Genomic DNA, 220,540 nt, shown 5'->3' with positions numbered 1-220,540 from the left:
TTGCCTAGATCTGGCTGTTCACCTACTAGGAAAACAGAATCGCAGAAACATCCAAGTTTAAAACAAATATTGTTAGATATTTACATAAAGATTTGAAAACCATTTATTTTCCTTCCACTTCAGGTTTGGGCAATCCTGGTCCTTGAGTGCTGGTGTCCTGCTTATCTTGGATGAATCCAATAGCTGAAACCCCTCCTAAGTGCAGTCAGGTTCTCCAGAGTTCTGCTAAAGACCTCATTATTTGACTCAGGTGTGTTGCAGTAGAGACGCATCTAAAAGTTGCAGGAGTTGCCGTGGCTTATAGTGGAAATACGTTGCATCAATAAGCTTGGTAGTCAAGTTTACACTTAGCAAATTTAATGATTAAATTCATGCTAATAATGGGTACAAGTTTCGGGGGTTGTAAAGTGATCAGTATGTGACATCTGTTTTACCGCAATTTTTGTCATATTGTGTTTGCAGAAACGTAACCGAGTGAGCGCTCTTAACAGCAAACTATCTGGTAACCTTGCCAACCAGAATTTGGTTAAAGTTAACGATTCATGAACGCTGAATATACTTTAAATACGCTTTGTACACTGAAAACCTTTCGTCTTTGTAAGTAGGTCATTTTGTTTGGAAGACACTTAAGCATGTGTTGTTTTTTCATTGGTTGATAAAATGTGGAAGAACAGTGTACATACATAGTTTTTGAGTGTAGCATTAAGATATGTGTATGAGCTCTAATTTCTTTCTGTTTCATTTACAAAAATGTTTCGAGTGTTGCATTAAGATGAGTGTAGCCAATAGTGTATTTTTTTTTGTACAGAGACCTTTTATTAGTTGTTGGCTGACTGTCAAGCTACACATTAGTCACGTTTTGTAAGGACAGCACCCTCTGATGCATGAATTATGATCCTTTGTGTCAGAATTTTTTTTCCATTTTTTAAAATTCTTTTCTTAAGGCATAAAAAAGGTAGGAACATTTTTTTGTAAAAATAATTTTTTTTTTATTTTTTATTTTTATGTGATCAATTGTAATTTGGTCCAAATACAAAGTTGTTATTTGAAAAATACATCAGTAGTATTGTTCCTTAGGGGTTATCTGATGTCATAATATTTTTTTTACTTGCAAGAGTCGTCTACAGTAGAAGGAGGGACCGGGTCGGTTCTCATGCTTTTTTGTCTGTCGGCCATATTGTATTTAACAAAAATAATTTCTTGCATTTGCAGCTGATGGCCAGTAGTTGATGGTATATTTTGTGATGCATTAGTGTCCACTTCAGTGGTCTGTGTGCATTTATAACATAAAAATCCACAGGAAGCACAAGAAAATGGCTTTTAGATAGCTGTCCACTGTAGTGACCACTATGCATGAAAGGGTTAAGGGATCTCAAACTCCAGTCCTCGAGGGTCGGTGTCCTGCAACTTTTAGATGTGCCTCTGCTGCACCACACCTGAATAGAATAATTAGTTCATTAAGGCTCTGGAGAACTGATCTACACGAGGAGGAGGTAATTAAGCCATTTCATTCCAGCGTTTTGTACCTGTGGCCCATCTAAAAACTGCAGGACAGTGGCCCTCGAGGACTGGAGTTTGAGACCCCTGTAAACAAGACTATGCTCTAAAACTGCAATTGTGTTGCCCTGTTAAAGCTTGTCCTGTTAATCCTTTAGTGCAGGGTGCTGCCTGTGCAGCATAGCTGGAGATTACAGGGATAAGATGCTTAATGCTTTAGACATCTTCTCATTGTTAAACCCCCTCCTTTTTCGCCAACATGGTCCCCGATTCCCAAACATCTCACTCATCCACTTCATCTCTGGACTCTAGAAGACAGTATCCCATCATCCATTTGCCATGAAGACTGTTTTGACTCTGCTCTGCCTTTTTTCTCTGGCCTGCCACAGTAAGTTTCTATAATTGGATGCAGATTGTTTGTAGGAGACTAAAATGACTAAAAATATAAATCAGTAGGCAACTGATGATTATCTGCAGACAGATAAAGGGTTAAGCCGTCAATCCTCTCTTAAAATTCTTCTCCAGTTCTCCAGGCGTTATGAGGGTTTTTCAATGTTTTACTTTGGAATTTCAATTCTTTTTCACTCCTGTTCTGCCTTTTTATCGTGTCCGAACAAGATATCATGCACTGCAGTGTGCACTTTTAAAAAAAAATAGGCAAGTGGAGGACAATAAAGAAACTAATTTCAGGCCTAAAAATCTGTCAACATCAGATTGTCATTGTCTGAAAGTCATGTTCGTGGGAAACAAGAAGAATCAAACAAAGACATAATACAAAACCAGCAACATGCTTCAATTGATCAATTATCAAGTTTTCATTTACTTTCTGGTTGAAAATCATCCCATCAGTGCTACAGTACAAGATTACATCAGTCAAACTGGCATATCCATATATGTTTAATCATGTCTTCTTTACAGACTGCTAATGACAAAATGCCCAATTTCTGCCAATTTAAAATAAAATAGCCTATTTGTTTAGTGTAAGTTACATTAATATACACAGCTGGATAACTTGTTAAATTTATGACTGAATGATTCATAAAACAAAAATAAGGCTGAACAAACAAATAATAAAAAAACATTATTGTAATAACAAAAATGAAAATTAGTTTAAAAAAAGGACCCAATACTGGAAGAAAAACTTTGAAAAACCTTCTAAAATAATAGTCTGGATAAGTATTGATCCGGAACACTTCAGAATACAAGTGCTGATCTTGGCCTGTAAGGATGATTCAGGACTTTAGTGAAGTTGTAGTCTTTCAGTGGTGTACTCTGCATCTGCGCAGTATCACCTTTATTTGTGTTTCAATACAGATTTAACAGAGATTCATGAGAAATTCACAGTGCCTTGCAACATAATTAAAGGAAAAGCATACAAGTTTTTCACTTTTAATGTGCTTGGTGTGCATTGTTTCAACCCCCTTTACTCCGATATCCCTAAATAAAATCCTGTGCAATCGATTGTGTTCAAAGGTCACTTAACTGGTGAACTACTCTTACATTTGTGTAATTTAATCTCAGTATTAATTCCAGATGATCTGTGAAGGCCTCAGAGGTTTGATGGAAAACATTAGAGAACTGAAAGTATCATATAGACAGAGGAATACAGCAGACAGATGTAAAGGTTTTAGAGAAGTTTAAAGCAGGTTTAGGCTAATAAGGCAGGAAGAAACTGAAATTGCTTCGTGTTTTTTTTGTAGAGACAAAGTAACAGTCTACGTCATCCACACGGCGGTGGCCGCATCAGGCTGGGGGGAATCATTTAGTTTTATTAAACAGGGATAGGAAAGATGATCAGAGTTGATGGAGAAAAGAACTGGCCAAAATGCAGAGTAATGCTGCAGGAAAACCTGCAAAGACACAAGCCTGGAGCAGATGTTCATCTTTCAACAATAAACATACGTAATGCCAGAGAGACATTGAAATGGTCTCACTAACACATTCATGTGTTAGAGAGGTTCAGTCAAAGTCCAAACCATAATCTAATTCAGAATTTGTGGAAACATTTAAAAATATGTTTCCAGATGTTCTCCATCCAGTCTGACCGAGGTTGGGCTATTTTGAAATTAGGAACGGGCAAAAATGTCAGCCTCTGGATGTGTAAGGCTTGTGGAGACGTAGCCCAAAAGACCTGCAGCTGTAGTTGCTACAAAAATGTGGTTTTAAAACTCAGGGAGGTTAAATACAAATGCACAAGACACTTTCACAATTTACTTTATTGTAAAAGCAAAATGTAAACAGTGTATCCTTTCCCTTCCACCTTCCAATTACACACCACAAGGTTTATGAAGACTTTTGCAGGACATTTTATTCCTACCTGACTGTAGTGAGTCCCTGTGTATGTCGATGTACGCAGGGCTGAGCAGACTGATGTTAACTAAAGGTGGCGCGTGTGTGTGGGAGTTGCACCTGCCTGTGAACATTCATGCTTAGTTTCAAGCCAGGTGTTCTCTCCTGTTCTGTCTGCGAAGGCCAAGCTCTGAAATGTTACACCTGCTCAGCAACCAGCGAGGAAGAGTGCGACAAGGAGGGCTCCATCTCTTGTCCAGCTTATTCTGAGGCCTGCGCCACCATCACAGGCCCGAGTGAGTAAACACACTCCAACACATATGCAACCATTTGGATCTGCCTCACTGGAGGTCGGACCAACACTGTTTCCAGTGAAATATCTGTCTCAGTTGAACGTCTGAGGAAATCAGCAGCACTTAAACGGCAGTCATACTGTTTCTATTGACAGTCGACGCTTTTGCTGACCCAATTCACAGCTATAGTATAATATTTCTGTGGTTTATGCCATTTTGTTCCTATGTAAAAATGGTATAAAACTTTTGCATGTTTGTGTACAAATGTGTAAGACAACTATGAAAGATGTCCCTACATCCTACTACTGTTAATTGGGTGTTTGCTCAAGGGTTTATTGCAGACTTCTGTGCATTTCTTGCTGTTTGTCTGCTTCTGCTGTTGGATTGTTGAGATCTGACTCACAGAGTCGGCGTCTGCGTCTCGATTTCTTTCAGACACCGTGATAAAGTCATGCTCATACATGGACTTCTGTAAGAAAGCACACAGCAACACATCAGGAGCCAAAATTGAGTGCTGCTTTGCTGATGACTGCAATAGGCCCCGTTCCAGCCAACAAGTCAACACTGCAGGAGCTCTGTCAACCAGCCCGCTCGTGTTGATCACCCCGCTGCTCCTGCTGCTGCACAATGCTTTCTGTCAGCTCTAAACTCCTCCACCTAGTTTGTTCCTGCATCTTTCTCGTCTGTTTTATTACAAATGTCATCCATCGAAGTTCAAAGAGGATCTGAGGCACAGAGAGTTTCTGGTGGTTTGAAATTGGTGTAAAAACAAGAAGAATATCATCTTATGATTGCGGTGGTGCAGGGATGTTTCAGTACTACATATGTATGCTGCAGTTTTCACTGCCACTGAAAACTTAAAACATTTTCTAATAGTTGCACAATGAGATGAGGTACTGCTATAAAGTAACACGTGAACCTGGGAGTGTTTATGAGGCACAAATATGTGAAAAGTCAAGAACTCCTACTCTCAGCTCTGGTGCAGACAGGGGGTGGCGAGTGTGGTTTTGGTACGCGCGACAGCTCACTTCACCACATAGAATCAAATTATTCCTCTCTGTTGTTACCACGGCACTCTGATCATTTATTGTGCTTTCTAGTTTGTCTGAATAAAGACACAATCACACCTCAGTTTCTATAGTGTCTTTGATCCCCTTGTGCTTTTAGAAAACTCGTTTCCCTAATGTGCATTTAAAAAAAAAACAATGAGACTATTCTCATGAGGGTCTGTGGAAAGTTTAACACTTCCCCTTACAGAAATGACACTTGAATCTTCTACGCAGTTACTGCTGGATATGAAATCGGCAAGGTAGGTCTCTGTCCTCAGGAAGGTCATATGACACTTAACCACTTCCTCTTAACAAGGGAGAACATACATTTTTACTAAAAGAAAAATGACTAAAAGCAAAACCACTACCTGTGCAAAACGAATATTTAGCATTTCGGCTGATGAGACTCGGTGTGAGGAGAGTCTGCAAAACGTGTCAAAACAAAATCTAAAGTCTTAAGAAGACGAGGAGCAGAGTGGTGAAAAAAGGAAGTTAGGCTAATTTGTGGTTACCTTTGTTTGAAAGTGGAAAAAAACCCTGCAAAAAATTAAATTCAAAATTAAAAACCACAGAATGGAATTTAAAGAAAAGACATTTTCCAAACATCAATGTCTTTACTTTGCAGATTGATATATATATATATGTATATATATCTCTCTATATATACATATATATATAGATATATATAGAGAGATATATATATATATTGCTTTTTTTGCATTGAAACCCATGCTATCTTCAGACAGAAATCAATACCTGAATATCTCTCAATCATAAATGACTCATAACGAAGACAAAAAGTGAAAATATAAAACCTGACCTTCTTATTTTTGTTTTAGTTTATTTACTTATTTAATTTAAAATGACAGATGTCATTCAAACAATAAAAAACTCAAAAATCAAACTAAAATATATGGGTTATATGTGTAAAATGGAGTAGGGAGAAGAAATACATTTTATAAAGTGATTTGCAAAGAAGTAGAGTTGCACAGATGTTAACCTTTGCACATTTTGTCACACAAACCTCAACCCCAATGTGATAGACCAGCACAAGTACATAACTGTAAGTGAGAGAAAGGGTTTAAAAATAAAAATTGGAAAGCTATGACAGCATGTGTATTTGTTTCCTTTAATTGTGACACCACTAATAAAAAGATAAATATGAGTATATCAACAAAAAAGTCCAAAATAGTCTAGATGAAACAGATCAAAAAATATAAATTTAACAACAGAGGTAGACTAAACAAATGTAAGTGTACCATAAAGTGATAGATGTGACTAATGTTTCACAAAATAACTTCAGAGCTCCAATAGATCCTCAGTGAGGATAAATTAGCCAACACAAGGGTTCAACATGACTTAAGTTTGATAAAGTAAACAAATCTGGAGAGATAGCAGCAAATTCATCTATCTGTATATCTAGATAATTGTTAATGGGTTTTTTTTGTTGTTTTTTTAAGCATGAATGTGAAACTCTTTGGTTAATCTAATTTTTATACCTACTGACAACGTCAACTCTATATTTAGCTCAATATGGTAATGAATTTAGTACAGAATTGATTTTATCTGTCTGTTCCATCACTCACAGCCAGGGGGCGGGACTGAGACAGAGTTACTCAAGATCATTGGTCTGTGTCTGACGTACTGTGGATTTTAACCAATCAGATATTAGAATCCACTTTTTACGGTTTAAATGGGTAACATTTAACAGTAAATTATTAAGTTTTGTTTTCGGATGTTTTTTATTATCAAAACATTTAATGAATGAATTTGTAAATTATGTATGATTTTAGTAAATTCTTCACAAGTTAATACGTGTATACACAGGTTAATTTATTTAATTTTGACACCATAGTTTTGCACCTGCATGTAGGACAATAGCCATGTCTCCTCCGTGCTCCTGTTTGTCCAGGTGCATGCTTCCTTCTTTTACAGCTCTTTCATATAAACCACCTGATTCAGCACTTTGACCTAGTTCTTGAAAAAGACTAGATGACATATGGCATGCAGAGAGAAAGAGCTCACACTTCCGATGCAGTGAAAGCCTTCTATTAATTAAAGATGTGTTTTACAAAGGGATTGCGTTGATAAAGGTGTAACATGAAACTGAATTTAAAGTTATAAGAAAGGCCTGTTAAACTCGGTTTTCTCTCCCTCGGGTAAAAAGTGAGCAGCAGCTGCAGGAGGAGGAGGAGGAGGAGGATGAGGTTGGGGCTGGAACTCAGGGGACGCATAGATCACATCCGGGGCTGGTTTATTCTAATACCGAAACGTCCAACCCGGAAAAAAAGGCAAGTCTCCTGTAACCCGATCACACAAACAAATAGAGAATAGTGTGAGGGCGTTGTGCACGCCGGTTCATCTGTAAGTCTGCAGTCCGTAAAAGTTGTCTAAAAGTTCCTCTGAGGATGATCGTAGCCGCTGAGGCAGGCTCTGCGCTCTCCGCTTGGTTTCGGGGCGCTGGCTGTGGCGCACTCTGACTCTCCACAGCGGGTAAGTAGTCTAGAGACAGCAGCAGCAGCAGCAGGGCCACTTCATGGCTCTGGCCGTCGCTTTGTGTGCGTGCTGGAGCTGGGAACTGCAGTAGGTGTGTCATTGCGTGGACTTGTTGGTGTCAGTGAGTCACTGCAGGTCATCTGAGCTGAACTAATGCTGTGCATGTCAGGTGTTGTTGAGTAATTCAGACTGAGAACAGTTCAGTTTTACATGCTCGAACTCAACTTCAGCGGGAAGTTGCGTTAAACCCTATCTGTTCAGTGAACTGGCAACAAATATGCAACATCTAGAAATGATTTCTAGCTCTCTACTTAACAGAAATATCATTTTATGGCACAACTCATCCACTTCAAATAGTTGTAGACAGACGCAGGGATGCACAGTTAGTTTTTTTTTTCTGGCCACGGACGATTTCAGTTCTAAAATATTGGGGGTTCTTAGTTATGATGCATTTAATGAATGGGTGAAATACGTATTTTTTTAAAATATGGAAATATGGATGAGTATCTCATCAACTGACTGCCTCGAGGAAAATTGACCACTTCCGATCTGCTGCCGATGGATTGGTACATAGCTGGTCTGAGACAAAGGAGGCACAAGTGTTGATGGTACGTAACTGAACAGTGCTCAGAGAAGTGAAGGGTTAAAAACCGAGTTGTCCATTCTTTCCCCTATTTAAGTGAGGCGTGGGCTGGTATACGATTCTCACAGGATCTTACAGTTTCACAGTATTCACTCAAAATAGCTGCCCACAAAGTCCTCCTTACTAGACTTAACCATTTTTCAAAGCAACTCTCATTGATTGGACAAAAAGTTGAATACTGATCTGAGCTGGACATGCACTGATCGGTTATTTCTTGGAGATTTGACCTTGACATGCATTACCATCAGTGAATCTGCAGTTGTCTTTGGTGCTTTACTGCATCTTCCTAAACAAACAAATAAAAAAAAGGCATCTTCATATTTGATATTGTAGGTTACAGTTTCAGAAAGCTGGATATTTTTTTGCTCCTTTTCCAAGAAGTAACTGATATTTATTCTACCCATTAAACATGCAGAACATTCTTCAAAGGGATTTGTTTATATTTAACATAATTGTCATTTGGATCACACTGTTTCACAAATTTCAATCAAGGGACATAAATGACCCCAGAATTTTGGCAACCCCCCCTAGAAATTTTTATTATTTTACCTACAAAAATGCTTTTGATGACATTTAAAATGCCTTCTTTTGCTATTTGGATGAGACTGTTGGTTTGGACATGAAAAGCTTTTGGAAATTTTGTTAACATGCCATATTCAGCATGGAAGACACAACAAATCTGGTGCAATTTTTACAAATAGAAATGGAAGTTTTTAATCCAAAATAAAATTAAGGAATTACAAGAATTCCTTGATTTATGCATCATAGTTCATATCTGTAACTTTTATCTGATATTTTTGTAACTAAAAAAATGCGTCCTATTATGGTGCATTTGTAAAGTTGTTAGTTTTGATCAATTTAATAAACTGGAATAGAAAATAAGTAAAAATGGCCTCATTCAGATCTGCCCAATTGCTAAGATGAGAGGAAGGATATTTTAAAAAATAAACAAATAACAAGTGCCTCACAACTCAGCAGACTCAACTAACAAGCTGGTTCATTAGTAGAGCTAAATGCTCTGGGAGTCAGCCTGCAGTCTGTTGCTTCACAGAAATCCCACTTGTAGTTGACCAACTGTAGTTTTAAAACATGACCTAAATAATAAATATAGCTAGTGCTCCTTTAGTTTCTGCATGACTGTCTGTCATTTGCAACCAGAAATATTCACAAAGAGCTGAACTGATCTTTTATTCTAGCCATGAAGAAAGGTGTGGCAGCTTTCTTTCAGCCAGCTGACCAGCAGTGCCGTGTTATCGTAGCTCTGCTTTACTCTATGGTGCTGAAGAAAACGCTGGTATTTGCAGCACTTTCTCTGTCCTACTTTGAACTGGACTTTAAACCAACATGATGGAACATTTTATGGTTTTGAAACCGTAAGCTTTTAAAACTTTGGTAACTTGTGGCCAGAAACCTGCCTGTGATTAGTCAAGATTATTCAATCCTCCCTTTTTCTGCTTTACTAGACCCCAAAACCTCAGGATGGAAATAAAGCCATTACTAATCACTAACCGTCTTTGCTTTCTAAATGCTTACTATCCGGTTTTGTTCATTAGACTGGTTGATCTGGTGCACAAATGATCATTGTTTGTAGAGGAATGTTTCACTCCATTCTTCTGTGTGAAGTATGTCTGATACCACAGCCCTTATCTAAATACAATACTTTTTCCCCTAAGCTACTGTATGTTTGCTGCTTTTGTGCATTTTCTTTTAAAAAACAGGGCATTTAAAATATCATCCAAGTTTTATTTATTGGTTTGGTTTTTACCAAAGATGGAAAAACCTCCCCACAGTTTCTCCCAGCAATGATTAAACCAGATGTTTTCTGATGCCCAGAATAGCTTGTGTGCCTGCACACAGTTGTGTGGATGTGCGTCTCAGTGATGGCATCTGTGTGACCCGTGCACCTCCACCTTCATGTTTCCATCTAAGCCTGCGCTTCTGCTAATGCCTTCTGTATCTTTGACCTATTTCAGTGGCAAACATGCACGATTGACGCATGCGACGCAGAGCATAGTTTCAAAATGATGCATTTTTCTTAAGCATTGGTTTAAAAATAACTCTGCAGGAGTTCCACCCAGCAGGTGTGACCTGTGTGCCTGATGGCATTTCTTGCTCTGGTTCTTGTGAGAACCGTTTCATTGAAAAGCTCATGATCATTTTTCAGCCTGAAAAGGCAACACGGTCTCATAAGACTATTAGCAACTGGAGGGATAGAGACGGCTGTCACACTATAGTTTATGAGGGGCCGTTTAGGACAAAATTTACGTTTTGTCTCTCACACACTACCAAAAACTCTCGCATACTCCAAAAAAGTAGCCACGCACACTCCAAAAAATTACGTTTTGTCTCTCACACACTACCAAAAACTCTCGCATACTCCAAAAAAGTAGCCACGCACACTCCAAAAAATTACGTTTTGTCTCTCACACACTACCAAAAACTCTCGCATACTCCAAAAAAGTAGCCACGCACACTCCAAAAAATTACGTTTTGTCTCTCACACACTACCAAAAACTCTCGCATACTCCAAAAAAATAGCCTCGCACACTCCAAAAAATTACGTTTTGTCCCTCACACACTACCAAAAACTCACGCATACTCCAAAAAAATAGCCTCGCATACTCAAAAAATTACGTTTTGTCTCTCACACACTACCAAAAACTCTCGCATACTCAAAAAAATTACATTTTGTCTCTCACACACTACCAAAAACTCACGCATACTCAAAAAAATAGCCACGCACACTCAAAAATTACTCACGCACATTCAAAAAATACTCAAATTGCGTATACACACACTACTAAAATGTCACACACACACACACAAACGTTAACTTTCTCGCTCACATACACTACTATCAGCTCGCTCACATACACTGTACTAACAGCTCGCACATTCACAAACGTTAACTTTCTCGCTCACATACACTACTACCAGCTCGCGCACATACACACAAACGTTAACTTTCTCGCACACATACACTGCTAACAGCTCGCACATTCACAAACGTTTATCTCTCACATACACAAGACTAAAGTTGAACACACACACAGTACTAAGACTCGTTTTATGTATGTGTGAGAGCGAGACTTTTTATGAATGTGTGAGAGCGACACTCTTTATGAATGTGTGAGAGCGAGAATCTTTTTGAATGTGTGAGAGCGACACTCTTTTTGAATGTGTGAGAGTTGTCACGGAAGAGGCGGGGCATAATTTTTGGATCAAACTGCGCATGCGTAGATCCTAAACTATAAGTTTCGATTGTTGACTCACTGTATGTTCTATTACTTAGTATATTTGTGCTTTTAAATATATATAGAACGTTTAACTTTCTTGTAGATTAAATGTGCTATAGAAATAAATGAATCTGATTGATTGATTAAAAATAGCAAAATTCCCAGTGGACAGATTGTACTACAGCAATTTTGCTATTTTTAATCAATCAATCAGATTCATTTATTTCTATAGCACATTTAATCTACAAGAAAGTTAAACGTTCTATATATATTTAAAAGCACAAATATACTAAGTAATAGAACATACAGTGAGTCAACAATCGAAACTTATAGTTTAGGATCTACGCATGCGCAGTTTGATCCAAAAATTATGCCCCGCCTCTTCCGTGACAACTCTCACACATTCAAAAAGAGTGTCGCTCTCACACATTCAAAAAGATTCTCGCTCTCACACATTCATAAAGAGTGTCGCTCTCACACATTCATAAAAAGTCTCGCTCTCACACATACATAAAACGAGTCTTAGTACTGTGTGTGTGTTCAACTTTAGTCTTGTGTATGTGAGAGATAAACGTTTGTGAATGTGCGAGCTGTTAGCAGTGTATGTGTGCGAGAAAGTTAACGTTTGTGTGTATGTGCGCGAGCTGGTAGTAGTGTATGTGAGCGAGAAAGTTAACGTTTGTGAATGTGCGAGCTGTTAGTACAGTGTATGTGAGCGAGCTGATAGTAGTGTATGTGAGCGAGAAAGTTAACGTTTGTGTGTGTGTGTGTGACATTTTAGTAGTGTGTGTATACGCAATTTGAGTATTTTTTGAATGTGCGTGAGTAATTTTTGAGTGTGCGTGGCTATTTTTTTGAGTATGCGTGAGTTTTTGGTAGTGTGTGAGAGACAAAATGTAATTTTTTTGAGTATGCGAGAGTTTTTGGTAGTGTGTGAGAGACAAAACGTAATTTTTTGAGTATGCGAGGCTATTTTTTTGGAGTATGCGTGAGTTTTTGGTAGTGTGTGAGGGACAAAACGTAATTTTTTGGAGTGTGCGAGGCTATTTTTTTGGAGTATGCGAGAGTTTTTGGTAGTGTGTGAGAGACAAAACGTAATTTTTTGGAGTGTGCGTGGCTACTTTTTTGGAGTATGCGAGAGTTTTTGGTAGTGTGTGAGAGACAAAACGTAATTTTTTGGAGTGTGCGTGGCTACTTTTTTGGAGTATGCGAGAGTTTTTGGTAGTGTGTGAGAGACAAAACGTAAATTTTGTCCTAAACGGCCCCTCATAATAGTTCATCACTCACAGGTAATGCCTAGTTAGCCGTTATGATGTTGTGCTTTTTGTTTATCTTTCTAAGATAAACAAAAAGCACAACATCATAACATCTACAGCCTGGCCACTGCTTTTCTACACAATTGTACTCAATTCTCATCTCCCTTCAGTTCTCAGTTGGGGTTCTCTCCCATTGAGCTCGATTTCTTCTGTAAATTTTCTACTGGGTCAATCAGCAAACAGAAAGAGAAGTTATGAATGAAGACCTTGTTTTTCTGCGTTGTTTCAGACTTGTAGTCTGCTTGTAGTTTTAACAATGGCAGCGGAGGAAGTGAACAAAGTCGTTCGGTCCGTGTTGGCGACGAAGCCAAATACTGAATTTAACATCAACAACCATCACATTCAGCTCGGTCCTTGTTCATTTATTGTATCGTTTGTCATACATTGTGAAATATTCGTTATCCTGATAACAGTTTAGATTTATTATTGTCTTGATAAATTTAAATTATTGATGTTAAAAATAAAAATGTTATTTTTACTATTTTCTTCACTGTTTGCTTCATGAGAACATCAATAAATATTAGTAACTTCAAAAACCTAATTATGCAGTTTTTCAAAAATATATTTAAATTTGAAAGTATAATTAATAAAGTATCATTAAATACTAACTGTAACTAATGTTACAGTTTAGTAATATAAATGACATCTGGAGTATGAATGTTTTCAAGAACAGTATTTGCGTTTGGGGCACTATGAATGCTGGGCCATGCAGTCCCAGTCATACATTTTCATCTAATTTTTTTTTATCAGTATCTCAATAGCACTACAAAACACTGCAATAAAATTCCAAATTCATATTGCCCACCCTTGCTTGGCACTTCTCTCTTCGCAGTTGGAGATGGTTGTTTGCAGTGCAGGCAATTCCTGGTTAGCTTCATAGCACTGAACTGGTGCATTGTGTAAGTTATGGCCAAATGTTAGCAAATGGGTTAAAATGTAAAACTTCATTGGTGTCCACGCCTCCAGGAAGCAATCATCTCTCAACAGCCGTGGGTTCAGTCTGTACGAAGCAAAGAGTAGAGCAAGGGGCTGGTTTCTGCCAGGCTGAAATATCTAGAAACAGAACATGAACATGTCCTGCACATAGTTTTGTGTTTAATTCTGGTTTAGCTTGCAGTGAGGTAAATAAATGAAATAAAATACTGCTTGATACTTCCAGAAACAAGCAGAATAAATAAATATGACAAGAATAACTGAGTTTCTGAGAAGAATTAGTCCTGATTATTTTTAGGAATCTGCCAGCAGCTCTGTATTTTACATGCTCTTCTTCATTTTCAATAAACATCCCTCTTCAAGCCACACTTCTTTGACTTGAGCTCCTTTCTTTCCTCTTCCCTGTCCTATAGAAATGTGCCTGTGTGCAGATCTGGAGAGTAGTGTGTAATTTTCGGCTGTGGTGGAGGGCCTCAGCTCAGCCTCGGGCTTTCGGCTTTTGCAGCTCAGCCTCAATCACGTCACATGAAAAACTGCTGAGTGCGAGTGGGTCTTTCTCTTCCTGTGTGTGTGTGTCTGAACTCTTAACTCAGAGATGATTTACCCTCCACATCTGTCTGCCTCTGCCTCTGTGTCTCAGTGATTATGTGATAGTGGCAGCGATGCCGTATCTGGACCGCTTGAACCGTGTGTGCGGCTTCCTGGACATCGAGGAGAAGGAGAACAGCTGCCGCTTCCAGAGGCGATATTTCATCCTCGACACACAGGGGAATGTCCTGCAATGGTACATGGACAATCCACAGGTGCTCACACACAACACACCACCAAACTGGAAGCACATTTGCACAAGCAGCAGGAGGAAATGAAAAATGATCAATATAAAGCCGTGGGACCTTGGACTCTGAGCTAATGACTGCTCTGTTTGTATGCAGAACCTGGCCAGCGGAGCCAGCTTTGTTGGCAGCCTGAGATTAACCTACATCTCTAAGGTAAAAGCGTGCACCCCCGTTTGTTTTCAGACATCTTTGGACTACAGTCAGGAATTTACGTAATGCCCATGTAGGCTACATTCAACTATATTACTGTACTTTAATCAAACAGCCCTATAATCTACTAAACATTTATCTGAAGCATTTCCTCCCCTTTGAACAATCAATAATGCAAAAGTGAAAAAGCGAGGAGGTAACTTTATTTAGCTTGGGTCAGATTAATTGCTTTACTATAATAAGTCATTGTTTCTTGATTGTTTTGTTTGATCCCATCCTGCATTCAGTTGTGTAGTAAAGCATCGTTGATTCTCGTACTCTTTTAGCTAGTAAGTTAATAATAGATCTTGGAAATGATTGCATTTATTTTATTTTCACCTCCCTTCATCATTGAGTTGGTTTGATCCAGCTCAACCTTCTCAGACTAGTTTGATGTGGAAATAAGTGGCTTCTTCTTAACCCGATGTGTTCAACCAGACAGTCAGATATCTGATACAGCAGTAAACTTTGCACGACTTTGCAGTATTCAGGTGGAGCCTGCCAGCTGCACAGACCTACCAACCTGCAGCAATGACATGTGAACACATGCAGGTGTCATGCAGTTTGTGTTTATAGCACCGAATCCACCCTCTATTTATAGAAACTGCATCCCAGGGACAATTTTCTAACTAAACCCAGCAGTAGGTTGTCTAAAAAGACTTAATAAATCAGCTTCTGGCATCCTGGTTTTGGCTTTTGGGATGTCTGAAGGCCTCTCACTTTTGATTTGGAGCAGAGTGACATGCTTTAAGAGCTTTCATTTGAGTTGAAGAAAAAACCCAAAGGAAATTATTGCAGGAACTTCACATAAATTTAAATGAACATAGCAAAGCGTGCAATGCAAATAAACATGTACATCTGAAAAAGTTGATTCGGCTTCTTTTTGTCTCCTAAATGTTTTTTTTTCTTCTTCTGTGGTATTGCCTGCTTGGGAGCTGGTGGGAGTTGTCACAAGGGCCTGATCAGCCAATCAGACAACCAACAACAAAAATATTTGTTTTCTATTGCACTCTTAAGACTGATAAGTTAAACCACCTTTCATATATTCTGAATGATCTAACTAAGATCTTTCAAATATAAAAACTGCCTACAGGAAAATATTCTTAATGCTATAGACATGAGAGAAGAGGTTGTTGTGGTTGAATCTGTTATCCATCTAGAGTATTCTTAAAGACTTAAAGCAGTTCTTGTGAGTCAAAGGTCAGGTCTGTAGTGTTTGTTCTCACTACACCCACGAATACAGTAATGTGGAAATTCACTCAAGGATTCTGAGATACTCAAGAATTCAGGGTTATCTGCAGTTCCAGTTTGCAGTCACATGCAGCAGCGATGTGAAGTTTTCCAGATGTTGGTTTGCTCGCACAGATAATGACATCTGGCTTCCCTGACATCAAAGATTCCTCTCTTCTCTTCTTTTCTCTTTTCTCTTCTCCTTTCTTTTCTTCTGTCTTCTTTTTTCTTGTCTTTTCTTTTCTCAGGTGAGTGAAGCCACTGCAAAGCAAAAGCCGAAGACCGAGTTCTGCTTCGGTGAGTTTTATCTTGGAGTCGTGAAACGATGACTCGTGCTGTGCGGCATTACACAACTGCGTTCATTTTTGTTACTCATGATAAAATCCCCCAACGGCGGTCGCTGTGGATTTCATGAACTCCTCTCTGTTGTGTTTTTCATTTTATGTTTTTGGCAGTCATAAATGCAGTTTCACGGCGGTACTACCTTCAAGCCAATGATGCAGTCGACATGAGGAACTGGGTGGATGCTCTCAACAAGGCCAGCAAGATCACCGTAAGAGCAACACGTATACATGCTGGCACACTTCACCCGATTATATGTCGGTTTATATAACTGACATATAATGACGTATTGATGGAGGGCAGCTCCAAAACCAGTTTGACCCCATCAGTTTTGCGGATGCCAGCACATCACCCACAAATACCCTCTGTTAACACTGACTGAATGGGGAAATTGTAAATGCATGACAGCAGCAGAGATAACACTCAGACGTCAACGTGGTGGAGGTGTTAACATCTAGTTCGCACGTTTGCATAATATTTGTGTATTCAGCTGGAATACATTTGTGACCAGCGCCGTCCAGATGTCTGATGATGGCAGCAGCAGGTGCCAGAGAGGAGAGCGTTGCTGCTGCGCGCTCACCTGCTCGCCGACACAGGAAGCTACATCACTTGCTCTCTCTTTCACTTCCCCGTCGTTGGGGGTGGCATCTGCTCTGCTTCTTTGCTGCTGCTTTCTTTCTGAGCCATCTTGGCCTCAACAAAGAAGTCGTGTGAGGCGGAAGGGACGGGATGTTAGCACACCCCTAAAAAGGAAATGGCTTGTGAAAATAATGCAGTGGTTAATGTTTGACACATTAAATCATCATTCATATTTTTATATTGTTCTCTGTGGTAGATGAGTGTATATTTTTGTAGACTTAGACAAGGACCCAGATCCTGTGTGACGTCAAAATTAAGACAGTTGATGGAGTAGGAAAGAGAAACTGTTTATGTGGCTTTCATTTCAGTGTTTGTTGGGTCTTGTAAAGCTCTAAGTAAGTTCTGACAACAAGATATGCCTCTTGCAGATTTCTGTTATGCAATACAAACCATTTTTTCCTAAAGTTGGTAACATTATGTAACATCTGTACTTTCAGTGGGTCCTAACTAAAGCTGTTAAATAAAATACATTTGATCAGAAAATGCGTTCTTGCTGTATGATCTGCATGTTGTGATTGAAATAGAAATATCTGCTGTGTCATTTTGTTCATATCACAACCATAAACTTTCAGTGGTTTTTATCATCAGCTGATTTCCAGCTTTCTAGTCTCACACACATACGATTTTGGATGTTGGTTAAAATACTTTTATTTTGATCTTATCTGACACAAGCAACTTCTACCACGTTTGCTGTATCGTCAACATGGGTAAACTGCAGTGCAAACAAGTCTTTTGACAACTTTCTGTCAGTGATCTAGTAGTGGATTTCTGCAGTTCCTGCAGAGCTACTATTATCATGGCTGCTTCTCTGCACTCCTTTACCAGCTTATCATGTTGGGTGGACGGCCATGACTTGCTAAATTTGTATTTTTTCCACACTCTTTCTATTCTGAGATGGTAAATTTATTTTCAGAGCTTGAGATTTTGTTTTATAACCTAGATCTCAGCTGGTTTCCTTGGTCTTCATAATGTTGTTTGTTCACTAATGTCCTCTCTGATGCCTTCAAAGAACAGCCGGATCAATACTGAGATTAATTTATACATAGGTTATTGTTTTGTTTTCTTTTTGTACCAAGCACAGGATTTTATTTGGGAGACTAGAGTAAAGTGGAATGACTAAAAGACTTTTAACATGTTTATTTGTAGAAAATACACCCAGCTCTTATGTACTATTTTATGTTGGTTTATAGCATATTTTTTTAACAGTTCTAATGGGAATAAAGAGTACAATTTTCTCATCACTCTCCTTTTATCCAAGGTGACTTTTCACCACTTTTCTGCTACGTCAGATAAGTTTGAGGAGACTGTTTATTCTTGATTGACCACTGGGCGTACACTCAAGTTCCCATTGTTTAATTACAGTGTTAGCATGCTCACTCTCACATTGCAAAAATCTTGCTAAAAATAATACAGTTTATATTAAATTTTCCTTTTGTGAGGGACTTCTAACTTTGGCTGTTTCTAAGCTTTAAAGCTCCAGAGAGAAGAAAATGTTCTTTGTATTAAGGAGAAGAAATTGCAGCTCCAAAAATTAACTTGTGTATTGCTTAGTACAATAAATATTGCCTTTTTAAAAATTATAAATCTGCATCTGTTTCTGTCTTTTAATGTCTGTCCTTTAGGAGTAGAAAAAAACAAAACTATTTAAGGCTGGAAGTCATGGCCAGTTTCTTGCGTATATTTTCTGTTTTACATTTTGAAGATAGACACATACAGTATCTGTCTTTTAATATGCATTTTCTCCTAAATGTTGACGTCTGGATTGCTTGTACTGTCCTACCTTTTGGCAGGTTCCTAAATCCTGCCCTGCGCCTCCCAAATCTGATGCTAGCGCCGTGATCAGTGACTCTCAGGGAGGGAGGAAACAACAGGCCTATAAGACGGAGATCATTGGAGGTGTGGTGGTCCATACTCCAATCCAGGTAAGACTGAGATCTGAGCCGTAATCACTCCAAAAGAGTGATACGGACTATAAACTGAAGTCTGGATTTAGTCAAACCAATGTAAGATTTACAGTTAAAACTAGAGTTATGTAATAAATTGAATCACAGTCTAATATTATGAGTTGACTATAACTGAGATAATCATTCAGCAATAGCATTTAAAGAGCATGGTTTCTTAAAATCAAGCATGGTTAAGGTTATTTTAACTTAACCAAGAATTTTCTTTCTGGCAGGAAACTAGACAGGTATATGTCAAAAAAGTAAAAACTCTTTTGGAAAGAAAAGAACATCTTTTTTTTATTTATATTTAATGGCATGTCAAAAGATAAGGATCAGCTTTTTGTATGTTTCCACTGACATTTTTGCAATTTATCTTTGTTGATGATTCTTTGTCTTTGACGTTGGAAGGCCTCATTGGACTTCACCCTAACCTTTTGCTCCTTTCACAGATCCTCAATCAGATTCAAGGTTGGATTTTGTTTTGGGTCATATTAAAATGTTAATGTCTCTTCCAGTAGGGAGAGACTTGGTAATCAAATTTAAACCTGAATAAATAATTATTTGACTTAGCTGTAAATATGTTTATATGCTAAATATATTTAGCATATAAACATAAATGCTAAATATATGTAGTTTCTGGTGATTGAAACTACAAGTTTCAACTTGTAGTGATTGAAGAGTTTATCTGACGGCGGCTACCACAATGACGCTGATAAGAGGTCACTCTGATGAAATCTTTCAGAATGAAACTGAAGAGACAGAGGGGAAGGAGAAGAAGGGAAACAGGCCTGGTGTGCAGAGATGTGGTTTCTGTGTCAAACAAGGAAATGTGGTGAGTGCTCTGCCTGATTTCCAGTTATATTCTCTTCAGCAAAAACTTAAAATAAGTGGAAAAAAAGAGGATGTGTTGTGCATTTGCAGAGGAAGAGCTGGAAGAGGCGTTTTTTCACCCTGGATGACAACGCAGTCAGCTACTACAAGTCTGACACGGTGACGAGCCAGCATGCTTTTTATTTATTTTTTGATTTCCTGTTGACGCTCTCGGCGTGACTGTGGTTTGTGTCTGCTTATGTCCCAGGACAAGGAGCCTCTCCGCGGTATTCCACTCAGAGACATTCAAAAGGTCCATGAATGTCTCGTCAAGTCAGGGTGAGTCATGAAACAATCAGTCTGATTCAGTCCGGTCAGATTGTGTTTTCTACCAATCTGTTTATCTACCGGATATAAACAAACATAATTACGTTTTCATCTCGTGAAAGTTTCAGTATATACAAATGTTTTTATCTACCCAAAAACTTTGTTTTTGAAGAGACTTGAATCTTCTTGCACAGGAGTTAGTTTCCATCACTGGAACTAAGCACAGTAGATCAAGAATTATTCCAGTTTTCATCCAAACACTGCAGATAAATGGTACTTCCTCATCACAATTTAATTATTGCAACTCACTTTTCATTACATAACCTTTACCAACAACTTTGTTACCCTATAACTGACCCATCATATTTACCAAGACTGTGTCTCAGTTGTTCATCTATGATAGTAGTTAATTAGCTGATCTGGTTTTTGTTCATGGTAAATATTATTTTTCAGGTAAACGTAAAGAGTTAAATGTTTGAGATAAAATAGTTTTCTCTTTGATCTATAAAAGTATAATTGACTTAATCCTTTTCTCTTTTCCACCAGGGACCTTTTGTTTAGAGACAATCTATTTGAGATCATCACCAACTCCCGAACTTTCTACATCCAGGTAAAAACAAAAGAAGAAAAAAAAGTACAGTGCCTTCCAAAAGTTTTGAACTTTTTCACATTTTGTTAAATCACAGCCACAAACCTCAATGCATGTTGGGATTTTACTTGATAGACCAATACAAAGTAGTGCATAATTGTTAAGTGGAAGGAAAATTATATCTTTTTTTCATGTTTTTATACAAAAAACCCCAAAAAACAATCTGAGGTACGGGTTCATATTGAAATAAAAAGCAACATGAAGACGAAAAACACACTTTCTCAGGGAGAAGGTTGTATATAAAACAAATCCCAAGCTTGGAAAAGCTCACAGATCTCTGTTCAATCGATTATCTGAAAAATGAAAGAGTATGGCTCTACTAAAAACTTATCAAGACATCGCTTAAAACGACAGACCGGACAAGGAGAGCACCAATTAAATAAGTAGTCAAAACCCCCAGGGTAACTCTGGAGGATCTCTGCAGAAATCCACAACTCAGATGGGAGAATTTGAAATCAAAATAAATATTAGCAGTCTGGCATTATTGAAGAGTGGCAAGAAGAAAGACATTGTTAAAGGAAACCCATAAGAAATCCCATTTGCTGTTTGTGACAAGCTAACGGCAGCCAGCCGACATGAGGAGAGAAGGTGCTGTTGTATATGATTTGACTGAATTCTTTCTCACCTCTGAGGTGAAACATGAAGTTAGCAGCAGCATCATGCTGTGGGGAAGCTGTTTTTATACGAGAGACAGGGGATCTTGTCAAACTTCATGGAGACATGAAAGTAGCTAAATATAATGTAGTGAGTGGAGAAAAGACCTCAGATTGCAACAGAACTTCACCTTCCAGCAGGACCGTGACCTTCATCATCCCTCCAGACCTTCACTTGAACATCCTCAGCATGTTTATGTTAGAACGGCCCAGTCAAAGCCCAGACCTAAATCCAATCACAAACTAGTGGCAACATTTCAAAGTTAATGTTCACAGATGATCTTGATCCAGTCTAAATAACAATCTGTGTGGATTTAAGTGACTTGCTGTAAACAATTCAGAGAGGTAAGACAGAAAAATGTGCTTCTGTCACATAAAATCCCAATTTAATACTTTAAAGGTTGTGGTTGCAACAATACAAAACCAAGAGGTGCAAATATTTTGCAAGCCACTGTTTATAAAGCCAACGAGTCTCTTTAGAATCCCAGGTGTTTCTGTGTTGACGTTTTGAAATGTTTGTCTTGAAATGCTCTGCTGCTGATGTGTGGCCCAGGCTCCTTTTTTTGGCTCCTTCAACAGTTTGTTTTTGAGAATCGGACGCAGCCATGTGTTACCATAACAGCAATAATATCCTGTTCCTCCCCTTGGGAGAGCAGCTGACCGAGGCGTCAGCACCGGATCAGATGGGAAGTGGAGGGAGAGAACGAGACAAGCGAGCGCTGTTTGTGATTAGAGAGAGAGAGAAAAAAGGAAGTGTGAAAAAAAGACTTGGTGATCTCAGATAAACAAAAACAAATGAAATGGAAATCAATGTCACAGCCTAAAGACATGATGGGGAAAACCTGAAAGTAAATTCGGTTTTCCAAAACTTTTATCCTGATAAATACAATACACTGTTTGTGGAACAAATTACGGATTTTCTTGTGAAACAGTTTTAAAAGGTTTGTCCTTGTATTGTTAAAAAATAGCATTTAAGGCTATTGTTACAAATTTTATTGCAAAGTTTTTTTTTATCAGCCAACTAAAGCATTTGTCTGTTTTTATTAACTAATTAATGCATTAGGTGATTAACTGATTTATTATAAGTATTTGAAATACATGAAACTATGAGGCAAAACAAGAGACAAAAACCTTATTGAAAATTACGTTTTTAAAATTTAGGTTACCATGCTTGTTTCTGTTTTGTACATTTATGTTTTATTTAAGTTTTTATTTGATGAGTATTTGGAAAAATGTTTGAATATGTCTTTAAGGTTAATATAAATGTTTTACCTCGCCTTGATGTTGCACTGTGTCATGGAAAGAGTTTCAGTGTAACCTGACAGTCGTGATCTTAACATTTTGTTTATTGTGCTACATCAGTGATGCATCAGTTTCTGCATGAAACACCTAAACTACAAAGAGTCAAAAGCATCAATACGTGCGTCCATATGAGCATGGTGGACTAAAGGGCTAAGCAATCTTTAGAAAATCAGTTTCTGTTTTTCTGTCCAGCCTTAACATGTCTGTTCATAAATATACTTGGTGAATTAGTTCACAGTCTCTTGCAAATGATAAATGTTTCTGAAGTGAAGATCTCCTTCTTTCCGTAACTCTTTTCAGTTTCATCAGAGGAGATATTAGCCTGCAGGTTGGTTGCATCATCTGCAATTTTTGTTTTTCACTTGATGCAACTGAATCTCCTCCAGCACAAAGAACATATCTTTGCATTTTGCACTTTTTAAATGTTCTGAAATAGATAATTATTGTACCAAATCAGCATTTTTCGCTTCTTTTTTCCCTTAAGTTTAGTTTCCGCTTTGCTCTGTGTTCTGCCATGTTGACTGAGAGATTGACTTTGGTCTTGTATGTCACTATAAGGCCAAATCGGTTCTTTTTCCCCCCCAATTTATAGATATTATAATTTTAGAACCAAACTGAATTAGAAATCTATATTGAAATACGTCGACATGTGGATATGAAAGATAAAAGATGATGACAATGAAAGATGACTTGCTCTCATTTGCCCAGGGCACATACCCCTCAGCATGCACATGTAGTAACCCAGACAATGTATGAAATGTAAAAAGTGTAAAATAACAATATCCATTGAGTTTGCAGAATATACCTTTGTTTTTTACTCCTAGAGCAAATCGCTATGAAAACTGCAATTTGTGTGTGGTAATCCAATAAAATTTAAATTTTTATGTATCTTATCATGATCAAAAAGCTGTTTGTTAAACTGTTAATTAAAAATTGCCTTCCCATCATATTAATTAAACTTCAAGCAGAAGAAGCATAAAAAGAGTTAAAAAAATTTAAAAGATGTGTCAAACATAACTTAGGTTGGTTGTTAATGCAGGTGATGATCATTAGCAGGTATGAACATAATTTCTGACATTCTGCTCTTTGTTTATCTTCTGGTGTTTTTACAGACAGACACCCCGGAGGAAATGCACGGTTGGATCAATGATATTGACATGAAAATTCGGGAATTCAGAGGACCTCCACGGGTAACCCAGACTTCTTTCACTCATATATGTGTATGTATCTTGAGCCAGAGACACCCACTGTCTTTAGAAGTCAGGTCAAAAGTCACATAATCTTCCGGGGCGAAAAACACAGGTGGCAGTATCATGCGATGGGAATTAATTTCTTCTGCAGGAACAGAGAAGATCATTAGAGTTCATAGGAAAGGAGATGCAGCTAAATACTGGGCAGTCCTGGAAATAAAAATCATACTGGAGGAAGGGGCTGAGGCACATCTTAAAGCAACAACAACATCATAAACAAACTACAATGTAATAATTTAGACCAAAGCATAGCAATGTGTTAAAATGGCCCAGTCAAAGTTCAGACCTAAAACTAATCAAGGATTAGCTTTAAGACTTCAAAATTGCTTTTCAATCCAATCAGTCTAACAATCTTTCTGAAAATTTATTTTGCTTCCAGGTGACAGAAGTTGTTCTATTTTACAAAGAGAAATGGGCTAAATTTTTAAACAATTAATTTTTTGCATTCAGATGCGTGTCACATTTATAGGATATTTATTTTAAAGAAGAGTCACAATTATCTAAATTACATGGAGTGTTGTGGATGTAATATTACAAAATGTGAAAAGTCAAGGGGTATGAATAAGTTTGTGCGTCACCATATACATGGAAAGTGAAGCTTTTAGTCATGAAAAGTGATCGTCCTCTGTTACGTTGTCTTGTAATTGCAGGGACAGTTTAAGCGAGTGACGTCTCTCCATCAAAAACACAATCCCAGCGGTCCCTCTCGTCAGCAGAGTAACGAGGCGCGGCCCCAGCTGGTCAAGTCCTGCTCTGTGGCTCCAGGCTGGCAACCCTGGACCCCAGTTCCCCCGGGTGAGCCGTCCATCATGGACATGGAGGACGAAGACAGCCCGTTCAGTCCTGTCCCCACTCTGCCTTCTCTCTCCTCCTCGTCCACTTCCTCGTCCACCTCATCCTCCTCCAACTCCCTGTCCACCCCAACCCCTTGCCCCAGTGCGTCCCAGGTACCTTCGACCAGCGGGCTGGGGATGCTCACAGCATCGGCAGACGCTGCTAGCGGCCGGCGACGACACCGCTCGCAGCCTCAGCCTCACTCCTCCTTCCCCTTCAGCCTGGATGACGATGGCATCCGCACAACAGACGTGTAACGCTGAGCGGTCTGTGCAGACTCTGGTGTGGACTAAAGTGTTGGTACCTTTTTTAAGTGATGAATGTGACTGATGATGGTAGTATTCCCTGCTAATGAAGAGACGATGTGTCTATGGCATGAGATTGGGGTCCACCTGCTGGTGGTGTTAATGCTTTGCAGACGAAGGATGCACCCAGCTGCAAGGAGGAGAGGAACTGTTTTTATTGGTCCAAGGACTGTGAAAAGGAGTGATGGAGTATTTTAGTGCAACTTCCTCTGAAAACTTGAATAATCTTGTTAGTTTTCCTTTTTTTAAACTTAAAAATGGCGGCACATGCTTTCAGACTCCTGCACTTGGCCTCATATTTGAATCCCTGACACCAGGACTGTGCTTTGCAAGAGTTATTAAATAAAATGTTATTAAATAAAATGAAATTTTAACACTTTTAAAAATTAGGGTTTTTTTATATTCAGACATCTCAAAAATATACTATTAGCTTCTTTTCACTTTGTTTCACCTATGCCAGCAGTGTTTTTCAGTCATTCATTCCTGAAACACATTCCCATAAAGAAACAATTACATCATCTGCATATAGTTACATTTTACTCATTTGTATTTTTAACAGCTTTCATGTATTTGCTCTGTTTCTTTTTTTAAAATTTCTGCTTAAAGATCAACTGTCGGTTAACTGTGAGTCCGTTTGAAGGTTGAAGCTCGGTACCATGAGAATGCTGCAGTGTTACAGTGGTACTTGTAAAACATCCTGCTGGTATCAAACCACAGCTCATGATTGCATCAGCTGCTTTGGAAATGGAAATGTGATTGTTGTTTTGCAGCATTACGTGGGACGTTTTTGCCACTACCTTTGGTAATTGAACTGTAATTCTGCACTTTGCATTAGTACGTGCATGTATGTGTATGTTATGTTTTTTTTATAGTTTTGACTGATCTTTCACAGTGGTTAACTATATCTTCCTCACATGCTCAGTGTTGCTACACTAGCTTATGTTGATACTTCATTGATGTGGTACCGTGTTCATTCCTGTTTCCATTCTCTGAAGCGTGTGCACTTATCTACCTGCATGTCATGGTAGTTCTTTCTCTAATATTAAATAATGCTTTATATTTTTCTCGTTTGGGCCGTTTCTGATCAAGTCTTTTTGATGGCACATGGTGGACCAAAGTCTTTTAAAACACAATTTGACTGAGTAAATAGCATCTTGACCTTTATGTGTTTGGTTTCTAAAAGGCAAATGCTGCTGGACAAGAGGTCAGAGCAAACAACAAATTTGCCCTTTTACACATGCACAGTGTGTGGGAGCAAACAGGCATACAGATGCCTATGTACCGACCAGAGGCTGTGTTAAGTGAAGTCTTTCACACATGCAGTGCAAGTCTATCAGGTAAAATGCCTTAAAACCCAACATGTCCACTTCAGCTTCTGTCCTCCGGTTCAGCTGCTGGATAGTAAAAACGTCTCCACTGAACAGTTTAAATTGTATTAAAGGCCATGAGGCCTTGTGAAATGTCAGCTATGTTGAAATTGGTTTTGTCTTTTATGAAATGAATCCCCTCTAGGTGCTCGAACAGGCCAAAGGAGAACCTTGGTGTGAAAATGAAGAAACTTGGTTAAGCTTAAAAGAAATGACTAACAGGACCTGACTGGATGATCATATCTTTGTGAAAGTGAATTGATTTGCTTTTATGCAATATTTTTAAAGAGATGAATATTTGGAGATGATGCTTTCCTCTGGAAACCCTCAAGGTCTAATTTCCTGTCACCGTGTGCACAAACGTAACATAAAGGTCACCTAGCACTTGAGTGTGACGCCTGTGAGTGACGGGCAGCTCTGAGGGCAGAGACACACCGCTCTCCTAAATGTTAATATTCCCACATGGTTGCATCTGCACTACACTGCTCTGTCTTCAACACAGTCTGATGTTACTCTGCTGGATTAAAATGTTAGAAAATACAGTCGCTGTGCCCAGAGCTTTAAACGTTGACGTATTTTGTTGCTTGTAGCCTGAAATAAAAGAAACATTGCTGGTCCAAGGTTTATGTAAACTCATCATACTTGGGGATTTAATATTATTTTTGATTTTTCAGGGAGCGAATAATTAATATGAAAATTTAGAAATTGATGCAAAGATTTGAAATGATTAAATATCTTCTTTACTCCAAATTTTGCAATATAGGATAAAATATACAACTATCCCCGGTTTTTTGTTATTTTTGTGGAAAGTCTCATCTTGAATTGTTAAAACTTATTTCTTGTTATTGTGGGCAAACAGATCAGGTTTTATTTCTCAATTCACTGTGGAGATACTGGTGTACCTAAAACTTCCGGTGTCTGACATTTGGTGATAACTGGATAATTTCTGATCATTCTAATCAATTTTCTTTCATATAAATGTTGCAGTATAGGTGAGATGCTGGACGCTTGGACATAGCTGAGTTTTGCAACACAACATTTATTAAATCTGTTTTGGGAGTAGGTAAAGCAGCAAATATCAAACTTTTGAGAAATTTATGACCACTAAAAATTTGACTATGCTAAACAAAAGAAGACAGTGCGAATAAACTCTGATAAGAAGACAGGTCAGCCAGAAATATGCTTGTTTATGGCTACAAAATCATGTGATCACGGTGAACCTTGCTTCTGTGATTTTATTTGAATATTAGTGGGATGTAAGTTTGTTAACATATATATAAACTTTGACCACTTATGGTTAGTGAAAATTTTTTTAAAGTTGTACAACCAGCTTTTGTTTTAAAACTTCGTTGAAAGTATTTGTTGCCCCTTAAAAGGCCCAACTGGCATGTCCTTAATGAATGTATGTAAACTTATTACCACAACTGTATCTCTGGGATGAACAAAAGTAATGTGCATTTAGATTTTGTAACAATTTATTTTTATTCTTGAGGCAACTCTGTAATAAAGCCACTAGAGGGAGCTATGACACACCACATCTCAGTAGTAAACGATAAAGAGAGAGACACTGAGGAACAGTTAGTTCAGTCAGCAGTCTCTCACGCTCAGAAAATAAACATTTTGTCTAAGGCTTTCATCTTACTTTTAATGTTCCACATCAGAGTTGAATAACAAAAAAATATGAAATAAATGCTTAATAATATGCTTTTTATTTATATCCACTGGCAGAAATAATAAACCCCCAAAATAAACTGGAAATATATTTTGTACTGCATTAAAAATCAATACTTTGCTAAATTTATTAGATGAAACTGATTCAGCCAGCAAATGGCATAACATTAGTGATTAAGTAAAAGTTTTAAAAATACCTCACTCGGGTCATCTGACATCACTCAGTGCTCTGACCTCAATCCACATTAGCAACAGGTTGGAGAGTGAAGCGATTTGCTAAAAGGACTTTAATTAGGCCAGTGTTGGAAGCAGCATTTTTTTCCAACTTGTGTGAAATAAATGCATTATAATGTGGAGCAGGTTTCCCTTCATCTGGACTCAGAGGGGCCCGTCTGGCCAGATGCCCAGACCTTCTCCACCATCCGCTGTTCCCACATCAGGCCACCTTACAAAGGAGGGGGAGGGAGGATGTTGGAATGTATTTTGCCCTGTGTGATGTGATTGTTTGCAGAGAAATGGGTTGACCTTGCCCTTTATTGCCACACAGACACGCACACACAAATACACACATGCACACACTCACTCTGGCCGGACTGAAGGTGTGTGAGACAGCCCTGCTGAGTGCAGGAGGTCTGGGACCCCTTCACCACTTCCTCCAGACAGAGAACAGAGGATGGAGTCAGCAGAAGCCATGATGGGCCAATAATGAACCGTCCAGAGGCCACAGCCACCTCCTTTCAGGTATGTTGTTGATTGTATTATTATTAATTATTATTATTATTATTATTATTATTATTATTATTATTATTATTATTATTATTATTATTATTCACTAGATTTCATTAGTAAGAGCAAGAATTATATTGAACATTGAGTGAATTTTTTAAGATGTTTACATTTAAGTTGAGAAAAATAGTAGTTAAAGATTTAGTTGAAACAGTCTTCTTTGGAGAGCTACTAAACCTTTAAGACAAACAAAAATAAACTAAATCATTTATCAACCCTAATAAATGAAGATTTGTTGCATATTTTTATTTCAGTAAATATTTATATTTCAATAACTTTCATATTATTTTGAGTTTTGAGAAACAAATTTAACTTTTTAGTTTTTTATTAAACAACCAGATAACCACACAAGTAATTTTATTTATATTTAATGAGTCCAATTGTTTGAAAATGCTTTTTTTAGACAATAAAACTGTGCAAAATATAATTAAAAACCCGCCTGCAGTTTTATTTCGAAGTTACCGTTTGTGATGGACAGATGTTCAACTGCTTAATCTGTCCAATATTTATTTTTAAAACATTAAATCCTTTAGAATATAAACCTTCTAATATTTTTTCCCTATTTTTCACAATAGAACAATAGTTTCCAGCAAGGAAAACTGGTGATTTAGGAACTTTTTGTGAAGTCGGAAGAGAGTTTATCACAAGAAATTGTTTTTGCCTGTCTCGCTGATGAACATAAACTATCAAACGTCCACATATTCGCCTCTTTTGGAGAAATCAAAACATAAAGAGCAATCTTCTGGAGTGAGATCCGTGTCAAATAGACTACATACAACCTTATGTATTTATATAGGACATATGCAATATATTTAGGTTTCATATAAACAAATATTTTTGATCTGATGGTTTATGTTGGCTATCTGTAGACAGTTAAAGTCACGGTAGTCTGTTCAAACATATTTGTATATGGTACTGATAGCAATGTAGTTCAGACTGGAAGTTAAACTCTGTTTAACTGTTGCACATTGTTGCTGGAGGAGGACTGAAGAAAATGGCACGTAATGCTGTAGGTACTGAAATATGGCCACAGTACACATTTTGCTGGGACGCATCAAATTCTCCATCAAGGCGACTGTTGTGTGTGAATTGTAATTTTAAGAAAATACCGAACATTCTGCATAAAAATATCAGACATAGATATAGATAGACAGAGATATCTCAGCAGCTCGGACTTCTCGGATCTGATCTTACAGGAACGCGCACGGATGGTTGTGCACGCGCTCCCGGGCACAAAGGACACTGAGAGCCAGTCGAGTGTTTCGGAGCGGCGGCGCGCTCTCTGAAGCAGCCGCTTGTCGCGCTTTGCTGAAGGAGCTGTGCGCCGAGCTGCGGTAACTGAGATCATTCAGCGGGGATCGTTATCTGCTTGTACACGGTATGTAATGCTGTAGTGCTTTTTTGAGAGAATGGGGGTCACAGAGGACAAAAAACGAAAAACGATTGTGCGTAAAGACGGATTTTACGCGCGTCATTTTGACCCAATATCTCCGCTTCTTATATTCATCACATATTTAAGTGTTAAGTAGCCTTGTCTAATGTTTCGTCATTACAGTACAAATAAACTTAATAGCTCGATATACGCCAGCTGCCTATTTAAAGCCACCTGCCAGTGTGTCATCATGCTGCGATGTGGACAGCATCATTTAATTTTTGTGTAAATTATTAATTGAAGAGTGTTTATTAACGGACCACTTAAGATAAACAGAAAAGACAGAAGTAAGTGATCGCTGTTGCGCAGCTTTGGAGCTGCGTGAAACGGAGGAATCCGGCGTGACCTCCCAGTGACCGCTTCAACTTTCAACTCTGGGTGCCTGTGGTTATCAGGATCTGCAATAATCCAGTCAAAGTGATGCGCACCCGCGTCCAGCCACTGCTGCTGCTAAAGGGCTGAATTTATAATCTACCATAACCAGATATCTTCTCCCTTTCCGCATTTCAGTTTATGTGATTTTTGGAAGGTATCATTAATCTACGTTTGTGTATTATTCTTCAATATGGCACATGCATCACATAATACCCTGATAAAGCTCTGAACAGTAGGCTGTGCTGGATTAGATTTGGCTCCAAAGTGGTGAAAAACCCCCACCACACTCCCTCCCAATACTCCTATTGACAAGGCCGGACAAATGTATAGGTCCCAGAGCAGAAATTAATTTGGGAGCTCATCCTGAACAATCAGTCCTCTATAGTCACCACTAATTAAGTTTTAATAAACAATTTATTCAGTTATGAAGAAAGGGCAGGCAAATTAACAATTATTAGTATGATTGACATGAGTTTTCCCACAGCTCAAACACAGGTGGCAGAAAATATTAAGCTGGTTGAATAAAAAACCGAAAAAGACAACTATCAAATCAAGGCTGGATTTAGGATGATGTGGGCCCCCAGGGTTTAGGCCCCCTGAGCGAGAGCCCTAACCTTGGAAGTGTCTCTTATTATATGTGACTGTTAGATGCACATCTGCTTCAAACTAGGAAAATCTGAATAAAATTTCTATTTTGAATAGTTTTTAAGAATGAAAATCCAAACTGTTTTTGTAACTATGCTAAGTTTGTACTTGACCTTGTCACTGAAAGACACCAACACAACAGCAGAAGCCACTTAAAGCTTGCTGATGTCACATCTGATGTGCTTGGGGCCAGTGGTTAGGTCTGAGATCAGCCTCTGACGACACTGTTTTTAAAATGATTACATCTTGGCCAATATTTATATATAGGGTACATATATGAGCGGAGGCACTGGCCAGAGTTCAGAATTATGCAAGTGATTTCTGCAATGATTCCTAACTAATTTCCCATACAGATTTTAAGCAGGATAATTCCAGGTAAAGTCATAGACTCATATGAGTCTTAAAATGCAATTCCCAGTTGTTTGAACTGGTTTTATCACTAACCAAACCAGTCCCTGGCAAGACCTACGAGCCAGATTGCAATTAGTCAGAAAAGTGTGTCCCAAAGAACGAGAAAGTAAGATTTTTGTATAATATAATAGTACATTTGCCAGGTCTTTAAACAAATTAACATTTTATATAGCTTCAAATATTTTAAATGAGTTTTTCAAACTCGTCTTTTCTTATTATTTCTATTGCTAAGGAACAAATTCGACATTTTGGGTTCTGTGTTGTATGACATTTTTAGCGTTTTGGCCCCTTTGTGGTTTGTAGCTGCATATGTCGTCTAAGCATCCGTCTGCTTAATGTTGCCTGATGTTTTTCAAAAGATAAAACATTCCTAATGAACAGAACAGCTGGAATCTGCAGATTTTGTTTTCCAAGCAGAAAACGAGCTCGCTTCTTTTGTCAGTGCAGAGGAGACCAAAACCAACAGATAGCAGAATAAGAGGAACCTGTGTGTAAAATGGAGATGATTGAGGATTATTCCAATAGAAACACTATGCGAGTATGGGATTTCTCTCGTGCTATGTGTGTGTGTGTGCGTGCGTCACCGGTCAGGATCACATGCCGTGGATCATTTGGGGGTAACGAATCACCACGCAGACCTATGGAGGAGCAGAGCTGCAGGAGGGGGGAGGGCACGAAATGTGAGGCGGACATTACTCCATTTGTAATGAAGGGTCTTGGAGAGGGGTCTCAGATCAAGAGCCGCTGCCGTTGCCGGGTCAGCGTGGATTACAAGGAGAGAGCGAAGCTAACAAAAAGGAAATCACAGCAGCTCATCGGTGGATGCACCGGGGACTGCGTGGAAAAGGAGCCACGGTTTGTGCGGAAAGAGACGGACAGAGGACCGAGAAAAGACACAAATAAGGCGCAGGAGCGGTGGATTTTCTTTCTGGAGAAAGAGCGGCGCAACATTTCCTCGTCTGCATCTCCAAGAAGGAATCTGTTGGGAATAATAGTATAAAAAAAACACGCAAATAAACTGCGTGCACGCTGATCGCAGGCAAAGGATGAGCGTGTTTTCTACAGGGAGCAGGGAGCTGAGGTGAAGGCCCCCAGAGAAACCACTTAAAATACAAACGCAGGCAAGACAATTTGAGATTATATGTTTCCTGAAGCACTTTTAAAGTTTGACTCAAAACTTAGGCTACAGTGAACGCGTTTATTTGTTCTCCTTTTGGGGGATTTTAAATAAATTAAATTGATCTTAAGAGTGCAGTTAGCAAACTATCAGGTAATTTAATCAGACAGTTAAACAGGTCAGATTGTGACTAAAACACTGTTTGACGGCAATAAGTAGAAAGATGGGAAGTATACAGGAATATATCTCCTCGGAATGGGTGCAAAAGTTCAAACTACATATTTAATCTAATTTTAAGTGAAGCTTGTGATTAGTTTATTGGATCGGTGTAACTCACAGTGAGCTGCTATAATCTAATGTAACACTTCATAATTTACTAGAATCTGATTAATAGTGCATCACTAAATCAATGTGGCTACAGCCTCTCACTTGCAGCCACCGCACGCATCTCTAATACAGTTTAATTCATTATTTGCATTATTTACTTTTTTTTTCATCGTTATTAATTGGGTGTTTTACACATTACGATGTATGCATAAATTGCTTGATATTTTTGCTTGTGTGTGTCACTTCGTGAATCTTCATCTTAACTGAACACGCAGCAGTGATCTTGGAGGAAATATTTAAAAACCGAATCAACATTTTTGCTCTATGTGTGTGTGCGTCCATGTGTGCGTGTCTGTCCAGTTGGTCATGGCGAACGGAGGGGACCAGTTCGGCCTTGCAGATCGCCCGGACTCGGACTGTCTGGACTCTCCAAAGGAGAGCAAGCAGGAAAATCTCAGCTTCACTTTAAAATCAGCAGCTGCTTCACCGCAGACAGCTTCCAGCCAGCAGGTAGCGGCCTCTGCTGCAGACCCTGATGTAAATATAAAATATTTATCACTACTAACTGCCGCTTATTTAGTAGAACATAGATTTGAGTTTAATATGCAAAATGTTGACGCGTACGGAGCATTTCGAACATGTTTGATTTTGCATTTTAATAATTTTATTGAATCTACCAGATTAAGTTCGCTAAATTGCAACGAATTTGGAGCTTTTTGATTTCACAAATTTGAAGGAAAATGTTTTCTTTGTTTTCCTCAAATATCTTAATTTTTCCTCTTATAAAGCAGTGTTTGTGTTTCTGCCGTAGGGAATGGAGGGGATCAAAGTTGTCCTTCATGACAGGGAACTTTGGACCAAGTTTGACGAAGTGGGAACTGAAATGATCATCACGAAAGCTGGAAGGTAGGAGGCATTACTCTGTTGTATGCAATAGAGATGTCCAATTACCACAACGCCTGAATCCCCAGAAAAAGAACGATACAAAAACGATGCGTGTTGTACATAAAAATAAAAAATAAAAAAACTGTGATGAATCATTCTAACAAAATAAGGTCTGGAATACGCATGTCACAGAGGGCCCCAAGGGACGTTTCGTCTCAGGAGAGCGGGAAGGAATTTATGCAGTCTACTTTCCCGTCCGTTTTAGTTTGCAACGTCACGTTGTTTATATAATTTATTTTTATTATGCTAGAAATGCAATGTTATTTTTTAAATTATTTCCACGTTTCCCCTGCAGGAGAATGTTCCCCAGCTACAAGGTCAAAGTCACAGGACTCAATCCAAAGACCAAGTATATACTCCTAATGGACATCGTGCCCGGAGATGACCATCGCTACAAATTTGCGGACAATAAATGGTTTGTCTATTGCATCTCTTTACTACACAACAGTATATAGTTTAGCGATGTTTTTGGAGTTTGGAAAAAAAAAATGTTTAAATTAATTTCAAAGGAGGCCCACATATATATATGTTTTTTATTCTATATAATTCGGATAAACTTATACAAGTGGTGGTTTGAACCGAGATGATCCGAGTTTCTACCCTCCACTCGACCCTGTCTCTGCGCTGCGTAAAGGTCGGGTCCTTACGCGGGCTCGGGCTGGCCTACTTCCCCATGTTTCTCCCTCTGTGTGTCTGCCCGCCGGTTACATCAGAATATGACGGGTTCACGGAGCGGACAGACGGCACAGACCGGATTAAAGTCTCTCATTCAGCTTGTGCTGAGGCTAAAACCCGAACGGACCACTGACTCTAATGAGATTCATCAGTGCGCTGCTGCCACCCCACAACGCCGAAAATAAGCTTTCCTTTTGAGAATAAGACAGGAGGGGCGACTGTGGATAAACTTGCTGACATATAAAGTGCTCGTAAAAGATGTCTAAATGTTTTTTCTTTTCTTTTTATCCTTGTGCTGTACAACCCTGAGGCCTTATTGGGAGACAGCTTTAGGATGAGGTTTCTGTTTCCCGATGTGTAAGCCACATCAAGCTTTTTTTGCTTTCTCTGGAAAAGTTTGTAAGACTTGCGGTTTAAGAAAAGAAAAAAAATAAAGAAGTGGAACTGTTTTATCCACAATTTTAGATTTTTACTTTTCTTCGTTTGGTGTTATGAATGTCTGTAAATTGACTTTACAGCCAAACCCATAGTTTATGCTAAGTTTATTTTTTAACAGGAAAAAAAAGGTTTATTTAAATCTTATTAAATAACTACAATTGATTTTAATCAATATTTCTAAAAACATTTAGTCAAAGATAGTTAAATTTCTTTCAGTCTTTTAAATTACTCATATTCCACAACATCCTATTGATTATTGAAAGGTAGTTTTGCTATTACATCAGTTAATTTATATAAATTAATTGGGTTCTTGCTCTTCTGTATTTACATGTAATGTTTAGATACAACAGGCAATATTAGTCAAATGTCACAATAATAATAATAATAATAATCCAAAATGCTTAATATAAATTATTATTATTATTATTATTATTATTATTACTCATGGTTGTGGAGTGCAGGACTCAATGAAGGATCAGGACCAAGCATTTAAAACTCGCTACTACCAAAAGAATGTGATGGGCCTGCAGGTCAGCAGGATATGCCCTGTGTGGGAGGAAGCAAAGGGAACCATTAGTCATAAAGGCTGCAAAATAAAGACACAAGATTGAGAGTTACTTGAATAATTGGGCATTGTGCCAGAGAATGGTTGTAGATTCAAGTGACAAGTGGCACCAGAACAGGACTGAGAAAGTGATTGACAGTGGGGATTATGTCCTCATGTAGGACATGACCGTCCCTACGGATTGTACCATTTCTGTGAACTGACCAGACATTGTGCTCCTTGACAGGAACAGAATGAATTGCTTACTTGATGAATCTATATCAGATGGCAATAACATTTTGAAGAAAGAGGCAGAGAAAACAGCAAAGTTCACAAAACGTATAAGTCGGGCACATGGGGAAAACAAACTCCAGTCATGTCAATTGTAAATGGAGATTTAGGAACCATCAAGAAAGGCTGCCAACACCCACTGGACAAACTCCCATGCAGAGTCAGTGCCAACGAAATGCAGAAGACGCATGCTGTCGCATACTTCTACAAGTCCTCAGCTAAGCATCTGCCTGACCCCTGGTGAACGAACCAGCAATAAAAGAAGAAATGCTGAGAAAATAAACTTAATATAGTAAAAATAACAAGTGATCGGTATTTTAAAATTCTCAGTCTAGAATCCTCCATCCATTCTTAGGTTTAGGTCAATCAATCAATCAAACAATCAATATCAATCAATCAATTAGAGCACACAGACAACTGTTATACATAACTATATTTCCAATGCATCCCTTCTGTTTTGCCTTAGCTAACATCGTGACTAAAACACACTTTAAAAGCTATGCTGCATCGTTCATTTGCCTTCTAATAAAGAAGCTTAACTAGTTTAAGCTGGATGCAAATGTTTTCAATTTGTTATGACAATATGCAGTGGCTAAGCCTTTGTTTCTTAGCCACGGCTTGGACTTGTGGTTCATTAGCAACGACTGCCTGGGGGTTAAGAGTCCAGCTTGCTAACATTCTACTAAGTTTGAGTTTAGCATTAGCATTATCACTTAACTCATTAAGCCGGATGCACATATTATTAATCTATTTTATTATGGTGGCATGTTAAACTTTTCCCTGACACTAACTATGGATTAAGGGCCTCAGATTGCTGCAAGTTTACTTTAGCATTGCAGCGCTTGAGTCCCATCAGCTGCAGAAATACTCAGATGACTCTTCAGTCATTGGATGTATCAGACTTGGTCAAGACGCTGAGTACAGAGAGCTGGTGGAAGGATTTTTGGCACGGTGTGAAAACAATCATCTTATCTTGAATGTGAGCAAAGCAAAGGAGATGGTTGTGGATTTCAAGAGAAGCAAGATTAGGTCAAAAACTATTTCCTTCATGGAAGAAGAAGTGGAGGTGACAGAGGAATATAAATATTTTGGGGTTCACTCAGACATCAGGCTGGACTGGAGTTGCAATGGTAAAACTGTCTACGAGAAGGGACCAAGCAGGCTGAGGCAGCTTAGGTTTGTTAAGGTTTGCAGAAAGATGCTGCAGCTCTTCTATAAATCTGTTGTTGAGCATGTTATCTGCCATCATCTGTCGGGGTGGCAGCATCAGAACCAGGGTCTTAAAACCTGATCAAGAAGGCTGGTTCTGTTCTGGAAATGATTATGAAAACAAGGATTCTTCATAAAATGAAGAAAATTACAGACCACCTATGGACTATTATACAACAACAGAGGGTCTTCAGTTAGAGGCTTCGTATATTTGTTGTAACACAGACTGTTACAGGCGATCCTACAACGACATTTAATTTCCCTCTGGGATGAATAAAGTATTCTTGAATTTGAAATGTATTCTAACAAGATTGTATGCTAAAGCTTCCCTGACAACCACAGCTAAAATCTGCTATTCATTAGAAATAATTGCCTCAGGTTTGCAGTAAGAGTCAAAGTTATTAGCACGCTAACTCATTTAGCAGTTCTGAAGTAGCTAAATCCAGATAAAAACTTAAATCTTTACTCCAACACAAACTTTCTGAACCTTATGAGGAGACACAGCGTAAGGTGATGCATTCATTACTACAACATATTTAAACATAACAACCTCATTGTTCTCTGCTGCACAACATGTGAAAATAACAGACAACTAAACCACCATCTCTGTGTAAGTCTCATGTTTACTTCTTGCTCCATACAAATAAATTTGTTCATTAAATAGGTTCCATTTTAAATCTAGCATGCTTTTTTTTTTTTTTTTTTAATTATTGGCTAATACCCAAAACATATTTTGGGGATGTACTAAATTTAAAATATCTAAGTGTAAAATCAGTGTTAAAGAAAAAATAATAATAAAACATGACCTCCTTTTCTTCTTTCGGACTTTTAAACTCAGCAAACCTCAAGTCTGAAGGCCTAAAATTATTAGGATACCAAATGCAGATTACTTGACTTTTTCACTTTACTATTTTATTGTAACACTTGAATGGATCTTAGCTATATCCCGTAAAACAGAAATTTTATTTTACACTTTAAGCATATGTCGAAACAACAAAACGCTGCTCATTATTTGAGTCTAATTAAAGCTTCGGCCAACGCAGGCCTCCTCCCGCCTGAGGCAGCCGAGGCCGACTGCGCCACAGGGCGCTCGGGAAATCACTGCAACAGCCCGAGTCCCGAGTCTCACTCTCTGGTCATTTTTCTATCTGATGGGTGTTTTTTTTTGTTTTTGTTTTTTTTTTTTGGACTCATTCAGGTCTGTAACGGGCAAAGCAGAGCCCGCGATGCCCGGCAGGCTCTACGTCCACCCGGACTCTCCCGCTACCGGAGCGCACTGGAGCCGCCAGCTTGTCTCCTTCCAGAAGCTCAAACTCACCAACAATCACCTGGACCCCTTTGGACACGTGAGTCAGCTCTCCTCCTGTCCGTCCACAAATTAGTCCGGATAATTTAAAGACAGAAATTTAAAGAGAATAAAATATACAAACTTTGCTTGAAAGGTATATAAAAAGAATAAACTATTTAATGAACGTAAGTTGTTGGCCAAATTAGTCAATTAGAATTTCTATTTAATAATTATATATTTCTGTTTTTAATGTGCAAAGAAAACAACACATAGGCCACATCAAGCGCTCTCTCTCTCTCTCTTTCTTTGTTCTTTTTTTTTTACATTATGAAAAAAACAAACATTTCCAGTATTCCCATTAGGGATAATGATTTCAATGAATCCAGAGTCCATTAGCTCATGGATGTTACCAGTGGTAATATTAAATTGAGCTCTGTGGATAAACAAAAGGTTCCTGTACTCAGAAAGACTGATCTAATTAAAAGCCGCTTACAGAGTGGTGGTGAGTGTGCTGGAAATAGTTTGGACTACTTAATTCAGTGTTACTATAATTTGACATTACAGATTATTGTTTCAAAAATAGATTTAAAGAATCCGTGTAAAACTTTTTTAGGATGTCCTTAGCCTGAAAAAGCTTGCTAAAATCTGAATACACAGACTTGTTTTGAATTTATCCTTCTATGTTATGCAATGAGACAAATTATATTAATCCAGTAAAATAAGAAGTATTTGATGGGAATATGTGATTTGAATGTAGTCTATCACAATATAATGGATAAGTGTTAACAGTTAAAACGACTTCATGAATGATTAAGATGATGTTTGTTAAAAAACCAAAAATTAGTTGGTCTTCTTCTTAGCGTTCATCGCTTTGATCCGACCACAAATGTTGTATTTTAATCATTAACAGGAACAAAGAAATCTGAAAAACTACAGAATCTCGACCATATGGGTTCAATCTCAATAAAGTCTGTCCAACCACCAGCATCTGCTGGAAGAATGACGGCTGTGTCGGTGTCACGGTATCATTTTCTCCTTTCCTCCCATGCAGATAATACTCAACTCCATGCACAAATACCAACCTCGTCTCCACATTGTCAAAGCGGATGAAAACAACGGCTTCGGCTCAAAGAACACGGCTTTCTGCACCCATGTGTTCCCAGAAACCGCCTTCATTGCTGTGACTTCTTATCAAAACCACAAGGTAGGCCTTTCCCACACATCACCAGTTACAGCAAACATTTTGGTGTTTGGACATAATTTGGTGTTGTATTACGAAGTGCATTCTTTATTGCTTCAAAATTGTTTTAATATTTCTAATATATTTGAACAGTAAAGTTTAACAGTGACACCCTACTGTTGTTTAAATTTTGTCTCTACAAAGTTTAATTAGTGTTTCCTTGTGAAGATAAATCCCTCTGAGTGTGTGTGGGGGTATGTGCGTGTGTGTGGGGGTGCGTGTGTGGGTGTGTATGGGTGTGCGTGGGTGTGTGTGTGTGTGTGGGCGTGTTCATGTGAGTGCTGGTCTCTTATGAGCTGTTTCTTTCCCTTGATCCTGAGTCCTTCAGTTTTTCTGACACCTACTAAAGACAGATTGCCGAAGCTCTGAGCCACAGGGTCCATACATTTTCATAAAGATTCATTTTGATCTGATTTCACTTTCACACAAAAAAGAAAGGAAAAAAACCCATTAAACTTGATAGCATTAAATATGAACTTTCCAATATTATTTCTTACTTCATTATTATTATTTTTTAATTAAAACTTTAATTTAATCTCATAATTTAGTATGTTATTTTTAATGGATAGATAATGCAGTTCTAATAAAAAATAACTAAATAAAAAAACCTAATCAAAATTCAATTCAGTTAAGCTGCCAATTTACAGTAAATGTTATCTCAATTCAGCCAAGGTTAAATTTGATTATCTTTATTGTATGGTTCAATGCAAGTCAATTGGTCAGTTATTTAAAAAAAATAAGAAAAGAAATAATTTATAATCTTTATCCAGCAGATATAGTTATCATTTATTTCTAAACAATTGTAAAAATGTGATTTATGAACAATACTGTTTGCTAATGTTAGCTACAAATGTTTTGTTGAGCATAAACTTTGTATTACTTTTACTTCAGTTTGATTAAAATATATATTTTTTAAAGTTTCATTATTTATTTTTATTTATTTATTTATTTAAAGTTTTTATTTAATATATAAGAAGTTGAGAAAATCAGAATAAGTTCGAGGTAATTAAGGCACTCACACCAGCGTGTAATAATATTTTATGTTCCAGTGTAGAAATCAGAGCTCTTGAGGCTAAACCTTGGCAGCGACCATCAGTCTTTTCAGCACTTCAAAGTTTGTTTGGACCTGATCTCTGGCCCACTTGTCCTGCCGAAGTTGCTCCATAGCCAAAAGAAATCCTTCAAAACGCAGAAGGTTTACTTTCATGACATCACCAAGAAAAATCTGAAGCCTCGACTTCAAAGCTCAAAGCTTCAGACCTCTAAAAGCCCAGTGACTGTTTGGGTAAACAGTTTATTCTGCGTCAGCCGGTCAGCTGGCGCGGACGCGGACGCTGCACTCTGAGCACCAGCAGCCGAGGAATTCTGGTTGTGCAGAGCTCAAACTGAGCTGCTTAAAGCTTCAATCACAGCCAATAGGGACGTATGTTTAGGTTTATGTGAATCCACAACATTGTGTTTTGTCTGCCTTCTTTTACTTCTGTCCTATTTGAACGCACTCAGATCACACAGTTGAAGATAGAAAATAATCCGTTTGCCAAGGGCTTCAGAGGCAGTGACGACAATGAGCTGCATCGCATGGCCAAGCTTCAAGGGTGAGTGTTTACAATTTGTTTTCGCTTCTGCATGTTTGTAAGCGTTTATAAGAGTTAAATAAATTTCTTTGTTCCCATCTTTGTCCGTTTTAACTCACTGGTGAGGCTGTGGATGTTGTGATTGCATGCATATGGTATAGCCAAGTGGTTTGAAAAGATTTGAGCTTTTGTCACCTGAAGCTTGAACTCTGACTAAACGGCCAGTGAAAACACTGGATTGATAAATGTATGACATCACATTGCTGCAGGTCTATTAGGCCTGTCACTGCTGATTGGCTGATGCCGGCCCTACACAGTGTAAGATTGTGTGCCGAGCTAATCTCTGTTCGAGTCGCATAGACATTTCAGAGACTTTAGTGAGCTGTTACTGATCGGAGGGAGAAGAAAACCCTGTAAAGGGGCAAGGGAGGGAGACGCAGCACCCATGTTTTCGTGTTGTTGAGGAGAGGAGAGTCTATCTGAAGTGACACATGGATGGATGTTTATTTTTAGACGGTGAATTATCTCACAAGAGCATTGGCTGAGCCTGTGTATGTGCGTGCATGGGGTGTGTGTGTGTGGGTGTGTGTGTGTGTAAGCAGGAGTCAGGGAGATGTGGCCCGCTGTCTCCTACATACCGCAGGGTTCACACAGAGGGCAGCTAGTGCAGGGGGGAAAAAATCACAACTGAAAGGTTGTGGAAAAACTAAATGGGCCGGAGAGAAAATAACAACAAAACAGATGTATTAACAAAGAAAATCAAATGTTATAAGAACAAGTGCATCTAATCCCAGAGTCCCCCTCTTCTTTAATCTTGCAGTAAAGATTACCCCGTCGTTCCTCGCAGTACTGTCCGACAGAAAGCCTGTTCTGCTGGGAGTCCCTTCAGTGGGGAGAGTCGAGGTCTGCGGGGGTCTCCTGATGCCATCGGGTCCCCTTTCAGCTGTGAGAACGGTTTGAGCTGCGGCAGTCCTCAGGAGCTGCTGAGCGCCCCGCCTGTTCACTACTCCCATCCTCACCCACACCTTCAGCCTGGCCAGCAGCTGCCGGGCTACAGCTACAGCAAGAGGAAAGGTGGGTGCAACATTTGCACTTCAGTTTTCACAGAAAATCCTGCTAATTTATAAAGCTAAATATGAGAAAATTCCATCATCTAATATTCCATATTTTTAATGATCATGTGAGTTTTAAACAAAACTCTTAACTTGTTTTTAATTCAGTTTTTTTTATTGCATCTGAATGCAGATCAGTGGTTAACAAATATGCACAAATATAGCTGAAAAACAGATTTATATTAATTTGCCCCATTTCTTGCCCTTACTTAGTGTCTGCAAATCTAATTAGCATCAGATTTACAAGGACATCAGCTGAATGAATAAATAAATAAGTTATTTTCATGTGAACCCATTTGCGCTCTCGATGGATACTCAGACATTATAATTAAGAGCAATAAAAAAAGAAAATTAGAAACCACTTCAGTAGACGCATATTTAGTAAAAAAAAAGATAACCTCTCATTCCTTCAATGAGATATGAATAATTTCAGTTTGAATTCAGACTTTAAATGCATTCATTTAGTTTTAGCTAATTGTCACAGTTCCCATTTAAAGACGTGTATATAGTCTTTCATCTTTTACTACAGTGGTGTAATTTCACACAAAAACTTTTGAAAAATTCACTTTTTTAATTTTATTCATTTGGGGAAAATACTTTAGATTCAGAAGGGTGATGCCCACAAAATCTGCTTATTTAAATGTATCCAGGCCATTTTTTACATTTACACTTTTTCTAAGGGGATCAGAGTTTCTTCGAACATTTAACTAGAGTAAATGATCAAGTCATGATTTTGTGGCTCCCTGGGGAACAAATACGCGGTGACACACATCAGAAGCTTATTTCTTTTTGCCACCAGCTAATAAGCTAAACAAAGAGCCAAATTTATCTTGGCACCACACACGGTGGGCACCGTGACGAGGGAAGAGAGACATCTCCAAAGCTCACATATGAAAATTGACTACAGAGAAAAGCATCCGGGGTTACCAAGCCTTCACAGCAAAACCTGGGCACATATCAACCAGTTATTTTAAAGTAATGGCAGGAAAAGGGTTTCTGGATCCTACCATCACAAATATAAACATGTAAAGTTTGCTAAGCTCTATTAGGACTTTAAGTGTAACTGTGTGTTTTGAATCAGGCTTAGCAGTACCAAACACCCTAGGTTGGTTAGGAGCACAGCCCTGTTGGCAAAATGAGGTTGTGGCGCTGGTGGTTTTGTGAAAAACTATTTCCTACCATCAATTTTTCCCCTTCTCAATAAATGGACACAGATTAAAGGCTGGAATTTTCTTCTTTTTGCCCAGTATAAGACAGTGCTAAAGGCTTTTTTCAATACTACTGTCTGATTCTTTAAAAGGATGCCAATTAATGTGGTAAAACTGTTTTCTGTATTTCGCTGGTAGTACATATTATTTGCAGTAACCCAGTTGATTACACCTATGAAATAACAACATCATGTTTGCAGTTTCACCAACAACTTGGAAACATTAGGTGACATCATTTTGGTGAAAACCACAATTTTACATTCATAATGCATTTATCTTTTTGACTCATGGCCTTAATGTAATTATCCTAAATCTGCAAACCATAAAATCTATCCGTTGAACAATAATTCTTTTCAACTCAGCAGCTTAAAGCTGCAGCATCTAGCTTTTATAGAAAATAGGTGGAGGTGTTTGATATTTTCACAGACTATCTGTCTCCACACTGTCACAACATGGAGACAGTTTTAATAAATATATAAAAAACATATATTCTATAAAAGTTACATACTGCAGCTTTAAGTCAGGAGTTCTGATGTTCATCCTCTGTGTCCTAATTTCCGAATGAAGCCAATATTTTCTCTTTCTCTCTGCAGCAGAGGAGAACTGCTCTCCAAGGAACCACCAGCCTCCATACAAGAAACCCTTCACTGGTGGTTCACTAAGCGAGGAGGAGTCGTACTACCACCCCTCCTCCTATCCCGCTCCTCCACCCGGTTTGTCAAACCTTCCCACTCTTGGTCTCACTGACTCCCCCTACAGCTCAGACATGGGACAGCGTCAGGCATGCATGTTTGCCGGCTCAGAACCCAGAATGGATGAATTCAACTGCACATCCTGGTCGTATACCTGCCCGCTCCCTACCGCTATGACCCCCGTGGAACCTTACCCACCTTACACTCCTCATCCCCCCTACAGCTCCAGCCCCCAGGGCTCTAGACTAAGCGCTTTGGCCCATCAGAGCTCTCCGTCGTTGGGAGAGCACATCCCACATGATCCCTACCAGAGCCAGAGCTCCGGACCTCGATCGCAGAGCTCCCAGAGCGTTCCCAGCAGACAGCTTGGCTCTCCTCTCAGAGAGTTTCCACGCTACACACCCAACCTGTCGCCGCCTCTCTATCACACACTAGACACCCACACACACATCAGGTGTGGAGTCCCAGAATGGAGTGCAGCCTCCTAACCGAACCATAAAGACAGATTCAACATAACCTCCCTGCTCTCCTTAGAGATGCTGCACTGAACGAACTGAGATACTTTTGTAAAATTATTGTGAATTCTGTGATGTTGTGCTGTGTAAGTCATGTTCCTCCTCTCTGCTAGAAGGAGCAGCAAATTATTAAGGACCTAACATTAAGGACATTAGTGAAATGTAGCCTCTTCCAGGCAGCCTGGTGATCAGTGACGTTGTTATCTTTGCGTCTATTTGAAGCTCATTCTAACATTTTCCCTGTGATTTATTTTTAAGGCCAGACCCCTGAACAGCACTTGGCTGTTTCTCTCTCAACATCTGCTACTTTATGCATGGTGAAGGATGTAAATTGTGCACACTGTCAGTCAGACAGCAACATTTATCCACCAATGTAATCTCAGTTATCACAACACAGCCCAGGGCAGACTTGTCTCTCTTGTTAGTGCAGCAAAGTACTGCTCCATGCTCAGTCTCAGTGAAGGAGAAAAGGCACTCTGTTGTCCAAATGTGTGCTAGTGTACATGCAAACCCGGTGTCAGCTCAGCTAAAGGATGCTCAGAGTTTAATTTCCAATGAGACAGCCAGCAATAGCTGCAGGCTCCCCTTTGCAGAGATAAACACTTTGTTTAGATCGTGCTACAGGCTGAAAGACCTGTAAACACTGCTTCCATTGCATTCTGGGTAAATGCACAAGTCAGCGTCACACAGCTGTCACTGGTGTCCTCTCAGTCACCCCCAACTGACCAATCAGCATCCTCTGTTCACAGAGTAGCAGCAAATGAACACTAAGCTTATATTTATTCTCAGCTGACCGGAGAGGTTTATGTGTGTGCGTGTGTGTGGGAGTGTGTGTAGGCGTGTGCGTGTGTGTGTTGGCCCTTTCTTGTTTGCTTGTGAATTATTCATGAATCTAATGCTGATTTCTGACACGTGAGGATTGCTCAGCAGAAAAAAAATAAGAAAAAAATGATGCTCTGCATATGAAAATGTCAACGCACCAAGCCAGTGTTGCTGCATTGACATCAATGCTTTGCTTTTGATCAAAATTGGTTTCTGTCATATTCACACACAATTATTCCAACATTTGCTTTGATTAGATTTCAGTACATTTCCCTTGTAGTTTACTGTAAACATTTGTATCCTTTTCCTGACAGAAAGCTTGGCTTTATGTTTGTGTCCTGAAGCAGTTTTCATTTCTCTGACCGGGTGTTTTAACATGCAGTAACCTATTATAAGGTGCTTTAACATGACATTAGCAACAGCCTCATCATGTGTTTGCACACCCGTCTGCCACTTTATTTGGTCCACTTGTTTAGTTCCGTTTATAAATGAAAATACTGAATTAGCCAATCTCATGTCAACAACTCAATGCCGTTAAGTATCTAAAGTTGAAATTGAGGCTGCTGGTGGGGGCATGGTTGTGTCGGGAATATTGTCTTGTCTTTGGCCCTCATAATGCCAACTGCAGCCTACCCAAATATTGTTGCTGATCATGTTCTTCCCTTTATGGCAACCTGCAGCTAGATAATGCCCATGTTGGAGAGCTCAAATCATCTCAGTTTGGCAAAGGCAGTGACAGTGGTAGGACTTTATTCTGCCACTGTAGGACAAATGGTGGGCAACTGTAACCTTGTGTCCTTGGGGAAGGGACTTCACCCGCCTGGCCTGGTGGTGGTGGTCAGAGGGCCCATTGGTGCGGGTGCATGGCAGCCTCACTTCTGTCAATCTTCCCCAGGGCAGTCTGTGAATGAATTGGTGAATGACTGAATGTAGTGTTACATCCCTACATTCCTACAGTCCTCTTTACTTGATAAAGTACAGGCCATCTACCATTCTTGAACATGAGGTCAGTTCAGAGTACTACACTGGCTTCTACTGGGAACTGATCGGAGTTGGCTGCACCTCATTATGGAGGTGCAGCCAACAAATCTGCAGAAGCTGTGTGAATCACGTCAATACGGACCAAAATGTCTGAGGAATGTTCCTGACACCTTGTTGTATCTTTGTCACAAACAATTATGGGAGATCAGAAGCCAAAAGAAAATCAAGTCTAATCTTCTATTAGCGCAGTGTACCTAATAAAGTGGCCGGTGGGTGTGTAGGGGTGTCTGCGTGTGTATGAAAATGAGATGTTTTAGAGTGTTTTTTTAGCGTCGTTGCTGTTAATAGTATTTATTGCTCCAGGTTTGTAAAGTTTGCTTGTTGTTAACTTGTGGAACAGTTTTGAGGGTTTATCTCCAGTTTTACTCTCCATCCCAAAGTGTTGAAAAATAGTTGCGAAAACTAACTAAAACAACATGTTTTATTGGAGAAAAAAAAATACAGATTTATAAACAGAAACTGAATAAATTTTTCAAGAGAGAGTCAACTGGTTGTACGTTCCTCTTTCACGTGGTGTTCAACGTTAACGGTGAGTTATTTAAAGCACGTCTAACATCTCTGCAGTGGAAACTCTTTTGAGTGCCGCTCTCTTTATCAGGTCAAATGCATGTACGAATTTGAAGGAGCTGATAAGCAGCAAAGCCTCATTCTGTTGTGTTGAATGTGTTTCCTACTGAGAGGTTACTCTGAAGGGAACCCTTGCAGGGTTCTGAATGTGCCGTGCATACCTCGTTGTCCTTCTCTTTATCTCTGACAGGTTGTTTGGCGTCTCGCTCTCCACCAGCTGGACCGTCTCTCTGACAACCTGCTGCCCTGAGAGGGAAGGGGATCCGTCGCGACGGAGGACAAAGAAACTCTCGTTCAGACTCCTATTGGTTTTTCTATCAACATGTTGCCGCAGCTCTCATAGAGTTAGTCACATTTCAGAAGTTGTCAGCCCTCTATTTCTCTCACCCTTTTACTTCTCTTTCTTCTTTCCTGTCTCCATCACATACACCATAGGGTCAGGGGTTAAGCAGGCACCTCTTCAGAGGCTCTGTTCCTCCTTAACCCTTTGTCTCCAGGCGGATTCAGTCCAGAAGAGGGAGAGAGAGCCAAATTCCACAAGTTTCCACATGTGAAAATGCATTTCTCCATGCTTGCATGTACAGCAACAGGACCTTCTGACATGTTTTTGGCAAAAAAGGGAAGAAGTGAGTAAAGTGCTGGGTGAAGTGGGACTAATATTAAACACAGACGGTGTGGACTGTGTAGGAGTGCAGGACCTCAATCTATCGGTGGAGGACTTTCTCAGACATGCTGGTCGGAGAGTAGATTGATGAAGCTTCGTGATCAAAGAGCCTAAGTGGTGTTTATCATTAGTCCCATCTCCTCTGCACCACTCCTGCACATATAACTACTACTATCCCTTCTTATTCTGCAGCAATACACTAGTTATGTACCCAGATCTTCTCAGCTGTGGTGGTATGTAACAGAACTATGCGCACGGAGAAACATCTCACATGTTACTTGAGTAGCACGCCCAATTGCCAGTCATTTGAGCTGAAGCTTTGAATCAGACCAGACAGGCTGTAAACCGAATTATTTGTGCAGAGCAATTTCTCTTACATGAGTGCTTTGAAAAAGATATTAAGGACTTATAAAAAGCTATTTTCATTACAGTCTCAAGTATTTGTTTGAATGTATAAATTGGCCTCCCTTCCTAAAGGCATTTGCGTGGTGTTTAGCATTAGTGATGTCATTTTGTGTGGAATAAGTGCTCTGAGATGGAGTGTAATTGGAAAAGATGATTATGGTTCGTCTCCATCGTTCTGATGGCGATCGGTCACCGGAAAAGGGAACAGGAGAAGAAGCTTTTTTTTCTCCAATAGCCTAACAGTAACAGACTAGAATTTGTGTTCAGGATGTTTGATTAAAGCATTTCACACCTTTTATAAGGTCAAAGTTTTCCTTTTTTGTTTTACATTTTACAACATAATCTCAAACTTCACTGTCCTTTGTTGGGGTTTTATGTGATAGACCAACACAAAGTAGTGCACAGTAGTGAAGGTGAAGAAGGACGTGTTTTATTTATTTATTTTAAAACTTTGCCATGCTTTTCTATTCCGCCTACCTGAGTTAAGTTTGTAAAACCCCCTCTTATTGCTGCAGCTATTTTGATGTGTTGCTCTCTCAGCTTTCAAACACAGAAATTGCTGCTCATTCAGCTTTGTAAAATATCTTAAAGTCAGTCCAAATGATTGAAGAGAGATACTCTGGAAGAGGAACCTCCACCTCACTGTCAAATCATTTCAGTTCATAAAATATTTTTCCAGGACTTTTCTGTATTTAGCTCCCTTTGTTTTTCCATCCTCCTTTGTCTGCCAAAGAGAAACATACCTACAACATGACGCTACCTCTATCATTTCCAGGGCGTTAGCTCTCCACAGCAGCTTTTGCATTTTGATCTTAAAGTGTAATGCTTATCTCAACTGACTACAGCACCTTCCTCCATGTCTCTTTCAAGAATTACTTTTTCTTCCCAGTCTTGAATTAAAGTCAGATTTGTGGAATGCATAATGAACAGATTCTTCCACCTGAGCTGTGGCTCTCTGCAGCTACTCCAAGGTTGTCATGGGTTTGTGGATGGAGTTGTCTTGGAAGGTTTGCAGTTGTACCTCATACTCTTTCCACTTTCAGATGATGGATTGAACCGAGCTCTGAGGCGTTCAAAGCTTAGGGCTTTTTTTTTTTTTAACAGGACAATCCTGTTTTCAACTTCTCCACCGCTTTCTGCTTGACCTGTCTGCTGCATTCCTTGATCTTCAATGAATTCATCAAGTTGATCACCAATGTTTTTGTAGCAGATCTCTGAGGCCTTCACAGGGCAGCTGGACATTAACGCACAGATACTCTTTTATGCTAAATAGGAGACTTTCTAATTAAATTTATTGCACAGAATTTTATGCAAGGGCATTGGAGTCATTAGGGTTGAATACAAATGCATGCCACACTTTTCAAACTTACTTTTGCATGTATCATTTTCTTCCATTTAATAATAACTTGCTTCTTTGTGTTGGTCTACCACATTCATTCCCATGAAGAACCACTGAAGTGCTGCTGGCAAAATGTAAAAATGTTTAGGAAGTACAAATACATCAGCCAAAGACTGTACCTGAGACTCTTTATTGATTTATAGTTTTGTTAATTTCCTTTAATTCTTGATTTTGCTGTCCATGATAAACTTAGTTTAGAGATTGCTGCCCTCCTCATCTGATCTAGTCTGAGTGGGATGTGAGCATAAACCCCTTTTTAAGCATGTGTGTATCTGTAATTAGAATCAGTGTGGCACTCAGAGGACAGCACAATGGCAATACAATAATGTAAAACAATAAATGTGTGGCTATTACATGTGGTATAACAGAGTAGGATGCTGGAGTTTTATTTGAATGGTACAATCCATCCTTGTTGGTATTTAAAAGCCACAATAAAGGCTTAATGCTGTTAAGGACTGTATAGTAACAAGACTCTAGCCCAAGCTAATTTCCACTAAATGAGAGTTTATGGCTGAAACAGCCCTGAAATCACTGAAGTAGATCTTAATATGAGTGTAAGGGCTGTCAAAGATAATAGGCAAAGTAGGGGTGTGTGTTGGTGAGTGTGTGCGCTTGGGCATTGAGTCTCAAAGACAAAAGGAGAGGTTGGGGGTCAAACTAACAGCAGACTGGCTGGTCCAGGGTCAGAGGGCTCAGGCTAAACTGATCAGCAAAGGCTGTTTATCTAAAAACCTCCAAACTATCACCCTGATGGATCTCTCTTCAGAATTACATTCTCACTTACAGAGCTGCTCAACAAAATAAGTTGTTTTTAAAAGCACAGAGCAAAAAATTATTTTGCTCTCGTTCACAACAGCCAAAATAAAAGAAGTGACACTACGAATCTAGCTAGAATAATTGTTTTAACTCCTAACATACTGCCAAAGTCGCAGCCAAGCACGCATGACGGGGTAAAAAGAGATGGAGGAGTTCCCTCAGTGGGTGGTGTTGGGGGTTTCAAGCCATCATGGAGCCAGTGTCCTGTCCGATTACAGCCAGAGGACTGGAGACGCACGCTAATCCTGCACACAAAGACACAAACATACGCTCTACTGGACAACAAGACAAGCAGCCAGCATGACAATAGGACATGTACACACACATGCACACAAAATAAAGAGATTAGACATGGCCCACCCTGACTTCACGGGCTCTGTCTAGACTGGACATAGAATAATGATATCAGTAGCAGGACTTCACATGGCCTCTGTCCATGTTTGGTCACTGTAAAGAGACGGCCGGAGGCCTCGATGTCCCCCAGTTTTTAACAGGCCTTTGCCAATGTCATCATGTTTGTGCTCAAGACAGGCCCAGAAGGGACCCCCACAAATATTTCAAATATTGCACTTATTGTATTTCACTCATTTGTGTTTTACCTGACTCAGTTTGTTATATGCTCTTATAAAAGGATAATGGACTCATTAAATTTAAAAATGGGAATGTAACAGGAAAAACACAAATATTGAATGTTGATTAATGCTCTTCTTATCTGAACAACCTGACAGTTTTTAGATGGATAACCGTGTATTGGTAGGTTTGACTGATCAGTAATCTGTGAGCGGTTCAAAGCTTGGCAAATTGATTTCTACCCCTGCATTAAACTCATCATAACTTTATCCTTGATCCATTTTATTATTTATATTGCACTTTGTCTTGGTCTAATCCTATTAAAATTTAGTTTGAAGTTTTAATAGAACAGAACTGGGAAATGTTTTCTTCTATATTACATATTATTATTATTATTAAAGCAGCATTTTTCACTATAAACCTAAAAATGTTCTAACTACCAAACTGTTTTCCCTGTGATCAGAAATAATAAAGATTGAATATTATTGTCAGTAGATGCAACAACACCTGGGAACGTCCACATCTTATGCATTTCAGTCGTTCGCCGATTCTCGGTCTCACAAGCACGCTGCTACTCGTGTACAAACATGTTTGCTAACAGGCCAAACAAGACTACTGCTGTGAAACAAACACAAACATCAATAAACAAACAAATCCACTCAGACATGCCACCAGCATGCAGGCGGATTTTAGAGCACTCAGTCAGCCTTCTGTCAGCGCCTATTGTTAGCCAGAGGCAGCGTTGTTTGGCCCTGTACCCACTGCTTTTCTCTGATCTTGTCTCATTATTTATACATGGTGTCAGAAAGTCGCTGGCCTCACTGTCTGACAAGTCATTAGCATAAACACAGTCTTCCTCTCAATTTCTGTTTTGCATCACGCTGTTGACCTTTAATTATGCATGTACAAATGTTTGCTACCTTTCTACTTAAGAGAGTGTGGGCTGATGCAAGCAAAACTGAAACTTAAAGGTTTTTGCGGCCGAACATTTACTTGCTTTTTAGCACTGATGCAATAATAAATGAACCAGACCTAAACTCTAAAACCAAAGCATTTTGGGGAAATCAATTAAAATCTAGCAGAACAAAAAAAAGATACCGTTTGGGGATTGTTAGCAGACAGCATCTATCTTGATCAGGTGTCCCTTACAACAGAGATCTGTGATCTCTATTTAACAATTACTGAATTAAATGAAGGAGATCACAGGGGAAACCATAACAACAATTAAAGCAGTGAAGAATAAATTGGGCAAAAATCTCCAATCTCCACAGGAGAGATCTGCGGTAAAAACTCTCAATTGAACAAAAATAACAAAAAGACCCATTTTACACATCCTAAAACACATCTGGATAATCCAGAAGATCTTTGGAAAAATATTCTTATTGTATAATATATATTATACAAAAGTGGAGCTCTTTAGAAGGTGCTTGCTTTGTTGTGCCTGGAATAACATGAAAACAGAAATAGAATATCATAACAACAGTAAAAGACGGTGATGGCCTTGTGACGTCTGGGGTTGTGTTTCTGCTTCAGGAACTGGACGATTTGCTGTCATTGATGGAAACATTAATTCTGTCCTCTACCAGATCATCCTGAAGGAGAATGTACAGCCATCAATTTATGAACTTTAGCTTTAGTGCACTAAACTTGTCCTGTAGCAGGTCCTGTAGCAGGACAATAGTCAAAGAAAAAATGCCAAGTCTACCTGCACAGCTCAAAAACATAACCAAACAAATTGGAGTGGCCAAGTCAAAGTCAGGACTTAAGACTGACTGAGCAACAGTGACATCATTTTAAACAAGCTTGAACTAATAGAGCAATCTAAACTTTGTTCGCAGAGATGCTAAAGATCCATTTCCACACTGAGAATGTAACGTTATGGCTCAATTTAGAAAATATATTAGTAAATCTGAAAACCACAAGATACTTTGCAGCAAAACAATGTTAAAGATAAAATATATATATATAGCAAAAATAAAATATCATTTTAGACAAAAAACAGTAAAGTTAAATCAAATAAGACACAAGGCTATCTAAAGGCCAGCAGTGACTCTGATTTCTGTTGTGAAAAAGTCCACTGGGTCCACAAAAAAAAACAAAGTGAAAAGAAAAAAGTGAAAGAGAAAAGAGCCTCACAGATTGCAAAGGCTCTGTCAGACTTTGTTTTAAGTCTTGATTTAAGGTCAGATAACAGGCCTTGATGAGTCGACCTCCGGCTCCTGGTGGTGACATACAGATGAAGAAGATCAGAAACCTATAGAGGTTCATCACCATGCAGGGCTTTAAGAGTCCAAACCTGTATTCTGTGTTGAATAGGGAGCACTTACAGAGTGATCATAAAGGAGTGACATGGCAGCTTTTATCTAGTCAAAAAACTTTACACCTGCATTTTGGACATTGGACAAGCTGCAAATTAATTTTTTCTGAGGTAAGTAAAATCCCAGTCACAGTAAAGTACATAAGAGGAAATACAAACATGAATTATTGTGCCCTATTGGATGTAACAACCATTAAGTTACCAACATTGCTTAACTGATAAAAACTGGAATCAATGACATGTCTGATATACAGATAAATTGATAAATTATCATCAAGATTTGCCAAAGAACTTAAGTTTTCAAGTGTACAAAATGTTTCAATAACCTCACTAGTGTACATTTCAAACTGTTCGACTGTAAACTTCAAGACATGTTGGGTTTTTAAATTGGTGAATATTATCAGTGTTTACAGGATAGGAGATATCACTAAACAACCATTAAAGATTATCTGAGGGAAGTAAACAAAGCACAAATAAAATTAGGACCCAACAAAACCTTGTGGAACTCCTTACAAGCGACTGAAGCTGCTCTAAATAGACTAAATGCTAAATAAACTCTAAACACATATGGTCATTACATACTGTACATTCCAGCACAGTGGATGAGAAGTGTTGCTTTGATATTGACAAAAAATAAAATCCAGAGTTATTCAAAATTCAAAAATACTTCATTAATCCTGAAGGGAAATTAAATGAAAAAAATGTAAATAATTATAGAACAGTTGACAAGACTTTTTTGCTCTTATTACAAAAAAACCCAAAAAACAAAATTAATTTCCTAAACAAGTTTTTCCAAATGTTCTCAACAATACAGACTGCTTTCAATGTTTTCTTATGTGAACACAAGCACAAAAACGTTCAAAAATCATTTCATTGGATATTGCATTGATTATAATAATAAATTATACATCTAGCTTGAACTATTCTGATGCACATGGACCTGTTAAAGGCTTTGCCTGTGTTTACATGGGTGTGATACTTCAACTCATCACCTGACACAACATGCTCCGCTTCCATTAGTATTAATAAAGTGCTTTGTGTGTGTGCAGGAAGTCACTGATGTCATTTAAAATGGATAGAGCAGCATCTCTGCCTGCAGCTGCCTGTGTTGTTGTTTTTCCCCTTCATTGGACTTGGTCCTGTCTTTTTTTCCTTATCGCTCATTTTATACTCTGTGTGTGTGCGTGGGCGTGCGTGTGTGTGTGTGTATACTTACCACACATTTACATCTGATGCATTTTTCTGGTAGTAATGTCAGTGTTACGGATTTTACCACACCTGGGAATCATAAAGCAAAAATAACCACACACAGCATTTCCATTAACTGTGTAGATGCCACCTTGATGTGTCACCATGAGGCACCATGTAACCACCATCTAATGTGAAAATTAGCATTTTATGATTCTTACTTGAAATTGACAAAAAGATCTTTGAACAAAATTGAGGCCAAAAAAAAAGGCACTAGTCACTTGGGGTTTTGCCCACAAGGGATTTAATTTATAATTTTAAAAAATAATAAGAATAATATCCCATTCTTTTCAAAATAAATTTGCAAAAATGAAAAGGGAGCTCACTTCATAAAATATCATAAAAAATTTTGGAACATTACACATTCCTCCTTGCATTCCTCCTTTTGACCTTTTGAATAATACTTAAAAGAAGTGCATGGATGTTACGGAGACAAAACAAAAACATGGGACTAGCTATTACAGACCAATGTGTCAGGCAGCAGTTTAGAAAAAATATTTTAGAGAATAATAAAAACCAGACAAAACATCAACATGTGAAGATTTTCTAATAAAGAACTGAATATTTAACGTTGTGTACTCATATTTTTCTCAACTGTACTAAGTGGTTATTTTCAACTGTGTGTAAACAGGTCCAATAGCATTTTTGAAGAAACTAATTCCTGTAGTGTTCAACTTCCAATTTTTTCCACACTCCACATGTTTACTGCTCTCACATTTTCAACTTGAATGTATTTCTAAAGATTGTGCAAAATCTAAGTAACATGTAGCTCTCTCAGAAAAGCTCACCTACATCTTAAGAAGTTTTAATCCAAGGTAGCTCAAGAAATGTTGCACCTGTTCTTGATATTTTTGCAACACGGCATCAACATGTGTTCCTGAGTCTGTGAGATCAGAGAATACTGAAGAGCTTGGTGTTTATTCACAAGAGTCGTGTGCACTGCCATGTACTGTCGAGGAGTCAGCTGTGAAAGGTGTGACGTAAAGTGTGATTTTGGTGTTTAAAGTGGAAAAAATCACACATTTCCCTGTGATAACACCTGTCGGTAAAGACAGCTGAAGCTGACAAAACCAAAGTTCATGATCTGCCCTTTCAGAAACAGACCAAAAGAGGAGGCACATATGGAGATAATGTGATACTGCAACGCAGATAGAGCACACTCAACTGTCATCGGACGGCATCCATGGTAGATCTGTGCTAAGCTCCTAAATAAATTAACCGTTTATAGTCGTAGGACTATCTTAAAAAAAATAAATATTCAACCTTCAGTTTTATTAGCTAAGTTGTTCTCAAAATAACTGCTTTTACATTTCCGGTGTCAAAATTATTGCCTGCTCCAAAAATTAATATAATTAAAGCACATTTGAATTATACTTCACTTTTTGTAGGCTAACCAGACTATCTAGGAACCATTAATGAGTAATTCATGACCTAAAAAAAAAATAAAAATCATGAAATGCATAAGATATTACTCTGGACACAGGTCCATATTTAACAGTGAGCAGGGTGGTAAAGAAGGTAAAGATAAAAATCTGGAAAGGTGCTCTTTAGTTAGGGTAAGGTTGAACGTTTACAGAAGAAATAAACAGGAGAAACTGCTGTGGAACAACATGTTGAAAAGAAATGCATATTCACTTTTAAGCAGGGTGGAGAGTGTGTGATGCTGGCTGCCTGTCTCTTTTCAAAATGCCCTGTGGACCTCGTTGGGAGTCATAAAGACTTTGAAATAGCAAAGATTTCAAAACAGAAACTTTTAACATAATTGTGGTTCTAAACAGATGATCAAATCAACAAGTAGAGACAAAATCAACCTTCTTTCATGGCCAGTTCTTCGCCCAGCTGATCCTGGGTGGAGAGTTGGAGAGAAAAGGGAGGAGCTGGGAGTTGTAAATATGTACATTTCACCATATCTTTTATTCTACCCTTGTGCATCTCAAACATCTTGTCCTAGATCAACGTTGCTGACTAACCTAAGAGCCCTGATAAAATCTGCTTTCTGATTCAATCCAGAAGCACAGAGAAGAAAGTAACATAACTACAAAAAGGGCTGATATCTGACTTGTAAAACTTTGTTTGCAACCTATATAAACATCACAAGCTGGATATCTGCTTAAACCTGAGAGCTGATGCCCAAAGTGACCATATGTGTGAGAGTACGACTGGATATTGAAGTGTCTGCACTACAAAAGTACAAATCAAGGCACAATTAGATTGCCTGGAATTGTAATGTCATCATTAACTTCACCCAGAAATCTTAATATCTAGTTCAATATTAAAACGTGACCAAAATTTGGTAAAACATAAAAGATGTGGATAATCACAATTGAATGTAATGTCTAAAGGAATCCTCTTCATCACCTGATACACACATGCACACAACCCCACTGTACCCCTGTGTGTGACCCCCTTCACCTCCTGTCAGCTGCCTTCACTATCAGAGGGACGACCCTCACTGTCTGATCACATTCCCTCCAACTAGAACAGCTGCAACATCTACAAACTCTCTTCTTCAGGTGAAATAAAGCCTCTGATCTGGACTATAATTAAAATTTTAATAATATCTCTATCTTATTGATTAAACAAAAGAACTGTACAGTCAAATATTGCCCTAAGAAACATTAATGGAAAGCTGAAATGGAATAAAGCTAAAGAATACAACACTTGTTTTTCTTTCATTTTAATGTGGTTGATGTGGTAGGAAATGTGCTAATTCAGTTTTTTCTGTTAGTTTTGGATTAAAGATGTGTAAAAATCTTTGACATTATTCATCAATAATGACACCCACATAATCTCACACAGCCAATTGTAGAACAATGTGGTGGAATATCCTCATAAATAGAAACATAATCTTTTCACATGCAGTCACAATCAATAAATTAAAATATTAACAAAAAGTTTATTTTATGAGTGAAACACACTATATTGATTAATTACACACAGACTGATGTTTTCTGTTATGATGACCTTACAGTTTACAGCTAATGAAACACAGATTAAGATTAAAATATATGTGCAACCTGTAGGTGGCGCAGGTTGCTACAATCGATAGTAGCCACACAAGCACACCCGCTACAAGGAAACAAACGCACCCAGTACAACCCTTTCATTCTATTGGCTGAGAGGTTGCCAGGCGACAGTGCATTTTGTTCCAGAAGCAAGCAGAAAATGTTTCGTAAGCGAGCAGAGTACGAGCAGAGACTATGTCTGAGCATTAGAAAAAACTTCATGTTTTTCTTCTCAAAAGAGAAACATAAAGTCCTGCTTTCAAAACAAAACTGTAAGCAAAAGTATTAAAGGTTTTGAGAGCAAAAAAACATAAAATCCTGCTTTCAGACTGAAAATGTGTGCTCTCCAATTATTGCAGTAAAGTTCCCCCATAATGCTCTGATGCCTAAGACTTAAGGCAATGTGAATGTGAGAAACAGGTCCACAGCAACATAGCTCTTCCTCTGTATTCAACAAAGGGTATAAGGGGCTTTTCCACATTTTCTTCTTTTGTTTCACACAAAATCCTCTTGCAATTATTGTTGCAGAAAAGCTAGTTATGTCTTATCTAACCAAAGTTTCCAGTTCCAAGTCAAGTCCATATAAAGGTTATGAAGTTTCATACATTTTTTGTTTGTGATGGTAGGAAAGGTTTTTTTTGTGACATTTCTCCCAATCACTTTAAATGTAAATGGCATCTATGATTTGTTTTGGAGATGTGGTGACCACAAGATGACAATCTTTGATGAAGTTCTCTCACACTACAGTAGATTGTTTTTTTTATATTATTATTGAAATTTATTACTTCACTTACCAATCTGATAACCCAGATAGCTGAAAAGATAAATATAGATCCTCTTCCAGCCTTGTGGTCAGCAGCTAAAACAAACAGATTTCTGTTTCACATGGTTTTCTTCTTCAGCAACAGAGATTGATATGAGTAAATCAAACAGGAGAGACTGGTGGAAAAAAATGTAAAATTATAATTCTGCAATAAAGGCTAAACTATATTTAAGGCGTTCTACATATGACTACCTGCATGGCCAATAAATGTGGCCGGCCCTGTAAGGTCACAAACCCACAGCTGTCCATGGGTAACCCCGAATCCTTTCAATTATGATCGCTGCTAAGTCTGAACATGGAGATCTGCGCTGCCACCTTGTGGCCGTTTCATAAAACAACAGTTCTAAAACATGGAATTGTGGCAATTCTGTGTTTTCAGCTCAAAACTGGGAACATAAGCGTTTGAAATTTGACCAAAACGTTGTCACTTAAGAGTGATAACTAACAATATAAAGTGTAAACTACAAACAACTACAGATAGTGTGAAACTGGTTGGTTTATTTGCCTTTCTTGCCCTTTTCCTTAACCTTGCCTTTGCCCTTCCCCTTTTTGCCCTTTTTGCCCTTCTTGGTCTTGCTCTTTAAGGACTTGCGGACAATGTGCCCTCTCCAATAAGCCTGGATGACGATAGAAGCTTTGGTCTTCTGCCTCAGCTTCCTCAGCTCCTCCTGTCTCTTCTCTTCTACCAGACGCCTCTTCTCCTGGATCTCATTGTACTTCTCCTCTAGGATAGAATAGGGTTCCTGCAGCTTCCTCACCTCCTCCAGCTCCTTTTCATAATTCTCTTCCATCAGTTCCAGCTTGGTCTGAGGCAAATGTGAAAGGATGTGAAAGAATGGAGAAGTAATGTGTATTTTTTAAAAGCCTCTCGGAGGAAGCAGTGGCCTATTTTTAAGGTCTATGAGAACATTTATTTAAAAAGTATTATTATCAGGTAACTGTATTTACAGGACTTTAGTATTTACTGAAGGCCAGCTTTGAATATAATGTATTGTTAAAAAAACAAACATTTTTATGTCTGGAAAACTTTGGCACTTGGCAGCAGCTGATTTGTTTTGGTTTACCTGAATTTCATGCATGTCCTTGTCAAAGGCTTGTAAAATGTTTTCAGTTTCTCTCCTCAAACCGTCATTTTCCTGTCACAAAAATAAAGAAAGCAGTGTCAGCTACAGTGCATTTAAAAGGTATTTATATCCCCTGAATCTTTTCCGAACAGCTACTTTTTAATATGTTTAGTTGAATTTAATGTGATACACCAACACAAAATACATCATCATAGTGAAGTAGAAGGAAAGAAGCAAATAAACATCTCAAATCTCTCAAATCCTTTGGGTTACATGACTAACAGCATTGATTCTTTTTTATATCAAGATTCAAATTTATAGGAATGGGGAGCATTTTTAGCTCTTGTTTTGACTGGACAGTTCTAACACACATACTTAATCCCGTCCATCTTCTCACTAATTTTGATCAGCTTCACTCTGCCTTCTGAAGAAAAACATTCCTGCATGACGCAGCCAATGCCATAACTTTCTGTTCCTTTACATATACTGTACCTTTTGAGGCAAAAAAGTTACATTTCGGTCTCATCTGACCAGATTACCTTTTGTGTTTGTTATGCTCCTACATGAATTGCAGAAACCCATCAGAAATAGGATTTCTGATTACTTTCTTTCCATAGCTATTTTTCTTGCAACCAAATTCTCCCACCTGAGCTGTTGATCTCTGCAGCTCCTCCATAGTTACTATGACACTCTAGGCTTCTTTTTAAATTTACTGTCTCCTTTCCTTCACTGGCATTAAATTTAGTCTTTGCGGATTTACAGTTGCTGAACTTTTTTATTGGACGGTATACCGAATGGTGATCTTTGACATTTAGGAGAAAATCTTACATTCTAACTCTGCTTTAAACCTCTCTAGAACTTCACCTAGTTCATTTTTTCTTGGTTTTCATATTTGTTTATTCAGTAATGTTTTCTATTGAATTTCTGAGGGCATTTATAGAAGAGCTAGATTAAATTACAAGCAACTGGACTGGTTACTATGATTATTTGTTTAACTGGGTTTCATTCAGAAGTAGCAGAGAAGAGGGGCTGAATGAGTGCCACTAACAGATTTTTGCATAAAACTTGTTTTAAAAACATGCATTATTTCCCCCTCAACTTTACATTATTGTACAATAGTGTTGGCCCATGTAGTTTGTGGATGCAACATTAAAAATGTGCACAAACTTTTTCTGTAAACTCACATTCTGCAGAATTCTCTCTGCCTTTCTGTTTTCACTCATCAAGGTGAGGAGCTCCTGGTTCAGTTGATCTGTTTTTTCTGTGAGATCCCTTTTCTCAGCACTTAATACAGTCAAATGTAGCTTCTCCTGCTCCTCTTGGAGAGCCAACTCATGCTCAGCTTGCATATGTTGCTCTTTAAAATATCTCTCCAGGTTCTTTATCTCACGGTCCTTCTGCAAGATCTGCAGGAATGGCAAAAAGGGGCTTGAATGTGTCAAAGCAAACTCTTGAAGACAGGTTGCTTACGACATCCAGAATGATTACTCACCATTTGATCTAAGTTCTTCAAGATTAAAGCCGAGTCTTCTTCCTCTAAACTCAGTAGCTCCATAGTTTTGTCGAGGAACAAAGGCTGTTGTCTCTGAGGTACCCGCAGCTGATTTTCAGCACACAACCTTTTCTCCACATAGCAGTGAAACATCTGAAGCATTCTGATTAATATGCGCTCATTCTTGTCTACTTCCATATTAATCTCTTCTCTTAAGCTCCAAAAAACATTTGGATGGACTCTGAAAAATCTCAGCACATCTCTGACTGAGTTTTTTATCTTCTCTCTAACTTGAACTATCTCTCTCATCTTTACTTCTTCTGTTTGTTTGTCTTTCAGCCCATCTAGCTTCTGACATTCAAGCATCAGCAGTCTTTCCACTAATACCTGATGTGCTTGAAGAAGATTACTCAAGTCCTCATCCTCAACACCTGACACAGTATAAAACTGGTTGATGTTTCCTAGAGCTATTGTAATCTCAACTTGACTGATGCAGTTTTGTAGTACTCTTGAAATACATTGAGCTTCAGAAGAGAGCTTCCTGGTTGGCTTCAATGGAGAGCCTTCTGTTGTTGTTGTTGTTGTTGTTGTTGCAGTTGTTGTAGTTGTTGCTTCTTCAGCTAACATGTTGTCGCTTGGTAGTATTCTAAGATTACAAGAATGAGAAACACAGATTATTAAATCATACAGTATATTAAAAATGTTTTGACTGATAATTTACTGTAACCTTTTAAAATATCCACTGATTTGAGGTTTATTTTAAACTTTTCCAAATCTCCACTGAGGACTAGATCTAGTCTCTAGCCTGGCCATGCAAGTTTCTTAATTACATATAGGGTAACTACACCGTGTTCCAAATTATTATGCAAGTGATATTTTCTCAGATTTTCCTAAATGGTCAATGCAAATGATGGTAAATATAATTTTCAAGTCAAAAATTATATTTTTGACTTGAAAATTTATACAGTACTGTAATTTATACAGTAATTTATACTGTATAAATTACAGTATAAATCTAATTTTACTGAACAAAGCTCCCAATGAGAACAGTATTTTTTTCAAAAATAAAAAACTCAAAATGCACTGTTCCAAATTATTATGCACAGCAGATTTTCTAAACATTTTATGGACTATAAAGAACTGCAAACGGTCATTCTTTGAATGTGTAAGTGGTCACATGTACTAAAATCAAAAGCTATTTCAATCAAAAGCATCTTAACAGACCGAGTTACATCAATCAATCAATCAATCAAATTTTATTTGTATAGCACATTTCAGCAGCAAGACATTTCAAAGTGCTTTACATCATTACAAACACAGAATCACAATGCAATATAGAATCAATCATTAAGTCAAGTTACATCAATACATGTTAACATATCACCTTTGATATCACCTGCACAATTCTTGCATCTATTGAACTTGTGAGTTTGTGGAAAGTTTCTGCTTGAATTTCTTTGCAGGATGTCAGAAAACCTTCCCAGAGCTGCTGTTCTGATATGAACTGCATTCCACCCTCAGATCTTCTGCTTGAGGAAACTCCAAAGGTTCTCAATAGGGTTGAGGTCAGAGGAGGATGGTGACCACACCATGAGTTTCTCCCCTGTCGTGCCCATAGCAGCCAATGACACAGTGGTATTCCTTGCAGCATGAGATGGTGCATTGTCATGCATGAAGATGATTTTTCTACTGAAGGTACGGCTCTTCTTTTTGAACCATGAAAGAAAGTGATCAGTCAGAAAGTCCATATACTTTGCTGAGGTCATTTTCACAACTTCAGAGACTCTGAATTTGATTCTCTGATTCAATGAATCTCTCCCCATGATTTTGGCCCAGAAAATGACTCCACCACCTCCTTGCTGTCGTCACAGCCGTGTTGGGACGTGGTGGCCATCCACCACCAATCCATTACTGCGTCCATCTGGACCATCCAGGGTTGCACAGCAGTCATCAGTGAACAAGTCTGTTTGAAAATTAATCTTCATGTACGGCTGGGTCCACTACGACTCTTTCTGCTTGTGAGTACTGGTTAGGGGTGACTAATAGTAGGTTCATGCTCCACCTTGAGGTTCCAGAGGCACCAGCAGCTTCAAATAACTGTTTGCTGCTTTGTAAGGGCATCTTAACAGCTGCTCTCTTAATCCGATGAATTCGTCTAACAGAAACCTTCCTCATTAAGCCTTTATCTGTACAAACCCATCTTTGTTCTGAATCAGCCACAAATCTCTTCACAGTACGATGATAACGCTTCAGTTTCCGTTAAATATTAATGTTTTCATACCTTGTCATACAGCACTACACTATCTGATGATTTTTGTCAGCAGAGAGATCCTTTCTTTTTCCCATATTGCTTGAAACCTGTGGCCTGCTTAATAATGTGGAACATCCTTCTTAAGTAGATTTCCTTTAATTGAGCTCACCAGACAAACTAATCAACCCAGCTCTCTGAAATTAATTATAGTGATTCAAAGAGCCCTGACACACACAATACCACCTATAAATTTAATAGCACAACAAAAATGTTAATCTTTATGACACTTAAATCCAATTTGCATAATAATTTGGAACACGGTGTAATTGTTTTGACTAATTTTAAATGCTTTTAATACGACCAGTAAACAGTAGGAATCTGTACGAAGGATTTTGTTGTGATGCTCATGATAAGTAGGTCTTCTCATTTCAAATCTCAGCAACATTGGAAGGTTATACAACCAAAATTATTCATACCACCGACAGATTTGGAATTAAAATTAGATTGATTCAATTACAATTGAATGTGAAAATGTGAATTTCAAAAGTTTTAACATTTTTATCAAAATTCTGGAAGTTGAAAATGATTTATAATCACCTCAACAATCAACTCCTTAAAGTTTGCTTAGCAGATTGTTGCACGTGTCCGCTGGTGTTGAGAGGATTTATCTTTGGTAATGGCCTCCAAGTGAGGTTTAAAGACATTCAGTAAAGTTATCTCGATTTAAAGAACAAATTACCTTTTCCTTTTCCTCTCTTCCTTTTTTCTTTCTTCCGGCCTTTTCCTCTCGACTATGTAAATCGGTCTTATGGTCCAAACTTTGATAAAAGGGGGGAAAAAAATCTATTCCTACCGCCCGGATCGCTCCGAGGGTCAATGTTTTTTCTGTTGCTATGACGACACTCTACTTGACTTCCGGTTTGTGGTTTCGAATTAGGCTCACTGTACACGGACTTCGCTTTTAATTTTGAACTTGTTCTAGACGTTTTCTAAGGTTTTAAGGTCGACAACGCCATGAAATCCCTTTCATTTTTATTTTCAGGTTTTTTTATCTTCAAGAAAGAAAGAAAGAAAGGCGAATTTCTTTTTTCACAAACAGACTCAGTGCTCTACGGCTCAATATCGTTGTTTTAAAGAGATGTCTTATGTCAAATGATCGAGGGCGGATTTGGCACACACACTCTTTATTAATTTGTGTTTAAAATGTGTCAATTAAAAGCAATTTATCATCTTCGACTTTATTTTGAAAATCCCCTGCCGTAAATTCCTTTAGTGTCGGGAAGGTCTGTTGTTGATCTAGGATTTCATCTATTGTTGTTTCTACGCTAGTGTTGTCGTAGAGGAAAAGGGGGGAGGTTTAAAGGTGGGCGCCATGGATTAGATCAGGTGTCCAGGTGTTGCCTTCCTTTCTCGGTGACAGGTGGCCCCAGCAGTTATTGTTATGAAGCGGGCAGCTTGTGAACTAATTATGATGCAGAGATGGACCCAGACAGACAGCCTCAGCTCGTTAGCCTGAGGGACAGGGAACCAGTGAATCGGTGACATATGTTTGAATCGGTAAACAACCCGGTTTCTCTTCTCTGTCGCCGAACGTAGTCCGTGCTAACTGGACATTTGACTGTAGATACACGCACCTGTAGCAGCACAGAGTACGCAGACAGGTAACTCTTGTTAGCTAACAAACTACTGTTAATCCTGTTTGGGGCTTTTTGTCTTTTCTTTTTTTTGCACTGAAAATGTGCGTTTGCGGTACAAACTTTGTGTTTATTTAGTCACCTTTGGCCTTTATTGTGACTTTCAAAGCGGATTTGAACCTATTTATTTGTGATTATGGAGTCTGACGACGACGTGCCTCTCATTTTGACGTGGGACGAGGCAAACAGCGGTCTGCTGAACGAAGAGGAGACTGAAAGAGGAGACCAAAGTAAGTCTGAGCAGAGGAGTTTCTTAAGCTTTACTCAATGACGGTGTGTCTGGTCTGGTGCTGCTGTCATTGTTTGCACTTCCTGTTAGAAAATGCACCTCACCAAAGTAAATGCAGTTAGGAGACGGACACAAAGAGCCTTCATACAAATTGAATTTTAATGCAATAGTATAGTCTTACTAGTTGAACAGTTTTTTTGTTTTTGGTACCAATGCTTTTGGCTGTATTAAATTTGAATCGAAACCTGAAATCTTAAAGGTTACTGATTTTTTTTCTTTTTTTTTTTGTCATTCCTGAAATTTCACAGATTTTGATTTTCTTTTTTAATTCTTGATTGAATATTGCGAAACATATTGTGAAAAATCTGGTTTTCGCATTTCCCTTTCCATTAAAAACAAAACAGAAAAACTCCCAGTACTTTCAGTCTGTAAACACAATACCCAAAAATATAATTTTGTGCACTTTCTTAAGTTTAAAGGCTTTGTAATGTTATTTTTCCATTTGATTTTATATTCAAAATAGCTACCTGTATCAAAGAACCCACAACACATTCACTATTTTATATGCTACTGTCCTTTATATTAAAGGGCAAAAGGTCATACCTCAAACAAAACCAAAAATCAATATTTTGCAGGAAAAGCGTGATCAGTGTATCTCTAAGATATATAGATATTATACTTGGGTGTGTATATTGATCCTTGTCTGCTTACCATAATTGCAGGGATTTGGTTGGAAGCCTTCTAATGTTGCAGCTGTAAATATTCTGCACATCTTGATCACAAAGGTTCAAAAATAAATGCAGTATATTGTCCAGAAGAGTTGGTGGGAAGATATGCAGTGTTACAGTCCTAATATTGCCTTTGTTTCGCTCACATAAACTACAAAATAACCATGTGAGAAACAGCTGGCTCAGCAGACCGCCTACTCCCCTCCCCCAGTCCCTCCCGGATGTTCCTGGGGGGCATGTGTGTGTTGTGTTTATGAGTGTCTGCAGGGTGTATGTGTGTGTTTTTTTTTTTTCCTGTGAGCTCACTGGATCACTGTCTTCTGCTCAGCGGATGAACAGGAAGAAGAGAGGAATGTGTATTTCCTTTCAGGACATCTAGGAGTGGTTTATGAGAGAGAAGTGTGAAACTTTTTGGTTTTACTTGTTGCTGCTGGAACCCTCTGGAAACAGGAGGGAGTTTAAAGGATAATGCAGTTGTATCACCTCAGTGAGGAGTCACATGCCTGGATACAGGAGTAGAGCTTGAGCTGATCTAGAAGCGGATTTACTTTCTTCCTCTCTTTTTTTTTTTTTTTACTTGCACTGTGGCGTCTGTTTGTGTCTCTGTGAGGCTGACTTCACCGTGTTTTTCACGCGGAGCTCCAAATGTTTTATTGTTCTCAGACAAATGAGCGATCTGAATGGCTCACATACAGACTCGGGGTCCGATGGTGTCAGGAGGACGCTTAGGCTGCTGCTGGGCCCGAATGTGATCTTCTTCACACTTGAGCTCAATCCGCTGTGGACGGCTAACATCTGGGAGCGCATTTCTGAGACTCTTGCCTGTGTTTTGTTTGTGCGTGGGATGAGAGTGACCAGACAGGAAGGCAGAGGAGTAAAATGTGCAGCTGCAGAGGATCACCTGCAGGAACTGCTCATCTAAAAACAATTTGCAGCTCTGATATTATTTCAAAGAGTAAATTTACAGAAGCGTGGCATTGAGTTTTTGCGTGACTTTTTATGTCGGTTTCTGCTATAAGGCAGGGTCAATTCCTCTTGTGGTGTGTCTGTGAGTATCCTGTTTGAAGCAGGAAGGAGAAGAAATTGGCATGTCAGTGCTGCACACCCAGCTTTTTCTTTTTAAATATCAGAGTTGAGCTCAAACTTCAACCTCAGCTTGAGGCACATTTCACTGTGTAAATCTTAGTGTCTCTTTACGGTTATCGTTACTGGTCTCTCTGTTTTTCTGAGACTGTTTTGTATCCAGGACTGTTTATACTTCCGGGATGTTTGAGCGTCTGTGAGGATTTGTTCTGGTCTCGACTCGTGACTCTGTCTCTGGTGTTTCCATCAGGGCTGACTGGAATGTTTCTCCATCTATATCTCCAGATGTTCTGCAGTGCTGCAATGCAATTGGTCTGCTGCTAATCACACAGTTTTTGGGGGGTTTTTTGTTGGACATCAGCAACCTTGATACATTCACATAGCTTCACCAATGGCGTCCTTGTGTGGACAGGGAACTGGTTTCCATGGCAATCAGTCCTGTAACGATGAGAGTCCAGCTGCGATCTCCTCCTTTGGCTTACAGTTAGAGCCTGACTGCATTGGTACGCCTATACCTGTCTCTGTACTGCTTATATTAAGGGTTCCTGCAAAATTTTGATATTGTATTATAATTTTTAAGGATTAGTTTGTAAAAAAAAAATAATAATAATATGTTTAGCATCTGAAGTGTTTGACTTTACAGACTTATTATATCTGCTCCAACATGCTGACACTTTAATTTCTTTACTTTTCAGATGGAGGAGGCAATTATGACCTAGTGAACAATGCTGTGATTTCCACACATGGGGCACAGAGCAACAAAACCCAAAATGTGTCCTTAAAGCAAAGCTGGGAGATGAACTACCAAGAGGCAGCCATATACCTGCAGGTATCACAAACATGTTCATGTTGCCTTATACTGGGGGTTTTGCACACACACTCACATGATCAGTTAATGGCTTTATGATCGCTCCTGGGCTAAATATAATGTGCAGATGGATAAACCTTGGACTACAGGAAGTAATAAATCTAGTTATAGAACCAGAAGTGTTTGCTAAGTACAAATGAAAGTGCAGTAGCTCAAATATTTAATAATTAAGAAGCTTCCATCTAGAATTTGAAGTCACTAAATGGCCTTTCCAATAAAAAAAAAAGAACTATTTTTATGTCAAACTTTGCTTTGTCCTGTCAGATAAGGATGTTTTACTGTCTATGTTTTGAATTGATCTTGCAGGAAGGAGAGAACAATGACAAGTTCTTCAGTCACCCTCGAAACCCAAAAGCACTGGCGGCGTACCTGTTCGCCCACAATCACCTGTTCTACATGATGGAGCTGGTGACGGGTCTGCTGCTGCTGATGCTGTCGCTGTGTGAAGCTCCCGCCGTCCCCTCGCTGCGCTTGGACGTCTACGTGAGTTTTTATCTGACATTGGACATCTTTTAAAGTTCATCATCTCAACTCCAGCTAACCCAAATAACCCCAAAAATGGCCTCTGATTTTTCATACAGTGACAAAAGTCAACAACATATTTGTGAAGTAAAAGGAGGTGGATAAATGGTTTTCCTTTTTTTTTTGTCCAATTAAAATTTTGAAAACAGTGGAGTATGTTTTTCCTCAAAGTCAAGGATACAATGGCTTGTAATACATCACGAAGGCCTGTTAAATCCATCATCTGGAAATAGAGAAAGGCTAGCACAACCGCTAACCAACAGAGACATAACCTTCCACCTAAACTAACAGACTGGGCAAGGAAAGGATTAATCAGAGAAGCAGCTAAGATTGTAACTATGGAGGAGCTGCAGAGATCCACAACACCAGAAAGAAACCTAGTGATCCTCAATATCTAGCCAGAGATGCAATGGAACAGTTTACAGTAAATGTATGAGTAAGAATGGCCCTCAGATCTAGAACCAATTGAGATTTAGAAACTTGATATTCACAGATAGAGCTTGAACTGTTTTGCAAAGAGGAGTGAGGAAAGGGTTTAGTATATTGACATGCAAAGCTGGTAGACACAAATAAAAGATATGCAGCTTGACTTGGTGAGGCTGAAGGCAAATACACGCCACTCTTCAGATTTTTATGTATAAAACTATTTATCATTTTCTTGTCTTTTGACAGTCATACCTTAACCCTCCTTGTTGAAGTTATTTGCTGTAGAGACAAAATTCTCCAGGGAGTTTGGATACTTTTTCAAGTGTTGTGTTTGTTACTTAATTATCTGTAGAAATCAGCTTCATTGTATTCAAGCACTTCTTTAGACCCAGTTGTGTGTAAAAGCTGTTGTGTGTATGACTCCTCTGTAGGTTCATGCCACTCTGGAGCTGCTGGCTTTGCTTCTGGTGGGATTTGAGCTCTGCATGAAACTTCGCTGGCTAGGCTTCCACACGTTTATACGACACAAGAGGACCATGGTGAAGGTGCCCTGACATCTCTGATATATTCTGTGTCTGCAAGCTTCATACATGTGTAACTGGTAAACATTTGGTTACTACATTGTGTTTGTTTTGTTTCATCTTTCTGTTGCAGGCGTGTGTGCTGCTGCTGCAGTTTGTAGAGGCCATTGTGGTTCTGATCAGACAGACGTCTCACATGCGAGTGACCCGAGCTCTGAGACCGATTTTCCTGGTGGACTGCAGATACTGCGGTGCTGTGCGCAGGTGGCTGATTATCTAAACGCGTGCACACACACACACACACACACGCACATGAACATGCTCACGCAGGTGAAGCAGCTGCTACTTTACAGGGTTCCTATGCAGTCTTTAAAAATGTAGAATTTGAAAATTATTTGTAGTCCATTTCCTTTTTTTCTTTGCTTCTTTCTTTTGTTCTTTCTTTCTTTCTTTGATGTGTTTTATTGACTTACGCAAGTGTGCACACTAAAAAGATGTTACTAAATTCATATGATTGATTATTGTCAATCATCTTCTGACAATGTATCTTTCCATCCAAACAGAAACTTGCGTCAGCTCTTCCAGTCTCTCCCATCTTTCATTGACATCCTCCTGCTCCTGCTTTTCTTCATGGTTATATTTGCCATCTTGGGTAAGAATTGGTTTTGATTTAAATTTTGCCTGTTCTGCATTTTAAATGGAGGTAATAACATGATCTGGTTTAAATTTCCTCCAGGTTTCTGTCTCTTCTCTACAAACACAGCTGACCCGGTATGTCAACTCATTGGTTTGCCTGACTGTAGTTTATAATCGTTATGCCAGTGCGGTTTGGTTCCTCTCTTGTTGTGCAACATGCATGTGTTCACTCAGACTCTGCCCTCTCACCACAGTACTTCAGCTCTTTGGAGAACAGCCTCGTCAGCCTGTTTGTGTTGCTTACCACAGCAAAGTAAGCAGAAAATATTATTTGGTAATATTTTTCCATACCTGATGTCCAGTTAGTATTTTCTAGTTCTTCCACAATTGCATTTTCTGAATGTTTTTAGGCTGTTTTTGATTTTGGTCGGTATGACTGAATTTTTCTCTCGTAGTTTTCCTGATGTGATGATGCCAGCATACTCTAAGAACCGCTGGTCCTGCGTGTTCTTCATCGTCTATCTTTCCATAGAGCTCTACTTCATCATGAACCTGGTACAAAGATTTTCACTCCTTTAAAACAGACTTCACTTCCATTAACATCAAAGCAATCATACCTTTCCTACAATTATAACTTCAATACATTTTATTCAAATTTTATGATGGAGCCACATAAAGTTCAGCTTGATTTGTGAAGAGAAAGAAAGGAGCGTAATACATCAATTACAATTTTTTACAATTGAAATCGGAAAATGAGCATCTGTATTCAGCCCCTTTTTCTCTGAAGTAACCTGTAAGAAACAAAAAAGTTCTGTTTGTTCATTTCACTAAAGTTAAATGTTGTAGTGAAGTAGTTGCAACCCGCCATACATATAGCTCCTAGCAAAACTGTTCTCACCTCTTAGAGACATTTTCTGTTGTTAAACCCACACACCTCAAAGGGACCAACACAAAATAGTGCATAATTGCTTAATTAAAAACTAAAAAGCTTTGTATGCATTTGTGTTCCGCCCCCATTTACTTGCATGCCCCCAAATGAAGTTAAGATGTGCAAAGCTGGTAGAAGTGTATCTCAAGTCTTGCTGCTGCTAAAATGGATCTGGCAATGGGATGTGTTTAATTTCACATTTTAATTTGAGATATTAGAGTAAAGGAAGGGTTCAGAAAATTGAAAACATCATTCTCCTTTCAGTTTAGAATCTTTCACCATATTTCCATTGGCCTATCACATAAAATCCCAATAAAATACATGGAAGTCTGTGGTTCCAATTTCACATAATGCAAACAGGAAAGAGTATAAATACTTCTTGCCAGGCAGTAAATAAAACTCTTTAATAGGATTTTTTCTCATATTCCCCACCCAGCTCCTCGCCGTTGTGTTTGATACATTTAATGACGTGGAGAAGATGAAGTTTAAGTCTCTGTTGCTTCATAAACGCTCTGCTATTGACCACGCCTTCCAGCTGCTGGTTAGCCGGCAGGTATGTGGGTTGATTTTGGTACAAGGAATGTGTTTTGCCTTGGTCTCTATGGCTCTGGGAAGTTGTTGCTAACATTTAAGTGCTTTGCTGTTTTTCTTTTCCCTCCAGAGGCCGATGGGAGTGTCTCTGAAACAGTTTGACGGTTTGATGCGATTCTACAGGCCTCGAATGTCTGCAAGAGACCGTTTTCTCACATTTAAAGCTTTGAATACATCAGGGGCTCCAACGCTTAGGTAATGTCTTTTTTTTCTTCTTGTTTTTTTTTTTTTTTATATACATATAAAAATGTCCTACTTTGAAATTTACTGGTTTGAGTATATGATTAGATTTTTTTTTTGTTACAGCCTGCAAGACTTTTATAAGTTTTATGAGGTCATTGGATTAAAATGGAAGGTAATTATCTTTGTATGCTTTGTTTTATGATGAGAACAATGTTTATTTAATGTTGCTTTGGCTGACTGTGATGTGCTCATTCTCTAAATGTTTTTCAGCCGCGACGAAGTCGAGAACACTGGTTTGACGATCTTCCTCATACAGCCTTCCTCATTTTCAAGGGTAAGTTCTCAGTTCTTGTGAAGAGAGGTAACAAAATCAACGTCATGATTCCCCATACAGTGACTTGCAAATTTATGCAAACGTTTTGAAATTTTTTCCATCTTTGTTGGTTTGCAACCTCAAATCTCAATGTTTAATTGGATTTTTTGTGAAGAATTAACACAGACAAAAATGCACAACTATGAAGTGGAAAGAAGAAAATCCAATTATGGTTTTTGGGGGGGTTTGCAAATAAAATACTGAGAAGATTGGCAAAAGTTTGCATTTAGCTCTCTTAACCCAATACTTTCTAGAACCAGGTCCAACCCTACCAACTTCGCACACCTACAACATTCTTCTTTGCAAATTTGGCTCAAGTTCAGTCAAATTAGATGGACAGCTTCTGTGAACATCATTTTATAAGTCCTGCTTGAAATTCTCAATTGTATTTAGGTCTTGACTTTGACTGGACCATCATAAAATATAATTATAATTTGATCTAATCCATTTAATTGTAGCTCTGATTGCATGTTTAGAGTAGTTTTGCTGATGGTGGGTGGACATGTTCTTGGGTCTGAGGTCATTTACTATTAAAACCTCTAACAGGTTTTAATTTAGGATTTCCCCAAATGTAGTTCCATTGATGTTCCCAACAAGAAGATCAATGGAACTTCAGAGTTTCCTGCCAGTTGTGGTAGAAAATATTGATAAAACTCGTTAACAGATTGTAAAAATGTTAATAAATGGCTGATTCAGCATTCGATGAGTACTTCTCAAAATTAAATAATATTGAACATCTTTTCACATCGATGTAATTTGGCAGTATACAGATAAAATCTGCTTTGACTTGATTTATGAAATAATATTTAACACACAACTATTCATCTTGAAGTTTCTATTTATGTGGTCCTTCATAGTCAAGAGGGCCACATAAAAAGCTTTGGCTGGCCAGATTTGGCCTCTGCGCCTCGTGTTTGACATATAGCTGTCATCTGGAGGGACAGCCAAATCTCCAAAGGATCGAATTTGAGCCATAATCCATGCAGTTTAAGGTGGTTTAAGATGGATTGATTATTTCTCTGCAAGATGTTTACAGCTTTTCATATTATTTAATAGCCTATATAACCTTCTTTATACTTTTGCAAAACTTTATTCCTGGCCCTGCTATGGTCCTTGGTCTTTATGATTTTGTTTGTCAGAGTTACAATTGGATTCTGTTCACTAATTCAATAATTCCTGAAAGCAATGTGTTAAGCAAATGAATAAATCTTACCTAAGGTGAAACACTGAGTCAGCCAAGAACAATCAAAATGAATTTTGATTATTAAGAAATTAAGCAAAGAAAATTAGCAATGACTCCCCTGGCTAGTTTAGGGAAGTGAAGAAAAGATGAAAGTATATCGCTTTTAACATCCACCAGCCCTCTTACAAAGAACAAAGATGGGAGGAAAAAAGGGAGTATCCCACCAGTTTCAGTTTACTTCACCACTCTGGTATTTGTACCTGCAGACTGTGACCCTGAACAGTTCAAACCCAGTTCAGAAATATCTTTTATTATGTGTTTCCAGCGAGCTTCATCCAACACGAAGGGTGCTTTACAGTGTAGATAAAATTTATGGATTTCTTGATTGTAATACCAAATGTTTAGGGATTTCAGAATAAAGGGGGCAAAATTAAACCTACACCACACTTAGATTTTTATTTATTTATTTATTCAATTTATCCATTTTAAGCTCCCACAGACAGCATTGAAGTTTGTGGTCATAACATAAAATGGCTCAAAAAGTTTAAGTACTTTTGCGAGACACTTTGTATAAGCACTTTTGTCCTCTTTAGGCATCCACCTGGTGGTGAAATCTAAGGCCTTCCAGTACGCCATGTGTAAGTATCATCAACATCATCACAGCTCTCCCAGCTTTTGCCTGTTCAAACTCACACACTGAAGCCTTGGTGTTAATGTCTGCAGATGTGGTGGTGGCCATTAATGGTGTGTGGATCCTCGTGGAGACGTTCAGAATGAACAGTAAGACCTCTCCAGCAAACAGACACATCATATGAAAACAGAATCTTACCTGACCTCCGACCTTCCTCCGGTTATGCAGGTGGATACTCTTGGTCTGAATCCGTTCCCGTGAGTTACATCGTTTTCCTGACGAGTGAGTAGAAATCTGCTGCTTCCCTCTCACTGACAGATGTAGCATAGATTTAAAAACTGCACGATTGGATGTAGGTGATTGCAGCTGCCACTAATTCCTCCTCTGCTCCGTCCTGGTTTTAGTTTACGGTGTGGAAGTGCTGCTGAAAATAGCAGGTTTGGGGCCGTTGGCTTATTTCAGCTCTGGCTGGAACCTGTGAGTGAAACCCTGCCTGAAAAAAATCAAGCAGAAAAATTAAATGTTTTATGAATAGGTATAGAAAACATTCTATTTCAGTGTTCCTCTGCTTTTCACTGTCCAGGTTTGACTTCTCTGTGACTGTGTTCGCCTTCTTGGGACTGATCGCTCTGGCTTTCAAAATGGAGCCATTCTACTTCATTGTAGTTCTTAGACCATTCCAGTTGCTCCGGTTTGTTTTCCTCGTTTTACAATCAGGCCACATGTTTATAGTTCATTTTATTTAGATCCAGTTTTGGTTTTCAACTCAAATTTCCACGCTCCTGTTCTCCCAGACTGTTCAAGATAAAGCTGCGGTACCGCAACGTGTTGGACACCATGTTTGAGCTCTTCCCCAGGATGGCCAGTCTGGGCCTGACTTTAATCATCTTTTATTACTCCTTTGCCATAGTGGGTATGGAGTTCTTTGCAGACGTGGTTTTCCCAAACTGCTGCAAGTGAGTGTCACTGTTGTCTGAGGAACTTTAATTTTGCAAATTGGTGAGTAAATATTAAAATGTCCTTTTTGTTGTACTTTTTTTATTGTCATTTTAGCACCAGCACAGTGGCAGATTCCTACAGACAGATCAACAAAACATTTGGCAACAAAACAGTGTTGGATGAAGGCTATTATTATCTCAACAATTTTAACGACATCCTCAGCAGCTTTGGTAATTCTTTCTATTATTTTTACCTTTCAGTACCTTCGTGAAGTCAGATTTTCCTTCATTTGCTGTGGGAGCCTGACTACAGCTACCCCATCCTCCACTGATCGCCAGAGGGCGCTGCTCTAAGCACTGAATGTTTCATTTGCGCATGTGTCGCTTGAGTAGTAATACCAAGAAGTCACACCTGTGACACAGATGTCTCTGAACCTCAGCCAGCCGAACATCCAAGGCTCTGTTCCTCATTTTTCTTGCATATGCATTTCAGCCTCTTGGTTCTTGGATCATATAGTGGTTATCGGACATTGTTGGCTGCTGGCTGCATTGTTGGCATCGCTTGCACCTAATTCCAATCACGACTTCTGTCCACTGTGCTTATTTTACACATTGTGGACAATTTTAGCCAACTTTAAGATAAGAGTTTTGGGTTAAGCTAACGGTGCCAGTATGTTTTTTTGTTTGTTTGTTTTTTTTTCCATCCTGCAGTCTGAATGTAGCTGACTGTCGACCTCTTGATTTTCCACTATTTAGCAATGAACGATGATGGTAGCGGTCACACCTCTTCTTCCTATATTAGGCCATTTTCTGCTTGTGGTTGGACACAGCTCAGTTTTTAACTTGGATGTCTTCCACTGTTGTGCGGACTGTGGGACCGTAGTCAGAAACTCCCTGCATGAACTGCAGTGTCATGTCCCGTGCTGTGAGGGTGGCTCGGCTGGCCCAGTTGCATCCTGAGGTTGACGATGACCTTTCAACTTCTGGGTTGGTGGCCCCACCTACAGGCTCTACAGCTCTGGAATGAGGCCACAGTCACTGTTTCTCCTTCTAGGAAGAGGCAAGTTAAGTCTGACCAACCCTTTCCACAAGAGTTGAGCAGTTGTCTGCCGAAGTGAAATCCCTTTTTCATGCACGCCAGATGGATACTTCAATGACTGGCTTCTCTTCTCCACCCTTGGCTGTGGAGGAGGACGTGTCTCTGGCTGCCTCTGCCTCTCACTTTAAGAGTGAGGAGATACAGTCATCATGTGTTTCAGAGACTGGGTCATTCTCATCTGAGAGTGCAGCTAGTGTTAGAGGCAGTTAGTTTTGACTGCAGTGAAGGTGACTGTAATCATCGACAGTGAAAGTGTGCTTCTCCTTCCTCAAAGTCATCTTGGAGAAGTTGCCTGATTCCATCTAAGACAAACACTTTTCTTGGGGTGAATTTGGATTCAGCCTCCATGAAGACTCGTTCATCTGTTTGAAGCGTGAACAGCATACTCCAAACGGTCAGTCAGTTCAGGCTGGGTCAGTCAGTTTCCCTATGTCACCTTCTTACAGCTGCTAGGCTGTAAGAAGTCACTCTGGTTGTGCCCTTAAGTCTGATGTCACTGCACCCTTTACAGTGACACAAACACTGCATTTGTGCCTGAAGTCTTATCACATTCTCATTGTAAGCAGCCATAGAAATTGGCAAAGTTTCGGCCTGGGTAAGAAGTGGCCGGGAATAGATTTTGGTTCTGCTGGAAACAATATGTGCTGCTCCGTCATGGGCTTTCCCAAGCACGTTCACCAGATTTTACAATGTCAGTGTGGCCACCCTCATCCTCTGAGCCAGGTTCTTCTGTAAGCGTCCTCTGGGCGTTCTCAGTGAGGTATGTGCTCAGGATTCCTTGCAACATTGCTGGTATTAGTCATTCAGTGCTTCCAGCACTCCCTTCTGGCGGTCATCAAGGATTCATAGAACCGTAGTTACATGTATAACTTTTGTTTTATGTTGCATCTTTTAAACACATTTCACTATAACAAACAAATTTCTTTGCACATCTTTCTTTGCGTGCTTTTAGTCATCTCTAGTTATGAGGAGACATAACTAGTTAATCTTTTGAGATGGTTTTTCTAATACTGAGTGTTAAAATATTTAGTTATCTAAAAAATACAAAGAAGTTTTATAAGAAATTGCTTATGGGTTTTTTTTTTTTAAATGGAGCATTAAGAAAACTGAAATAAAGTCTGTTCCTATGAATGTAAATATGAACAAATAAATGGTCCCATATGCCAATTAGTGTCTTATAAGTATATCGAAAATAGTATTTTGAAGGCGATAGTTGTATGATCTGTAAGTTGGCTTTAAAAAAAAACACTTCTCACTTTTTCCCTGCAGTGACGCTGTTTGAGCTGACTGTGGTCAACAACTGGTACATCACCATGGTAGGTTTAATCATTGCTTAATTGTTGCTCAGAGATCTCCACCCTGCAGTTTTACTGCTCACCTGTGGGCGTCGCTGTTTGACTGCTGCTGTGTTTCTCCTCTCTCCCAGGAAGGAGTGACGTCTATGACGAGCCACTGGAGCCGTCTGTACTTCATGATTTTTTACATTGTTACCATGGTGAGCGAAGTTTTTTTTTTATTTGACACAATTCTCTTTTGAGTTTGGTTTGAATGTGATCATAATTTCTATTTTCTTTGTCAGGTTGTGATGACAATCATTGTGGCTTTCATCCTGGATGCTTTTGTGTTCCGCATGAACTACAGTCGCAAGAACCGGGAACCAGTGGATAATCCAGAGGGTGCATTTGAGTTCATGTGTAGTATTCAGAAAGTGGTATTTTGCATGTTTAATGTACATACATACGGGATTTAAGATTTTCTCCATTCTTTCCCCCCTAATTTGTTGGTGTTTAGTAAGATGGGTCAATTTAATGTGTGTGATTGTGTTGCAGATGAAAATGGGATAGTGTTTGATGTAGAGGTGAGGAGAAATGAAGCGTTGGCCACCCTGGAGTTGTACAAACAGACATCCCCGACACTGTCTTCACTCAGCTCTCTGACTGCTGTCCTGCAAGCTATGGACAAGAGTGGGGTAAGAACATGATCTCTAGACATTTCTTCCTCTCCATCTCACCATGCTAACCTGTTTTGTTCCTTTTTTGTACAGCACACATTTCTGGTTTACTTGGGACGAAGATCAAGAACAAAGAGTGACCTTAGTATGAAAATGTACGAGGAGGAGATACAGGTGAGAAACTGAAGGCATTGTGCTGGATACTTGGTTGTGCTGGATACGGGGTTTTTAAAAAGTCTCCTTTAAAAATGGTCACAGTTCAATGTGTAGTTTTGTAATTTGATCTGACAGACCAACGCAAAGGTGTACGTCATTGTAAAGTGGAATGAAAATTTTGCACCAATTCTACAAAGTATTGACCCCTACTGGCTGATTAGTAGTGCACGCCACACTTTTCAGGTTATTTCTAAAAATGACCAAAACTACACATTTTTCTCTCCTTCTACATCAGAATTCTGCACTAGTTTATGTTCAGTCACATAACAACTCAAAATACTTTGAAGATTGAGGATGAACTGTTGGGAAAATGTTAATGTTCCAGGAGTGTAAATACTTTTGCAAGCTGTGCTTGGTGTGTAATCGGTTTTGCCTATTTTCATCAGGAGTGGTATGCAGAGTATTCAAAGGAATGTTTGCCTCAAGAAGATGAAAACCTAAACCTGGATCAGAACAGTCCCGTCACCAATCCAGCTCCCTTCCAAGAACATCAGCTGAACTCGCAGAGCGAACATCACAGCATTAACTAGAAACGACTGTAGTGAGATGTACATGCACATCATCTCAACAGAGGAAACCTCAGCACTTCCAGTTCCCCCAAACTCACCATACTGTAATATCCATTATGGGGGAATAAAAATCTGGAGTCTCTTGAACTGAAGTTGGTGAGAGAAAATGACACTGTTTTCTTCCTGGAGCTGGATTGAAGTGTTGATACACTTTGAAGAACCCCTTAAACAAGCTACTACCATTTCTTTATGTATTTATCGATTATGAATTAAATCTGATGCCTTAGTTTAACAGTTTCTCTGACCGGTATTAACACACTTATGTTATGTACTTTGATCAAGAGAACACTAAACACTCCTTAAAGGTCAATCCAACCGCTTACCATGTAAAAGGTTTCTCCTAACTGCCTCAGCAGGCTCCAAATATTTTGTATAAGCTCTCATTCTGTAATGTACTTGAAAGTAACAGCAGATTTTAATAAACTATTCAAATAATGAAACGCATTAATGCATTGTTGCTGTGTTGTCATCATGATGGCAATTTAAAAAACAAAACTGGTATTTTTCTGAAAACCCAGAAAAACAGTTTTGTTTAAATTCACAAAGAGGTCGATTCATAGAAAATTTACAGTATTTTAAAATATGACCTTGTACAGCATGAGCTGGATCATAATATCTCAGCTCCAAGACATAGAAAGAGAAACAAAAAAAGGCACAGTGTGATTGGTTTTAGTCCGCCCTGAGCTCTTGTAGGAGTCTTTAGCTACTTAGTTTCACAGACTAAACACAGGAGAGTCCAATCAAGTAAATGCAACAGTGTACATCACTGCTTTACGCAATATTTTTACAAGCAGATGATGACATCACTGGTATGAGCTCAAGTGTGGATTATCCTGAACTCTGTGAGAAGTGCAATGAGAAGAAATATGCAGTAGAAAACGAGGAGGAAGACGCCGTAGGACCGACCCAAGTGGAACTGGGTGAGCGGAACGATGAGAAAAGACAGGACCAAAGACAAACCCAGAGCTCCTGGTAGAATCCACGTCAACAAGCCCTCTGACTCAAACTGAGGAGGAAAACAAGAGAATCAGCTTCATACCGTTCAAAACAGTGTCTCTCAATATCAAAGGAGAGGATTACCTGCGCAGAGGAGTGTGTTTCATACATCTGCATCAGACATCCCAACCCTACTCCAAACAGCATGTCTGAAATACAGTCAAGGTCCCATATTTTTCATTTTATGTAAATATATGCATTTAAAACATGTTTAATGTAGTTCAGGGGAATAAAGTATTTCCAATATATTGAGGAAAATGACAATGATAAAAGCAGGTTTTGATGTTCAATAAAACAGGCTATTACAACTTAAGCTGCTATTACAAGGCATTACATAGGAACACCATTATTTACTCCATGAGAGTGAACTTCGATATTTTAAACTTGTACTGAAACATATTTCCACCCGAACAGCTGGCTGAACTTGACTTAGAAAAAATATTAAATCTTGCCATTTTTATTTGTTCTTTGGAACAATGCTATAGTTACTATTGGAACTGATGCTACTACTTTTTTGTCTTTAGCATAATGCTAATGTTTCATCTTTCAGCTATCCAATATCTTCAAACATGCTTAAAAAGTACTAAGTATAAACATTACCACATCACATAATCATTTGAACAGCTTCTTTGCCCATTTTTTTCAAATAGTTTCAAACTAATAGTTAAAAAAATCCCCAGCATATTTCTGAATTTTTATTACTGCCCTGGATAAAACAGCTCCTCTTCATTTTAATGTTTTTTTTTTTAAAAAGGCTCATTTTTAAAAACATTGACTTTGTTCAAAATTCAGCAGACTACTCCATAATTCTATCCCTGAAAATAAACAAACTTAAAGGTTTTCGTGACACTGAATTTCTGTTCCAAGCTTAAAGTCTGTTCCTCATCTCTTTCTGAAAATGTATTCAATGCATGTCAGAAAGATGTGTACGTCTTCAAGTGGACATGAAAATAAAGGATACTGAAAATGATCCCTCCAAAGCAAGCAGCTATGGCCATGCGCGGGTATCCCTGCCGAGCAATGGTGATATCAGAAAAAAGGTCTGAAACAGAGAATATTAATCACACATTACACGGTTAAATGGGAATTAGGTTTACTCTTGTGAACGGACTTGGATTATCAGAAATCACCTCCGATACTGTTGCCCCAGGCCAGAAGAGTCAAGCCCAGCACGGTGTTGCTGAGACTCAACACCACACCGAGCATGTGCAGAAGACTGACCACCTCTGACGCTGCGGCGCTGATCAGCACCGCGCTCACCACAAAACCCAAAAATGCAAAGAGCTGAGGGAACAGAGAGGTAATCAGATTCTGAGACAGCTGCCATGTGAAAGTATTCATCCTGACTTTGTTTTATGCAACAAGTCAACATAATAAAGTATTTATTTAAAAGCATTGTTGTATCTAAAAGCAACAAATGTCGTATTGAGGAACAAAATAAATGTAGCAATTTCAGTCCAATCAAATTCAGAGACAATTACATACATTAAAATTCAAGCCTAGTTATTAAACAACACAGTCAAGTGCAGTTTAACTCATAAAAAGCGTTCAGTCCAATGAGGGTGATATCGAGTCACTGATTTGCAAACATTACATCCTCCTGAGCGAACATGTAGCAGCAATAAACAGTTGATTGCATTGAGTCATGAATTTTGCAGCAATCCCTCAAACTGAGATCAAAACTACCAGGATGTCCGAAGAGGTCTCTGCTACTGCAGACTTTGCTAGTGTAGTAACCACACCCCCTTCACATTTCTGACCAATCACAAAGTATTTGTCAGACATCCCACAAAAAAACGTCCTGGCCAGAAAAAGTATCAGCAGAAAAGAACTGACAACTAGGGCTTAAATTGCAGAAAATGTTCATTTACACTTACAGCTGCTACTGAAGTAAACACTAGTTCTACAAATTAATACAAATGCACACCAGACTTTCCAAATTATGATTTGTCAAAAGATTTAAACATCTTACAGTTATAGCTACTTTGCCAGATAATATTTGAATGAAATGTACAGTTGTGGTCTCAAAAAAGAGCTACGGCTACTTTTACAAGGCATATATAGATATATAAATATATGCTTTTCACATATTTAATCCGACCAATTTCTTTTTCTCTTTCCTGTTTTACACAAATAAAATTTTATCTACTCCTGATTTGGATGAACAAAAGCACTTACAGGGTGATATTTGGGAGGATGGTCATTGGTGGTGGTGCAGAAAACTATAGCAGCCAAAAACATTCCCAGCAGGAGAATCAGCAGCCAGACAGGAAACTCCCCCTGGATCATGACGCCTCCATCTAGATTACAAAGAAGACCACCTCAGTATTTAGTCTACATAATTCTTTCTGGTAATAGCTTCTTTGTAATGTCATCAATTAATTGTGGTAAAAAGTGCTCACATGCTCCAGACTGGAAGATGAGAACACACAGCAGAGGAGCAGTGATCATGTGGAGGGAGTTGAGCGGTCTCCTCCAGTTTCTGTCTTCTTTATCCGGGTCCACCACAGGGACGCAGAGCAGGAGCAGCACCTCCAGTGGAGTCTTACAGCCAGGCAACAGGAGCGCCACATTACAACACCAGATTTAATCTGAGTTCTTCCTGTTGCTCTGATCACCAGATTTGTACAGACCTTCACTACTTTAACAACTTTCCAGGTCCACGGTTTCCTTCTCCACTTCCTGTTGTCCACCGGATTCAAAGAGCTCAGCAGGATTTCGCTTGTGGACTCAGAGTAGGGCAGAAGCGGCCTGTACTCGGACTCTACAGCAGCAGCACAAACACCTGTCTTTGTATGATGTGAATCACGCAGGAAATAATCGGTGGTGCCCATGCGTTCTTACCGTATTCCTGCTGGATCGTCCCGCCTCTCATGCCGGGAACGTCGTCATCATCAGAGGAGTCAGATGAGTTCAGCTCTGCTTCAAGGAAAAATACTCACCAGTAAAATAGCAGCAGAAAGAAAACGCATGTAGAGCATTTGAATATAAAGGTCTAACCTGGAATATGTGGAACGTGTTGGATGCCGTTTGTAGCTGAATTCTTTTGCCAGTTATAGATGAATGAACTGATAACAACGGTCAGAACATAAACCACATAGAGAAACAGGTATCCTGGAAAACAAGAAGAGAAAAACAGGCTCAGTCAGACCTGTTGAACGTCAACACATTTCCCCCCTCGCCCAGTTTGAACTTCTGCAGTTTTGAAACACATAATTTAATCATTTTCTAGAATCTATTCATTGCTGCACAGAAATGTTTTTTTAATATAATAGATAAAATATCTACAAATAATACCAGTAAGAGGTCAAACATAGCTTTGCTTAGACTTGACTAAACAGGGATCAGAACTGCATTTGTGTGAAATATGGTATAAAATATTTTGAAAATATACAATATCATTTCATCTAAGGTTAAAATTTGTCTCATTAACATTTAAAAAAAAATAAAACATGATTTTGACAACTACATGCTCAGCTTTTGTCTAAGAGGTTATTTTTTCAGTTTCTCAACTCTGAAGTTCATGTTTGAAAACCACCTTCAGTGTTGAGAAACTAAACTACTAGGCTGGCATTAAAAGCATGGCTGGGTGACTCTGAAGAGTACGGTACTCAGATGTTGATTATATCTGTCTGTCTTGGCCTTGGATCTGGAAAAAAAGCCAACAGTGCAAAGGGATTATTAATATATAAGGTATTTTCTTTAATCAAGTATCATTTGGGTTTAAATGTTTCTGGACCTGACAGACACCCAACAAAAGGTCTTCTTCTGGTAACATGTTGATTGTATCAGTGGCTCCATTAACTGCAAATTCCTAACTTGTGTTGTAACTTTAGACAAATTCTTGAATATTCTAAGAACTAAACAAACCAGACAATCAGGTAAAGTGCTGACAGCAGGTTGAGAGACTCCAGATTAGGCTCTCTGCTTTTGAACCTGCTGGAAGTTCTCTTATTAAACAGCGAGTCATTGAATGAACATGATGAAAAGACTTGTAAAATAATTAAAATATCAACATTACTGCATGCATTACTGCAGGGGGTTCCCTACATTGGTCCTCAGGGACCAGTCTCTTACATGTTTTTGGCGTCTCCTTGCTGCTGCACACCTTACTTAAAATAATGGGTGACTAGGTTGGGGCCTTTGCAGCCATCTCTGCACTTGATGGCTACAAAGGAGGTCATGCAATCATTTGGACCTGGTAAGCTGGGACAGAAACACATGTAAAACATGCAGGGCAGTGGTCCGATGAACCACAGCATTACTGCATCAGTACAGCAGGACATGGAGGAGACCCGACTGTAATTTTGCTGAGGTGTAATGGAAAACCTGATGGTTTTGATAGTGTTCTTCAGCTCATCTGCATTTTTTTGGTCTGGTGTCTTGTCTTCTGTTTAATAAAACACCATACAGTTATTACAAGGGTTAGGCAGTCAGGCTTATTGGCCAATCAAGTATACTGGACATTAAAACAGGTGTTGATGCTTTTGGTTGTGCAGGCAGGCACAAAATAATAACATATAATAACACCAAAATCAGCATCTCGATAATGTCTGTCCCATTTTTTCCTTCCACTCAACTTTCCATTAATATAAATGAATACAGCAACCAGCCTCTTTAGCAAGTTGTCAATCTGTTTGCTGAACTCCTGCCAATGCAGTAATCTTCCCATGACTGTGTTGACATAACATTTCTGTATTAAGAGCCTTTCTTTATATTTTGGTCTTATGTAATGTCCCAATCTTCTGAGAAACAACATTTAAAATTTACTGAGAGCCACCTATTCACTCAAGACATCCCCTCAGACTGTTTGTATTTACCCAGTGTTTCTCCCATGGTTGTAGTGCCTCTGTAGAGAATGTCAAAAGTCCAAAACACTGCAATCATGTAGAAGATGACATCGCGCAGAAACGGACGAGAAGCCACGGCAAATGGTTTCACCAGTGCGACACTTCCTGCAACCACTGTGGTGACAAATATACCAGCTCCTGCAGGGACACACATGTTTTCTCATTTAAATACTTTTGTTAAATTAGCTTTCTGTTTGTCAGAGAAATAATGATGCAACAAGCCTCCATGTACCAAACAAGGCTCCGACAGCCAGCCCAGCAGTGTGTGGATGGGAGATTGCTGCCATGGCACTGAAGATGTCTGGAGCGCCATTTCCCAAAGCAAGAAACGTCACGCCCTCAGCACATGTTGCAGTCAAAGAAACAGTTCACCACCAAGCATAGGCTGATTACTGGTATCAAGTTCTACCAAGCGCCACTTTAAGAGCAACAAAATGTTCAACTAAACAATTCCTATGACTTAAAGTCATGTGAAAGGGATCCCAGAAAATTTACCAGAGTAACACAGTAGCACGGAGCATGGAGTAATGCAATGTTGCTCTTTTCACGTGTTGCTGTTCCCTGAAGGTCAGCTGGCAAAATAACGGTGACTACACTTACAAGAAAGTCAAATGTTACTGTTTTGAAATATTTTCAATATCAAAAAACACAAAGTCTTGGTGAGGAAATTGAGCTGTCAATAAGAGGAGAACATCTGTAAATCAGATGACTGCAGGCTAGTTGTTGGAGAAGATTGCCTAATTAATATCAATGTGATCTCAGTGTAACTCTATAAAGAGAAGACCTGCAAGAAGATTTCATTTAGAGAAATTTGAGTTAATTTGAAAACTACTAACCAGTTCAGCAGATGTTTATTCTACAAGATTTCCTATTTTGATGTATGAAACCAAAATAAATAAAACATGTTAGATAACTACATTATTAAATTATTATGTCAGATTATTTCAGAACTACCAGGAATGCAATGTTTTATTTCTTTATTTATATATATAAAATTATAGTTTAAGGTTTTTCATACTAGATTATGTCTAGTCCACATAAACACACACAAAAACATGATTGTCTACATAATTAAGTTAGAAAAGAAAACCATATACGCTCTGCACACCCTCAAAAGAAGTGGAGAAAGGATACAGCCACGTTGTGAGAGCAGTGAAGAGTGGAGGAGATGGCCGACAGGTTGGGGCAAAAACTGGGGAGGGAAAAAACATAATAAAATGCATTTATAAATGTTTCTTTCAAACCTTCAACAGCTGAACAGCAGAGCGGTGTTACAACAGGTGAGATGAAACCAAGAGCAGAAGTATCTGCTTCCTTTCACAGATTTAAACCCATATCTCAATAGTGAAAGCTCTCTACAGTCACGGGACTCATGTGACCATAAAGCTGACAGGGCTAAGAGCATATATGTGTGTGAAGTGAGCTCACAAGCCCTTTCACTATCTGAAACTGTGAACAGCCAGAGGAACATGCTGCTGAGAAATACTTACAACTTTGAAGCAGTAAGTCCAAGAATGAGAAACAAGACGAGCAGCCAAACCATCTGCAGGGACACAGTGAAGACAAGCTGCTGTAATGTTTGGTTTTCTCAATTTTCTCAAGTGCAAACAGGAAAGTGGTTCTTATTCATACTGAATAACTGGTTAACTACACACTGTTTACTTTTTTTTTTTTTTAAATCAGCAGTGATTAATTATTATAAATTATCCTTCTCAACAGGATTATTTCTGTTAGAACAATCATCACTTCTTCAGTTTTTCATGTGAGACAGTTTCATTATTTCATTTACTGGAGGAACTGAAGATACAGAGGAATCCAAGTGAAATTACACGATTTAGCCAACAGTGAAACTACAGCTATAAATCAGATAAAAGTTCCACTTCTTCCACAGTCAACAGTCAACTTCCTCATAATCTGCTGATGAGCTGCACATTTTCCTGTTGCTTTATGACTCTGCTTCACGTGCAACTACACACACACACACACACACACACGGATGCATGAGCAGGTCCTACACAGAGGGTGATGGTGAGAGGAGTGAGGTTGGGAGGCAGCAAGCAGAAGGCCAGTCTCAGGTAGTTGATGAAGCCGTCCTCCATGGAGCAGTCCGGCGTCCTCTTCACGAACGCACATCGCTCTGCAGCGCTGTAGTTCATCACACGGTCACACTGCACAAGTAAACAACTTTCTTAACATGTAGATAGGAGCACTGGCATCAGGATGAAGCAAAAGTATAAGCAACTGCATCGCTGCAAGTTTCACCATCAAAACTGATTTATTGATTCTATGATAAAAAAAAAGTGCAACACAAAGCACATAACGCAAATGGTAGCACTTTAGCCTAAAAACAAAATGTTGTGTGAAGAGCAACTCTGGCTGTAATAATCATATTCTAAAGTTTCTTAAGTACAAATGTAATCATTCACTGAAGCATATTTGTATCTGTATTCTTTAATTCAGTAACACTGGAAGGTCAGTCCAGAATCTTCATATTTTTAACTATTTGGATCACTGTCCTGCTGCATAACCAAAGCGCTCTGAAGTTATTAGAGGTCACACGTAGATGAACGGATATTCTCCTTCAGGGTTTACTACTAAGGAGCAGATCTCATGGCTGCATCAATTATGGCAATTCCCACAAGTCCTGATCTGCCTAAAGAAATACAGTCAACAGCCTAAATAAATTGTGAAATAACTCTTTACTTTGAAGGATTGCACTCTGCTGATTGGATACCAACTTCAGTGTCAAGAGCCATTAAAGTATTTTTAGAGTGCTTCAAGGGGAATCTGTTCACCTCCGGGCATGTAAAAATAAGTGGCTGTGCCGCCCCCCCATGTGGTGCTGCCCTGGGCAGCGAGTCACGTTTCTAAAAACAACTTTAAATTAGTGAAATTAAAACAATTTCAACAGTTTAAATTTCAAGGTACAACACAAAACTGTTTTTAATGTAAAACTGTACTTGAGCTTGTTTGTAATAGTTTGCTTATAACTAGAGACATGAGGCAAACTGAATATTGGTAAATGAGGGATTGTCTTCTGGAAAACGGATCATGCACCTGACACTTCCAATGTGCTTGAGAAAGGAAGGACTGAGAACAAATATTCGTTTGTTCATCGGTCATAACTAACACGTAATTACAGACATCAGTATCTAAACAGAACGCGCTTCCTTCATACCTGTCGCCTCATATTAATCATGTGACAGCTGAGCGTAAACTGCAGGTATTTATTCTGTCAGTTTGCTTCCCTTTAGAAAACCAGTGATCAAATCTCACCCACCTCGTCGCTGCTTTCAGACATCATGGCTAAACTGGTCGGTCCAGCTAATCCAACACCGGGCTGGGTGCTGAAGTTCCCGGTGCCCGAGGCGAGCAGCCGGCCGCTGGACAACAAGACCAGCAACAGAGCCAGGAAACCACTGGCAGACATGAGGATCCAATTTTTACCCTGGAACCGCGTCCATACTGCCGCTGGTGGATTAATGGGACTCTGCTGGAGTCCTCCTGTCTGCCGACCCGACTGCTTTGATTAAACCAGAGAGCTGCAAGAAAAATCTAAAAATACCAACTTTGTTGTTGTTGTTGTTTATCTTCCTGAAGCCTTCCTCCACCGAGCTGACACTGGCTTGTTTGTGAACACTGTGCGCTAAGATTCGGGGAACATTAGTACACCTACCTCTGCAACTCCTCCCACTGTTTCTAAAGACTCGTGATGCGTTCAATGACTCGTCGAAAACGCTGAGATCCGACCTTTGAAATGGGGAAAACATCAAGATGTCAATAAAATGTAACAACATCTCTTTTTTTCTAACTTTCATTTAAAATTAAGTCGGAGTTATGATTTTTATAGATGAGTATGACTTTTAATCCTATAATTATAACGTTGAAAGTCTAAAATATAATTTTAAATGTTATAATTGTGAACAATTCAAAATGTCAGAATAATTACTTTGAATCTACTGATTGGGACTTTGGTATCTTTGCAATTTTGTTTAAATTTTAAAAAATAATTTTAAAGCAATAAGTGACATAAATGCACTCAATGAAAAAGTTAAAATATTTTCTTTTTGTTATTGTTACAGTAAAAAAAATAATATCCAGCTACCTTTATCAATTTTTTCAAACGGGACTGTCCTGTATTACTGCTCCTGTCATTTTATTATCTAGCAGTTTCAAAATGCTATTTGTTCATCACAAACTTATAAGGCTTTTACAATTTTTTACTAAAATGAAATTTCACACAATTTGAGTGTTTGCGAGTTGTATGATAGCCAAAGGTAACCTCTTCTTGTTCTGGATTTCGTTCAGGGATAACAGAAAATAAAGAAATGAAATTGCACTGAATTACGTAGGTTTTTCAAAATTGTAAACTTTTAGTACTGTGTTTCCATTTATGCAAGTTTGTATATTATTAACTATTACAAAGTTATGCTGAACACACCTTGGTGTTCATCATAAAATCTCAATAAACAAAGCATTAAGATTTGTATTTATAAAGGGATAATATGTGAATATTTTTCCAAATAACTTTATTTGAAGATTTAATTGCATATTTTTCACTCAATATGCTGAGTAAAAAACTGAAAAATAAAAAACAAAACTGAATACTTTTAGTGTTGAATTTTTACAAGACTTTTATTGTATATTCAAAATACAAAGTTGTGCATCTTTTGTCATCATTCTCAATATGCTTGGTGTTCATCTTTTGATATAATTTATGGTGACAGAGCACAAAAGAAATATGAATCAGATCATGTAATTATCAATATTATCCTTATTATGTATTATTAATAAGAGCACACTTTTTCATACCAGAACTAGGAAAAATGCCTCATGCATTTTCATCAGTCACAGTCCTTCTTCTGTTGCATGTGTTATCTAAGTTTTGCTTTTTTAATAACTAATTGAGTAGAACTATGGCAGAAAATCATAACTACTTTAATAATACAATCAAAAGTCAGTGTGCCAAAAACAGAAAGATTTATTATCTGGAACGTCATTCTTGATGCCATTAAGGAAGGCAAGATTTTCTTTATTAATAATTTTCTTTAGTAATAACACACTCGCTACATCAGTTCAGATCATAAATCTATCAGCATATGAAGGATGTTCACTTTTGAATAAGGTTATCATAAACCAGTGCAGCATCCATGGATGCACTGCTGGAATCATAGCAGCCTCTCTTCTGTTTAGATGTCACCAGACACAGCTCCTGTTCGCACCATCTATTAAAGCAAAACCAAAAACACGATGAATGAACATGTAATATGTGCTCATTTTTTCTGAGAAGTTTAAAAATGAGTTTCAATCAGTCAGTTTTTGGTTTGTCATACCTGAGAGCTGCATAGGTGTCATTTGGGGAGGCATCTTTCCAGCATGCATGGTCAATGAGAAGAGCACCTGTTAACACACACAGTTAAGGAAGACCACTTTAAAGCACTGATGTAACACCAAGATCATTATTAGATCAACGCAGAAGTAGAAATTAATGATAAGACATGTATTGCTCTGTCATCCACAGCTGCTTACAACTTTTCAGAATTTGTCACATTTGAAGCAAATTGTGAAGCAGAAGGAAAAATCTACACAGTTTCTTTTCTATTTAAAAGTAATCTGAAGAGTGTGGTGTGCATTTGTATTTAGCCTCCTTTACTAATAATCCTAAATAAAAATCAAGTAGTGCGACCAGTTGCCTTCAGAAGAAAAATCAGAATAGGATACATTCAAATTTGTCGTCTTGAATTTACAAAATGCAAATGGTTCTAGTAGTGTGAATACATTTGAACAGAACTGAAGTTGTTGCATATCTGAAGTCACAAGTGCTTTTGTGAAACACTCACCCGCATAAATGCGAGCCAGGCTGTATGCCAGATCTCTGGCTGCCAGTTCGAGGTAACTGGGTGATCTGGAAGCGGCTATCTGAACAAACTGCTCCAGTTCAGACAGAGCACCGCCAACTGCTTTTACAGCCGGGTCCAGTGAGGAAACACCCGAGGCACCCGCAAGCAGCGACTGCAAGAAAACAGCCACAACTGTTTCATCTACTTCCAGTAACACACCTTGCCCAACAGGTTCTGGTTTCCACTCCGTACCTTGACGTGTGCAAAGTAAGCATGCAAAACCATTCCTGAACTACGGGCCACGCAGCGCAGCACATCCAGAGACAAAACATTTGTTGTTCCTTCCCATATACTCAACACCTGCAAGAGAAACAATTTGTGAGTTTCAAAAATCATAAAAAGGCAGAAAAAGGTGGTTGGTAGCAACGCCACCTGAGCATCACGGAGTATTCCAGGCATCCCAGTGTCCTCGATGTATCCCTGTCCGCCAAAGCTTTCCAGGCCCTCAGACACAACAGCTACAGCCTGAGAGAAACACATAGGTCAGATACTCGGAATACTGAGATCAAAAACTAGTTTTATATTTGCAAAAGCAGCTCACCTGCTTCCCGGTGTACAGTTTGACCACAGGGGTGAGCAGACGAAGGAGGTGCAGGTCGAGCTGGCTGGCCAGGCCACTCTCCTCTCGACCCAACAGACGGCACACATCCATCACAAGAAGAAAAGCTGCACGCGTCTCCACCTGTTCAAACCAAAACACATGGAAGAAGGTCCTCTGGTTAGGTAAGAGTAAAACTGAAACTTTTTAGCCCACATGCTGAAGGCCATGTTTGGCAAAAACCTAAAACTGCAGCCCAAACGCAACATATCTATGATGAGAAAAGGTGGTGGCACCAGTATGCTGTTCGGATGATTTTTTTAAAGCAGGACAGTAAACCTCAAAACCTCAAAAAATGTAAAATTCACCTTCAAATTCAAAAATATTTTATTAATCCCAAATGGAAATTAAATAATTTCACAACTAATTTAGTTATGTTCTGGAACACTATCCAGGAATGACCTAAGAACACACAAAGAAAACTGCTAAAACAAGTCATGATAGCCGTTTTCAATTATAAAGGTATTATTAGCTTTATAATTAAAAACATACATCCCTTTGTTATTATTTTGGCAAAAGTTATTAAAATGCATTATGGAGGCCCGTAAGAGCCACGTGGAGCTCTGTAACCATAGATTGGAGACCACTGGTTTAGGTGAAAACATTTTAGAATTGCATAGTCAAAGTCCAGACCCAAATCTGATTGAACATTAGTCAGTCTTGAAAATGGCAAATTCACAGATGCAATCCAGTACTAAGTAAATAGCTTCAGCTATTTTGCAAAAGGAGAAAGCATATCTTTAGATGTGCAAAGCCTTAAGTCTAGACCTACCTGACTAGACTTGCATCACCAGCTGCAGAGAGACTCTCGACAAAGTTTGGGTCCAAAGGATTAAATATATATGCAGGTCAAACTGCTATGATTTTTATATCTAAAAAACCTGAAAACCATTTATCTTTGTGCTTCCAGTTAACAATATGTGTTGCTCTGTCACATAAACTTCCAATAAAATACATTGAAGTTTATGGTTTTAAAGTGACAAAATCGGAAAAAGTTCAAGGCGTGTGAATTTTTTTTTTGTAAGTCATTGCAGAGCACTTCTGCTGCCTTACCTCCATTCTTGCAAGCGTCTGCATATGCAGTGGGTGGTCTTTAAGAAGCTTTCCGAAGGCGGTGCGGCGGGTGGCATAGTCACGCGCCAACTGGAGCACTCTGTGAGCAGACACATTATTTAATCAGCTTACTGACGAGAGGCCTCCACAGAGTCAGAACTCAGGGAAATTTAATGATGTGGGGTCCTGCCTTCTCATTGCAGCGGCTGCAGAGATGCTGTTGTGAATCCTAGTTATTGTCAGCATGCTGGCTATGGAGGCCACGCCTCTGCCTTCCTCTGAGAGCTGGTGATAGAGGAACAATATCTGGATCAGACAAACTAGCAAAGCAGAACTACAACATGAGGAGCTGCATTAAGAATGAAAAATTGTTACAATAGAGCAGAAGCAAGGGCACTCAGCCTGAGAGTCAAAACATAGAAATCCAAATATTCAAGAATGATGTCCTGCTCCTCACATTGACCACAATGAAATATTTAAGTATGATGTTCAAATTGAAGACAAAGCCCAGCATGTTTGGAGCTGTTCACAGTTCAAAGCTCAAAGCTAAGGAGATAGAATAAAATTGATTTGAAAATTAGTGCAAGTCAAGGCAAATGTTAGAAATCCCAGTTTACTGCTGTACAGCATTTACAATTTCAAATAAAGCATAATTTTCTTTCTGACAACTAGGTTTCTGGGTTAAAAAGAAATGATAAAAAACACAAAACTCTTTCTGAATCAAAAAATAAAGTTCATGTTACTGGAATTTTAGACAATAATTTCTTTTAATAATTTGTTTAATCTGCGGGAAAATATTAATATCATTTTGCAGCAACAGTTACATTTATGAGAGGCTTGTTGTATTTGCACTCTACTGGAAGCTAAGGAAGGTTTAGATAAGAGTGGAGAAATCCTCCATTTTGAATTCTTTAAAGGTCTTTGTTAAAGTGAACTGATGAGTCAGAAACATTGGTTTCCATACTCGCAGCAAGAAACTCTGTGATAACCCATGTATGACGTAGTGGCTCTCTGTCTAGTTAGAACAGATTAAACTGAATGAATACTGAACATGTCTGCTTGTTGTTCTCATTCTTGCAAGAATTAATAAAGTGCAGCTTGAGTGAAAATCAAGCAAACGCCACTGACTCTGTATGCAGGCAGGCCGTCCAGCAGCAGCTCAGCAGTCGGCATCTGTCGTGTCCCCAGCTTGTCCTTCAGTCTCTGGACTTCAATACCCCTCAGTCGGCCGTCCTCAAATCGACTCACCTCTGCGTAAAAAAGAGACAGCCCCCTGCTGCCCTGCGGACAGAGACAAGGTATGCTAGAAATGGTGCATTCACCGACTGCAGGATGATGTTGGTGGGAATCTGCAGTACTGGGGTTGTTGATCCAGATCTGTCCTGAATTCTTGCCAAGGTGAGAGTCATGTCTGCGTCTGTGGCCGACGTGAACCACTTGTAGCCGTGTAGTCTATAGGAGCCGTCTGCTTGGGGAACGGCCACCGTCTCCGTGCCACTGCCTGAAGACAAAGAGAAACTAAGATAAATAAGAAAAGAGTTTTATTTGCCATTTTGAAAAATTCAACAGTCCTCAAACTCAGTGGGAGAGGATTCCTGAGTCCTGGTTTTATTAGATGAGTAAATATTTAAATATGTTCCTCTGCTATTAAACGTACAGTGGGATCTAGGTGATTTATAAATATGCAGGAGTCATTCTCCTGAGTTTGAATTTCATGCCACCGCTCTGTTGCAGACAGTGCCCCCTGTTGTTCAACAATAGAATGAAGGCAGCACTGATTCACAGCAGATCAATGCATTTCTACTGACCCACATCAGATCCTCCCTGTCTCTCAGTCATCCACTGTCCAGACGTCCAGAAACGCTCAGGCTGTCGGCTGGTCAAGCGACGATAAGCTTCTTCCACTGGCGGCGAAACCCCTACAGACTTTACAGACACACAATCCCTGACTGTTCTGATTTGCAAAACTTTGTATAGTTTAAATATACTGAAATGAGTTTTGCTTTGATGCAAGACATTTTCTTCAAACTCTAAAAGCTGCAGAAACATGTTGGAGTTATTGTTGTAGGTTTAGTTTAAGTGTAAATAAAAAGGGGAAGGATTAATTGTTTTTAACATTATGTAGCCTTGCTGAAAACCTTATTAAGACAAATTGCTGAGCAAAAATGTTCATACTCACACCTGTAGAACTTTTTCACATTTTGTCACATTACAATCACTAACTGAGGGGATGGAACATAAATATTCATAGTCTGTGGATTTTAAACTTACCTGAATGACCTTTGCGGCTCCATCTGTCATGGCGAGAGGACAGGTGTAGAGGCCGGACGACGGGGAGAATATGTACAACTTGCTCATCTGGTAAACACGCCTGGAATGCACACACACACACAAAATTAATCCGACAGAAACGGATAAAATCTGGTTTTTAAATAGAAGTAGGAAGAAAAAGTCAGAGGAATGGGCTTACCTCCACTCCCCAAATGACTTGTCGTAGCCGATGGCAACCAGTCCTTCCTGCGCTGAGAGGTCTTTGAGGCGTTTCCAGGCCACAGAGGTCACAATGTGGTCCACTCTCCGACCCCAGGGATCAAAATGCACCAGGCGAGGAGGGTTGAGCTCACACTCTCTACCCCACGTGTCGATGTCTTTCGCCACACGCTCTCCAAAGGTATTCAAGTCAGACAAAATAGCCTGAGAATAAGACTAAACACACAGAATCACCTTAAAATTGTGGATCCAGTCTCCCTTATTTGGTTAAGCTGTTTTCAAGATGTCTGGAGTATTGATTGAGAAAATAGATTAATTGTGTCATCATGTGTGCAACAACGATATGGCATAATTTTCACAAATCTTACAAAAACATTGCATTGGGTGACATTTCCTCAGAATACCTCCTGAGGCAGGTGTCTCTTTAGGTATCCTCTAAGCAAGGCATCCTCCAGAAACGGATTCTTCAGGACTGGCTGTTCCTGAAAGAACAATCCGACCCTGGCTCTGCTGAACGGCAGGTAACCTGCTGCATCCGATGCTGCCTCCCACAGATGTTCTTCATCAGATTTTCTTGCTCCGGGCTCCGCTGCACTGGCTGATCTGATGTGGACCAGAGGTCGAGTGACGCCACACCACAACCTGCTGCCGGCTAGACGTCTGCTCAGGACGGCTGAAGACGCTGCCATGGCTTTAGGATCTACCTGCTAACAGAAACAGGAGGACTAGCACATTGCTTCTGCAACAAAACTGCAAATAAATTATTCTTTAACTGCAGTAGCATAGTCTATAACAGTTAGCTTTGAAGATACTGTAGCTGTTTAGTATCATCCTAACAATAATAATCTTGGATTCTTCCTGTGTGTAGTTGTATTAATCGCAGATGAATTTTGTAGCCACCGGTGTCTGAGGGTTCCCGAGACCCAGAGACTTCAGGCTAGGTCCTTTTCCAAAATTGTGTAATGATGACAGGTATATTAAATGCAGACATATGCAAATTCATTTCAAGTGTTCATCAGAGGAACATTACTTTAAAACAGCTTAATGGTTTTAATAGACAATGGTTAACCAACTCTGGATTCTCCAGGTGGTTTCAAGCCCTTACATTGAAACTGGGTTTGTAGACATTTCTTATAATTATATAACATTATTTTTAGTCATGGAAAGAAGGATGTCTGATTTGGGAACTGAAGGATATGGTGGTGGACTGATATTAATAAATCATGACAGGTCGTCTGGAAAGCGCATAAAATTCTTCTGATAAAAGTACATGTAAAAATAATATAACTGTTTTTTGTTTGTTTTTTAAACATGTTTTCTATAAAATCTACTTTAAATATTTGTGCTGTCTATTTTAGAAGACTTTTGTTATTTATAAGATTAACAAGAGAGGAAAGAGTATAAATTGTCTTTACTATTAACTGTGTAATAAAATTAAATACATTAGGTGAAAAGGATCGAGAGTCTGTCCCAGAAGTGGGTCAAAGTTCATTTGACTCCGTTGTCCTGTGTATACAGATCTCGCTGCAATATTTGTATTAACTTGTTGCTATGTCAAATTTCATCAACAACATGACGTTTAATTTCACTCAAACCTGTTAGTCTCTAGGTGATTTTTGGTTTTACAGTTTGTCAACAGGAAGCAACCACTGAGTAAACAGACTCGTTTTAACGACGCAGTTGATACTTCAGATAAATGCTATCCCTGCTAGCAGTGTGGCACTGTTACCCACTTGAATGCTGAAACTTATTCACGTCAGATTTAAAAGGTTTTCAAATGTAAACGAAGTGCAGAGATCCTTACCTGACGTTAGCCGAGCAGCAGCAAGAAGCAAAATATCTCGCCTTCAAAATAAAAGTCGAATGGGATCTACATAACGTTGCAAGCACTCATCATCCTTGGACTTATTTTGTCACGTTAAAACCAAAACATTCAATTTAGTTTTGTTGGAGCTGCAGCAGTAAATTATTAAAGGTTGGCAGGTTACCACATCGACTGATGTTTTTTTTCCTTTCTGAACATAATAAAATAAATCCCAATGGAATGTGTGAATTTGACTGAAATGCATTATGTTACGCTTCTTTTTAACCATTTGCTAGATGTCACTTTTTCCGTGGTACCTACATTGGCTTTGGAAAACTTAAAAAAAGAACCTCTTTTGGCTTCGTCCCTTAAAAATATTGTATTGATAGAATGCAAAGCTAATAGTGATCCTATAATAAGGATCTCCATTTCATAATGTTCTTTAATAAACCTCTAAGGCCTGTGAAAGAAGTTTTACTGAACTTCATTACATTGCATAAAATGTGCTTGTTATGACCTTATAACAAACACAACTCTCCTGTCTCCTTGCAAGACAGGAGAGTTGTGTTAAACATATGAAGGTTAAGCTGAGAGAACCATATCTACAGTTTTTAAGTTTGGGAGAATGTCCTTGAAGATAAATTACCTTGCTTGTGTAAATGTGCTGCACTCTGAGGTTTATCTCAAAGTCTCTCACCATAATATCATGCGTGTTGTGTGGTGATGCTCTTCCTTTGCAGGCAACTGAATAAATCTCACTAACTCACTGGGAGTCTCAATGTCATAGATTACGGTAAATACTTCCATCACAAGACCTTCAGCAAAAACCAAAACAAACAAAAAACACCATCTGCAGGGTTCCCATAAAATATCCTTTACAAAATACATTTCCTGATTAATTCTGTAGATCGTTTCTATGATTTATGGATTCAAACTATTTGCTAGTTAGGTTTTCATCCACAAATGAAATAATATGGTGTTCGCTTCTTATTGAGCATCATGGTAAGGAGACTATCTTGTTTTTTTTTTTACTTCTGGACAAACTTGCATCGGGTGATCCAATTACATTTGGAGAGCAATTAAATCAAAAAAAGACCCCAAAACAAATGACATTGTTCAGAATATGTCAAAATGCATTTTTCTTCAAACCTCAAGATTATGATCTACTTTTTGCTATAATATACAGAATGCACGGTTCATGGTCTGAAATCAGATGAAATAAAATTAAACTGTACAATTATGCTGAGAAATTACAAGTAATCAGGGTGTCGACAGAGTGTTTTACTTTGGACTTCAAGTTGATGCATCACACACAGGCAAATAAAAGTGTAATGGATCCTGAACCGGTTTTATTGTTGTAAGTAAAGTTTGTCAAAAATACACAACACTTGTTTCAATTAGAACAAGACTGAAAAGCATGCACCATTCAATAAAACATTTCCATGACTTGCTAAAAATCGTTTCAAAAATGAAGAACACAGTCACTAAATGATAAACATACATTTAGCTTTTCTTTCAAAAATAAGCAAAGAACAATCAAAGCATAAATGTAGAGGCTTTGAAGGAACGTTTATACTGATAAAACCAAGCTTGTAGTTCTCATTGGTGGATGTGGCATGTCACACTTGGTTCACTAACCGGGATGAACAAATAACGGGCAACACTGATGCTTTTCTTAGTGTACAAAAATAAAAGTTACTGTATAGACAAGTGTGTTTTTTGACTTGCTGTGCTGCCACTTATGGTGTGTAATATCCACCTGATGGGAGGATCAAATAAAGAACAAGTGCAGCTTATCACAAGCTGCACATATAAAAAGGAGCTTCCATTAACCTACACAAATTACGTTAAATGGATATAACATGTTTTAAACAGATAGACATGGTCTATAAGGAGATGTATAAAAAAAAAGGGCTAAAAGGAAAACCACAGGGCTAACCAACAATACAGAAACAAATCAAACTTAGGATTTAAGATGTGGAGAGATCGAAAAAACTAAACATCCCCAAATATTCATGGATCACTGGACAGAAGCAGTGGTCCTTGGGAGCTGTCAGTAAGCAACAGTTGAGGTGAACACTCAGTCTTTATCAGCTTCTGCTGCGTTTATCCATTCAGTCTTCTTTAGTCGCCTTTGGTTAGGAGGTCCTCTATGTATGCATCAAGTTCATCATCCGTGTTTATGTCAATATCCTAAAATGTCAAGAAAACAAATTTGTTGAATCATGAACAGCATCAAATGGGTCAAACATGCAGCAATGTGAAAAACAATGGACATTTCAGAGTAGTAGTTCTTACCTCTTGAACTTTCTGTAGAAGGGCTACAATGTTAGTTCGTAGTTTTTGTAGTTTTTCATCTGCTTCCTTCAGTTTGACCTCAGTGTTGTTGTTCTTTTCCTCCACAGCTTTGGCTCTGGCGTCAGCTCTGCTCTGATACGAGTTACACAACGACTGAAGCCCCGACTCGTACTGCTGGAAATACTCTTTCTACAGAGAGGGGAAAAACTCTGTTAGCATCAGAACCACTCGCTTTATCTTTATGACATTCTCTTTATTTTATGATGTAGAGGGTCTGATGGGGAGTAGTTAAAGTATCTCCAAGAACCAGCTGTTGCTCTACTGTCTTATTTATTGTCAGCTATATTCTCAGACTGCTCTGCTGCCGATAACAAATACGCTATAAAAATCTGTATCACAGGCCGTTTCTATTAATCTGTTTTTCTAACAAATCTGGGTGTTCCCTGACAAATCAATTTTACCCTTTTGCAATGACATTCATGATGAAAGAGAACAACGAGGGCAAAGTGGTTGTTTTTAACTGTGTTGAGTCAGATCTCTGAGTGACCAAACTGAGACAAAATCACAATACAGATGCACACCATGTAATTATGTTATGTTTGTGTTCAAACATGGACTCAAACAATTTGTTGGACTATGACTTTCCTCAGCAAAAGTACCCACAAACCAACAAAACACTGACTAGGACGTGTTTGGTTGCGTCATGTTTCTCACCAGAGGAAAGGCCATCAGCTCCTCAGCTGTCATGCTGTTAACATCATCCTTGGGAATCCGGAAAGCAGGAGGGAAGAAGTAACGCAACATCGTCCTGAAATACAAACAGATTGAAGGACTTCAGTCACATCATGTGGATATTCTATGAAATTAGTAACATACATCTTAAAAATTAAAATTATATTTAAAGTCCATTTATTTTTAGCATTTAGATGATTATAGTCTATAGCTAACTTAGAATATTATAGAAAATCCTAAATATATTTTATCCATGACGCTTGTATGTATGACGCTTCTTGAAGAGGGTGTCTGTGTTCTCCAGAATTGTCAAGGCTATGATATTTTTGTATTAAAAATACTTCTACATTGATTATAAATTAGCTGCAAGAAAGGGTAGAGTCATTGGGTGCAGTTCCCCTCCAAAACAGTTGGTGGCAGCACCACCAAATTAGACATTAAATTTATAAGCTTGCACATACATTTTTATATAGACATATATTTAATCACTTAAAGAACATATTTTCTATCTATGGTGCATAAATAGAAAAATACGGATGCATGTTACTTCACTAGCTGTAAGCCATAATTGGTAAAATGAACCAAAATAAACACTTGGAAAAACATGATTCTGTTTGCAAAACCTATGTGAATCCTTAAGTGAACTGAATAAAATGCATTTTTTGATGATAAGCAGCTGTACGGTATGTAGTTCACCTCAACATGGCCACCAGGCTGTCTGTCACCTCTCGACTGGTTCCAGGCTGAGTCGTGTCGGGCTCCATGGGGGCAGAACCTTTCTCCGTCTCCTGCTGGGTGTCAGGAGTCTGGGAGTTAGGAGACGGTGGCCGCATCAACCGTACTTCATCGCTGCCTTTGAAGACCCTTTAGAGAAACGTACAACATGGAAATAAAAATAATGTTCTGCGGTATGAATTTAAATTCAAAATGAAGCGAGATGATGTGTCTTACCATCGGTCTTTGGGTGTCGCTCGTGGTACGTAGTCAAATTTGACTTTCCAGCGAACGCTCTGTTTATTTGCCTCCACAGCGATGACTTTACCGGTAAACCACTCCTTATTGACGCGCACTTCAACCAGAAGACCTTTGTCTGTAAAAACAAAATATCTGTAGAAAGAAAACACTCTTTTTCATAAATGACATTTTATGTGTATTAACTGACCTTTCTGAGCATTTTTAGTGTCATTCTCTGGCTCCTTCTGCTGCGTTTTCTCAGGAACCTGCAAGAACACAAACATTTTACCACCACAGTACTAGAGCAACATTTTACTGAAGAGGGAGGGATGAAAAAGGAAAACATTTTTGAGAAATTGTGATTATTGGGTGAACCTAGCATGCAGACTTAAAGAAGAGTGCTATGTGTTAAGAAAACAACTAATATATTTTCAAAAAGTGATTAGAAGACACAAGAAGGTTAATCAGATGAGAAAGAAATCTCTTGATTGTTAGAAACTGTGAGAAAACCCAGCCTAGACTTATTTTCAAGGAAGTAGTGATGGAGCCCTGTAAAGCTACCTTCTCTTTAGCCCCTTGCTGTTGTGTGGGAACAGCTTTAGAGGCTGGTGTAGGTGGCTGCTGCCGTGCAGGAGTGGACAATCCTTTCTTCTCAGCATGAGAGTGTGTTTTATCCTGCAAGGTCAATAGCAGATCGGTTCTGACTGGAAAGCTAACTGAGCAGCTTGCATTAATTTGAAAAAGTCTCCAATTAAAATCTATCTAATGTAGTATTCTGCCCAGTTGGTAATCCACTTTGTTGAGGCACTCTGACTCTGTAGAGAGGAAAAGTTGGTTGAATCTGCATAAAGTACAAGGTGAATAATGGCTCAACATTACGCTACATCTATGTTCACTGTCTTCATCTATCATTTTTTCCCTCACAGCTTCATTTCATACGTCATATGAATATCTAAAAACTAAAAGACACATTTAAAGAATTTGTAGACATCTGTATGTGAACAATGTCTCTAGAAATAAAGAAGTTAAATAAAAGGTTTTCTTAATCTTTTCTCATTTTCAGAATTTGTCCTAAATTGTTGACATTCAGAAATTATATTTTTGACCCTTTCAGATTATAGTTTGATGATACATTCTCAACATCAAAGCTTCCATTACGGCGCCATGTGAGGTTATAGATCACGCAGCTGTGATTACTGAACCAAAGGTAGAACGTAAGATACAACAGGTAAAGGAAGTATATTTCTAAAGATGCTATTTGACATGAATGTTTCACCAGCTGTTGGTAACAACCCAAGTAATCCGTACATAGAAAGAAACTCCTGACTGTGCGTTGAGTGTTTGGCTTCAGATGAAGTATGGGACAGCCTGTAGTTTTTCACTGTGCCACAGCTTCACTTTACAGACTAAAAGGTTGCCAAAGCCTTAACCAAAACCACTAAAGTGACACTAACATGATGGAGCTTGCAACAACTCCATCTAAACATGGATTGATATTTAAAACTTAAATGTAAAGACGACACATTAGTGTCTCAATTTGTCATTCTGCCTTGCAAAGGCAGATCATGAGAATCCTTTCAACACCTTCAGATTGAAGCAAAAAATCTGTAAGAATAATCATTTGATCGAAAACTGATTTTGAATCAAGTTGTGAGAAACTTAAAAGATTCCCACTCCTGATGCAGACAGACTCAGTAGAATCTATTCTTTGGTTTTTAGAGTCGTCTAACCTTGTTGCAAGCAGTAGTACCCATTATATCTTAGATCTTTAAATGTAATTATAAGATGCTTTTTATGACATTCCATCAACTCTGTATTATTACCTCATCCAACTTCCCTCGTTTTGGAGGCAGGGCCTTCTCCACCACTTTACCACGGTTACTGGCAGCGGTAGCCATCTTGGATTTCTTCGATTGTGGTTCTTCTTCCATCTCCTCCTCACTGTCTTCTTCCTCCTCTTCATCATCATCATCATCATCATCATCGTCTTCCTCATCCTCACTCTCCTCCTGCTCAATTATCCTCTTGCGTTGTCCAGCAGCAGCTGGTTTGATGGGTAACGCTTTGGTCAAGGACTATAAGAGGACAAAACAAGAGAATTTCAGATCTTCTCCAAAGGAAACTCCAAGAAAACCTTTGGATACCTTAAGACTTCAATTTACCCGAGAGCTGCGACTGGGTGGAGGTGTTTTTGCAGAAGCTTTGGGTGTAGCCTTTGTTTCAGACGGAGGAATCTTTGCTGCAGCTCTTGTCCTGGACAGTTCTGGTTTAAGCGGAGTGGGAGGAGTCGCAGACGCTCGGGTGGGACGCTGAGAAGCTGTGCGTGACAGAGGGACGCTCGGAGCATTCTTCAGGAGAGCTGGGAGAGGCGGGGAGCGTGGACGTGACGTAGTCCTTTCAGAAGACCTTGTTGCCTAAATAAGCAACATGGAGGAAAGAGAAAATCTAATTACATCAAAGTTAAAATAGCCCTCGAGAATTACCTTGGATTTTCATAAATCAAATTCATAAACTTCAGGGTCAAATCAGAGCTTTTCTACTTTGTATTTGAGGTGAAGAAAAGTAGAATTTATTTATGTCCTAATGTAATTAAAATTTTTCAACACAACTCCAAGTAATTGTTAGTTTTCAAAATCACTTGAATCTATTTAATCCCCCCGCCCCCAAGATAAATGCAGATTCATCAGAAAGATCAGTTTCAGTGTAGTTTTGTTTTCTAGATAATATCAACATAAAGCATTATAAGAACAGTAATGAGGATAGATGAAAAAAATAAGCTTATGAAACCAATATGATCTAACAAACTTTAGGGAAAGAAAAAAAAATATCAAAGTCATAAGAAAGTCGTACCTGACCCGAAGTCTCTGTTGGCTTCATGCTGACTTCAAGTGGGAGCTTTTTGATGTCTGCTGCAGATTTAATTGTGCTGGTTTTCTGATTGAAAGAAATGATTTATTTATACTGTGTTATTAAAAAGAACTGAGCGGATGAAAGGAGGAAGCAGAAAATAGATGTGAATAAAATACCTGTAAGGCTTCTAGTTTCTCCTGCTGCTGTTTGATTTTCTCTGCTAGCTCTTTCTGTTTGTCTTCAGCTGTTTGCTTGTCCTTCTTTAAAACACCAGCAGGAAAATTCTGCTTCTGTTCTGGAGCGTCACATCTGAAACAAATTTTAAATTATTAGAATAATTAAAAATAAGACAAATATACTGGCACGAGGAAGTGTGTTATACAAACAATTAAAATTTAAAGTGCAGATGTTTTTGACATGTTCACTGTGCACCTGTCCTGGGTGCTGTCAGGATTCATGAGACAAACCCAGCTGTCAGGGTAGCGTTTGTCCACTGCGTCCATCTGGAAAGGCAGCGTTCTCCACTTCAAACACTTATCTAAAAATAAAAAGCAGAAGGGCAAGTTTGATCTAATGTACAGTACAGACCAAAAGTTTGGACACACTTTCTAATTGAATTCAATGAGAAGGTGGGTCCAAACTTTTGGTCTGAACTGAATACAGACCAAAAGTTTGGACACAATTGTGTGTCCAAACTTTTGGTCTGTACTGTATATCCTTAGGGAAACCTAATTGATACCCTTAAAGGAAACACTAAATCAACATGTGCAACTTACCACACTGAATAGTAATGGGTATCTCCATGGCACGGCGTCTCTTGTATCTCAGCTCTGTGGATGGAGGTGCAGACCAGCTGGCAGACAGATATCCAAACTCATCCCAGAACTTCACAATACCTTTTTGGGCTGCACAAACACAAAAACACTATTTCTTACAATGTCATGCAGTTACTAATTAGTTATTCTAAAAGGAAACAACCCTATCCTTGCTTGTTACATCTACTAAACATTTAATGTCGACATCATGTTAATACTATCAGGGGTTTTCGGTAGGAAAAGTTAAAAATCCAACCCTTTTCTGATAATTTAACAGACCATACTTACCGCAACAACAATCTTCTGTGTGGAAGTTGTTGCTTCCAGAAAAGACTGATCATTTAGAATGAAACTTTTAAACATAAGTTTATTTAATATCATAAACTCAGCCAAAAACCCACAAAGCTATAATGTCCCCAATTACAAACCACTTTTTCTTTTCACATCATACAACTTGATCTGCAGCATTTACAGGCCTCAATGCTTGAAGTCAGCAGCTGCTGGATGTAACTAATAAAACAACATGTAATCTAACTTAGTTACTTTAGAAATCAATAAAAAGAATTAATCAATAGACTGCTTACTTTTTCAAGTTAATTATGAAAACAATGCCAGTCCCCAATATAAGACATTAAATAACTTTCAAAATATAAACTCAGTAATTACTTATTTAATTAAAAACATTAACAAAACTTTTTTTGCAGACATCGCTCTCACACATGGGAGGACATTGTCTCAACTTCTCAGATGGATAAGTACAATGCTTCATAAAGGTTCGACATTTTGATATGCTGTTGATTAAAATCCGTAAAAATAAAGCACTTAATTCAATTATGTACCAAGAATTACTTTGAAAATCTGTCAGATAGAAAGACGTATTTTAATGCCCTCAATAATAAGCAGAATCACTTGCACTGCTTCTAGTAAGCTTTGTTACAGATACAAACTGCAGTCTAAAAAATAAAAACCACTTACCAATGTTGGTGTCCTTCCAGTACTGGGCTAAATGTTCTCCCATGGCCTTCAGTAAGTGTCGATACTCCTTAGCATCTGCAAAGTCCTGCTTGTTGTGGGTCGGCTCAAGCACCAAATATGGGACATCAACAACTCCGACTACGCCTCCACATGCCCTTAAAAGAGAAAGATTATTTTATTTTATTGAAGCCCTAAAGTGACAGAACGCTGAAGTTTCACTGTGTTTACGTACATGCCTCCCTCGAGCTGAGGACCCGTCTTCTCATACATCTTGATGAGACGAGAACAATTGTACACGAACATCCCGTCCAGCTCCCGCTGCCCAATATTTACTCCAAAGATAAAATTCAAGTCCTTGGGTTCCTTTAATGCTCTGAGAAAAAGATGAGTGGAGCAGATTGTTAATCCGAGTTTGTGTTATGGATTAAATTGTGTAAGGCTTAGAAATTAATCAACAGCGAATTTTTTTTTAGACTGTTGGTTAAAAGGGTTTCTACAAATGAAATTTTCATTCCATATTGTTGAAGTTTATCTAGACAACAAGTGTGAACTCATAAATCAAGTTTTCTTCATCTAAATTTGTATTAATTTTGATTAGTTTACACACAGAGCAGAAAATCCCTTTTGTTTGATCTGGGTTAATGTAAAAAGGGCTAATTAAGTAGAATATGCAAAATTATGTATACACCTGACTGAAATGTCTCAATTGATGACACTTGGAGGTAAGTAAAAAAAATGCTCATGCAGCAACATGAGCCGTTTCCCTTCTGTCTCCTCACTCTCCTGTGGCTGATTTGATAAGATTTCCAGTTATGTCTTCAGTTTTGATTTTATGGTTTACCCTGTCCTCAGACTGAAATGTGATCACTGACACAACCCGTTTATTATATATTTGACATTAACAATAGATTAAAACTGAAATTATATTCCTTTAATAAAACACAGTAGCATGTCCTAATCAATCCAGTTCAGTAATCAAACACAAAGGTTAAACTAATAAGTCCCACATGTTCTATTCATTGAGGTTGAGCTGCTTCAAAGTTCATAAAAATAAAAACAGTATGCACGTCTACTGCTTCTGTATAATACTAAGATGATTTCCCCTGATGCTTACTGATGCATATTAAAATATATTAGGACTTTGAACAAATACATCTAATTTGTTCAATAAGACATATTGAACAAACATATCTTTAAAATGAATGCAAGTTTATAAGGATTTTTTAAAAGGAAGTCTTAAGTGAAATCAGGTATTCTGAAACAATGTGGTTGTGGTCTCTAGCCTCTAGTTTACTGTAGTAGGTCTTACTGAGATGCACCCACTAGAAACATGTAACAATAAATATACATATATTTAATGTGCACTAAATGACAAGAAATATTGCTGCTGTATTGATCAAACGTTCAATGCCAACTGCATCTACTTCTGGGGGAAGACATACTTCTGTTTGGCTTCTAGATTTCTCTTTCGAATGTCAGCGTCCCTTCGTAGCATCATGGCAGAATCCTGAACTTTTCTCAGAATTGCCTGAGGAAATGAAGAAAATAAGTGAGAAAAATCAAAGTGAAATGTTACACAAAGATTCACCTCACTAAATGACAGAAAATTTTTTAAAAGATATTCTATGTCGACAACATAATCCAACTTGAACAGAAGATTTTTTTTTACCCTCGATTCTTTTGACAGATCATTTCCTAATCTGGCCTCCATGGAGACGCTCTTACTCTCCGCCTCTCTCGCTTTCTCTTCAGCTAACATACAGGGGAAAATTAGATCAGATTGACTTAAAAATACAGCAACTGTTTAATAAATCCAACGGATAACAGAGACACCCACCGATTTTTGCAAGATGATCTGCTTTCTTCACTTCTTGTTCAGCACGTGTTTTGAAACGAGTTGATGAGTATTTATAAACCCTTTTTTGTAAAAAAAATAAAATAAAAGAATATGCAGTCAGTGAAAGCAGCATAAAGTGAATTCAGAGTCAATACATTTGACATCATGTTACCTTGGTTTATAGAGACAGCAGGAGAGTCTCTTGGTTCTGACTTTATGTCCCTGGATAAAAATCCTCATGCGTGGGTCGATGTACAGAACAGCAGTGTACGCTCTGAATGATCTTCGTTCTGGTTTCCTGTGCAGATGTTCAAAACATTTCACACTGATACACATAAACAGTTACAGTATGTGATGTCTTTCACATGATGTTGTGGTTCCTTTGTTAGTCTTTCTAAGAAATCCTTTGGCTAAACTCACACTCCTTCAGCAGGTGTCCCAGCCATGAGGATGTCCTGGTGATCCGACTCTACATCCAGTTCTGGTTCTCCATTGTCCATCAGCTTTAGGTTGTAGACGACCACAAGAGTGCCTTAGGAAATAAACAGATGGAGGTAACCAATTTTATTCATGTAATTATTCACAAATAAATAAAATAAAAAGATTTTTTTATGTGCCTACCACTGCTGCTTTCTATTTTGTTGAACTGCTCCATGAGTTGGTGTTCATTTTTAAAAGGAGAGTATTTGAAGATGAGCTCGGTTTCTATTGCATACTTCTCAGGGTCAGAGGTCAGGGGCTCCTTGGTTTTCAGGTCCCAGGAGGGGAGTGGCACAATCACCTGAAATGAGAAGATGAGAACCTTCAACACGCTGCCATAAAACGCTTAAATATCAGCCATGTTCTAAAAACAACTTGGTGGTAATTTGGATGTTTAAAGTCATGAGTTTCTAGTAGATCTCCATGGTTTCCCAATAAATTGATCTGATGGATAATTATGCATTTATAAGACTTAACTTTGTTAAATACAGACTTCCCTGAAGTAACTGGCAACAAATAAGGTAACAAGAATGTTTAGGGAACTAAATTAAAAACAAACAACAAATAACTCAGTTTCATAATTCATTTCTTTCACGTTTACGACAGCGGCCAAATTGTGCAATACATTTTCTGACAGTTCTCTGCGTCAGGGGGTGCATAGTATTATCAGAACTTAACATGAGCATGATCCATTAGCTCAAACATCAACCCACTGAGTAAAAGATGCTGCCAGTGTATTTGTAAAAGAAAGTTAGCTAAAGTTGCTTCCACTTAAGGCCTGTAATTCAGGCAAAGGATTTAAAACCGTTGAAATGCCACTGAACCCCTGTGGCTCAGAGCGTTTGGCTTTGTGGAACAGAGGTGCAGCAGGTCAGTTTTAACATTCTCAACACCGCCATCATATCTCTCCTTAGACAAACACTGAAGCGCATCAAACGTCCCGATCCTGGCTTGAAAGACTCTTCTGTTGGGGGCCTTTCATTTTTAATCAAATGAGAACAAAGAGTAAATGCTGTCCAACGCTCGTCATAGCAAGGTGAATTGTTACTTAAATGTGTTTCCTCTTAACACAGCTCACTGCTGTGGTAAATTATTAGCTTAGTTTCAGAAACGTTTGTTTATGCATTTGGCAAACACCTCTATCCAAAGCAATACAGAAATGAAAAAGAAATGCATAGACCTATTTAGCCAAACCTAACATGATTATTTTACATTGAATGCAGTGGTGTAAATGTCATGTTACTCATTTAACATAGAGCAGTAATGGAGAAAACTGTTTCCTTACTAAAACACAGAGTTCCTATTTAAAACCTACGTAAGCCGTCCCGAGGCAGCTGATTGAAATGAATAACATGTTTTAAAAAGGTAGGCATTAAATAACTTTTAAACTAAAGTTATTTTCGTATCTTCAGACTGAGAAGTAGAAAATAGGTTTATTACTTGACAGATCAAAAACAAATGACAAGAGGCTGAATAAACCTGATGTTGCTACGCCTGTGTATATGCCTCACTACACAACATTTTTTTCATAATAACACATTAAATAACTTTCAATGCATAAAATAGACACACATATGTTCCAACCCATGTCATTATGTGCTGGTAGAAAACACCATGAGTTAGATATTGCAAGTAAAAATAGATGTCTGACCTCATCAAGCCCTTCTTCTTCATGGAAAGTCCTCGACAGGAAGAGACACGTCAATGTATTATCCTTTTTTGTGAACAAGATGAAGTCTTTCCCAATTCGCATTGAGCCCCTGGAACAACAAAGTTAAAATCCCATGTGAGACATTTTTACACCAGCTGCGTACAATAAATATCAAACAGACTTGAAAGCACTCACGATTTCAATCCATTTCCATACTGGCCGATCTGAGTGGACTCTGGGGAGCGCTTGTTTGACTTTCCAAACTGAATCACGTGGGTTGCCTCAACTATCAAAAAGGAGATGTTTCGAAAACACAATAAGAAGAGCACATCACTAAAAACCTCATTATGAGCCTACTTTAAGTCTTGCTTACTTGGGTCCATTCCAATGCCATCATCTAGAAAAAAAAGCATAAAACCACCACGAAGCTCTGGTCGTTTTTCTGGAATAGAAACAACAGTTATAAAATGCAATCTTTGTGAACAACTCAATGTGTAAAACTGGTAAAGCACTTATAACTGTACCGGTGTAGATGTCTATTCTAGTTGCATTGGCGTCTCTGTAGAAAGAAAAAAAAGAAAGAACGCAGAATTTAGAAAAAAATCTGTTCAATGAACATTATCTTGGTAAAATTAGTTTCCAATCAAACTTATTACCTTGAATTGTCCACAAGCTCAGCCAAGGCTCCAAATAAAAACTCATGGGTTGTTCTAAGAGCATACAATTAAGAATCTTAGTCCAAAGGTAAATACTAGGGCACATTCTCCTAATATAAATAATCTGGAACTTCTTGTTCCAAATTTGTAGTAGAAATGTATTCTGTCTGCAATGCTCTGTAAACTTCATGTGAGCATAACTAACATGCTTCCCAGCAACACCGTAAATTGTGCCAGCCAAGTACGCTGATGGCAACATAATAATGCAACTCTTCTTTTGTTCAGTTTTTGTAGAGGCGTTTGCTTCTCTCCAAATATGGATTTTTCTCATACAAACAAACTTATATTATCCAAGCTTTAGGTGTATACATATACTTGGCCGCTTTCTTTCTACTTAACTTCCCAATAAATTTGCTTGGCAGAAGAATGTCATGAATAGTTTTGTTTGTTTTTTTTTAAATTATGTGTTGTGGTTTAACCTCCCTGTGGAGGGTCTTCATGTTAGCAGTTCTCTATATGATTGTGCGGGTCTTAACATTCATGTTCTTTCACTAATGAAATTGAACAACTTAACTTTTCAATAATATTCTAACTTATTGAGATGAGCCTGTTTACAAACTAAATCAACACATGAGTTATGGGAGGTAAGACTTGTTGGAAGAGCTTGAATTGTAAGGTGTGTCCAGTGAATGGGCGTGTAACAGTCTGCACATTAACACAGCCTACAGACTGTAGCGCTAATAACCTCCCTGTAGCTGATTCAGATCTCACACAGGACTCAATGTTTCTTTAAAGGTACTGTAAAACATTGTGATACTGCTTTTTCATGATCCATCATATTTTCTGTTAGTGTGTTCACTGACAGAGGAAAGGGCTTTTTATGGAGGGATTCCTGGTTTTTATCTGGCTTAAAAACTGAAAATCTTAAATCTTGTTTGATTTAGTTGACTTCTTTTGTCATAAAGTTGAGCTGCTCTAAGATCATAAACTGGTCATATTGTCAATGTTTGTACTTACGAGTTTGTATGCAGGTACTCAAAGGTAAGCTGAGCTCTGCTCAGGTTGCTGTAGCTGGAGTAGGCCATGGCCCCTCAAACTTATGGTCTACTTCCTTCCTGTTTGCCTTCTTCCTGACCAAACGAGCTCTAGTCGAGAGCTTTCATTCTGAAAAGGGAAGTTAAAATTACAATCACCAGTCATATGTATTAAACTGCACACCTCCCTAATTCGTTAACTAATAGTCCGACGTAAGACAAAATTAACTGATATGGACGCTATGCAGCATAGCAAAAGTAGCACTCACGTAAAAGACTCCCTGCAGGTGAAGGTAACTCGGGTGGACCACGTGGGAGGCCTGTTGAAGAACAACAAAATGTTGTGACTTTATCAAGGAGCGTCTTTTGGGCGCAGTGCTGCCTGAAAACACGTTTCCACATATGACTGTCTAAAAGCAGCATACAGACAAGCTGGACTTCTGGGAAGCAATGCAACTTCGTGTTTACTTATGTATGCATGTTATAAACTGCTTATCTTTTGGACATCCATTGTTACTAATGTTTACCGTCTGGCTAAAACTGCAGCTAACGGACATTAGCATCCCTTGACTGTTTATGGGGCAACGACGCTACTAGCTAGCCTTTCACAGTCGTTAGCTAAATCTTGACATTTTGGCCAAATTTGCAGGCCGTTGTAATACGGCAGAAACTTCACACTGTAATAATCACACGCTAGAGGAATACATAGTTTGTAACATTACGTCTTGGTCTCCTTGGCATAAACCAATCCCACAGGCCGCGTAAAATCCAGTTTCTTCGACGGCGATAGTTGATTCCCCGTAGCGCCCTGACAATATACAAATCCCGCCTCTGTCTTCCCGCAGACCAATAGGAAAACAACATGGCACGATTCTCAATAACCATTGGTGAATACGTCCATCTACGTAAGCAAGATTACATACCGGTGCACACAAGGAGTTGAAGCGCACCTGTTTGCGCCAAAATGTGAAACTATTATCAAACAAACAAATTTCAAAAATAAACAACGATCAACTACATTTGTTGGGGAGGTTTTAAGACATATGTCTACTTTCTAACATGCACAAATAAGAAATTAAATTTGTTGAGTGTGTTCCCCACCCCCTAAGACCCCCAAATTAAATTCCTGGAAAGAGGAAGTTTCCAGCCTGCAGATTTATAAAAATAGCTGAGACTATTCCTTATTTTAAAGCATGAAAGTTTGAAAGAATGAAATCTAAAACATTTTGAGTAATTTGATAAGATTCAAAGTAAAATACTTATATTAATAATGGTTTACTTGTAATAATATTTACACGAACATTTGTGGGAACACTTACAAGAAAAACAAGTAACTGTAATTTTAGTATTAAATAATTAGAATCATGTATTATTCTTGGTTTCTTTTCAGAAAAACATCTGTAATAACTCACATTAGGATTATAATAAGTATAATTAATAAGTTATGGTTATAAAATCATAAATGAATGATAAATCAGAGAAGCTGAAGAAAATAAATGTGATATAAGTTATGGTTATAAAATTATAAATGAATGCTAGATCAGAGAAGCTAAAGAAAATAAATGTGATTTTGACATTGAACTTGAAATGGTGTAAAAGGTGTAACTGCAATTAAACATCACTAATATGTTGTAGGTAGATAGTAGGTGAAAGGTGAAAGGAAGGGAAAAAGGGGAACTAACAGGAGAGCAGAGATGATCACCGCCTTATTTAGGTAAAAGGTTGTGCAGGCAATGGACATAGGAGGTTGAGTAACCCTGAGACATTAGCACAGACATCAGGACATAATGTCTGAAGGACAGTGATGGATGTGAGGTCATCTGTCTAAGCAGACAGCCAATGAAAACGCACCAAAAGGGTGGATAAACCCTATATAAGGTGGGTGCAAAAGAGGAACCTTTTGTTGGATCCTCCGGGCAGCTTCGAGCCAAGAGATGGACAAAGAACTCTGCAGCTGAAGAAGAGCCGGGGCCACAGAGCCGAAGACTGACCTTCTCATGGAGACCAACCCGTCAGGCCCACAACCTGTGGCTTCAAATCGCACTTCTCTCATCGGCTGGGTTCAGACCCCAAAGACAAAGATGAAGACAAAGGCAAAGACAAAGAAGAAGAACTGGTGCCTTTTTTCCTGCCAGCACCAAGTCCTGTGTGACCTCACCATCCATGCGGAGAGGAGGCTCATCAGACCTACAGAGATTCCTGCCTTCGCCGATCAACATCTTCCTCCTGCTGCAGCACCTTCTTCATCATCAAGCCAGGTCTGGGGTTCGAAACGCCAAACTCCGTCCGTCTCTCTCAAAGGTTCTCTTTTTTAGTTCTCAGTATCAGCAGTAGGGAAAGATAGACTAGATGATTGATTTTACTTATTTGATCATTTCTGCTACTGAATTAAGCTGTACTGACCCTTGCAAAACTGCCTTACTAATAAAATATTTAGCATAAAGAAAATCTAAAAGATGTTGTGGACATTCAGTTAATGAGTCACCTTAAAGTTCTTTGATGGTTGTAAAATAGCTGTGATGTTTGATTCTGGAGAGGAAAAAGTGTAAAATGTTTTTAAGTTGCTGGTAGCCCAAATTTAAAACGTCATCCTTGGGACTCGCCCGAGTCACTAAAACCTACCTGGTTCAATAACAAATGCAAGTTGTAAAATAGAGAACGAGCGACCGTTAACAGGTGTGCTCTGTGAAACTAGTTGGCTGTAGGCTGCTCAGTCTGGCTAATTCACAGGGGGAAGAAGGGTGGGACACCTGGATGTAGGCCGTCAGAAAACCAGGCGAATCGTTTCTCGAAACCAGCTTAAACAGAGTTTACTTCAGTTCTGGACAGGGTAAATCCCGGCAGATTTAGGAAACTCAATTAACCCGTTAGAAGGAGAGCTGGTAGCACATCTCCCCTCTCAGAAGAGGAAGTAGAGAGTGAGACAGTAGAGACAGAAAGGAGGGGGGGGGTGTTGCGCAACAACAAGTGTTAGTTTAAGACCATGGTCTTCAAACTATTGCACCAGTACAACTGGAGATACTTGGCAAGTATTTAAATTTATGGAGTCAAAAGGACCAGACAGTCAAAATGCACAGTTCAAGAGTCCCAAGTTCAGTTTAATAAAGGATTTCCACACAGTTTGGAGAAGTGTAGGGATTTTATTTCAGCGCTTTTCAGAGCTTGGTAGCTATGGGAAAAGAAAATGTTTGTATGAAAATATATTAATATTGCCAGATTATTCTCTACTTCATCATTTTTTTGTGTTTCATTTTGGTATACTTGCTTTGTTCCTCATGCCCTTTCTTTCTTGTTTTATTTGTTCTTACCTTCCCTGGGCTCTTCCTCTTCCTTCGTTCTAACCTTGCTTCCTTCTGACCTTCATTCCTTCCTGTGTCCAACCTTTCCCCTTGTGTTCTTTCCCTTTCTGTCCATGTATTGTTCCTCCTTGCCTTGTGTGGCACTGTTCTTTTTTATTATAAAACACAGAAAACTCTGGAAAGTTGAGTATGAAAAAGCCTACACTTTTAACATGGTCAATTAAAAAAAATTTAAAAAATTGTATGAATACTTTATCACACCATTTTTGTGTGCTTCTAATCCCTGGTAGGGCTAGTTGATTAATGTCTGATATTATATCCACTGATCAAGTCAAAACAAAAGATAGATGTCAAAACATTTTGAGGAAATGTGGTTGATTGGTTATGAATGTGGTTGATTCATAACCACATTTCCTCAAAATGTATTATGACTAAAACCACTTCAGAATTTGTACAAAACACCCCCATGACTATAAATTGATCCATGGCCAGATGGAAATAATAAGATGGCTTCATTTAGTATCTGTAATAATGGAAATAACAAAGGGGCAAAATCACCATACTTGTTCAACCTGGATAGTGAGTTAGAGAACAAATTCAGACTCCTTCAGCAGAAAACAATGAACCACGGACTAGTTTTGGTTTGACAGAATTTAGTTGATTATGATAATTATTGTTTACAACAGTGTATTTATCAGCATTTTATGCAAACATAATGGGAATGTTCAACAATGGAGGTTACACAGATTTGTGTTCGAGAATATGTAATGATAAAACATGCCAAACACAGACATTCATTGAACTCATTCTCGCCAAATTTACGTGGAATACTTCAATCATAAAACAACACTAGTTCTTCTCATTCACATTAAAATTAAGATACCAAATTTTATTTGCAAAGCAGTTGGCCTTAATATACAAAGTTCATTAAATGAAAACATAGAAAGAAATGTACACTTTATACAATTATGCAGTCAGGGAACTCATATTCACAGCAGAGAGCACATAGAAATACATGTTGCACCTGCTCTCTGAGGTCTTTACGATGCCACAGTCACATTGCGACTTGTGATTTATACTAAAATGTTACATACATTTACATAAATTGGATACCTGCATGTGCCAAACTTAAAAACTGCTAAAGTATTTCTGTAAATACTTTATTTAGGATAACAAAGTGCAACGCAAACAACACCATGTAAACGAGTGTGTCGTGAAATATGTGGGAATATTTTGCTCCGTTTCATCTGACAAAGAATTTCCTGGCCTTGTCACACTTCAGCTTTCAATCAAAGGCTCCTGTAAAAAACGGTAAAGAAGATAAGGTAGATTAAACAGTTTCTAGTCACTTCTATAGTATTATATATGTGACCAGAACAGCTAACAGATATTAGAGAAAAAGTGATCAAAGCTTAAGATCATTAAAAAAGCAAATTACACTTTGAGAGTTTTGTCCTGCAAGATAATCTCGGTGTGGCACGGAGGTTTTCAAGCTTGCAGCTATACAGAGAATCAAACAAACACCAAGCAGCGACACGCTGACTTCCACCAGATGTTTCACCACCACACTTTTCTCTTCCTAAAAATAAAATGGAGAAAAATAAGGTAGAATATTATCAAGGCAGAAATGAGGATATTCTTCAAGAGTGGCACTCCATACCAGAGTTAACATGACTGTGAAGGATGGGTCTTTCTTAAAGTGCATACTGTAGCACGTTTGAGATGATGCAGGCAGATGATTGGTCACTTCCACAGGAACCCTTGAAATATTTGACTCTGATGCAGAGCACTCTGGAATGAGCCTTCTTAAAAATAACATGAGAGTGTATGTTCACAAAAATTGAACCAAAACTGATCACTAAAAATCATCTTATTGACACAACCAGGTGTGTAAGAATATTTGAAATAATTTCATAATTTACTACAACAGAACTTCATGGTTAGTTTTAAAAAAGCAATCTTTCTCCAGTAATTTTTTTTTTTTTAATCTTATGAACCAAGAGTGCCATTAAACATTGAGAGAACTATAAAAAATATAGATAGCAAATAAACTTATCAGTAATCTTACAGAGTCATAGGTAGGATGTGTGTTGGAGCCCTTATGGTGAGGCATATGTGTTCACTGTCTTCAGGTAAGATCCTCAATGCCAAACTAACAAGTTCTTTGTCTGGAAAATTAAATAACAAATTGTTAATGAAATAAGGATAGCTTATTGTCACTTCAAACTGATCAGATTAAAAAACCACAACCTCCAAGCTTAAGCTGTCTGGCTGTTAATGTTGTGAACAGAACAATGTCTTTCAGCGTGACATTTGGTGAGGAAGAAGTCACAGTCAGAGGAACATGAAGATGCAAATCCGTGACAGAAGAACTCCTTGTTGCATTTATTGATGTTTTCTTATCCTTTTCCTGCATCGTTTGTAGAGGAGCAATTGGGGAGGCGTGGGCTGGAGAACTTGCATTTTCCTTCTCACACAAGTGAAACTTTGAGAAGGACGAAAGTAGAGTATTCCAGTCCTGTGACAAGAATAATGAACATTCATTTCAGAGTAAAACACTGTCTAATCCTGGAATACCTGTCAGAATAGTTATAAAAGGGCATTTATAAATCATATTCCTATTAAATAAATGGATTCTAGTATAATGAAAATGGTAAATAACATAAACAGCATCCTGTGTGAAGCAACACAAGTAAAATCTAAACAAACATATGTAACATTTTTAAACAGAACTAACAAAACAGCCCTACTTTTTGAAATACTTCTTTGGGTGAACAACCTTTTACACAAGCAAGAACACTTTTGATCTTGTACTGTCATATTCGTGGGTAAGATGAATTCTTGATATCATGGATGAAGGTGAATGCGACCTTACCTGTTCTATGTCAGGGTTAGGTAGAGAGTGAGAGTAGCTGTAAGAGCTGAGAACGATGAACGAGAATGCAAGAGTTAAGAGGCACAGGAAGAAAGTTACCCCTGGAGGGTTGTGGGATACATATTCTCTAAGGTTAGACCCCCGACTCATCTTCAGGCTTCTGTGTTCAGCTGGGATGAAGGAAGCTGCGAACAGAAAAGTATGAAGTCATTGAAGCAGGTTCGACTAAAGCTCTGTCACTGAATCCTTTGTAGACCTCTCAGCCCTCAGGTGATTTTTTGTGGCCAGTTTTCTCAAGACAGGGATAGTTTTAATTGGGGCTATCCCTGCTTGTTCAAAGTATTTAAGTCATAATGCACTGTCAGCTCAATATTGTAAACTGCCATCTCAAAAACAACCACAGAAGCAGCATTATTTCAAGTTGGCCTCAAAAACAAAACTTAAAAGAATCAACAAGAATCAGCCTTCAAGAATTCAGGGCTTACATGTGTCAGATTGTGAAGGATAGAGAATAAAGCTATTGAATGTCAGCCATCAGCATTTCATCGGTTTCAAAGAGTAAACAACTTTCAAGACAGTAGCTTCGTTAATGTGGTGGAGCAGGGGCAAAGCACGAGCCACGTATTGAGGCCCTAGTCCTCGTGGGGGTGGTCGTAGGTTCGATTCCCGGCCTGGCGACATATGCCGCATGTCTTCCCCATCCCTCATTACCCTGTCGAACTACTTTCAAATAAAATCCACTAAAGCCAACAAAACCTTTTTTAAAAAAAAGAAGGTTTAAAGATATACATTAAGACATAAAGAGATCATGTCAAGTTGTAGAAAACATGGCTTTTATCTTTGTAGAGCTTAATGATTTTTACAACTATATTCAGTATAAATACATTGGTCTGAGAGTGCCATACTTAATGTCTGCTCTTATCCTTTTTTCTGCAGCGAAAAAACCTTCAGTAAAACAGCGTTTTTAATATTCCGTCTCTACTCTGGAGACGTAGTACGTCCACTCAACAACTCCACTAAGTGCAGTAATTGTTGCTAGCTAAGTAGCTTCGCATGACACTTCCATACCTTAAAACAGCGCCTTTATGTCATTCCAAATATCCGGATATACTCTGTGAAAGGCATCAATAGAAAGTAGATTAAAAGTTTCCAGTTAAGTTTTCACATTAGCACAGCCAAAATAGCAACACAAACATAACCACGACAGTTTTCTAGTTTACGGCCGTGCATTACCATGACGACTTTGTTTACGTAAGTCACATGACGTACCAGCCAATCTGAGTTAGTTGTTTTCGCCAATAAAATTGTTGGAAAATAGTCGCTGACAGAACTGAGCCAATAAAAATAACTAAAAGATTTAAATGTACATCTCAAAAAGTAAAAAAAAAAATGCTAGATATAGTTGAGCTAACAGCTGGTAATACTCCTAAATTTCTCCCAGTTTTGCAGTTTTACAGTCGGTGATGATTTGGGGAGCCATGTCATATTAGTGGTGTTTAGTCCAATGTTTTATGAAGTCCTAAGTCAGCACAGCCATCTAGCAGAATATTTTAGAGCACTTCATCCTTCAAACCTGCACCTCTTTTACTGCCCAAGAGGAACCAAAACCTATGTTAACCTCTATTCTTTATTGTTCAGCAAATTGGACTGATCTAAATCCCATAGGGAATCTATGGAGTCAAGATGAAAACGAGACACCAGACAACAGCGATGAGGCAATTTTATGCAAACAGACCCCTGATTAAGTACATTTACATATATTGTAGTCCATGAACATGCTTTTCAGTAGGCAAATATTTCTGCATGTATCTTTCATTTAAACTTGTCTCACATAGTAATCCAGTTTTGTACAAACATAAGTCTTGTTTTTCATCAGCTGTAAGCCATCCTGCCCTCATCTACGACTACGTATTCTGGTCTGTATGCTTGGGGTAGGTAATGGGCATGCCCTGTGCAGGTGATGTAGGCACAAAATCCTAGGGGACGTTTGGAATGACCAATTAACATAGAATGCATAATTCTGGAAAATAGGAAGAAGCTATAGAAGCCACACAACAGGGACAGCATGCAAATTTAATGCAAAAACCTCAGGAAGGGTTTCAAACCCAAGACTTTCTTTTAACTAGAAAATAGTGCAAAAAGAAGAGAAATATACTTTTGCAAAATCTCTCCACGTTTAAAGACTCTTTGAGTTTTACCTTTTAAATTTTATTACTACAATACTTTTTTGAGATTTTAATTTACTGAGATGGCCCTATTTATTGACCAAATGCTTGTATATATAAACACACATTTAAAAAGGTTAACAGAAATGAAGGATATTCTTTAATTAAAAAATATTAAAACAAAAAAAGTTCATCATAAAAATTAGTAGTTAAAAATTTGTTATCAGAAACACAGATCTATGTAAACAGCTCTTAAAAAAAGAGGAATCAAATATCAATACTGCAACACAATCACAGAGAATGTTTTGTTCCAGCTCATTATTTCCCTTTGTCATAACCTTAAAATTTTCACTCAGTGCTTATTAAACCAATCAAGGTGTCCAGGTGACTTTTATAGGCTTGAAAGCCCACACATCAGGGTGTCCCATGTGGACCAAGTCTTCATAAGGAGAAGGTGCTCCACTGGAAAGGTGGCACCTGATCCCAGGTCGGTCCGCTGACTGCCAGCATACCATACTGTCTGAACATTTCGTAGGAAGTCAGCTACAAGGGAGCACGTAAAAATTCATGAAAGACAGATAATAATATCACAGAGTTAATTAAATGTCGATCAAAATCTAAACACATGGCTGAAAGAAGAAGTGTAATTTCAGGAAAAAGAAGCAGACCTTCATGTCTGTTCCTCCATGGGGTCTCTGCTTTAAGGCACCAAACGGGTATGTCCCATTAGCTGGGTTCAGGTCCGAACGAGCCGAGATGGCGTTCTCTCCATTCTGAGGTGGATCACATCCATCACATTTTGACAATGGATCTTCTTTAAAGTTATTGTACCTAAAAAAATGAATACAAGCTGTTAAACCCAATTCATCAGTAAATAAAAGAATGAAACTACTGTTTTGCAAATTTCACCTCATAAGGCGCACCATGGATTCCAAATCTATAATATAAGTCTGGTTTCTCCTGAATATCTGAGCCCGAGGATTCTGATCCAGAGAGAACCAGGGGCCGTACTTCTCCACCAGTTCATTGCAGCCACTGGCATTAAAGATCTCTACGTAGTACCTTTGGATGAGCATGTATGGGCATAAATCAGAACAAAACAACACAAGCAATTATATATAGATGATGTTTTGTAACTGGATTCTTACGGGATGTTGTAACTAGCCCAGTAACCGTTCTTCAGGAGCTCCTGAGTCTTATCTCTGTATACAACAAGTCCCCTGCAAAAATACAAAATAAAAACTGCTCATTTTAAATAGATCAATTGGAAATGGTTAAAAAATAATCAGATCCAGATGAGTAAAAAAAACTCACGGAATTTGTTCCAACACAACAAGGAGGCCATCTTTAATGTCAGTCTGTCCTGGAGTGAAGAGGTTATAATCCACAATCATCCACTGGTTGTTGTACCTATGAACACAGGCAGCAGACTGGAATGTACACAGACCTCTTATCAAACAAACTGCAAAGATTTTCACTTATTTAGTTCAGGCCTGTGTAACTGATCCTCAACTAACTGCTTCAGCATTTCACAGAAAACACATGTGATCAGTCTGAGAAAAAAACTGACCTCAAATACTCATGTGACTTTACATCACAATCAGCTGTTTTAAGCCATTTTTCTACATTATTCCACATGACTGGGTACTGGTTTATTTCATATGCTTTAGAGAGAGTATTCTGTTTTATTACTCAATTAAATTTTGCAGCAATGATGTGAAGGCAAGGGCTACAATAGACATCCGGGCTATTATAAGTGGCAAAAGTGTCACAATGTCATAAATTAACTAATCAAAAATTAAATATGTCAGTATTTATGAAATGCGTAAAAAACTAACTATACTTAAAATTTCTTAATTAAAATATTTAGTTCTTTTGGAATCCATATGTTTATATAAAACTACCATAATTTTTTTATTTTATTACTTTTTTATATAATCTATTGTATAACTATCGCTGTGTCTCTTTTGGCTCTTGGTCCTGCATACTTTACGGTGTCACAGAGTCATGTCAATTCATTTCTCTCTAAAGTGCTACACTCCTTCAGTTAGAGTAAAAGTAAAACAGAAACTGATTGCAACCCACATTTTTATAATATAAGCAACAGAAACCAAGTCTTACTATGTAGAACACATTGTTTGTGAATTCTTTATTTCCATTTGTAAAACTCACGTTCCACTGTTGTACTTGCTGAATATCTCTGCCCAGTCCTGGCCTGTAGTCGCCAACCGATTAGCAACAATGTTCCGCAGCCATTCCATTACCGTTCCCGTCGGCTGGACAAACTTCCAGAGAGCAGGGTTGCTGTTGCCGATGGTGGTTTCCAGTGTAACCTGCAGGCACAAGATGGATTTAAAAGACAGAATAGGAAGAAGAAAAACATTCACACTGGAAAGTTTAAATCAGAACAGTTTTATTATCACTGAGGCAAATTCTCACCAAACCACTGCTTAAGATGTAAAAGTCATCTCCAGAAAAGATGGAGCCAGGATATGATGAGAAAGCCTGAGTTCCTCCAGGAAGAGAATCGTTGTCTTCAAAATACAAAAAAAGACATTATAGAAGTTTTATATTTTTTCAAAGAACACATGCTTTCTAACTTACACCTCCTAGATTTAAGCATTTCATTTAGAAGAGACTCAACTTGTGCTGAAAATATATCAAAGGAAATAAATCAGATTGGAAGGTAGGCACTTAATAATGAGGTAAATATGTGCCTTTATGCATAACTATTTGTATATGTCAAAGACATATAGAAAATTTAAACTTGTTGATACTAATTTGCAGTTGTTTCACATCATGAAACAATTTAAACATTCATTCTGGCTCTTCAAATTAGATCCCAACATGCACAGTAATTATAATTATCTTGCCCTGAACACTCCTAGATCTTGAAATTAATAAAGGTTTTATATATTCACTTTTAAACTTGATTTACTACACGTTAACATTACTGATATTTCTAACTCCAAACAGGGAACCTTGCCATGACCAACACACAGAATCAGTAGATTTAATACCTATTAATTACAACTGAATATGTTAATTTACTTCACACTAAACAAAAAATTAATTTTATATGCTGGGGTATTATCATTTCCTTTTCCTAACCATTAATTTTGTTTATAAGCAACACACAAAAATATTCATTCTTCAGTTTCATTCTGAGGTTTAGACAGCAATGACCACAATGAATGAAAACGCATTTTCAGAGGTACCTAACGGAGAAGTTTTGAAGGCGAAGATGTACTTCTTCATAATACGCAGCATGGCCTGGTAAGTGTTCCAGGTGTCATGTGACACCAGCAAATCTTTATTGTTTGGCAGCAGTTTAATGAGCGCAGAGCAGGAGCCAGAACCAAGGAGGCGGGTTTTGGTGGATTTATTCAGCGCTGACTCCAAGTCTTCAAGATCTCCACCCATCTGGAAAAGTCTGGTTGTGAAGAGTAGCAGTGGAAAATGTGAGATAACAGCAACATAAAAAGTTGATTGTCTTGGCTCAGATATACGCAGTAAAAGCCAAGAGCTTACAAGAAGCCAAGTGGATTGAGGTTGAAGCGCTCAGTAGGAAAGTACAGCTGGTCATAGTAGCCGTCTTCAAGACCTTTAAGCTGCAGCAGCGCCAGACGCACCTGAAAAGCAGAGATAAATGCTAAAGCAACTCTAAATAAGAGCAACAACAGGAATAGTACAAATATTACCTGGTGCCAGTAGGGTGAAGCTGGCTGCTTCTCCACTTGATCCTGAACCCACTGAAGGTTGGCTGAAATAAAAGTCTTAAGGCGCTCACAGTAACCAGATTCAGACATGAAGGGCCCACAGTAACCCATCAGAGTGTTCATCCAGTGTTTATAAATGAGCTGAAACAATAATATGTAAAATAGTTAGGGAAAAGACAAAGTATCTGACCTTTTGTCTGAAAGAGGGCCAAGCTTACCGCAGAAGTGACTGAAGCCTCAACGGCACCAGCAGCATAAGCTTGGAAGCTGTCATTGTACCGACTGCTGGTTGTGACCTCCAAAAAGGACCAGCTGACATGAGAGTAGTTGAGAATAAATGGAAATACAAATTAAACAGTTAAACTCTTCCTACTTTATCAAGAATTAAAACATATCCAGTACATCTCCATTTGCTGGTCTGCAACAATCCTTTAGTCCTCACATCTGGGTGATATTTTAAGCAACTTCAAACTAGTTCTTGTAAACAAAGATTGTAAATGTTCAGGAGACTTTAGTCCACTTGCAGCCAGATGACCTTATCGGTTGACTTTATATTTTGACAACTTTCTAAACTTCTGCAAACAGGCAACGTTTATTACAAAAATATATTTAAAAATTTCAGTTTTCTCTACATAAATCTTTACAGCAAAATTCATTGCTGCGCAGAAATGTACTCCTGATACACTCCTTTGTTTTTATTAAAGATTTCTTCCAAACTATAAGAAAGAAACTAACAGAAGTGAACTTGATTATGTTTCTGGAAATAGTAGTTTTTCGGTGTGACTTACTGGGATCATATTAACTCACTCACAGTAGGCCGACGTAAGGCTGAATTGACATGTATATTTGAACTCACCCTGTTGTGTTGATGTCATCTGTGAAGTTTGCCCAGGCAACATAATCTTCGTGATAACCTTCGACGACAGACAGCTGCCCGCTTTGTTTGTCTATGATCGCTGTTTGGATTTCAGCTCCAGCGGACGCACAAAAGCAACACAATCCGATTAAAGTCACAAAGCAGCTAAAGGTCTTTGAGGGAGTTTCAGGGACAAACATCTTGTTTTGCCTGGACGCCATGTCTCAGTGAACAGGTCACATGATGCAGAGCGATGTTCAGCACGTGACTTTGCTGGAACGTTTCAGTTTCAAAGTAAAAGTTTGTCTTTTAATCATGAGAATTTCGGCTCTTTTTCGGGATCCGGAAAGTGTACTATGAAAACAATCCTACTCTTTCGGCCACCAAACAGCTCTCCTATTCACACTGCTGTAGATATGCATTACGAAAAACAATAGGGAAACAAGCAATAAAAAAGAGATAAAGCAAGCAATTAAATAAAAGTTTCTATCATTCCACTTATTGAACTGGCTCAAATGCAACCGATACATCAACGACCTTGGTTGGTAAGTAATAAATGACAAAAGACAATCAACATGTAGACATTTATGTAAAACTATTTCATACAAATACACAATACAGTCACAGTAATAATCTTTGTAAAATCATTGCCATATGTTTGTTTATCTCTAGTCAGGTCTTATTTTTCAGTCCAAATCTTCCCTGTCCATGATTAGGTCCATCTCAGTCTTCAACTCCCCCATCGGTTTCCATCGACTCCAGAATTCCTTCCATGACTTCTGCTTTTCGTCTCTTCTTTGGTAGATCACCATGGAAATGTTCGGCTGTTTTCTGTCTCAATGTCTCCACTGTATCCTCAGCATCAGCCCATTCCAGCACAAGACGCCTCCCGTACAGATGGGTGCTGTGGCAGAGTGCAGCGAAGGCTTTCTGCAAAGAAAAGACCATTTATAAACATGTTTACTACATTTAAGCACATTCATAATATTAATTCTTGAATTATGTTTCTGAGAATGTGCATCATAGGAGAAAAACCTTAGCATCCTGTTTGGTGAGGAAATCAACAAAGGCAAAGCCCCGATGGTTCCCTGAACCAGCTGCTTTCTTTGGAAGACGGACAGTCTTCAGCTCCCCAAATGTACTGAAAATACATTTTATGAGGGAAATAATTTGTCAACACCAAACAAGACAAGCAGAGTAAATAAAAAGGCAGTAGAAGTCGCTTGCGTGGTACCAGAAAAGCTCCCGAATTTCCCTGACAGTGGCTTGGAAGGGAACGTTGCGGACAAGAATCTTGGAGCCTGTTTGCTTCTTCTCAGCTTGCTTCTTTTTGTGAGACACCTCAGCAGTTCTGCCCACAGAGGTAACACAACTGAGTAAATAGCGACTTTACACAGTTTATTATATTTATATTTCCTATGAATGTATTTTCCACTGAAAGGAGCAACTTACCTTGTGGCTCTTTCAGAAATCTTCACCTCTAGCTGATGATCATCCACCACACAGTGCTGGAAGAGAGGAGAGAGCCCACACAAGTTAGCCCAATATTCAGGCTGTGCAGTTGGTAAGTGGAACCGGTTCACTGAGAATATGGGATGGGTACCTGCAGTTGCCTAAGAGCCTTCTGTGCTGCCTCTGCTGTCTGATATTGAACAAAACCGTAACCCATGGACAACACGTTACCTGTAAGTTCAAACTACAGGTTACCTGTTGATGTCACTGATGATCAGGACAATAAAACTCAAAGAAGAAAAATTGTAGTAGGAAAAGATAAATTATCCAAACATGTTTTGAATATTGCAAATATTTCAAATAACATAAAAATAGTAAAAATAACTCTTTTTAAAAATCATCTCCAATAGCAATTTTTCTATGTCCATTAAAATATTATAACATTGTCATTTTCAGCCTGAATCATAAAAGCAATGTTTACGTCTACACCAAATATTTCAAATAAAATAAAAATTAAGTTTACAAAAATGAAGCTCCTAGAGAATCAGTTCTTTGTCAAAGTAGGATTCATGTCTTTATGTGAAATACCTGACTTATCTTTCTTCTTGGAAATGCTGCAAGACTTGACTTTTCCACATTTGCAGAAGATCTGCAATAAAAAAAAGAAAATAGAATAAAACATCTCAAATACAGTTTATTTACTATTTGTTTTTACAGTTATGAGAGATGACTTACCTCCTGTAGCTTTTCTTCTGTTGTGCTGAAATTCAGATTCTTAATGAAAAGTGTAGAACCCGGCACAGTTTCTTCTTCTTCTTCATCTTTCTCTTCTTGCTCATCCTCCTCTTTCTTTTTCTCTTCCTTCACTGTCTTCTCTTTATCTGATATTAGATTTTTTTTGGTAATGTTTGCTTAGGTAGATATATATTATGAAAAAAAAACAACCATAATTTTTTGAAGACAATAAAACCTAAAGGTTGTCTAGTGTGTAGACATTTCTACCTGTTTCTGGTTTGGCAGCTGTGAACACCCCAACAGGAGCCCACTCCAAATACAGTGGGACATGGTGGAACTAGGGTTTAAAAAAAACACAAAAACAAACACATTTTAACACATTTTACATGACTGACCAAAATAAAGTGGCATGTAAAACTCATTCAGCCGCATAAAGCACTTTGGATTGCTTTGTTGCTGAAATGTGCAATACAAATAAACTTGCCTTGCCTTAGTATGATACCCCTAAATAAAATATATTGCTAGCAACTTCCCCCAGAAGTAACCTAATTAGTATTTGGAGTCCACCTGTGTAAAATCAAATATGACCTTATAGCAAACAGAAAGTTATTGTTGAAGAATAAAAAAAGCCATATCAAAGTTTGCCACAAGACCTGCAGGGGACATGACAAATATGTGTAATAAGGACTTAAGCTTTTCAGCCATCACTCTATATGTGACAGAAAATTAACTCTGAATTTCATTGTGAACACAGTGACAAGTGGTGGCAGCATCATGCTGTGAGGATTTCTTTTTCTGCCGAGAGCCAAGAGGAAAATGTACAGAAGCTAAATATATCCTGGATATAAAAGCTTGTTGGACGCTGCAAAAGATTTTAGACTGGGCCAGAGGCTCATCATCAAGCAGAGCGATGACCTGAAACATACTGTTGAAGCAGGGCTATGGTTTGCGTATAGTCATGTTAGATTGATCACCAAGCTTATATACTGTTGTAAATCTGTGGCAATTGTTAAAATCCATGTTCACATAAGCTATACACCGAAAGTTACTCCATCTGAGCTACTTTGCAAAAAAGATTTAACCCAAAAGAGTTGAAACTGGAATATTACTGAAAGGTGGTTCTATTCACTCAAGGGGTCTGAATATAAATATCAGTCACAATTTTCCAATTTGTATTTTTATATATATATATAAAAAATATTAAAAATTGTTCATCATCTACATTCCACTTCACAATTATGCACCACTTTTTCGAGCCTATCAGCTAAAATCAATAAGTGATAGATCTGTGATGTAATGTTGTAATGTGTCAAAATGTGAAAACATTAAAGGTGTAAGAGTACTTTGAAAGGTCTTACACACCTTGCTGTAAGCTAGCCTGGTGAACGCTTGCTTGGCTTCGGTTGGCTCCAGGAACTCAATGATGGCGGTGAGTCCTGAAGGCGGCAGCAGAACTCGACCCAAAGAGCCGTGAGGCGAGAAAAGTTCTTCCAGCTCTGTCGTAGTCACTCCAGCAGGAAGGTTTTTTACCAGGATCACAGTTGTACTCCTAGCTGCTGCTGCCTGTACAAACTATAACTAGACGTTAGCAGACATGTATGTATGAAATATACATATTCCTCAGATTTTGTTCTCATAATTACTTGACTGAAGGAGTCTAGACAAACACTGTTGTCCAGCAGGAACTGTCGGGTCTCCTGGACAATCTCAGTTTCTCCAAGAGCCATCCGCACTGCAACACTTCCCTTTGACTCCTTTGGAAGATAATACAAAAAATAGTTTACTTTGTTAATTAGTTTTGTTCATGCTAAACAACTAATATAATGATTTAGCATAAAACCCCCAGACGTAGGTTCACTCACATGGTCTAAGACTTTGCTTTTTGTGGTGTTATATTTTTCAGCAATGGCATCAGGCCACTGCACTTGTACCCAGAAACAAGGAGTTCCAGTTGTGCGAACTAGAAAGACAAAGAAAATTAGAGTGCATTTTAAAACAGCAACCAAAAAAAATTGAAAACAGCATATTATGTTGTTGTTTACCTAGAACTCGAAGCTTTATTTTTAGCATCTTTCTGTCGTTTATATGATGAAGAACCAGGACCACCAGATTCTGAAGACTCAGACTTTTCCTTCTTCACAGTGGAGGGAAGAACATGAAGCATTCTACCCTAAAACCACAGAAAACACATCCACTCACTAAAATTTAGAAGCAATTTTAAGATGGCATTTTATTCTCCAAATAAGAAAATAGTTGGTATCAGACCTCCCTAAAACAGGCACTTTTACCATATGTGGGTGACCATGTTCAAATATAAATGTCCTGTCTATAGCTGTGAACAAACAAAAAATGTAGTGAAAAGCTCCTCTATCAAGGAGAGTTGGGTGAGCTTCATGAAAGTAAATGGGTTAAGAGGGTAGATTTCTCCCCACATACAAAAAACAAAGTCTCTCAATAACTCACAGCTAAGGCGCAAAAACAGCTGTTTATCCTAAGACAGATAGATCCAGTGGGGTAAGACAATCAAGGATACTGTTTGTGAGACTAAAGTGCTTCAGGTGTCAAAATTTGATATTTCAGTGTACCGTAGTTTTTAATTTTTACATATCTGTCAAGATCAAGATCCCAGCACTTTCCTATTATATGTTTATCCTCAAAAGTAGCTGCAGAAGAAATTCTTATTTTCTCTCCAAGCTGGAGCCAAATGAATTAGTAGTAGTTCAGTTAAATCCTCACAATTACAACACTGACTGATTATATTTTGAAGAGTGGGACTTTCAGCGGCTTCCATTCACTGCCGCAGTGTTTACATGGCCACTGCATGATAAGAAAAGTCTATCTACCACAGTAACAAGTGCTGGTCAAGAACAGAGCAGATATTACAAAGTCTGAGTTCTCATATAATCCAGCATCTTTCTGCTCTCTGAATAATTTCTCATGTACATCTTCTGATGAGCTCATGTTAAAGACTTTATCATCAATGTCCTCTTTTGGGCACTGATGCCTCAGTTCAGAGTCCTGTCTGTAACATTCACTCTCCTGCAACTTCAGTTGTGTTCTCTGATGCCTTATGATCACATTTTTGCTTCATGCTTAAAAAAATAAACATATTTTTCAGTTTTAGACATGGAAAATAAATATAATTATCATCTGCCTGTAAACAACTGAACAAGAAAAAGTATAAAAATTCCCCTCCAAAAAAACAGCTCATATAGAAGTCCTAATCATTTTTTAAAAGTAACAAACAAATACCTGAAATATATGTCCATCCAACTTCGCAAGAGCTACCACAGCATTTTCTGGTATCATGTAGGTAACAAAAGCAAATCCTTTAGGTCTCTTGGTCAGATTGTCAATAGGGAAGAGCATCTCAGATAAAGGACCTATAAAGTACAAAGAATCAAAAAACATCTAGCTGAGGAAAAATATATTAGCAGGCAGAATTTAAATAATTGTATGTGTTCTGCGTGTTCTTTAACTCACCATATTGAGCGAAAAGCTCTTTCATCTCCTCTTCTGTGCAGGTGTAGGGAAGGTTTCTGATGAAGAGTCGACCAGACTCTGAAACATCCTCCTCTTCCTCATCCTCCTTCAGCTTCCTGGTGAAGTTTCTGTCAATTTCTTTGTCATTTTTGTTCCTCTTGCTTTTCGCCCCTGATGAATCAATGCGGAAGACTTCGATGTAACGACCTCCTGGAAAGCAATCAAGGTTGCTGTTAAACTAAGACTACATTCAGATAAACCGATGCAGAATCACAAATAACATCATGTAAGTGTACGGACATACGAGTAAATATGGATAACATATTACAGGGTGTGTTTAAGCTATTTGGACATCTAGATATTTAAAATAGATTTTAAAAACAGCACGAAATGTACCTCATATAAACTAAACAAAAACAGAAGAAAAACCCTTTTAAAGTTAAATTAAACTTTTCTGATAAGAATAAAAGTAGGAAAATCCCACATTTCCTTTATTCATTTAAACCGGCTAAAATCACACACAGGTGTATCACATGAAGCCCAGATAATTATACTAAACCTTGAGTGTTTGGTATGAATATAAAACTTCTATAAAGATTCAGTCTATTTATTTATTAATACATTTTATTTGTTTATTTAAGGATCCTCATTAGTTTCTGCCATATTAGAGACTGTTCGTCTTGGAGTTAACCCACCAAGATTTCAATAAAATTATACTTTTATAAAGCTCACAAAAAGCACCTTTTAGTGAGAATAAAAACTGTTTTACTACTGCCCCAGACCAAAATTATTGCACTTACTCTTCACCAAAGTTTCACAATCATATTCCACAGCATAAAATAAAAAACAACATCAAAACAATAGGTAGTGCTGGGGTGAATAGTGATGAGACGAGGTCTTTATCTTTACAACTCAGGATCTACAAACAAATCTTGCAGTGAGTCAAATGACGAGCAGATGGATCCAGGTTTTGCCTGGAAAAAACTTTATTTTACATCAATTTTAAATGAGAAATTTTTTGTCTTGATAAAACTCTCAGAGATGGCAAATACCACCTTTTGGTATATTGGCGGTGATTAATACAATTTTAGTAGTTCCAAATTACTTACTTATTTGTTGACTTCTTACCTATGTAATCTTTGTTCTTCTTCAGAGCCTTCTCCACCTCCTCATCAGAGTGCAAGTCCACATACACATAACCTAAAGGAGCCACATGGAGCTTGTTTGACATACGGACCTTCACAGTGTTTAAACAGAAACCATATATATAAATATATAATATATACATATTTTTTTCCACACACCAGTTCTGTTTCCAGTTTCGTTCCTCCCGATCCTGATGGCTGCAGGCCTCAGCGGAGTCATAAACTCTCGGATTTGTTGCTAACAGAATTTGACATGAAATAAGTGGAATAATAAATACGGCCTGATTTTAAAGCAAGACATTGCCGGTGATGTGGTTTAACTCACCTCTTTTACATTAAATGGGACTCCTCTTAGCTTCACGGTGAAATCTGTTGTCGGCTCCATCTGAACAAAGAAATGTGGTTTTGAACATAGAAGTTCAACCAAGTGATTATATCTAAGGTGTCGTTTCACTTAACCTCTTAACCAACCTCCTGTTGGGCACTTTGTTTCTTATTCCCAGGGAAAGGTTTAGGCTTCGAGATGTTTTCTCGTTCACCACTCTCATAGGCGCTGTCCCCATGCTGAACAGGACCCTCCTCCTCCTGCTCTTCATCAACTTCATTCTCTTCGTCACTCGCCTCCAAAGTTTGAGCCATCTTGGAGCGCAGGTAGTCCATATCCGACAGGCCAGACTTCAGGGCTTCTTTGGAGGCAACTAGAAACACAAAGATCTTCAAATTGTAGTTGAAAAGAACAATTGGACTATTTGTACTAAATTTCAGAAGGAAAAAAGAAAACCAACCCATACCTTCATTATCATCATCATCATCCATCATGCTTCTCATCCTCTGACTGGTCTGAATCAAAGTTAAGGTAATCATCAGAGGCGGGCTTTTTCTTCTTCTGCTTTTGTACGCCTCCAGAGTCAGCCGGATCCTGAGCCATGTCATTTGCCCAGGTCTGGGCCTGGCTGCGGTTCTGATGTACTGACATAAACTCATTAAATCCATCTTCTGCCTCCAGCTGACACAGCACAAGAAAGTGAGTATAAAAAATTATTATTCTAACAAAAACAGAAACAAAAAAGTCACAAAGCACTCAATTTTAGTGAGTGCCAACATATTACAACTACTGTTTAAATTGTTTATACATCTAAAACCTACAAGTAACAAAAGTAGCCTAAAAATTGTCATTTGATTTGTCTTTTTAACACATTTTTATGTTTAATAGCTACAGTTTAACAGTTAACTGGAAACAGTTGTTTCTTTTTTACTCACATTTCCCAGTGCACTCCTGGTTTCCTTTTTCCCCGTATTTGTCTGAATTTCAACACAAACAAAAAACATACAGCACAGTTTACTCTGAAAATTTTTCACAAATTAGAGATGCACCAATAGATTGGCTCTGACCAGTGATTGGCAGGTTAAGTAATCGTTCCGTTTATGAGAGGCATCAAAAATGAAAACTCCTACAGAATCCCTTCAAATGTTCGCTGAAAACTGCTTCCTTTCTGAAGGAAGCAGGAAGAAGATGTAATTTTTTTCCTTTAAAAAATGACACCTGTAATGAATTCTATTAATTTTGGTGATTGTTGCTTTACTTGTGCATCCCTTACAATGAGATGTTTTCCCTTACACTCAACTTCCCACTAACATCTTCTGCAAAGATTCAGCTTTCTTAACAAAGACATTTCATAAAACTGAATTTGGGGTTTGCAAACTTTTCATTTATATTCTGATTTATTGAGATGGAACAATAGTTGTTGAATTAAATGAGCATATATGTGTAATAGTCATTAGAAATGAAGGCCAAATCCGGCCTATAATCTGCATTAGCTGGTGAAAGCCAGACAGATTTGATGGGGGTGTTTTCTCCACATTCCAGTCTGAAATGCCCTCTTACCTTCTTTTTGTCTGTGGAAGCAGCAGCAGACGGTTTATCCTGCTCTGAGCTCTGGGTGTGCTTACTCCAGGCTTTTCCTTTAGTGGGATCTCCAAACGCTTTGCACATCTCCACCTACAGGTAAACGAACACACTGCGTGCATTAATTAACAAACAACACACCTACAGTATCTCCTTTTTAGGGTGGATGAAAATCTCACCGTCACTCTGGATGTGTCCACAAAGCTCTTATTGAAATGTGTCAGCGCTCTGCTCGCATCCTCCTCGGATTTGAAGCCCACGAAGCCAAACTTTCTGAACTTTCCCTCTTTGGTGAACTTCAGAGAGCAGTCTGTGACGGTGCCGAAAGCAGCAAACATCGACCTGAACCTCTCCTCCTTAAACTGGACACAAGAAAACATCACCAGATTATCTAAAACTAATGGTTTTATCTATATTTAACAGAACGCGTTCTTACTTACCCCGTTAGGCAGGTTTTTAACGATGAGTCTTGACATGGTTGTTGTTGTAATGCGACAGTCGGAATAAAGGTTTTAAATAAATGTCAACAAACCAGCGTGGACAGGACATCTAGATCGCCATGTTGACATGAGGAGGAAAGGTTTCATCTTCTTCCTTTTTGTGCTTCTCTGTGGTTCGGCGGTGATTACCGCCACCTGTTGGTCTGAGGGAGACACTACACTCTGAATGACCCCTTTCAGCTCCCAGAAAACAAATTCAAACCCATTTTGTGGTCCTCCAAATGAATTCAATTCCAAAAGAATACTTTATTGATGTTGGGGTGGGTAGATATAAATAATTTAGATTGAATTAATCACCTCTTCCGTTTCATCAGGGTCCTGATGGATGCCACAAGCAAAAACGCTAAAGTTGTTTGATAGTATTCCAAGTGTTGCAAGAGACTTCACCTGAACTGAATCTGTTGACAAGACTCCCTAAATCTGGCCGTAAAGGAAAAGGGGCAAGTAAAACAACAGAAGTTTACATGTTTACAAAGCAAATATGTGGACGAAGCCACTTTTGTGCCAAAACTAAATTCTTCAGCCTCCACTCAATTTTACCCTGAACACACCATCATCATGGTGAAACATGATGAAGGCAGTATAGTCCTGTGGGGATGCTTTTCATTTGCCCAAACATGGAAGCTGGATGGAGTTGTTAGAAAGATGGATGGAGCTAAATACTGGGAGGAAAAGCCTTGGTATTAGGTGGAGATTGACCTCCCAGCAGGACAATGAGAGGCCCATTGTCTCCCATTGTCCTGCCCTGCTGTATGCTGTGTAGCATACAGCAGGGCAGTATGCTAGACTGCCCTGCTGTTGACTAGCATACAGCAGGTCAACAATGAAATAATTGAAATCAAAACATACTTTTGAAAATTTGTGGCAAAACTTGAAAATGTATGTTCATGGCAATTTACCTGCATCCAATGGTTGAATGTGAGCCTTTTTGCAAAAAAAAAAAAAAAAAGAAAGAGTGGGCAAAACCTTCAGTCCCAAAATTTGTAAAGCAGATAGAGAAATATCACAAAAATATGCAAATGTAGCTGCAGTAGTAGGTATTTCACCCATGGAGTAACTTGGAATTTCAATAAAATATACTTAAGTTTATAGTTGTAACATGGCAGATCAATAAATCTGAATGCTTTTGCAATATATTATGTATTAATCTTTAAATATTTAGCGTAAATCTATTTCTTTCTATCAGTTATTCAAGATCTGTTAATTTATGTCAGAGTATTACATGAAATGTGGTTTTTTAAAGATCCAGTCTGGGGCTTTTAACTGAAGTTTGACAAATTATCATAAATAATTAGCAGTTTTAGTCCTGAACAAAAACTGCGTTACACTAGTCTGGTATACATAGCTCTAAAAGAAAGATAATTTATCTTTAATACAATAAATGATCATCATTAAAGTTTTTAGTTTATTTCTGATATAAAATATTAAAAGCTACTTTAGAAAGGTTTATGTACTCTCCCTTTGTAAAATGAAGTACCCATAATATATGCTTCCTGATAACTTGTTACTCACTGCCAGTAGCACACTCCTGACTTCATTTTTCATGCCAAGTGAAGCTCATCATTTCAGTCAGGTGGTAGTTTGAGCCCTGAAGTTAAATCAGTCAGCTGGATTCACAGTTTGTTCAAACAACCAAGGAAGAATAACAGAATAACTCCTAAAAAAAACACTTTACATAAAAATATTACGCCATATTTATGCATTCCTTAAATATATAAGCCTTAAGTCTTACATTCTCTAACCTTAGTTATACCTAATAATACCCCTTTATCTTTCCTCCAAAAGTAGTCATGAGCAGCACTTCAGTGAATGCCTTGTTCAACAGATCACATGTCTCCCAAGGGATTATGGAAATGAAACACCAAGTAGCCTCAGTGGCATGCAGACCTCTCATTGGATACAAAAGGTCGTATTTAATGGGCTTATCTTTATTGTAAAACTGCAGGACGGCTGTCTTTGAAAAAGTTATACAAACTACCATTTGGCACAATAAAGTCCACACCAATCAACACAGCTTACGTTTTCAAGAGAAAAAACCCCAAAACTATAATAACATCTTCAAAAGTACCACAGATATATTGCATTACTCATCACTGGTGTTTTTTTCTACAAGTGATAATTAATTGAGCTTACTGTACTGTTTGAAAACTGGGATCATTTGGAAAATATGTATGATTGAGTCGAAATTATTTTTTTGTAAAGTGCCTCAGTTATATAAATAAAACTGAATTGAATAATAAATCTTCATGGTTCATTTAGTAGACAAGCTAGCTTTGCTAGCTCTAATGCTGAATCAGAGACCCATCATAAAGAAGTAGATATAAGCAAAGCATCTGTTTCATCAGAGTCCGTCTCTTTACTCCATCTGGACTGGAACTCTTTCTGGATTTCCACAAAGCTTTTGTTTTTGGTTTCAGGAAGAACGACGATGATGTAGATCCCCACCGAGAGACAGACGACAAAGAACACTAGGAAGCAATAGTGCTGCAGCCCGATCTGGGGAAAAAACAAATAAATGTCAATGTAAAACATTCAACATTTCAATGCAGACATTTTACTTTCAACAGACATCAAAACATTAATTTTTTTGAAAGAAAACTTTTGGGTAGTCACTAATTAGACATTATAAGCAACCAACTCAGGCATCTTTATTAGTTTACACACAGGTTGGGTTTGAGCTCTGAAAGCCATTTTAAACTCTTACTAAATTAAGACATATATTATATAAATCCATCAGTGGCCAATAAGTCTTTGAGGTTAGAGGCTCTGTGCTATCACCCTAATTTTTAGCTCCCTTCACATTTTCTCAATCATATTCAAGTGGGGACTCCAGAAGGGCCACACCAAAATGTTAACATTACTTCCAGTAATATGGAAATATCCAGTCATCCATTGTTTGAAGGTGTTAAAATCATTTAATAACTACTTTAATTCTATTAGACTTGTTGTGTTTTCTGTCATTTCTCACATAATAAGATTATTGCTCATTATAATTTGCAGTATAGCCAAGTTGGGTTTTCCTGTATCATCCAGCACTTTATATCACAATAATGCCCCTAATAAGATATCAAGCACTTGAAATGTTGCGGCTTCATTTTGCTAAAAAAATAAAAATAAAAAATAGAGGGATAATAAAATAGTCAAGTTGATATAGATCAGAAGTGAAATGAATCTAATCTTGTTTTGCGGTGTGGGCCCCTGGATTACACAGCCGACTCACAGTCAGTCAACTGAAAGTCAAAGGAAATCACTGCTTAGTCTAAAATGGGTCACTCAGAGGGGCCTGGGGCCTTTTGAGTGATTATTGTCAAAATTAACACTTCTGCATTTGAAATTTCTTTAAAATAGGGTTTCCTCACAAAAAAGACAATTATGTATTTATCTTAAACTGACTATATGAAACAAACATTTTCAAAACATTTATAAAACTAAGCTAGAAGTTATTTATTATACACCTACCACAATAAAGGGAAAGAGTAAGCCAATAAAGAAGAAGCTGAGCCAGTTCACTGATCCCGCGATCATGAAAGCTGCAGGCCGAGTAGTTTGTTTGAACATCTCTGTGGTTAAGATGTTTGTTACGCCACCTTTAGAGGACAAAACAACAAAGTTAAGAATGTTGCGTTACTGATGAAGACACTGAATTAGAATACATTTGCTAAGTTACTAACGTACCTGGTCCCAACCCAAAACTTAAGACAAAAGCAAAAACACAAGCCACGCTTAAGTATGGAAAGACTGGACTGAGATTCTGTAGGAAGAGAGATTATCATTGAAAAGATGAATGAACGCAAGCCTGACACTGAAATTAAAGTTACAAATCAGACTTTTCTTTGAAAGCAAGCAACAACAAGTTTGATATAGTGTGTCACCTCTATTTCAAAATGTCCTAACTACTTTTTTGATTTGTGTTTGTTTTGCATGGAACACTCCTAAAACAGAGCTTCCACATGTCTCTGGTGACAGGGACAAAAGGCATTAGGCAGGTAACCAGTTTTGTCTTGTTTAGATGTTAAAATTCTTCTTGTTTTTTGCCTTTGTCTGCATTTTCTTTAAAAAAAACTTGAAAAGGTGTTTACTATTGTTCTGTACAGCTATAACTAAATGCGTGTCATGTAAAGTAGAACATTTTAAAAATACATAGTTCCATTAAAGATGTATTCTTCGGAAGAATTACCTGCAGAGCAAGCGTCACTGTGAATAAAATGCAGCAGATACTCATCAGTAGGTACCCTCCTGCGATGAGCACTTTCCTTCCAAGAGATTCAACCAGCATACCCTAAAAGAAACACATCATGTCACAAAACTAAAACTATCACTTTTAAGCTTTAAATGGGAGGTATATCATGTAATATTATAAGCATCGTGCCACTTGATTATTAATAGTCTTTCCACTGCAGCACCTTTTATTTGTTTTCCTGTGGCTTAATGCAGAAATGTCTTTAAATATGCCATTCCAAGCTCATACTTACACATGTTAATGCAGTGAGGCATTCGCAAGGCACCTGTACCAACGGTGGCGTAAGGTATATTATCTTCTGAGATTCCAGCTTGTCGGAACAAGTAATCGGCATAGAAGTACATCTGCAGTCGATATAGACAAGGGCAAGTCTTTAAAGATTTGTTTTTGCAAAGTCATTGAGAAGTCACAGTAGAGGAAGCTCATACATACAGCGTTGACACCATTCATCTGCTGTGCTATGTTGAGTACAATGATGGTGATGACTTGCCAGCGTATGCTGCGATCTGCAAAGAGCTCCCACGGTTTCTTGGCTTCGAAACCAACCAAATTGTCCTTTTCTTTCTGGATATCCTCCAGCACAATGTCAGAGCCTGCTGAGCCATGCAACTGATTCAGGGCTGCAGACAGAAAAAGAGGTCCTCTGTTCACGTTTTCTCTCACATGGCTACTCTACGACAGACTGCTTTATTTCTTTAAAGAAACCAAAGGTCAAACCACAGTTTCTTCACATCATCATGAAATTATCAGAAAGCGCTCACATGGTTTAACTGACAGCCTCAAGCAGTTTTTGAGAAGTATTTAGACTTTCTGCGCAGCACCGTCACACGCACCATGTCTTCTCGGCAGGCAACACATGATTTTTTTTTAAAATTTGGAATTACAAGAAAAGAAACCCCACTTGCATTGAAGTATCTTACCTTTTTTACATTTCTCCTTGTCTCCTCTATCAATAAGGAGGTAGCGTGGACTTTCAGGGAACCAGGGCAGCAACTGCAGCTGCAGTAATGTTGGAATACACGTGGTGGAGAGCAAGAGGGGCCAGTACTGTTCTTTACCGAGCAATTCCCTGCATCAATACACAAATATAATTACATCAGTTTTCAATTTCAGCACAAATCAATATGCAGCAGTAGATCGAAATGAACAAAGCAAATATTTCACTAACTTGAGGCCCATCACTTGTCCAGACAAGATGCCACCAGTGAGAAAAATGGAGGAGCCTGTTCCCATGGCACCACGTAACGATGTTGGAGCTATTTCGCCCAAGAACATAGGCTCAACACATAGCGCAATGCCTGGAAAAATAACAAGAGAGATTTTACAGTCTTACACAAGTGTCAGTAAGCTATAATTTAACTGAAAAGTTCATTTATTTCAGTTATTTATTTTCAAAATACATTCAATACACTGAGTAAAAAATGTGAAGTGTTTGTTAACGCTGCAGTATGAAACTTCTAATAAAAAAACATTTTTCTTTTACATATTTGTTGGAGCTGTCACCATGTCATGACAGTTTTGGTATGAGACAGACAAAACGTGTTTCTGCTAACAGAAACATCTAATCACAGCCAGGAAGAGGATTTTAGAGCTGTCAATCACCTCTCCATGTGGCGCTGCCAAAGATAGGTTTTAGACCAAAAGGCCAAGTGAGAATATTTGACAAGATTTTTGAAATCAAAATTAATGTTTACACATAATCAATTGGTCTGAACTTAGTCTCTTATGGGCAGATAAATGGCTAAAAGGAGGTTCTACAAAGTACTCACTCACACAACAAACGTCCAGATTTTTATGTGAAATATCTGAAACAATTTCAAAACCTTGTATCCTTTTGCTTCCACTTCACATTTATGTCCTACTTTATCCTGATCTTTTACATAAAATCCCCATAATGAACAGTAAAGTTTGTGCTTTTAAAATGATAAAATATGAAAAAATTCAATAATTCTACTTTGTATTTTACTTGTACTTAATTATAAATGTATTTGCTTGGGTGAGCATACATTTTTTATACAATTATGTTTTTGTGTAATTTCTTGGTACAAAATACAGTATCTAAAAGTGTTGATATTTTTATTTTTAGGGACCTCATTTGCTGTTTCAGGAAAAGCCGTGCTCTCATTATAAGCTGGACCAATTGAAGAACCTCACATTCTGATTTTGCTTCAGATTTCAGGAGTTGTTACACTTGTTGTAAATCTGTTCCTAAAATAAATGTATTTACCTGCATTTATTCCAATGAGAAGACGTCCAATAATGAGCATCTCAAATGAGCCTGCAGAGGAGCTCAGGCCCATCAACAGAGAAGCAACTAATGAAAAAACATTATTGGCAAGAAGAGTCCCTCTCCTGAAAAAAAACATAAGACAAGAAAAGGTCATATTTATACAATAAAATGAATGATCAACATTTCTAAATGTTGTTTTCAAAATGTTTATACCTTCCCAACTTCACTGACAAATTCCCACCAATGGACACTCCTATAAATCCCCCTATGGTAAACATAGACACAATGGTGGACCAAAGGAGTGTAAGCCCATCTTCAGATATCTCTGTTTGGTAACGTTGCCTCCAGGTCTGGTTTACGAAGTCTTGCACATACTTGAAATAAGAAAAGAAGTAGAATAATAGCACTAGCTAGCGGATGAAAAATGACACAAATTTCACCATTCTCCTAGAGTAACTAAACTCAACTAGTACACTGTAAAAGCTTAAGGATTCAATTAAAAGAAATAAAACTTAGTTATTTCTGATTAATTATAATCAGAAATATTTTCATTTATTTCTTAATGAAATCATTCATTGAAAACTGTGTTTTGTATTTACTTAAGTTACGATGTCAAATCTTGAAAAATGACCATCTGAAACATTTAAGTGAGACAAAAAAAAAGTCAAAACAGTAGACATTTTTAAGGGGGTGCAACAATGTGCATTATCCATGTTAAAAAAATTATTTTTTCCCACAAGTTTATAAATTTAACGATAATTAAAGCTTTTTCTGTTCCTTTTTCCCATGCAAAAATCTATCTCGCAAAGTTTTATTGCATAAACTGAATCACGCTTTGCTTTACCGTAAAACACGGGGGACTATTTTCAAACTGCAAACTGACAATATGAGACTTTATTAAACAAGGAAGCTATTTTATTTTTGCTTTAACTGTTTTTTTTTTTTTCTTTACAAATGGCTCCTTGTGAAGAAATCCACAAAGTGACAACTTTCAAGGGAACAATCCTGCTTTTCTGTGAAATCCACATAAATGTGGCGCTAGTCTGGTCCAATCTGTACTGATTCAGTCATGCCACCACGTTGTGGTTAACCAGTGAGTAACACCAATAAAACCAACTGAAAAGAGTGAATGTAGGACTTGTTGGAATGGCTTTTAAAAGTCACCGCTCTCTCAAAGAATCAAGCATGCGCAGAAGGGCGAGTCACCACGCACAAGAGTTAAATTTAACAATTAACATCTAATTACCTTGTAACCAGACAATTATCATAATGCCGTCGTCCGCAAATTAAAAGCCACAAAACATTCAACCCCTGGATGGATCTGTCTGTGTCAATGAGAAGCATCAGTGATTACCTTAGTGGGCGAATTGATGATCGATATATTGTATCCGCACTGAAATGTGCCACCTATGCATGTCGAAAACATAGCCAGCAGGAGAAACTTGTTTGGGAACTGGAAACAAAACAGCTGCAGACAGAAAACACAAGCTCATCATTAGGACTAAAAATCGTCTGAATTGGTAAAGTTAAACTTACCTGCGTCAAGATGATCCAGCCTGACTCTAAAGTCGGCTTACCTGTAACCTTTTTGGTTTTTTGCTTCCTTTCGTGAGCAGAGGCTCATACTCGGTTAAATAATCTTTCGGCATTTCGTTGGATTTCCTAAAAGTTCTCTGTCAGGATGTCTTCGATATGAGCGCTGGCTCTCTGCACTGAGTTAAGGCGGAAGAAGAAGTTCAGGCTGCTGCTGCTGCTGCTGATACAACTGACCTGATGCAATCGACTCCCGCAGGGAGCTGAAGAGTCACTCGCATTGTTCTGGCTATTTTGAAGTAATTTTGGTGACGGAATTGCAATCCAACCACATTCACCTCTCCACTTAAAAAGACGTAGATTTGTGGTTTCCAATAACTAAAGACTTTCGCATACTTCATGTCTGCTATGTAGGTTGCAATCTGAAACTGTCTAGCTCTTAACCCTGAGACTTCACAGTACAAAGAGATTAGGGGAAAATTCAATAAAGTCTGAGGCTAGGCAATTAAGTTTAGAAAACAGCATGAGATACTTCTTTTGCCCCAACCACAGTTTACCCCAACCTTCAAGTTTCACATTTGAGAAGAGATCTAATATTATATTTGCTTTGGATATAATCAAGAATGAATTAGTTTATTAGAAAGGAAAGCAGACAGATTTAAATCACACCATTCTTCAAACAACTTGTTTGTTTCTAAAAGAAAAAGATCAGCTTACGAAAATGGCATTGGTTTACATTTATTAGCAATTCGCAACTTTGATAACCAAATTGGTTTTATAAATTCAATTTGGTTAATTTTATTGTCAGGAAAAACTTCAGTGTAATCAATGCAAAACTAAATTTTGACAGAATGTAAATTCTCTGCTTAAGCCTCCTTTTAAATGCAGGAATAAAAATAAACTCTTACATTCTTTAAAAATGCAAAGAAAACAGTGATGAGGGTCATTCAAAGATGGCACAAAGGATGCTTGCTTTCAGCAACGGAACAAGTACATAAAATTAGGCAAACATAAGGCTTCATAAACAAGATATGAAACAGTTTGGCAGCAACCTTAACCATGTACCAGAGAAAACCAATGCACAAAGATTGAGGATGAGTCTACTTTGTATATCACAATAATATGCAACAAAACTAAACTAACTCATTATAGTTTGCAAATAATGAACTATAGATACAAAAGGTTTAGGCTCTCAACAAATATTTTCACTCCAATATTCATTCCACCCTACAGTTTTGAACCCAGGTGAAGTCAATTGGTGACTGGAAGTTTTTCTATCCAAAATGACATGAACTTTAGTTATTTACCAACATTGTAACAACATACTAGTAGATGCAAAGAAATATGACAGAAAGCTGTGTTATCAAAATGTTTTTGTCTAAATATAAAATCTGTAAAGCTCTTTAGAAAGGTATGTATCCGGATGGGCTTTCAGCACACGTCACATCAATACTTAAATACTTTTTTAAAATCTTTCTTTGTTTATTTTTTACTTTTGCATACACCCGAGTACCTGCTTAATATTTTTGAAAACAGGTAGAACTGTTGGACATTTCTAAAAGTCAGCCTGTTGATCAAAATAGATTGGTTTCTTGGGTGTTCCCTTAAACATTTTCCAAAAATATCACTTCTGTTTTTTATGCTACTACATTGTTTTTCAAGTTTTGCTTCCCTTTTACAAATCACTTTGATTTTCAGTTATTAATGTTGAGGTTTAATTGCTCATATGTAATTTTCCTTGCTGATACTCACCATTGTGCTTTCCTTTATATATATATATATTTATATAATATAATATATATAATATATATATATATAATATATATAATATATATAATTTCTATATTTTGCTTTTACTAAAAACAAATATAGTTGGCCACTAGATGGCAGTATATGACGTGACACTTGGACAAATTTCTGTACAAGAAATGAATTTCTGATCATGTCAGGACAGATATAATTCAAGCACTCATCAAATGTTTAAAAGATATAAAATTAGCTGAGAGGATTTAGTATGTGTGTGTGTGTGTGTGAGTGTATAAGTATGTATATAATATAGTTATTTTAAGGTTTGAAGATATATAGGAAAAAATGAATTTCTGAATTACATCTCCGTCCAGTTGACGGCGGTAATACACAAATTATGTAAACTGCCAGAAAAAGCTATAGAAGAAGAAGAAGTTGTCAGGACAGTGAAAAGATGCACAGCAAACTAACTGGAAATTAGCTGGCTCTGGAACAGGAGAGATTCATGCAATATCACAGTCACAATTCCTGTATCACTGTCTGACCATAAAAATCTGGAGATGAAAGATGAGCACTCATCCTTGCTAAACTAGCTCAGCTGGAGGTCTCTTCTTGAAATAAAGGAGCTTCCTGCTTAGAATCCGGAAGTTTTTTGAAGCTACTGCTGATCAACTGAATCTGACAGACTTTTCTCTGGGGTGTACCTCAAGTATAAACAGCTTTAGACGATGGATGGCTGAATCTAACAGTTTTTTCTTAAGACTGCACAAACTGAATGCATCTGTGTAGGAATAAATCAGATAGAAGCCACTTTATAGGCAGACAAGAACTGGGCCTGTTTGTCCTGTAAAATGTCTCGAGATTACTTTTGCTGTGAATTAATATATATGTATATATATCTATATATATACATATATATAGGTTAGCAGGAACACTAATGCCCCAAACCCAGTTATTTGGGGCTTTTGGGGTTTCAGCAGTACTGTGATGGTTTTCTTATTCACAACTGCTTGTGATGGTTCTTGGGTGCTTGGGTTGTTGGCTTGTAATTATTTTATGGGTTATTTAAGTTTCATAGTTTCTTCTTATTGTCAGGTTTATTTTTATAGTTTACTCTGGGATTTGACAATCTGCTGTGTTATTTAGTCATTTCCTTGTTGTCTACTTAGAGTGTACTCACTTTCGGTTCAGTCTCGTTTATTTGTTGTTTGCCAAGTTTAGACATGACAGTTTGTATCCTTATTTCTAGGGTCATAGTTTATTCTTGAGTCTTGATTTTTGTATTCTTTATCATTCCCCTACATTTCTCCTGTCACATTCTACTTCTGTTTCTATCTTGATTTTCTCCTGTTAGCTCCTATGTTTGTCTTTTTCCTGTTTTCTTTTTGTTACTTACACTCACCTTTCTGCATTATGCCGCTCACCTGTGCTGCCTCATCATCCTCATCTGTTGCACCTGTTCAGTCACCCATTTAAGTTCCTGATTTCAGACTCTTTATCCCTGTAAAAAAATAATGCATGCAAAACGTCTTTGTTCTTCAGACCACATGCAGCTCTGAGGGATTAGAAAAGACCAGGCAGCTGCAGCAGCATGCAGTCTTAACTTTGAACCTGTTCACACCAATTAAGGAAGAATGGACATTTTTAACTGAAATTTATTTAAAATTTTAAGTAAAGCACCCTTTATAGAGGTAGTACAAACCATCATGTATAATACAGGGATGTGTAACAAGGTCATCTTAATTTCATTATGTAGATATTTATTACAGTCTGCAATATCATGCATGTGTGTTTATCAGTATTGTGTGTGACAGAGAAAGTTTGTCTGAGAAACATTTTAGATGGACGTTGATAAGAGTATAGTTCCAGCTCCATCTGAACTGCAAAACGTGTTCGTCTTCAATGACTGGAACTCATTCTGAATTTCCACAAAGGTTTTGTTCTTTGTTTCAGGAACAACAAAGAATATGTAGGTGACCACCAAGGAGCAAACTGCCAAGAAGACCAGGAAACAGTACTGCTGTAGCCCAATCTATGAATGCAAAGAAAGGATGTATCAGACAACAGTGAAACATTTTAAATTGCACTTATTCATGTTGACCTGGAGCACTGACCACAATGAAGGGAAAGACCATGCTGATTAAGAAGAAGCTGAGCCAGTTCATTGATCCTGCAATCATGAAGGCAGCAGGCCGAGTATTTTGTGTGAACAACTCTGTGGTTAGGATGTTAGTCACACCACCTTTAACAGACAGTAGACACAAAGAAAATTAGAGACATAGCTGTGAAATTTAATGAGGTTCGTGCTTTATTTACTTACCTGGTCCCAAGCCAAAACTCAAGATGAAGGCAAAAACACACGCCATGCTCAGGTACGGAAAAACTGGGCTGAAATCCTGAAGGGAGAGCGAATGTTAACTCAGGCATAAACGTCTGGGTAAGATGTCTGATCGTGAAGTAACTTACCTGGAAAGTGAGCGTCAGTGTGAAAAAAACACAGCAGATACTCATGAGTACATAACCCCCCATGATGAGGACTTTCCTTCCCAGACATTCAATAAGCATACCCTGTGAGACACACAGCATGTCACAAGACCATGTGGGGAGGTTTAACAAGCAAATGTAGCTGGACATGTTCCAATGTGTAAATAATACCCAATGTGCTTCAACAGGAAGCTTACTGTTTATAATACTATTATAAAAATACATTGTAAATTGTAAATTAAAACTGATTCAATTGTTTGTAAATTACTTAAGCCCTATTTTAAATAGTAAAAAACACAGATGTGCCAGTTTAGCGCAGTAACATTGCACACACAGACTAAATTGACAGGACTGTCTTTGTACAGCTCACTTCAAGCACACATTTGACTATTTAATATCTTCAGTTTTGTTTTGTGTTTTAGACTTTGTGTTAATTTTCATTGTACTTTAAGTGTTTTTATGAATAGTTACAATTCTGTTTTGAGTTGTAGTCTTTGGTTGCCGTCTCATCTGTGGACCTTATCAGAGAAAATACTACCATAAAACAATGAATCATTTAACATTATGGATGCTTTGTTGATGTTCCCATTGTTCCTACCAGTTGGACTTTACTTTTTAATGATGAAACCTCAAATTCCAATCTATTTTGTTGTACTTTAATGTGATATTTCAGTTAATTTCACAAATAAACCAAACTGGTTTCCATTAACTTTGGATAGGTATAAAGTTAAAAGGTGTGTTGTGCATTTATACTCAGTCCCATTGACTCTAATTCCCCCCAATCAAATCCAATGCAATCTTTCCAGAAGTCAGAGGAAATAGTCAATTTGTGTGCACCTTAATCACTGCATAAAAACAAAAATGACACACAACTTCATTAAAAATTTAAGTATAGATGGATACTCACACATGTTAAAGCTGTGATGCACTCACAGACACCAGTGCCGACAGTTGCATATGGTATTTTATCCATAGGAATACCAGATTGTCGGAACACATAATCACCATAGAAGTAAATCTAAAAACAGGAGGATATAATTCTGGCTTTGATTTTTTAAAAAAATAATCATTAGGGGGTTGCTGTGGGATAAGTCATACATACAGCATTAATGCCATTCAGCTGCTGAGCAATGTTCAGGAGGATGATGGTGAGAAGTTGCCACCGTAAACTACGATCGGAGAAGAGTTCCCAGGGCTTCTTGGCCTGGAAACCCACCAAATTATTCTTCTCCTTCTCGATATCTTCCAAAGCATCACCAGAGTCAGCTAAGCCATGCAGCTGCCTCAAGGCTGGACACAGGAAAACACATGACTCAGTGAATGAAATCCTCTGTGAACACCATTCTTCTCATCTGATCAGGCTTCAGGGGTGTGACTTTTAAAGTCCAATCAAAAGGTTTTCTGCAATAAACAGCTTTCCTTTCACATTAATGCGCTGTGGTCCAAACGAGATCACATGCATGAACCGACTGCACCAACAAAACACTGATTTCTGTTTCTAGATAAGATTTGTATAAAAAGGCTGCATTTACACTGTACTTCTCATGGTTCCTCAAAATTAGCACGTGGAAGGCAGGTTGCTTTTGTATATATATATTTTTAATTCTGTGATGTAGTTCCAACTGTTCCAATAAAGTTAAAATGACTTTTCAGGGTTTAAACAAGGAAAAAAATAAATAAATAGAAATAATGATCTACACAATACACTGAGGAATAGTTTAAGAAATACTTTACCTTTTTTACATCTCTCCTCATCTCCTTTGTCAATAAGCAGGTAGCGCGGGCTCTCTGGGAACCAGGGCAAAGTAAGGAGCTGCAGGAATGCAGGGATGCATGTGGTGGAGAGCAGAATGGGCCAGTACTCTTCTTTACCGAGAATTTCTCTGCACAGTTACACACAGATGCCAAATTAGCATGCTTGTTGAGACAGCACAACAATCTGTGCATTCCTTGAAAGTGAATATTAAGCGGCCTATGTGGGATTTAGTGTTTGAAACTTACTTGAGGCCCATAACTTGTCCTGTTAAGATTCCACCAGTGATGAAGACTGAAGTTCCCATTCCCATGGCCCCACGTAATGCAGTTGGAGCTATTTCCCCCAAGTAAAGAGACTGAACACACAGGGCAATGCCTGTGAACAACAATCCGAGATTAATCTCTAAGTTAGTATTTTGTTTTAAAGTCAGGCCCTAATAATGTTAACAAGAAAAAGACTTTAGAAATTATTACTAAACATATGCAATCATTTTTTAAGGAGGTGTTTGGCTATCAAACAAAATATATCTTTTGAGTCATTTTGTTCTAAATTCAATGGTTTATTTAAGTATTTACACCTCTTGAAACATGAAAATGTTTTTTCCTGTTTTTTTCCATGTGAATTCTGAAATGAAAGGAAACAGATTCAGGGAATTTTGAAATGTTTTCCTAATTGAGAAGCAGCCAAAAGGTCCTTGGACACTCTGGAGGATCTAAAGCTCAGATGGACGAATGTGTGGACAAGACAGCTGATTGTTGTACACTCTAGAAATCTGGTATTTATGGAAGAATGGAAAGAAGAAAGGCATTGTTATAAGAAAGTCAAAGAAGTCCCTATTTGCAGTTTTGCACAAGCTATGTAGGACACACAAAGAACATTATAGAAGGTGCTATTTTGCAAAAAAGAAAGGAAAAAATTACTATATCATGTGCAATGCTGCTTACTTTATTAACCCAATACAATTAGTTGTTATAAAAAGTATGTAGGGGGCTAAAGAGAAACAACCACTACATATTTTAGACTTTTATATGTGACAAATGTTGAAAACCATGTTTCTTTTTCTCCCACTTCCCAGCTATTGAATTTGGAGTTTTACAAATCATCAAAACATCAAATCCCAACACTTTGGATTTCAGGTTGTGGTTGTACTATGCAAAAGGTGGGGAAGCTCAAAAGAGGTAAGAATGTTTGGCTGTATTTACCTGCATTCATTCCACTGAGGAGCCGTCCAATGATGAGCAGCTCAAATGACCCTGCAGTGGAGCTCAGACCCATCAGCAGAGCAGCTGTCAGTGAAAAGGCGTTATTGGCCAGCAGCGTCCCTCTCCTGAAGGAAACCACACAATATGACTTAGAGGTAACAAAAGATGAGTTAGTCTTACCAAATATAATAATATCTCCATACCTCCCCAGCTTCACAGACAGAGTCCCGCCCACTAATGTGCCTATGAGCCCTCCTAAGGTGAACATGGAAACAATGGTGGACCAGAACAGCGTGAGTCCACCCTGTGATATGTTGGTTTGATAGCGCTGCATCCAGGTCTGGTTGATGAAGTTTTGTACATACTTGGGATGGAAGGAAAGAAAAGAAATGCAGTTTAACATTTGTTATTTTTAAGTGCAGCTATAAATTAGTAAAAGGAAAACTTTGAAGTACTTTCTAAGAACAGGTTTGTCCTCACATTAAGAGGTAATATAAAGAGCAGCATTGTTTTAATTTGAACAATTTATACGTAACTTATACATCCTTGGTTGATACAGAACAAAAAAAAATCTGCAGGCAAGTAGTTCACCAACTATAAAACGTTTATCACAGACAAAAAGACAACTTTTCTTTCAGGCAAAACAATAAAATACTACTTTAAAGTGGATCTTTCAAGAAGAAACAATAACAATCCAGCTTTGCTTTGCTATCCTCCCTTAGCATTCCCATTTCTTCCTGGTTCTTACCATTGTGGGTGCGTTGATGACAGAGATATTGTATCCATACTGAAACGTTCCTCCAACACAAGCAGCAAACACAGCCAATAGCAGCGATTTGTTTGGAAGCTGCAAAAATTCAAACGAAGACTTCAGGAAAGCATTTCCAGAAAATCAAGAACAACAAACTCATCCTTCTTTCCTTCAGCGAGTCATAACAATGAATGCCTTGCATACCTTTAAACGCCTTTCGTCTTTAATGCCCCTTACGAGCAAAGGCTCGTACTCATCCACATATTCTTTTGGCATTTTTCTCACAACCTCGAGACTTCTTAAAACTATTGTTCACACATGGAGTATCCTTTTCTTCTTGAGGCTGCTCTCAGAAGTAAACTCATGTCTGACTGGTGGATGAGTTTATCCTGAGAATAACACAACTGATCTGTTGTCAGAAAATGAGTATGAAGTGTGGTGAATCTTCTGCATAATGAGGGTACTCTCTGATCATCAGAGTTTCACGCTACTGTGACAGCATCCAAGTACTACAAGTAGAGCTCAGTGAGCGAAATATTGCTGGAGACAGCATGTAGCATATTGAAGCTATATTAAGCTTTACTAAACCAATCAGTCTTGTAAACTCGCAACAATCAATCAATCTTCTGATCTTAAAGCACAACAAGCCTTTGCATCATCTTAGGACCTTTTGCTTGATGATGTCAAACAGCCCTAATGAGTAAATAATAGCCTTTTTATAATTTGCTGCTTCTTAATATTCTGGGAATAGTTTAAGTGTTGCATGCTCTCTTTTGATCTCAACTTTGTAGGATTATTACAGGAAGAAATGGTGTGAAAAATTTTTTTAATTAGCAGTTTGTTTGAAGTAATGTTTTATCAAGATTTTATACTATCCTACAAGCAATTTAATGTCCTGGGCTCACAAGTTAATCCTTAAAGCTACACTGTTATCCTTTGCTGTATTTTCTACAGTTAAATACCACAAAATGCCCAGTAAAACTACCATAAGACATCTTTACAAGTAGTTACTGTAATTTGCATTGCATTATGGGTATAGTACATAGTATTACAGTAACTTACTGTATGTTTTGAATTTGCAGTAATTTACTGTTTACACATTACAGTAGTGGTACTGTACTTATAATATACAGTAAGAATTATATTTGATTCCCAACGGTCATCATACACTGTTAGCCTTTGCTGTATTTTTTACAGTTAAATACCACAAAATGCCCAGTAAAACTACCATAAATAGGGTGACCATATTTTCAGTTGGGAAAACCAGGACACGTTGTAGCGAGGGGGGTGGGGGGGTCTGAAAGCGGGGAAACTCTTTTGTAAATAGTAGGTAAACATACATTTGCGCTTTCGTATGTTGTTTTCGTACTGACAGCCACGCTATCTATCTTCTGATTAAGAACAGGGCTGCCCGCACTGACGCGGCTCAGGGATTACGTCACACGCAGGGCCGTGCGCAGTGCCCTAGTGCCTGTAAATATAATGGTCCAATGAAGGTAATTTAAAAAACAGGACATTTCCTCACTTTCTAAAAAAACCCCGGGACGCCCGGGACAGGACGTGAAATACGGACATGTCCCGGGAAATACGGACGTTTGGTCACCCTATAAGACATCTTTACAAGTAGTTACTGTAGTTTGCATTGCATTATGGGTATAGTACATAGTATTACAGTAATTTACTGTATGTTTTGAATTTGCAGTAATTTACTGTTTACACATTACAGTAGTGGTACTGTACTTATCATATACAGTAAGAATTATATTTGATTTCCAACGGTCATCATAGCTGCTTCATCGTGGTTCCCTGTTTCTGTATTTTTACTCCTTTAGTGGTTAACATATTTTTAAGGCAGAAAGAGAGCATGTACTTTTGTTTTTTTCACATCCTAGCTAACATTAATATGCAGTTTATCTAGCTACGTCATCAAGCGTGGCTTCGCTTCCAACTGTTTTCTGATGACGTTTGTTTTAAACTCCGAAGCTTTTTCTCTCCAAGTGCAAGTGCAGCTCTGTCTCCGTGCTGTGGGCTCACACTGCTTCAGCTCTTCAAGACAGGTAAAAAACCACTTCTTAGAAAACTGTTTGAAGCCAAAGCCTAGTCTGGAAATGTACATTTTAGATGGAGTTAACGTAACTTATAGCATCATGCTATAATGCTATAACTTAGCATTATAGCATGAGCTCGTTTGTGCTGGTTAGCCTGGTAAAATAACGTTACCTTTACTAACTCTGGTGTTTTATATAACTGGCATATTGCAACCTTATAAGTTACGTGTCTGTAAATGAGGTGAAAGATAGGAAAATATGATGGTGTTACTTTGTGAGCTGGTTCGGAATTAACGTTAGCAAAGGTGCTAATTTTACCGCTGAAGGTTTTAGCTTGACTTTTACCGCTTAATCTTCCTCGGGCGGCTTTGGGTTGAGATGAGCTCAGTGCTGAGTGTCTGTTAGCATTGTTGTTACATCCTTTGTCGAACAATATAACCTTAACTGATAATTGATCCCCCCCCTTCTCTTTTTTTTTTTTTTTACATCTAATGACTGTTCATTTGTTTAAACCATGATCTTGCAGATGTTAAAAGTGCAGATTAGCTATGTAGGTCAGCAAGGATGAATTTCTAACTTTGTTCTTTTTTTTCTTTTCTTCAGATGACCTTTTTTTTTAACTCCTAAGCTTTTTCCCTCCAAGTGGCTGTGCAGTTCTGTCCTGCTGACTGCTAACATAGCTTCAACTCTTCAAAAGACAAGACAACAGGTAAAAAGACAGCTCTTCAAACATATTTGAAGCCACAAAATAGTCTGGAAATGTAGAGGAGCAGCTAACCTAATCTATAACTTTGAGCTTGCTACAGCTGGTTAGCCTGCTAAAGTACCATTACATCTCCAACATAGTGTATAAGAGTCTGTAAATGAGGACAAAGGTGAAAAACATTAAAGTAGTTTCTGTTATTTTTTGAGTTGGTTCAGCCACAGTGGCAGGTGGACAAAAAAGTTAATTTCCAACCCTGGTTACACCTAAGGACTGTTCACATGTTTAAACCATGCTCCTGTAAATTTAAAGTTAAGTCAGTACTAACAGGTGCAACTATGTACAGGTGTAAATTCTGCAGCATTTGTACTTCAGAATTTACAGAATTTTGTAGTCATGTGAAGAAACATCAACACACAGCTAATTATCGGTTTGCATGTGGAATAGAGCAATGTCCTGCTTCCTTCAGAACATTTTCTGCATTCAGGTCCCACATGCACAGGAGTCACCGCCATTGTAGAAGTCAGACTGAACACTTGTGGAATGTAATGCTTTAAAAAATGCATTTAGCCCCACAAACTGTCATTCACATCCGCTGTTTCAGAGTGGTAGCAGGATGTAGGAGTAAAATCTAGTCTAGTCTCCGGGATGAGGTTCTCAAAAACCTGTTGTAATCTGAGTGAACTGGCCCTTTAAATATAAATTACTACCAGTAATTCATATTTAAGAGAGTTTTCCTTTTATGTTTTAAAGGTATCTTCCACCAAGATGTCTGTTGAAATGGAAATGACCTTACCCACTACACCAAGGGTAATCATGCTTGGTAAGAGGAATATTTTCTATCACTATTATTTTTTCGTAGCAATGTATGTAATTGTTATGGTAGTCTGTACTTTTACTCACTAGCGTTAGCCTGACAAGGGTTTGTCTATTTTAGGAAATAGCTTGATGTCTGCAACCCGGTGGATGGTCAGTATGGAGGAGAAGGTATTTTTCCAGCCTGAGCAACTACATGACTTTGCCAGCGTCCTTGCTGTCTTTTTTGGGTCATATTCTGTCTTCAATCTGGAGTATCAGGAGTCAGCATCCACCACGCTGGAGATGATACAATGGCAAGTACTCTACACCAAGCCATTTATGAATTAAATTTAATGACAGTTTGACTGATGATGAAGAACCATAGCTGATTGCTGTATTGTACGTCTTCATTAAAAATTACAATTAATATATTTTATTTCTGTTAAAAGATTCTTTGTGAGGATCAATCCAGATGTTGGTACCAAATGCACAGCCAAAGTCGGTACAAGCCGCAAGACGGGAAGTCTTGTCAAGAAGAAAGTAGTCAGTGTCAACTCCCAGATCACCACCTTCTTCCAACAACTTGCTGAATTTGAATGGAGGACTTCCAACTAGGTAAGTATTTTACCAAATGTAAATGTTTATTATTTTGTTGTCTTTTCCTCCTATCTTGCATGCTCTGACTTTACTTTAGCCTTTTTAATATGATTTTAATGATTATTTATAAATGCCATGTGATTCCTACACAATAGCCCTTTAGAGTAGCCTACATCTTTTCTGTGTCCGTGGTAAAAAGTGGATGTCGCTGCATCTCTTAATAAATCACAGAAATGTATAAGTGTGTAGTCGTTTAAGTGTGGTGTATTTTTATACTATGCAGTTTTCAGTTTATTAGGCACACCTTTGCAGTAATCCGTCAGCACCAACAAAATGACTAAAAAGATTGTTGTACTTCATCGTCCCCTTGGGGACATTTGTAGTACGCAATCTTTTGAATTACTGAAGACTGACTGACTGACTGGTTTTGCCATAAACAATCCAAAAACCTGAAGTGAAGCCAGTCCTGCTCATTCTTTATGCAGCTTCTATTATCACTTCAGTCCAATTGATTTTTTTTAAAACAAATTATCAACTTAATGCTGCTTTATGACAAAGATTTTATGCATGTGAACATTGTCACTTCAGCTTAATTTGTCAACTTCCTGTCGATTTGAAAATGTAGATAACTTCCTGACCATCTCATGACCTCCCACATTGTCTGTCTTATTCTTTACAGTTCAGCTTCCACAAGATGGATCCCACTGATTTTGTTTGACGAATGGAATAAAAGTTCTTCTGATGTAGGAAATGTGTTCTATGGTTTTGTTGTTTTACAGCACATTATATTGTATTGTGACATTGTTTTTTATGACATTGCGAATATGTAAATGGATTTTATTTCTACAAATCTGCTGAAAATAAATACCTGTTATTCACAGTACTTGGACTAAAATTTCTTTTATGAAATTTTTCGGTTTATGGTAAAATATTCTTATCTTAAAGAAATGTAAACTTTAATTTACAGTAAAACTCTGACATTATGTTGTGAAACAAGTTTACAGTAGACCAGCTTTACTATAAAATACAATTACTGTATTATACTAGAAACTACATTTACAGTAATGCAGTTATAACTGTAAAGCACACTCACAGTAAAAATTAACTGTGAAATATCATAACAGTAAAGTTACTGTAGAATGGTAATTACAGTAACTTACTGGCAACAGTGTTGCCAGTAAGGGTACTGTTGCCTTACTGGCAACAGTGTTGCCAGTAAGAGTACTGTAGAATGGTAATTACAGTAACTTACTGGCAACAGTGTTGCCTTACTGGCAACAGTGTTGCCAGTAAGAGTACTGTAGAATGGTAATTACAGTAACTTACTGGCAACAGTGTTGCCAGTAAGAGTACTGTAGAATGGTAATTACAGTAACTTACTGGCAACACTGTTGCCAGTAAAGGTACTGTAGAATGGTAATTACAGTAACTTGCTGGCAACAGTGTTGCCAGTAAGTTACTGTAAAATTACAATAAAAGGTCTAACAGTGTAGTCACATTTAATGCAGAATTAAAATATGATCACGCATTAACATATTAAAAGGGGCAGGATCAGCTCTAGTCATATTGTTGCCCAAAGCGAGATCATGGTTCAGTGTCCCCGCTGACCCCTCTGTCGGGGGGGGGACACCCGAGATGCTAATGGACAGCAGCCATATCACAGTCATAAAGATTAAATTATGTTAAGATGCTTGAGGTTTAAGAAGTCCTTCAGACAACTTGAATAAACACTGATAGTTTCAGTTTATATTCCCTTAAAATTAATATCAAATATGTTTTGCTGTGATACTTTTATGTTTATAACAGTAAAATGTTGGTCAGATTTGACAATATATAGTGTTGATATTCTTAAATTGGCTCCTTTTTAAAAAAAATTCTACACTGCTCAAAAAAATAAAGGGAACACTTAAACAGGTGTTTAACACTTAAAGTGTTCCCTTTATTTTTTTGAGCAGTATATTTACTGCAATATTGCAGTTGAATAAAATGGAGGATCTGTGTGGAAGCTATAGCTCACTTTGTCGTTTTCTTTACAAGTTTAAATGGTTGGCCAATTTATTGACATTCTAAAATTAAACCTCTGTGTGAACAACAGAGGTAAACAATTTCTCATTTAAACAGGAACCAGGTTTTCTTGTTTAAACTGTTCTCTTCAATATGAATCAGGTTCTGTCCAACAATTTATAGAAAAAAAAATTCCACAAAATAGTTTTCATTGTCAGATATTTTCAAAACATTTTTCTAAAGAAAATCTGCCAGAAATCAGACTCTAGACACAAGAAGAGCACAGCTGCTCCAGGCGCTACACCATAAAAAGCACAAAGTGACAAAGAGTGAGATGTTCCTACCAGCCAACTCTGATCTTCTGTCTGTAATTTAATCTGGTAGATTTTTTTTGGAGAATTTTTGAATGGGACACAAAAAATATACTTGTTTCTTTGTGCTATTTGAATGATGAAACAAAACAGAAACAAAATGATAAACCATCAAATGTTTGTGAGAATATTTAATAAGATAACTTGATTTTGATCTTTTTTTTCCAGGCATTTAAAACAATGAAACAGTTTCAGCACCTCCTGCTGTAATGACTGACTGATGTTTATATATCAAAGGAAAAAATGACAGAAATTAATACAAAGTTATCAAAAAAAAAAAAAACACAAAGCAGAGATTTTGTTCACAATTAGAGCCAATTGAATTAGTAATTAAAATAATATATATAAATATATATATATTTCTGCATTTTTTGGCAACAAGAAGACTCCAAATATAAATAACAATGTTCTCCACTGGAGTTTGAAGACGTTATCTCTACAGATGCTGTGCTGGCTCCCCCTAGTTGACAAACAGAAGAAAATCATCTTGTGTCTCTTGCTTTCCTCACTGTTTATAAAGTATTATTGACTGTAAACCTGTACCTTGCTTAGTCAATTTGTTTATCCCCTTATTTTGTTTTTATTCATGTTGAAAAACATCCCCAAAATGATTAAATGTTTGAGTTGATGGATTGATGATGATGGATTTTTATTAAAGAACAGGTTTATGCGCAACAATCTGTTTGTGATTTTAATTTATGTTTAATAAAATAGACAATAAAGCCAAAACATAACATACATGATTAGTGTTCACAGCATAAACATCTTACATACTGTTAATTTAAGTGCAAAATACACAAATGACTAACAAATAGCTGCAGCAGATGCATATGGAAACCCTAGAAATCCTCATCAGAGTCCTAGCAGCAAATGTTCAGAATGGGAAATGAAACGATTTGTATTGAATTAACCATGAATGCAACACCAAAAGAGTGGAAACTCCTAAAATATACTATTAGACCACATGTCTCTATTTATCGCTGCAGGGAAGCCACAGTGCATCGTTTTCAGACACTAAAGGAAAATCAAATATTCAGAAAGAAAACCCAAAATGGGGTCAAATCTTACACTCACCTCTTTCTTTGATTTATTGGCTCCCTCACTTAAATTCATCTTGGAAGCTGCTGTGAAATGAAGTTCAAACAAAGCATTGAAAGCGTGTCGAGCCGCTCAGTCGGATTGCCCTCCTTACATTGTGTCTCCCAGTTGCAAGGTGCAGCGCATGACTCCTGCTCAGGGAGGGAGGCTGTTAAACTCATTGAAGTTTAACAGCCCCTGCGCCCCTTTGGCAGTGGAAAGACTGTTTGACCCATATATAGAAATAACAACCAGCCTTTGTGGTACACTTTCCACTTGTTTAGTATTGCTCAACATCCAGCCTAAAACCAACAAATATGATTTTATGCCAGAGTACCGTTCCTTATCTCTTGTTTTGGTTGCAGAAAGGTTTTTCTCAGTTCTATTTATTATTACACACAGAACCTGAGACAAGGTTGCACTGAAATGTGAAAGGATCTGTCCATTGTTAACCTTTTCTCCAGTCGAAGAACAGAGATCTTTCTTAATCATAACCACAGCTTTGAGCATGTGAGTTTTAAAGCCTTATCCAACAGGTCAAGTCAACTTCATGTGCTTAGGAATGCCATTTGCTGAGCTTCAAGCAAATTCCTTCAAAAAGCCTTAAAGCTTTGCAAGACGGTGCAATGAAGCATAGGCAGCTTGTTTTAAAATAATTTAAGGAGTTCTATTCCCATAAACAATAGCGCTTGATGCATGAAGATTCAATAAAGGCAATATAATTATGCAGCTTTTCTTTAAAGAATAAAAAGGACTTGTTTGTGAACAATGCTGTTTTGCACAAACAGCGCCCTGTCTTTGTTCTCTCAGTTTTCCCTTCTGTTAAACTAATTTGCAGAAAGATAACATTTCATTAAGTGCTGTGTGTATGGATAAATTAAAACAGCTGCAAAACTACTCAATGACATCCAATGTTTTATTTCTGCGTTTTCTACACAAGATACTTTAGTTTCACAGAACAGTGACAATAATATTATGTAAGCAGGCTTGCATTAGGAGAGAATGGGGCTGGCTGTCACAAGGGTTGGTTGTTGCTAAATCTCGCCCCTTGGAGGCAGTTGTTACAAAATGTTTGCGTGCGAGTTTCCAAAACAGTTCTCACAGACTAGGTAGATTTTTATTTTAGTTGTTTCACACTTGACTTAAACCTGAGAGGACTTATTATGTTTTTCACATCATAGTGAAAACTTTTGATTTTTTTTATGAGTTCCTTTTCAATTGTCTTAAACCATAAATTTAGGATTAAACACTTATTATCATTTAAAAGTGGAGTTATAGTTAGGATCGTCTTTTTCTTTGCTAGACTATATTATGTGGTTGCTAGCATAAATGCAAGCAAATCAATAGAGGTGGACAGTTGTCATATGTCCTTAATTCCTTTCCAATCTTAGTCATAAAAAACTGACCGATTATCAACACTAGATTAGTGTTTTTAAGTCAAAGTTACTCCACTATCACAAGTGAATGTTTGAGGCGCAGGTGTCGTTGACGCATTTCACCACAGGAGGGCGCTTCTTCCTCACAGAAGCACAGTTCGAATGTGCAACCCTGAAACCTTTCCCCCTCTGGAAACTGCAAGGAGATCCACGGTTTCCGTGTGGGTTCGTAGTTTGATCATGTCGGGCAGAAAGCCCCGGTATGTGGCGAACCCCCTGGAGTCTGCGATCACCACCCCGAGCGAGAGGATCCTGAAGGAATGCCACAGTCTGTATGTGGACAGCGAGAACGGTAAATACCCACCGGCCACCCGGATTACAGCAGCGTTAAAGCACAAACAAGCAGACACGAGTGTGGTTGTTAAATGTTGAACAGCAGAGGGGTTTTACGGTGATTTCTGGGGCAGCAGAGATTTTGCAGCGGTCTGTCCGCAGCAGCTGCTGTCAGTGTGACAAACATGACACCTGAACCAGAGACGTTCCTCTCTTGGCAGGCAGCGTCCCTATCTGTGCACTCACTGCCAGTGTCTTCATACACAGCGCTAAACCCGGTTACTTCCACTTCAAACAAATGTAACTACTGTTGTAAAGAGCGATTGCCCTCACACCACCACTGTTATTTGATAACTATGTGTGTGACTGCAGACTTTGCTCTTAAAACTCACAGAGCTTTCCTTGGTAACAATAGTTATAGGTCTTGCAAACTGAGCAGAAAGAGGCAGATGCAAGAAGACATGTTGAACTTGAAGAGTCCCCAGAGAGTAGCTTTTCCTTTCTTCAGGATCCGATGTTACACAGATAAACTTGCCCAGGGCAAGCAATCTGGCTACTTCAGTTCAGTCCAACAGTCAGAGGAGGAAACCTACAGAGTCTTTCTGATTTCACATTTCTGAAATATGAACTATTTTAAAATAATGTTTTTGATGCAGCATCAACATCGTATCAATGGTTGTTTGAAGACCAGAAGTGGGTTTTATCACATCATGCTTAATCTGTGGATGCTATGGACAATTCAAATGGGTGATTGTGAAACATCCGTATGTTAAATGAAATGTTAAATCGAGAAAGACTTACCTAAAAGCTTTGCTCTAGAGGTCTCAATTATACCAGTAAAACTTTGAACGCTCCCAGTTGCTGGTCTACAGTTGTAGCCAGAAGATGCTTCTTACAAGTTTTTATCCTAAGGAATTAGTGAAATACCTGGAAAATGCAAATGCATGCCAGATGCAGCTTAGACAACTACTTTGGACAAAGACCATGTAGAGCTTTAAAAACAGAAAAGAAAATTAGGTAAAAAAAAAATAGTTTCCTTTAAAAAGAGAAATTGTTTAGTCAAACAGTTGAGTCATAGTTATTCTTTAATAAGCCATACATACGTTTTGTGGTGTAAAGATGACATTAAAAAAAAAAAAACTACTCAGTGAAGGTTTTCTAAAGTGTTTCTGTTCCTTCTCAATGATTTTCACATTTTGATTTCAACATTTGTGTGTGCCCTTGAACGCAAATTTCCATTTGCATGTTCAAACTCGCATGCAAATGTCTAAAGAGTGCACCTAGCTATTTTTTTTATTTTATTAAATACGTTTCTATTTAGCCTGAATATAATTGTTTCAGTATTTGATTACATTGTGTGTTTGCAGGTCTGGTGAAAATTGCCAGCAGCCTCGGAGTCCGCCTCCTTCCTCCGAGAAAGAAGATTATCGTGATGATAATGGGAAATCACTCTGCAGGGAAGAGCTCCTTTATTAACTGGTAGAACATCTCTTTTATTCAAATTCACTGATCCAACATGCAATTGTCTGGTTTTTAAACTCTCTGCTTCATCTGTAGAGAGAGTTTAGTAATCTGTGCATCATGAATATTACAGAAATGTGGTATACACACATGGCATCTCTGCGCTACATGGGTGGAGAATATGTTGCCGAGAAACTTCAACAGTTTGTCCCATCTTAAACCATGCTTGTTTTTTTTTAAAAGATAAAACACCTATTAAAATACATTTTAAGCAACAAGTGGCATAAATTTAAAAATACATTTATACATACTTGCAGGAATGTATATATTAAACAGAGAAAACTCTTGAATTTAGGTGGAGAGTTTTCTTTTGTTTTTTTTTTTCAGGTACCAAATGAGACGGAGCCATACCAGCTCTAAAACTTAATATAGGCTCCTTAAACTGGATGATGTTTGTTTTAGATTCAGTGGACACTAATCCACTAGTTTATCTGTGATTGTTCCCACTTTGAACATTTCTGATGGTTTGTGAAATCTATTTTTTTTTTGTAAACGGATGTCATGTTTACTATTTTGCAATTTAATGTAGTAATCTGCATTAATCTCAGGATTTGCAAAAATAAATATTCAAGCATTTTGGTCAAGTGATGTCCATGTGAACGCTATCCTCTCCCAGAACATTCCCCCTCGATTGTAAGAGCTGCATTACTCAATGCTAGCAGGTATCAGTTAATGGATTTGAAATTGTTAGTTCATGTTTAACAGTGGGTGATTATTATATATATTTTTTTGGTTTGGACTATTTAGCTAAATTGATTCGTAGGCAGAAAATTAATAGGCAGCAAGTCTGTAATTGTGTGTAATGGAAATTCATCAACAAACAAATATAATATAAAATTTTTTGCAGTGTTGGTTTATTATAAAGTAAGTATTTTTTTATTTATTTTAGACCATCAGAGGAACAAAATGATAGTTGTAATTTCTACAGCTAACTGTTTATTGTGTTAAGTGTACGTATTTTTGATGCTGTGCTATTCGAAGGTCTTGTAAACCACCTAAAATCATTACCTGAATATATTAATGCTGTTTTAAACATCTGGTGCTTCTGAACATTTCACCAGCCTTATCAGCTGATCTGTGATCAGCAGTGCTGCAAAACAGGAGTAAAACACAGCTTCTAGAGCATGGTTTATTAGCACCAGAATGCCCACTGTGTTCAAAACATTTGTTTTTATGGGCTCAGTGGAAAATAATCAGCTGTGAGAGCAGCTTTGCAGCGGTGTGTTAACCCCCTTAAACCAATTAACAAGTGATTTCAAAATAAACTGCAGGAAGATAAAGAGACAGTCAGCTTTGTTATTTTGATTCCAACCCCACATTTTGAGATAATGTTTTTTTTTTTTTGTTTTTATACTTGAGAAATTGAAAGCAAAAATAAACTTCAGAGTTTGAGACATGGTGTTCAAGTGATTTATCGGCTGCTGTTCCCAGTGAGCGCGCTCGGTTCTTTCCTCTGAGTCAGAGTTCTTCAGGCTTCTGGGCTACCCACGTCCCCGACCTGACCCTGGATCAGAAAACGAATAAAACTGAGTTTGAATCAAGAATTCAGGAAGCATTTGGCTCCTTCTCATCAGATTAGAAATGAGAAATCATTTAATTAACAGCTTTTTTTCTACCACCTTGTGTAAACTCAAGGCTACAATATGTGATTTGTCTCAAAGAATAAACTTTTCAAAGTTTCACACATTAATTATTCTTTATAATTTAGAACAGTCATGAATTAATTATTCATAATAAGCTATGTCTGGATTTTTAAATGAGTAAGATAATTAAAAGTGCAGAACACTCTTTTATGTGAACAATGAACTTGTGATCATAACCCCATATCAAGGTTTATAAAACACTAATTTCTAGACATCAGCTGGGTGATGAAAGGTTTATTGACCAGATCTAAATTTGTGATTACAGGGTTTTAAATAGCCTTGCATGAAATATCTAAATGTTTTGACAAAGGTCAGATCTGAGGTGTTTGCATGCTCAACACCATTGAATCCTATAAATATTTTTATTCTAATTTCTGTCCTGATTCTGTCTCTGCAGGTATGTTGAAGAGCACATTCAGAAAACCGGTGTGGCCATTGAAACTCAGGGCTTTACCTTCATCACTAGTGGTCGCAAGAGAGAGTCACTGACGGTAAGATCGACATGGAGACATGCAAACAGAACACAAGCTCTTGGTTTTTAGGATTTATGGATGTTGATGGAAAACTTTAACAGTAAAGCCACTCAGTGCCTTAATAGCAGACAATTAAAAACATCTCTTATGCATCCTATTTTTTTCTATGTTCATTTCTCATTATTCATTCGGCCTCTGTGATGCACTCTGTTGCGCGCCCTGAGTCATCTTTGCAGCACTTAAACAGGTTTGGGAGCTGCCTGCCTCTCCCTCCTCTCTCACACTTAAACTCCCTGTTCATAACCCGCTTTGGTCAGAGTGATGAGGATGAATAAAATATTTACAGTCAGGACTGCAGAGTGGCCAAACCAAGGATATTCAGCTGCAGCATGCAAGCTTCTAATCCCCAAATCACATGACTAAAACTAAAACAGACTCTGCTGTAGAGATTTGTCCCTCTCATGTTGCATTTTTAACTCTTTCACAGGGAAATGCAACATTACATCTCTATCCTCATTTTCGACCTATCCTTGAGTTCAAAGGTAAGATTTGACTTTTTGTTTTATTGAAACTCATAACTTATAATATGAAGGACATATTCTAACTGTTTTTGTACAATTTATCTACACATATTATTGCTCTGAGAAAACAGAAGGTTGCCATTTTGTATCTTATTCAGTGCAGGTGTTTCCTTGAAATGTCTCTGGGAATAAAACAGTGTTGTACATGTTTATTTTTCTCGTAAGGTGATGAAGTTTTGCATCAGAATTTTAGCCTGCTGTCTTATTAGCATGTTAAATGGAAGCTAATTAAAATAGTGCCAGTATTGTAGCCAGTATAATCATAGAAACACATTGGATTGCCCTTTTTTGTTGAACATAGTTGCTTTTCAATCACGTAAAAAAGGAAGTGTTAAAATGATTCCCACTGCAATTCTGGTGGATTATTTACTCTTAATCTAAATATGTGTCAAACATTTATTTTTTCAGTTTAAAATTAACCTGTTGTGGCCTGTCAGTTTTTTCACATCCCTAGAAATCCTCTCTACCTACTTGGAACCCTGAGAGATTTCTATTTCCTCCACATCAGATAAACCACAACTCCTTTCTTTATAATTTACTTCATGTAATCTAATTTAATGGTCTTTATAAAGATTTCTAAAGGTCTTTCAAAAATTTTCTTTAAGATTTGGCTGCTTGTCTCACTCCATTTTGGTCCAATCTTGTATACAGGCAACATATTGGAAATATAATGACAGAGAGGCTATTGTCAAGGAATCATGTTGTCACAATAATGCCAAGGTGTCACCCACATCTTTCCCAACCCTGATAAAGATGTGTAAAAAGGCTAAATACAATAATCTTTTATTCAATATTCAATATTTTTGCTATAATATTTCACAGCAATAGGCCATACAAACAATTTTTGACCATTAGATCGTCCACCATCCTGGGTTATCTCCTCCACTCTCTTTTCTTGAGCTCAGTTCACAGGTTTTCTACATGTTCTAGTTCTGAGGACTGACATGATCATCAAATAAGGTTCATTGGTTATCTGGTGAACCATTTTTATGTGTTGATCTGACCTGTTTTAGATCATTGTCCTGCTGAAACGCACAGTGGTGACTCAATTTTAATCATTTCTAGAGTTCACTAGATTTTTTCTGAAAATCTCTTCATAATTTGGAAGTTTCTTTGTGGGTGTAGTCTGCCTTTGGAAGACAAACAGGTCCGCAGCACCACAATATTTTCCACCGTCTGGGTGGCATTATGTATTTTTCCAGACATACGTTACCGTTTGTTACTTTGTAATTTGACACCTTTAAATTGGGCACCTGTCTCTTTAAGAAGCCCCTACTGTTACATACAGTAGGAGCTACGCCTTCAGCACGTCAACACAGCAATGCCTCCTTATGCTGTTTACAACATTCTTGGAACGAGAAGTAGCTTTCATGATGAGCTCAGCAAATGCGCAGGTTCACCAGGTGTTTGCTAGTTGTTGCTGCCACTAGTCTGGAGGAGTTGAGTGGGGTAAGTTGTGGGGGAGGGGTGCTCTGTGAGGCGGATTATTGGCTTGAGCACTGCAGCACTGAGGAGGAGCTTTTAGCTTTTAGTCGCTTCAAATGGTTGCTATGGGAAATTTCTCCAACATGCATGAAAGAATCAACACTCCATGTATGTTTCTGATGAGGAAATGGCATTATAATCTGATATAAATATCAAAAAAGTCAATTTTTACTAAATTGAACCCCGGACATGAAAACCACTGTAATAGATTTTTTTTTAAGTCTGGCTTTTTACTTGCAAAATACAAAAAAACAAGTTTTGATTCCAGACTTTTTTTTTTTTTTTTTGCTGTTTTAAACCGCAGTTGTCAAGTTAGAAATCCCACCTGTTCCCCCTCCTTGTCTCGCACACAGTAGGCGGTGTTTGGATCGGCCATGTGCCAGCTGAAATGACTCTGGTTTATATAAAAGTGAGAACGTGTGCATCAGTGGAGTCACTGGAGAGACACTGGGTGTGCCTGCTGCCTGAGCGCTGGTGCTGCTGAAGGGGGTGGGGTGCGGCGCGTGTATGTTGACTGGGGAGTATGCAGAACGAGAAGGTTCACTGGGTGCGGACTCATGGTATGGCGTATGAGTCACACGCCCCGTCGACAGCAGTGCAGTGTAGTCAGGAGGGGCGGCTGAGAAATGTCACAGCCATTAGAGGCGGTGAAGCCCCACACTGGAGCAGCAACAGCTCTGCTCTGCAGGCCGGAGTCGCTCTGCTGCTGCTGCTGGACAAAAGAGCTGGATTTATATCTTCTGAACTTCCTCGCTGCATCTGGAAGAGGCACATCAGGCTTTTATTAAGCTTTCCCAGGGACTGAGGATGACTCATCAGAAGATCATCATATATCCTTATGCGGGAGGAGATGCTGATTCACTTTTAGGAGAAACACTTATTTGAATGATGAATGTTTTAACATAGAATCTGTCTGTCTCTCTGCTCTCTACTGTTGTTTGGACTTTTATGCAACGTTCTTCTCAGGAAATGCTTCATTATTGTCTAGAACGAAGGTTTTGACTCTGCTCATTTAATTTTAACCATATGCAGTCCGTCTAGTTTTACGAGTTTAATCTGGCAAAAGCTTCTTTGCAGCAGTCTTGAAGCGTTTCTCCCCCTTTTTTTTAGTGTTGTGAATCTGCTGCAAAGCTTTCTCGCGTTCAGTCAAGAAACTCTGCTCATATTGATTGGAATCACTTGTTTCCCTTTTCTGGCTGTTTATTTGAATCAAACTGTAATGTTTCTCTTCTTAAAGCGTCATCCTTTTTAGTTCCAATCAGCATATTCAAGCATTTATATTTTAAGAATCATCCAGACTAACTTCCGTTCAGGTTATCAGCATTTAATTATGTTTGATTGCATTTACACACATGCTTATTAACATTTCTTTTCTAATAACTGCCTGTTTGCACGGTGTGGACCTCTAAGGTTTTGTGCTCGGAGCCAGTTGTATTGATATTGTGTTGATAAGGGAATGCTAATGTGGCACAGCAGCAGCAGTGGTCCTGCTCGCTGCAGCACAAGGGTGTGATTTGTGTCGGGTGTTGACACCTGCCTCTTCGTATAAAACAGCCTCAGTGTCATCCCAAGCCTGCGCTCCGTTTCAGTGGGAATCTGTGCAGAGAGAGAGCGAAGGGACAGACCGGTGGGCTCAACAGCTCTGCTCTGACGTTTACCTGTCTACTATGGGTGTGAATGTTTTATGATGATTACCATAACATTCATTTGGGTTTTAACGACACATTTAAATGTAGATTTTACAGTTATTTTAGTTACAGTTAAAAGCACTTTGTATTGCCTTGTTGCTGAAAATGTGCTATATAAATAAAATTACTTCTCCCTTTATTTTTAAAAAGCAAGAGTGAACAAGGCCATTAACAAGTTTCTGGAATAATCTTTGCTGGTGTTTCGGAGCGTTCTTCTTAGTAGAAATGTTCCTGCTCATTTAAATATGGTGGCTCCCTAATGGGGCTGATTTAATTTTTGAAAATCTGGGTTATTTGTTTTTCACCAGTGGACTTCTTGGCTGTCCAGAGTGATGTCAGTCCACCCACACAGAAGTATTTATTGAAATAACAAACATTTTTTAAAGATATTTTCTGTGATGTGTAATTTTTTTAGGAGTAAAAGTGAGGCGGAAAAAATCAACTAAAATTGGAAATCTAATTTTGTATAAAAAATGAGAGATTTTATTTTTAAGCAGTTCCACTGGTTAAAATTGAACACTGTGGTTTGTTCCAGCTAGACGGTTATCCCAAACACACTTTAAATCTTGTGTTGGAATGGATAAAGCAGGATAACATTAATGTTCTTGGGAGGCTTCAACCTCAACCCAGTCGAAGGTTTATGGACTATGCTTTGAAGCCAAATCTATGTTAGATACTCATACAATTTAAATTAGTTCTACCAAAAGTGATAGTAGGACTGGTCAAATATTCAACCAGAATTGGACTGAAAGTTTATTGGTGATGAAAAACATTGTGTGGTCAAGGTTCAACGTCCTGAAGGAAGTGTAACAAAATATTAGTGTAACCAAATAATCTGAATGAATTTGAGGGTGCATGTCTGGATTAAAGAAAATCCATGATAAATTATAATTTAAACACCAGTTAAAGTGGAAATTGAAAAAATCATTGTAATCTGGAAAACAAGTGGTTCAAATGAATCATTAACAGCCCTAAATAAACCCGACATTCACCCCAATCATGTAAATCCTCTGACTATGGATCCTGTTCTGTCTGTGTGGACGGTGCTAGCTGTGATGCGTTACAATAACCTCGCAGTGCGTTGCTTCACAGTCGTTCTTCACTGGCTAGCTTTACGTCCTACGGCCCACACTAAAGCTGCCAGTTGAAGAGCTGTTGTGTGTAACAGTGACAACAGTCCTGTCCACAGAGGGGACAGTGCAGACATCAGCAACATTCAAAAGATTCATGAGCCAGGACAGCTTTTTTTTTTTTTTTTTTACTGAGCCTCTAAAAGACAAAGTTTGTGAAATTGCAAACCTGCAAGGACAAAGACTTTATGATCCCAGTATCACCGAGCTCCCTCCGGTCTCCAAGTATTGACCACACTGCGTACATCAGATACAGCAGAATCCTGCAGTGACTCAGCTTTGTTGGTCATATTCATCCAACATCTGTCTTTCTTTTTTTTATAGGTGTGATGGACTACCTGTCTGCTGAGATCTCCACCTCAAAGCAGAAGAAATTCAGCCTGGTGACGTTCGTGGACACTCCTGGTTTGGTGGACGGGGACATGATCTACCCATTTGATGTCAACAGTGCCATCACCTGGTTGGGTAATTACGTACTTAAGGATTTATGTTTTCAGCATCACCAGAGTTGCTCCGCAGATATTGATGCATCTAATGTTGTTGCGCAGGAGAACAGGCGGACCTGATTTTCGTCTTCTTTGACCCGATGGGTCAGGCGCTGTGCAAACGGACGCTCAACATCGTGGAGAAGCTGAGCGACAAATGTGGAGACAAGCTGTTGTTTTATCTCAGCAAAGCAGACGAAGCTGGGAAGGAGACAGATAGACAGGTAAGCTTTTTATTCATAAAAGCTGTTTTAATTTTTACCCAGAAAAAGCATTAGCTTATAAATATATGTTTTTCTCACAGAGAGTAATGATGCAGATTGTCCAGGAGCTGTGCCGCCGTCCAGGGCTCAACAAATGTGGTTTTGAGATGCCGACAATATACATCCCCAACCCACAGAAGGTAAAATTCAGTGTTCCTGTTTGGATTTAATTATTTTGGTGTCAAGATCCATTTTTAAAAATAAGAGTATATTCTGGACAAAGATGTCTCTAGGTTTGTGGTGATGAACTGGTTCCATTATACTGCTTCTATAACTACACAATAGTGTGAAGGTATAATATTTTATAATTAAACTATTATACCTAGGAGACACTACTTTTAAGGAGCTACTTTTAGCTCCTAACTTAAAAGCTACTAACAAATTTAATGTCCTTGTTTCAGAATAGGAAGAGGTGAAGACAGTGTTATTTTAATTCAAAATAAATATGCTTAATAATTTTAGAGTTTCTGTAATTTAAAACTAGTACATTTCTTTTCATTTTGTGTAAATTCAATGAAAGTCTGTTACTTTTACTCAAGATGAATGCACAGTCTAAATCTTGTTGAGCTGACCTTTACTCTGCTTAGGCTTTGAAGTTGTTTCTTGATAGATTTGAACATTATAAATACTTGTAGTTTTCCTTCAAATTCCTTAATGGTGTTTGATTAGAGTTGATGAGCTTTAGATGCAAAGGGGGGTTTTGTGTCATAGATTTTATCAGCTTTGGTTTAACCCTCCTGCAGAGAGGCAGATGTCACGGTTGGACAATGGGAAGGCGGTGGGGTGTCCTGTCAATTCCCAAAAACATGAAAAAGAAAGAAAGAAAACTTGGGAGAGCAGCACACACATGGTCAATGCAACCCTGATGGGACTCTGCGCACAGGGTAAAAAGCTCATGCAGGGTTCACCACTCAGCTCCTCTTAGGACTGCGGGGTTAAGAATTGCGTCTCATACCCAACCTTGGTGCAGGAGCTACTTGTGATCTACTGTCCCTGAGGTCTGCACTGCGTGGTTGATTTGTGTCTCCCTTGGTTTGCAGTGTTCTTGTTTTTGCTGAGTAGCCTCACTTGCAGCTTCTTGCACAGGGCTGTCTGTCAAAAATACCCTCAGGATTTGTTGCAGAATTTTACTGAGATGAGATGCTTTTACTTTACCATCTTTTTTTGAATAAATTTAATTTTTTCATCTTTGCGTCTTTCAGCCAAGCAGGTGTGTGAACCAGATTGACAGCGTTTGTCAAACGATTGAGAAGACCATCAACCAGGCTGTCCAGAAGACTTTAGATCAACTGGAGAAAGACTCTGACCTCATTTGTTCGACCATCATCAACAAACTGGAACAGGACAGGTTAAATTTAGTGCTGTATTTCTTTTTTTCTTCTTTTACTTTGATAAAACAAATGTGTATAAAATGGATGTAAAATCAAACTATTTAGCTGCATTAAATGTTTTTAAGTCAGATTTTATCACTCTGCACACAGGGCCGATGTGTCTTTCAACAGGAGTGTTCGTCTTCACTCAGTTCTGTGTTTGGCTTTGGGCTTTTTCCTGCCGTTCCTCTTCATCCTTAGTTTTATTGTAAGCACCATCTCCAAGGAGCAACTGCACGACCTGCTGGGCGAAGGTCCGACTCACATCGTTATGGTCTTCACAGTAAGTAAAGGAAATCTCTCAAAGGGATCAAAAACTGATGTGAAAACATTTTAATAAAATATTCTGTGTATCTGTCTCTCCCAGGGGGTAGTGATGTATTTATGGGAATGGATACCGGAGGACAAACAAGTAGTTTTTGTGATCTCTTTTGGGGCTTTTTGCTACCTCCTGCTTTTCCTAGCAAAATATTTTGCAGGGTAAGTGTGTAAAGACATTCCTTTAACACACCTCGATAAAATATGTATAACTGGAACATTAGACAGAAAAATTTATATTAATATCTTGCATTCTCCACGATTAGATTAATCAATCAGATATGTTTTATAAAACACTGTACACTCAAATGTAACAAATGTTAAACACAGAGTTGCAAGCATGCAGACAACAATCACAGAAATGAATGTTAACAATATTGATTATTACACAGAAATTGTCAAACAGCTTGTCAAACTGAGGAAATGCAATCATGTTTTTATGAAGCAAAATGTTTTTAATCAATCAGAGATTGATTAAAAACATCAACACCATTAAATATCAGAAAGAAATAAGATTAAGATAAAAATTTAGTTTATTTATGATTAAAAATACATTAAAGCCAAATTGAAGGCATGATAAAAACAAATGCATAAAATAAAACCTTTAGAATTTTATAAATGAACAAAAATATTAAGCCATAACTAAAATGTGTAGCCTAACATTGATCCCAGTGGGATATATAGTTTATATAATAAAATATGGATTTAGAAGCACATATATTTACAAAAAAATAAAAATAAAACAAACTCCGTGCACTTTGAGTTTTATTTATTTCAAACTTTCACAAAATTATTGAGTAAAAAAAGTGAAGCTCTTCTTTATGTTTTCATTTCAATCTATATTGGAGGCATATAGAGCAGAATGAATAATGTACTTTAAAAAAATACTGAACTCTCTCCTGTTTTCTTTAGTAATGTTAAATGTAATATTTTAAAGTATCAAAAATAAAAACTTTTAAACCTTAGCTCGAAAAAAACATAATGACAGTAAATTGTTAGAATAAGCTTCTTTTCATATTGATTTCTTTCCTTTTGTCCAAAATGTATAAAGGGATGAAATAAGCATTCAGCCTGTCTCTCAGACACATGCAGACATTTTACACTTTGGATTATGATTCTGATGTTTCCTTGTCCTTCATCCCCAGCCGAAGAAACAAGACTCTGACGAAGAAGGAGAAGAGGAAGATGATGGAGTACATGGATTATATCCATGATATTGTCAAAACTAAAAAGGTTAGACTGACTTCTCGTTCAATAATCTGCTATTCTCATAGTCTTCGCTTTTTAAACAATAATAGGTCAAAATTGGGTTGTTCACCGAAATAATGACCCAAAACATTTAGTCGAATCCACACAGAAATGCTTCACCTGACATGAAATCAAGTTTATTTTTAACTCATCTTTGTCATCTGACCTAAATCCTGTTATAAGATTGTGGTGAGCTGAAGATAAGAGAGCACAGGAAAGGCTTCATGACTCTGAAGGATCTAGAGAAATTGTGCAAAGATCTCTCTCTAAATATTAGACGAGATTGTTTGGTTCATGTCTTTTTAGCTGCTCGAAGTTTCTCTGCAGTGAGAAGTTTGGGTGTTGGCCTGGACTATTGTCTTAAGTTGAACATATAAATGCTATCTAGCTTTTTCCAGCCACGATTGACTGCAACGGCAAAGCTTTACTTCTCTTTTAAGGACTTTTAGAAGGTCATTCATGCTTTTATGCCCTCTCGCCAGGACTATTGTAATTCTTTATTGGGCTAGATAAATCATCCCTGCTGCCTTTACAGATAGTCCAGAACTCTGCAGCTTGACCTGTGCTCAGTACAAAGAAGCATGAACACATAACTCCTTTTAAATGGTCTTATCTATGTGATCTCCTCTATATCCACACACCTCCAAGAGCACCAGTTTCTCCTTGATGTTCTGAGATCAAAGATAAACTGTGGCGGTGATGGAGCATTCACTGTGGGCGCCGCAAGACCGTGGAGAACCTTACCTCCTCATGTCAGAACTGCTCAGACCACATAACCATTTAAATATGCTGAAAATTCGTCTCTTTCATTTGAGTTTTGACTGACTGAGCATGAGACATCTAGGTTTTAGTGTGCTCTCGTATTGTTGTTGCAAGAAATTGTGATATATTTTGGTTAACTTTAATTGTTTTTAATTGTATTCTAAAAGTAAAACTGTCATTACTTTTTCCTTTATAGGCTAAACTGTACGATTGGTACCTGCAGCAGTGTGCAGCAGAACAGGATCCTCTGATGTCTCTGGTTTACATCTGGATGGTGGTGCTGCCTCATGCTTTTTTTAATGCTTTTTTTGTTGTTGTAAAAAACAACCGTTTTGATTTCAACCTGACATTGGTGGCTGCTGATTTGTAGTTGAATCAGCAGGAGTTTGTAGACAATCACCAGGCCAGTTGTAGGTGGAACCTATAGTGCAGCAGAGATCACTGCCAACCTCTGTCATCTCAGCAGCCGACGTGGAGAAGTGCCTTGTTTATACTGCACACAGGACAAACTGTGATTTTAGCCCTTGGGCAAAAGTAATTTTCTCAGTGGGAACATTTGTTCCCCATTTCTCTTAGGTTTTGCGCTACAAATGCTCAAAATGTTTGCAAAAGGATTTTTCTCCATTTCAAATATTGACCCACCAGCAAATACCTTGTATTTTTTAGTGTGTGTCCCTGTGTTGTATCTGTCCAAAGTCCCCTACAGAAACACCCTGACTGACATATTACCTGAATGTATTTTCATGCATATTGCTATTTAACTGCAATAATCAGTGCCGTGATTACACCTGGGCATTATAAATAGATGTGAAGAAGCAGCAAACCTGGAAAAACTGTCCACCATCTTGGAAAGTTTTTGTTTTCTATAGTTTGAAACATACAGTAGCAAGAGATTAGTGAAGCAGGAAGAGCAGTATAGTCATTGCACTAATGTGTCGCTCCTAGCTGAGCTACAGCACTGAACTGATGAGTAACCGTTAGCTCCGCTTAATGCCTTCCCTCCAGTGTTTGTGATTCATGAATATTTATTAGTGACACCAGCTGTGGTGCGTTTACTACGAAGGGGTGCGTCTGTCCAAACCATCATGCCTCATTAAATGTCAGCATTTTTGAACTGATTAATTTATTTCCTGCTGATATGGTTTCACTAAAATTAGCAGGCCAGTATATTAATTACTGGGAACAGATTACCAGATATTTAAATATCTCAAAGAGAGAACTACAAGGAATGAAAAGATTGGTACCTCATTTCTTTTAATTCTTAAGCCAAGTTTTCCCTCGTTAGATTCTTAGTGGATCAAATAAGTAATTGCACTCGGTCAAGACACCGTTAGGATCATTTACAGTTGAATGTTTCACAGGAAACAGAGTGGACTGAAGTTTTCAGATTTCTGTAACCAAAATTGGATTCCTTATCGTAGTTTGTCAGTTACTCAATTCACTAAGTAAAGCACAATATATATACTGTATATTGATTACTCACAGACTGCTGGTTTAAATCTCTATTTCTCTTAGCTGTGATGATTGTCACTTAACAAATAAGATTATAAAATTACTTAAACCAATAAAAAAATATTTTTAATACAGAAAAGTGGGCTTAATGAAAACTATGTTTAATGCCTGTAAGGTTATTTTCAAAATATAATTTTAATCTGACAAACGACCGTCATCTGAGATGAAAAACCTGTGTATAAACACACTTTTGTAATTTAAATATTTCTTTTATGAAGCTTCTGTGAATTATAAATACATTAAAAATATTTTTGCCTTGCCATTACCCATAATTACTTATGGCTATTTATTTCTGTTCTGTAAAATGTTTACAAAAATCAAACACTTCCTTGTTTATGTGTCATTTAAGAGGTTAAAACAATGCAGTTGATTGTGATAAAAAGCTTTGGATTAATGCATCCTTACTTATCTCTGATCCAAAACATTTTAAAAGCTCTTCTTCGGGCTGTTTGCAATATTATTGTGAACGCGTTTAGTTTGTTTTGTGTGTTAGAATCCTCTCAGGTAATCTTTCTGTTTTTAAATAACTATTTTAAAATGATTTCATGTATCATTAGTCAAACTTGTGAATTCATCCATTCTGTGGTATTTTAAAAAAAATATTTCTTCCATCTTGAAGTCAACTGATTTTTTTTTTTCCTAAAACAGTTTGTCAAAAAACATTTTTTAAATAAACCTAAGCCAAGCTGTTTTTCTTTGTTTGAAATAAAATATTTTTATGGACTTAGACTTTTCAGTCTCTTGTTTATTATTAATCTACAAAAAACATTTCATCCCAAACCGGCTCCCAGTTGCTACCAATGAGTCTAATCAGAACTATTCACTTTATTTTGATTGATAATTTAGTACTTTGTGAAGTATGCAGAGTAAATATAAATATGTTAAAATCTCATATAATGTTAAAGTACAGTAATTGTATGCAATATTTTTAAGGTTTTGTATTGCACCCAGTTCCATTCTTTGTGGTTCCGATCCCAGTTTTGGTTCAGTTCACTCTCATGACTAAGAGGTTTGGACATCTCTATGAACTTCCACATTTTGTCACTTTACAACCACTATCTTCAGTGCGTTTTACAAATCTGTAGTTTATGGAAGAGAGGGCACGGAGTCATGTTTGCAGTTTGACACAGGACAAATCCACACCAAAGGTTTTAGCTTTCTATTTGTAAAACAATATGAAAATCATGCACAATTATCCATTACTTTATGCAAGTTGTTTGTAAGTTGACAAAATGTGGTAAATTGTAAGAAACCTGCTGGTAGACGTTGCTTATATTACTATAACTAATGTTATGATCACAATAAATAATACTTGCTAATGCTTAAAATAGTGATGCTATTCTCTTGTAAGTAAACAATGAGCAGAATGTAGAAAATTTATTTAAACTGTCCGTCTACTATACCTACTGATCCTTGCAGAGTCGTGGTGCCTTTCTCCAGCAGTCAGTGGGCGATGATACGCCCTGGTCAGGTCCTAATCCATCACAGAGACGCAACGGACAAACAACCACACACACACACACATACACACACATAAGGAACATATGGAAAGCTCAACCTTCATGTATCTGGACTACAGGAGGACGCTAGAGAACCCACACATCCACAGGGAGGACTCAGACCAGGATTGAAATTCAGGGCCTTTTTGCTGCAAGACGACAGTGGTACCAACTGCATCATTATGCAGCCCTATTTTAAACAAAACAGAACAAAAAAAATCTAATGAACTTAAAAGCAGGTATGGAACAATTACTCGATTGGGCCTCTTTATGAACCATCACAGGCGACTAATTTTTTTTTTACCATGTTGGGTTTAAAACTGCAGAAAATAGCCAACACCAATCAAGGATGTACACAGGAAAGAAGTGTTAAAACTGAAATAAACATAGCAGCAACAGTGGGTCTTTACTGTTGGATCACTTTTTATTTCAAAGTTAAGTTATAAAAATGTCATTCCAGCTTCTCTGTAGGAAGAACAATGCTATTCAAATTGGCTCGTTGACTTTAAGCGTCAAGGATCAAGTACACATGGATCCTCATTAGACCAGTATGCTATCAGACATCTGCTCTGCACCTCTCAGCACATTGCAAAGCATCACTAAAGGAAAATGAGGGGAAGCAGTGAGATCACAGGGGAGAATATTAAAGCAACAGCGACTGTAAGGGAGCAGTCAGCCTGGGCCACAAACCTCAGTTCCCTGAGTTAGTAACAGATAAAGTCCCTATGGAGTCTGGAAACGTCACAAAGAAACATTCAGCTAGTTTTCATCTAGATGCTGTTTATCTTTTTGAAAAACGTGACTCTATTGTGCAAGCACAAACTAATAATTAGTTTAATTAGAAATATGATTAAAATTTAATGTATTTACTCTATTAGCAAGGCAACATATACAAAGAAGTACATTATCTTGTTGCAAATTAAATGCATGTGCATATAACTGAGCTTGTTAAAGCTCAAGGCTGGTCTAAAGAGGACTTGTTCTGCTGCTGATTTAAGCTTTTATTTTAATGCATCTGTATTAATATTCTCTGGTTTGGGACTCGTCATTTTATTTTTTACTGCAGTAAGTTCTACCATGCAGATCTAAGGTCTGTAATGAGAGCACAGTCGATCTGTTTTCCACTCAGAAGTGTATTCTCTTTTGTTGTTACAGTGCAATCAGGATTATAACTATGTACAGTCGTATTTATACAAAACAAATGCCCATGCCCTTCTCTGGCTTCTTATAAACAAAAAGTACAGGTAGACATAACTTGCAGCCAGCACGAAGGCTGAAATATTGCTTTGTTGTGAACAAAAACATTTGCCGACACAGTGATTCAGTGTGTTCATGCCCTGTGTGGTTCAGTTTGTCACATTAAAGTGTCTCTCCGGAGCAAAACATGTTATACTGTCGTCTTCAGGAGAGTGAGCCTCCGACAGACAGAGAATTGTGTCCACTGTGTTTCTGTGAATGAAGTAGGATAGCTGCTCAGGGTCTCAGCACCAAAGTGTCCATGTGAGGGTATCCAGTGGACTTTGGGTCTGTCCTTTAGGAAACTTCAGAGGTGGAGTCAGTGAGAGCCTTTGTCAATCAGCCAAGATATGTCTCCAGTCCTGCAACACAGCAACAGTGATCAGATCCTTGCAGATAAGAGCTTTATCACATTTTGAGCTGGGGGATAAGGTGCAGCTGCATGTAAGTGGTGAGTAAAAAGGATTAGCTCATGTTTTTCCATACTTGCCAAGCCGCGCTAACATCCTTCAGTTTTTGTTTGCACACAAAATTGAAAGACATGAGAGAGATGAAGATCAGTAGAACAACAAAAAGACAAGACAAAATGGACATTTTAACAGCGACATTTATAGACCAACACTGACATATAAGCCGCCATATTTGATGAAGAGACAATGTCATCTCACCTGTCACTGTTGAAGACATTATCTATTTTTTTCTTTTTGAAACACAAAGGTTTTTGTATCAAGCTTTTAGAAATACAGTAGCATGCATTAACTCAATACAGCTAACATGCAAAAAGTATTAATGTACTGTTGCTACTTCCTATAAATAGCAACATAGCACCTGACACCTGAGTCTAATAATGAGGTCGTTAGCAAGACTCTGCAAAACTTGACAACTGAGGAGGTAATTCAGCCATTTGATTCAGACATATTGGACCAGGAACATATCTAAAAGTTGCAGGACCCCAGTCCCTGGCTATAAACCAGCAATGGCCTTCAGGGACCAATTTTAACATTGGCTGTATGGTTTACCACCCAGGGTGCCGTGGCCTGATAGGGAAGCCACGAGCAGCCAGCATCCTTTTGCATGACCAGTCAACTCTGTAGGTTGTACATATCCTGAAAAGTTACAAAATGACATGTAACAATATTGTCTCAATGGGTTTTATTGGAGGACTGAGTATGTATTTAGTTCTGCAATGGAAACTCCAAGGCATCATTCATGCAAAAAATGAATGATGATCAAACAAAAATGCAGTCACTTGACTGAAATTAAATCTTAACTTTAAATTAATTGAGCAACTGAGGCGAGATTCGTGATTGTAAGAATGTATAAAATCTTTCTGGATTTTTTTACATTTTATTGATACGATAAACGTTTCTTTAAAAAACTATTATAAAAAAGAACTTTAGTGTTAAACGATATGCTTGATTGTATCATAATGTAAACCTAAACCTACCACAGCTTTTATTAGCTAATTATGTTTTCATGTTTTACATTTAGAACTTTTTTTTTTAAGTCCCTAAACTCAAACACCCACTACACTTTTTCCAAGACTTTAAAAATATAACTTCCAACTGCAATGAGTATAAAATCCCAAATGGAGACTTACTCCACGTCTCGCTTTTTAATTGTCTTTCCGGATCCCAAGACCTCTGCCACCCGAGATACGATGGGGTCATAGTTCATGCTGGCGACAGCAACCACCTCCTCGCTCCTTCAGATGGGAACAGAGCAAATGAACAATTGTAAAACAGTCCAAATATTTTAGTTAGTTTACAGTTTAAAAATGCAACAGTTACCTTGTATAAAAAGCAACAAATCGTAATTCATCCAGATCTCCTTGTATGATGACATCATCAAATCCATCACCATAACCTCAAAACATGGAAAAGGACACACAAAATGTTGGTTTTTGTTTTAAGTTTTCATCTTAATAGCTATGATGTGTTTCTTTTTCAGGGAGGATGTTCCTAAAGGCACTGTATGTATTTTGGAACAAAAAATACTCTCAGGAGGACAGATGATTGGACTGTATTAGATTTTAGATTAAACTGGTCTGTATTGAAGTGAATCTGACCAATTGACTTACATTACAATTAATAAGACTGATTTAGACTTAACTAGATTCAGTACAAATTGATATGAATTAGTTTGTTTGTTTTGTAAAGTACAGCAGAAATGTTAAAAATGTGATTTAATTCACTTTTAATACACCTCCTTATTCAGAAAATATAAATGTGGATTAATAATTGTTTTCTTTCATCTAAGTCAAGTAGAAGAAAATGACAAGAAATAATCAAATTGTGAAATGAAAATATCTAAAATCTAAAAAAGAGTAAGTCAGTTTCACACCTTGCTGTTAAGACACCAATGTCTATCTTTTTTAATTTTCCCCTCTAACAAACTTTGAAATCTCACTTAGAAGTTATATTTTTCTTCAAAATACTCCAGGTCAGGGAATATCCTCCACGGCGCCCTCCCCCACCTGCATAGCGAATGGTCTTCCCAAACATAGCCGACCAGAAGTAAGGCACAGTTTTGAACTCAGAGAGTCTGCCCATCATGCCGAGAGCTGCCACCCTGCCTGTCGGCGACAATGAAAGAAATAAAATAAATCTTACACACGTCTTTCACAGCTTCCCAAGTCTGAATCGAGCTTTGACCCGCTCACCGTGCACATGAGCCATCTGCCAGTGAGGGATGTTCACCTTCTTGTTGTTGCGAGGTGGGAAAGGAAATGTGACCACGTCTCCTCCAGCAAACACCCCGTCAACGTTTGTCTGCATCATCTACAGCAGAGATAAACTTTAGTGAAAAAAAACCCACAACAAAAGTAGACTTTTTACTCAGACCACAGAGGATTGCAGCACACCTTGTTCACAGGTGATGAAGCCCTTTGAGTCCAAGTGGATGCCGCTCTGTTTCAAAAACCCTGTTGCAGGAACACTCCCTGCAGAACCAGAAATGTCAACAGGCTTAACATGAAGGAGGCTGGCAGGAGAAAAGAGAGAAAGTACATTTACTACCTGCTCCGATGATGCACACGTCTGCACGCAGAACTTTCCCACTCTTCAGAACAACTTCCTTCAGCTGTGAAACAGGGGAAAAATGGTTCATTTTGATGTTAAAAGTAACTGCTGCACTTGTGTTTACTTAATTATGTCATGTTACATGGATAACATGTAACATGTTATTTCACTGTTACATGAATAAATACTTGAGATTTTAAGGTTTTCATATTCTACAGAGGAGACTGAGCAGTATGTCCTGCTATTTCTCTCACTTTCTGAATACCTGTCCATGTTGACCAATCATCTCCGACACTTCGTTCAGCATGTAGAACTTCACCCTGTTTGTCTCAAACAGCTGCAGAGATGAAGACACCTCAGAGTTACACTGAAACCACAACATGGACACTTTACAGCAGCCTCCACTTCTTTTCAATGATCAATCGCTGCTCCAATTTCTGGTGCAGTATTGACCAGCAGCAGAAACAACTAATGGGATTTGCATTTTAACCAGCAGCATATTCTCGGGGAGAATACTGATGATGGTGCAGTGGATGGGCTTCATGTTCACAAAGGCTTAAATTCCCAGGAGGGAGCCTTTACCTTCATTATGGCTTTCCCTACTTTCTCCCCAAGAGCTGTTTTGAAGGGGACCGGCTCGATCCCGATGACAGACACTGAGTGGGCCTTGTCAGTCAGAGCTGCAGCCACCTCCATACCTGCCAGCACAACAAAACACAAGGCATTGAGGTGGAAAATGCTTTCATGCATTTATTTTAATCTGTCTAAGCAAATCCCTCTCCATTTATTAGGACAGCTGCAACCTTAAAACAGTGAACATTGAAAACTGCTTACTCCTCTGCACCCTCTGACGTCTGCAGGTGTATCCTTGCAACAAGCTTTCTGTATTATATCTTCAAACTCATGGGAGCTATTCTTTTATTTGAGGAAGGTCCTTGAGAATTTAGAGGCAAAGAGAAAACCTCACAATCAGTGTGTTTTTTATATATTTGTGCATTAAAAAAAAGCATTTTTCTATACAGGGCCGTATTTAGTCTTCAATATTGTTTAGTCTGGTGCTAAATAACTCCCAGCATGACCGGGAGGACTTACAGTAGGTGTTCCCGCTGCAGCATCTGTGAAAGCACCACACTGCCCCCTGCTGTCCGACTTTTATATATCTTTCTAACTTTGCATAGAAACCAAAATAGTAACGTTGTCATAATTTAAAGCGCCAGTCACTCTCCAGCATAAAGCGGCTGCTTATGAGTCCCATCACACTGTTTTATTCCCTGAGCACAATAATTACACTGAATAGCAAAACTACACACTCTACTGAACCATTTTGTCACCATAAACAAAATGTGGACAAAGTAATAAACCTATAAACAACAACTTTAAGTTGGTATTTTTCAACTTTAAGTTGTTGGGTTTTTTTTTTATAGAACAACTCAAAGTAGAGCCTACTTATGATGTAGAAGGAAAAGATACATGGGTTTCGACATTTTTTAAATTAATAAAAACATGAAAAGTGAATTTGCATTTGTATTCGGCTCCCATGAGTAAATACTTTGATTAACCAGACTTAGCTCTAGTGTGGATATATGATGGATTTGCCAGCTTTGAAATGGCTTGCAGATTCTAATTTGTAAAATTGCTCAAGCTCAGACAGATTGGATGGATGGTGTTTGTGAAAATCGATCTATTAACAATCTATTAATAATAAATATATTTTTAAAAGGAGCAATGTGTTTTTCCTCACTTAGCTTTTTTATCTTGGATTTTTAAAAATGTATTTAAGTAATGACACCAACTGGAAGTGTCCCAAGAAGTGACTTACTTATTACCTTTTATCTTTTTGAATCCTTTTACATTTTTTTATCAGGCTGTTTTAGCCTATTTTTGAGCTTTGGGTATATTGTATAATCATAAGCATAAAAAACAATGCTGAGCTGTTTTGAACATTAAACATAATTTTTTTTATTTTATTTGAATTTTCTTTAATTGAGCATGAAAAAGGCTTGTGCTACAGGCAAATATTGTGCAAAATCAGACTATCGTAGGGTGCAACCTGTTTTGGAGAAGGGATGGTAATTAAAACTCTATGGTCAATAAGACTGGTAAAGAAAATAAGATTTTGTACTAAAATATTATTATAAAACCTTCCCCTGAATCTAAGAACTTTGTTGAAATGGTTAAATACAAGTTTTTGTCTCACCAACAAAAGATGTTCCCACAATCACGGCGTTCTTGTTGTTGGCAAGCCTCGCTATGCTGTTAGCATCCTCAGGCGTCCGGAGATGGAAAACATTCCTGACGTCTTTCCCCTTGTAGCTCATCGGTTTTGGTCTTTAAAACAATTAAATCAAATTAGGCATTAAGAGTTTCAGACAGAATTAATCATTTTTTCTTACTTGCTTCCTGAAGCAATAAAGAGTTTCCTGTACTCCATCCTCAAGCCGTCTTCAAACGTTACAGATCGAGTCTTAACATCCACTGCTACAACCTAAAACAATTGTTGGAGACTTTTTGCTTAAACAAACTTAAAATATAAAATAGTTTCATTTTTTTTTTAGATAAATTGTCATAATCCAAAGTCCCTCACCTCTTTTTCTGTGAGCAGCTCAATGTCATGGTCCTGTAGGAAGTCCATGGAGCGTAACCTCAGCTGCTCTGCTGTGCTTTCTAAAGACTGAAGACAAAGTTACAAACACAGAACAAAAACCTGTAAACCGCATTTCTATTTCACCTTGTCGAAAATTGTTTAAAGATAATTTGAAACGTAATATTATGATGGTATTCTAAGCCATCATCAGTATAATTTGTGGACATAATAAAAAAACTATTAATGTTCTTTTCTTTAGTCAATACCAAGCCTTGCATCATTTGAACTTCTTCACATTTTGTCACGTTTCACAACCACAAACTACACCAAATAAGGTGTGGCATATATGAAATGGGCTGAAATGTGTTTACAATTACAGATCTGACAAATGTTTTGTGTATTACTATTTAGACCCTGGAGTCAAATGTTTATAGAACCACAGTTTACTGCATTTTTACCCCACCTTTTCACATTTAGACCCCCAAATGTTTGCTCATTCTTCTTTGTAAAACAGCTCAATCACAGTAAGATTGGATGGAAATTAGCAATTTTCAAGTCTTGCCACATATTCTCAGTTTAATTTAGTCTTGACTGGCTCATCTATTCTAACATATGCATATACTTTAATCTAAATAATTGTTTTGTAGCTTTGGTTGATGGTTTAGCACCATCTTCTTGTTGGCCTGTAAACCTTTGCCTTATTCTCAAACTCTTTGCAGCTGCAGACAGATTTTTATCCAGCATTGTCCTATTTTGCTCCATCCATCTTCCCATTAACTCATCTGCCACTTCAAAGCTAAGCTCTACTTTGTGTTGATCCATCAAATAAATTCCTAATAAATGACATTTAAGATTGTGGTGGTTGCTTTCCTGAGGCTCTGTAGAGCTGTCCAACTCTCAACTTTCTTAAGCTTGGCTGCTGCACAATGAGTAGCTGTTGCCTAAAGAGCCACTGACCAAAGCAGCAACTCTGCAGTCTCTTATGTAAGCTTCCCGACATAATGAGCTGCGTCTCAGTGTATAAGGCTGGAGTCTGTGTACAAACCTTACTCAGTTTAGGCCTGTCATACGGAGGATGTCTGTCCATGGTGCACATGACGATGCGATCTGTGAAGCCTTCTTGCCTCAGTGTCTCTGCACACACCAGGCTCGCTGGACCTGGCGACAAAGTCACAAATTTCAACCCTAAAAACTATTGTCTTTTAAGAAGAAGGTTGTGGAAATTGTGTTTGTTTTTTTTTTTCACATTAAAAACGGTGTCCTACACCAACCTGAGCCGATGATGAGAACATGGCTGAAGCCTGTGTTGGAGTTGATGACGGCCTGAACATCGGGACATGGGTTTCAATCTCTTTTGTGACTGAAGTGCCTAAAATGGTATTAAAGATTAATGAATTCATTAGCAGCTTTGTTCAACTTTACCCAGCAGTGCCTGCAGAACATTTTCACATTTTGACAAATTATAAAACAAAGTACAGAGCTTTGAAAACTTCAAAGAGTGGCGCTTCATCTATCATCTGCGCATGGTACAGCTGCAAACCAACCAAGACATGGACATCCAACTAAACTGACAGGCAAGGCATGGGGAGCACTAACGCCTTAGATGCAGTAACAAACTATCTAGGAGCTGCAGAGATCCACCAATCAAGTGGACAAATCTGTCAACAAGATATAAGTTTTGCAGTCCATAAATGACCTTCACGGATATGTGAAGCTATTGCTGAAAGAAAGCCACAAACTTGCCAGAGTTGATGGAAGGATACAGCTAAAAACAGAGCAGGAAGACAACTTATTAGAGGCTGCAAAGGACTGTCAGCAAATAATCAACCACCTTAAACTAACAGCCGGATCTAAAACCGAATAGTTTAGATGAAAGCTTGTTCATGTGTTAGGATGGACTAGTCAAAGTTTAGCTGACAATACAAACTGTAAAGCCATTACTTGAATTTTGTTCTCCATCCAGTTAGAGTCAAAGCAATTTTCCAAAACGGACAAAGCAATTACCTGAGACTGCAGATGTCCAACAGTGGTGAAGACATACGCTAATTGCAGTGATTCTATGAAGTGATAACTTGGAGGAGATGAACACAAATCCATGCCACACTTTTAAGATTTACATCTATACAAATCTTTGGAAATCATCAATACTTTTCCGATTTCAGAATTTTGCTCAGTTTGTTAATAATACATGACAAGAAACTCCAATAAAATCCACTGAAGTCTGTGGTTGTAATGTGACAAAATGTGAAAAAGTTTTAGATAAAATATTCCCATACTTTTTTTGTTTGTTTGTTTCTTACCTGCTTGTTTGCACGAATTATCACCTTGTCCTTTTCAACTCTGACCTGGAGCAAACAGACATCAGCGACGTGTTCACTTTTTGATAAGGCAGACAATGTGTTACGAGGGACCAGCAGCAGGGAAGGTCACCTGGAAGGTAGGCAGACTGTCCAGACCTGGGAAGTCCTCTATGTCTCCTGTTGCTGTGCTGAAACAGGCGCCGTGCCAGGGACAGCGCACATGTCCTTTAGATAGGACACCTACAAGGAGAGATAGTAAGTCAAAGGTGTCCCAGTGATATAAAATAATAGTTGCAATGATAATCAACATAACTCTGACCTTTGACCAGTGGTGCTCCGTAGTGCGGACACTTGTGGGCCATGGCGGAAAACTCCCCGTGTTGTTTGATGAGCAAAGCTCTGCCACATCCCAGATCGACCTCTCGCATTCTGTCCCAGGCGCAAAAACAAAACAAACGATGAATTCAAGGGGAAAACAAAATGATGTATAATTTGAAAACAGCTACAGTGCCTTGCAAAATCATTTGTTGTTTCACAGTATCTGAGCCTGCATTTAGTTTTCTGGTTTTTATATTGTTAGCATAAAAAAGTCTGTATTTTCTATATACCTTTATTCATCATTCATCACTATTTTCTTTGCTGCCATTTATTCCCTGCTTCAGGGCTTAAACTTAGACACAGCTAACTCATTAAATAATACTAAATGATTCTGGATGGTAACACAAGCCTAATATAGAAGTAGATTCATTCATATGTGTAAAGTTAGCATATCAACCAGCTGAAACTAGAACAACCTATCAGACTTTTGCTGTTGACGTCCAGCCTGAGCTCCAGGGAACAGATCCTCAATCAAAGCCTTGGTAGAATCACCATTAGAGCTTTATTTAAGACTTTTTTCATTAGTCACATTACAACAACAAGCTTCAATGTATTTTATTGGCATATCCTCACATTGATGTGTTATCCCTGAATAAAAGAGTAAAACAAAGACCCTTAATCATTAAATAGCCTGTGCTGCTGTTCTGTGGAGGTCCGTTAGGGAGTACTAGTGGACAAACGGCACCATGAAGATCAAGAAAAAAAGACGGGTCAGGGAAAAAGTTGTGGAGAAGTTTATATCAGGGTTAGGTAGTAAGAAAATATCCACTGCCTGAAAATATGAAAAGAGCCAAGAGTCACATGGTAACCATGGATGAGCTGCAAAGATCCATTACATATCTCACAACTCCATGAAAGAGTGGGAAGAAGAAGCCACTGTTGAAAGAAAGCTTTGAAAAGCTCAGTTTCCACTTTGCAACATTCTGATCAGAAGAGTCCAACTTGAAACTTTTGACCGACATGCAACACACTGTGTGTGAAGGAAAACTAACAATGTAGATCACTCTGAGCACACCATGCAAGTGGCAGCATACACTATGCTTGACTTATAGATACAGGACATGGTTTAGCTCAACGTGTCCTAGTCAAAGTGCAGTCTCAGTGATCTTAAGCTGCCTTACAATAAAGAATGAGCAAAACATCCAGTGAGTAAGTGTGCAAAGCTGGTAAAAATGTTCTTTAAAAGACTTGAATTGAAGCGAAAGGTTGAATAACACGACATGCCACATATTCTTCTGATTTGTCAAAACAAAACTGAAAACCAGGTATGTTTTTCCTTCCTCTTAAAAAGTAAAGAATACTTTGTTTTGCTGTATCACATATATTTTAATAAAAGACAATGTCTAGCATAATAAAATCTTTAAGGTGCAGGGGATGCAGGAGTGAAAGAAAGCAGAATGATCTGCTTCTTGTAAAAAATATTAAGTAAATATATGATTCCTTTTTCCTTACTGTCCATTTTCCAGGTCTTTAACGTGACACACAGAGGCCTCCACATAATCCCGGGAGTTGTGGTTGAGCGGCAGCAGCATGGAGTCTTCGTCAGAGCTGTGTGCCAGGGCCCCATTCAGTCTGCAGTCAGCGAAGGGGCTCGCTTTGCCATTAGGGGACAGGCCGTCCACTTCTTTTTCTTTTTCCAGGAGAGAGAGCTCCACTTTGACTTCAACTACACAACACAGACATGTGGTTCTTAGAAACCGAATAAATAAATGCGTACAGAGCAGTCACTACTATGCCACAGTTAATATCAGTGACCAAATTATTTCAGACAGAAATAGACTGAAACTATTAACAAATAAACATCTTAATGTTGGCTGATTGCTAGTGTTAGCTTTCCTTAAAGCACTACACTTTTAATACAGTTTTCTTGCCCCATTTTTTCTTTTACTTTCACACCAGTATGTTATGGGAGTGTTTTTCCTTTAGGAAAAGAGAGTTGTTTACAACTTTGGATCACATTGACATAGACGTCTCCACAACTTGGACAAATGAAAGCAGTGTTCAGGAAAGAAATAGATTTTCAAGAATATCCTTTTTCATTCTAATTTTGGGCTCCCTTCACCTTTTTCTGTCATTTAGAGAATTAGTCATTTTTCCACTCGTGCTCTTGATCATGAACAAAATCATGAATCAATGTGCTTTGAAAATGTATTGCCCTCCTCACCTTTTTTTGGTTTTGCTTTTTAGTCACACATGTTTCAGATCAACAAGCAAATAATAAAGATAACTTTCATTATTGTATTTGATGAAAAGTGCTGCCATAACCTTGCCCATTTGAAATTTTACAGTAATAAATCACCAATGTCAATGTCAATGTCAATGTCAAATTTATTTGTATAGCACTTTAAAAACAGGTTTAAAACTGCACCAAAGTGCTGTGCAAAAACGATAATAAAATAAGTTGATAAAAAGAAAAAGAAAAATATTACAATAAAAGAAAACAAAATCCATATATATTAAAATAACATTTCTGAAAGTAAAACAACACATTTAAACTACTAAAAAAAGTATCTTTCAGTTTCTGCTTTCCTGAAGACAAGACGAACATTTTTGTCATGTATGGATTCAGTTTCTTTAGGACAATGCGCCGCCGTCGGCTCCAAGATTGTGGATGTGGAGAAGGCGCTGTGTAACTCCAGCTTCACTGCAGCAGGCTTTATCTGTTCGGCTGGAAAAATGTGCTGATCATTCCGGTTCTTACACAGTAATCTGCCTGGAATTTTCTCCTGCTGAGCAAGTCTTAATTAAAATCAATGGAAAATCGTAATAGTGAGAGCAATTGCACAAGTGGAGGAGAAGGGGAGACTGTTATGTGCCTATGAGGAGAATCTCCAGACGCTACTGTAATGCAACGACTCTTAGCTCTCAACTTCTGAATAGTGTATGTGATTGTGAATATGTTTTCAAAGCGCTTTGAATGCAGCTGTCATTTACTTGCTGTGCATTGTGTAAAGAAGTGAAACAGACATGAAAAAAACACAGGATGTTTATTTGCTGCTGTGTGACTTCACTGTATCAGCAGGTTTTCAGCATATTTTCATGCAAATGAGTTGGTACAGAGCCACATCTTTAAAGCCCTCCATTCCTCATGCAGCCCATGTTAGAACCATTTACCCTCCAATAAAGGCATTTAAATAGCATTTGCTGCATATCTGAAACTTTCCCACCTCAACAGTGAGCAGCTGACATGAAGACACCATAGGTGGAGATGATGATAGTTGTACAACAAAGAACTTCAATGAGCTTTAGATGCCAAAAGTGAACAATTCTCTAGGTTTTCTCTGAACAGCCTGTCCGACAACCAATGCATATGACAAGACTAAAGTCTATTAGTGTCTTCCTAATGATCCTGAGTATAGCTGCTGCTGCTACTTTCTCTGTGACTCCCATCATTGGATCGATCAACTCTCAAAATACTAAAAACTCCCAAGACATTCTAGGAAGGGGAAATGTGGATTTACAAAACTTAGAAAACACTTTAGGGCGTTTTTCTAAAATGCTGCAGATTCCGACATGATCAATTCAAACAACTGTAAATTGGTGTAAGATCTGAAGGAAGGCCAAAACTGATGGAAGGAAACGGGTGAGGGTGTTTAGGAACGACTCAGGTGGCACCAACGTGCTAGCCTAGCATGTACTATAAGATGCTGGACCAGCACTGTCAGCACTGAAACCAGTTTAACAACAACACGGACTCACATGGCCAGAGAAACGCCTGCAAAGATCGTATTTAAGTAAAACAGCACCTTCAGTTTCCTCAGCCTTTTCTCAAATACAGGGCGACTGTGGGGTTTTCTAACAGCACAATGATCCCAAGCACTCATTGAAGTAGTTTTGTAATAAAATAAACTGAAAAACAGAGCTCTGACGTGGTCCTAGCCCTATTTAAATTAAAATATTGTGCTTAAAAGCAGCATATATCCCAGGAGACTGACCAGTTTAAATGACCTTAGTCAATTCTACCAAGAACAGGGGTGAGACATCCAGTCAGAATTATGAAAAGAAGTTTGTTGATGGCAACAAAATTCTTTTGAGCTTACTGATAGGGTCACTGGGCATATTTTAGTCTGCATCATTTTATAATATCTGCCCTGTGATATCTGATGCTGTGTGGATTAGAGAAAATCCACAGTAAATGTAGACTTGTGCATCCAACACATGTTTCTAAAAAACATTGCACTTGCTCATGGAAAATGAGTAGTTCAGATAAATCTTTAAAACACCTAAATTAAAAGTAAATTTGTGGAATGAGTGCATATACAGTATATATATAGACATAGGTCAGGGCTTGTGAGACGTATGACTTCAGGGACTTTTTCAGTTCAAAATTTCCCTCGTGCATCACAGAAATTTGTATTGAATTTATTATTGAGTTTGTTTACTTTTGGCTCAGGAGTTCCTCATAGTAGGACGTGCCTGGAAAACCTCCAGAGTGGAGTGGGGGGATTTAACCCAGAGGACATCCTGACCTCAACTGACCCCCTTCAACGCAAAGGAGCAACAGCTTTGAGCTCCTCTCAGTAGACAGAGCTCCACACCTGGAGGCTGACCCGGATGTCTTTTAGTAATTATCTATGAACACAGGTGAGGGTCGGGACATAGACGTACAGTTAAATCATGAGGTTGTCCTTTTTGGCTAAACGCTGGCGCCATCAATGCTTCTCTCCACCTCCATCCAAGACACTTCATCTCCTTCATACACTCAGCCCCAATACAGATGACCTACTCTGGCTAATCCAGTCATAAAGATTGAAGTCTTACAATAGTCCTTAAATTTTTTTTTTTTTAAACAATTGCTGACTCAAATAAAGTAGACAAATGAATAACTGCAGTAAAATTAGAAGTCTAAACTACTGTGTTTTTGCTTTTTACACCCATTTGTTTTTAATGTTTGAAGTTCACTTTGGTCTTGGCCTCACTTGACTAGCTGTTAGCTCATGACTTCTGGATCAACTAGCCTGGATTTATACAAAAAACTGGAAAGATATTTGCTGCTGGTAGGCTATTAACTGTTGAAATTATTAACATAATCTAAAAAAATCTTGAGTCTTTAATTTACATTCGAAGAGCACGTCTTTGTTCCCCTCGTCCTCCTTCTCTCCACCGTATGATGCATATCAAACAGAGACATGAAAACATGTTCTGTTCAGGATATATTTGAGTCTCAGTATGTAATCCTCTTTTGATGAAGATGCTACAGAGAGCTTTTAGCTTCCTCCCACACAAAACATTGTACTGCAAGCACAGGAGGCTGAGATCATGTGCACAGCAGAATTTGGAGGCGGCCAGAAAATTATTCAAACCGAACAGTTTAATTTATTCTACATCTAGTTTGTGTTTCGTTTCCTGAAGCCTCTGAAAACAAGAAAAATAAATGTCTTTATAATAATAATAAGCCATTTTTTAGAGACCTAACTTTTTGGCAGACTTGTCCTTTGGTCACATTGATATGTTTGGCTATTCTGATTAGTTTTATACCTGAACATACATCCCAACTGTGAAGTACAGAGGTGGCAGCATCTTGTGAAGGTGTTTTGCTGCAGGAGGGACTGGTGCACGTCCCAAAAATGATGGCATCTTGAGGAAAGAACATTATGTGGAACGATTGAAGCAACTTCTTGAGACATCAAACAGGAAATTAAAACTTGAGGACAAATGGACAATGATCGATCCAAAGCATACACCCAAATATGCTACAAATTAGCTTAAAGATGACAAAGTCAATATTTTCAAGTGTTAGTCACAAAAGCCCTGATCTCAGTCCAATAGAAAATTTTTAGATTTTTAGAAATGCATATGAGAGCAAGGCAGCCTTACACCAGTTCTTTCAGGAGGAATGGGACAAAATTATTTGGGAATTGAGAAGATTTAGGGACAACCAAAATGTTTTCACCCAGATCACAGAGTTTAAAAGCTAATTAAACCATATATCAGGCAATCATAAGTAAACTTCTGAACCTGGACTCTAAATCTCCTTCAGGACATGAGTTTGGATAGCCTCTTTCTTACCTGCTTTGGGTTTGGAGAAGCATCCTCCCATGGTGGGCCCAGGAAAGATGGACACCAAAAAAAGGGGGGGAGGATGAGAGGGCAGGATTGGGGGGAGGAAGGAGAGGTGTGGTCAGATCGTCGGACCAGACTGAGTAGCAAAGAGAGGAAAGTGATGCAGAACGGGTGGCATGAAACCCTGCAAGTCGAAGATAGCCATTGCACACACCAGCTCTTCTATATAATCTGTGAAAAAAGGAAAAAAAAAAGACATGAAAATGATACGGCTCACAGCTATGAAAACCTACCAGCTTTACAAGGATCAAACCAACTATTTTAAAATAAAACAAGTTATTTAATCTAAGCAGGGAAAAAATGCTTTCAATTATCTCAATTTAACAATCAGCATTTATGACTTAAACTTTCAATTTTGGTTTCTTAATTCTATAAGGACAGCTGTGCATAATTATTATTCTACTCCAACCGGGGTGTGTGTGTGTGTATGTAAAATGTAAATGCTTGTCAAAAGGAAGTCATTTTGTTAATTAGGAACATTTTCACACACGTTGCTACCTTTGTTCATGCATTTTGTATGGGAACTTGTTAAATATTAACCCCACTCCAGCGCCTATAAACTTTCCTGTCAGACAATGTTTTCAAGGGAACCAGAGGCCCCTTGAGTTTCAAAGCTCCCCGTTGTCTTGTTTTGTTGCCAAACTTCACATTTCTGCCAACTCGGCTGTCTCACGTTTGATGTGGTACGTTACACATGTGGTGCTCAGTGCCATGAATCTGAACACATACAATGACAGATGCATCACTCAGTTTGCTGCAATCCATCAACCAATTATCCTTTACAAGCACAGAGACTGCTTGATATTCTGAGCACATCTAAATGTGCTAAATCTGGTTGCTTAAGTGTTTACACTTTACTTCTCTCTTTTTCTCACAACAAGATGCCATTTTGTAGCAAAGAAATGAGTCCTTCAGAAATTACATAAGTATAACACAACTTGAAAGAATAAACACAGGTTTCTGCCCTATAACATAAAATAATATTTGTATATGTTCTAATGAAAACCTGGCAAAGAAGCCTAGAAATCCCTGACATTTGTAAAATTTTAAACTGCAATTTCAATTATTTGACTTCAAGTTAATAGTGCCTCATCATTTATGTTGTATTAAAGTGTAATAAGCCTGAAGGAACACTGCTGAGGCTGACTTTGCTGTCATGTCCATGGTGTTAAATATGCAGATCACATGCACATTCAATTGCCTTGCAGAAAGACTGAGAGAACAACCAGTGATATATGAAGTGGTAAAGTTTATTTCTTGTAAGAAATATGACAAGTCACATTTAGTGTCCTGCAGATGGAGTAAAGCTTCTTTTTCAGCATTCCTGCATAAACTCCTCCACATATCTGAACTTTCCTCCAGAGAGCCATCACCCATGTTGCAGATTTCACTTGCTCAAAGCCCTTCCCCAAGCGAGACACTGCATGGAAAAACTTGCCTCTCGCATGTTGCGCTTTAATTATTTGTCACAACTGAAATTTTGATGAATAGCACTGGAAAGCCGAGAGCTATTTCACACTGGACTTCCAAGAAACGCAAGATATTTTGTGCAAAAACCAAAGTAGGTTAAGCAGATTTGGTCGCCACAACATATGACGCAGATCCCGTTCTGTCGCTGTTGGGCCTGTCCCCGAGCAGTGCTAGTAATCCTGCTAGCAAACAAGCTGTCAGTTTCACTACGACTGTATTACCTGTTACTGGAATTATATTGCAGGGGAGAATTAGAGAAACGCAGCTCCCGCTTGGAAGTGGGGAGGCCCCGCTTGTTAATGAACGCTGAGAAGCTGGAAGGTCTACGCTCCACCTAAAGGTCACTTCCATCAGTCAGAGCCAAAGTCGGAATTCGCATAGGGATTTGCAATCAGTGATGGCATCACTGATTGCAAATCACTACAAAGAAGAATGTCACAAAATCTCAAACTGATTGCAAGGGTAAATGTCACCGAGGACTGATTTTAAACTTCACATGTAACAAAATGTGACATTTAATAACAGAATTTGTAATTTTTCACCCTGATGTTACACTACAATCAAAGGCCTCAACATATCTTGTTGCAATTGATAAAACAATGCAGACACGCAAATAAATGTGAAGCTGAAGGAAAATGAAGGAGGGATTTAAATCTAAAAAGTGTGGCAGGGATTTGTCTTGAGCTCTCGCGTGTCTGTGAGAAAACAACTTTTTGCTGCAAAGAGCAGCAAAAACTTTTGCAAAGAGCTGCAGATCTACTGTCGCTTGTTCTGCTTGTTAAAATCGTTGATTAACCATTATCTGAATCTTCCGTCTTTTTCTGCTGAAACAGTTTTTCTTTCGTTATTCATATTACCATCAACTCTCACCGGCGTGCCTGTCCCTAATGAAGAAAAACAACTCAGCTGTATGATGCTGCCACCACCATGTCTCACCCTGGTGTTCAGGGAAGTGTCAGTCATTTTTACAACTAGGATTTTCTACTTACAACTCTTACATAAAAGCCAGATTTATGCAGGGCACTGTAGTTGCCCCATCAAGAGATTCTCCCACCTGAGCTGTTGATCCCTGCAGCTCCCCACAAGTTAGTATGGGCCTCTTGGCTGATTTTCTGATTAAAACTCTACTTACTCCGTCTGTTAGTTGAGGTGAACTGACATAGGTTTGCAGTATGCAATACTCTTTGCATTTTCAGATGATTAATTAAAACATGCTCTATAAGATGTGCTAGGCTTAGGATATCATCTTATAACCCAATCCTAATTCTAGCTCTAAATTAGGTCATTTTTGAAGGGAAATGGTTGCACCAGATTATACAGGATTTAGAGGCTTCAAAGTAAAGTGGACAAATATTAATGAAAGTCACAACATTCAGATTTTATTTCTAAATTATATTTAAAAATATGCTCCTTTCACTTTGCAATTATGTGCTACTTTGTGCTAGTCTATTACATGAAATGGCTGCTGGTTGTTTTCATTAAACAGCTCACTGGCAGACCTGTCAGTTTGGACTGGTAGAAACGAATGACGTTTTGTTCACTTCGCTGTTATAAGATACTTTGAGTTTTTTACCAGAGTTGCTGTGTAATTCAAAAATGCCCACATTTGATGATGGAAGCAAATGAGACGACAATAATTCATTTAAATCAAGTTTTTTTTGCATTTAGAATGTAAAAATTGCTTGAAGCATACATCGTTGTTAGGAAAGCAAAGTATACAAAAACAAATCCTGCTTACACAAGTTCACACAAAAAAAGTAAAGCCTTGTCAAAGTATCAAATGCCACAACGTGACTTGGTAAAAAAAATAAAATTGCCCACTCTAGCTTACAGAAGTTCTCAAAGTCTATCCAAGAGGGCAATGTTTGTTCAAAGTCTTTATCACCTAACAGATTTTTATGCCTAATTTATTGCTGGTGTACAGAGTCAAAAATTTTAATTTATTCTTCAAGGAATTTGGGTGGTTTCTAGGATTCACTGTGATTCCAAAGGATTAAATATCTACTCTTCATCATAAAAACACATACTTTCTTCTTAAAGAAAAGTAGTATTAGGGCGTGTTGCATCAGTTTTTTTAATACTGATGTACACTATGGGTTAGCATACGATTCTAATTAACTATATTGAGGATGTATAAATGTATATCCAAATTACATTTTTTGGAAATCATTGTATGTAATGGTTATGGAACCACAAACATGTCAGTAACATCTAAATTAAGTCAAATGCGTAAATGAAGGGAAGAATTAGTTTGTAACAAACAAATATATCTGTTTTTATTCACTATCTTCACACTTAACTAAACAGATCCTCTGGTCCTGATCTGAATAAAAGACAAACATTTCAAACACCTTATTTGGCCACACCTGTCTCTCACAGACTGGCTTGGGAGCAACAAGATAAGCTTTGGGAATTATCCTCAGGTTGAGTAAAGAAGTTGTTGAGTTTTACCAGGTGCAAGTATATTTTTTTTGTTGTCGGCTTAATGAAACTTTCAAAATCAACCAAACTGAGAGTTTTTAACTTTGGGTTTGTTGGTGGTAAAGTTCTGGCATCTTTGCTTGATCATAGTGGAAGGTGATGGGAGCAACAGAGCTTTTCTGAATAAATCCCACCTGAAGCAAAGATACAACAAAATGACACAACAAGATGTCCTTTTACTCGCTCTGGCTACACTATCAATAAGACAATATTTGCTGTACAAGGTATCAAGCTAATTAATTACTCTTCTAAAACATTAATGTTTGTCCCTTGTTGTTAAATGACTCCAACAAAATGCTTGCCTGCACTTCTTGCTGAAAATAACTGAACAAAGATGAAATGTGATGCCGAGATGTGAGCCATATTTTCACCAGATTACCGAGGTCACAGTTAAGCTTTGAAAGGAATTCAAAAACAAACTCTGAGTTGTAACAATGCACCACTTTAGTTGCCACGTGGAATTAAAAAAACATATCATTCAATTGTTTCTGTTATTTTATACGGTAATATTAACATAATTTTAAAATGCGTAAATGTAACCCTAGGTGTCTGAATATGCCATTAAATTCCCTAAAGCCACAGCTGCAGGACAAAGGCACAAGCGAATTGTTTCAGGTCACTTTGCCGCCGCCTTGAGCGATAACCTCTCCATGATGTCATGGAAAACTAAAACTGAGCTTTATAAAAGGGGTGTGCACCCCTGCAGGGGAGCTGTGCTTCCACGTAACGGTTTTCTAATTCCCAGTTTCAGCGAAAGCACAAATTTAAATACCTGCAATTCTTCTGCAGCAACTCACAAAGATATTCACCATTTTTGATGTTCTGAGAGACATTCACTGGCTCTATCTGCGTCTTCGAACTAGTAACTATTATTTATTGTTTAACAAAAGTGATGAGAACTGACCATATTCTGCTATGTGATTTCAGCTGACAAATTGTGGCCACACTGTGCTTGTGACTCCAGGGGGGAAAAAGTACTGAGTCCCAGACAAATAAATAAACAAGATTTACTCTGAATGAAGCAATGGAGAAAGATGAATTAACACATTTTTCCAGTTATTCAAACAGCATCTCAAAATAACAGGAGAAGAAGAAAACAAGCTGGGCTACATTTCTCTGACTGTAAGAGGAATAAATCAGCTTACCAGTGTGCATGGAGCAGGTGCACTGAGGTCCTGTCAAACTCTCCCACAGCTCAGCCTCCGATGCAGGGCATGGCAGCAAGAGTTTCCTAGCTGTCCCTCTCCGGTGATAACTCTCTCCTCTGGAGTATTCCCAGGTCGACTGTCCCTCCTCTGCTTCTTGATGCAGCAGAGGTTCCAGAGAGAGTGTGTCAGAGTGTGTTTTGTATGTGTATACAACAAGACGCGCCCCTCCAGCAGCAGACTGAGCTGACCGGTCGTGGGAGTCGCTCTCTTTCTCTGGCCGAGCCTGAAAATGCAGCACGGAGGACCTTTGCCAGTTTCTCAGCTGTATGCAGTATTGATGGAGTTGCTGAGGGGATGCTAACACAGCATGAATCCTCACCGTTCCCTGCTCTTGTCCTCCCACCCCTCCTCTTCTGTTTCCCTGAGCGGAGGCACCCTGTTTCCCTCTCTCCTTCTCTTTCTCTTGTTGTTCCCTTCAAACCCTCTCAGCCTCCCCTTTAGATGTCAAAGACATGACTTGCCAGTTAAACCTGATCAAAGACTTGCTGCGCCGCATGCTGACTGCTCACTCTTTGCACTGCCTGCTTCCTCTGCTGCAGTGCATGCATCAGCTGTTGTACAACTCGTCCACGTTGATAGTTTTCACTCTGGCCACACATGAAAAGAACGGCTGAAAACATTGACACAGCTCTTACTGTGTGCCTCACATTTGTCAGTGTGATCAGCAGAGGGAGAGGTTGGAAATGCAGTAGTTGCAGTGGATGCAAAGTTCTCCCATGTATGGCAAGCAATTTGTGTAAATATTTTTCCTCCTTGAGATCCAGTTATTTCTGCCTGCTGAATGTGCTCACATGTCTTCCAATCATACATTTGTTCAACTTGGTGCAATATTTTCTTGTACTAGCTTCAGACCGCAATTACAAGTAGAACCAGAAGTCCCAGTAAACCAAAGTATCTCATTTGTAAAGCAAAACTGCTAACTAGTAAGCTTTTTGAGAAACTAGTTGACGACTTGAGCAGATTGATTGCTAGTCGTACTAGCAAAAGCCCTAACATGTCAACTAGTTGGCAGTAAATTAGTACAACAGTAATTGAGTAGACTGACAGATGTTAAATAGTTTGTCAAAATGTAACATTTTTGCTCTATTAGTGGGAAATTTTGCCTATTAGTTGGCTAAAAGTGTAACTAATTGGAAAATGTCTCTTATAATAGTATTTGTGAACTAGTGGCAACATATTTAACACAAATGTTTTACTACAACATTATGACTGATATGGAATATTTACACAAGAAGCTTGCCATATATATCTAGACATTTGGTTGCTCAATATTTTCCTTGATTAGTTTATAAACAATCTTGTTAGTAACACTTTTTACCAAAAATAATTGTGTCTAAAATGAAGTAAGACTCTAAAAGCATTGACTAGTTTACTAGTGCACACCTTGGGGAGTACTAGTCAGGTAAAATTGCTGGTCTGCACTGGGTGACTACTGCAAACATTTTAGGGTTACAACTAAGTTAACAAGTAGAATTTATTTAAACTATTTTAACATAAAACGTTAAAGTTTTTATTATCATCTTGTTAACTAGCACAGATGTCAACTACTGCAGCAGCAAAAAGTCTAGTTGAAAAATTTGTGCTGGTAGAATGTCATTTTTGCTTTGTAATAGGACAAAACTGTCACTTGGCAAAAATATTTACCAATTTTTGAACATGAACTATTATATCCAAAGAACCAGCTGTTGGAGTTTGGTTGCAAACTAGCCTTCAAAAATGATGCGGATGTCAAGGGTATCAAATATGTGTAGAACAGCTTGCCATAGCCTGGGGCTTAAAAGAAACAAAAGAGAAACACACACTGTTTTATCCAGTATATAACATATTACATCCCTTCTTTATGGTCCAGCTTTCAGAAGCATTGTCCTTATTATGGCACAAGGTTATTCACCTGAGAATTGCAGATTCATCTCTGTAGAAATGATGACTTCAGCAGTTCAAAGCCTGATTGTTAAGACACACTGTTACTGTGATAATACCAAATGAACTAGATAGAAGAGGATGTACTGGGTTAGAAAAATAATAACACTGACCACATGGTGTTATTGTATTTCTACAGGGTGCTGACAGATGACATGTACTTACGCACTCCAGTGTCTGTTTGTGTTGCTCTTTGTGTTCAAGCATGTGTGAGAAGGCATGTCCAAGTGGAAGTCAAACACGTGCACAGCAACATGACTGACTGAGTTCTGCAGTGTTAGTGGAGGACATATAGTGACACGTCTGCTGGTTATTTTAATTAAAACTGTTAAATGCAGAAGACACAACAAAAATACATATACATAGTTTGATTAGTTTTTTACAGGTTAAAATCTTACAGGTGCATTTTATTCAGACCCCTTGATATGATATTTTGCGGAATCACCCTTGACTGGAGTTACAGCTGCATGTCCTGTGGAGTGTCCTCTACCAGCTTTGCATATTTTAAAAAATGATATTTTTGCTCTTTCTTCTTTGCTAAGTAGAAAAGGTTCAGTCGTGCAATGGTTCAGAGTCTCCTTCTGAAGCAAAATGAACACAAAAAGACTGTAGCACTTTAAGGAAACCCATGTTGTCCACCACTACTATTACTGGTTTTCTTGGTGGTTTTCTTTGGTGCTAATTAAAATAGAAACATGGTGACCCCTGATACATGTTAAAATAACAAATTTACTATGTCCACACATTTGAAAGGTCTATTGACTAACTGTGCTACTTAATCACATTGTTTCACTTTATTGAACCAGCCAAATTGACTGGTGATTACTGCTAAATGACAGGTCTTAGTGATTAGTACGGCTCAGTCACTGACAAGTGATTAAGAAGAGACTTACAAAAAGTAAAAATAGTAATGGTTTGTGTGTCTCCAATAATTCTAATTGAAACTTCAGAGGCAGAAAGGACATTAGATGAAGTGATCGGCTCACATGATTCGCCATCTTTGTAGAAGACTCTGTCAGTGATGTAATACTTTTTTCCATTTCTTGATGAAGGATTGAACAGTGTTCTTAGAAAATCAAAGCTTGTGATACACTTTTAACAAAACCCTAAACCTACTTCTTATTTGGGTGATTTTCCAGCGCAGTCAGTTTCACAGGAGTATATTTAGAGAAATCAGCAGTAAAGGGAGCTGAAAACAAATGAGCAAAAATGATTTGAATATGTAAATCCCAGTAAAGTTTGTGGTCTGAGCTTAACAAAATGTAGAAATGCTCAATGCTGCTGCAAAGAAGAAGAATATGTTCTAAATAGCAAAAGAAGCTGCTTTTGTTTATAGTGTTGCATAAGTTCAATAAATCTCAACAGCTGCATAAAATAAAACATTCATAGAGAATATTTTTGTTTGAGAAATAAACCCAAAAAGAACTTTAAAAAATACACAGAGTCTTGTAAGTTTTATAAAAGCTTCAGTTTTTAATCAAAGCTATATACACAAATTTATTTATCTCATGATTTCTTCCAATTGAATCTGGATATAACACAGACAGCTAAAGAACCTCTGTCTTCAGGTAGTGCCTTGTCCTGGGCTTCAGCTCTGCACTGACAGGAACATTCAGTCTTTGCAGGTCATAGTCCCCCATGCACACAGCCACAAAGAACAGAGTTCCTCCGATGACTTGGCCCAGACCCCCAAACCATCCAGAGAACATTGCCTCGCCATACTCCCACCGAGGCATCACGTCAGGAAAACCTTCATCCCAAAAGTCCACCACCGTTGTGTACGCCACTATGGAAACAGGAGCCAGAGTGGTGAGACCCGACACCCAGGTCATCACTCCGCTGAAGATGAAGAGCCGTCTTTTTACTTCTGGCTTCTTCACACCCATGCCAACCCCCTCCAGACCTAGAAAGCCGGTCAACAGGGCAAATCCTCCAATTCCAATAGATATCAAGACGAGGACTCTGGAGATCTGAAGATCCACCGGCAGGCCCAGCAGAGAATCATAGGCCTTGCACTGAATCCCCTTCTCTTCCGTGTAGAGGCAGGTGAGCCAAAGCCCTGAAAACCAGTTCTCCACCTCGTTGAGATCAGAGTTCATCGTTTTCCACAGGGGTAAAAAAGCAGTGACCAGAGAAGTGACATAGCTCCCAAACGACAGAAACAGTGCCGTTTTTTCCATCATTTTTGTTGTTAGAAAAACCATCTTCTGCTTCTGCAGGTAAACCCTGTGTGCCGTAATTCTCCCGTCCAAGTTAATGTAATAAGATAAGGGATCCAGAGAGACTCTTTAGCCCTTCCCAGTTTTTGGGAAGGTCCACTTCTGCAGCCTCCTTTAAAAAAATGCACCCGATAAGAGAGATAATCCAGCATTGAGGTTTGACAATAGACCCACTGTTTCGTCTCAGTGTTCAATGTCATCACAGCGACTAATGAACTCTGTTTTTAAATGAAACCAGGTATGTTCAGTGAAATTCCTGGCCCAGAGTGCACGTGTGCAGCAACATGGCCATAGGACACACATAATTAAACACAAAAAGAAAAAGAAGCTTTCTTTGATATTCATATCATGGGCTGTTTAAGAATGCATCCAGTACTTTTATGAGTTACTGCTTTTTCAGATAAAATGCTGCACTGACATACCTGATAAAACTACTGTTTTGAAACATGCATTTACATACTAAAGAAACCAAAACGGGAGCACTTTATTTGCCAAGTGTCTCAAGTGTCCAGACTGTGAAAAGCACTTTGTGTTCACTCCACTGGACCATTCAAAGTGTTAGAAGCTCCAGTCCTCTCTGAATTTTATGACTGCCTAAAATCCAATGAACTTTTTTTCTTATCTGTTATTAGTTCTTTTTTTAAAATCCCTCCAGTTTTGATTTGCATTTGAGAAATGCTAAATTTCTTGTGTCCATAAAAAGTGGTAGTAATTTATTTAAATCTTTATTTAACCATTAAAATTACTTTTTCCTTCTATTTTACCAGGTTCAATCCTTTGAGATCATGGCTTTCTGTTGCAATGTTAGTATCAGTGTGGTACAATGACCACAACACAGAGTACAAAATTACATAAAATGTATTTTTGCTAGACCCTGGGCTTTAACTTTAGTAAGGGAAACTAAGTTTTGCAGATGCAAATCAGATTAAAGTTTATTTCAAAATATACAGCTCAGAATTATTCTTATGTGTAGTAAGTGTGAGCTTAAAGTAAAAGTTTTAATTTGACCAGCAGGCTTTTTCTAAATAATTTTAACATTTCTGAAGTGTCCTACAGAGTCCTGTGTAGGAGCTCTTCCAAGCTGAAAATGCAAAGTCAATAAGCAGAAAGATCAATATACAGTATTTCTTGATGCTCAGTCGTAGGCAAAAGACCGATTTAAACATTTTATATTTTACATAAAGAAAAAAAACAAGACTTGTTTCTATAATAAAGTCTAGTAAAAAGTGTATCCTTTTTGTTGGGAGAACGAACATGTTCCTTAAGACAAATCATCATTAATAATTTCTCTGTATTAACAAGATAAGGGTAAAAAAAAATGCTCCTTTACTTTCTCAAAGGCATTTGATGTTTCAAAGCCTTTGCAAGAACAAGTGCTGAGGAGTAAGGTATCAGTGACATGCAGGTGAAAAGCAGTTCTACATGTTTCATATATAAAGAAAACAATTAGGCAAGAACTGAACCTTAAGGAAGCGCATTTAAAGATTTGCAAAAAGTCTAAGGTTGAACCAATAACTTCAATTGCCTGGGTTTGGCCAATTAGGTATTTTGCAAACTATACAACTGATGTTTAAAAAACTAATATCTGCAAGGAATTGAAATAAACTGGTCAGCAGTATCAATAGCACAGAAGATGTCATCTCAAGACACTTTATAAAACAGATTCAATTTATATACAATATTTAGTCAAGTCATCCAATTGTATAAGCAGATTTAAAATCAATATTGCAACTGTATCCCATTTACTTTCACTTTCACTTATAGTTGAATTTAGGATATTTATATTTTATTATTAGGTTAATTACCAACCCAACTGAACTAAATGTCAATATTGAGATTGATTGAAAACATGAACAGCAGAAAATTCAAGCTGATGAGCAAAAGAAAATAGTCAACCAAATCCTGTGTGTGTCTGTGAAAAACAAGTAAAAGCATTTTAGATATGTAAACCAAAGGAAAGTTGAATTTGGAAGTCAAAAACAAAACCATGTGACTCATATAAACTCAAAACAGTGCACAGAACTTGACTGATTTATTATGCAGTTTATTAAGGCTTTCCTCACATGAATCCTACAGACATACGTTTTGCAACAGTAACGTAATGGTCACTATTACATGGTTCCTTCTAAAGTGAATAGGGATTTTTTTTTGGTTAGTACTGGTAACATTATAACTAGACATAGACATAATGAAACAAATAGTACACATTCTAATACTTTGTATATAATGACTGATTCCTTACATCACATATTAGAGGCTTGATCACAGCTGAGAATAAAGCAAACTGAAGAACCGAGACGGATGGCGTCTAAACTGCATGTGGACAAAGTAAACCTTCCTGAAACACTTTTTGCATATACTGTCACAATCATGAACAGTAAAATGCATATGGGTTTTAAAAACACTTGATAAATACTGAGCAGAGGACAAGCTTGCAAAAAGTTTGTGTTTACAAAATAAATGACAAAGTGTGTAAAAAGTTGTTTTGTTTTTTTTGTTGTTGTTTTTTTACAGTATTTAACATTTCTAAGCCACATTCTGGTTTCTTTGTTGATTTCACTGCTGCCTCAAATACAGCGAGACACAAAATGCAGCGTAGATAAAAGGCATTTATCATACAGGAGTCAGACATGCAGGGGCAAAAAAAAAACCCTAAAACATAAATAAAATAAAATGAATTCCAGTGCAGCAGGAATGAATAGAAGTAGATAAGTAGGAGATGTATGGCTTCTTAGAAGTAAATAGCTCTTCTGAGTTATCCTAAATGTCAGAGCCCATTTCAGCACACTGTTTGTCTGATATGTGCGTAGCTAGAGACTCAATGATGTCCAACAACAGCAGCTGGCTGAGAGACCGCAGGTTGGGGAGCTTGGATACCTTTGGAAGGGGAGAACAAAGCAAAATGAAAAAATGTTTCAAAAATTAAGACAATGAGAGACAAAAATGGGTGTTAAGAAGCCTTTGATTTCACATGCATAAAAAAAAATAGCAACAGCGAGAAAAAAAAAAAAGAAGCAGAACGGAAACACAAACAGCAGAGCTAACACTCCAGTGAAGGAAAGTGAAAATTGAGTGTTTCGCTGTTTCGTTAGATAACAAACGATAATCAAGAGTGCCACTGCGACGCCCCGCTGCTCTTTGATGAGGTGCTTACACAGCCGGCCAAGCTGTAAACAGTCTCCTCTCTACTCAGAAAACGGAGCGTATTCCGCTAAGAGGTCAAACGTGTCAGTTTCCCCACAAAGACGACGAGACTAGAGGGTTAGCTCAGCTGCACTGAGTGGGCAGCACATCCCCCAGGCTTCAGATACAAGCCCACCCACCTTGATGAACTGATGGACAATAATGTGGAGGCAGTGCTTCTTCATGTCCAGAGCCTGCGTCTTGTCTGCCGCCTCCAGGATCTGGGGAGGGGCCAGCAAGCACGAGAAGTGAGAGAAGAAGTTCTTTATTCAGCAAGAAAGAGATTGTGTTTTCCCAATTAGGTCACAGATACCCCAGGGTGAAAAATATAAATACCTGCAGGACATTCTCTACAGTCACATTCATCTCCAGGTTCTGCTTGCAGTAAGCCTGGAGCCTGTTGTTGGAGAAGCCGTAGTAATACGGAGCAGCAAACAGATAGCTGGTTATCAATGGTCAAGGAAAAATGTTCAAAACAGATGAGATGTCCGAAAAGAACTGCAGATATAATCACATTAGTGAAAAATGTGTAACTGTGAATCCAAAGATTCCCCTTTTTAATGCCCTTGAACAGCTTACTATATGCAAGTGTGAGAAAACTCATAGAATCAAACAATGACCACAAAAATTGTAAAGTAAATAAAGACATTTGGTTAGAAGACATTTAAAACATTACAAACTGCCCAAAACATAATTTACTGCCTGCAAATATACTGTAGTTTGAAAAGAAAATCTATTTACAACCTCAGATGACATTTTAATATATAAATAATATATAATATATAAAAATATTTTTAGATAAATATCCATCTAATTTAACCTGCCAATATTTAATTAAATGCCATTTTCTAGAGTTTGAGAAGGATACAGAGAATCTTCTGGAGGCATGTTGACGTCACCGTAGTAAATGTAGCGCAGCATGGATTCAAAAGCCTGCTTGCTTGGGACCATCTCACCGATGGAAATATTCACCTGACCGTCTTCTGGCATGAAGGAGCGGAACATCGCCTCAAAGTAACTGGAATATCAATACAAGATATCAGTCTGGAAAACAATGATGGTCAGTAAAAAATGCACTCTTGTCCAGATGCGTGGTGCCAAAAATAACTTTTAACACTCCTTGAAAGTTTTCATGATACATCCAAGTATTTTACTGGGATTTAATTTGACCTACTGACACACAGTAGAGTGTAATTGTTAAGTGGAAGGAATATTATGGATGGTTTTCAAAATTATTTACAAATGCAAGTCTGAAGGGTGGCATCCATGTATATACTCTCTGGGATCTGATACCCCTAAATAAAAGTGTGAACGACTCTCTGCCTTCAGAAGTTGCCTGAGAAGATTCAACTAAATGCATAAATACACCATCTCCACTGTGAAACGTGGCTGTGAGAGCATCATGGTGAACACAATCAGAGCTGCAATGGCCTAGTCAAAGTGCAGAACTAAATCCAATTAACTCCAATCAATAAGTGTGCAAAAAGAGCACAGATTCTGGTGACATGATTCATAAATTGCGCATCTTTAACTGGTGACAGGCAGCCCTACACAGTATTGACTCCATTTTTTTCCTAAAGTCATGCATCATTTTCCTTCCACTTTACATTTATAAAGTACTTTTGCTAGGTCTAATTACATAATATGCAATAAAGTAAAAAGGTTCCACAGGTAAGAGAACTGCCAACATGTTGGTCTTGTCACAGGTAATTAGAGTTCGAAGTACCTGGATCGAGCTGCAAGTATGGCTTTGTGTGCAGGCCGAGGATGTCCGTCTAACAGCAGAATAATGTCGCAGAACTCCAGTCCTCCTCCCTCCAGGCAGGCCTTCATGTCCTGCACCAGAGACGTCCCGATGTCCACTGGCTGGTCTGAATACACTCTGGGGGGGGGCTGCTGCTTCCGCCGCACTATCTCCACTATCAGTGGAGTGGAAAGATGCTCAAACTCTTTGGTCATGATCACCTGATTAAAGTGGGATTCCTTCACTACGAAGTTGAGACAGTGCTCCTGGAGAAGAGAAGATTTTTTTTTTGAATTAGGGTAAAAAGTTACCTTTTCCTTGCTTATCTGGTAATAAAGACTAACATGAACAAAATAAAGACAGACTGGTTTGTTGGTGTGAAACTGAAAAAGTCAAGTTAAAGCTCCACTGAACTACAACCACTAGAGGTCACTAGAAGAGTGATTTACATTTGGTGTTTTTAAGTTGTTGGTTTTTTTAAAATCTGGGCTGTACCTTGAGCTGGTCCAGCTGCAGCTTGTTGGCGTTCTCACAAACACTCAGAACATTCTGCAGATCTACAGACGCCTCGATGTACTGCACACAAAGCTGCTCCAGTCGTGAAAGCTTAAAACTTAGAGCGAGTTTGTACACGTCCATTATCAGAAGAACGTCCTGGACATGGCCTGCGAGTAGATACAGGAATATATAAATACTCTTAGTAGCACATTGCTGGATTTAGTATCCAAACAGGGAAAGTTTAGGTGTACCTCTGCGAGGGTACTGAATCTTGTCAGTATAGAGAAACTGCATTAGGACTTCGAAAGGCTGAGCTTCTGCTTCCCTGATGGATACCTCTAGCAGGGGCTGTGTGCCCGATGGCTTACTGCCTGCTGGGACATCTCTTGGGCCTCCAGCTGCTCCCTCATCACTTTCCTCACTGCTCTCACGTTTGGTCCTCTGCTAAACAAGAAGTCATGCAACATTTTTTCAGCATTTCCCCACCATATTAATAACACAATTTATTACTTAAATATGAATTGTTAAAACTAGTGCTCCATACGCTTGTTGCTGTGACTGTTCTGTACAGAAAGGCTAACTAAATGTCACCATAGCTAGGAGTAGTTAGGATAAAGAAAATCACTTCACAGCTTCATATGCACAAAGAGTAACTGGGCTGTTAACTTGTTATAAAAGTCGGTACAGGAAAATACAGTTAAAATGAGACAGACATAAGTGGATCATCATTAACATGGAGCACTTTTGTGGATTCCCATAGCGCATTTTACAAACCAAAAATGTATAGCTTTAAACAAGTTTCCTTTAAAGAATTTTGTTCGTTCCTCCCTGTAGAATATCTCAAACTCCAGTGAGATTAGAAGGAGAGTTTCAGTAAACAACAAATTGAAATTCTGGTCACAGATTTTCAACTGAGTGCCGGACATCTTAGGTTTTTATATAATGGCTTTCTTCTTTTCATCTTCCATTTGTGGAGAGCATGACTAGTAATTGTCCCACTAACAGCTTGCCATTGCACCTTAATTACAATTCACAGCTATTTTGTATCTTAAATGCAATAAAGAAGCTAGATTTTAGCTCACTTTGTGGATTTAAAATGATTTCCTGAAACATGTGATGTTTGTGACTCTGACCTGTCGCTGCCTGTCTCGGGCCTGCAGGATTTTCTTCCGCAGCCACTGACACCTCGCAGTAACTATGGCTATGTGCCCCAAGACTCTCTCTTCTCTCTGTGAACACAATAACAAAAAGATAAACCACTGAAAAAAGTTGGACTAAAGAGAAGCCAAGATTTAATTTCAATCATGAATTTGGAAGAATCACTTCAGCCTCACACACCTCTCCCAAAATGAACTCCACATCACAGAACTGACGGTTCTCCCACAATTTGCCATAATCCTCGTGTAGGGTACACTTTGGGTAGCTTGAGAACTGCAAGACAAGCATTTATGAAGCAGCCTGTTATCGACTTTGCAAGTAGCGGATAAAATCCAGGTGCAAGTTTAAGAGTATTCCAGCAATCATTTCCACTTACCTGGAATCTGTACATCTCCCCACTGCGTACGTTGTTGTCCACGGTCCCTCCAAAAATGTACATGGCATCTTGAATCACAGCAGCAGCATGGAAAAGTCTCCCACTGGGCATCTGAGTGAGAAAAGAGAAATTCAACTCCAGTTAAAGAGAACTTCAGAAATGCAAAAAACAATCTGTGGAGTTCCTTAATTGCAAATTCAGTAAGTGAGTAGGCTATTATGATAACCATGGGTTTTGCAAAAAAGAACAAAGAGGACAAACAAATGTGAAAAGAAAGAAGGAACACAGAAAAGGATGGATGGATGGAGGGAAGGAAGGAATAATGCCTTTATTTAGGCAAGGGAGAAGCAAATTAAGTTGGGAAACACAAAGATGTTTCCATACTCATAAAGGTTCTGGATTACCCGGACTCATACCTCACTGTCTTGACTGGGGTGAATCACCTCCCAGGTCTGAGAGTCCACATCATAACAGTGAAGCTCATTGGGCAGAGTGTTGTCAGCAGCCCCTCCAAATACATAAAGGTGGCGGTCAAAGGCGACCATAGTGTGTCCGTAGCGTCTCTGAGGAGGAGGAGGAGAGCCCCGCAGTAAATGCTCTGTTGGGATGCGTGTCCACCTGAGAACAAGGATGTTGGCTACTTTATAGAGATGTGACGCATTAATGTTTGAGCTTTGTTTAAAAAAAATATACTCACATGTGGCCTTTAAACTCAAACTGAAACAGATTATTGGTGATTTTGGCTCCACTCTGACCGGAGAACACAAACATCTTATCCCGACATACAGCGACAGGGAAGTTACAGCAAGAAGGAGGAATCTCCCCACTCTGGTCAATCTGGTGGACACAAAGTCAAAGGAAAGCAGATGAAGAGAAATATTATTTCTATACGTTTTATTTGTGATTATTTATTTTAAAATAAGAATTGAACAGACCTCTTCCCAGCATGCATGTTCTCGGTCCTGCAGACTGATTGTCCACATGTCATTCAGCCTAGACACAAAAAGCAAACATCACTGAATTATAATTCAGCACATCAGAGTGAGAGTGAGATCAGAGTAATAGTCTAAAAAGTCATACCTGGCGTTCCCATCATATCCAGCAAAAATCCACAGCTTATCATTGTACACTGTGGCACCATGTGCAGATCTAGCCACTGGCAAGCTGAAACAAAGTCACAGAATACACAGATAAAGAGTAGTGTGTACTGTAACCCTATAAAGAATACAATAGTTTAACTGTAAGGCAATGTAAGCTAAATAAGAATAATTGGTAACACTTTATTTGATGGGGTGTGCATAAGACTGACGTAACACTGTCATAAACGTGAAATAACATGAAATAACACCTGTCGTGAACATGAAGGAGTCTTTATGAATGTTGTCATGAAGTGTCATTCAGTAAATAATGACACTTTTAATGCAAAGTTGCTTTTAAAGTTGCATTGAAAGTCCATTAAAAGTGCCAACTTTGCATTAAAGTGTCATTATTTACAAAATAATGCAAAGTTGGCCCTTTTAATGGACTTTCAATGCAAACTAATAAATTCAAACATTAGTAAAATAAAACATTCACATAATGACATTTTTCTTGAATAATCTAGTCCATATATACAAATAATGTTTACCTTCCCTCCACCTTCCACTCGGTCCACTGTCCTGTGGCAAACTTGTACTCAAAAAGGTCGTTTTTGTTTTTCAAGTTTGAATTTGAATAAATATCTCCTGTGTAGCCCCCTGGAATACGACAGGACACAAAAGTAGACCCTTAGAGGACTCAAAAATATTATATTACATATTTTTAAAACTGATAAGAAGAACCAAGTTACCAAAGACAAACATGCTGCTGCCATAGACCACTGCAGAGTGGTGGTATCTTGGAGCTGGTGGAGTTCCAGTGGTGAAAGCTCTGTGACACATATTGAGACCACATGTTGAAGCACAAGGTCTTGTGGGAGGTCTCATTCCCCTCACACATTTTGACATTTTGATCTTATTACAACCACAAACTTTAAGGTATTTTATATGACCGATCAAAGCAAAGTAATCTGTGTGGAAAGAGAGGCATACAATGTTTAAAAATGATCAACAAGTAGTTTAGAGCATGCGTGTGTTTTTATCTGATATATTTATGTACCTATATTTAATAAATAGAGTCAGTTCAGTCCACCTGTGTGTAATAAAAACCAAGGAGCACAGCAGACAGGTGTTTGTAGTGGGAAATTAACACTGTACACATCAACCTAAGGTTGAAACATGGTGGTGGCAACATCATGCTTTTGGGAAGCCTTTATTCAGACATCAACCAAATGATCAGAACTAAGGTTCTAGCAGGTCATCAACCCATTACACATAGACAGAGATAAAATTTAATTGATCTGTCACATAAGAAAACTATTCAAGTTTGTGATTATAAAATGACAAGATGTGAAAAAGTTCAAAGGAATATGAATATTTTTGCGAGGTACTTGATATAAGGAGGTTTCTGATACAGATGCAGCAGGCTTACCGACACCAAGAGCAGTCCTTGACATCAAAGCGAAGTAAATCATTCAGCATGTTTTTCCTGTTGGGAGGCGCAGAGTTGAAACACTCTGGATGTTGTGCATAAAATCGGAAGCCTCACCTGTCAGTCTAAAACTCACCCATTGTCTCCTCCAAACACATATATGGCATCCCTGTAGGCCACAACAGTGTGCTTACTGCGTCTGTGTGAAGATAAATAGAAACTCCGGGTGAACACAAGATTAAAGGAAAAGAAATGAGTCATGATCTGAGGATGATTGGCAGAAAGTTACCTTGCTCCCACAAACTCATCACATGGAGGGAGTCTTCTCCAGCGGTGTACTGTCTCAAATGGTCCAAAGTTGAGCGTCAAGTACTCCACGCTATCTGAGCAGCTGTGGTCGAAATCAACACTGGGCGCCACTTTAGTTGATTTGCAGGACATTTTGGCTAGCAACTCATCTGAAAGAGGATCAGTTCTCAGGGCAACTCATCCGTAAAGATCTCCTCTGTTAACGACATCATTAATGGCAGCCTTCCGCTAATAAGAGCTGTTAAATTTTGTAAAAGCGTATAAAGTTTCCCAAAAGAAAGGCAAAAAGGTTTAAAGTAAAGTTTTTCAAAAAGATGGCACTGGTAGTTCGTACAATATACTTTGCTAGCTAGCTAGCGTTGTTCGGCTAAGTTAAACACAAACTGTTCTAAATGTTAGCAAGTTTCTGCTTGCATTACGCTAAAATATCTTCCCCACTAACCAAAAACTGCGATAAATATAGATAGTTGGAAGGTATTCAAGACAGAAACTAGCAAAATAACAGGATTATAACAACACGCCCCCTTCACACCCGGTGATGGCGTCACTTCCTGTTAAAAAGAAGCAACTCGCACTTCTTCTTTTTGTTTAATGGCGACTGGCAAACAACGTTTCGGTGCATTACCGCCACCGCCTGGAACAGAGTGTATGTCATGGCGCTTTCCATATGTGCTCGATGTGACTCTGCGCTCTTGGGGCATAATTTGTTAGGAAAAGCATGAGCGGGGTTTGGGGGTGGGGGCAAAAAAGTTTTGTCATTTTCTCCTCTAACACATTTTGTGTTCATCTCCATTCAGTGGGGAGGTGGGTCTACAGTTCACTGTAGGTTACCTTAAGATTATTTGTTCATTGAAACACATTTGAGTTTCTAAAACTTGTAAAAAATAAAATAAAAATGTTTTCTCACAAACATTTCAACAATGGGAAAAGACTGTAAACATTTTAGGATTTTTGAAGACTTCTGCATCTTGCAGTGTAATCTCAGGGCAAACTTACATGGATGGCCAGATCTGGGTATGTAGGCAGTTGATCTCCATGTCCTCCATTTGCAGACTGTTTTTGTACAATCGGATAACTGATTTCAAATTTTTCTTGGACCCCTTTAAGTCCTCTAGCAGAACCATAATCTACTACAACTTTCTTTCAGCAATTTTGATCTTACCTTAAATATGCCAAAAATGATGTTCACCTAACACAAGTTATTTTAGGCATAATACACTGCTCAAAAAAATAAAGGGAACACTCAAATAACACATCCTAGATCTGAATGAAAGAAATATTCTCATTGAATACTTTGTTCTGTACAAAGTTGAATGTGCTGACAACAAAATCATCAATGGAAATCAAATTTATTAACCAATGGAGGCCTGGATTTGGAGCCACACACAAAATTAAAGTGAAATAACACTACACGCTGATCCAACTTTAATGTAATGTCCTTAAAACAAGTCAAAATGAGGCTCAGTATTGTGTGTGGCCTCCACGTGCCTGTATGGCCTCCCTACAACGCCTGGGCATGCTCCTGATGAGGTGGCGGATGGTCTCCTGAGGGATCTCCTCCCAGACCTGGACTAAAGCATCCGCCAACTCCTGGACAGTCTGTGGTGCAACGTGACGTTGGTGGATGGAGCGAGACATGATGTCCCAGATGTGCTCAATCGGATTCAGGTCTGGGGAACGGGCTGGCCAGTCCATAGCTTCAATGCCTTCATCTTGCAGGAACTGCTGACACACTCCAGCCACATGAGGTCTAGCATTGTCCTGCATTAGGAGGAACCCAGGGCCAACCGCACCAGCATATGGTCTCACAAGGGGTCTGAGGATCTCATCTCGGTACCTAATGGCAGTCAGGCTACCTCTGGTGAGCACATGGAGGGCTGTGCGGCCCTCCAAAGAAATGCCACCCCACACCATTACTGACCCACTGCCAAACCGGTCATGCTGAAGGATGTTGCAGGCAGCAGACCGCTCTCCACGGCGTCTCCAGACTCTGTCACGTCTGTCACATGTGCTCAGTGTGAACCTGCTTTCATCTGTGAAGAGCACAAGGCGCCAGTGGCGAATTTGCCAATCCTGGTGTTCTCTGGCAAATGCCAAGCGTCCTGCACGGTGTTGGGCTGTGAGCACAACCCCCATCTGTGGACGTCGGGCCCTCATACCATCCTAATGGAGTCGGTTTCTAATCGTTTGTGCAGACACATGCACATTTGTGGCCTGCTGGAGGTCATTTTGCAGGGCTCTGGCAGTGCTCCTCCTGTTCCTTCTTGCACAAAGGCGGAGGTAGCAGTCCTGCTGCTGGGTTGTTGCCCTCCTACGGCCTCCTCCACGTCTCCTGGTGTACTGGCCTGTCTCCTGGTAGCGCCTCCAGCCTCTGGACACTACGCTGACAGACACAGCAAACCTTCTTGCCACAGCTCGCATTGATGTGCCATCCTGGATGAGCTGCACTACCTGAGCCACTTGTGTGGGTTGTGGAGTCCGTCTCATGCTACCACGAGTGTGAAAGCACTGCAGACTGCAGAACCACTCCTTTATTGAGTGTGTCTTGCTAATTGCCAATAATTTCCACCTGTTGTCTATTCCATTTGCACAACAGCAGGTGAAATTGATTGTCAATCAGTGTTACTTCCTAAGTGGAGAGTTTGATTTCACAGAAGTTTGATTTACTTGGAGTTATATTGTGTTGTTTAAGTGTTCCCTTTATTTTTTTGAGAAGTGTATAAAAATGCAATTGAACTGAACTGAATATCCATTGTTTATGTTTTAATCTTCGCAAACAGCATTATATGTGACTGGTCTGTTTTGATTTTTCTGAAAAGTCATATCAAACAGGTAATTCAGCATCTCACTGTTGATTTTTCAGAGATGTGATAATTGAGTCTGCCCTTATTAGGTTCTAAAGGTTTTTCTGTATCTTATAGTATGTGCTGTAAAAACAAGCCACATTATAATAAGTAACAATGGTGGCGGTTTTTTATATGGACTATATGGGATATTGCCCAGGGCTGCAACAGAACCAGTGGTAGTGGTTTAGATATGGACCACAACACCAGATAAAATCACACAACTCATCTGTCAGCTCCACCCTAAACAAGTCTTCTATTCATTTTAAGGATGTCTAGGTGTGGCCAAATGACAACAAAAAGGGTGTCAGCTGCCCTCTGGGTGATGGACTGCAGTTTCACCTGTCTTGAACAGGTTGTACTAAAATGTGAAGTTCCCTCTGGGATTAATGAAGTATATTTATGTATTCATTCACTCATTCATTCATCCTCATCAGACATCAAGCAGCCACAAAACAGATTTACCATTTTTACATCGATTTGTTTATGGGACGTTACTTTTCTTTTCAGATATAAATGCTCAGAAGGGGCTGGGTGTAGCTTCTGGGCAGACTCATGCCAAAACAACAAACAAAAGGAAACTATCTAAAATATTGACCTACCAATTCAAAAATAAATAAAACAAATAAAATAACTTACCTCCCAAACCATGATAAACAGGAGAATATTGGGGTAAAAATGAAAGGCACACAAACTACTCAAATTATTCTACTATTGCACAATGTTGAGGATGTTCTGCAGAGATACAGGTAAAGGTAAATGCCTGAATGATGAGGAATAGCAGAGTGCAGACGGCAGGCGGTTCACACAGTGTCTTCTTCTTCAACTCATCCACATCTCTAAAAACACACTTTCACAATTGTGGAACAATGAAAAAGGAAACAAATCTCTAAATATATAGGATATAATCAGGCAATTGCCACTAGCAAAAACAGAAAAAGTTGAATCTACTTTAATGTCAGACAGGGAAAGAAAAAAAAATTGTGTTTGTATGCATTTATCTGGATTACCTGTAACTCTTACGTTTAATGTCTAGTTTGTAATTTTTCTTGCTGTTTAATTGCAAGGAAAAACTGGTTTGTTGTCAGATTTGATACTAATGACGGTTGTTAGTATTTACACCCATTGTTGGCAGACTTATTCTGCATCATATAGTATAGTAAACTTGGAAAAATAACATCAGAAGAAACTTTCAGCTTTAAATTACTTTCTTTTGGTTTGAACATAGAAAATGTTACCTTTTACCTAATTAATAATAAAATTATGACATATTGTCTGTATCAATGAGGGATCGTATGGAAACCAGTAGGCAGCAGATAAATTAGTGAACAAATAAATCCCTTAAAAAGTGCTGAAAACAAGAAAAAAAAACAGACATAGAAACAGATGATTTATCATTAGATGAATCAAAATAAAGAAACATGCAATGCTGTAGAGTAATAAAAAATATAACTTTTTCCCTATTGATTTCCTTCTGCCACTGAAGGTTATGACAGCAAGGCTGCATACAATCAGGGATGCAGATCATGTTTAACACCGTTATTCACCATCAAAGCACAGAAGAGAAATTATATATTTACTTCTCACAATTTATAATACACAGATATAATCGTTCAGCTAAAAATCCTGCCAACACAACTTATAGACGAACATGCTGCTTAAGACCTGACATTAGAAAGAGAAAAGACCCTCTAGAAGCAAAATGTAGCAGAAATCTCAAATACCATTAAGAACATAAAAAAAAAAACAATTCTTGTTTTGATTGCATAGAGCTTTACTTCCTTTTTGATTAATTTGATGATTTTCCTCATATTATTCAATAGATAATCAGAATAACAAGTATTTGATCTGTTGTTAATACCATGAATTATACAATCACCCTGTTTTAAGGCCTTTCAAGTGCTACTCTTAAAAGGTAACCATCATTATTATACATATTTATTACAATTTCTTATAATGTTCCTGATATTTTTGTAAAAATGTTTTTGTTAGATTTTTTTTCTGTTTAATGTTTGGCCAGTGTTACCTTTTAAATGCAGCAGTGTCAGATTTAATACTTGTACATTGACTGTTTTCACACCATATTTTTACCCTTCATTCAGAATCCTTTCATCCAAGTTAAACATTTTCATCAAGGACAGTTTGATATTCATAAGTTAATATTATAAACCGTTCTATGTTCCCTTAAAGATTTAGTTGGTATGGCAACAATTATGATTTCATCAGAGGCTACTTAGTTTGTTGTGAACATATCCACTCCCTTTCAGTGTTTCAAAGCTGAACACTACAAAGTTTCTGGTGTTCTTGCAGAGTGTGTTCGGTGTAGACTGTGACATCTGCCAACTGTATTCTGATATACTTTTCTTCTTCTTTTAATTGGTGAGCTTCATGCTCAGAAGCTAAGTCACCAGTTAAGGATGTTTCGAACATGGCCCCACAGCTTGGTGATCCACAGGTTCACCCCCAGTTCTGTCAGGTACTGAATCTCTGGCATCAACATCTTACGACACAACTTCCGATGTGTTTTGTCCACATTCTTCTTTAGGTTATAGCCCATGATAGACTTCTCTCCTATTGGCTGCCAGGGCTGCATGTCTGTCTCCTGGATGCTGCCGGCTTCTACTGCATGGCCTCCCTCAATGCAGATCGATGCCATCTCTTTGTTTCTTTTCCTAAGTTCTGCCACGTCTTTGGCCATACGCTGCCGTCCATAGGCATCTACCTTCTTCCAAAACGTTTGGTTGAAGTGCCGGTATAGCTTCCAGTCAATGGCATTCCACTCAAGAGCCCTGGCCCTCAGCTCAGGGGTAAGTTTAGACACAGTGGATCCCTTGCGGGCATTGAGCTTGAAGAAGAGCAAGTCGTCCATCTCCCAGCATAGAGCATCTTTGAGCAGGATCAGTGATTCCTCAAAGTGTTCCACCAACATGACCAGATAGAAGCGCTCCGAGATGAATCTGATTCCCTCGTCTACCTGTGGATTCTCCAGCTCCAGAGTGTTGTCAAGTCCAAAGTCAAAGAACAGCAGGTTCTTGAGGTAGAAGGAATTAAAGCCCTCTGGATCAAAGTAGCTGTGAGGGTCAAGCAGGAACTCCGTCAGCTTGTCGTCACCCGGTATCGTCCAGGTAAAAGGCACTATCCGGCCAAAATAGTGGAATGATGACTCAAAAAGTTCTGCCGGGTCTCTCAGAATGGTGATGTAGGATGTGTCTAAAGGAAGTAGTTTAGCCACTTCTGGAGCATTGAACCGCATGTGATTGCAGATGATGTTAAAGCACATTCCAGGTTTGTAGTCTTTGACCTGGGAACGTTGGAAAAGGGATGGATAAAAGAAGTCATTCCTGCTGTTGGGAAAGGCAAACTGAAGATGGTGTTTCTCTCCGAAACGGAACAGGATGTTGAGGAAAGTGCTGCTGGCAGTTTTGTGTGTTTTCATGAACATTATGTCCACTTTAGGAGAGCATGACTGGCTGGAGTTTTTTTGGGAAATGTTGGTGGATGTTTTAGGGTGAAGATGGGATGGACGATGGGCACAGGAGTAAGGCACTGGGACCCTGCAGATAGAAAACATGAAAAGGCTGTGAGGAGGAGATATTTGGAAAAAGTAATGATTGCTGTGCTTTACAAAACTATGCATGCCCATTGAATCTTTAGATATTTTGCTACTTTTGAAACAAAAGCTTCAATGTAATTCATATTATGTGACTGACCAATATGGTTGTCAATATAAAGTAGCTGTGGTAATGCATTATGTCTCTACCAGTTTGTAGAGACTGAAATCCTTTTAAAAGAGCTCAAATTCAGTCAGACTGGGATTAAAACATTGATGCTGACTATAATTTAAACTCTTGTCAGGTGTAGGATCGTTATTCTGAACTGCTAATAATAGCCATTGATTGGGCTGATCCGAGGCCCAATATTGTTTAAAACATTTTATCCAATGTTTTCTTCTGGAAGGTAAACCTCCATCCAAGTCTCAAATCATTAACAACCTTAAACAGGTTTCCTTCAAATAATTCTCCATATTTAGCTCCCTCCATCTTTCCTTCAATTTTGAATAGCCTTCCAGTTCTTTCTGAAGAAACTTCTCACCACAGCATGATGCTGTCACCATCATGTAACCCCATGGATATGGTGTGTGTGAGTTCAGAGTCCAGCTGGTTCTGGTTATATTTGCAGTTCTGCCTTCCTCTATTCCTTTTTAGAGAATTGAACAACAGAATATTTTTTTTGTTGCACAAATCTGCTTTGAACTTTTCCACAAATTTATCCCCGACATGTCTGATGTGTTATATTTGTTCTCTAATGTTCTCCTACAAACCTCGGAGGCCTTCATAGACTGCAGCTTTATACTGAAATTAAACTACATGCAGGTGACGCTATTTAGGTGACAACCGGCTGCAGTGGCTTTCACTTAGATGTAACAGCACAAAGGGTCTGAATACAAATACTGGTATACTTAATGAATATATTATTTTCTTCTACTTCACAATTATGTGGCTCTTTTTGTGCAAGTCTTTCAAACTGAATATGGACAAAATAGATTCAATTACAAGGTTGTAACATGGTAAAATGTGGAAAAAGTTCACTCTACTGCCAAAATATATATTGGAAACATAAATTGATTTAGAATTTACATAAAGTATTCTATTCAGATGCATTTTAAACTTATTAAATCTTGATGATTTATATGAAAATAGTCAAGATTATTTCGTGGACAATGAATAAAAATAAGACAATAAAATTCAGGAAACAGTGAGGGAATGCTCAACTCCCTGGATTGTAGTTAAATATGTCACATCATTTTACACACCATCTTGAGTGTTACAGGAAAATGGCTTTGATTTTAAACAATGTTTTCCTAAAAACTAAGAGATTCAAGCACTGTAAGTCTTACTCAGGTGGGTTGAAACTGGCTTGTTGGATGGGGAGACAGTAAAGCAGGATCATACAGCTGGTTAGAAGTGTTCCCAGGATGAGGCCTTTGCACATGGACCTCCATTGTCTCCCTTGCTTGCCAGCCATGGTCCAGCAAGTTCAAATTCTACCTTGAAGACACAGAACACAATTTTGTCATTTTCATAACCTATTAAGCTGTGTTTTCTTATATTCTCACGTTGCAAAAAGCTTGGACTTCAGACCAACTGGACTTTGTTGTTACTGTTTTTAAGTGGTTACTGCTAATAGGCAATAAGGCTAGAGAACACAACGACGACACTTTAAATAATTAACTCAGATCATTCCCCAGGGATTTAATTAGAAAGTGACTCCGCATAGATTACAATCTCGGTTCTCTGGTTTCGGAACGTCCTGAGACAGAAACATGACCTACTGGAAAGAGAAAATTGCATTGTAATAGCAATTGCCATTTCAGAAAGGATAATACATTTCTAGCTTTTAGAAACTTGACTGAGTGGCTGATTATGGATTAGAAATAAGTCTAATAGAAGAATGATAAGCAACAAATCATTCATATTGTAAATAACAGCTCTGCACACAATAATCTTGTTGTAGACTGGAGTATCGCCACAGATCGTAACTGAAGCTGGAGGGGAACATGAGCCGACATCTGGGACATGAACTTGCAATTTACATTTTCATGTAGCTGCCTTTGTGGGGCTCAAGCAGGAACTCTGTCAGTTTCACATAACCAGGCATCTTTCTGCTGATGACGTGGGTAGCCAAATTATATGAGGTGACACTGGCTGCAGGTTTTAACTCAGTGGTTAGCAAAGAAAAATTATGGTGCTTGTGACCTGAAGTGTAGAGCCTTGTGTTCCCTATTAAAGAATAAATAATGCACTACTGTGGAAAATGATATATGTTCTCTCCTGCAGACTGAGGTAAAATGAGCTACCTGCCGACTCAGCAGAGCACACCTGAAGATTTACAATTTTAGATGACCCAATGCTACCTCAACACAGAGCCATAATGTAGAGAATACACTATGTATATCGGAGGGCTTTATTTCCAGACTTTATTCTGTTTTATATTAAAAATTGTTGTACCAGAATGAGTTATCTCTATTTAGTCGTTGCAATTATGTTTCAGTTTTTATGTTTTAACAAAGGTGTAGCTACTGTTTAGGTGTTTTTCTGGATGCATCACAAAATGAATCCCTACCATTTGATTAATGTCTTAAAAGCAAATACTGACGCTGAATTGCAATTTCTTTTTATTTCATTAAGGTGAAGTGAATTTTGAAACCTATTATGGTAACATTATGAGTAAATAAAATCATTTAGACCAGTTATTTATTACTGTGAAAAATGAAACGATCTGTCACAGCTGAATCTGGGGAAACTTGTTTATCAAAGTGCCACATAACAAGTTTAACATTTCATACATACACCTAGATCTTAAAAATGTGGGTGTCTGATAACGAGTAACTCTTCAAATCAAAGAAGCATTTAACATGAAATAAAAAAAATCATGCACAAAACAGAGCATTCTTCAAATTAGCTGCACAGACTGCAATGAGAGATCCTTCCTGTCCATGGCCATCAGGCTCTACAACTCTTTACAGAACCCTGAATATGATTTACTATAACATTTAATTTCCCTTTAGGATCAATAAAGTATTTTTAAAATTGAAATTAATTAATTTGAATTCATTGACGTTTATGTAAATTGTTGAGAAGCTTTTCCTTCCCTGGAGAATTTCTTTATAAAGAGGGGAAAAAACTGTCAGTCTTCATAACGGTGTTCGTTTGAACGCCAAAAAATCTGGGTTTTTGACTTAAGAACTACAGAACATTATCATAAATAATTTTTTTCTGTTTTCAAAATCAGCTTGTTTTAAAAGAAAACTGTTGCTGCCATGCTTACCATACTATTGTTAAAAGGTGATGATGTTCAAACTGACAGCAATTATTAATTTCTCTTTTAGTTGTTATTCAAGCAATGGAGGTTAAGATCTACATTGAGATTTAATCTAGATCCGGGTTTAAACCATGTGTATCTATAAAGTGAGAAACTTTGTCCAGAGTTATAGATACTCTACCAATCTAACCCAGTGCTGGTGAGGATAACCAGTGAGTGAAGCATGAAGCATTTCTGACAAAGGCAAAAAAGATTATAAAGTAAAAAAATATGCTGTTCATTCAGACTTAATACTAAAAGACTTTGATCTGCACATTGGGTCTGTTTTTAAAAGAAATCCCCAGAAACTACATACTTCTGTTTTTTAAAGTATTTTTATCCAAGAAATATGTAAATATTAATATTAATATTTAAATACAGTAAAATTCAATTCAAAAATTCACATTCAAGATTCTAATTCAAAACCATTTTCTTAATCCCAAAGGGAAATTAAATGTTGTTAAGTAGGGATATGTCTACTTTGTCTAGGTGTACACAAATAAAAGTAGGCTAAGATTAAAATTTCTTTAGAAAGTAGACTGTAGATTGTAACTGAAGCACGCTCCTGTCCTTTCTCCTTGACGCAAGTAAATCTAAAACTCTCTTGTCTTTCTCCTATTTGTGTGGTGAAATCAAATCCATTTTCTGTGCAATTACATGTCTGAAAAGGCTGTAAATTATGAGCAACATTGCAGTCTTTTTACAAATTACCCCAAACCTCAGCTTTAAAAAAAATCCATTTAGAACAAATATACATCTCAAAACACGAGAGGAACTTCTTACCTTCATGCAATTACCCAAAGAGAAACAAGTGCACAAGACAGAGCATTCTTCAAAGTTGTCCTACTCCATCATGTTGTCCATCCATTTCCAGACGATTCGTGGAAGTCAATCTCCTTATTGAGGCTCCTCGTATGTCTGATCTTAACGCGCTCATTTTGACTCCTGTGATAGTCTCATCACAGATCCGATGCCACTGCTCCCATTCATCTATTTGCTGTTCCTCCTCTCCTCTTTCTCCCCCGTCACTCTGCGTGCACACCTGATGCCTCCGACCTGTGCTGCCTCCTCCTTCACTTTCAATTCCAAAACTGATCCTGCTGAATAAAGCACAGCAGGGAGGTTCATGTAACCACCTGTGACGTCAAAGTCTCTCTGTCAGGGGACATGAACAAGTCTGTGAGCATGAAAATAAAAGAAGGAGGGCAGGGAGGGAGAGCAGGAGAAAGAGAGGGAGGAGAGAGGCCGTATATAGCCCCTATTTTGTGTTCACACACAGAGGGCTTTTGAGTGTGGACACTGAAGTCTGAGCTGCATGCTGACAAGAGGGGTGGAAAAAGGCATAGAAAGGACAAATGCAGAAATCCAAAGCACAAAGGGGCTAATTGTTCCAGCTGATCAAAACTGCACTGTCTATCGTCTTAAATTCTTATTTAGCAAGCTGGAGCTCTGCATGTGGTAGAATGAATAAACACAGTACGGCTTCTACATTTTCTACAACAGACCAACAAATTATATGAACAAAAACTTCCCTTTTCGTAATGCCAGTAATGTTAGAAGCTGAAATCCTACCTGCAATTGCAAGTGCCTGCTGTTTAATCCTGTTAGGAAGTCAATACTTTCCTGAAATATTTTAGCTGATACAAGTTTTCATGTCCCATGAACTACTTCACATTTTAAAAACAAAGTATTTTAAGACTGTATGATATAGACAAGGGGTGCCCAAAGTCGGTCCTCGAGGGCCGTCATCCTGCATGTTTTAGTTCTCTCTCTGGTGGTAGTAACAACCTTTTCAGCATGTCAATGTTCTTCTTAGGCCTTCTAACGAGCCATCATTTGGTCCAGGTGAGTTAAACCAGGGAGAGAACTAAAACATGTAGGATGACGGCCCTCGAGGACCGACTTTGGGCACCACTGTGTCCTCGAGGGCCGGTGTCCTACAACACTTAGATGTCTCCCTGGTCCAACACACTTAAATCCAACAGCTGAATCACCTCCCAAGTGCAGTCAAATTTTCCAGAGTCCTGCTCATGACCTCATTATTTGACTCAGGTGTGCTGAAGTAGAGAT

At 38.2% G+C, this 220,540-nt stretch overlaps 17 protein-coding genes across 29 annotated transcripts; 4 read left to right on the top strand and 13 right to left on the bottom strand.

The window, feature by feature from the left end:
- The first annotated feature begins 7,378 nt into the window (after positions 1-7,378).
- On the top strand, positions 7,379-26,125 carry plekha2 (pleckstrin homology domain containing A2). Of its 3 annotated transcripts, XM_032578921.1 has the most exons (13): positions 7,379-7,621; positions 14,166-14,298; positions 14,393-14,555; positions 14,685-14,741; positions 16,256-16,304; positions 16,463-16,560; positions 18,779-18,910; positions 19,674-19,763; positions 19,853-19,921; positions 20,010-20,080; positions 20,615-20,678; positions 23,785-23,892; positions 24,573-26,125. In XM_032578921.1, the coding sequence occupies exons 3-13, from the start codon at positions 14,415-14,417 to the stop codon at positions 25,011-25,013; spliced, it is 1,320 nt and encodes a 439-aa protein (XP_032434812.1). In that variant the 5' UTR covers positions 7,379-7,621; positions 14,166-14,298; positions 14,393-14,414; the 3' UTR covers positions 25,014-26,125. The 3 variants fall into 3 exon arrangements, with proteins under 3 accessions (XP_032434812.1, XP_032434811.1, XP_032434813.1); XM_032578920.1 differs by lacking the exon at positions 14,166-14,298; XM_032578922.1 differs by lacking the exon at positions 14,166-14,298 and having other exon boundaries at positions 7,380-7,621; positions 23,785-23,862.
- A 7,430-nt stretch (positions 26,126-33,555) lies between these two features.
- Positions 33,556-47,263, top strand: tbx5b (T-box transcription factor 5b). Its single transcript, XM_032577634.1, has 8 exons — positions 33,556-33,729; positions 34,004-34,098; positions 34,433-34,552; positions 38,493-38,640; positions 39,634-39,786; positions 41,326-41,417; positions 42,217-42,470; positions 44,310-47,263. Exons 1-8 carry the CDS (start codon positions 33,559-33,561, stop codon positions 44,894-44,896), a joined length of 1,620 nt encoding a protein of 539 aa, XP_032433525.1. The 5' UTR covers positions 33,556-33,558; the 3' UTR covers positions 44,897-47,263.
- A 10,170-nt stretch (positions 47,264-57,433) lies between these two features.
- On the bottom strand, positions 57,434-66,292 carry drc10 (dynein regulatory complex subunit 10). Of its 2 annotated transcripts, none has more exons than XM_032578386.1 (5): positions 66,042-66,292; positions 61,157-61,802; positions 60,849-61,070; positions 59,665-59,736; positions 57,434-59,406 (listed from the first exon to the last, which is right to left on the bottom strand). In XM_032578386.1, exons 2-5 carry the CDS (start codon positions 61,781-61,783, stop codon positions 59,098-59,100), a joined length of 1,230 nt encoding a protein of 409 aa, XP_032434277.1. In that variant the 5' UTR covers positions 61,784-61,802; positions 66,042-66,292; the 3' UTR covers positions 57,434-59,097. The 2 variants fall into 2 exon arrangements, with proteins under 2 accessions (XP_032434277.1, XP_032434278.1); XM_032578387.1 differs by lacking the exon at positions 66,042-66,292 and adding an exon at positions 64,005-64,316.
- On the top strand, positions 64,679-79,216 carry tpcn1 (two pore segment channel 1). Of its 3 annotated transcripts, XM_032578382.1 has the most exons (27): positions 64,679-65,068; positions 65,211-65,331; positions 67,837-67,970; positions 68,316-68,492; positions 69,389-69,502; positions 69,612-69,742; positions 70,042-70,130; positions 70,215-70,249; positions 70,369-70,427; positions 70,570-70,669; positions 71,479-71,595; positions 71,704-71,828; positions 71,940-71,988; positions 72,087-72,150; positions 73,966-74,010; positions 74,096-74,152; positions 74,232-74,285; positions 74,408-74,480; positions 74,587-74,694; positions 74,798-74,959; positions 75,057-75,172; positions 77,310-77,356; positions 77,467-77,535; positions 77,620-77,716; positions 77,870-78,009; positions 78,085-78,165; positions 78,594-78,781. In XM_032578382.1, exons 2-27 carry the CDS (start codon positions 65,238-65,240, stop codon positions 78,735-78,737), a joined length of 2,481 nt encoding a protein of 826 aa, XP_032434273.1. In that variant the 5' UTR covers positions 64,679-65,068; positions 65,211-65,237; the 3' UTR covers positions 78,738-78,781. The 3 variants fall into 3 exon arrangements, with proteins under 3 accessions (XP_032434273.1, XP_032434272.1, XP_032434271.1); XM_032578381.1 differs by having other exon boundaries at positions 64,679-65,331; XM_032578380.1 differs by lacking the exons at positions 64,679-65,068; positions 65,211-65,331 and adding an exon at positions 66,857-67,644 and having other exon boundaries at positions 78,594-79,216.
- A 113-nt stretch (positions 79,217-79,329) lies between these two features.
- On the bottom strand, positions 79,330-88,300 carry slc8b1 (solute carrier family 8 member B1). 2 transcript variants are annotated; one of them, XM_032578383.1, is made up of 15 exons: positions 87,903-88,300; positions 86,638-86,790; positions 86,113-86,165; positions 85,757-85,814; positions 84,855-84,960; positions 84,593-84,760; positions 82,773-82,886; positions 82,617-82,694; positions 82,406-82,536; positions 82,175-82,316; positions 81,951-82,072; positions 80,903-81,056; positions 80,734-80,814; positions 79,857-79,921; positions 79,330-79,782 (listed from the first exon to the last, which is right to left on the bottom strand). In XM_032578383.1, exons 1-15 carry the CDS (start codon positions 88,050-88,052, stop codon positions 79,594-79,596), a joined length of 1,764 nt encoding a protein of 587 aa, XP_032434274.1. In that variant the 5' UTR covers positions 88,053-88,300; the 3' UTR covers positions 79,330-79,593. The 2 variants fall into 2 exon arrangements, with proteins under 2 accessions (XP_032434274.1, XP_032434275.1); XM_032578384.1 differs by having other exon boundaries at positions 82,617-82,691; positions 87,903-88,299.
- Positions 88,301-89,230: 930 nt separating this feature from the next.
- On the bottom strand, positions 89,231-96,551 carry LOC116730320 (acyl-CoA dehydrogenase family member 11). 2 transcript variants are annotated; one of them, XM_032579441.1, is made up of 15 exons: positions 96,468-96,551; positions 95,068-95,370; positions 94,644-94,879; positions 94,445-94,544; positions 93,982-94,099; positions 93,532-93,674; positions 93,302-93,454; positions 92,364-92,458; positions 92,174-92,273; positions 91,064-91,204; positions 90,895-90,987; positions 90,715-90,822; positions 90,463-90,634; positions 89,956-90,022; positions 89,231-89,847 (listed from the first exon to the last, which is right to left on the bottom strand). In XM_032579441.1, exons 2-15 carry the CDS (start codon positions 95,350-95,352, stop codon positions 89,733-89,735), a joined length of 1,926 nt encoding a protein of 641 aa, XP_032435332.1. In that variant the 5' UTR covers positions 95,353-95,370; positions 96,468-96,551; the 3' UTR covers positions 89,231-89,732. The 2 variants fall into 2 exon arrangements, with proteins under 2 accessions (XP_032435332.1, XP_032435333.1); XM_032579442.1 differs by having other exon boundaries at positions 95,068-95,367; positions 96,468-96,489.
- Positions 96,552-97,788: 1,237 nt separating this feature from the next.
- On the bottom strand, positions 97,789-111,594 carry morc2 (MORC family CW-type zinc finger 2). 2 transcript variants are annotated; one of them, XM_032578647.1, is made up of 29 exons: positions 111,472-111,594; positions 111,019-111,069; positions 110,733-110,879; positions 109,716-109,769; positions 109,584-109,618; positions 109,433-109,501; positions 109,255-109,345; positions 109,060-109,168; positions 107,550-107,709; positions 107,349-107,460; positions 107,101-107,226; positions 106,929-107,008; positions 106,761-106,843; positions 106,534-106,619; positions 105,324-105,464; positions 105,092-105,246; positions 104,078-104,206; positions 103,734-103,839; positions 103,478-103,610; positions 103,302-103,385; positions 102,614-102,865; positions 102,275-102,526; positions 101,013-101,126; positions 100,660-100,717; positions 100,449-100,587; positions 100,194-100,361; positions 99,480-99,573; positions 98,766-98,954; positions 97,789-98,660 (listed from the first exon to the last, which is right to left on the bottom strand). In XM_032578647.1, the coding sequence occupies exons 3-29, from the start codon at positions 110,798-110,800 to the stop codon at positions 98,592-98,594; spliced, it is 3,156 nt and encodes a 1,051-aa protein (XP_032434538.1). In that variant the 5' UTR covers positions 110,801-110,879; positions 111,019-111,069; positions 111,472-111,594; the 3' UTR covers positions 97,789-98,591. The 2 variants fall into 2 exon arrangements, with proteins under 2 accessions (XP_032434538.1, XP_032434539.1); XM_032578648.1 differs by lacking the exon at positions 101,013-101,126.
- A 3,090-nt stretch (positions 111,595-114,684) lies between these two features.
- LOC116729450 (insulin-like growth factor-binding protein 3 receptor) lies at positions 114,685-118,178 on the bottom strand. Of its 2 annotated transcripts, none has more exons than XM_032577999.1 (7): positions 117,992-118,178; positions 116,924-117,108; positions 116,299-116,566; positions 116,117-116,216; positions 115,709-115,853; positions 115,487-115,627; positions 114,685-115,347 (listed from the first exon to the last, which is right to left on the bottom strand). In XM_032577999.1, the coding sequence occupies exons 2-7, from the start codon at positions 117,071-117,073 to the stop codon at positions 115,327-115,329; spliced, it is 825 nt and encodes a 274-aa protein (XP_032433890.1). In that variant the 5' UTR covers positions 117,074-117,108; positions 117,992-118,178; the 3' UTR covers positions 114,685-115,326. The 2 variants fall into 2 exon arrangements, with proteins under 2 accessions (XP_032433890.1, XP_032433891.1); XM_032578000.1 differs by having other exon boundaries at positions 115,709-115,850; positions 117,992-118,177.
- A 447-nt stretch (positions 118,179-118,625) lies between these two features.
- plbd2 (phospholipase B domain containing 2) lies at positions 118,626-123,912 on the bottom strand. Its single transcript, XM_032577994.1, is given in 13 exon segments — positions 118,626-119,540; positions 119,542-119,631; positions 119,757-119,919; positions 119,998-120,150; positions 120,237-120,308; positions 120,403-120,498; positions 121,261-121,421; positions 121,528-121,622; positions 122,307-122,521; positions 122,620-122,720; positions 122,790-122,948; positions 123,026-123,119; positions 123,664-123,912. Coding segments are annotated over 13 exon segments (1,701 nt in total). The 5' UTR covers positions 123,885-123,912; the 3' UTR covers positions 118,626-119,459.
- Positions 123,913-124,233: 321 nt separating this feature from the next.
- rbm19 (RNA binding motif protein 19) lies at positions 124,234-134,648 on the bottom strand. Its single transcript, XM_032577993.1, is given in 25 exon segments — positions 124,234-124,593; positions 124,699-124,804; positions 124,898-125,014; positions 125,116-125,171; positions 125,267-125,346; positions 125,704-125,764; positions 125,851-125,996; positions 126,118-126,187; positions 127,213-127,413; positions 127,494-127,604; positions 127,713-127,763; positions 127,765-127,810; positions 127,893-128,020; positions 129,103-129,233; positions 129,334-129,543; positions 130,462-130,533; positions 130,638-130,716; positions 130,804-130,863; positions 130,950-131,176; positions 131,270-131,291; positions 131,293-131,484; positions 131,739-131,780; positions 132,364-132,477; positions 132,564-132,746; positions 132,825-134,648. Coding segments are annotated over 25 exon segments (2,748 nt in total). The 5' UTR covers positions 132,861-134,648; the 3' UTR covers positions 124,234-124,386.
- Positions 134,649-134,791: 143 nt separating this feature from the next.
- LOC116729448 (solute carrier family 2, facilitated glucose transporter member 11-like) lies at positions 134,792-141,343 on the bottom strand. Its single transcript, XM_032577996.1, is given in 13 exon segments — positions 134,792-135,380; positions 136,344-136,471; positions 136,560-136,635; positions 137,062-137,163; positions 137,357-137,383; positions 137,385-137,468; positions 137,557-137,744; positions 138,045-138,193; positions 138,293-138,422; positions 139,352-139,476; positions 139,568-139,728; positions 140,709-140,822; positions 140,932-141,343. Coding segments are annotated over 13 exon segments (1,548 nt in total). The 5' UTR covers positions 141,004-141,343; the 3' UTR covers positions 134,792-135,188.
- Positions 141,344-144,270: 2,927 nt separating this feature from the next.
- Positions 144,271-156,630, bottom strand: LOC116729449 (solute carrier family 2, facilitated glucose transporter member 11-like). 2 transcript variants are annotated; one of them, XM_032577998.1, is made up of 12 exons: positions 156,422-156,630; positions 148,824-148,922; positions 148,279-148,439; positions 148,076-148,200; positions 147,119-147,248; positions 146,852-147,000; positions 146,220-146,407; positions 146,025-146,135; positions 145,100-145,201; positions 144,954-145,029; positions 144,748-144,875; positions 144,271-144,665 (listed from the first exon to the last, which is right to left on the bottom strand). In XM_032577998.1, the coding sequence occupies exons 1-12, from the start codon at positions 156,458-156,460 to the stop codon at positions 144,471-144,473; spliced, it is 1,503 nt and encodes a 500-aa protein (XP_032433889.1). In that variant the 5' UTR covers positions 156,461-156,630; the 3' UTR covers positions 144,271-144,470. The 2 variants fall into 2 exon arrangements, with proteins under 2 accessions (XP_032433889.1, XP_032433888.1); XM_032577997.1 differs by lacking the exon at positions 156,422-156,630 and adding an exon at positions 149,031-149,215.
- A 1,343-nt stretch (positions 156,631-157,973) lies between these two features.
- Positions 157,974-173,203, top strand: LOC116730021 (uncharacterized). Its single transcript, XM_032578959.1, has 12 exons — positions 157,974-158,152; positions 159,501-159,612; positions 161,695-161,788; positions 162,258-162,312; positions 166,979-167,119; positions 167,203-167,363; positions 167,444-167,542; positions 168,605-168,750; positions 168,884-169,055; positions 169,140-169,252; positions 170,236-170,323; positions 171,297-173,203. Exons 1-12 carry the CDS (start codon positions 158,041-158,043, stop codon positions 171,468-171,470), a joined length of 1,467 nt encoding a protein of 488 aa, XP_032434850.1. The 5' UTR covers positions 157,974-158,040; the 3' UTR covers positions 171,471-173,203.
- Positions 173,204-173,756: 553 nt separating this feature from the next.
- On the bottom strand, positions 173,757-195,484 carry aifm3 (AIF family member 3). Its single transcript, XM_032579748.1, is given in 23 exon segments — positions 173,757-175,709; positions 175,834-175,854; positions 176,948-177,052; positions 177,138-177,213; positions 177,824-177,922; positions 178,010-178,127; positions 178,211-178,222; positions 178,224-178,288; positions 178,365-178,428; positions 178,633-178,704; positions 178,950-179,065; positions 180,565-180,695; positions 180,761-180,852; positions 180,952-181,038; positions 181,997-182,109; positions 182,223-182,277; positions 182,279-182,320; positions 183,252-183,296; positions 183,382-183,491; positions 183,571-183,680; positions 185,082-185,295; positions 189,639-189,863; positions 194,789-195,484. Coding segments are annotated over 22 exon segments (1,821 nt in total). The 5' UTR covers positions 189,670-189,863; positions 194,789-195,484; the 3' UTR covers positions 173,757-175,666.
- Positions 195,485-198,288: 2,804 nt separating this feature from the next.
- Positions 198,289-199,141, bottom strand: cldn26 (claudin 26). The gene has a single exon (XM_032579368.1). It carries the CDS (start codon positions 198,973-198,975, stop codon positions 198,319-198,321), a length of 657 nt encoding a protein of 218 aa, XP_032435259.1. The 5' UTR covers positions 198,976-199,141; the 3' UTR covers positions 198,289-198,318.
- Positions 199,142-201,013: 1,872 nt separating this feature from the next.
- lztr1 (leucine zipper like post translational regulator 1) lies at positions 201,014-209,330 on the bottom strand. Of its 2 annotated transcripts, none has more exons than XM_032579143.1 (19): positions 208,747-209,330; positions 208,594-208,656; positions 208,458-208,514; positions 207,778-207,857; positions 207,577-207,685; positions 207,030-207,113; positions 206,885-206,942; positions 206,647-206,786; positions 206,366-206,567; positions 205,950-206,060; positions 205,754-205,846; positions 205,549-205,644; positions 204,667-204,859; positions 204,413-204,582; positions 203,900-204,183; positions 203,042-203,191; positions 202,510-202,615; positions 202,314-202,394; positions 201,014-201,867 (listed from the first exon to the last, which is right to left on the bottom strand). In XM_032579143.1, exons 1-19 carry the CDS (start codon positions 208,896-208,898, stop codon positions 201,751-201,753), a joined length of 2,346 nt encoding a protein of 781 aa, XP_032435034.1. In that variant the 5' UTR covers positions 208,899-209,330; the 3' UTR covers positions 201,014-201,750. The 2 variants fall into 2 exon arrangements, with proteins under 2 accessions (XP_032435034.1, XP_032435035.1); XM_032579144.1 differs by having other exon boundaries at positions 204,667-204,856.
- A 3,205-nt stretch (positions 209,331-212,535) lies between these two features.
- Positions 212,536-220,123, bottom strand: gal3st1a (galactose-3-O-sulfotransferase 1a). Of its 2 annotated transcripts, none has more exons than XM_032579724.1 (3): positions 219,254-220,123; positions 216,507-216,653; positions 212,536-215,163 (listed from the first exon to the last, which is right to left on the bottom strand). In XM_032579724.1, the coding sequence occupies exons 2-3, from the start codon at positions 216,632-216,634 to the stop codon at positions 214,014-214,016; spliced, it is 1,278 nt and encodes a 425-aa protein (XP_032435615.1). In that variant the 5' UTR covers positions 216,635-216,653; positions 219,254-220,123; the 3' UTR covers positions 212,536-214,013. The 2 variants fall into 2 exon arrangements, with proteins under 2 accessions (XP_032435615.1, XP_032435614.1); XM_032579723.1 differs by having other exon boundaries at positions 216,507-216,657; positions 219,254-220,121.
- Positions 220,124-220,540: the final 417 nt, after the last annotated feature.

The sequence above is a fragment of the Xiphophorus hellerii genome, chromosome 12 (assembly GCF_003331165.1).
Source record: "Xiphophorus hellerii strain 12219 chromosome 12, Xiphophorus_hellerii-4.1, whole genome shotgun sequence".
Lineage (NCBI taxonomy): Eukaryota > Metazoa > Chordata > Actinopteri > Cyprinodontiformes > Poeciliidae > Xiphophorus > Xiphophorus hellerii.
The sequence above is the reverse complement of the archived record's forward strand: the minus strand, read 5'-3'. Positions and strand labels throughout refer to the sequence as shown.

Bases quoted from the DNA above. Each gene is read 5' to 3' on its own strand.
- plekha2 (XM_032578920.1), top strand. From the start codon at position 14,415: ATGCCGTATCTGGACCGCTTGAACCGTGTGTGCGGCTTCCTGGACATC. The intron at 16,561-18,778 runs GTAAGAGCAACA...ACCTTTTGGCAG, and splicing joins ACAAGGCCAGCAAGATCACC to GTTCCTAAATCCTGCCCTGC. The intron at 18,911-19,673 runs GTAAGACTGAGA...GAAATCTTTCAG, and splicing joins TGGTCCATACTCCAATCCAG to AATGAAACTGAAGAGACAGA.
- tbx5b (XM_032577634.1), top strand. From the start codon at position 33,559: ATGGCGAACGGAGGGGACCAGTTCGGCCTTGCAGATCGCCCGGACTCG. The intron at 33,730-34,003 runs GTAAATATAAAA...TTTCTGCCGTAG, and splicing joins CCTCTGCTGCAGACCCTGAT to GGAATGGAGGGGATCAAAGT. The intron at 41,418-42,216 runs GTGAGTGTTTAC...TTAATCTTGCAG, and splicing joins CGCATGGCCAAGCTTCAAGG to TAAAGATTACCCCGTCGTTC.
- drc10 (XM_032578386.1), bottom strand. From the start codon at position 61,783: ATGTTAGCTGAAGAAGCAACAACTACAACAACTGCAACAACAACAACA. The intron at 61,071-61,156 runs GTGAGTAATCAT...CCATTCCTGCAG, and splicing joins TGAAGAACTTAGATCAAATG to ATCTTGCAGAAGGACCGTGA. The intron at 59,737-60,848 runs GTGAGTTTACAG...TTTTTGTGACAG, and splicing joins CAGAGAGAATTCTGCAGAAT to GAAAATGACGGTTTGAGGAG.
- tpcn1 (XM_032578380.1), top strand. From the start codon at position 67,533: ATGGCGTCCTTGTGTGGACAGGGAACTGGTTTCCATGGCAATCAGTCC. The intron at 69,743-70,041 runs GTGGCTGATTAT...CCATCCAAACAG, and splicing joins TACTGCGGTGCTGTGCGCAG to AAACTTGCGTCAGCTCTTCC. The intron at 70,428-70,569 runs GTAAGCAGAAAA...TTTCTCTCGTAG, and splicing joins GTGTTGCTTACCACAGCAAA to TTTTCCTGATGTGATGATGC.
- slc8b1 (XM_032578383.1), bottom strand. From the start codon at position 88,052: ATGTCTGCCAGTGGTTTCCTGGCTCTGTTGCTGGTCTTGTTGTCCAGC. The intron at 86,791-87,902 runs GTGGGTGAGATT...TTACTTGTGCAG, and splicing joins TGTCTGAAAGCAGCGACGAG to TGTGACCGTGTGATGAACTA. The intron at 82,887-84,592 runs GTAAATACAAAC...CTTGTTTTCCAG, and splicing joins AACCATGGGAGAAACACTGG to GATACCTGTTTCTCTATGTG.
- LOC116730320 (XM_032579441.1), bottom strand. From the start codon at position 95,352: ATGGCAGCGTCTTCAGCCGTCCTGAGCAGACGTCTAGCCGGCAGCAGG. The intron at 94,545-94,643 runs GTAAGCCCATTC...TGTGCATTCCAG, and splicing joins AAGTCATTTGGGGAGTGGAG to GCGTGTTTACCAGATGAGCA. The intron at 92,274-92,363 runs GCAGGACCCCAC...GTCTGCTCACAG, and splicing joins GCAGCCGCTGCAATGAGAAG to AGTGCTCCAGTTGGCGCGTG.
- morc2 (XM_032578647.1), bottom strand. From the start codon at position 110,800: ATGGCCTACTCCAGCTACAGCAACCTGAGCAGAGCTCAGCTTACCTTT. The intron at 105,465-106,533 runs GTATGTCTTCCC...TCTTTTTCTCAG, and splicing joins AATCTAGAAGCCAAACAGAA to AGCATTAAAGGAACCCAAGG. The intron at 103,840-104,077 runs GTAAGTTGCACA...TTTTATTTTTAG, and splicing joins ACCCATTACTATTCAGTGTG to ATAAGTGTTTGAAGTGGAGA.
- LOC116729450 (XM_032577999.1), bottom strand. From the start codon at position 117,073: ATGAGTCGGGGGTCTAACCTTAGAGAATATGTATCCCACAACCCTCCA. The intron at 116,567-116,923 runs GTAAGGTCGCAT...TTCTTGTCACAG, and splicing joins CTAACCCTGACATAGAACAG to GACTGGAATACTCTACTTTC. The intron at 116,217-116,298 runs GTTGTGGTTTTT...TTAATTTTCCAG, and splicing joins CAGACAGCTTAAGCTTGGAG to ACAAAGAACTTGTTAGTTTG.
- LOC116729449 (XM_032577997.1), bottom strand. From the start codon at position 149,102: ATGCCAAAAGAATATGTGGATGAGTACGAGCCTTTGCTCGTAAGGGGC. The intron at 148,440-148,823 runs GTAAGAACCAGG...TTCCATCCCAAG, and splicing joins TCATCAACGCACCCACAATG to TATGTACAAAACTTCATCAA. The intron at 147,001-147,118 runs GTAAGTTTCAAA...GTAACTGTGCAG, and splicing joins GGACAAGTTATGGGCCTCAA to AGAAATTCTCGGTAAAGAAG.
- LOC116730021 (XM_032578959.1), top strand. From the start codon at position 158,041: ATGTCGGGCAGAAAGCCCCGGTATGTGGCGAACCCCCTGGAGTCTGCG. The intron at 167,364-167,443 runs GTAAGCTTTTTA...TTTTTCTCACAG, and splicing joins GGAAGGAGACAGATAGACAG to AGAGTAATGATGCAGATTGT. The intron at 168,751-168,883 runs GTTAAATTTAGT...CTCTGCACACAG, and splicing joins AACAAACTGGAACAGGACAG to GGCCGATGTGTCTTTCAACA.
- cldn26 (XM_032579368.1), bottom strand. From the start codon at position 198,975: ATGGTTTTTCTAACAACAAAAATGATGGAAAAAACGGCACTGTTTCTG.
- lztr1 (XM_032579143.1), bottom strand. From the start codon at position 208,898: ATGTCCTGCAAATCAACTAAAGTGGCGCCCAGTGTTGATTTCGACCAC. The intron at 206,943-207,029 runs GTATGACTTTTT...TTTTGTGTCTAG, and splicing joins GGATATGATGGGAACGCCAG to GCTGAATGACATGTGGACAA. The intron at 201,868-202,313 runs GTGGGTGGGCTT...CCCCTTCCAAAG, and splicing joins TTGTCCATCAGTTCATCAAG to GTATCCAAGCTCCCCAACCT.
- gal3st1a (XM_032579724.1), bottom strand. From the start codon at position 216,634: ATGGCTGGCAAGCAAGGGAGACAATGGAGGTCCATGTGCAAAGGCCTC. The intron at 215,164-216,506 runs GTAAGACTTACA...TTCTATCTGCAG, and splicing joins GCCAGTTTCAACCCACCTGA to GGTCCCAGTGCCTTACTCCT.